The 275,199-nt window shown below is 54.8% G+C and overlaps 10 protein-coding genes and 2 long non-coding RNA genes across 22 annotated transcripts in view; 8 read left to right on the top strand and 4 right to left on the bottom strand.

Annotated features, from left to right (window-relative positions):
* LOC103818212 (coiled-coil domain-containing protein 157) overlaps positions 1 to 4,118 on the top strand; it is a 5,574-nt gene extending 1,456 nt beyond the window's left edge. Inside the window, exons 2-9 of the mRNA XM_018916367.3 lie at positions 1 to 156; positions 499 to 576; positions 1,282 to 1,469; positions 1,571 to 1,738; positions 2,219 to 2,387; positions 2,742 to 2,881; positions 3,143 to 3,204; positions 3,282 to 4,118. The exon at positions 1 to 156 is cut by the window's left edge and continues 472 nt beyond it. Of these exons, the coding sequence (XP_018771912.2) occupies positions 1 to 156; positions 499 to 576; positions 1,282 to 1,469; positions 1,571 to 1,738; positions 2,219 to 2,387; positions 2,742 to 2,881; positions 3,143 to 3,204; positions 3,282 to 3,483 (1,163 nt within the window). The 3' untranslated portion in view covers positions 3,484 to 4,118. The remainder of the gene's footprint in view (positions 157 to 498; positions 577 to 1,281; positions 1,470 to 1,570; positions 1,739 to 2,218; positions 2,388 to 2,741; positions 2,882 to 3,142; positions 3,205 to 3,281) is intronic.
* RNF215 (ring finger protein 215) lies at positions 3,982 to 8,248 on the bottom strand. 4 transcript variants are annotated; one of them, XM_050980661.1, is made up of 10 exons: positions 7,955 to 8,248; positions 7,187 to 7,318; positions 6,825 to 6,896; positions 6,666 to 6,751; positions 5,933 to 5,987; positions 5,624 to 5,788; positions 5,189 to 5,305; positions 4,972 to 5,109; positions 4,763 to 4,865; positions 3,982 to 4,649 (listed from the first exon to the last, which is right to left on the bottom strand). In XM_050980661.1, exons 1-10 carry the CDS (start codon positions 8,240 to 8,242, stop codon positions 4,627 to 4,629), a joined length of 1,179 nt encoding a protein of 392 aa, XP_050836618.1. In that variant the 5' UTR covers positions 8,243 to 8,248; the 3' UTR covers positions 3,982 to 4,626. The 4 variants fall into 4 exon arrangements, with proteins under 4 accessions (XP_050836618.1, XP_030088931.2, XP_050836619.1 ...); XM_030233071.2 differs by having other exon boundaries at positions 5,624 to 5,728; XM_050980662.1 differs by lacking the exon at positions 6,825 to 6,896.
* Positions 8,249 to 10,991: 2,743 nt separating this feature from the next.
* Positions 10,992 to 16,078, top strand: SEC14L2 (SEC14 like lipid binding 2). 2 transcript variants are annotated; one of them, XM_009092511.4, is made up of 12 exons: positions 10,992 to 11,111; positions 13,143 to 13,218; positions 13,300 to 13,343; positions 13,500 to 13,559; positions 13,660 to 13,848; positions 14,502 to 14,597; positions 14,751 to 14,811; positions 14,886 to 14,969; positions 15,095 to 15,201; positions 15,277 to 15,416; positions 15,500 to 15,669; positions 15,755 to 16,078. In XM_009092511.4, exons 1-12 carry the CDS (start codon positions 11,058 to 11,060, stop codon positions 15,883 to 15,885), a joined length of 1,212 nt encoding a protein of 403 aa, XP_009090759.2. In that variant the 5' UTR covers positions 10,992 to 11,057; the 3' UTR covers positions 15,886 to 16,078. The 2 variants fall into 2 exon arrangements, with proteins under 2 accessions (XP_009090759.2, XP_018771916.2); XM_018916371.3 differs by lacking the exon at positions 14,886 to 14,969.
* A 153-nt stretch (positions 16,079 to 16,231) lies between these two features.
* On the top strand, positions 16,232 to 18,621 carry MTFP1 (mitochondrial fission process 1). The gene is made up of 4 exons (XM_050980672.1): positions 16,232 to 16,596; positions 17,627 to 17,754; positions 17,827 to 18,050; positions 18,415 to 18,621. The coding sequence occupies exons 1-4, from the start codon at positions 16,545 to 16,547 to the stop codon at positions 18,488 to 18,490; spliced, it is 480 nt and encodes a 159-aa protein (XP_050836629.1). The 5' UTR covers positions 16,232 to 16,544; the 3' UTR covers positions 18,491 to 18,621.
* A 4,466-nt stretch (positions 18,622 to 23,087) lies between these two features.
* On the bottom strand, positions 23,088 to 29,435 carry GAL3ST1 (galactose-3-O-sulfotransferase 1). Of its 2 annotated transcripts, none has more exons than XM_009092215.3 (3): positions 29,253 to 29,435; positions 26,378 to 26,511; positions 23,088 to 25,270 (listed from the first exon to the last, which is right to left on the bottom strand). In XM_009092215.3, the coding sequence occupies exons 2-3, from the start codon at positions 26,500 to 26,502 to the stop codon at positions 24,121 to 24,123; spliced, it is 1,275 nt and encodes a 424-aa protein (XP_009090463.1). In that variant the 5' UTR covers positions 26,503 to 26,511; positions 29,253 to 29,435; the 3' UTR covers positions 23,088 to 24,120. The 2 variants fall into 2 exon arrangements, with proteins under 2 accessions (XP_009090463.1, XP_050836680.1); XM_050980723.1 differs by lacking the exon at positions 29,253 to 29,435 and adding an exon at positions 27,794 to 29,238.
* Positions 29,436 to 34,902: 5,467 nt separating this feature from the next.
* On the bottom strand, positions 34,903 to 42,162 carry PES1 (pescadillo ribosomal biogenesis factor 1). Its single transcript, XM_018916369.3, has 15 exons — positions 42,001 to 42,162; positions 41,565 to 41,644; positions 40,923 to 41,076; positions 40,737 to 40,846; positions 39,592 to 39,763; positions 39,326 to 39,415; positions 37,957 to 38,073; positions 37,739 to 37,816; positions 37,294 to 37,383; positions 37,007 to 37,137; positions 36,737 to 36,862; positions 36,458 to 36,642; positions 36,200 to 36,372; positions 35,659 to 35,826; positions 34,903 to 35,377 (listed from the first exon to the last, which is right to left on the bottom strand). Exons 1-15 carry the CDS (start codon positions 42,022 to 42,024, stop codon positions 35,291 to 35,293), a joined length of 1,785 nt encoding a protein of 594 aa, XP_018771914.2. The 5' UTR covers positions 42,025 to 42,162; the 3' UTR covers positions 34,903 to 35,290.
* Positions 42,163 to 43,046: 884 nt separating this feature from the next.
* Positions 43,047 to 46,034, top strand: TCN2 (transcobalamin 2). Its single transcript, XM_030233009.2, has 10 exons — positions 43,047 to 43,375; positions 43,883 to 44,072; positions 44,146 to 44,193; positions 44,274 to 44,407; positions 44,504 to 44,662; positions 44,739 to 44,914; positions 45,091 to 45,265; positions 45,355 to 45,547; positions 45,711 to 45,832; positions 45,928 to 46,034. The coding sequence occupies exons 1-10, from the start codon at positions 43,315 to 43,317 to the stop codon at positions 45,987 to 45,989; spliced, it is 1,320 nt and encodes a 439-aa protein (XP_030088869.2). The 5' UTR covers positions 43,047 to 43,314; the 3' UTR covers positions 45,990 to 46,034.
* A 552-nt stretch (positions 46,035 to 46,586) lies between these two features.
* SLC35E4 (solute carrier family 35 member E4) lies at positions 46,587 to 51,013 on the top strand. The gene is made up of 2 exons (XM_050980473.1): positions 46,587 to 47,508; positions 48,778 to 51,013. Exons 1-2 carry the CDS (start codon positions 46,908 to 46,910, stop codon positions 49,203 to 49,205), a joined length of 1,029 nt encoding a protein of 342 aa, XP_050836430.1. The 5' UTR covers positions 46,587 to 46,907; the 3' UTR covers positions 49,206 to 51,013.
* A 5,018-nt stretch (positions 51,014 to 56,031) lies between these two features.
* On the top strand, positions 56,032 to 57,483 carry LOC108962371 (uncharacterized). Its single transcript, XR_001990946.3, has 2 exons — positions 56,032 to 56,473; positions 57,149 to 57,483. It is a non-coding gene; the product is annotated as an uncharacterized LOC108962371 (long non-coding RNA).
* Positions 57,484 to 64,441: 6,958 nt separating this feature from the next.
* On the top strand, positions 64,442 to 71,227 carry IQCD (IQ motif containing D). Its single transcript, XM_009092212.4, has 4 exons — positions 64,442 to 66,103; positions 67,306 to 67,539; positions 69,761 to 69,832; positions 70,949 to 71,227. The coding sequence occupies exons 1-4, from the start codon at positions 65,489 to 65,491 to the stop codon at positions 71,225 to 71,227; spliced, it is 1,200 nt and encodes a 399-aa protein (XP_009090460.4). The 5' UTR covers positions 64,442 to 65,488.
* Positions 71,228 to 72,886: 1,659 nt separating this feature from the next.
* OSBP2 (oxysterol binding protein 2) lies at positions 72,887 to 166,858 on the top strand. Of its 6 annotated transcripts, none has more exons than XM_050980457.1 (15): positions 72,887 to 73,225; positions 80,709 to 80,786; positions 98,846 to 99,054; positions 138,170 to 138,420; positions 151,825 to 152,023; positions 153,833 to 153,950; positions 154,798 to 154,864; positions 155,184 to 155,351; positions 158,072 to 158,317; positions 160,448 to 160,568; positions 161,274 to 161,377; positions 161,640 to 161,735; positions 162,078 to 162,262; positions 163,361 to 163,581; positions 163,971 to 166,858. In XM_050980457.1, the coding sequence occupies exons 1-15, from the start codon at positions 72,957 to 72,959 to the stop codon at positions 164,111 to 164,113; spliced, it is 2,475 nt and encodes an 824-aa protein (XP_050836414.1). In that variant the 5' UTR covers positions 72,887 to 72,956; the 3' UTR covers positions 164,114 to 166,858. The 6 variants fall into 6 exon arrangements, with proteins under 6 accessions (XP_050836414.1, XP_050836413.1, XP_030088866.1 ...); XM_050980456.1 differs by having other exon boundaries at positions 153,830 to 153,950; XM_030233007.2 differs by lacking the exon at positions 72,887 to 73,225 and adding an exon at positions 76,134 to 76,204 and having other exon boundaries at positions 153,830 to 153,950.
* Positions 166,859 to 181,438: 14,580 nt separating this feature from the next.
* On the bottom strand, positions 181,439 to 264,007 carry LOC127060209 (uncharacterized). Its single transcript, XR_007778948.1, has 3 exons — positions 263,861 to 264,007; positions 217,245 to 217,284; positions 181,439 to 181,472 (listed from the first exon to the last, which is right to left on the bottom strand). It is a non-coding gene; the product is annotated as an uncharacterized LOC127060209 (long non-coding RNA).
* Between the last annotated feature and the right edge of the window lie 11,192 nt (positions 264,008 to 275,199).

The raw sequence follows: 275,199 nt of genomic DNA, 5'->3' as shown, positions 1-275,199 counted from the left end.
AGAAACAGGTTGAGGACTTTTCCAGGAAGCTGCAGGCAGAGAAGGACACCCAAGCAGAGCAGCAGAAGAAGTCTGAGCAGAACCTGAAAGCCAAAGAAAAGGAGCATTCCGAGGCTGTGGCAAGGCTGGAGCAAGACAAGGATGACCTCAGGAGAGGTACAGAGCTGTTCCCAGCTGTTTCCAGCTGTTCCCAGCATCCCCTCTGTCCTAGGTTGATACCCTCCCAGGCCCAGGGGCATTTGCAGGAAGAACAGAGTCCATGAGCAAATTTTGGCCCAACCACCACCAGCAGGGCCGGTTGTAGGTGCTGGGGGATTTTCCCTGCTGTGAGTCCAGTCCTGGGCAGTGGGAGCTGGTTGTGTGTGTCCTATTACTGCCTCCTCCCTGGTAGCACAGCACAATCACTGGATGAAAACACTTTGGTGTGGCTGTTTGCTGCCCCTTGGTTTGGTTGCTTTTGAGGAACTAATTAATGAGAGAGTTTTTATGCTGGTTTAGGAGCTGCTCTGCTGGAGGAGCAACTCTCAGCCCTGAAGGAAGAGCTGGCAGCAAAGGAAGTGGCTGTGCAGGAGCTGGGTAAGGGGCTCAGCCAGCTCACACATCCCCCCTTAGCTTCATGAGTGTTTCACAGCCTGTAGCCCCCAGCACGCCCAGACTGGGCTGTAGAGCTGTGGGGATGGGCAGAGGATGGGCCTCCTTCACAGCAGCACCCCAACATCCCAGTGCCAGAGTGGGCTGATGCTGGTGGAGGTTTGGGGAGGTCACAGGCCTCCTGTCAGACCTACCTCCCTTTGCCAGGGCCTGTGGAGGGCATGGGGTGCCCCTGAACCACAGAATCATGGACTGGTTTGGATGGGCAGGGACATTAAAGCCCATCCAGTGCCACCCTCTGCCATGGCCAGGGACACCTTCCACTGACCCAGGCTGCTCCAAGCCCTGTCTGACCTGGCCTTGGGCACTGCCAGGGATCCAGGGGCAGCTACAGCTGCTCTGGGCACCCTGTGCCAGGGCCTGCCCACCCTCCCAGGGAATAATCTCTTCCCCCTATCCCATGTAACCCTGCCCTCTGGCAGTGGCCATTCCCCCTTGTTCTGTCACTCCAGGCCCTTGCCCCAAGTCCCTCTCCAGCTCTTTTGGAGCCCCTCTAGGCACTGAAAAGGGTTCTTAAGTTCTCTCTGGAGCCTTCTCCAGGCTGAGCACCCCTATCCCCCTCATCACCTCCATGGTCCTCCAGTCTCTCTCCCCTGCCCAGCCTGGGGCATGGTGGCTGTGTCTTCCCAGAGCTCTCCAAGACCGCCTTGCTGGAGGAGATGAGGACCATGGTGGCCCAGAGCCAAGTGCTGGAGTTGGAGGAGAAGGTGCAGGTGCTCACAGGCCAGAGGGAGAGGCTGGAGCAGGAGCTGAGTGCCACCAGGATGCAGCTGGAGAAGGAGAAGGTCCGTGTGGAGAGCATGTTCCGGCACGAGGAGGTACGGCCGGCTCCGGAGCCTGGGACAGCTGAGCTGCTGCTGCTGTCAGGGCTGTGGGGAATGGCTGCCACAGCCCCACACGGGCTCACATCCCACCACAGTCCCTGCAGGCCAAGCAGAGGACCCTGCTGCAGCAGCTAGACAGCCTGGACAGGGAGCTTGAGGAGCTGCAGGCCAACCTGGGAGAGGCTGAGGAGGACAAGGCCCGGCTGGCCGAGCAGCTGGAGCAGAGCCAGAAGCAGAGTGGGGAACAGCTCCAGGCACAGCAGGTGAGTGCTGGTACCCAGGTGTGGGACACAGCCTGTGCCACAGGGCTGCCACAAGCAGCCACACACTGCCCTGCTCACAACCCAGCCAGAGTTTTCACAGGAGGGATACTCTGGGATCTAGGGTGACATTGCCACATGGCCACATCCTCATGGGATTCCCTGGGGAAGAGACCTCTCCCTCCACCCTGTGCCAGACAAGTCTCTGGCTGAGTCAGGGCAGAGGAGAGCAGCAGGAAGGAACCTCTTGAGGTGCTTCCACATCTCCAGTGTTCTGTTCTTGGACACCTGGACACACTCCACACTTTGTGGTTGGTGCTCCTGCTTCCAGCACACACAGGGATCTCACAGCTAAAACCCTGCACATTGTCCATTTCCAACTGCCATAGGACATCCTTATCATCAGGGAAGGGTGGGAGCCTTCCATGAGGGGCTGAGTCCTCACTCTTGCAAACTTCATCTCCTCCCCACTGTGCCACACAGGAGCTGCTGGACACGCTGCAGCAGGAGAAGCTGGTACTGGAGCAATCCATCCTGGAGCTGCAGACGAACACATCCCAGCTGCAGGAACAGGCACAGGAGCTGAGGGAGCGGGAAAGGCTCCTGGTGTTCTTCCCTGATCTCCACATGCCCACTGAGACACAGTTTGAGAGTAAGGGAGCAAATGGCAGCACAGTGGGTTTGTGCTTCGGGTCTCCAGAGCTCCCAGGGGATCCTGCTGGCCCCAGACACTGCCACTGACACCCAGGAAGGGCTCAGACCCCATGTGAAGCTGTGACCATCTCGACATGCTTCCCTGCACGGGTGCTGTGCATCCCATGTCAGGGCCAGGACATCCAGCAGGGCCAGGACATGGCACAGCTTCCTTTGCCCACAGGGCTTGGGGTCCCAGCTGCCACCTCCCAGGCTGTGCTGCTGCTCCGTGCCTGGGCCAGGCAGGAGGGGTGCCCACACCTCTGAGCAGACAGGCAGCAGTAGGCTGGGCTCTGTTGGATTTTGTTTGTAGGCAGTGGGAACTTTACAGAGGACATGAAGAGTCAGCTCCAGGCCAACAAGATCCGGATCGAGGTGCTGGAGAGGGAGAACACACAGCTCGAGGCTCTGCTCGCCAAGGTGAAGGCAGCAGCCGAGCAGGGTGTGCTCAAGGTGAGCTGGGTGGGTGCTGTGTACCCCAAAACCACCCCGTGGCCCCCAGACATCCTTTGGGGACCCTGGGAAGGCCAAGCCCAAGCTCCTCATGCTGCTGGGAGGTTGCTCTGGTTTAACTGGTGTTGCCTGAGGTGCTCAGGGCTGGTTTCAGCTCCTTTCCATCATTGTGGCCATCATGCCACCAGTTGTGGTGGCCAAGGGATGTGACTGGAGCTGAAGCTGGTGGGGGGAAATTTCACCTCCTCTTCCTTTCCCCAGCTCATCCCACAGGCCCAGCTGGGGTCCCAGCTCCACAGGGAGGCCAGCAGGCAGGACACTGGGTGAGTAGGAACCCAGAGGAAGGGGCTGGGGGCGGGTTCCCTGCTCTTCCTCCCCTTTAACTGCTCCCACCCCGCAGGCGGCTCAGCAGTGGGAGCAGCGGGGACAGCCCAGGGATGCCAGGAGGCATTGACAAGGCCTGGCACAGAGCTCCCAGCAGCCAGCACTCCAAGAAACTCCGGGCAGAGCCCTCACCCCAGGCCAAACCCTGCCTCACACTCCCAGTGCGACGCCTGGGGTTTGGCCTCCCCTCACTCCACACCGAGGCTCACCACAAATAAACAGGATCAGTCTGAACTCCCTGACAGAGAAATTGTTCCACCAGCAGCCACCTGCCCTGCCCAGGGGACCTCGTTACCAGTTCTTTGTGCGTCAGGAAGGGAAACGTGGGCTCTGCCTGGTTCCTTGGGGAGCTGCTCCAGGGATGTTCCTGGGCACTGGGATCAGTCACCCATGACTACGCTGCTGCTGGAGTCCCCACAAGCCCTGGGGCTGATGCCAGGGCACAGTGTGTGCTAGCTCCTGCCAGGAACCATTCCCAAGAGGGGACTGGGATGTGGCCACACTTGGAAAAGGAAAGCAGAGCTGGCCTGGGATGAGAGGAATCCAAACCACCCTCAGCCCACCAGCACAGCCACAGCCTGGGAAAGTCATTCCCCCCACCATGAGCACCGAGGGGCTAGGAACCACCGAGCCACTGGCACAGGCTGGCTCTGACCTCTGAGCTGCCTCCCCAGCACTATGAGCCCATGCAAGCCCCACACAAACCACACAGCCAGTCCTTGCTCCATGTTTAATAGGGATGGGCACGTGCCACATTGCAGCCTGTGGGGCAGGACCCAGGCAGGGCCCATGGTGTGTCCCCAGTGACCGTGCTGGTGAGCCGAGTCCTGTGCTGGCTCTGCAGCTGACTGGTGCCATCCTTTCTAATAAGTTATTATAAATAAAGCATCCAACCCCTGCCCTCCCATGGTGAGGCCGTGAGTTACCCACAGCCCTGCCAGCCCCAGCCCTGCCAGGGCTGTCACCCACCTCTCAGAGGGGCTGGCACTGCAGCCAGGCTCTGCCTACCCTGCCACGGCCACCAGCAAATAGACAAAAAACCCAAGACCTAGAAAAATTGCTGTGAGCAGGGCAAGAGCACAGCAGGACCAGGGCTCTCCCTGCCCCAGCCCCCACCCCATTACACCCATGGGTGCCCCAAATCTTCCCTCCCCAACACTGTCCATCTGGACCCCCCACCCCTCTACTCACACCCAGCAGGAGAGCCCCAGGTCCTTCCATCTCTAAAGTCTGGGCACTGTGATGGGCACAGCCACACCAACCCTGCTGTGGCAGCAAGTGCCTCTCACTGGGCACCCCCTGCCCCCTCCCTGTCCCTGGAGCAGCCGTGGGTCTGTCCCTGGAGTGTGTCCTCAGGCCAGCTAGCTGTCCGTGCAGCAGTTCCCTGCAAGGGAGGACAGACAGCCTTGGCACAGGGAGCCTGGCAGGCTCCAGGTCCTCCCCAGGCTGTGCCCCAGGGTCAGCAGGGGCTCAGCTGGGTGCCAGGGTGGTTCTCACCCAGGATGTTGCGCTTGCAGAGAGGGCAGGTCTGCTGCAGCAGGAGCCAGGGATCAACACAGTCCCGGTGGAACTCGTGGGAGCAGGGCAGCACCCGCAGCCACTGCCAGCAGGGAAGTGAGGGCACATGTGAGCACAGCCAAGTGGCAGGGACACCCAGGCCCTGGCCAGTGACCAGAGGCTCGGCCCAGGGTGGGCTCCAGTCCCACCTGGCTCTTGTGGAACTGGTCCAGGCACACAGCACAGCTGTCAATCTCACAGGCCCGGCTGCGGGGCGGCTTCCCAGGGTGGTACCGCCGGGTTTTCAGTGCCAGCAGGCGCCGCCGGATGTGCTGCTTCAGGTCCAGCTGCGGGGGCAGAGCCGAGGCTCAGAGCCCACCCAAAGCCCCGGCACGGCGCACAGCACAGACACTCCCACATTCCCACCTCAGCATCCCGCTCGGACAGCTCCTGACGCGACTGGCGCTGGGCCTGCACCATGACACCGGTGCAGAGCAGCAGGGCGATCAGCAGGATGGTGTTCCACAGCTGCTGCAGGTACTTCTGTGGGGACAGTGCCATGGGCATGGGAGCTGGAGACCCAGCCCCGATCCCAGCCCCACTCCCGGCCCCACTCCCAGCCCCACTCCCGGCGCCACTCCCGGCGCCACTCCCGGCCCCGCTCCCGGCCCCGCTCCCGGCCCCGCTCCCGGCCCCGTTCCCGGCCCCGCTCCCGGCCCCGTTCCCGGCCCCGCTCCCGGCCCCGCTCCCGGCCCCACTCCCGGCCCTACTCCCGGCCCCACTCCCGGCCCCACTCCCAGCCCCATTCCCAGCCCCATTCCCAGCCCCATTCCCAGCCCGGCTGGAACCACGGTGCCGTACCTGGACCTGCGAGCTGCTCTCCCCAGGGCAGATGACCCCCTGCCACTCCCCATAGAGGCCCCCTCGGGACAGGCCACAGGTGGACCACAGCGTGAGGGTCACTCCCTGCAAGGCAGGACACGGCATTGCTGATGGCCACAGCAGTGTCCAGCAACAGGAGCACACCTGTCCCGGGAGGAGGAGCGCTGCTGCTGCCAGCTGCCCTGTTCCCATGGGTTCCCTTCCCTGCTCCCTGCAGCTGCTTCCCATGGATCCAATGGGAAGCAGCTGCAGGCACAGAATGAGGAAGAGGAGGACAGACAAACATACCAGGTTCTCCAGCAGCACTGCCTGGTACGTGATCTTTGCTGTAGCCCGGAGCCCACTGTGAGCAAAGAGACAAGTGTCAATTCCATGGACACAGCAGGATTCAGGCACAGCTCCCCCGTGCCAGGAAGCACCCCCTCCCACAGGATGCGCAGTGACCGAGGGGGACTAGAGGAACATGCAGGGGAAATGACAGTAAGACCCCTCCTCGCCAGCTGTGCCCAGCCCTCAGTGACCCTGCACAGGGCTCTTCCTCCCAACCTCATGCCTCAGTTTTCCCATGTGTGACACCAAGGCAGCAATCCCAATGTCCCACATGTCAGGAGGATAGACAGGGTCTCACTGCTGCTGGTGGTGAGAACAAACACCCACAGAGGTTCTGGGGATGGTGGTGACGTGACAAGAACCAACTGGTCTGGATAATTTCTACTGAGAGTCCTAAAGCTCTTGGCTGAGGCCACCTGCCAGCCACCACATGGGGACCTAGGAAGGGCTCCAGCTCTGGGGAAGGGCTGGATCTGACCCAGATCCCCCCCAGAAACACATCTCAGCCCCAGCTGATCTTGGCATGGCTCAACACCACCCCATCAAACATGATGGGCTGAGTGAGAGACCTCCAGGGTGGTCCCTGGGTGTCGCAGCCTGCCAGGGGACAAAGCAAGGACAAGGACAAGGACAAGGCAGTGACAAGGCAGGGAGCAGGCTGCTCCAGCCCCTCCCGCAGCCCAGGCCGTACCGCAGCAGCGCTCCCAGCAGCCTGGTGACATTGTCTGAGGACTGGATGACGATGACAGGCTTGGCCAGCAGCTGGGACACATCCAGCTGCAGCGGGAGGGAAGCGCAGCGGTTAGCGGGGCATGAGCCCCACCCGGCCCCACCACCAGCACTGCCCTACCTCACGGATGGCGTTCTGGTTCAGCGCCAGGATCAGCAGGGCAGAGGCCCCCAGCACCAGGGCTCGCTTCATCTGCAGGGACAGCGGGGACATGATCAGGGGACAGTGGGGCTGTGTCCCCGACAAGCTCCTGTCCTGCTGCAGGAAGCACCCAGCATGTTTCTGCCACGGTGAAGGGTCACAAGGGACCCAAGAGGGGTCAGAAGCCGTCAGAGATCCCCCCCGGGCCACTAAGCATAGACCAGAACCCCCCATATCTGGCAAGGAGACACCCCAGGTGACACCCCTGTGGGTTTGTGACCTGCAAACACCATGGCAGCCCTCAGGCCAGGCAGAGGAGACAGGGTCACACAGAGGGTCACCTTGGTGACAACGGCGGTGGTGAAGGACTCCTCCTTGGCACCCCGGGGGCCCTCGGCCGGCTCCTCGGTGCCCACGGGCACCACCCCGATCCAGCTGTCAGCAGCGCTCAGCTCTGGCTCCACATCACCCACCTGGGGATGTGGCAAGGACAGGGAGAGCTGGGATGGACCCCAAGGTTCAGGGCACCCCCATGCCCCAGGAGTCCTGGGGAGCCGGGCACAGTGTGGGGACAGGGACAGAAGCTGGGGTAACACAGGGAAAACGGCCTGGCCGCGCTGCCTCTGTGCCCCTGCCGGCACCTCCTCCCTGCTGCTGGCCGCACCCGAGCAGTGGGCGCCTGCCCTGGTCAGTCCCGCAGTGTCGCTGGCCTCCCCATCAATCCCCCAGTGCCTCCCAGTGCCCCTTCAGCTCCCACTCCTCCCCTGCCTCATTCCTTTCCTGATGCCCAAGGACTCTCCCCAGCACCCACCGGCCCACAGTGCCCCCCTCCCTCCCACTGACCGCTGCCCTGCCAATGCCCCCTGGTCTCTCAATGTCTGCCAGTTGCCACCGCTTCCCCCTCATCACCGCCACCCAGCACCCACGTCCCCAGCCTCATACCCAGAACTCCCTCAGTGTCTCCCAGTGCCCCCCGGTCCCCACTGCTCCCCTCCCTCCCTTACTGCCCCCTGCCTCCCCAGTATCTCTCAGCGCCCTCCAGTTCCCACTTCTCCCCTCCAATCCCTCGTCAGCACCCTCAGCCCCGCCCGCCGTTTCCCCGCGCTCACCAGCACCAGGCGGCCTCGGATCTCCATCTCCTCCCGCTCCCCCCGCGGGTCGCCCCGGCCCGGCCCGGCCCGGCCGCCCCCTGCTCCCAGCACGGCCCCGCGCAGCATGTACGAGCCGCCGGGCACCGCGCCCGCGCTGCCGGCCCCGCTGCCGGCCCCGTCCCCGTCCGGCCCCGCCGCCCCGGGCTCCGACACGGCCACCTCGACCCGCGCGGGGGTCGCGGGCCCCGAGCCGGCCCGGCCGAGCGCCAGCAGCGGGGCGAGCAGCGCCGCCCGCACCGCCGCCATGGCTGCGCGCCCCGCGCCCCGCAGCGCCCCCTGCCGCCGGGGAGGACCCGCCGCTCCACCCGCCGCCCGCAGGGGGAGCCCGAGAGCCCGGAGCGGGACCGGGAACGGGACAAGGACAAGGACAGGGACCGGGATTGGGATGGGGATGGGGATTGGGACAAGGATCGGGACAGGGATGGGGATGGGGATGGGAACCGGGACAGGGATCGGGACAAGGACAGGGACAGGGATGGAAACCGGGACAGGGACTGGGACAAGGACAGGGACAGGGATCGAGTCGGGAACCAGGACAGGGATTGGGACAAGGACAGGGACAGGGATCGGGATGGGGACCAGGACAGGAATTGGGACAACGACAGGGACAGGGATTGGGAAAGTGATCGGGACAAGGACAGGACTGGGATCAGGATGGGACTGGGACAAAGACAGGGACAGTGATCAGGACAAGGACAGGGACAGGGATTGGGATGGGTCGGGACAAGGCCTGGGATAAGGACAGGGATCAGGATGGGAATCGGGACAGGGATAGGGGCTGGAAGGATGGAGATGGTGATGGGGATGCAAACCAGGATGAGGACAGAGAGCAGGAGAGGTACAGTGACAGGGAGCAGGGACCAAGACTGAGACAGGGACAACGACCATGTCCAAGCTGGACACAGGACACGTGTGCTCTGGGGGAACAGGAACATGGGCACCCACAGCCATGGCACATGCAGGGACATGGGCACACCCCCACTCCAAGGTGACATGGGCACCCCTGGGGGACATGGACACACACCAACACCCGAGTGCCCAAAACACAACTGCCCCCTGCACCAGACACCCCTCAACGCCCCAACCCCTGGGGGGTGCCCAGCATCCTCCAGTGCCACATCCTGACCCCTGGGTGCCCCATTCTGACCCCCGGGTGCCCCATCCTGACCCCCGGGTGCCACATCCTGGCCCCGCTCAGGCCACGTGTGCCCAGCACATGTGCCTCCGGGGGATTTGCAGGCTGGATTAGCTGTGGCATGGGCCCGGGCTGACCTGCTTTTGGCAGGGGCCATGCTGGGAACGGGACTCGGGGCTGTGGGACCCAGTTCCCGTGGCTGCAGGGTGCCGTGGGATGGGTCTGGGTGTGTCCCTGTGTCCCTTGTGTCCCCATCCACGTTTGAAGTGTGGGGGTGTAATCACAGGGTGGGCACATCCCTCCTCCCACGGCTGCAGCCAGAGCCGGTTTAACCACACAGTGAAACGTTCCGATTGCAGCGGGTCTGGCTGTGCCATAAACAACAGCTGGGAGCACGGCTGGCTCAGGAACCAGCCTGCAGTGTGGGGACCCTGTGGGTTTGGGGGAGAACACCAAAATGGGGCCTGGGGGTGGCGGCTGCCAGAGCTGCCCCACGGAGGGGACACATAAGGGGTGTGATGGCTCTGTGGAGCAACCGTAGGTTTGTGGGATGTGGATGGTTTCCTGGGCATCTGCAGCTCCAGGGGACACTTATGAGTCCACAGAACATGGATGGCTGCATGGGACATCTATGGGTCCCAGTTCCAAGGGACACACATGACTCTGTGGCACATGAATGGCTCCTTGGGACATGCACAGACGGGACACAGATGGCTCTGTGGGACATCCACAGCCCCCAGGGACATGTATGGTTTCATGGGATGTTTCCATGGGTTATCCATGGACACATATAACTTCACAGGACACCCATGGGACACCCACAGCTTCATGGGACAAATAGGGTTCCATAGGACATGCAGAGCTCTCTGGGACAACCATGTGTCCATGGGGGACACGGGGCTCTGTGGGACATCCATGGGACACACACAGCCCCATGGGCATCCTGCTCCTGATCCCCATCTTCCAATCACTGCACCTGAGCCCTCAATCTGTCCCTGTCCCTGTCCCTTCTACCTGGCACCCTGCCCCAGTCCCTGCCGCATTTTAGTTCCCACCTCCATCCCGGTCACTGCCCTCATCGCTGTCCCCTCCCCCTGACACCTGGCCCATATCACCATCTCCCACTCCACAGCCACATCTCCCTCCATACCCCAATGTCCTCCCACATCCCCTCCACACCACTGTGTCCCCCAAACTCTCATAGGGCCCCCACCCTTCTGTACACTCCATAACCCCCAGAGCCCCCTATACTCATCTCTCCCTTGCCCCCCAAATCCCTGTTCCCTCATTCCCCCTGTTCCCTATATTCCCCATGCACTCCTACCCCATATGTCCCCTATAGTCCCCAAGTCCCTCATACCCCCAAGGCCCTCTATGTCCCCTTATCTCCAGTAGCCCCGTACTCCCCATACCCCCCTACAACTGCTCATGCCCCATATCTCCTATAAGCCCCAAACCCTCCCAAGTCCTCCATGCCCCCCCCATATAACTTATAGCCCCCACACTCCCCTATAGTCCCAAAGTCCCTCTTGTGCCTCCTCATGCCCTCATACCCCTACAGCCCCCATACCCCCACAGCCCTCCATTTCCCACGTGCTCCCCATGCCCCCATACCCCTCCATGCCCTCATACCCCTCCATGCCCCCCATAACCCCCCAAGTTTCCCATACCCCCCACCATCAATTACAGCCCCCAAGCCCCTCTGTGCCCCCGTGTCCCCCCTGCCTCCATCACCCCCCGCACTCTCCATTCCCGACCCCGTGGCGGCGGCGGGCGCTGACCGGGCGGGCAGGGGTCGGGCAGGGTCCAAGGCCACGGGGGTGGGCGGGGGGCCGGGCCGGGCCGGGCGGGCCGGGGGGCGGTCCCGGGGAGGTGCTCGGAGCTTCCCCGGCCGCCGGGGCCGGGCAGAGCTGCCCGCAGCGCAACATGAGCGGCCGCGTCGGAGACCTGAGCCCGCAGCAGGCGGAGGTGCTGGCCCAGGTGAGCTAGGACGGAGCGACCGGGGAGCTGCGGGGGGACCGGAGCCAGGGCCGGGCTGTCCTTCCCGATGTGCGCCCGCATCCGCCGCGGGACCGGCATCACCCCCACCCCGCACCCCAAACCCACCGGCAGCACTTCTGCTTCCGGCCCGGGGGGCTCCGCAGCCCCCCACAGCACCCCAAACCCACCGGCATCACCCCCGCTCCCGGCCCCGGGGGGCTCCCACCGCCTCGTCCAGCCCCCACATCCCCGACTTCAAACACACGGCATCACCCTCGCTCCGGCCTCCGGAGGGCTCCGCACCCCAAACCTACGGGCTTCACCCCTATTCCTGGCCCCGGGGACGTCCCATCGCCTTCAGACTCCACCCCGCCCCCCAAATCCGGCCCCAGGAGGCTCCCGCTGCCTCCATCCCTCATCCCGGACCCCAAACACGCGGGCCGAGCCCCGCTGTGGCACTGCCCACCAGGACCGGACTCTCCTGGGTGGGTCCTGGGGGTCCCGCTGGCTGGACCATCCCGCTGGTGGGCCCCCATCCCTCTCCCATCCTCCCCGGGACTCGGGAACCTCCTGGTTCACTGCGGGGCCCTTGGGACGGTGCCCTTCTGCCACCTCCATCCCACCCTGGACCCCAGCCCCACGGCTGAGTACCCGTGGTGCTGCCCACCAGGGAAGGACCATCTGTGCCACCAGACTGGGCTCTGCCGAGCCCCGTTTTCTTCATCCACCCCTCCCATGGGACCGGAAAACTTCCAGCCCATACCGCCGGGGTTGCAGGCCCGGGGACACCCAGAGCCGATGACTGTCGCCCACCACGGCCACCTCTGCCAGCCGCTCGTGTTTGGGTGCCAGCCGTTATCGGGGTTCAGTGCACCGGGAGGGCACCCCCGTGCTTTTATCTTATCGCTGCCTTTCAGCCCCAGCCAAATTCCACCGGCGGGCGATGACCCCGCCGGGTGTCAGCACGGGGGGCAGGGGCAGGCGTGGGGCACAGAGCCCAAACCGTGCCCGGTGCCAGCCGTGCCCTGGGCAGGTGACAGAGGCGAGTGGCCGAACCCGTTCGGCCACCACCACCGGCTTTGTCCCAGGGTGAAGGAGCTAATCCCGGGTTTAATTACCCCTAAATTCAGCGGGAGATAAGCTAATCAGGCTCATTAAGGGGAGGGCCTCAGCTGGTACCGAGATTTGCGCTGTAGCCTGCTTGGGGTGAACGGGGCCACGTGGACAGGGGACCCTGGGTCCCCCAAACCTCCCAGTGCTGCACCCCAACACCCTCCTGCCTGTGCTGGGGGGCTGTGACCCCCTGGGGGTCACAAACAGCAGGGGAAAGAAATTCTTTCCATCCCAAAGAATGTCACTGGTGGGGACTGGTCTGCTTGGTCCCTCCCTGAGGGGACCCCTAATCCCCCAGTCCTGCACCCCAACACCCTCCTGCTTGTGTCACAGGGCTGTGACCCACTGGAGTGTCACTGAGACGGGGACATGTGGTGATCTGCTGGTGACTGGCTTCATCCCAGGGATGCCATTGGCAGGGCCTGGTCTGCCTGATGCCTGCAGGGCCCCCTTTGAGGGGCCCCAGCTTTCCCAACCCCTAGTCCTGCACCCTGGCACCCTCCTGCCTACGCTAGGGGGGCTGTGGCCCACTGGGGTGTCACTGGAGCAGGGGTGCACACAGTGACAGCCTCCATCCATCCCAAAGGATACCCTGGAGGGGACTGCTTCACCCAGTTCCTGTGAGACACCCTGGGAGGAGCAGAGTGGTCACACCTTATGCAAGGGCTTGGGGACAGCTTGTGCTGGGGGATACCCAGAGCACGGCAGCCAGCCTGGGGACAGTCCCCTGCCAGGTGATCACTGATCCTGACTGCATGTGGGGCAGGGAGGGGGCGCAGGGTGGCCCTTCTCGCCTGGCAATGTCCCAGTCCTGGTTGGCATGTTTTTGGGGGCACGAGGAAGGGACAAACCTCCAGCCTTGAGATTTTTGGGGAGGATCAGGGACCCCTTCACCAACTGTCCCTCTTGTCCCTGCAGTTCCGGGAGAAGCTGCAGGATGTGCTGCCCTCCCTACCCTCCCAGGACGACTATTTCCTCCTGAAATGGCTCCGAGGTAACCCTGAAGTGGGGGCAGCACTGGCGGGGGGAGCCCCCGTGGGGCTGGCGGGGGGCTGAGCTCTCTGCTCTCTTCCAGCGCGCTCCTTCGACCTGCCCAAGGCAGAGGCGATGCTCCGCAAGGTGAGAGGGGCACCCTGCTTTTGGGGGCACCCCGCTGTGCTGGGACATAGCTGTGTGGGACCCCATGCCCTGGGCCACGAGCCCCAGCAAGGGGGACCCACCCACGGGGTTCACCCTGTCCCAAATCTCACCCTGGCCTGCTCTGCCCCGCTGCAGCACGTCGAGCTCCGCAAGCACATGGACGCCGACAACATCATCGCCTGGGAGCCACCTGAGGTGAGTGTCCCTGGCCTCCCGGGGGTGGCCCTGGAGGGGACAGTCCCCCTGAGTCCCCTGGGGTGTGTGTGAGGTGCCCTGAGCCCCCGTGCTCCCACAGGTGATTCAGAAGTACATGTCCGGCGGGCTGTGCGGCTACGACCGCGAGGGCAGCCCGGTGCGGTACGAGATCATCGGGCCGCTGGATGGCAAGGGGCTGCTCTTCTCCGCCTCCAAGCAGGACCTGATCAAGAACAAGTTCCGGGACTGTGAACTGCTCCGGCTAGAATGTGAACAGCAGAGTGAAAAGGTGGGAACCTGCCCACACTCTGCTGGCCCCAACAGGCCTGTGGGACCATGTCCCTGCCAGCTCCATGTGTCCACATCTGGCCTGCCCCTAACCAGTCAACATCTTCCCCAGCCCTACAGGTCCCTGTCCTGTCCACTTCCCTCTGTCCATGTCCCTGCCAGCCCATGTCCTGTCCATCCCGACCACTCAATGTCCTCCCAGCCCCATATGTCCATCTCTGGTCCATTCCTAGCAGACAATGTCCTTGACAGCCCTATATATCTTAGAGGTCCACGTCCTGTCCATCCCCATATGTCCATCTCTCCCAGCCAGTGTCCTCACTCACCAGCCATACAGGTCCATGTCCAGTTCACCTCCCTCAGCCTCACAAGTCCATGTCCTATCCACCCCACCATGGACCATGTCCCTGCCAACCCCATATGTCCATCTCTGGTTCACACTCCCACCCACAACTCCACATCCTGCCCATCCCCACCAGTCCATGTTCCCGCTGTCCCTCAGCCTGTGTGCTTGTCCCAGATCCCATGGTGTCCCTTCTCCCCACACCAACACTTAGGAGGAGGCTCTGGCTGGTGTGACCAGCCTGTTGGGGCCACCCCATCCCTGGACCTCCCCATGGGTCCTGCCTGATCCCCCCCATCCTCCCGTCCCAGCTGGGCAAGAAGATTGAGATGGTGATGATGGTGTACGACTGTGAGGGCCTGGGCCTGAAGCACCTCTGGAAGCCAGCTGTGGACACATATGGGGAGGTGAGGGCTCCTGCCCACCCCCCCTTCCCACTGGACTGCAGGGGCTGGTCTCTGGGATGAGGCAGGAGTGGGTCCCTGCAGTGTCCTGCACTCCCCAGTGTTCTGGGTGGGGTCCTGCATGGCATGGGTGACCTGAGCTCCCCTGTCCTGCAGATCCTGTCCATGTTCGAGGAGAATTACCCTGAGTCCCTCAAGCGCCTCTTTATTGTCAAGGGTGAGTTTGGCCCCGGTGTCCTGCTCCCCTTATCCAGGTGCTGACACCCCCCTAACACCCCCCTCTGCCCCCAGCCCCCAAGATCTTCCCCGTGGCCTACAACCTGGTCAAGCACTTCCTGAGCGAGGACACACGCAAGAAGGTCGTGGTGTTGGGATGTGAGTCCCAACCCTCCCCAGGGTGTCCCAAATGGGGGGTGACATGTTCCCCCTCTGCTGTCACGCCCCCCAGGGGGAATACTCTTAACTTGCAGCCCCCCCAAACCCGCTGTCCTTCCCCCCAGCCAACTGGAAGGAGGTCCTGCAGAAGTACATCGACCCTGCGCAGATCCCGGTGGAGTACGGGGGGACACTGACGGACCCTGACGGGGACCCCAAGTGCTCCAGCAAGGTAGGAGGAGCTCCCGCGGGGTTCTTTAGGGGTGCTGGGCAGTTCCTCCACCCCCACATCCTCCATCCCCTCCAGATAAACTACGGGGGGGATGTACCCCAGCATTACTACGTGCGGGACCAGCTGGCACAGAAGTACGAGCACTCCGTCGTGGTCAACCGGGGCTCGTCCCACCAGGTCGAGTACGAGATCCTCTTCCCCGGCTGCGTCCTCAGGTGAGGGCGGCTCCGCGCCGCGGGGAGCGGGTGACAGCTACCATGTCCCCAGCCCGCCGCAGCACCGGCCCTGTGCCCTGCAGGTGGCAGTTCCGCTCCGAGGGCGCCGACATCGGCTTCGGGGTGTACCTGAAGACCAAGGTCGGGGAGCGGCAGCGGGCGAGCGACATGACCGAGGTGCTCCCCAACCAGCGCTACAACGCACACATGGTGCCCGAGGACGGCTCCCTCACCTGCTCCACGCCCGGCATTTGTGAGTGCCGAGCGCTCCCCGGGGCGCTGCGGGTCCCCCGCGTCCCTGACCCCACCGTGTCCCTGACGCCCCTGTCCCCCCGCAGACGTTCTGCGCTTCGACAACACCTACAGCTTCCTCCACTCCAAGAAGGTGAGCTACAGCGTGGAGGTGCTGCTGCCCGATACCGCCTCGGCCCAGCAGATCCAGGGGGAGTCCCCCAACCACAGCCCCTGAGCCCCCCGGGCTGCACCGCGCCCCCAGGACGGCCCCGCAGGAAGATGGAGCCGGGGCTGAGCCTCGGGGCTGCCGGACTGAGGCGGGAGCCGGACGGGGCCGGGCGCCCGTAGCCCCCCCAAACTGTGCCTTATGTGGGTCCTGCATCTACCGCTGCTGCTGCCAGGGCTGGGGAGTAAAGGGATGGACTGAGCGGGGTCTGCTCTGGTTTGTGGCTGCCCCTGCTGCCCGCCTCAACCCTGCAGCCAGCCCAGCTGCCCCCAGCCCCCGAACTGCTCCCTCAGTCTCGCACCTGCTCCCCCCAGCCCTTTAACTGTGCCCCAGACCCACAATTACCCACCCAGCCCCAGAACCGCCCCTAGTACCACAACCACCCCGGCTGCCCCCGGCCACATAACTGCCCTCGGCCCCACAATTGCCCCTCAAATCCTGTCACTGCCCCCCAGCCCCGTAACTGCCCCTCAGCCCCAGCCCCGCCCCCGTGACCGCCGCTGACGCAAGGACGTGCTAGACCCCGCCCCCGCCGCCATTCCGCTGCCCCGATAGGCGGGACGTATACGTCACACAGAGGGAGGGTGTATGCAAAGTATGGAGGAATGGGCGTGGCTTTGTGACGTGAACTGGGGGCGGGGCATGCAGCGGGAGCGGTGGCGCGCGCCATGGGGCCGGAGGAGCCCGACCTGTACCGGGACACGTGGGTCCGATACCTGGGTGAGCACCGGGAACCGGGCACCGGGCACTGGCACTGAGCGCTGACATCGGGCACCGGGCGCTGACATTGAGCACTGACACCGGGAAGCGGGTACCGGCACCGGGCACTGACATTGAGCGCTGACACCGACATTGAGTACAGAGCACTGTCACCGGGTACCGGCTACGGGAGCGCTGGGAACCGGGCACTGACACCGGGTACAGGCACGGGGGGATCTGGGAATTGACACTGGGCACTAACATCAAATAGCCCCCCCAGGACCTGAGCACTGACATCGGGCACCGGCTGCGCAAACGGGGCAGTGATACCCTGCACCGGCCCCTGTCACAGAGTACCGGCACCGGGGACTGGGCACTGACTCACCGGACACTGGTACCGGGTACCAATGTCAGGCACGACACGAGGAACCCGGCGCTGACAGCCGGCCCTGCTTTAGGAATGTGACACCAGATGCTGTGTCAGGTACCGGGCACTGTGCACTAGGCACTGCACTGCCCCAGGTGTTGGGCACCGCACGCGATACCAGGCACTGACACCCAGCACTGGTACCACAGGGTGCGCTGGGCCCGTGGTACTGGGCACCAACACCCAGCACCAAGTACTGCGCAGTGCACTGGGCACTGATACGGGGTTCTGGTACCAGATATGAGCACCACACAGCAGGCCCTGGCACTGCAGTGGCATGGCACAGCACACAGGGTAACAGCACCAGATACCCGTCACTGCCACCAGCACTGACACTGGCTAGTGGCATCATCCACCAGCACCGTGCACAGACACTGAATACCAGGACCAGTTACTGGCTCCTTCCAGGCACTGGGCACAGACACAGAGCCCACAGTGGCACGGGGCAGTCACAGACACCAGCCCTGGCAGCAGCCACTCCCAGCTCAGCTGTCTTGGTGGCAGTGGGTCCAAGGAGACCCAGGCATTGCAAACACCTCCAGTGCAAGATCCATCCAGTGACATTGGGACACCCCGCATGGGTGGCATGGGGACAGCCGGTCCCTGACCCTACCATCCCCTCAGGTTATGCCAACGAGGTGGGCGAGTCCTTCCGCCCACTGGTGCCAGTGCCAGTGGTGTGGGCCAGCTACGGCGTGGCCACCGCCTACGTGACCGCCGACGCCATCGACAAGGGTCGGAAAGCCGCTGCCGTGAGTGCCACCCCCCCTCACCCCCCAGCCTCTCCATCCCTGCCCTTCCACTGACCCCTGTGTCCCCCCCAGGCCCACGCACAGGACCCCACACATGTCGGGGTGGCCGTGGTGGACACCTTCGTGTGGCAGAGCCTGGCCTCGGTGGCCATCCCCGGCTTCACCATCAACCGGCTCTGCGCCGCCTCGCTGGCCGTGCTGGGGGCCCTGACCCGCTGGCCCCTGCCCGTGCGCCGCTGGACCACCACTGCCCTGGGGCTGGCTGCCATCCCCCTCATCATCACCCCCATCGACAGGTAAGGGGACACCCCTGGGGTGGGGGACAGGCAGCTGCCACCACCCTGTCCCCACAGCCCGGAGGGATGGAGCACATTTGTCTCCTTGGAGACCAGTCCCAGTATGGGCTTGGGGCTGGGAGCAGAGGGTGGTGACAGGATGTCTCCACTCCAAAGGGGCTTTGCTGGGGTCTAGCCAGGACATGTCCCTGCCAGGACGGGGATTATCCGGGGCTGAGCCAGGATTAACACAGTGAGGCTGTGCTAAACCTGGTTTTGGTGGCACTGGTGTCTCAGGGGCTATTAAGGACAGCCCCACCCATCCCACATCAAATCCACCGCCCCAGAGACCCCCGGGCCGCGCTGACGCCCTCTCCTGTTGCAGGACTGTGGATTTCCTGATGGATTCCAGCCTCCGCAAGCTTTACAGGACACCAGGAGAGCCCCCGACGTCTCACTGAGCACCACCCCGCACACTCTGGGGAAACTGAGGCATGCTGCTGTGACCCACCTACTGTGACCCCTCACTCTGGTGACCCCCAGAGTGGCCACCTGGCCCCACATTGGTCCTAATAAACCATTTCAAACATGACCCCTGATGGGTAATGCTTAGGTGCCACCAAGGCCAGGCCATGTCCTCTCCTGGGGGACAAATGGGTCTGGGTGAGTCCCAATCTCTCAGGGGTCTCCACCTTCCCAGAGCAGCCTTGCTGTCCCAACCGTGGTACCTTCTCCACCTCCACAGCCTCATGGGAGATCCTGGGGACTGTCCCCAAGGAGCTGCCACCACATCCATAGTCTCCAAGGACATGAAATCTTCCCAGCCAGGAGCTGCCATCTCCAGCACCACAGGCTGGGACAGTGTCACAACACCTGGAAGCCACAGGAACCTGGAGATGTGGCTTGCCAGTGTAGGGGCACATCTCCATCCCTTGGTGGCACCCACACACTACCAACCAGGAGAAGCTTTAGAGAAAGCAAAACCACATTTATTGGTGAGAAAGAGGCTCTGGTCCTATCTGGCCCTGTTTCTCTGTCTCCCTGAGGAGCAGGGCCCCCACCACGCTCTGCAGCTCAGCCTGGAAGGGACACCTCTGCCTTGGTGGCTGCTGTCCCCTCTGGGCTCTGCCCAGGCGCCAGGTGGTCAGGGCCAGCCCCAGCAGCCCCCCCAGCACAGTGACCACCAGCACAGCACTGCCCACCAGGGCCAGCAGGAACCTCTTCACTGTCCGGCACGGTGCTGGGAATGACAAAAACACACCTGGGGATCAGAGGGGGGTTCAGCACCAAGGGTAGGGGTCTTGGGGATATGGGAGAGCATTGGGGTGTCCCTCACCTTTGTACCATGGCTGCTTCTTCTTCACCAGCACTGGTCCAACAGTCTCCCGGTGGAGTGTCCCCTCTCCTGGGAATGCTGTGAGAGGATATATCCAATGCAGTCCAGCCCAGATCCAGGAGCCCTCCTAGGACCCCAAAACAACCTGGGGCCACCCTCTCCCTCCCTTGGTACCTGGCATGTCTCCATGGAAGGTGTCAGCAGCAGGACAACCATTGTCACAGCAGTGGCATGGGGTACTCTGGACAGGGTCCTCTGTGTTGTGCCAGCTGGGAGAGGAGAGGATAGAACTGGGGAGGGTGGCTCTAGGGGTCCCCAGACTCCACCACAAGACCCACATGGTGCCACCCCGGAGGAGATGTCTCGAAGCACCTCCACAACACCTCTGCAGCATGGGGGACCTGGGATCTGTGGTGATGCCACCAGCTGCCATCGAATATGAGGTAACATCCAGAGCACAGTGGGGTGACTTGGTCTTCCCAGAGGTGGGTTCTGCCCCCAGCACACCCATGGGGTGCTTGTGTCCCCAGACACCCAGCATACCTGGCCGTGGTGTGGCTGTAGAAGCAGGACCTGGTGGCATGTCCTTGTCCCCATGCCACCAGAAGGCAGTGCACATAGACCTGCTGAGACACCACGTCCTTCCTCAGGGACCCTGCTCTCCTCTACATGACCTCGTGGAGCTGAGGCCATCCCGGCAGGAGCACTATGTCTCAGGATGGACAATATTTTGGGACACCCAGGTCATCCCCCTCCCTGGGACCTCCATCCCACCAGCAAGGGCATCCCCACCTCACCTGCTCTTCCTCAGGCTCACCCTCCAGCATGGGGGCCAGGATGGAGAGCTGGAGGACAGAACCCCCTCTGGGGTGCTGGACAGACACGTTCCCCAGCTTCTCCCCGTGCAGGCACCTGTGGCAGGAGAGTGACACAGGACATTCCAGGACTGTCTCCAGGCTTCCATCAGGAGGTCCTGCAGGACCCCAGGGTGGCTGGAGAAGGAGCCCCTACTTCCTGCCCCCCCAGCACTGACCCACGGCTGTTCACCACCATGAAGACCCTCCTGGAGTGTCCTGGCTGCTCCGTGGTGGTCCAGTAGCACTGATCCACATGGATCTTCATAGAGATGCTGGGACTGAAGTGGACACTGGCTTCCAGGTGGATCATAGAGCCAGGGCTGAGCACTGGCAGCTTCTCTGGAGTGGCACTGGAGTCCTCTGAGAAGTGTGGGTTCAGTGTGACCTCCCCAAACCTGTCCCACCAGAGATGAGGGCACCAGACACATCCCAGACCACCATCCCTACAGCTTCCCCCTTTCAGAGCCCACCCCCCATCCTGGCTCTGTTCCCCAGGCCTTCTTTCCCTGCTCTCCAGAGCTTCCTGGACCCCCATGGAGCTGAGGGACCGTGTGGGGTTTCAGGGCAGAGTTGACCCCCAAACCTGGTATCAGGCACTGGACTGGGAACATCTCAAAGCCCTACAACTTCCACAAGGACAGAGGGGAGTTCCTGCAGGGAAAGCCACTTTTCCTGGTGGTCCAAGTCCTGGGGCCAGCCAGGAGAAGGCACTGACTGCTGCTGGTTGAGCCCTGGGTCTTGGCTGGACCCATCCCATGGTCTCACCCCACAGCGTTTTCCTGCAGCACCCCCAGAGCATTCACCATCCAGGAGCCTCAAGGTGAAGTTCATGATGGGCTCCTCAGAGTTGGGGTGAGCAAGAACCCTCCCTGTCCCCATGCCTGAGGACATCACTGGAGCTGTCACTGTGTGACCAGGGGGCTCTGAGGCAACTTGAGCCATGGTGGTCCCTGCAAGGGAAGGGCTGAGACAGCAGTAGCATGTCCCAGATGCAGCAGGGACATCCAGGTCCTCAGGTGTTCCCAGGACTTGCCAGGGATACCTGGCTGCAGCACAAAGGCAGGGAGAGCACCAGGAGTACATCAGGGGCTCCTCTGTCCCCAGCCTCACCCCAGCAGGAGCTCACCTCCACTACAGGAATACACCAGGAGCATTCCCAGCACCATGACCCTGCCCAGAGCTGGGGACAGATCAGGATTTTCTCATGGGGTGGGACACCACTGTCAGCAGCCACAGACCCCACCAGTGCCTGTGATCCCCCTCAACCCAATCTGGACCCACCAGCCCTGCTGGGACCTCAGGGGAGCTCCTGGCAGCCCCTTGCCCCAACCCTCAGAGCTTGGGATCATTTTAGGAAGGCTCCTCTACCCCAGGCCAGCCCCCAGGTGACAATCAGGAGCCAGAACCGGGCAAAGCGAAGGGCACCCACTACCCACCTCCCCCAGGACAACCAATGGGAGGAATGAAGGGGGATCCCAGCTCCACTCACCTGCCACCTCCAGCACAGCCCCACAGACCAGCACCAACAAGCACAGCTCCATCCCTGGTGAGTAGAATCCCTACTCCACCAGCTGGGGGTCTTTAAGGACTTGGGGCTGGGTGTCAATGGGTCCCAGCTGGCACTGATGGGGTTGGGGGCTTTGCTTGGTCTCAGCAGCCATCGGCAGCCCCACACCTGGGGCTGGTTCCACCTCTCACACCTTCCCAGGCCCACCACAAGAGCCTGTGCCTATCTTCCAGTCCCCATTCCATCCCACAGCCCCAGTGCCACCACTCAGACTGGTCTTGCAGGTGGTCCTGAGCGTGATCCCATACCCACCAGTTAGTCCTGGTCCCATATGCACCAATCAGTCCTGTTCCCAGGTGTGATGCTGGGCCTCCCATGGCTGTGGTCCTGGTCCTCAGCAAGGTGCAGATCCTACCACAAGGTCCCATCCCCACCAGTCAGTTCTGGTCCTGTGCATGGTGCTGCTCTCACCATGTCCTTTTACTCCTGCACATGGTCCTGATCCAAGCAGTTTGCCCTGATCCCAGTTCACCACATGGCCTGATCCCATCACTCAGCCTTGGTCCCTTGGATGTCCCTGGTCCCACCTCAAGGTTCTTAAGCCCACCCCAGTTTTGACCCCACCATTGTCAGGATCCCATGGCTGATCCTGGTCCCACCAGAGAGTCCCAGTCCCCAGCACCCCTCCTTGTCCCATCATAGCTCTGCTTCCAGCTCTGCTGGGGAGGAACACCACCTGGGAGCAGCAGCTTGGTCACAGCCAGAACAGAGACCTGGTGAAGTGCTCGTGTCCCTGGGTCTTGCCTGTCTCAGGTGTCCCCATCACAGCCCCATCTACCCACCACAGTTCTCCTCTGAGTGGGCTGACCTGGTGGCCTGGCTGCAGAGGGAGTGTGGAGAAGGCCCAGTGCAAGTCTCATGGCCACCCCTGCAGTGGGGTGCCCCACCAGCAGCAGAGCTGGAACATGGTGGCACGAGTGGTTTGTGTCGCCAGTGATGGCTGATCTAATGGCTCTGCTGTCCCTGTGAAGCCAGCAGACCTTCCTGGGGGCACCTGCACACCATGGGGGAGTCCCCCAGCACCCAGCAGGGACACTGGGGACAGACCCAGGCACCCCACTCACACAGAGGGCCTAATTCCTCAGCACTGCCTGGGGGATACGGGGCACTCCACCCCCAGGACTGATGGGGACAGTGATGCCAGGACCCTGGGGAGCTCCCAGAAGGAGCAGGGACTGGCTGAGCATCCTGCTGTGGCTGTGAGAACATCCTCACCTCATCCATCCCATCCCGGAGAAGGAGGAGATGGTTGGAGACCAGCTGGACCATCCTTATATCCAAAACTACCAAATATACAATTATATTACAAAAGTAAATTGTATTTTTATTTCTGGTCTTTACAGAAGGAGCTGAACACAGGTGGGGGGACAAGAGGGTCCCTTTGCTGGGGGGTGGCTCAGCCACAGGTGCCACCTCTGCGCCCAGCCAGGGCTACTCTCAGTGGGACAGGGCATCACCGGTGTCATCCAGCCCAGCTGGGATGCACGAGGTTTGTCCCCAAGGCAGGGTGGGGACTGGGAATGGCCCCTGCCCTCAGCATCCCCACCGTGCCCCAGATGGCATCACGGGGACAGTCCCACTGCACCTGCTCCCATCTCCTCCCCACACCAGTTGTCACCAGACCCTGTTGGCCTTTTGGGATGTCCCCTGTGGGGACCAGAGCCACGGGCTCCTCTAACTGGGATGATGGGGGGCAGTGAGGTGTGCCCTTTGCCACGGGGACCTGTTCATAAAGGCCAGGGCTTTTGGGATGGGTTTTCCAATCTCCAAATGGCTCCAGGTGCCTCTAGGTCACAGCCTAGCTGTTGGTGGGCTGAGAACATGCTGCACTCATCACACCCAAGGGATGAGGCAGTGCAGCAGGTTCTGACATTCCCACACCCCAAAACCAGGGCTCAGTGGGGTGATTTGAGGAGCTCCTGGAGGGCTGGGTTCCCTGTGGGCATCTCTGCCCACCCCGGGCAAGGGAGACCCTCTACCACTGCTGTCCCAGCACATCCCTGCTTACACCCAGCAACCTGGTGATGGATGTCCTGCTCCCGCTGTGATGAGGCCACATCCTTCATGAATCCCTTCTCCAGCTTTTCTGTGGGGAAGGAAGAAGTGGATCCTGCAGGAAAACACCACCCCTGGGCCCCCAGTCCTTGACCCCGCTGAGAGAGGCAGAGTCTCCACTCTCCTGCCCTGGAGCTCTGCAGGAAGGTGATGGAGGGTCCCCCCAAAAGTTCCTGGGCTCCAGAGCCTCCAGCCAGTTTCAAACCAAGAGAACCATGAGTAACAAAAATGAAAGCACCTGGTTCTTCCCCAGGGAAGTGGGCCACCTGCTAGCCCCTACCACTTGAGGAAGTCCCGCACGTAGCTCCATAACTTGGTGATCCAGAGGTTGGCCCCCAGGTCAGTCAGGTACTGGATTTCGGGCGTCAGCATCTTGCGGCACAGCTTCTGGTGCTTCTTGCTGATCTTCTTCTTCAAGTTGTACCCCAGGATGGTCTTCTCCCCAAGGGGCTGCCAGGGCTGCATGGAGGACTCCTGGATGGCGCTGGCGTCCACAGCGTGTCCCCCATCGATGCAGATGCTGGTCATCTTCTTGTTCTCCCTCTGCAGCTCGGCCACGTCCCTGGCCATCCTCTCCCTCCCGTAGGCCTCCACCTTGCGCCAGAAGGTGGCATTGAAGTAGCGGTAGAGCTTGGCGTCAATGAGGTTCCAGGCGGTCGCCTGCTCGTACAGCTCAGGGGTCAACCGGGACACAGTGGAGCCCTTGCGGGCATTGAGCTTGAAGTAGAGGACGTCCTCCAGCTGCCAACACAGCAGGTCCTTGAGCAGCACCAGCGACTCATCAAAGTACTCAAGCAACATGACGAGGTGGAAGCGGCGGTCGATCTCCTGGATGTGCTCCTCCACCAGCGGGCTGTTTGCGTCCATGCTGCTGTCGTAGCCAAAGTCAAAGAACAGGAGGTTTTGGAGGTAGTGAGCATTGAACCCATTGGGGTCGTAGTAGTGCTGGGGGTCCCGGAGGAACTCGTCCAGCTTATCGTCCCCTGTGATCTTCCAGGTGAGGGGGATGACGGGCCCAAAGTAGTGGAAGGAGGACTCGAAGAGGTACGCGGGGTCCCGCAGCACCGTCACGAAGGTGGTGTCGGGCGGCAGGAGCTTGCGCACCTCCTCATAGTGGAAGCGCATGTGGTTGCAGATGATGTTGAAGCACACCCCGGGCCGGTAGTGCTGCACCTGGCTGCGCTCAAAGAAGGACGGGTAGTAGAAGTCGTTGCGGCCGTTGGGGAAGGCGAATTTCAGGCGATGCTTCTCCCCGAAGCGGAAGAGGATGTTGAGGATGGTGCTACTGGCAGTCTTGTGGGTCTTCATGAACATGACATTGAGCTTGGGCCGGCAGCTCCACCCCGAGGCGCTGCCCGTGCTGTTGGATGGGGACGGAGCCTGGGCCGGGGACAGGTGGGAGGCGCAGGAGAAGGGGACGGGGATCCTGGGTGAGAGAAGAGGTGGATCACCATGGTGAGTGGCATTGGCATTTAGGAGGCTTAGGAATATTCTGTGCTGGTGGAGCTGGATTCGGGGATGGGTTCTGGACCTGGGAATAGGTGCTGGACCTTGGGAATATATGCTGAACCTGGGAACGGGTGTGGGACCTGGGGACAGGTGCTGGATCTGGGAAATGGGTTCTGAAGATGGAAAGAGAGCAAGGGCTCTCCATGGGCATGGCCATGGTGGTCCTGGAGGAGGTGATGCCAAAAAGTGCATTAAGGGGAGCTCTCCATGGCCACAACTCCATGGAGAGGAGCTGATAACATTTTTATGGTGTATAAGAGCTCTCAATCCCTCGTAGGATCCATGGAGGAGGCCAGGGACCTCTCAACCCCTTTTAGGAGTCATGAACTCCTCCATGAAGGAGTTCTGGGAGCTCTCAACCCTTTACAGGAGTCACAAACCCCTCAAGGGATCTGTGGAGGTCTGGCACCCCTCAAAACCTTGTGGGATCCAAGAAAGATCCAGCCCCCAGCAAAGAGGGAAATAATTCCAGAGCCTGGCCCCACAGAGAAGTTCATGGGCCCTGGAGGAACACATGAAGACACAAGGGATGTTATCTGAGCTGCCTGAGGCAGTGAGCAGAGCCCACAGAGTCGAGTGACTTTGGACACCTGTAATGAACTCGCCAAACTGATCCTTGATGAGGATCCCCACCCAAGAGCACCAGGCTTGTGAGGCATGTGGACTTTGTTTACAAGCTTGGAGATTAATTTGATGACAGGTGGCATGGCGGGGAGCTGAGTGCTGTGGAGCTCCAGCAGTGAAAGAACCCGAGACTTGAGTCCTCTCCTCCCCTCTTCACCTTCCCTCCCCTTTCCACCCAGGAGCACTGAGTGCCACACGGTGTCCCCAGCCCTGCCGGGAGTTGGGGACTGCTGTGGGGCAGGGTGCAGCCTCCAGCAGGAAGGGGACATCTTGGTGTGAAGCCACCAGGGCCTGGAAAGCCCCAGGGCCATCTCCATGTCCCCCACCTCCAGCTGGGGGTTCCTGGAGTGGAAGAAGGAGGCCGAGCTGCAGGGGGGACATGTGGGGACCCCAGACTCACTCAGTGACGCTGACTTGCAGCGGGGGGACGGCATAGGAGTAGAGCAGCAACATGAAGCTGGTCAGGAGGGTCCCCAGGACCAGCCCCTTGCACATGGATCTCCAGGGCTTCCCATGCCACAGCATCCTGGTCACCTGCAGCCAGAGAGGAGAGACGTTGGTGCCAGGGACACGGGGACTGGGGGGTGTGTGGCTCCATCGAGGCACGTGGACATGTCACGGGCATGGCAATTCCCAGGCACGCATCCCACTGGTGCCTGGAGCAATCCACAGCAGATCTGTGGCCCAGGCCCAGCGGCTCTGCCCGCCCAGCCAACCTTTGCCCGGCCTGGGAAAACCGAGTGACTCCCAGGATGGGAGGGGCTGCAGGGCTGGGATTGAGGGAAAGGAGAGCCATGGACAGCCCAGGGGCAGAGTGGGCAACTGAGGGACAGAGTGGCCATTCTCCACTGGGACACCACCAGCACCAGCAGGCGTTCCCTGAGGGCGCTGGGATCCATTTTCCCAGGAAAATCTGCAGGCCGGAGCAGGAGCTGCAGCAGCTCGGGATGGTTTGGATGCTGCAATACTCTCCCAGTGCCTGCAGCACTGGGGGGCTCAGGGGGCCCTCTGGCCCTTACAGCTCGGGCTGGCCCAGGTGGGGGCCAGGGACACGGAACTGGGGGCAGAGGGGTGCAGGCAGGACGGCAACCCCAAACACACAAAACACACACAGAGGGCACACACAGACACCCCCAGTGTGCTCGTGTGTGCACCAGGACACACAGCCCTCAATGCATATTTATACACACACAGGTGCACACACAAAATGTGCACACGTATCAGCCGTGTTCACACACACACACACGCATGTGCACACAGACACACACACGTGTGTACACACACAGACACACGCGCACAGAGCCCCTGTGTCCGCTGCCCCCCCCCACCCCGTGGCCCCCATCCCTGTCCCCTCCCTCCTCCTGGGACGCGGGGGTCACCCTCACTGTGACACCGCATTGCAGCAGGGCCGTCCCCTGCGGCAGGACGCGGGGACACGGGGACACGGGGACATGCCACCCGTGACAGCAGCCCTCCACAGCAGAGCTCCGCGCCCGGGAGCCCCCCCGAGCTGGGGACTGAGCCTCCCCGGCCCTGCACCCCCATTTAGCAGCGGGAGCAGCATCAGCTGCCTGCCCCAGCTCCCGCTGCTCCCTCTGCTCCACATCCTCCCGAGCCCCTGGGCCAAGTCTGGCTGCGCTCCCACTGCGTTACAGCCCCAAAATAATCCCCCGGCCCCGCACCCCCGCCTCGCATCACCCCCTCAGCGCCTCAGAGCTCCCGCGGATATCCCGCCGGGATGCAATCCCGCTGCCATGAGCCGTGGATCACAGCCAGCCCCCAGCGCCGGGGCAGAGCCCCCCCGTTCCCGGCTCACCCCCATCACCGCGGTTACCGGATCCCTCTGCCCGGCGATCCCGGGGTGCCGCCGCTGCCGCCGCTCCCCCGCTCCGGCCCCCCCCCGGGTCGGATCGCCTCGTGCTGCCGAGATTTCCAGCTCGATGAATAATGAATGGAAAATGCAACCGGAGCCCCGGGCTGCGGCCGGGTGCTGGGCACAGCGCCGCGGACGGGGGGGAGCTGCGAGAGGGGCACCTGAAAACCTCATCCAAGTTCCCCCCCACTTCCCCTGGAGTCGGGACCGTGGATCAGGCAGGGCTGGTGCATCCAGCCTCTTCCCGAGTGGTTTTCATGTGCGAGTGGGGGTGCACGGTGTCACCACGGGGGCAGCAGGTGGCTCTGACTGTATCCCAAAACCGCCGTGTGGGTGAGAATGCCAGGAGCTCCAGGGGCAGCTGGAGTTGAGTTTTATACGGTGGCTGTGATTCCATCACAGTCACTGTCTGGCACCACCTGGGAAAAGCCACCGGCCCTTTGAGAGGGCTGGGGAGACACCCACTCTTTTGGGCGCTGCCAAGAGGGAGCGAAGCTGGCACCAACTCCACAGGAGAGAGTGAAATGGCACTATAAACCCCTCTGATGAGTCCCAATGGATCCCAGTGAGTCCAGATGGGTCCCAATGGATCCTGATAGATCCCTATGGGACCCCACCAGGCCCCCAGGACCATACAGCACTGAATTCCAGAGCTCTGGGATGCCAAGGGGATGCCTCACTCCACCCTGCCTGCCTCCCAGGGGTGGTTCTGGCAAACACTTCCCAGCCAAATATTCTATTGACTTTGCCTTCAGTGAGCAGATTAATTATTAATAGCTCGTTAGGAGAAAGTGGTGCACTGGGTGTTCTCCTGGGGCTCCCACAGGTGGGGTGTGTCCATGGCGCCAGTTGGCTGAGATGCCCAGCCAGAGAACACGGCTGCACCCACCATTGCTTCAAGAGGTACCCCCAGGCCAGGCCAGGCCACCCAGCTCTGCAGCCTCCTCTCCGTGTCCCAGCAGCTCCCCATCTCCCTGGGGGCACCTCAGAGTCTGGTTTTGGGTTTTGCCTGGACCATCAATTTTTTTAAGGCCAAGCACCTGCCATACACAAGGTGCATGCACCTGCTTGCTCCTGATCCCACATGGACACGCTGTTTTCCACAGGCCCCATCCCACACACAGGCATGCTACTTCCTACCCCCCTGTCCCCTCTGTGCCCCACAGGTACACAATTCCCCTCACCATCCTGCCCCGTAGAGCTGCTTTCTGAGTATCCCACTGCCCCCCCCCCCAGCATCCCAACACCCTCCAGGCATCCCCACACTCCCTCAAGCAACACACTACCTCCTTATCATCCTGTTCCCCCCCCCAGCATCCCACTGCATCCCAACAAGCATCCTGCTGCCCCCTTCCCATCCTGTCACCCTCCAAGCACCCCCGCACCCCCCCGTATCCATCACCTTTTCCTCTCCCGCAACGCTGGGCCGTGCCTCTGCTCTCCTGTGCTGACCGGGGTGCCGGGGGAGCGGGCGGCACGGGGCGGGGGTGCCGATGCTGCTCCGACATGGAATAAGCTCTTCCCGGGCAACTCCCCGCAAATGTCGGCTTTTCCAAAGCCTCCCCACTGCACCGCGGTGTTTATGGCATCACCGGGATCGCGGCCCTGGGTCGCCGGCCTGGGAAAGGGGAACGGGACAGGAGTGGGAGCGGCTGGCGGGGGGACGCGGGGCTGCGGCCGGGCACTGCCCGGCTCCCCGGGGCCGGCCCTGGGTGCCTGCGGCCACCCCAAGCCACCCGGCCCCCACCCACTGCCGGGGCACAGAGGAGCCATTCAGCCCGTGCCGCGAACAACGGGGACATTTGTCTCCATCTGTGACCGCGGCCTCAACGGGGACATTGTCCCCGCGGGCCCCACTGCCCGCCCCTCGGCTCCGTGCCACCAGCCCGGCGTGGCCCCACAGCCCTGGCTCTCCCTGGGCGGCGGCACCCACCTCTCGCAGCCACCGTCCTCCTCCTCCCGTCCCACAGGACAGCTCATGGCCTGGCCATCACCTCCCGCAGCCGGAGCTCACCTGGGTTCGGGGAGCTGGCTCCCACACCCGGTCCCAGCTGCCTGCTCCCCGGGGCACCCCGGCCACGCACCATCAGCTCCTCTTCATTCTCCCGCAGCTTCCCCGCCCTCTTTCCTCCCTCCCACTATGTTTCCATGGATTTATGGCCCTAATGACAGCAATATTCCGGCATCTCCAACCTTGGTGAGACAACTGTGGGACAACCACGGTGCCACCAGCCTTTCCACCCTCCTCTTGTCACAGCAGCCGACTGGGGGCCCAGAGGGTGCCCTGGCCACTCCAGGAGGGCTCAGCCCTGTCGCTGGTCCATCACCCTGCATGAGGCAGGGTAGAAAAGGGGCCCTTGTGCTCCTGGATGCAGCCTTGGTTCTTCCTGCTGCCCTTAGTCTCTGTCACTAAAGGGGGTGGTGTCAGCACCGGGGCCCCCAGCAAAGGGTGACCACCTTGGCCATGCCTGGGACTCACCATCCCTGTTGGAGGTGTTTGGGGTTCAGAGCTTGTCCCCTGCAGGATATGTGGATATCACCTTGCTGGCAGCTTTTGCCTCTGCCCTGGCAGCTGCCCCATCCTGCCTGACCTCATCAGTTCCCACACCAGGATAACCTGCATGACCCTGGGATCAGGAAGACCCAGAACACTTCAGTTTTCATTGTCATCATCGTCATTGCAAGAGAAGGGGTGAAGACCAGTGATCACAGTCACAGGATTTGCTGTGGAACTGGTGCCGTGGGAGCAATGAGCTGTCCCACCCTTTCTCTGCAGGGCACCTCTCCCAAGTCCAGGTTTCTCCCTCTTTTTTGGTATGGGTCACAAAAGGATACCAGGTTTCCCCCTTTTTGCAGGTGGGTTATGGGGGGATTCCAGATTTCCCGTGGGTTTTTTTTTTTTTTTTTTTTTTTTTTGGCGGGAATGGGTTACAAAGGGTTTCCAGCCAGAAGAGAGCTGCAGTGGCCGGTATGTGGCAGCTCAACCATGGAATGCTGACAGCCTGGGGACGGATTTGAGCTAGCCGGGAAGCTGCAACCCCCCATTCCCCACATCAATCACATCCCACATCCCATGGGGGGGACCAGGAGGGCTCCACCACCTCATCCCCATCCCTGTCCCCCCTGGATTTGGGGGTACAAAGCAGCACTCACTGAAAGCCGTGATAGCCGGAGCTGTGGATCGTGAGGGAGCCGTGGATCCTGAGGGACTGGGTGAGGAGGCTGAGGGTGACAACACGGAGGGGTCACACTTGGCCGGACACAGCCTTTATGGGCTGGGGAGGCCCCGGGTGGCTGGACTGGTCTACGGCCAGAGGCAGTGGCCTTGCCCGGCCGGCCCAGGCCCTCAGCCTGGCCTGGGAGCGAGGCCTGGGGCCAGGGCTTGTCTGGGGCCGGGGCTTTGGGAGCGGGGTTTGTTTGGAACCGGGCTTGGTTTGTTTGAAACTGAGGTTGGTTTGTTTGGGGCCGGGGTTGGTCTGTTTGGGGCTGAGATTTGTTTGTTTGGGGGCAGGGTTGGTTTGTTTGGGGCTGGGATTTGTTTGTTTGGGGCCCAGGGCTCCCGGGGTTTGAGGCCCCGTTCTGGGCCTCCTGCTCTGAGGGGAGCCCTGGCCCTGGGGCTGCCCCAGGGCTCGGTCCTGCTGCTCCTGGGAGAAGGGAAAGCAAGGAGAAAAACACGAAAACAAAGGGAAAAGCCTTCCAACCCTTCCACCTGCGGGGCACAGAGGAGCCATCAGACCCCGTCGCCGACCGAACAACGGCGGACATTTTGCTCTCCCATCTAGTGACGCGGCCCTCAACGGGGACATTGTCCCACGCGGGCCCCCCAACTGCCCGCCCCTACATGGCCTCCGCAGCCCACCAGCCAGGCCGTGGAAACCAAAGCCCGCACTCTACCCTGACGGCCGGCCCCGGCACCCACATCTCGCAGCACAACTGTCCTCATAAATCCCGTCCCAAGGACAGACTCTGCGGCTGAGCATAAATCCCGCAAGCGTGAGCTCACCTGCCCCAGGTTAGGAGGAGATTGGTCCCACACCAAGGTCCCAGACCTGAATGTCCCCGCACGGGCACCCAGGCGGCCCACGCCACCATCTAGCCTACTATTACATTCTACCCGCAGCTTACACCGCCTCTTTCTCCCTCCCCACTTGGATTCCTAGGATTTATGGCCCTCAATGAAGCAATTATTCGGCAATCTCACAAAACCTTGGTGAGACAATGTGCGAGACAACACAGATGCCACAAGCCATTTCCACCCTCCTCTTAGATCACAGAGCCCCGAACTGGGGGACAGAGGGTGCCCCTGAGACACTCCCGGAGGGGCTCAGACATGTCGATGTGGCTCCATCACCCTGCATGAGGGCTAGGGTTAGAAAAGGCGGCCCTTGTGAACTCTAGGCGAATGCAGCCTGGTTCTTCCGCTGCCCCTAGTTTCTGTACTAAGAGGCTCGTGACGCTGTCAGCACGCGCGCGACCCCCCCAGCAAAGGCTGTGACCACCTTAGAGTCCCCATGACCGAGGACTCACCATCCCTGTGGAGGTGTTTGGGGTTAAGAGCTTACAGTCCCCTGACTAGGAATATGTGGATATCACCTTGCTGGCCAGCTTTAGCCTCTGCCCTAGCAGCTGCAAGACCCATCCTGCCGACCTCATCAGTGCCCACCACCAGGATAAGCCGCATGACCCGGCGGAGCAGGAAGACCCCAGAATCACTTCAGTTTTCATTTGTCATCATCGTCTCATTGACAAGCGAAGCGGTCCGTGCAGACCAGTGATCCCCACCAGTCACAGGATTTGCTGTGGATACTGGTGCCGATCGGGGAAGCAATGAAGCTGGCTCACCACCTTTCTCTGCAGGGCACCATCTCCCAAGTACCAGGTCTTCTCCCTCTTTGTGTATGGGTCGCTCACAAAAGGGGATACCAGGTGTTCCCCCTTTTTGCAGGTGGGTATATCCAGCACCGGCGGGGATCCAGATTCCCCTGCTGGGTTTTTTTTTTTTTTTTTTTTTTTTTGGCATTGGCGGCGGATGGGGAACGAGGTTACAAAGGGTTTTCCAGCCAGCAAGCGAGCTGCAGTGGACTGCGTATGGGGCCGCTCAACCCATGGAGATTGCTGACAGCCTGGGGACGGATTTGAGATAGCCGGGAAGCTGCAACCCCCCCATTCCCCACATCAATCACATCCACATCCCATGGGGGGGGACCAGGAGGGCTCACACCACCATCCCCATCCCTGTCCCCCCTGGAATTTGGGGGTTACAAAGCAGACATCACTGAAAGCCGTGATAGCCGGAGCTGTGGATCAGGGAGGGAGCCGTGGATCCCTGAGGGACTGGGTGAGGAGGCTGAGGGTGACAACGGAGGGGTCACACTGGCCGGACACAGCCTTATGGGCTGGGGAGCCCCGGGTGGCTGGACTGGTCTACGGCCAGAGGCAGTGGCCATGCCGGCCGGCCAGGCCCTCAGCCTGGCCTGGGAGCGAGGCTGGGGCCAGGGCTTGTCTGGGGCCGGGCTGGGAGCGGGGGTTTGGGAGCGGGGTTGTTTGGACCGGGCTTGGTTTGTTTGAAAACTGAGGTGGTTTGTTTGGGGCCGGGGTTGGTCTGTTTGGGATGCTGAGATTTGTTTGTTTGGGGCAGGGGGGGTTGGTTGTTTGGGGCTGGGATTGTTTGTTTGGGGCCCAGGGCTCCGGGGTTGAGGCCCGTTCTGGGCCTCCTGCTCTGAGGGGAGCCCTGGCCCTGCGCAGGCTGCCCCCAGGCTCGGTCCTGCTAGCCTCGCCGGCGAAGGGGCACGCAAAGGCGAGGACGAAAAACAACAACACCTTGTGCCCCCCCGGGCCCCGGCCTTTCCAACCCTCTTGACCCTGGGCCGGAAAAAAACCCCCCCCCCCAGCCACCACCAGCAACCCCCGCAAAAAGAAATACACGCAAGACAAACCAAAAAAAAAAACTTACAAACAAGAAAGAGAAAAAAGGATGAAAACAGAACAGAAAGAGGGCAAGAAGAAGAAAACGAATTATAGAAGCAAGGGTAAAAAGGAGAAAAGGAAAGAGAATAAGAAAAAAGCGGAAAAAATACAAAGAAAGAAAAAAAACCACCCTGTCCACCCACCCGAAACACAAAAAAAGCAAGAAAATCAAGAAAAAGGAAGGAAAATTCGAAATAAAAAGAGAAAGAAGAGATAAATAAAAAAGGAAAAAAGGAATAAAAAAAAGAAAAAAAAAAGAAAAAAGAGAAAAAAAAAAAGGAGGGAGAGAAAAAAGAAAAAAAAAAGAAACAAAGAAAAGGAGAGAAGGAAAAGCAGGAAAAAAAGAAAGAAAGGAAACTAAGAAAATGAAGAAAAAAGATTACAGAAAAAAAAAGAAAAAAAGAAAAAAAAGAAAAAAGAAAAAAAGAAAAAAGAAAAAAGAAAGAAAAAAAAGAAAAAAAAAGAGGGGGAAGAAAAAAGGGGGGGAGGGGAAAAAAGGTGGGGAACGAGCAAAGGGAAAAAATAAGAAAAAAATAAATAGAAAAAATGAATGAAAATAAAAGGGAAAAGACAAAAGAAAGAATGAAAAAGAAAAAGCTGAAAAAATTGAAAACAAAGCAGGAGGATAGAAACAGTAAAAAGAAAAAAGCACTTAAACCAAATTGAAAATTAAAAAAAAAAAGAATTGGATAAAATATCTAGGAAAAGAAACTAAATCTGAAAGTCCTTTGAGCTGGGTGTTTCCAGTGGTTCCCTGTGTGAGCTCACTCTCTTCCAGGGGCTGTTTCCCTCCAGATCCTCTCTGAGTTCCCACAGCAGTGCCACGGTTGTCCCCAAAAAATTCTTCAGAGTGAGAGCCTTCACCACATTTGGGGACAAAGGTGTGCCCACAAACCCCATGAGACACCTTGTCCCCCCCAGCCGTGGTGTCTCCAAGGGGAAAACCCAGGACTGACATAACAAGAACACATCCAGCAGGATCAGCAACCCTGGCACTCGCCATGGATCTCCACATCCATCCACATCACCCTCTGAGGGGCCTCCCCCACAACCAGGCAGAAGGAGCAGACAACAAACACCACCAGAAAAGCATCACCTTCTTTAATTCAAAATAAAAATACAGGGGAATATGGTTTTCTGTGTGGATAATGGGAAGCAGCTCCGGGCTCCGCACTCCTCTGCCCTGGGGAGCTCCTGGGAGCCAGGCTCCAGCAGCCAGGGCTGTGCAAATTCACACGGAACGATTCCAGAGCTCTCCTTGGCCTCCTCTTCCTCACGCAGAGGTGGCACCAGCATGGAGAGGACAGTCCTTGTAACACCAACTCCGCAGAGGGGAGCGGGGCAAAGGCAGAGCAGCAGGTGGATTTACAGATGGGAAACGTTTCAAACACGGCATTTCTGCCCCAGGAGCAAAGCCAAGGGTTTTCCACCCAAAAGCAACAGTGGAAAACCATCCAGGAGCCCCCAGCCCTGTCACGCTTGTCGCGCCTTCTTGTTCTTCTTCTTCTGCTCCTTGAGAGCTGCGTCGTGGGCTTTCCTCTTCTCAGCCAGTTTGTTAGCCTAAGGAGAGTCCCCCAAGACCCTCGGGTCAGTGCAGGACAGGGGCTGCAAGCCCTCGGTCCCACCCAAGCTCCAGCTGCACGTGGAGGACAGGCCCCATGGCACCGGGATCAGGGCTGGCATACAGAGAGGGGACACAGGGAGCTCTGCCCACCTGGGGCAGCCTGGGGACACTGGCAGGGACCTCAGCACCTTCACCAGGGACAGGGAGGAGCGGAAGGAGCGAGGGGGTTTGAGAAGAGCCCGCCCCAGGATGCAGGTGAGGGGCCCAGCCACTGTACCTCGCGGATTTTGCGCTTTTTCCCGAACATGATCTTCTTGTAGAGGTACTTTTCCCTCTTCTTCATCATCATGATGGCCAAGCGCTTCTCCTCGCTCTGCTGCTCCTGCTCCAGGCGCTGCTTGTCCTCCACCTGCACCTTCCCCGCCGTCACCTTCACAGGAAGCACCTGTGGGGAGCCAGGGAGCTCAGGACACTGGGAACCAACCCTCCTTCCACAGGGACAGGCATTTCCAGCCCCTTCACTGCGGGCCAGGGAGAGCCACAGCTCTCACAGCCAGGCCCTGACAGGACTGGTACTGCAGCTCATGAGTGTGGGGCCAGGAGCACCCCTGGAAGTGCTCCAGGCTGGGCTGGACGGGGCTTGGAGCAACCTGGGACAGTGGAAGGTGCCTCTGCCCATGGCAGAGACTGGAACAAGATGAGCTTTAAGGCCTCTCCCAACCCAAACCATTCCATGACTGAGTATCCCAGTGATCCCAGGACAGGGACATCCCTCAGCAGGGACAGGGGCACTGAAGCTGCCTCCATGGGATCCCCACCTTGTTGCTCTGAGTGCTCTGAGTCTTCTGCTCTTCCATCTTCTGCTCTTCTATCTTCTGTAACTTTATCTCCTCTTCCTTTTCAGACTCATCTTCCTCTTCCTCCTCTTCTTTGTCATTGTCACCTTCCTCTTCCTCCTCTTCTTCCTCCTCCTCCTCTTCACTCTCTTCCTCTACAAGGAGACACTACCGTTACCCTTGGGATGCTCCAGAGTAGGCACAGCCCAGCTCCCAAACTCCTCTGGGAGCTCCCAGCACCTGGATTCTCTCCCCTCTGCAGGGCCAGCAGCTTCAGCTTCTCGGGAGGGATGTAGTCGCCCTCCTTCTCCGTCACGAAGGGCGAGAGGTGCGGGGGCAGCAGGACTCCGGGGAAATAATCGGCCACGGGCAGGCACAGCTTGGCGTTGACCGAGTCAAACACCCACTGGGGCTGCAGGTAGTACCTGGGAGGGGCAGAGGGGTCCCACCTCAGGCTCTGGAGCCCGTGGGACAGCTCTGGGACGGCTGCTCTGGGGAGGGCCCCCCTGCCCCACCCACCTGCCAACCACCTGCTTGTCCAGGCGGGGCCGGTCGATGATGTGGTGGGTGATGGATGGGTCGGTGGCGTCGTAGGTGGCACCGATGCACAGGGACTTGTCCCAGGACACCTGGCCACCAAAGCACCTGTGGGCAACACCACCGAGGAGTCAGACAGGCAGGTGGGACCCTCAGGGTCACCCCAGCCACAGGACATCGAGTGGGTTGGCCCCAAAAGTCCTGCCAGAGGGGGAGGCCAGCGCTACCGAGAGTCTTCCGCCCACCACGCACCGGATGACGAAGGCCAGTGGCTCCCGGGGCACCTCCCTGTTAAGGAAGAAGCGCAGCCCCTCAAAGAGCTTCTTGTGCTTCTCCAGGGCCTCCTGCTCCTTCTTCTTGGCGTCCATCAGCTCTGCTGTCTCCTGCTCAGAGCAAAGTCCTCAGTCTCCTCCCCACACACAGCCCTTGCCAAGGGCCCCTTGGCCAAGAGGAGTGTCAAGAGCTGTCCCCGGGCTGCCAGCGTGGGCACAGGACAGGATCCCCCAGGGCCAGGGATGAGCCCACCACCAGGGTCTTACCCCCTCCACTGGGAATTCATCCATCTCCACCTCGTCCTCGTGGGCTGGAGCCACTGCCCGAGCCAGGCTGGCACTCAGAGCCGAGAGCCTCTGCAGGGAGAGGACATGGAGTCACATCCAGGGAGTGGGAAAAGGAACAGCCCCACAGGGGAAGGGGATTTTTCAGAGCAAAAGGCTGGAAGAGCTAGGGTCTGGACAGAATTCAGCCTCCTCCAGGCACTTTACCCAGCATGGGACTCTGGGGAATCTCTGGCCATGCAGGGGGAGGCTGGTGGTGCCCAAGGCTGAGCCCAGCTCTGCCCTACAGGAACAGGGAGTTTGGGATCAGCCTCTTCCACCCTGCAGGGATCTGGCTCTGTCCTTCAGTGCCATGCCAGGAGGGCTGTGGGCAGGACACGAAGGCCACAGTGTCCCCATGGGTCACAGTGCCAGCAGTGTACCTCACCTCCAAGTAGCTCTCTGAATCCATGGCGTACTCCTTGCCCTCTGCAGGCTTCAGCTCATCCTCAGCCTGGCTGTCGATCTGGGAAGGAAAAGGGGTGAGGAAGCAGCTCCCAAAAATAGATATCCCAAAAGTCTCTCATTTCCACCCTCCGTCCCACCAATCCACGTTGCCATCGCCCCAGGGTGGGCGGGGCACGGTGACCCCGGGGGTTGCCTCACCTTGGGGGGGTACAGCAGGTTCAGGGACTGGTAGAGGCGGAAGTTGACGAAGCCCAGGAGGGTGGTGTAGAACTCAGTGAAGGTGGCCATGACCCGGTAATCCACGTCTGTAGGGTGCTGCCAGCACACGGGATGGGACACAGGGATAAAGGACTCCCCTCTACAGGGGCCCATCCCACCCACAGGGAGAAGGATCACTCAGTATCCCCATTTAGGAAGGGACCCACTTAGGAAGGGATCATCCAGGCCACCCCTGGCCCTGCCCAGACCCCCCAACAATCCCACCCTGGGCATCCCTGGCAGTGCTGGGCAAAGGCTCCTGGAGCTCTGGCAGCCTCGGGGCCTTGCCCATTCCCTGGGGAGCCTGGGCAGTGCCAGCACCCTCTGGGGGAAGAACCTTTCCCTGAAAATCAACCTAAACATGCCCCAAGTGCAGAGATGTCACAGCCACCACCAGACCCTGGGCAGGGAGAACTCTGCAGGCTTCCCCCAGAGTCCTGCTGCCACCCATCCATGCCTGGATACATGGAACACTTCATCCCATCATGGATGGGGACTCCAACTCTTGGTCCAGGGACTCCAACTCTTCAAGGTGAAGAGTGCAGGGTATGGAAAAGATGGACAAAAGGAGACAAGGGGAATGGCTTCCCACTGCCAGAGGGCAGAGATGGATGGGATATTGGGAATTAGGAATTGTTCCCTGGCAGGGTGGGCAGGCCCTGACACAGGGTGTACAGAGCAGCTGTGGCTGCCCCTGGATCCCTGGCAGTGCCCAAGGCCAGGTTAGACACTGGGGCTGGGAGCAGCCTGGTCCAGTGGAAGGTGTCCTTGCCCATGGCAGGGGTGGAATGGGATGGACTTTAAGGTTCTTTCCAACTGAAAACATTCCAGGGTTCTATGATTCAGAACCACAAAACCTCAAAAACCACAAAAACCTCAACTGTGCTTAGTCCTAGAAATCCCAAGAGAAACTGGAGAGAGCCCTGCTGTCCCTGTGAACTCCTGCCAAGGCTCAGGGGAGGCTGTCCCAGCACAGCAGGGACATCCCCATGCCGAGGGGACACAGCACAGAATTCCTTTGGGGAGACTGCAGGATCTGACTCATCTCTTCCCTTTGCTCCACCAATCTGGCTCCCACAGGTTAATTGTTAATGGCTGATAAGACTGGGGACACAAGGAACTGGGGAGACTGGTACAGGCAGCCTCGGGGCATCCCAAGGTGACAGGTGGCTGTGTCCCCACGTGCCTCTGCCGCCAGGCCCCAGGCCCCGTGGTCTGTGTCCCATGTGCCACAGAACAGTCCCTTGGTGATCCCTGGTGATTCCCAAGAACAGTGGTGTGATCCCCTGGGCTCTCCCCAGTTACTCACGTCGTGGGCAAAGGCGTAGGGGGTGATCCAGGTGATGGGCTGCCCCAGCACCTCAGCCTGGTAGTAGATGCCCTTGATGGAGAGGAACACCTGGCAGGACAGAGCACAGGCTCAGTGGGAGGAAGGCTGCTGTGTCCCTGTCACTGTCACCCTTCTCCTGGAAGGGATTCAGATTCCAGTGGGATGAGTGACCTGACACCTCGGCAAGGTCCCCGCCCCGACAGCCCCAGTGTCCCCAGGCAGGGCTGGGCTGTCCCCAGTCCCACCTTGCGCAGGGAGCGGGAGGCAATGACGAAGTTCTGGAACTCCACGACGAGGCGCCGGCACAGCTGCACGGTCTGTACATGGCACTTGCCCGTGCGAGGGAAGGTGGAGAACAGGAAGCACATGGACAGGGCATCGTCCAGGTCCCGCAGGGCATCCACAAACGTGGGGTACCTGTGCCCAGGTGGGGGACAGGGGGGTCACAGCCAGCCCCAGAGTCCTGCAGAAGCGGCTGGGGCTGGGAGAGACCCCGGTTGAGAAAGGAATGGGAACTGTAGAGCATCCACCTACATATCCCAGCAGAGCACACAGAATGATGGAATAGCCTCATTTAGGAAGGATTATGGGGTTTCCTCCCTCCTCTGTCCCCTCCTTGCTCATGTCACCAAACTCACCAGAGCCTTGGCAGCATTGACCCTTCACCAGCCCTCTGAGGAAAACACCCCACAGGGAGAGCAGGGGAGTTCCCTGTGCTCTCCTGGAGCCACCCAGGATGGCTGGGCATTCCCTGCTCTCTCATTCCTTCTTCTCCAGCCCAGAAACACAAATTCCACCAATAACTCCAAAAATTGTACACAAGGTGGATTCCCAGAAAGGGACAGATGTGGTGAAAGATCAGAGTATTCCAGGATGGTTTGGGTTGGCAGGGACCTTAAAGCCCATTCAGTGCCACCCCCTGCCATGGGCAGGGACACCTTCCACTATCCCAGGCTGCTCCAAGCCCCATCCAACCTGGCCTTGGGCACTGCCAGGGATCCAGGGGCAGCCACAGCTGCTCTGGGCACCCTGTGCCAGGGCCTGCCCACCCTGCCAGGGAACAATTCCTAATTCCCAATCTCCCATCCAGCCCTATCCTCAGGCAGTGGGAGCCATTCCCTGTGTCCTGTCCCTCCATCCCTTGTCCCCAGTCCCTCTGCAGCTCTCCTGGAGCCCCTTCAGGCCCTGCAAGGGGCTCTGAGCTCTCCCTGGAGCCTTCTCTTCTCCAGGTGAGCTCCTCCAGCTCTCCCAGCCTGGCTCTGGAGCAGAGGGGCTCCAGCCCTTGGAGCATCTCTGGTGCCTCCTCTGGACGCTCTCCAGCAGCTCCAGGTCCCCCCTGTGCTGGCCCCAGGGCTGGATGCTGCAGGTGGCTCAGAGCCAGCTGCCTCACCTCTCCTTGACAATGTGGTCGAGTTTGTAGGTGGGTTTGTTGTCCTTCAGCCTCTCCACAGTGCCCCACTCACTCTTCCCGTAGGCCTTGCGCAGCTTCCTGACAAACACCTGGGGGGACAGGGGCATGTGGGGGCTCTGTGGGCCAGGACAGGTCACAGGGGGGGCCCTCGGGGGGGACAATCACCTTGTACTCCCGGAATTTGTTGACAATGGGCTCATGGAGCAGGAATTTGATGTCCTTGAGCAGGTAGAAGGTCCTGGGGGCGGTGGAACCCTTGTTCACCTTCTTCTTGTGCTTGGGCTCGTGAGGGTAAATCCCCTTGAGGATGCAGAGGCGCCTGGCGAGGGGGACAGCACTGGTTTGGGGGCCACGGCTGCCCTGTGTCCCCTGGGCCAGCCCTGGCCCCTCCCGTGGAGGGGGAACCCCAAACTCGGCAGCCTGGAACCCAGGGCAGCTGCAGGGCCCCGAGGGACAGGGCCAGCCCCAGGGCCACTCCTCGGGGAGGAGCTCGGGGGTCCCACGGTCACCCCACAGCCCAGCACAGATCTCGGGGGTCTGATCCCCCCCTGCTGCCCGGGGGGCACTGGGGGTCCCAGGAGGCTGAGGGGCGATCGCTGAGGTGGGCACAGCCCAGGGGCTCTGGTTCCACAGGGGGCGGTTCAGGGCACCGGGGGAGAGGGTTTCGGCGGGTCCCGGAGCCACCGCCGCACCCACCGCTGCCCTGGGTAGCACCAGGGGAGCTCAAGGGACCGGAGGGTTCGCGGAAAGGGGGTTGGGGGTGCAGGGGGCACCAGAAGGGCAGGGGGAGGGGGGTCCCCGCCGCACCTGAAGTCGGGCAGGCTCAGCTGCAGCTTCTTCCGCGCCCGGTTCCGGGTGATGTAGTTGGTGGCGGCTCCGCGCTCGTACTGGGGAGAGACGGGGGCGTTGGTGGAGCTCGGTGATGCGGAGGGGACCCCCCGCAACCGGCCCGGGGCCCCCGGGACCCCTGGGAGCGGAGAACCGGGGCATGGGGGGCTGGAAGGGGGCACCGGGCACGGCCAGCGCGGCGGCAGGAGCGGAACCGAGCACCGGGAGAGGGAGCGAGCACCGCCGCCAGGGAGGGCTGCAGGGGCACGCCACGGCCGGAGGGGCGGCACCGGCGAGCAGCCACCGACCGACACCGGGGGCACGGACAGGGCAGGGAGGGGGGAGGGAGGAACGGCACGGGGAGGCACCGGGCGGCGTGCCCGCGGCCGAAAGGAGGGCAGAAAGGGCCCCGTACCTTCTTCTTCTCCAGCCCGCCCATGGCCCCGCTGCCGCTGCCACCACGTGCGCCCGCGCAACACAGGACCCCGTGCTGCCCGCGGCCCGCCTGCGCCCGCGGCCGGGCCTGCGCACACCGGACCGGCCCCGCGCGGGGAAGGAGCGCTGCGCGGGCACCGAGCGCTGCGCGGGCACCGAGAGCGGCGGGGCAGGCGGCACCGGGGGCTCAGTCAGGCGCGCCGTGGGCAGCCTACAGCCCTAGCAGGAGGGGTCCTGAGGCGCAGAGCGCACTGGGATATTACAGTGCCTCGTGGGGCATGCCGGGATTTAGCGCGGCAGGCAGGCGCGAAGCACGCCGGGATATACCGCGGCCTAGAGCGCGGGGTACGCCGGGATTTACCGAAGCGGGGCTGCGCAGGGCACGCCGGGGTAGCGGGGCGGAGCACGCCGGGATATAACGAGGCAAGGGTGGCGCGCAGCATGCGGGGATATAGAGAGGCAGATGGCGGCCCCGGGTTCCCTGCCCGCACCTGCGAGTCCCGCTGCCCTCCTGTGGTCCTTGGCGCCGCAGTACCGACCGCAGGCACCGACCTGGGGAGCCCACAGCGGGGCGGGTGTTAGGGGAACACCGGGGCACACAGAAGTGTCGGTGCCAGGGGCTCCCCAGGCCCGCCCCCGTGCTCGGGTGTCCCCGGGCTGACGGGAGCTGAGCCTAGCGCGGCCCCGGGATCCCCTCCTGGGCTCGGGGGATTCGTTTTTGTGGCTCAGGACTCCACGTCCCCCCCGGCAGGGGAGTTCCACCTCTTGGGGCTCCGGGCCCCCTCACCCCGGCTTTAGGCATGTTTGGGGGCTTCGTGTCCCCCCCGCCTGTCCCGCGGCTCCCGGGCGCGTCTGATCAATCTCTGTTTTCTCAGTTAAATCGTACTTGTAGGCGAGCACGGCGATTCTCCTTCCAGGGGCCGGCTTTGGCCGGGTTTCAGCCCTATCTATTTTCGGGCTGTGGCCGCCGGCGCTGCCCCGAGCAGCGGCAGCTTGGGTCGGGCTGCCCGGGGCAGGGTGTCCCGGGCTGTCCCGGGCAGGGTGTCCCGGGCTGTCCCGGGCAGGGTGTCCCGGGCCGCCCCGGGCTGGCTGTCCCGAGCTGCCCGGGACTGCACCCGCTGCCCTCGGCTGCGCCTCAGTCCAACTTCTGCCCCGTTTGTGCTGACTCGGCCCCGGCGTGCGGAAACGGCCTCTCGCCACACCTTCCCGTGCTGTCCCCGCTCCCAGCTCGTCCCGTCGCTCTCGGCTATCCGGCGTGGCTCTGCCACCCCGTGTCCCCCTGTCCCGCTCGGCCATGGGGCTGCCGCTCGTCCTGCTGCTGCTGCTGCCCGCGCTCCTGCCCGCCCGCTGCTGCGGTGAGTGCGGCCCCGGCCCCAAACCTGTCCGTGACCCCCCGGGCCGGGGCTCGCCCTGAGCTCGGGGGGTCCCCGAGGGTCGGGGCTGGGGGGATGAGCCCCATCTGCAGCCCCTCGGTGACAAATTCTCCGGGGCTCAGCTCCCCCCAGCCCAAGCCCTGCCGCCCCTTCCCCTGTCCGGAGCCAGCCCCTGCCCACCCCGCCCACGGGTCCCTGGGGACGGAGGTGTCACCCCCGCCCTCCGCCACCCCCTCGGGTTCTCTGTGCTCTTGCTCCACGTCGCGTCTCCTTGTTTCTTCCCCTTTTTGTGGTGGGGAATCTGGAGGTTATGGGATTTGGGGGTGACGCGGAGGGTGTGGGGTGCGTGAATGGGTGGGTGCTGGGGGTCCCACCCCCACCGCGGCCGCATTCTGCACTGAGGGGGCCGTGGAGCTGCAGGGCCGTGCCTGGGGGCGTCTCGGCCCTCTCGGGCCCCCTCACCTGCCCTGCCTCCCCCGGGCCGGGCAGAGCCCCCGGCGGGCTCGGCGGGTGCCGTGCGGGCACTGAGTGCGCGGCTGCTGGGGCTGGCGGGGGACCCCGCGCGGGACCCCGACCCCGCCGTGTACCTGGCCCTGCGCCTGGCCCGCGAGCACGACCCGCGGCTGGAGCGGCGCTACCTGGAGCGGCTGCAGGACACCTTCCAGCACGCCTACGGCAGGTAGGTGCCCGGGGGACTCCCGCGGGCCTTCGGGGCCGCCTCTGTCCCCCGTGCTGACACCCTGTCCCCGCAGGAGCCTGCAGGGCCATGGCCACTCCTGGTGGGATGCTGAGCGCAGCACGTACGTGTGGGTGTCCCTGGGTCCCCTCGGGGCAGGTGACACCTCGGGCAGTGTCCTGGGAGGTGACCGGTGCCTTGCAGGAGCGTGGCGGAGCCCCCGCATACGGGGCGGCTGGCACTGTACCTGCTGGGGCTGCAGGCCACCTGTCCCCCTCTCAGTCCCCATCGCTCGCTGGTGACATGGCTCAAGTACTACCTGGAGGAGGACTGGACAGGTGAGAGTGTCCCCGCGGGATGAGTGCCCTCCTGGCACCTACTCATCTGGCTGTGAGGCACCGGCTCACCCTGGTGACACCACACGTTGTCCCCAGGCTCCCAGCAGCGAGGCCACCCCGTCACCAGTTACTACCAGTACGGGCTGGGTGTGCTGGCGCTGTGTGTGCACCGCAAGCGGGTGCGGGACGAGGTGGTCCGGCGGCTCCTCACAGCCCAGCACTACGGAAGGCTCGGGCACGGTGGCAACACCGTGGGTAAGGGCCCATGGGCACGGGGGGGGGGCACCGCAGCGGTGTGTGACTCCAGGGTGACCCCGGGGTGTCCCTGCAGACACCGAGGCCGTGGTGGCACTGGCCTTCACCTGCCTGGAGCGGAGGAGGTTGGTGGGGAGCGCGCTGGCGGCCAAGCTCCGGCTGGCCGCACACGAGGCCAGCAGGAACATGGCCAAGGCCCAGGGCCCCGACGGTGTCATTGGCAACATCTACAGCACCCCATGGGCCCTGCAGGTGGGTGCCACCTGAGGGGACATCTGGGCTGGCACTGGAAGTGGGCATGGGGGGAAGTGGGTCTGCAGATATGGGTGCCAAGGGAGATGCAGCTGCTGTGGGGCAGGTGATGTTCAGCAGTGCAGTGCCCAGGTATCGAACCCTGTTCCCACCACCTCCATCCCTCCCTGTCTCAGGTGTTCCTGGCCACAGGTGAGTGCCAGACAGAGCTGGCGTTCGGCCAGGCCATGGCTGCACTGCTGGAGAACCTGGAAGCCTTTGGCACTGCTGCCACCATGGCCCAGGTGCTGCCAGTGCTGCACGGCCACTCCTACCTGGACATCGCTGCCATGCACTGCGGGGAGGAGCCAGGTAGGAGCTGGGCTAGCGGGACTGGGGTCAGCGCTGGTGTCACCACTGGGGTGGCTGCGTGTCACCAGTGCCGTGGTGGCTTCTCGCAGACACGCTGACACCCCTGGACATGGAGCCCCTGCTTGAGGTGCCGGGGAACAAGACAGTGCAGCTGGTGGTGGAGTGTCCCCTGCCCTGGTGCTATGATCTCCGGCTCTATGACCGCTTGGTGCCTGTGCCCGCCACCGCCTCCCTCCTGGATGTGCTCCAGGCGGCTGCAGCGCTGGAACCCCGTGAATTCCGGTGTGTGGGGGTCACGCTGTGGTAGCCACATGTCCTGCACCTGTGCCCTGTGCCGGGCTCACTCCGGTTCCCAGTGCACAGCTCCCTTGGAGCAGCTCTGTGCCCCCCCAGCAGTGTCGAGGCCGCAGCCTCACCCCCCTGACCCCGCTGTCCCACCCCGCAGGTTCCACACCCAGGACACCCCCCAGGGCCCCTTCCTGACCCAGGTGCTGGGGCTGGAGGCACGGCCGGAGAAGCGAAACTACTGGCAGATCCTGTCTGCACCCAACACCCCCCTGCAGATGGGTGAGTGGCGGGTGAGGGTCCCTGGGGAGGTGGCGGGGCTCCCTGCAGCCCCGTGGCTGTTGTCTCACCCCAGACTGTTGTCCCTCTCCCCACAGGTATTGCCGACTACAGACCCCAGGATGGGGCGACCCTCATCCTGCGCCTCAGCGAGTGGTAGAGGGTGGGGGGCGATGGCAATGAAACCCTCACTGTGGGCCCAGGACCTGCCGGCTCCCTGCCTCCTGCTTTCGTGGGCCAGCGCTCCAAATCTGCCAGGGGCAGGAGGAGGGGACACACATGATTCTCTGTGTCCTACAGGTGCAGTGGGACAGGGACACCAAAACCAGCAGCCCCTCCAGTCCTGGTCCCACTCGGGAATGGGGCAGGTGGCCGCTGGGAGCAGCCGTTTTTGGGGTGTCCAAAGCATTTTTGGGATGGCCAAAAATTTGGGCATTCTGAGTCAGTGCTGTTCATCCTCAGCCAGCTGGATCCTCCTCCTCTGTAACCCCCTGGGGGTTACTGAGCCCCCACTGTCCCAGGGCTCGGGGACTGCGGTGCCTGAGAGGCACCCCCAAATCTGCGTGACTCCCCCGGGAGTTTAATCCAGTCCCCAAAATCCCCGGGGCAGCGGCGGGTCGGGGCCGAAGCAATGGCGCCGGGGGCCGGGCGGGGCTTGGAGGCGGCGCCGCCGTCATCACAGAGGGCGCTGAGGGTCGGGTGCCCGGCGGGCGGGCGGCGCCGGTGGTGGTGCCCCCGGTGTCCCGCTGCCCGTGCCCGCCGTGCCCCGCCCGCCCGGCAGTGACGCGCTGGCCTCGCAGGGCGGAGCCTCCGCCCTCCGCTCCCGCCATCACCAAACTTTCCACCCGCCCCGGTCGCCGCCGCCGCCTCCCGGCACATGGCACCGCCAGCCCGGCGCTGAGCCCCGCCAGCATCCCCGGCTGGGGCAGCGCCACCGCGGGGAGCGGGGACAGCGCGGGAGCGGGGACAGCGCGGCCGCCGCCGCGCCAGCGCCGCTGTCACCGGCACCCACCGCAGGGCTCTCGGGAGGACGGGGCAGAGCGGCGAGGGGCGGCCGGAGGCAGCGGAGCCGGTGCTCATGTGCCCGCGGTCGCGGCGGGGCGATGAAGCCGCGATGAGCGCGGCGGGCGCGGGCACCGTGCGGCCCTGGAAGCCCGACCCGGGGCAGGCGGACGTGGGGCGGCCGCCCGGGCCGGCGCTGCCGCTGACCCTCAGCGTGCTGGCCTGGCTGGGCACCGGCACCACCATGGCCGGCCTCAACAAGTGGATCTTCGCGGCGCACGGGTTCCGCTACCCGCTGCTGCTCTCGGCGCTGCACATGCTGTCCGGCGTGGCCGTGGGGTACCCGCTGGGCTGGGCACGGGCACCGGGCCCCCGGCCCCGCGCCAGGATCTACCTGCTCAGCCTCACCTTCTGCACCAGCGTGGCTCTGGGCAACCTGGGCCTGAGCTACGTGCAGCTGGACGTGGCACAGGCCGTGGCCACCACCACGCCGCTGGTGACGCTGCTGCTGGGGCTGCTGGGGGGCCGGCGGCCGCACCCGCTGCAGTTCTGGGCCATGGGGCCGGTGTGCGCCGGGGCCGCCTGCAGCATCGCCGGCGGGCTCTGCTTCTCCCAGCCCGGCTGCGGCTTCCTCCTGGCCGCCACCGTGCTCCGCGCCCTCAAGTCCATCCAGCAGAGTAAGTGCCACCTGTTCCTGTCCCTGTCCTGCATGACCGCCCGGCCCTGGCTCAGCCCCTGGGGTGCAGGGGTGCTGGTGTTACCTCCGTGCCCCCCCCCCCCGGTGCTGGGGGTTCTCCCTGCTCGCCCTGCCACCCTCTGTGCACCCTGGTGTCACCCCAGCTTCTCTGCCACCCCACCCTATCACTGGTGTCACCCTAGTGCCTCCTTTGTGCTGGTGATACTCCCTGCCCAGCCTGGCCACAGTGTCACTCCAACCGTGGTGGCACTCTGGCTCCCAGTCTCACCCCAGTCCTGGTGCCACGTGCTGTCCCTGTTGGCCTTGGTGCCACTCTTGGATCACCCCAGAGCCACCCTTGTCCCTCTCAGAGCTAAGTCATGCTTGTGGCCTGGCCCTGAGGTGACATGACGTTAGTTTGTCAGGGGTGACACCATTAGTGTCCCTGTGGTGTCATTGGGCCATGGGGGATGGAAGTGCCCTAACTTGGCTCAGGGTCACCCAGCCTGTCCCATCCCTGTGGGCTGCTGGACTCCGTGTGAGTCCCCCCTTCCCAAGGTGGCCACGGTGCCACCTGGGTCGTGGTGTCCTTGGCACATGGCAGTGAGGAGCCAGCTGGAATGGTTCTGGTTGGGAACGGAGCGTTTCCTCTGGAGCCTGTGGCTCGGGGCACTATGGGGACAGGCTCTGCCATGGGGCTCTGTGCCCACCCCCCAAGGGCTCCGTGGCTGTAGTGGGGTGCTGTGGCTCCCCAAGGGACACCACTGGTCATTGTGCCACTTCCCTGTCACCTTTTCGGCCCCGGTGGGACATGGACAGTGGCCTTGGGGAGGGTAGGGCCATGTCTGTGTGTGGCAGCCAGCCCTGCAGTGCCTGCTGTCCCCACTGTCCTCGGATGACCTGGAGGGAGGGACATGGGGACAAATGCTCTGAAATGGGCTGGGAAAGCTGCCCTGTCCAACCCTCCCAAACACAGGCACCCGTGAAAGCAGACACCCTCGGAATCAGGGCATCCCCAGAGTGGGACCCCCCCTAAACCAAGGAATCTCAGGAATTAAGGACTCCTGAACAGAGAGACACATCCAAACCAGGGAACCTCTGAACTGGGACCTCCCCAAACCATGGGCACCCCCCCACCCTCCCCTGATTTTCCCCTTCCCTTTACTGCTCAGTCTCGTGCGGGTGGGTGTCTCCCGAGGGTGCCGGGTGCCCCTGCGGCAGGTGGGTGTTCCTGTGGGACGTCCCACCGACCGTCCCCCTGTCCCCCCAGGTGTGCTGCTGCAGGAGGACCGTCTGGACGCGGTTTCCCTGCTCGGCCTGACATCCCTGCCCAGCTTCGTGCTGCTGTTTGGGGCAGCTGTGGCGCTGGAGCTGGGCCCCTCGTGGCAGGGCGTCCTTCGCCCCGACGCCGCACTCTGGGGCTGCGTCCTGCTCAGCTGCCTGGGCTCCGTCCTCTACAACCTGGCCACCTCCTGCCTCCTGTCCCTCACCTCGGCCCTCACGCTGCACCTCCTGGGCAGCCTCACTGTGGTGGGCAACCTGCTGCTGTCGTGGCTGCTGTTCGGCACGCGTCTGGGTGCGCTGGGCTACGCCGGCGTGGCGCTGACGCTGGCGGGGATGGTGCTGTACCACCAGCCCCGGCTCCTGGGCGCCTGCTGGGGCCTGTGCGGGCTGCGGCAGCACCCGCGCCACCAGTAGGGACCCGCGGGGGGTCGGGGCCGGGAGGGCTCTGGGGGAGAGCTGTGCATGTGTGCCAGTGTGTGTGTGTCACACGTGCACGTGTGTGCCAGGGTCTGTGACACCGTGCACGTGTGTGTGACACCGTGCATGTGTGTGCCAGGGTCTGTGACACCGTGCACGTGTGTGTGACACCGTGCACATGTGTGCCAGGGTCTGTGACACCGTGCACCTGTGTGTGACACCGTGCACATGTGTGCCAGGGTCTGTGGCACTGTGCACGTGTGTGCCAGTGTGTGTGTGTGTGACACCGTGCACATATGTGCCAGGGTCTGGGACACTGTGCATGTGTGTGACACTGTGCACGTGTGTGCCAAGGTGTGTGACACTGTGCATGTGTGTACCAAGGTGTGTGTTACTCTTCTGTGCACACGTGTACCAGTGTGTGTGTGACACTGTGTACACATGTGCGACTGTGTGTAACTCTGTGCACGTGTGCCAGCGTGAGTGACTCTGTGCACGTGTGTGCCAGTGTGCGTAACTCCTCTGAGCAGTGTGTGCCAGTGTGAGTGATTCTGTGCACGTGTGCCGGTGTGCATGGCTCTGTGTGCACACACAGCTGCTGAGGTGCACACGTGAGCCAGTGTGCCTGGCTGTGTGCGTGTTGTGTTTTCTGGTGTGCCCAGAAGTGAGTGTACACACCCTGCTTTGCACAGTGTCCAGGTGTGCTGGTGTGCGCAGCACTGTACACATGGACGTGCTGACATGCACACGTGATGTGTGCACTGCTGTGTGCACATGTGTAGAATTGCACACTCTTGGGTGTGGGTGGGTCTGTGCACAGCTCTGTGCTTGTGAGTGTGCACAGGCTCAGCAGGTGTGAGCATGGCCCTGTGTGGGACATGCCTGTGTTGATGTGTATGACACTGCACACATAGGTGTGCACAGCTCTGTATGCATGTGTCAGTGTGCATGTGTTGGTGTGCAGGTGTTGGTGTGCAAGCAGGTCTCGTGCTTGTGGGCACGTGCGCATTGCCCCAGGCTGTGTACAGGTGTGTACACAGGTGTGTGGCACACGTGTGCTGCTGTGTGCAGGCTGGGCGTGAACAGCTCTGTGTGTGTGTGCAGGTGTGTGCTGCTGGCAGGTACCACTGTGCACTGGCTCTGCACATGTCCCTGGTGTGCACACACGGCCTGGGCATGCCCAGGGACATGGCTCTGGACACAGCTCTGGATACACAGCTCTGTGTATCCAGCTGCTGTCCCACCTGGGCAGACAGACATGGCTGTGTGTCTGTGTGTCTGTATGTGTGTGTCACTACTGAGCTCTGCTGGCTGGAGTGGCCCCTGGCTCTCTGTGTACACTCGGTTCTTGTGGCCGAACTGAATGCCCAGGACAGGGCGGGTGTGTCCCCTCTCCTGTCCCCATCCCCACCGTGTCGTGACAATTCCACGGGGCTGCCAGTGGTGCTGCCGATGTTGTCTTTGACCCCACCACGCCCCTCAGCCCCCACAGCTGTCCCCACCCCTCCCAGCTCGCTGCAGACTGGCATCCGTGGCAGAGATGGTGAGAGCCCAGCCGAGGGCACGGGAGCAGCCTGGACCAGCTGCCATCGCTCCAGGACAGTGGTGGGCTGTGACACGGGACAGTGCTGGGCTGTGACACAGCACATGCTCGCCACGGCAAAGGGACAACCCGGTGTGTGTCCCTGGCACCGCTGCCGGGTCCGTGGTGGCCATTGCCACACTTGTATCTCCACGCCGGGGCCGAAGGACCCAGCTCCAATTGCACTTGTCCCAAAATAAAGCTCTATTTTTGTTGTACTCCACCCTTGGCTCCCAGCGATCTCCTGGCCAAGAAGGAAGGAAGGGAGGAGCACCCAGTGCAGGGATAGGAAAGTGAGGCACAGAAGTGCCTCAGGATGTTGCAGCTCTTAGGAAGCTGTGTCCAGCATCTGCAGCTCCAGCAGGGACAGCTGTGGTTTGGCAGCCCCAGGGCTGGCAGTGGGACACCCCACAGCACACAGGAGGGATGCAGTGACACAGAGAGCAGTCACTGACCACAAGAGTCTGGAAAAGGGCTGGGTGCTTTGCCCTGCCCTGAGGTGCCATGACACTGGAGCATCCTGTCCCCTGAGTCATGGAATCATGGAATATCTTGGATTGGAAAGGATCCACAAGGATCATCGAGTTCACCTCCTTGTCCTGCACAGGACAGCCCCAAAAGTCACACCATGTCTTGCTTGTCCCTCCCCTCTCAGCCTGGTGACTCACTTGAACACAAAAACACAACCCCGCTTCCCCCGAAAATCCCCACTGGTTCCCGCCCTCTTTCCCAAACAGCGATTTTTTTCCATTGTTAGGGCAGTGATTTGAGGCTGCTTCCAGCAGCACCTGAGGAACGGCTCCTTCCCAGCACAGGGTTGAGGGTGGGGCGTGCCCAGTGTGCCACCTTTGCCAAGGTGCCCCAGGTGCGGCTGGAGTGGTGCCCATCCCAAAAAGGACACAAAGGGCCCGCAGTTATCAGCCAGCGGCCCCTGCTCTGGCCAGGAGCGTGTTTGCTTTCTGGGCTTACATTCCTGAGGCTTTTTCACAGTGGGGAGTGTTGGAGGGAGGAGGGAGACCAGCAAACCTGCCACCTGCAGCGTGGCTGGCTCAGGAGCCCTCCCCAGGGCCTGCCTGCCTATCCCAGCCCCCTGACTCATTTGCTGGCACTGGGCTCTGCCTGGGTCCCGGCTCCATCCATGGCTTTGCCTTTCCCACCTTGGATCCAGTGCGTGTGATGCTCGCCGTGCCCTGCAGCTCCCTGTGTGGCCCTGTGCAGTGGTGACAGTAGCTGGGGGTTTGAGGGCAGCATTCCTGCTGGTACTGGGGGTTATGTGGTCTGTGGAAAGCCCAGCAGTGGTGGGAGGGGTGGCTGGCTGTGGTGACACTCTCTCCGGTTATTCCAGGCCATGATGTCAGCCTGGTGTTATCCCTCTGCTCCGGCCCCAGGAAGGATTGGGTTTCCCACCACTCTGACAGCTGCCCATGTGCTGAGCCTGGTGCTGCTCCGGCCAAGCTGGATGAGGGAAAGCCATCCCAGCCCTGGGGTTTTTGGGAAGGGAGCAGATGGGACACCTTCCTGGAGAGCAGCCCCTGGCACAGGGCAGGAGCAGCCCAGCTGGAGCAGGGAGCTACGGGCACAGCCCTCACATGGGCATAGGGAGGGGTGGCTCCTTCTGAGGAGGGGTCACAGCTCTGAGGGATGGGCGACATCTCCACGTTCTTGGAGGTGCTGGCTGACAAAGAATCATGGAATCACAAGATGCTTTGGGTGGGAAGGGAACTTAAAGGTCATCTCATCCCATCCCCTGCCATGGGCAGGGACACCTTCCACTCCCAATGTCCAACCTGCCCTTGGACACTGCCAGGGATCCAGGGGCAGCCACAGCTGCCTTGGGCACCCTGTGCCAGGGCCTCCCCACCGTCCCAGGGAATGATTTCTTCCCAATATCCCATCCATCCCTGCCCTCTGGCAGTGGGAAGCCATTCCCTCTGTCCTGTCCCTCCACACTCTTGCTCAAAGTCCCTCTCCATCAAGGAGCTCCAGGTGAAGTGTGAAAGTCCAAAGTGGGGGAAATAACCCCGAGTTCAGTGGGACAGGGTGGTTATGGCATCAGGCCAGACAGTTTTCATGGATCTGCTGCTGAGCCACTGCTGAACCCTTCCTTGGAAGTGGCAATGGAACGTGCTGGGATGGCGCTGGAGCAGGAGCAGCATGTGCCCACACAGGGGAGAGGAAATCCAGGCTGGATTTACTGTGTGCCTGGGAGCACAGGGTGGAAATTGTCTCTGTTTCAGGACAGGGATTAACTGCTGCCCTGGGGCCTGTCTGCCCTGGCACAGCAGGATCTGGGATCGGCAACAGGGACAAACACTTGCTGAGCTGGGGAGCCTGAGCCAGGAAATTGCATCCTTCTGGGATATGCTGGGCTGTGCTCTCAAACCTACCACATTCCAGTCCTCAAATAGTGTCAGAGACTGTCCTGGGTATGGAGCTGGAATTATGGCAAAGCCTTTTTTAAAGTAGATGTAGGAAGATTGCATTTTTCCTTGTAGGACAGCCTAGCCCAGAGAGCTGAGGGTGTTTGAAGCTGTCCAAATGAGACTGGAGGCCAGGAGATGGACAGGATGACCCCTCAGACTCCCTTCCAGCCTCACAGCCTCTGTTCTAGCACCTAAAAATCCCCTTCAGGCTTTGTCCTTGACCATTTAGTAGCCTCCCTGATGGTTTCACTGCTGGCTCTGTGTCACAGGCTCCTGCCCTGCCCTGAGCAGGTTCTTGGCTGAGTAGCTGAGTTTCTAAAAGATGAAACCACAGGAGTTTAAAGACATTTTAAAAGCTTTAGAATCAGAGGAAGATGGAGTGGTTAAGGTTGGATATGATCTCTAAGATGACCAAGTCCAACTGTTCTGCTCAGCACTGTCAAGGTCAGCACTAAGCCATGTCCCCAAGTGCCACATACTCACATTTTTTTAACATTTACAAGGGTGGGGACTCCACCACAGCCCTGGGCAGCCTGTTCCAGTGCCTTACCACCCTTTCTATGAAGAATTTTTCTCTAATATCCAACCTAAACCTCCCTTGGTGCAACTTGCGGCCATCTCCCTTGTCCTGTCTCTTGTTTCCTGGGAAAAGAGCCTGACCCCCACCTGGCTCCAGCCCCTCACATCTGTTGGGGCTGTGTAACCCCACCAAGGAATGGGGTTCTTCACCATCAAGGACCAGCTTGCTCAAATCATAAGACATGGAATGATTTGAGTTGGAAGGGATCTTAAAGTTCATCTCATTCCAATGCCCTGCCATGGGCAGGAACAACAACCACGGATCTCCCAAGCACCTCCTGAAAAAGTGTTGTGGCAGTTAAGTGGGGGAAGAAAAAGGTGACATCTTAGGGTCTCTCCCAACCAGAGATGCTGGAGCCTTTGCTCTACCTTCCCCCTCTGGAAGGCAGCAGATGACAGGGCTTTGAGTTGCTGTCTCAAAACCCAAAGCTGTATCCCAGTTAGGAAAAACAAGTGTTGGTGACATTCCAAGTCTCCTGACTCACAAGTTGCTGTCCTGCCTCAGCAGCACATTTTGTGCTGGAATAAAACAACACTCCCTGAGCACGTGGTGGTCTCGGAGTGGCTGTCAAGGCCCTGGTACAAATGAGATGTGAAAACTGTGCTGATTTTATTAATAGTAAAATTCACTACTCGCTGGGGTATCTCAAATCCTCTGTACTTTCAGCAGCCCAGACTTCATGTTCCAGCTCCTCAGATGTGAGTTTATTTTCAGTGGTCCAGCATGGCTCTGGAAGAGCTGCTGCTGCCTTTCCCTGGATTTCTTGCCAAGAGGTCACAACAGCTCGTTTGTAGTCAGAGCAGCAGAGTTTCTCCTACTCCATTTCCATAAACATGGGGCACCATCCTGGCTTGAGAGCTGAGCATCTGGATCTGCTGATGCTGGACCTTGCACTGCCTGACCTGCTGCCAGGAGCTGCTGCTGGGCTCTGTGCTGGGGTGGCAGGATTTGACCTTGGAGAAGGCCACTGTGTGCTGGGCTGAGCCCCCAGTGTGGGCAGCAGGGGAGGGGGGATTCTGCTCCTCTGCCCCACTCAGGTGAGACCCCACCTGCAGAACTGCCCCAGCCCTGGGGCCCAGGAAGGGCCTGGAGCTGCTGGAGAGAGTCCAGAGGAGGCACCAGGATGAGCAGAAGGATGGAGCAGCTCTGCTGTGAGGAGAGGCTGAGAGAATTGGGATAGCTTGGCCTGGAGAAGAAAAGGCTTTAGAGTGACCTAATTACAGCCTTCCAGTACTTGAAGGGAGCCAACAAGAAAGATGGAGAGAGAAAGAAAGATGGAGAGGGACTTTGGGCAAAGGCCTGGAGAGACAGGACAAGGAAGAATGGCTTCAAACTGAAGGAGAGTAGGTTTAGACTGCATATTTTGAAAAACTCTTCCCTGTGAGTGTGGGGTGGCCCAGAGAGGCTGTGGCTGCCCTATGCCTGGCAGTGTCCCAGACTAGGTTGGATGGGGCTTGGAGCACCCTGGGTAGTGGAAGGTGTCCTTGCCCATAGCAGGGGATGGAACAAAATGAGATTTAAGGTCTCTTTCAATCCAAACCATTGCATGATTCTATGAATCCATGGTTCCATGGTTCTATTCCCATAGGGGCCATGTGCTGGAGGGGTGCTCCATCAGGCCAAGCAGCCAGGGTGGAGTGACTCACCCTTTGTGTCCCCATGCCATGGGTCCTGGCTGTCACTGAGCCCAGCAGCTGCAGATGCAGGCCTTCAGGGGGTGTCCTTCAGGGGGACACATGGATGCTCCATGTGGGAACAGAGCCTGGTCACTGCTCCAGGCAGACATCGAGGATGGTGCTGGTGCAGTGGCTGAAGGGCAGGAGAAGCTGTTGGACCACTGTGTCACAGAGGCAGAGTTTGGAGGTGACTCCTGACAGGCCACCTGCCAAGGTCTCCATGACAACAACCGACCACCAAGAGCAGAGACGGGGTCATGGAGGAGCAGGGCCACACACGGCCTCGTGTCACCTTCTTCACACCACCCCAGCGCCAGCAGATCAGCAGGCCCCGGTGCAGGGCTGGGGAACCCTCACACCATCCTGGGGCTGGGGAACCCTCACACCATCCTGGGGCTGGGGAACCCTCACACCATCCTGGGGTTGGGGAACCCTCACACCATCCTGGGGCTGGGGAACCCTCACACCATCCTGGGGCTGGGGAGCCCTCACACCATCCTGGGGCTGAAGGACCCTCACACCATCCTGGGCTGAAGACCCTCACACCATCCTGGGGCTGAAGGACCCTCACACCATCCTGGGGATGGGGAACCCTCACACCATCCTGGGGCTGAAGGACCCTCACACCATCCTGGGGATGGGGAACCCTCACACCGTCCTGGGGTTGGGGAACCCTCACACCATCCTGGGGATGGAGAACCCTCACACCATCCTGGGGATGGAGAACCCTCACATCATCCTGGGGATGGGGAACCCTCACACCATCCTGGGGCTGAAGGACCCTCACACTGTCCTGGGGCTGGGTGACCTTCACACTCTCCTGGGGCTGGGGGACTCTCACACTGGGCTGGGGGACCCTCAAACTCCCAGGTTCATGGGCCTCTGACATGAAGCCCCTTCTCACCTAAAACAGCCCTGCAGATTGGGACCTTGACTTGGACTACCCCCTGCCCACCTCCAGCAGGCACACCGCTGCCCATGAGCTGCAACTCCTGGAGGAGCAGGTGAGGTGTCCTCTCCCCTGGGACAAAGCTCATGTCCCCCTGTGGCACAAGGAGGAATTTAGGTCTTCAGCCAGCTGGATCAGGAGGGGTGCCAAGGTTCTCTCCAATGGTTGGGAGAGGCAATTGTTGGATTTGGGCCACCTCTGACATGAGTGGTTGTGCCTCCACCCCAGCCTCAGGACACAGCTGTCATATCCTATCTCCAAGTCACCTGTGGTTTGGAATAAGCTACAGGCATCATTAGCCACCGGAACCTGGACTGAGATGTTGTTCCAATGATACCCTGGAAAAGAATAAGTTTAAATTGGATTTTGGGAAGAGATTCTTCCCCGTGAGGGTGGGGAGGCCCTGGCACAGAGTGCCCAGAGCTGTGGTTGCCCCTGGATCCCTGGCAGTGTCCCAGGCCAGGTTGGATGGGATCTGGAGCAACTTGATCTGGTGGAAGGTGTCCCTGTGGATTGAAGCAAGGTGAGCTTTAAGTTCCCTTCCAGCCCAAATCATTCAGTGATTCTGTGACTCTGATTATGCACATTGGAGCTTTTTGCTCAGCGATCACCTCGGCCATAGCGAGGGATGTGGTGGGATCTATCTCTTCCTGAAGATAAGCACCACTTTGGAGTTCTTTATTTCATGGTAAGAGAGTGGCAATAAAGGCTTATGTTTCCTCTCACAAAGGTAAAAAAATTTGACAAGGCCAAAAAGAAAACTCATCGCCTCTACAAACAATTACAGCAGCAGTTTTTGAAAGAACAGGAGAGAAAGATGGCGTGGAGGAAGAAGACAGCCGAACAGTTTAAAAGATCCCTCGAAGTGTTCGATCGCAGGAGCGGGAAGGTGCCCGGTCCCACCTCCCGTTTGCCGGCGGCTGAAGCGGAGCCCTCGGAATAGAGACGCGTGCAGAGAGCTCCTCCTGCAGGCCGTGCCCCGGCTGCCAGCGCACTGGAGCTTTAGGAACTCTACAGCTTTAGGAACTCTACGCTCCTTCTACAGCAATAAATCTGTGCAACCCCTCTGGTGCTGCTGCCCTTTAGGATCGATGGGAACGGGGTCGTTGGAGAGCCTGGGCTGGGAGGGAGCAGTGAGGGAGCTGGGGGTGCTCAGCCTGGAGAAAAGGTGACTCAGAGGTGACCTTAACCACTCTCTGCAGCTCCTGAAAGGTGGCTGTGCTCAGCTGGGGCTGGGCTTTCCCTCCAGGAACTGACAGAACCACAGGACACAGTCTCAAACTCCGTCAAGGAAGGTATAGGTTGGATATTATCTTTCACGGAAAGAGTGATAAAGTTCTGGAATGGCCTGCCTGGGGAGATGGTGGAGTCACTCCCCCTGGATGTGTTTATAAAAGGCCTGGATGTGGCACTGGGTGCCAGGGTTTAGGTGAGGTGTTGGGGCTGGGTTGGACTCAATGACCTTGAAGGTTGCTGCCAACCTGGTCATTCTGTGAATTCTGTGAGGCAGCTGCAGGAGTGAAACTCCTCTTCAAGGGACTGCTGTCCTGTCAGGGAGTGGGAGTGCAATGTGAAAGGGATGGAGTTTTTCCTTGGCTCGTGCCTTGGGGATGGCCAGGCACTGTCTAGGCTCCCCAGGGAATGGGCATGGCCCCAGGCTGCCAGAGCTGCCAGGGATGCCCAGGGTGGGATTGTTGGGGGGTCTAGGCAGGGCTAGGAGCTGGGCTGGATGATCTTTGTGAGTGTCTTCCAGCTCAGGAGATTCCATGACTCTGTCCTGCTTTTCCAGCCAGCATTGCAGTGTTTGGATTTCATAACATAAACCTTTTCAGATGAAGCTGCTTATTTTTTATGCTTCCCAGTGACCTCGAGGGAATAATTGGACCTTGGAAGATTGCTTCCATGTCCTCAATCACGTCATATCCTCAATCAAGTGCTTCCTTCACTGGACTGAAAAATCCCCAGTACCTTAAGCTGTGCCCCTCAGCTGGGATTTCTGAAGGGAATTCTCAAAACTGATGGGAGAGGCATAGCTCAGACAGCAGGACAGCACAGACAAGTCACATCTCAGCACTCAAAAACCAGGAGCCATCAGGCCTTGGCAATAAATTCTCTATTTACTGTTAAAACTGTTATTTAAAGAAGCACAAAACTTTCCCCTAACTTCTCCACAGACATAATTCAGGTGCCGCAAGGTTCTAGAAACACTGCATGGAAAATCAGGGTTTGGCACCTGAAGTGGCTTCAAACCACAGATCTATCAAGTCTTGCTTTTCCAGAGTATTTAAGGAATGTTCTTGTCCTCCTCCCACCTGTGATAAATCTGCCCTGCAACCTTTCCTCTCCATGGACAGACCCTTCCTCCTTGATCTCAGTTTTTGCCTGCTGGGTTTGTCCAGGAAAAGGATTTGCTGTTCACCAGATGAAATGGATGATTTTTAAGGTCCCTTCCAACCCAAACCATTCCGTGGTTCACTGTGACAGCTGCTGGACAGGAGAGACAGGGAACATCTCTGGTCATGCAGGCACCAGTGCCAGGCTGGTGTCCACCTGGACCAGCTTGCTTGGTGACTGAAACCCAAGAAAAGATGTATTGAGATGAATAAAAACGAAATGCCAAAAAGCAAATAATGTCAGAAGTTTTTAGATGAGCTTGGAGGTTGTCACTTGGGGGTGACCCATGCTGGCCACCCCTGGGGTTTTCCTTTAGGGAAGATGCTGTGGGAAAAGGAGGGTTTTAGAACCAAGCTGCACCCACCTTGCAAACTGGGGGAGGGGATGTCCCCGAGTGGTTCCCAGCACGCAGCAGCACCCGGGGGGAGCAGGGGATGTGTCCCCTCCTTGCCGTGGAGGCAGAGGGGCTGCAGGGCTCTAAGAGAGCTCCTCTGTGCGGAGGTTACAGAGCTCAGCCCCTCTGTGTTGGAAGGAGCCTGTCACCAGCGGCTCCGCTCCCCCAGCTCGGTGCTGTCCTTGGTGCCAGCATTCCCACGGACATTCCCACTGGCACACAGCAGCACCCCGGGATGAAGAGCCCCAAGCCGGGGTGATGCCTGTCCCCTTTGCCCTCTCCTTGTCACCTCCCCAGCCCCGTGGCCTTGAAGCCTCTGGAGCAGCTGGAGCTGGGCCGTTCCCCGGGCAGGCTGGGGGGTTGGCACACCCGGGCCGGGCCCTGCAGGGCTGGGTCTCGGTGCTGACCGAGCCCTGAGTGCTCCCGCTCGGCTGAGCCAGGAAGCAGCTGGCTTTTACCTGGGAGATGGAGGCTGTGACTTGCTGCGACTTACAGAATCACAGAATCATTAAAGCTGGAAAAGCCCTCTGAGAGCATCAAGTCCAACCATTCTCCCACCACTGTCCCCTGTCCTCAAGTGCCACATCCACTGGCTGTTAAATCCCTCCAGGGATGGGGACTCTCCCATTGCCCTGGGCAGCTGTGCCAGGGCTTGACCACCCTTCCCATGTAGGAATTTTCCCAAAATCCACCCTGAGCCTGCCCTGGCCCAGCCTGAGGCCGTTCCCTCTCCTCCTGTCCCTGTTCCTTGGGAGCAGAGCCCGACCCCCCCGGCTGTCCCCTCCTGGCAGGAGTTGTGCAGAGCCACAAGGTCCCCCCTGAGCCTCCTTTTCTCCAGGCTGAGCCCCTTCCCAGCTCTCTCAGCCTCTCCTGGGGCTCCAGCCCCTTCCCAGCTCTGTTCCCTTCCCTGGACACGCTCTAGCCCCTCCAGGTCTCAACAATAAAGAGCAGAACTGGACACCGGATTTGAGGTTTGGCCTCAGCAGACAGATTAGGACCAAACTCACACATTCTGGTCTCAGTGCCCTGACATCCCCAGGAACATTTTCCTGTGCCACAGCTGCCCACAGCTGGCTGTGTCCCTCCGCACTCCTGCTCTTGCCACCCAGCTCCAGCCTGGTGCTCTCAGAGGCAACCCAGCACCTCCAGCCCTCCCGTTTTCCTTGCTGGGTCCTTTAGCTCAGAGCTTACACCAACACCACTACACCTGTCCCTTCAGCCAGCTCTGTACTGCAGGGACTCCCTGGTTTCTCTGTGCTCTGCCTGGGCCTTCCTGAGAGGCTCTGGGGGCCAGGGAAGTGCGAACTCCTTCCCAAGCATTCAGGATACAGATGCCATCATCCCACTGACAGCATGACATGGGAATGAGGGAACAGCAGCCAAAGCTGCAGGAGGGACATGGTCAGGGATCAGCTGGCCCTGTGGAGTCCTGCAGGGCTTGGTGTGTTGCCAGCAGAGCACAATGTAAGGCTACAGCCAGAGGACTGTGGCAGGATGGGACTGGCCCTGCAGTGACAGGATGGGGTGCTGTTGCCTGCAGCAAGGCTTCATTGTGTGCTTCTGCTCTTTCACCAACATTTCACAATTAGTTCAAATCATGCCCCTCCTTGATGTCCCTTCCCTGGTCCCACACAGGGGTGGGTGGTAGCAGGAACAGGGAGATTATTTGGGCAAACCAGGCTGGGGTGGATCATGGTTTTCCCAGCAGATCGACCTGCCAGCTCCCACACCCTGAGCTGTGCTTCCCTTTGCTGCAGAGGAACGGGATTCAGCACCTGGAGAGGAGTTTGGGTGGTGGCTGAGGCCAGCTGGGCCGAGGGAAGTCTCTGGCCCTCAGGCATCTGTCACAGTCCTGCTGTTGGAACACAGCTGGACACAAACTGTGGGATCAGTGTGCCCAGGCTGTACCAGGGGCTCCGGGCTCTCCGGGCTCTCCATCCCCTGCTTGGACATGCCCCACATAATTTGGATTCTTGGGCAGCTCTGGCTCAGGCAGTGATGCAGTCTGGTGGGTTTGGGTGCAGAGAATTGTTTGAGGATAGATCTGAGGCTTTTCTACATCCTGGATGAGGTGGGATTGACGCAGGTTTGGTGATGCTTCATCCAGCTCCCAAAGTGACCCAGTTTTCCTCCTGGCTGAAGAGCTGCTGCTGGCCTGGAGCAGTGTGGAGCTGCAGGACGAGTCAGGGCTGCTCTGGACATGTGTCATCACCACCATCTCCTCCTGCAAGACGGCATTGTCTGTAATTACCCAGATCCAGGAGGGAGCAGCACTGATCCACAGTCTTCCCTACTTCAGAGGAGGTTTGGATGCGACCCACCCCTTTCCTTCCTCTTTCCCTGGATGTCACAAGGACTTGCTGTCCCCTCAAGCAGGCTGTGCACTCTGGTGACACTCACTGGCCAGTTGATGCCATCTCCAGGTCATGGTTGTCAGGAAGTCCAAGTCTGCACTTCTTGGAGAGCAGTAGCACATTTCAAACAAAGCAATCGGGACACTCCTCAACTTTGGAAAGACATTCTTTTCATGATGGATTTCATTCCAAAATATCTGCAGTACATGTGGCAGCCTTTCAGGGGGGACAGGGATCCTTTCTGGAGTCCTTGTCAAGAAAAGCAGCAGCTCTCCATGTCTCAGGGGCTGTTCTCTGTTATGTGATAAGCTCCATGAGGACACATCCAACGGACAGCACACCCCTCTGTAGCCTCAAATCACAGCTCTGCTGTTATCTCGATCACAGTGCAGCCAGGAAATCACAGATCTTCTGGATTTAGATCCAGTGGGATCTAGTTGCCAAATTAGAGCTTGAGAAAGTATTCCTGGGCAGGTCAGTGCATTCCCTGGAGGCTACCGGGCAGCCTCACAGTTCCAGCTGCCCCTTCTTCCCACAGCGGGCTGGGCATGTCCCAGCTTGGGGCGGACCCAAACCCAGAGTCACTGTCACACTCAGTCCCATTCTTCATTTGAATCAGTCCTTTGGCTGAGGCACTCAGGCAGGAGGGAACCCACACGGAGGTCACTGCTCCAGGTAATGAGCTCCAGGTAATGAGGAAAATGACTTGGGGGTGCTGGAAATGGTACCAGGTATGCCCAGGTGGGCAGGAAGGCCAAGTGTCCCCTCATCCATCCTCACCAGTGCCACACCAGAAAGCCCAGTCCTGGTGGTTCCACTACATCTCCCAACACCAGTCTGTCGTGGTTTAAGAGGAAATGAAGTTTTTTGTGATGGTGTGGGCAAGCCAATCGGTGTTCAGATTTAATATTGGCACCTGGTTTGTCCACTGAGGGCATGGATACGCCTCTGAGAACACAGGGGTTAAAAGCTGTGATCTCCCAGGGGAACTTCCTCTTTGAGTCCCGCTTGAGAGTGAGCAGATCCCCCCCCCCCCCCCCCCGCCCAGATCTGGCTGGGCGGGGAGGGAGGGGGGCCATGTGGCCGGAGAGAGGGGTGGGCCGGGCCTGGGCCCAAGGGTGGAGGAGAACATTGCGGGGGCTTCGGGCAGCCATCCTCCATTCCCCCCCCCCACCGGAGAGAGAGAGAGAGAGACAGGGCCGGTGCCTGTGGTGGTGGCACGGCGTGGGGGAGGGGGGGGGGGTGCCCGGCGGGGCAGCCAGGCGTGGGAGTTGACGGGGTAGACCGGCAGAGAGCCTGGGACTTTTGGCCCCTCTGGGGAGGATGGGAACCTTGCGGAGTCTCAGTCTTCCTGAAGATGTTGAGATTGAGAAGATGTTGAGATTGAGGAGATGTTGAGAGGAATTCTAGGTGGGAGGAGATGATGGAGTGGCTTTGGGCTGGACTTTTCTTGTATAGCCACAGCAGAACCACTGTCGTTCCAGTGACACAGAGACTGCATTCTAGGGGGAGGCGATGGCTCAGAGCCAAGAGAGTGCAGTGATGTGGAGGAGTGAACAGAGACGACGGGTGAGGAGGGTGGTGGTGGTGCCCTCTGCTTCGAAGAAGAGAAGAAGAAGAAGACGATCTCTGTTCAAGAGACCCCTCGGCCCCAGGGGGTGAAATTTGGGGGGGACAAGTGTCCCAAAAGGAGAAGGACTGTACTCCCTTTGGAACTGGTCAAAGTATCCTTAAAATGAAAAACCCTAGAAGCAGCTCTGATCCATGTGCAGTGGTGAGAGCACTGGACATGGAAGTCATGTGGCGCAAGAGGGACTCCTCTCTCCTCGAGTGACTGAGAATCGATTATCTAAAGGGTGGCAGTGGAATTGGAAATTTGGTGGGGGGGAGGAGGAAGAATTTGGAAGGTTTTCATCTTATGTTCTATTGTGTTTTGTGTGTCTTCCTTTGTAGTTGTAGGTTAATAAATGGTTTTTTTTCCTTTTAACCTTAAGTTGGAGCCTGCTTTGCTCTGTCTCTGATCATATCTCACAGTAGGTGCCAGGGAAGTAGGTGTTCTTGTGGGGGGCACTGGCATTGTGCCAGGCGCAAACCATGACACAGCCTCTCTTTGCTTTGTGTAGGGAAGTGGTTGGGAATGGGTGAGCAGAATTATTCCTGCCCTTGCACACTCCCTGCACAGAAATAAAGGAGCTGCTCATGCCAGGTAAGGCTGGGACCTGGGACAAGGCTGCCCGTGAGGGTATGGCCACCCCAGCACGGTGCTGTGCCAGCTCCTGCGAGGGACAGAGCATCGCTGTGAGCGTGGCCTGGAGCTCAATGTTTGCCGTGTTTCCTGCTGGAAACCAAACCCTCCTCTCCCAGGGGCATCCATCACTGCCCGGGCACAGGCTGAGGGCAGGCTGCAGGGCAGCGTTCAAGGGCCATCATGTTCTTTGCAGACGTTAGTAAATCACAGGTAAGCAATTAACTCAGCCTGAACAGTATCAGCATCTTCATCAGCTGAGGTTCTTTATCACTTTTATGGCCCCGTAAAACCAGCCACGTTAACAGTGTGGCTCAGGGGAACTCTCTTGCGTCCTGATGTTTCAAAACAGCCCCTTCGCGGTTCCTGGCCACCCACCGGGCTGACCCGCGCCTGGCAGACGTCACCTCGAGGGAGATAAAGTTTATTCTTCGGGTTACTCGTCGTGCTCTCAGGAATACAGATCTGGGCAGCCCCGGGGGAACGAGCCGCCTCTCCCCCCTGACAGCCCCGCCGGCGCCATAACACACCCCAACTCCGGCAGTCGCCGCCGCGGGACTCGTCATTGGACAGCGCAGCTGCCAATCAAGTGACAGGAGGCGGGGTCAGCACAGCTCGCCGTAAACAGCCGGGAAAGGCCCCGCCCCTTCCAGTCGCCTGGCAACGGGAGGCGCTGACGGCGGGATCGGGATCGGGACCAGGATCGGATCGGAACCGGGATCGGATCGGAACCGAGATCGGAACTGAGTGCGCTGCAGGGGTGGAGGCCGCCTGGGGCCGACATCCCCCAGTAACCGACTCCTGAGACACCCCGTGCCACCCCCGGGATGCCCAGGGCCGCTGGTCCCACAGACCCCCCGGATCCTCCCGCACCGACCTCGAGCCGCCCGCCCCTCGCTCGGAGCTCTCCCCACCGGGAATCATCGCCCCCACCTCTGACTGTTCCCCAGTCTCTGGGTCCTCCTGCTGTCCCACACCCACACCGAGGGGACCCTTCACTCCCTGTCGGCCCCTCCACTACCGCTGTCTCCATCTCCTCCCCTCCCCTCTCTCCTCCTCTTGCTCTGTCCCTGCCAGTCCTGCCAGATCCCCTCTCCTTCCTCCTCCCTCTGACAGGGACAGGCCTGAAAGGGTAGAGGTTTCCCATAGAGGTTTCCCACTAGGAACCCTACCCTTCCTTCCAGGGTGGCCCCAGGGCTCTCCAAACCCCTCTCCACACCCCACTGGGGACTGCAGAGCTGCAGCTTGTGCTGCTCTACCTCAGCTGCTACTGGCTACAGAAGCTGTTGGGAGCTTTCCCCCCACCACTGTTCAAAGCCAGGAATCTATCACCCCCTTCCCATGGGTGTTTGACAGCTGCTCTGGGACAGAGACCAGCTCTAATCTACAACCCCATGTCCTGACCCCCTGCCCAGCCTCAGAGAGAACTCCAGGGTAATCTCAGACTCTCATGTTTTCCCAAATTACATTGTTTCTCTAATGCTGTCACTGTGTTTTCCTTTTAGAGAGAAAATCCAAGAAGGGAGATTATGTGACAGCAGAAGCACAGGGACCTCCATTTTTTCCAGAGTATCACCTTGTGTAAGAGCTGCCGTGTCTTTGCTAGACCTCAACCCACCCAGGCCACTGGTGTTTAAGTGAATCCATGGCAACAGGGGATCCAGCTACATCCCAAGCATTCTCATGAAGAAAAGAACCTTGGTGAAGGGCATGGCAACTCCAAGGAAGGCAGGGATCCCATTAGGTGTCATGAAGGTGTTAGATCCACGCCAGCTAAAGCCTGATAGCACGGAGACAGAAAGAATCCTAACTGTCTTGGATGAGACCATTGTAAAGCTGGAGATCACCAGGCTGATCCCACGGATTATTGGCTCCCTGGACAGGTATGCAAGGATGCTGGGACCTGAGATCACAAGCAGCCTTTTGGAGCATCAGAAGCTTTCAATGGAAATACAGCACCTGCTCACCAGCCCTGGAGATGCGAAGAGCCTGAGAGCTGCGGAGCAACGCCTGAAATGCTCCCTGAGAAACATCCTGAGGCTCTTCCTGGCCAACCCCTTGCTTTACCACGGACTGAAATTCGAAGTTCGGGTGAGAGAGTCACCAGCTGATGCGTTCATCAAAGCCTTCATGGAGTTCCGGGACTTCACACTCGAGAGGCTCCTCACCACTCCTGATGAGGAGAGGGAAATGATTCAATTCATGAAAGACATTTCCCTCCTGGTTGAAAAAAACACAGAAATTATCTCAGCTCTACAGGGAGAGCTGGAAGGAGTCATCCAGACTCGAGATGAAGAGGTATGACCTTGTGGGAATGTGTTTTCCAACCAAGTGGAAACTTGCTTTTTACTGGAGCAAAACCTTGCTAACTATAAACCGATCCTTTTATTGTAGTTCCTAAAGAGCAAGCTCCAGAAATCCTTTCTAATCCAGATCTAAAACTTAAAAATAATATTTTAATTGTAAAATATAATGAAAAATGTGTATTGCATGCTTGATTTTTTTAAACTCAAATTTGGCATGTTTTGAAGCTGTTGTCACTAGCCAGCTTAAACAACATAAGTCCCTGAGTTCCAGAGGAGTGGCAGGACAGGCACAAACTGCTGTGGTGGTACCCTGGCAGGGTGACAATGCCAGCTGCTTCATTCTCTGCTGCCGAAAGAATGAAAAATCATTACAGAGAGAGATTGCTCTGATTAAAATCCATTTTTAGTATTTGCTCTGTCTTCACTCTCGCTTAAAACCAATGTTTCTGTGACTCCCGACTCTAACAGCTGCCTTGGAGCATTTGTGATTAATCAGTGATTATACAAATTACATGAATCTTTAATTTTATCTGCAGCTGAGGTGCAGATAATTGACTGGGCACTTCCCAGGCACTTTCCCAGCCTGTGTACCAAGCCCAGAACTTCTGACAACAATCCTTTGTTTTCTACCTGGGTTTCTTTCTCTTCCCTGCAAGAGGGGTTGGCTGAGAAGGTTTTGTCCTGCTCACTGGTGGCAGAGCCAAGGACCTGCTTTCCCCTTTCCTTCTGCTCCTTGGAGTTCTGGGAATCGAGATATTTATGTGCAATTTGGCAGCTTCTCCAGGACACGGGGAATAAATCTGTTTCACTGATGCCAGCTGGGGATATCCCTCCCTGAGCTGTGTCCCCCAGACAGTCACTTGGAGCCTGATCCAGCCCTTGAGGGAGCCACAGGGCTAGTCCAGGGAATCTGTTTTGGCTGCTCCTCAGGTGGCAGTGCCAGTGGGACTTGGGATGGTTTGTTCTGTGCCTTTACTAACAGGTTCCCAGAGGAGCCAGGGTAAGGTTTCCAAAGCTCCTGGGTAAATCTAACTCTTCCCTCAGCCGGCAGTGGCAGGGCCTTGGTGCTACCTGAGCTGGCCCCTGGGGGTCCCTTCTTGGATCTCCTCCAGCTTTGCAACGTTTTTTCTTCTCCTGCTCACCTTATGCCTCAGGGGCATTTCCCAAAGGTATTCCTCTTGTTTTCTGGTCTAGGTTAGCAGGAAGGACAAAACAATCGAAAACCTCAAAACCACCATGGAAGATCTGGCCAAGAACTGCAAGGCTGACATCCGGCTGATCATGAAGGAAGGGGAAAAGCAGAAAAAAGAGGATGAGGAAGCCTCCCAGGAGAGGTGTGCCAGGATGAAGCAGGACATTCAGCGCCTGGGAACACAGTTCAATGCATTGGTGCTGGAGCATCGAGCCTCAGAGCTGGTTCTCAGGAAGGTAAAGGGGTGGAGAGCCCTGGGACAGGAGGTTAAAGCCTTTTTGCAGAGCTGTCAGCTCTGGCTGCTGCCTGCTGCAAGGAGCTCCTTGGTCCCTGCTTGTTCCTGGCAGGATGCACATGGTGTTTGTCAGAGCACACCCGCCCTGTCCTCATGCTCTGCTGATTCCAGTGGAAAGCAGCCCTGCAGTGACAGCAGGGACAGAGCTGTCACAGGTCCTGCTCCTGCTGGCTGCCTCGGCTCTGGGAACACCTTCCCACTGAGCTGTGACACCAGGCAGGGCTCAGGGCAGCCAGGCTGGAGCAGGACACGTGTGGGATAGTGACAAACCAGGGATCTGCTGTAGGGGCAGCAGAGCAAACAATATTGGCTTGGTAGAAGGAATCTTTTAGAGCGGATTTATTGTTCAAAGTGGAATGGAGCTGATGCTGAGGGCTCAGCAGGTCCTGCTCTGCCCAGCTTGGCAGAACAGACAAACCAAGGAGTCAGGCTGGGCTGAATGGGAGGGAAATGTAATTTCATAGAATCATCCCAGAATAGTTTGGATAGGAAGGGACATTAAAGCCCATTCAGTGCCACCCCCTGCCATGGGCAGGGACACCTTCCACTATCCCAGGCTGCTCCAAGCCCCATCCAACCTGGCCTTGGGCACTGCCAGGGATCCAGGGGCAGCCACAGCTGCTCTGGGCACCCTGTGCCAGGGCCTGCCCACCCTCCCAGGGAACAATTCCTAATTCCCAATCTCCCATCCAGCCCTACCCTCTGGCAATGGAAGCCATTCCCTGTGTCCTGTCCCTCCAGCCCTTGTCCCCAGTCCCTCTGCAGCTCTCCTGGAGCCCCTTTAGGCCCTGCAAGGGGCTCTGAGCTCTCCCTGGAGCCTTCTCCTCTCCAGGTGAGCACCCCCAGCTCTCCCAGCCTGGCTCTGGAGCAGAGGGGCTCCAGCCCTTGGAGCATCTCTGGTGCCTCCTCTGGACTCTGTCCAGCAGCTCCAGGTCCCTCCTGTGCTGGGCCCAGGGCTGGGCCAGCTCTGCAGGTGGGGCACAGGAGCAGAATCCCCCCTTCCCTGCTGCACATGCTGGGGGCTCAGCCCAGGGCTGAGGGGGTTTCAGTGCTGGGTCAGGTGCAGCCCTCACCCAGCAGCACCCCAAAGTCCTTGCCCCCAGGGCTGAGCAGATACAGGAGGAGGAATGGGAGGGACCAGCAGGCAGGCTCAGGCCCCTGTAGCAACAGCTCTGCCTCGAACACACTGGTGACACAGAGAACCGAGAACTGTAAAAAGAGCATTTTCCTTCTCATTTTGCTCTTTCTGAGTATTCTCTCCAAACCAGTGCAGCCTCCTATAAGCAGGAAGCCCACATGGTGATGGGGCATCTGTCACTCTTGCATTGGGTGGTACACCACAAAGGGCTGGGCACTGACAAAACTTCCGACCCAAGTTAGAGCTGCAGTACAGGCCCCAAAATCTTTGGCAGAGGGGCTGTATCAGGCAGTTCCTGCTGCAGTTCCTGTCACAGCAGGACTGCTCAGCTCATTCCAGCACCCCAGCAGATGCATTTACTGACCACAGAAGCCTCCTTTCCTCAGCAAGTACAAGTTGTACTTGTGGTCTGAATAGCCCAGGTGGGACCTCGTGATGGCCTTGGAGCCCTTGGGCCATCCTGGGGTAGTGCCACACAGGAAATGGAGCAGGAGTGATTCCACAGAGCACACATCCAGAGCTGGAGGTAAAACTGCCCCAGGCTGTACAGGAGTACAGCCACTGTTAAACCCTTTTACAGCCAGAAAGATCTCTTTCTTTTAAAAGGCACCATCTTCTGAGTACTTTCTGTCCCACATTCGTGTTTTGCAGTTCTCTCTTGCTTCAGTTTCAAGCTGGTGCCTCAATTTGTCGATGACTTGCCACATTCCATCAGACACATTAATTTCCTCCTGCAGAAAGCAACTTCCAGGTGCTGCTCATCCCCCCAGCTCCATGCTGTAAACCCAATAAAGCCCTCTGGGAATGTCCCAGGAGAATCCTTAAATCAGGGCAAACCACATATGTGTCAGCTGAGGGAAGCTTGTCACAGGGAGGAGGTGAAATATTCAGATATAATGATGCTGTAGCTCAAATACTTAGCTATAATGATGCTGTGGCTCTAAGTTTCCCTGTTTTCTCACTCAGGACACTTCTTACCAGGCCTCAGATGTCTGCAAGGATCTGATCTTGTTTTGTCTTTCAGGAAAAGTGCAAAGCAGAGAAGGAAATTCAGATATGGGTCCAGAAATACGACACGGACATGACAGAAAAACAGGTGTTGGCTTTAAGTGCTTTGCTCTGCCATTAAGCAGAGTAGATTGGGTAGATTCCTGTCCGAAGGGACACATGGCTCTTACCCAGGAGACCATGGAAGTGAGAGGCAGTTCTGCATGCAGGCAAACCTACAGGAAAGGGATCTTTGTCCTGCCTGTGTGTCCAGGAGTCCTCTGCTGCTTTGGCTTTAGGAGAAGTTGCATCCACTAAATCCCACAGTAAATCCCACAGTATCTGGGGGCTAAATCTGTGCTAAATCCCACAGTATCTGGGGGCAAATGGGTCACCATGTTCTGTCTGGGATGTCCACCTGATGCCAGGAAACAGGTTTTTCAGTTTTGCTCCAACCCTCAATCCTCATGGTCCTACATGGTGTCCAAACCCTGCTCCTGTTCCTGCTGAATCCTTGGGGGATGTGCTGGGTGTTATGAAACTCAACAGCCTGCCCCCAGCTGAGCCATAACAGGCTCAGGGTCACACCAGCACCCCCAAAACTTGCCTCTAGGAAGGCCCTGGGGGCTTTCCTCTTCTTGCAGTACTTATGGGATTGGACAAAAGCTGCTGGATTCCTTACAGAGCAAAATACAGGGAGGGGCCTGAAAGCTGCTGCTAATTGTAAGGAATGATCCCCCGTCAGATGTTTAATAATGGGATTATTTTGGTTTCCTGTCCCTGGAGAGGCAGGAGCCCCATGTTTGGGGCAGAATTTGTCATGGCAGACCCACCCCCACAATGACAAAACATCAGACCCAAGTTAGAGCTGCAGTACAGGCCCCAAAATCTTTGGCAGAGGGGCTGTTCCAGGCTGTTCCTGCTGGAGTTCCTGCCACAGCAGGGCTGCTTTGGAGAGCTCAGCTCATTCCAGCACCCCACCAGATGCATTGCTGGCTCTCCAAATCTTCCATTGTGTATGGGAGCATTTTTCAGGGGAGCATCAAGGGGCCCAGCATGTCATGAAACTCCCTGGGTACTGGGCACATGCCTTCCTTTTGAATCCCTTTGTAAAGGCTCCAACCCGTTGTGATTCCATGGCTTTGGGATGGGTTTCAGAACCCTCACCTGGGGATGTAGGGAGGAGCAGCTGCCAGGCTGTCCCTGATCCCTGCTGTTCTGCCAGACCACATATGATGAGCTCCAGACTGTCTACAATGAGGAGAAGGAGCAGTTGTCCCTGCTGATGGAGAAACACGCCATGCTGCTCCAAGAGTACACCGAGATTGAGGAGGAGCGCAGGATGCTCAAGGAGAAGGAGGAGGAAGCTGCACGGGAAGAGGCCAGGAGGAACGAAGCTGCCACCTGCATCCAGGCCTTCTGGAAAGGCTATTTGGTGCGGTCCATCTACAAGTCAATACTGAAGAAGGGAAAGGGCAAGGGCAAGGGCAAAGGCAAGAAATAAAGCCCTAAATCCATTTTCTCTCCCTAGCAAAGCTGCTGTGTCTGAGCTCTTCCAGATAAAGGCATTGACAATTGTTAAGGTTGGAAAAGACTTTTAAGATCATCCAGTCAAGCCAGTATCACCATGTTCACCAGTAACCCTTGTCCTCAAGCGTCACATCCACATGTTTTATGAACACTTCCAGGGATGGTGACTCTACCAGTTCACTTGGCAGTCTGTCCCATGGCTTTAGGACCCTTTACATGAAAAAAAGTTTTGTTAATATTTAATTTAAACATCTCCTGGCACAACTTGAGGCCATTTCCCCTCATCCTGTCATGTCCTGCTTGTGTGGATTTGATAGCCCATTCCTGACTTTAGGGCCCTTCCTTGCAGCCTCCCTTCCCAGGAGAGAACAGTGGCACTGGTGAGGCCCCTCTTCAGACACGGCCAAGGAAGGTGTGTTCCCTTCTTGGCAGTCACAAGACATACTGGGATCCATTAGACTTTGAGAAGTTGGCAGCCATGTGGATAGTTTGGGGTGTAGTTACATCAAGAAGGATATTCCCTGTCCAGATAGACTTCAGTTCCCAAAAACCTATTGGGAGTTAGGAATTGTTCCCTGGGAGGGTGGGCAGGCCCTGGCACAGGGTGCCCAGAGCAGCTGTGGCTGCTCCTGGATCCCTGGCAGTGCCCAAGGCCAGGTTGAATAGGGCTTGGAGCACCCTGGGACAGTGGAAAGGGTTCCTGCACATGGCAGGGGGTGGAACTGGGATGAGTTTTAAGGTCCCTTCCACCCTAACCCATTCCATGGCTCTCTGAAAAGCAGCCTTTGGAGTCCAAAGCCCTCTCAGGCTGTTGCAGATCCAGGAGTGGCCCCACAGGCTGCCTCAGTGTCCCGGTGCTCCTACCTGAAGGACTCTCCCGGGAGGAATGGCTCACCCAGCTGCAGAGGGGCCGGAGCTCAGCCCAGAGCAGCACATGGAGTGTCCTTCCCCCTCGGAGCTATCCAGCCCGGATCCCGAGGCTTGGAGCCCAGTGCACTCTCTGGAGAATTCCCAGGGCCGTGGGAGCCTCCTGAGCCCCTGGCACAGCTGTGACAGTGTGTGAAGGTGATGGCTGAGGATAATGGGATCAGGGGGATCAGAGAGGATCAGGGAGATGAGTGAGACGTGATCTATGATGGGGGGGGGGAGAATGAAGAGGAGAGGATAAAGGGGAAGAAGAAAGGGAAAAGGAAAGAGAGAATGAAGAAGGGGGGAAAAAAGCTGGGAAGAGAAAGGGGAAAGGGAAGAACCCTCAGCAGACATGGGAACATCCGGCCAGGTGGCACCTGCCACAGGCTTCCACACCCTGTGGACAGGCACCTCCTCAGGCACAAAATCCAGGCCCGTGTGCTGCTGGAGGGAGCAGGTGAGAGGGACAGTAGGATGGGGCTTCTCCTCCCAGCAGAGCAGGCAGCATTCGGGAGGATTATTTACGGGAAGATTCACACGGAAGAGTTTTCAGCGTACCCCGGCCCCAGCCCCCTAACATGAAATGGCGGCGGGGGGCCAAAATGGCGGGGGCGGGGTGAGGGTGGGGGTGGTGCCGCCGTTCCCGCCCCGCCGCCGGGGGGCGCGCGCCCCCGTCCCCCTTCGCTCCCCTCCCCGTGGGGCGGTCACGTGGCGGCGGCGCCGCCCCCGCTCGGTGCGGACGGGCCGGGGCCGCCCCGGCAGCGGCGGAGCCTCGGCCGGGCCCCGCGGGGTCTATGGGGAAGGCGGCCGCGCTCTGCGGCGGCGGCGGCACCCGCGGGCTGGTCTCGCTCCTCAGCGCCGTCCCCTGCCTGGCCTGCCACGAGCTGCCGGCCATGAGCGCCGAGCCAGGCGGCCGCGGCGGCGGGGGCCCGGCGGGGGGAGCGCCCGCCGCCCCCCCGGGTTCCGACACCTACAAGGGATGGCTCTTCAAGTGGACCAACTACCTGAAGGGCTACCAGCGTCGCTGGTTCGTGCTCAGCAATGGGCTGCTCAGCTACTACAGGTACCGGGGCCGGGGGGCCGGGCAGGGGCCGCCGGGAGGGGGGCACGGACCGCGGGGACTGCGCTGTTGCACAGCGAAAATCGCCTCGTACTGTTTAGTTTGGGCTTCATTTCCTCTTTTAAAGACAAACTCGGGTTTGATCCTGCAGAGCCGCGGGGGTCCGGTGGGGGCAGCGGGGCCCCGGGATGATGGAACGCCCTGGATCTCCCATCCTTCTCTCTCTCCATCTGTCCGCTCCTGGTGCAGCAGCTCCGGCTGCTACAGCTGCCCAAATCGCAGCCTTCCATCCAAACACCCCAAACCCTCCTCCCTTAGCTGTGTAACCTGCTCCTGCCGTACGCTGCCAGAGCCTGCGAGTCCTTCCCGCTGCGGTGGCAGTGGCACGGTGGCCTGGGGTGCTGTGCTGGGAGTGTTGGGCTTGGGGATTCAGCCCCGGCCGGGGCTGCGCTCCTGGGGCACGGCAGGAAGCTCCAGCAGCTGCTCCCGGCCGTGCCTGGCTCCCGGCGCTGTCTGACGCGCTGGGTTTGTGCAGACGGGCTGTGGGCTCAGCGAGGAGCGTGTCAGACACCCCGAGGCTGAATCCAAAGCGGTGTCATCTTCGTAGCTTCTCTTGTGCTGCTTGTCTCACTTGAGTGGTGAAAATACAGATGTAGATGTTGGTGTTTTTATTCTCCAGGAAGGTGTGCCTGTGTATGGTAGGACGTGGAACAACAGGAGCTTTAAGGTCCCTTCCCACCCAGACCATTCAGGGATTCTGTGATTTGGATCGTGTTTATTCTTGTCACTTGGAACACAAGTGCTTTGTCACCCTCAGTGTTGTGCAGCAGATGTTGGCTGTATTTCAGACATGGACACAATCCTGAATATTAAAGATTAAAAGCTTTATAAAATAGTAAGTCTTTAAAAGTGCCAAACCCCCTGAGACAGGAATTCTCTATAAAGGTTATGCCAAAGCTGTTTTTCCTCCCGACATAAAGTTCATCAGCTGATTTCCTCTCAGCTCCAGCTGCTGACACGTAGCCTGAAGCAGATTGCAGAGCTCCAGCTCCCTGTCAGATGTGAATACAAACTCTTCCAGCTCTAAGTGAGACCTGGAACTTGGGTCCCAGGGTCGGACTACAGCAGGTAACAGTGCAGAAGATAAATGATGTGGTTATCTACTTAGAGGTGTTGAAAACTCTCAAAGAACTTAAGCCAAACAACCTCCCCCCCAAAAAATGTAATTACCTCTCAGTAATTCAGCTAATTTACTGTAATCCTTTCTGGAATGCCTTAACTCTGTTCAAAAAGGCCATTGAAGTTTAACACCCCATTTGTAACCATGTCAGAATATTATTTTTGCGTGTTGTTGCCAAGTCTGTCATGAGTTAACAAGTGGTTTTCTTCAACAATTATTTTAGATGGGAAATAAACCAGGTTTATTTCGAGACCATTTGATCTGTTTTAGGCTGAAACAACAAACAGAAACACCCAAGGAAATTATTTTGAGCTGCATGTGAAGGAGTTGAAACTTTGTGAAGCTTTCAGGCAGGGCAGACCTTCAGCAGCTGCTTGGGGAAAAAGATGCTGGAGGATTTTGTGCTTCTTTTCATCTCTGGGCTTGATGACAACTGAATTAATTTGGTTGTGAGTCAGGAGTACAAAAATACAGTGCAGAACACGTGGTGAAGTCTTTCTTAAGTGGAGAAAAGCCTCTATGATACTCTTCAAAACCAGCGCTCTGAAATAGTGGCTGTGTCAGCTTGAATTGCTCATCTGGGAGCACTCCTGGGAGACAGTCTGGGGTGAAAACTGGCAGTTCTGTTTTGATAGGAATTCTAGCTCCATGACAGGAGCCAGGCAGGTGTCAGGCTGCTGCCAGTTCACTGAGAAAGAGCATATATCTATATTTGTCTATCTATATATATTCTATAGAGGTCTCTGGCATTCTGAGAGTCACGGATCCTGCTTTCTGCTGGCTCTTTGTGCTCAGCCCAGCTCAGCAGGTCCACACCAGAAGTCTCCTTTCCTGCCCTTGCAGGTGAATTGCTGTGGTCTTCTTGTGTTGTCACCTTTGTAGCTGCACAGCCCACCTGATTTAGCTGTGTCTTCTCAGGAGTAGCTCTGTAGAAGCTTCATTTTGCTTGTCTGCTAAAATCATCTAAAGTGGCAAGGCTGCCCTGTGATGCCCAAGCCACCTCCTTGAGTGAATTGATTTTGTTCCATGTTGAAGCTTTCTGTTGCATTTGGATTTCCTGCCTCTCGCTCTTTAGCTTTAAAACCCAGCCTGTCATGTTGCCTGGAGGATTTTGGTTTGCAGAGCTGAGCTGCTGAAATCCCGGCTGTCCCCTTGGTGTCCCTGGAGGTGCTGGTGTGTGGGTGGGTGCTGGGCCATCCTTTGGAGCTGTTCTGAGGGGTTTGCTCCAGCAGCCAAGTGCAATGCCTGTTTGCTGCCCAGTTGGTTTCACAGGGACAGTTTGCTGAATTAAAGCTTCTAATGACAACATTTTTTCCCAAATGGAGCATTTAAAGCCTCCTGTAGCTTTGCTACATCGATGAAGATATCAAGTCTTGCTGCCAGGGAAACTTCATGTGCTTTTGCTTTGTATTCCCTCCTCTGAACCTGTGAAAAATAACAACTGCTGAGGAATTCTGGAGGAGTTCCTGTGCAGTACCTTCCTCTGGAGGGCGATGTGTGGGTTTAGAAAGTTCCTAAAGCCACAGCAATATGGTTGGACCATTTTACTTGCCCTTGATTGGTCCTCCTAGGTTGTTTTTGACCAAATGTTTTGGCTGATTCAGTGATGCTGGCGTGGGAAGACAGTTTGGGGATGCAGGACTAGTCTGCTTGACTTGCTAATGATCCAAACTCTCTCTCTGAACTCCTCTTGCAGGCTGCCACTCAGATTTATCATTATCTATAATTAGCGGCTTTGTATGGGAGAATCTAATCACCTTGAACAGATAAGTGTTTTCAAGGAGATTAGAGAGGATCTTCAGGTGAGTATTAATTCATCGAAGATTGGCGTTGGCTCATGTGACCATGGATGCTCCAAGGGTGTTGTGTTCTTCCAGCAGCTCCTTGACCTTTCTAAGAGCTCTGGGATGTGTTGGCTCCTCTGTGGGATGGGCTGGAGCTGGGTTCCTGTGTTGGGTGTCTGGAGGGCCTTCAGCAGTGCTTTGTGTGGGCACGGGGTGTAATGATGAAAGCAGTGACAAATGGAGAGGGGAAAATTGTGTTATTGTTGGGAAGGGAAAGGCTTCTCCATCAAGCAGCATTAACTCCCCTCTTTGAGCAGTGATGGGTGCCTAGGGCACTTTAGCTGTCTTGTCTGGGTTATCCTGCAACTCATTTCCCTGGAAAAGCTGTGTTTCACAGAGCAGCATTCTTCACCAGCTCTGTTTATCCAGCAGTTAACTCTTGGTTGGCATCATGAGGGCTTGAGCACAACCCAGAGGTATTTTCCCTGTTTCTTGTGCTGAGACTTCACTGAAAGCTGAGGAGGGGAGTTCAGAAAGGAGCTTGAAAACCACTGCTGATGGTAGAGATGTAGGGGGGTTGAGGGAGCCCAGGAGAGAGCTCTGGGAGCCTCTGATTCGAGTGTTCCCCCAGCACTGCCAAGGCCACCACTGACCCATGTCCCCAGGTGCCACATCCACGTGGCTTTTAAGGTGCTCCAGGGATGGGGACTCCAGCACTGCCCTGGGCAGTTGTGCCACCCTGACCACCCTTTCCATAAAGAAATGTTCTCCATGTCCACCCTGAGCCTCCCCTCGTACAGCTTGAGGCTGTTCCCTCTCCTCCTGTCCCTGTTCCCTGGGAGCAGAGCCTGACCCCCACGGCTGTCCCCTCCTGGCAGGAGTTGTGCAGAGCTGCAAGGTCCTGTTGACCCCTTCCAGCTCCCTCAGCCGCCTCTCATCACGCTTGTGCTTCGGCCTCTGAAATCTCCAAGGTGTGAGCTTGCAGAGCCTCTCCAGGCCCCTCTTCCAGTGTTGGACCACCCTTGGAGGGGAAAACTTTTCCTTACATTTAGCTTGTACACGAGAGAATGAGGCAACATGCTCTCCTGGAATGATTTCTGTGATACCCTCTCCCTATGCAGACAAGTCCTGGAGTGTCTGTGTCTCTTGGGGTGCTGGAGCGTGCAGGTTTCCAGGGCAGCTCTGCAGCTCCTGGTGACTTTGAGCTACTTGTTTTTAAACAGTGATGAATAATTGGTGTTCCCAGTCAGCTTGTTTTCCCATGGCATTCTCTGGATCCATATGGTGCTTTGCTGTTGTTCCTTGTTATTTGCCCACTCTGGAGGCAGCTCCTTGCTGTGCTTTGTCCCTGGGGACACTGTGCTGCCACAGCTCCCTGGGGACACTGCATGTCCACATGACGCTTGAGAGGTGCCATGGGGTGGGGGAAACAATGCTCTTTGGGCTGCTGGTTCCAGGCTGGGTTGCTCTGCTCTCAGTTAGTGCTGTGGGGGAGGTGGGGCTCACTTCAGTCCAAACAGCAACTGCTGCTGACTCTGCAGGAGGGTGTGAGACAGGGATCTTATCCTTAGGGATGTTTCCATCATGGCTTGGTAATTAGTGCTGGCTGAGGGGATTTACAGCTGTTGCCTGGTTCTGTTTGCTGGTTGCAAACTGTGACAAGAGCCATGAACCATCTTTCTTCTTTATTTCTATACATATAATCTTCATTTGGGTAGATGGGATAGATGTCATCCCTCATCCCATCCTTGCAGGTGTTCCAGGCCATGCTGGAAAGGGCTTGGAGCCAGCCTGGTCTTGTGGATGGTGTCCCTGCCCACGGCAGGGGAGTGGAACCTTTAAGATCCCTTCCCACCCAAACCATTCCATGATTCTATACTGGCCAAATACTTAATTTGATGTAATTGTAGAAGAAATAACTGGTTTGTCTTGCACAGAGCTAAACTGTGAGGGGGCAGAGCACTTTGGGTTTGTGTGGAAGTACAGCAGCCTGTGCTGCTGTCTCTATGTGGGGCACGTGGGGTTCCCTCAGGTAGCTTGGCTCCCATGGCAGTTTTCACTCCTGGAGCTGTTGGCAGGAGGGAGGGCGTTTATGGGCTCAGCTGCCTGGCTCCTTACCTGAGTCAGGTGCCTGGTACCTCTTTCTGGTGTGCCCTGGTCCAGCTTCCATTGCTGGAGCACACAGTGGTGTAGTTCTGCTTTGCTGTCCCAGGCAAGGGCAGGGGGTCACTGTCCAGCCCTGCATCTCTCCCCCATGGTGCTGGAGCTCCCTCAGCTCTGCTGGAGTGGGACAGCAGGGTCTGTGCTGACCTATAAGAGCAGAGATTGGTGTGGACTGGCCCTTGCTCCAGGACATCCCTGGCTGTGCTCAGCCCTGGAAAACCCTTGCCAGCCCTTGGTCTAACTGCTGTCATGTTGCTCCGGGAGCAGGATGGCTGTCCTTTGCCTGCAGAGGTGACTGGCATCACCTGCCTCTTCCTGCAGCTCCACTGCCTGTCTTTTTCCAGGGAAATATGTATTCAGCTCTGACTTGGCTTGCTCCAATTACAGGTTTAAGTTGGTGCTTGTATGGCCTGTCATCCTCTGTACCCACAGTGAGTCACTGAGGAAGGAGCTGATCCTTCTTGTCAGGAGTATTGTGAGGAACCTGCTGTGCTTTTCCATGCAGCATCCCTTGTATCCTGCTTCATTTTTCCCTGAAAAGGAGTTTTCAATCAGTGCAATGTGCTCTGAACTCACCTCTGAGCGATGATGATGTTCATTATCTGTAGGTTGAGTTATGCTGCAGCAGGTCAGACTACTGAGCTTCTCTATATTTTGTGCTTGTGTATCAATTGTTGTAGCTGAGTAACTCAGCCTGGTAATTTTAGGTGCCTGAAGTGTTATCGGTGATATCGGAGCCCTCTGCTCCCTGTAGGTCTGTTCAGCTGATGGCAAACAGCTCAGGTTGTCACCCTGAAATGTGAGTTGTCCCAGCCTGCTATCAGGAGGGCAGGCAGCATCCTGGAGATTTATCCCTACATAAGATAGTGCTTCCAAACCTGAGCTAGCTGGGGGTGTTAAATATCCCTTCAGGTCCTCATTATACTGTTCAATTGTTGTAGCAGTTCCTACAGCACTGTGGCAGGGATCTTTCTACATTTTGCATCAGCCTTTGTTTGGTTTCGCTCAAAAAGCTTGTTTAATAATTAATGACACAACGTTCCCATGTCTGCTGGCTGGGGCTGAGCTGGAGGAGGGCAGAGCTGGATGTGAGCGTGGTGCTGGGGCAGTGGTGCTGACTCACAGCCCTGAGTGTGAGCGTAGTGCAGGGCTGGTGCTGAGCCTTGGGCTGCGAACGGATCAACGTTGCAATTAAACATGCAGATGGAAGCGTGGGACTGCGTGTCAGTGGAGCTCTGCCATGAAAGCAGAACAAATGGGAGCAAATCTCCTCTTTTGTCCCCTTCCAGGCACTTGGGATTTGCTTCCCCCTCTGCAAGGCAGGGCTCCTGGCAGGGCTGTTTTGTACCTGCCTGTGCTGTCCCAAGGTGATGCTGCTCCTCGCTGTGAGCATCGCTGTGGGTGTGGAGCTGCTCACGGGTCACATTGTGACACGGCTCTGATGGACCTGCTGCTGTGTCAGCACTGTTGACTGTGGCCAAACCCTTTGTCACCCCTGTTTTCCCTGCCCTTCCTTTCACACCAAGCTGTGTTAGTATCCACTTTTCTTGCTTTTTTTTATTTTTATCTAACTCTTCAAGGCTATTTCTGCTTTGAATCACGACCGGATAGATGTATGTCCCTGCGGTGACTCAGGGGGAGGTGCTTCACTCCCTAAAAATAGTCTTAATCCTCCAAATCTTTCTGGATGAGAGCAGTGGCTGGGCACGCGTGGCTGTTTAAAGCAGCTTCTGCAATGCATGTGGGGGTAAATATGGTGAAGTGGGAGTCAGTGCCTTTCTCTTTTCCTTCTTTAACGCAAAGCAGTGATTCTTAATCTGTTGTTAATAGCTAGAGCAGGTTTCTTCTAGGAACTTTATAAGAAACAGAGTAGGAAAATGTTGTCCTTGGGGCCTGCTGGTTGTGTATTGCTGTCGTAAGATCTTCTCATTTCAGGCTGGTTGGTTGGCACAGGCACCTAAACACTGTGGCTGGGTGGGCTCTCAAAATCAGTGAACTCTCCTTCCCTTGGTGCAGCCATGTGACAGCAGGGCTGGGTAGCCTGGATGGGAGCAAAGCTCCTTTGGGGAGTCACATGGCCTCCTGGTGCTGGTGCTGTTGAGGTCCATGGTTGGTTTCCTCAGGGATGCTCCCAGAGACGTGGGGCTGTGTGTGCTGTGTTCCAGTGCGCCGTGTTGCTGTTCCCAGCTGACTTGGTGCTTTGTGCCTGTCACTCATCCCAGCACAGAATTAGAGTATTTGTCACAGCAGCAAATATCCATGGCAACTAATTCCCTAGCTCTGGAAATCTTCATGATTTTTGAAGTTTCTTTTTTCTTGTGAAATGCACAGGGGTGGTTCCACAAACTTTTTTTTTCAGGTCTTCTGCAACTGTCAGGAGTGGTGGCTCTTCTTGGAAGCGCTTGAAAAATACACCGGTCCCAGTTCGGAAGATGGGGTGAGTTTGGGTGGATTTGGCTGGAGCTTGGACATGGATGACTGGGATGTACTCATGGCAGTGGGACACAGACATGCCCCTCCTCTCCAGGACTATGCAAGAGTGGAGTCCACAAGATTAAAGAAGCAGATTTTTGTCTTTGAGATGTGCAGCAGGTGGGGGTGGCAGCTGTGCCCACAGCTTGTGAGGAGTCAGTGAAGTTGTGTCAGGGGAATTTTAGGTTGGATTTTAGGAAAAGGTTCTTCCCCCAGAGGGTGCTGGCACTGCCCAGGCTCCCCAGGGAATGGGCACAGCCCCAGGGCTGCCAGAGCTCCAGGAGCCTTTGGCCAGCACTGCCAGGGATGCCCAGGGTGGGATTGTTGGGGGTTCTGGGCAGGGCCAGGAGTTGGACTGGATGATCCTTGTGGGTCCCTTCCTACTCAGGGGATTCCTTGAATACTCTGTGTTAAGTTTCAGCCTTTGGTTTGAAGCCCTTTTTAGAGGACTCTGTCCTGGAATGCTTGGGTGGTGCCTGGTGTCAGGGCTGTGTTCTCCAGCAGCCCCATCCTTTGTTCTTGGAAGACTTGAGACCTTCCATCTTTTCTGTTTCCAAGCATGCATGTTCCTGTGACTGATGCTGGGTGCTGTTTATCCACTGTTTATTATTCCCAAGTTGCCACTGTGGTGTTTCCCAGCAGGGCTTGTGGAGCAGAAGGCTCTGCAGGTTTATAGTGTGTGGTCAGGTGGAACTACTCTATGGCTTTATTTTATCCCAGCAGAGTTTTCCACTCCTTGTTCAGCTGGGTCTCTGTGGTCTGTGCTGGGGAGAGTCTGCTTGAAGCTCCCTGGCTTTGCATCTCTGCTGGGATGGAATTTTTATAAGCAGGAGGAAGAGAGTGCTCAAACTAAAAGTCATTTTGTGATGATACAAAGGTGACAATCATCTTAATACTGCATAATTTACATTTGGCACACAGGACACACTGTCAGCTCCCACTTGGAATTGTACACAACATGCAGGCCTTCCCAGGAGCTGGGGTGGTGTTGGTGCTCTGGTTAGCTGTATCCTCTCAGGCATTGATTAGGAGTACATATAATTTGATTGGTTTGGGGAGCTGTGATAAGATCACAGTTCATTAGTCACAGTATTTGCTGTGTAATGTGGTTATTACTGGGTGAGTGCCCTCGCAGCCTGGCTCTGGGTGATGCCAAGTGGAGCAGAGAGGTCACAGGTCTGGAGTTCAGAGGGACTGTGACAGGCTGGAGCAGCAGGGTGATGGGAACCCTGTGATGCTCAGCAGAGGCATTGCTGCTCGAGGCAGCTTTGCAGAGGAGCCCCTGGGGACAGAAAGGTGACCAGGAGTGACCAGAGGTCAGTGGTGGCTTTGGTTGTGTTAGCAGAAGTGTTGAGGGAAGAGACTGTCCCCTCTGCTCAGCAGAGGAGTGACCTGGGGTGCCCTGTCTGGGCCATCAGTCTGGTTTGGGGCCTGCCAGGATGGAGCTGCAGCAAAGGAGTCAGGGAGACCCACAGCTCCATGGTGGAGGGTGTGAGAGGGGACAGAGCCTGTCTCTGCTCGTGGCAGGGTGAGGCAAAGGGCTGGGAGAGCACGTGGGAAATCCTGCATGGACACATGGAAGCATGCTGGCTTTAGAGTGAGGACTGAATACTGGGACAGGGATCTGGAGAGGTGCAGGGAACTCACAGCTGTTCCAGCTGTGGATGGGCAGGGTCCTGAGCAGCCTTGTCTGGAGGCAGGTGCTCAGAGCAGGAGACTGCACCTTAGGCCTCCTGAGGTGCCTCCCAGACACATTTCTTGAACCATTCTCTGATTATTTGTGGCACTTTTTTGTGAGTTTGCCTTCAGCTCTCTGGATGCTGATGGGGGCAATGAGGAAAAGCCATGTCCTGCCTATGGCTTGTCCTGTCAGTGCCCGGAGAGCCCTGGTGATTTCTGTGTCTGAGCCCTTCAGGCTGTTTCACAGACCATCCTGCACTTCCATGGCACTCTGAATTGGTGGAGGAGCTGCCTGACACTGGGACAGCCTGAGGATTGACAAGCCAAATTTATGGGATTATCTGTGCTTTACTCCTCTATCAGGCCTTTATCTGTTAAAGCTTATTATAAGTACAGTGTTTTGCTGCAACACTTGGGGAGGCAAAGACCTGGTGGTGTTTCTGATCCTTTTAGGATCAGGGATTGGCTTAGGAGCTGATGGACAGGAATTTTCCTATTTTTTTGCCTGTGCAGTCCCTGGGATGTCCCAGTTGGGTGCTGCCCTGGAACTGTTTTCCCAGGAACCTGCATTTTTTTGTGGGTAAACATTGAGTGTGCACTGGGTGAGGCATCTGCCTCTCCTTCTCTGTCGCCTTCCTTTTCACCACCAGGAAAGAAGTAAAAATTTCTGCTTCAAAGTGGAAAAACCTATGCTTGCAAGCTCCTTGGAAATGTAGTTTTAAATTTGAAAGTTGACTTGTAGAGGTCTGGAAGTTTGTGCTTTGTTGCTCTGTAACAGGCCTCCTTACAGCTGCAGACATCCAGCCTGGAATTGTCTCTTATAAGTGCCTTGAGAGGCTGCAGCTCTGTATCTCAGCACAGATAAGGTCTGTCATTACTGGATTGGATTGAATTCTGCTGCACAACTGCAGCCCTAAGGTGCCTTTGCAGTGCAGGAATGAAACCTCTGGCTCCCCATAGCTGATATTCCCCATTTTTGGAATATTGTAGCTTAATTTAAGCACAGAGCCCATGCTGTGAGAACAGGATTGATCCCATCAGGATTTGTACAGTTAATTTCCAAGTGCACAACACCCGAACTGGCTTAGTGGTTGTGAGAGTCACGTTTTTCAGGCAGGGGAGGCAGAGAGCTTTACTGAGGAATCCCTGTGGGTGCTTCAGGGAAGCAGTGACACATTGGAGGAAGCAGTGGGATTGTGGTGAGGAGCTTCTGGGATGCCAGGCCTGTGGTGTCACAGGGTCAGGCTGGGGGCAGAACAAAATCTTCAATCATAGAATCATGGAATGGCCTGGGTGGGAAAGGACCTTAAAACCCATCCAGTCCCACTCCCTGCCATGGCAGGGACACCTCCCACTGTCCCAGGCTGCTCCAAGCTCTATCCAACCTGGCCTTGGGCACTGCCAGGGATCCAGGAGCAGCCACAGCTGCTCTGGGCACCCTGTGCCAGGGCCTGCCCACCCTCCCAGGGAACAATTCCTAATTCCCAATATCCCATCCATCCCTGCCCTCTGGCAGTGGAAGCCATTCCCTGTGTCCTGTTCCTCCAGCCCTTGTCCCCAGTCCCTCTCCAGCTCTCGTGGAGCCCCTTCAGGCCCTGCAGAGCTCTCCCTGGAGCCTTCTCTCCACCAGGCTGAACAATCCTAAATATTTCAGCTATAATGTAGTGAGGTTAATGTTGGCAGTTTGGTCCGAGGTGTTTCCCTGAAGATTTACAGTTTCCGTAGTTTCAGGAAGGACAAATTTGTAAAGTAGCTAAAACACCAATATTAAGTCAGGCATTACCCTGAAGTGAGGCATCCTCATGGGTACAGAGGGAATTAGAGTTTTCTGTTTGTAAAGGGAATAAGTAGTGAGCCCTTTGTCCCATGGGGCAGGGACACAAACTCCACTGTTAGCATTAGTGTAGCTTTAATTTCTAAGTTCCAAATATATCATTGCCATTCTACCATATAATAGACCATTATACCATTAGGTGTAGTCTTAATTTACAAATTGGTCTATTTATGGAACTGCTGATTTGATGTAAACCCAGCAGAGGCACTTGGGACGTGCATGTGTGGGATTAGTGCAGTCCTGTGGTGGCAGTTTGAGGGGACACATCCTGCTGCTGCACCTCTGTCCCTTAACAGGACCTCATGAGAAGTGTTTGTGCCGTGCCAGGTCTCTATAAAAAGAATCTGGTCCCATGTGCAAGTGTTGGAGTCAGAACAGCTTAGCTTAAGTGAGCCTGGATGTGATGTGATCCTGCTCCCTCACTTGGGAAAAGGGCATTGTGCTGCTTTTCACTGCTCTGTGCTCCTTGATATCACAGAGTCATGGAATATCCTGACTTGGAAGGGACCCACAGGGATCATCCAAGTCCAGCTCCTGGAATATGTTCCTATGGGAGAATTCCCTTCAGTGGCCTGGCTTCTGTCCCCTCTCACACCATTTTTTAAAATCTCTGATAACATAAAAATAGATATAAAATTGAAGGTTTAAACCTGCTTTTCTTCCTGCAGAAGACTGAAGAAATAAAATTGGGTAAAAAAAAACAAACAGAGAGTTTTCAATCAGTTTGGTGGATCCTGGGAAGAAGGGAGGAGGATGGTCACAGCTTTATTTGTCCCCTGCATGAAGTCCTGCTCAGGAAAGCAGCTGAGCACTGGGCTCTGTTCCTCTGCAGCTCAGCTGGCATCTTCCTTCTCTCTTGGGACACTTCTCATGTCCTCCCTTGTGTGCTTTGGGCTCCTTTGGTGGAGTCCTTCCAGCTGCTGAACCTGCCAGGGTGAGACCCCCAGGGCTGAGGGTCCTGCTGGAGAGACAGGCCATGAGCCACTGCTTGGAGTCATTCACGGATGCAGAGAGTGGCTTCTAGGCCAAGACTGGCCTTTTATCTGTGTAAAAATTTGTATAAATAGGTGCTCTTCACCACGTGGGAGTTTAAAACTGGAGAGCAGCATTCATCTGCCTGCTGTTGGCTGGAGAAGATGAAAAGCTCTGGAAAAGCCCTGGATTGCTTGTGGTGCTGGCTGCACTTGTGGTGTTTGTTTGTTGTCTGACACCTCCCTGGGAGTGTGGATCACTGCATGGATCCTGCCGGCACACATGGCACATGTCTCTGCTTCTCCTGTTTTCCTGCACTGGCAAAGCAGCCAGCCTGTGTGTGGTACCTCTGCTTCCCTCCTCGGGTGGGCCTTGTCCTGAAGAGCAGCCAGAGCCCTGCATTCTGTCCCAGCAGTCTGGTTTTGCGGTGTTGGAGAGGCAGGGGAGGAGGTGTCCTGTGGAAGGGAGCATTGCATGCGGCTCCTACGGAAATGAAAGATGCTGAGGGCTAAAAAAAACCCATTCCCAGCCCTGTCCCTGTGACAGGAACTGCCGGACACGAGCTTTCGGGAATGGAGGCTTCTCATGTCCTCTATGAAGCACCAGGGCCTGGGCTGCAGTGGGGTTTTGGGATTTGCTGGCACAATCCTGCTGCTTCCCAGGAGCCTTAGCAGCTGAGGGGGTTGTGGAGTTGTGTGGCCAAGCAATGTATAAAATTGGTGTTTTTCTCATGAAAAAACAACAGCTACAGAGGCTCGAAAAGAGCTGGAGAGGAAGTTCAGACATGGTTCTGGTGTGACAGGACAAGGGGGAATGGCTTAAAGCTGAAAGAGAGTAGATTTAGATTGGATATTAAAAGGAATTGTTCCTTGTGAGGTGGAGAGACCTTGGCACAGGCTGCCCAGAGCAGCTGTGGCTGCACCTGGGTCCCTGGAAGGGTCCAAGGACGGGGCTTGGAACACTCTTGGCTAGTGGAAGTTGACCCTGTCCATGGCAGGGGTGGCACTGGATGGGCTTTAAGGTCCATTCACACCCAAACCATTCTGTGCTTCTGTTAAATGCTTTGTTCCAGATATCAATCCTTTGCCTTTGAGAGCCCTGAACCTCTTTGCTTTTTCCATACTCTTCCTCACTCCTGCTGCTCTCTGACTTCTCCAGTTTTTTCCAACCCATTCCATGATTCTGTGGATTGCTTGTTTGCCTTTGTGTGTGCAGCAGGAGCCCCTTGGCTTCCCAGAGTGGCTGCTGGAACGGGAAGGAGTGACTTTGGATGAAGTGCTGGTGCTGCTTTTGTGGATGTGAGCCTTTCCTCTGTGGAGCAGAGGGGTGGGATGGCAGATGGGTGTGTGGGGGGTGTTAAGGTGTCCTGTGCAGGGAGATGATGGCCTGGCTTGGCTGCAGCCAGGGCAGCACAGAGAGGTGAGAGTGAAGGGCAGGACTCGGATTGTGCTGAAATAACTGAAATGTTTCTGCATTGAAACCTCTGAGCATTTATTGCACCACACAACTTGTCTTGCAACACAATGCACTGAAATAACACAGAGAGTCTGGGCTGAGCAGTTGGGAAATTAGCTGAAAGCTGCAACTCATCCTTGTCTACGTGTGAGAACTGTCCCTTGTGAAGGTCAGTGACTTTGCCTTCCCTCTTGGCTGTTCCTGGTAACCCACAGTCAATATCTGGAGGGTTTTTGCAGAAAATGTGCAGCCCTGAATGATCCCAGAGCGTGTCTTGGATTAGAGATTTATGGAATGGTTTAGATTGGAAGGGAGTTGAAATAGCATCTTGTCCACCCCTGCCATGGGCAGGGACACCTTCCACTGTCCCAGGTGCTCCAAGCCCCAATGTCCCATTCAACCTGGCCTTGGGCACTGCCAGGGATCCAGGGGCAGCTACAGCTGCTCTGGGCACCCTGTGCCAGGGCCTCCCCACCGTGCCAGGGAACAATTCTTAATTCCCAATATCCCATCCATCCCTGCCCTCTGGCAGTGGGAAGCCATTCCCCCTTGTCCTGGCACTGAGACTCAGTGCAGGAGGACGTTGGGTTTCCTGTGAAGCAGCTGGGATGTGCCAGGCCTGTCCCCAAGCTGTTGGCCAAGGTCACTTGGGCACCTGCAGGATTTGATCCAAAAACACCCTGAGCCCCAGTCATGGCCCAGTAAATGGTTAACTCTTGATTTCTGTTTTAAATAAAGCTCTTGGCATCTCCAGCATCTGGAATGCCAGCTGCCAGCATTTTTTATTTTATGGGTGATGTTGTAAGGGATGGGAAAGGTCTTGCACTGTGCCACACTGCTCCTTGCACTCACTCTGCTGCCATGGTTTGCTGTGCTGCTTGCATTTCCCTCTGTTTCCTCAGTTCTTACAGGAATCCTGCTCTTCCCAGGATTGCTGACCTCCACACTCCTCAGGAGCGTGTCCTGCAAGGATCAGCTGATGGTTTCCTGGGTAGTGGAGGTCATGGAGGCACCTTGTATGCCGTAGTCAAGTTCATTCTCTCTCCTCCTGCTCTCAAGCAGTGATTTCCTGGAAGCAGGCAGCTGCCTCCACTGCTCACTGCCCCAGGGGTGACTGCTCCCAGAAGCAGGATATGCTGATTGTGGGGCTGAGCATGGATTTATCACAGAATAAACTTGTGGGTGGTCACAGGAGGCTGCAGGAGTTGCTGCTGTTGGGTGTTTGACTTGAGCAGAGGCAGCTGTGTGTCATGTTCAGGGAGAAGATGGAACTGGAGGAACCTCTCTCCATGTCTGCACTGGACGCACACCTGGAACCTGCCTCCACATAAACCTGTAGCAAAGTGGTTGTTGAACTGAGGATTTCATAGTCAAGGGCTGAGAAGCAACAGTTCAGCTTTTAAATATGAAGTTTTATCTTTCTTCTCATGCCTTAAAATAGAGGAAAATATGTATTTATGCAACCATGTGGGCATTGCATCCAGATATCTATCCTCAAGGAATATTTCATCCAGAAAGATATTCTGCATCTAGATATGTATCCCTAAGAAATATCTCATCCACACAGAGATCCTGGGCTAGAATTGAGTGTTGTTTGAAAACTGGCAAGAAGTCAGGAGCATGATGATTTTAGAGTGATGTTTGAGGTCACAGACTCTTATCTCATGTGCTGTCTCTGAGAGAAGTTTATTGGCTGCTGAAAACATTAACATTGACAGTAACTTGCAGAAAAGAGAGATGCTTGCAGCATGGAAAAATTCTTGGAAGTGAGCTTTTCTATCCACCCTCAATCTCTGAAAGAGGGGATAAGTCTTGTTCTTGAAGAAAATACATCCCTAAAGTCTGTAGTCTGGAAAACCAGGATTTTTTAACCAGTCTGAAAATTGTAAATGAGACAGGAATTGATGGGATAGGAATAAAAATTGGGTTTTAATGTTGACTCTGTGTGCCCTGTGTGCTATTATGTCCTTGGCTGTGGTGGTGAGAAAAAACAAACATGAGTTGACTGTGGCTGATCTTTATGCTGATCATTTAACATAATTCCCAAGGGCTGAAGCACCAGTACAAACTTGAAAGCAGAGGCTGTAATGAGAAAAATGACTGCTTGAGGCTCTCATCTGCTGCATTGCATTTGTTTCTTGTGTAGTAAAGAGCATTTGTCAAATGAACCTTGTGTGTGGTCACTCCTTTTTCTTGCTTAAAAATGAGCCACCATGCTCGTGGGTCAGGCCTGGCCCAGGTCTTGGATTATCCTGCTGGCTGGGGAGGTGATGAGATCTGGATCAGACCTTCCATGACTGATGTGATATCACTGATGTGATTAGCTCAGCAGCAGCTGAAAGTCTTGATGGGATTTTAAATCTCCAGCTCTTTGGCATTTTAGTTTGGAAACTAAAGAAAACAAAAACCTGGGGTGACTGGGGGGTTTCCTCTGGCGTTTTTGGAAGCTCCATGCCCAGAGCCTGGCTCTAGGAGCCATTCCCAGCTCCATCCATGCCCAGAGCCTGGCTCTAGGAGTCATTCCCAGCTCCATCCATGCCCAGAGCCTGGCTCTAGGAGCCATTCCCAGCTCCATCCATGCCTAGAGCCTGGCTCTAGGAGTCATTCCCAGCTTCATCCATGCCCAGAGCCTAGCTTCTGAGCCATTCCCAGCTCCATGCCCAGAGCCTGGCTCTAGGAGTCATTCCCAGCTCTATCCATGCCCAGAGCCTGGCTCTAGGAGTCATTCCCAGCTCTATCCATGCCCAGAGCCTGGCTCTAGGAGTCATTCCCAGCTCCATCCATGCCTAGAGCCTGGCTCTAGGAGCCATTCCCAGCTCCATGCCCAGAGCCTGGCTCTAGGAGCCATTCCCAGCTCCATCCATGCCCAGAGCCTGGCTCTAGGAGCCATTCCCAGCTCCATGCCCAGAGCCTGGCTCTAGGAGCCGCGCTCAGGGGCTTTGCTGAAGCTGCTGAGCTGGTGGTTTGGTTTCTGGGCTGTGAGGGACACCAGTGTCCCTGTGCTGGGTCAGCTGCAGGCCAGCTGCCACCAAGGACACGCTCTTAGAGCGTTTCCTTCTGGTCACGTCCTGAGATACTTTTCCCACGCCGAGTTCCTTTCATTCTGCTCTGCAGGAAGGGGAGGAGTGAGAGCCCTTTTTGGGGAGCTGCAGCAGCGATGGCCGGGAGTGGGGCTGGGGTCACACCAGCTCAGGGAGCTGCCTGTGCCCTGCAGAGCTGGGGGATGGTGGAGCAGGTGAAGCCCCAAACCAGTGCCTCCAGGAGCTTCTTGGGTGCCTGTGTTTGCAGTGCTGATATCCTTATCAGCCAGGGCCACACCAGCCTCTCCAGAGGGTGCAGAGGAGATACCATGGTGTGCTGGGAGGAGTAGGAGTGGTTGCTAGTAATTTTTGTAACATTAGTTTTATCTTTTTTGTTTGTTTGGGTTGTTTTGTTTTGTTTTGTTTTTATAAAAACTCCAACACAAACTGTCTTTGCCAACCATATCTGCTGACCTGCACTATGGCTTAGTTTATCTCCTGGCTACTGCTCAGGTGTCCTGGCAGAAAACTTGCAGCATGCACATGAGAGAGGCAGAAATGTGGTGTAAAAGGCAGTCCCAGAGGTGTGCAGCAGGATGGGCTGACTTCAGAGTATCTTCATATTTGGGGTGGGAATCTTGTCAGTGGGAGCGCTGCAGAAACAGCATTGAGGAACCAGGGGAAGGGAACTGTGCCTTTTGCTGTAATTCTGATCTTGGCAGGGAAAGCATTTTGAGGTCTGAGTGGATTTTTGCAGGTTTTACACAGGTTTTCAGGAAATGAGCCCCTGTGCTTGGCACCCAGCTCGGATATGTTGGATATTGGGAGGAGCTTGCTCTGTGCTCCTCAGCCACCCAGCAGCTCAGCCTTGATTTTGTTTAGGAAGAGAGGTGAGGGGTAGCCTGGGTGTTGTTTGCAGAGCCCTTTCAGCTTGGCTGTGGTGGTTTTCCTGCCCTGAGCACGTTCTTACACCCGTGCACTCCCCCAGCAGGGAGTGTTCTCATGGAACTCTCTCACATCGGAGATGCTTCTGAGTAGGAAGTGCTGGCGTTGGCAAAGTGTCCCATCCTCGTGGCATGGAACCTTCCTAGCAGGCAATGCCAGGTCCTGCACTGTGCCTCTGAGGGAATTTGTCTGAAAAATTGCCTGTCCTGAGCTCTTCTGGAGTTTTTTTCTCTCTCTAAAGCACAGAGAGACAAGGGCTGTTTGTGAATGATCTGGAGCAGAAGGATCTTCCAGGCTCCTCCTTGTCCTTTTGCTGGGGTGGGTATTGCAGCCAAATGAAAGTGGAGAAAGGAGTGTGAATTCCAGATTTCTGTGCTTATTGCTTGCTTACAGAAGAGCTGTATGGCCAAATCTTCCTTAAATCCTTGCCTGGATGGTGTTGCTGAAGCTCTTTGGTGTTGGGCTCTTTGGTCCCGTGTAGGCAGGGATTTGTCCTGGAAACCAGTTTGGGAAGCTGCAGGATAGGTTGTGGGGGATATTCCAGTGATCTGTGGAGGTGGTGAATGTACCTGAGCTGCAGACATCCCTGTGGCTGGTGAGGGCTGCAGCCAGGATTGCAGCCAGGATTGCAGGCTTTCCCTCAGCCCTGATGATTCCCAATCTGTGCCCATCCTTACTGCAGTCAGTTGCAGATTAGTTGGCCTTTAAATAGATCTAAAATGGTGTGTTTTTACAGCAATCTCAGCCCAACACTTGCCATGTGCTTGTTTGGGGTTGGTTTGTGCTTCCTTGCTTTTGGGGAAGGCAAAAAGAGGAAGCAAAGGGAAAATCTGAGCTGTTTGTCACATGGAGCTTGTGGTTTGTGAGAGCCTTGCTGAACCAGCTGTGGTGTGCTGAACTCACTGGGAAAATACCCCTGGAGCCACTCGCCGGCATCCCCTTGGGTATTTGAGTTCTGAGGTTGAGTTGTCATAAACTCCCTTTTTCCTTGAACCCGAGGAGATTAATAACCCCAAGAGGTTTGGTTTCAATGTTCCATGCCCTGACTTCAAGCATGTGAGCTCAAATTCAAGTGCTTTTTGGGATTTCTCTTGCCTAAAAGGGAAGCTGAGATTTCATTGGCTTTATAGCCCCAAAAACTGAACAAATGGGAAATCTCAGTTTATTGGGAAATGTGCCTTGGAGCCTTGGAGCCCTTGTGCAGGGGGGCTCGTTGTGTCTAATATTTCAAGGCTGGAGTGTGGGATGGGGGTGACAGGGAATTCAAACACCAGATGTGGGCATGGATGCTCTGGAAGTGGCAGCTGAGCCATGAGGGAGCTGTTGTCCTGGGAGGGGGTGGTGGCACAACAGCCTTTTGTTGGCAGGGAGCAATGGGCAGTGCAGCTCCTGTCCCTGTGCCCTGCAGGAACGCTGTGAGGAATGGGAGAGCTCAGCCTAACCCAGGTGGCCGTGGTAGGCTCTGAATTCTGCATGGAAATCCTTGTGCTGCATCCTGTGGGAAGAGCGAGCTGTGCTGCTCAGGCACAGCAGGGACTCAGGGCTGTGGCATCTCTTGTGCTGCCTCCCACTCTTGGGAAGGAAACAAAATACTGTCCCAGCTATTGAATTGTCCAATTCTGCCTGCTTTGTTCCCTGTCCTTGATTTCTCTCCTTCCCTCTGCCTGCAGCAGTCCTTGCACCTGACTCCAAAGGGCATTTCCCAGTTGGCCACGGGTATAAATATTCCTCTAAGGCTGCAGAGCCCTCAATGTTACAATATTTTCCATTATGATGAAGAAACGAATTTTACAAACTGGTTTCTACTTAATCCATAAAATAAACAGTAGATAAAACAGGTCTTAATCTCTGAGTCTGGACAGGGCAGTGGTGTAAGAAGCAGCGAGGGTGTCACAGATTGGGGTGGATGGGACTTTAAATATCATCTTGTTCCACCCCTTGCCCTGGACAGGGACACCTTCCACTGTCCCAGGCTGCTCCAAGCCCCATCCAGCCTTGGACACTTCCAGGGATCCAGGGGCAGCCACAGCTGCTCTGGGCACCCTGTGCCAGGGCCTGCCCACCCTCACAGGAGAGAAATTCTTCCCAATATCCCATCTAATCCTGCCCCTGTCCATGGGAAGCCATTCCCCTTTGTCTTTCTTGGCCCTTGTCTGAAGCCCCCCTCTGTCTGTTCTATGAAGCTGTTGGGTTTGTGTTGTGGACTGTGCTGTTTGTTGCTCCTGGCTGTGTTGGATTGGGTTTTGGGTGTGATCTGCTGCAGTTCAGGAGCCTGGATTTATAATTCTGTTGAGATCTGGCAGCCAAAAGTGTTTCTGAGCTCCAAATACAGCGTAGTGGTGGAGCTCACTGGTAAAGTCCCTCAGTGTGTCCATCTGCCAGCTCCAGGGATGAACCTGGGACTGGTGTCCAGCTCCATCCCACGTGGGTAGTGACAAATGTGGCTGTGAGGTCTCTGTACCTCTCAACCAGAGACTAAAAACCCGCCCCAAAACCAAACAATTTCACTCTCTTCCCTGAGACTTTGTGCCTTTTCCTTTTCAGACTCTTCAGATGTTTCTTATTTTCTCCTTGAGTGCAGCCTGAGGGAGGAGGAGCTGGAAGCATCCCTGCTGTCTCTGCCCCTGTGCTGGCCCATCCAGCTGAAGGGTGGGACCTGCAAGAACCTCTCTGGTCGTGCAGGGGAGGCTGTTGATGGATCTACACTCACCCCCCAAATTTGGACAGCAAAACTTCCTTGGAAAACAAATGTAAGGCAAGGAAAACCCCCCAAGACTGTGCAGCAACAGCAGGAGATTTTCCTGTAAATGCTGTTTAAATTAGGAAACACTTGCTGGGTGAGCAGTGTCCAGGGAGCTCAGTGGTGCCCTGCACATGGTCCAGTGTGGCTGCTGGTGCCTCCTGCTTGTTCCAGAGCTCCCAGCAGGTCCCTGATGGAGCACTTGGTGATGCTTGCCCAGGAGAAGGCTGGGTCAGAGGCTGCTCATGAGCTGTTCTGACTCCTCCTGAGCTGTGTCCTGGATAATGCTGGGGTGAAGTCCCTGAGTGTGTGGCCTGGGGCTGGGGGTTCAGATGCAGCCTCTGAACCCCTCAGTGCCGTGCCCAGAGTTCACTGGTTGTGGTGTAGCAGCAGGGAGTGAAAGCCCAGGGCGAAGGAGACATTTGGATAAGGAAGACAAAACCTCCTTCAGGAGTCTCTCCTGCTCACCTTGTGCTTCTCTGAGCCTGTCTTGGGGAGGTGGCTGAATGTGAGCCTGACCTACATTTAAAGCAGGAAACAGTGGTAAGATGGGAATTCAGTGTTTGAGATCCTATGGACAGGCTGGGAGAGCTGGGGGTGCTCACCTGGAGAGGAGAAGGCTCCAGGGAGAGCTCAGAGCCCCTTGCAGGGCCTAAAGGGGCTCCAGGAGAGCTGGAGAGGGACTGGGGACAAGGGCTGGAGGGACAGGACACAGGGAATGGCTTCCACTGCCAGAGGGCAGGGCTGGATGGGATATTGGGAATTAGGAATTGTTCCCTTGGGAGGGTGGGCAGGCCCTGGCACAGGGTGCCCAGAGCAGTTGTGGCTGCCCCTGGATCCCTGGCAGTGCCCAAGGCCAGGCTGGGCAGGGCTTGGAGCAGCCTGGGACAGTGGGAGGTGTCCCTGTCATGGCATAAGATGGACCTGGATGATCTTTGAGGTTCCTTCCAACCCAAACCATTCCATGATTCTGTGATGTAGAATCAGGTGTGCTGATTTCTGAGGCTTACAGCAAAGCAAGGATTTTGAGATGATCAGGAAAATCTGCAGGATGAGAGTGTGAACATATTTCAGGATATAACTTGCATTGTATTTGGATTTCCCAGTGGATGTGCCTTAGAGAATGGGTGATACTGGAGACTGGCCTTGCCAGCTTTGAAGGGGACCCTCAGCTCAGTGTTTGTGTAGCTCCCTGCTGGGTTTCAGGTGGATAATCCAGTTTGGAGACTTGTCCCTCACTACCCTGAGTGTTTCTGGCCCCCTCATGATTCTGGATGCTTCCAGCCAGGACAGAATGTCACAATGTCACCTGTCCCTCCAGGTGTCACTCCTGCCCTGCTTGGCTGAACTGGGGCAGCTGTTGGGTTTCGAGGGTTGCAGGAATGCTCTGGTCCCAGGGCTGGGCTGCTGGGAGCTCCCTGAGCCCCTGTGGATGCTCAGGCTGGAATTCTGCTGTGCCTGCAACATGGGGATGGTCTCAGTTCCCTGCTGGGTTCCTCTGTCTGATGCTGTTGGAGCTGTCAGACAAGAAGTTGAGTTTTAGAAGGGACAAGGCTACCCAGAGTGGTGCAGAGCCTTGCTGGTAGAAAGAAAATTCTTAAGAGAAATGCCACGGGCATCCCTTGTGCTTGTTAAGTGTTGGGAGCAGAGTGTGAGCTTGGCTTGTTCATTCTTTGCTGTGTCCTGTTAACTTCCAGCAGAGCCACACAGTTTTAATTACTGATCCTGTGTAAGCAGCATCTTCCCAGCATCCAGAGCTCTGCCTTTGGCTGTTGGGATATCACCAAAACCACAACTGTGGAGCTGGCAGGCAAAAAACATTTTATTATCTCCTTTTTCACCTTCTTCTCTTTGCTCTGTAGATAAACCTGTTCTGTGAGCCCTTGCAGGGAGATTTGCTGTTTTAAGCCAGGGAGATTTGGTACAGTTTTTAAAAATTGGGAGCATCTTTCTCTTGCACAGCACTGGCATGCTGAGCAGCCTTCTGGAGCTCAAGTGTCCCTTCAGAAGTAGGAAGCAGGTCTTTAAATTATAATTTGCTGCTCTTTTATGGCTCTGCAGTGTGTAGCTGCTCTGTCAGGCTGTAGAATCCAAGTCACTGAAAATCAGAGTTTTAGAAAAAAAAAAATCTAGGAGTTTTAGACAGAAGCCCTTTTAAGGAACTGATGCTGCAAATTGTCTTGTCAAACTCTCTGTGTTTAGATTTGTGGTATTAAGGAGCTGAAGCAGCTTTTTCAGTCAACAAAAGGAAGAAATGCTATAAATAATATTTTAAAAAGAAAATCTTTCAAGATTTTTGCAAAACCTGTCATTGTGAGTGGCTGTGATACAAGAGCTGTGCTGGGCTGGTGAGTGGGGTGGGTGATGGAGATGCCAGGATTTTCACCAGTTGAAATTCTATTATTCTGTTGAAATAAAAAAGGAAAATATATATTCAGAGCAGCAACATCTGCTGGTTTGGACAAAATCCACGTGGGAATTGGAACCTGTGCATCCAGAGGAGGTGGGACAGCTGAGATAGGGCCTTGCTGGCATCATGGTAAAAATATCACTGGTTGTAGAGTAAGGGTTCTCCTCTCTGATGATCTTAGCACATCCACAACAGCACTGGTGTTGTCACAAGCCTGATTTTGGGGTAAGCCATGACATCTGTCCGTGGTTCCTGTCCTGCTCTGTCTGGAGCTGAGTGCCTGGGCTGGGCAGGGTTGCTTTGGGCTGATCACTCAGGGCTTCCATGGAGTGTGTCCTGGTGCTTTGGGATCCTGCTGCTGGGAAAAGGGACATATTGATGTTGATATGATGATGTTTGCCATTCTCTGGCTGGGTGGGTGCTTTAGTCCTCCCTGTGGTGTTCTGGGATATTTTTTCTCTCTGGTGAGTCCTGGCCAGGACTCTCCAAGGCTGTCATTCCCCCCAGCCTCCCATGCACAGCTCTAATTCTGGCGCTCCGAGGGCGAATCCTGGTGGTTTTTGATCCCTCGCAGAGCTAAAAAATCCCAGAGGCTTGGCTGCCTCCACCTCTGGGTGCTCCATGGCCAGGTTTAACCCCCCAGGCAGGTGCTGTCCAAATGCAGCGCTCCCAGTGCTGCAGGAAGGGCAGAGCCCGGGATCTGCCGGGATCACGTTACCCAAGAGCCCAGTGCCAGCTGTGAATTAGCAGCTCCTGCTGACCACGAGGGCTCTGAAGGGCACCTCTGCTCCTTTCCCCATCTCTGGACACAGGAGGTTGCTGTTGGCTCCAGGCTGGGTCAGGTGCCTGCCTCGTGTGTGGGTGCTGATTGATAGGAATTGATTTCCCATGCAGATTGGCAGGGGAGGGGAGCTGGGAGAGCAACGTCTCCGTTTCCTTGGGTGGGAGAGTGAGGCTGTTTGAATGTCTGCAGCTGATTTAGTGCAGTCACCTTGGGGACCTTTGCTTTGAGGAGAAGAGAAGATGATTTTAGCAGCTCTCTCAAGGTGGGAAGGGATCCCTCCTGGGAGTACAGTATGTGCTGCAGCGTGAAGGGAATGAAAACTGGGGCTTGATTCCTTTGGGGCCAACTCATCCCATGCAGAAAGTGTAACCACATTGTGCACTGGGTCTGAACTTGCCCTATGGTGCTGAGAGACATGAACTGTAGGTCTTAAGGAGGCACCAGGAGGGTTTAATGTCCTCATGTCAGGCTTGGATATGGCCCTGGCATAAATCTGTCCCACAAAGCAGTGTCAGGGCTGAGCAGGTAAGAGATGTCCTTGAGATGTTTGGGGGTTTGGAGATTTTAAGTTCCTGGTCAGGCAGAGGGGCCTTCTTCTGTGTAAGTAGCAACCTCAGGAATCAGCTTGGCAGTGGGTATCCCTGGATTGCTGCCCATTCTTCCCTGGCAGGGCCCATATCTCTGTCCTGTATGAACCTGATCACCAACACTTTCTGAGAGCAGCTCTAGGCTGTGGCTCTAAGGCCTCCCTGCTCTGATGTTCTTGTGGAATTACAGAGTCACTGAGGTTGGAAAAACCCTCTGAGATCATTGAGGTCAACCATTAACCTACCACTGGCAAGGCCACCACTGATCCGTGTCCCCAAGTGCCACATCCACATGGCTGTTAAATCCCTCCAGGGATGGGGTCTCCAAACCTCCCTGGGGCAGCTGTGCCAGTGCCTGACCACCCTTCCCGTGAAGAAATTGTCCCAAAATCAACCCTGAGCCTGCCCTGGCCCAGCCTGAGGCCGTTCCCTCTCCTCCTGTCCCTGTTCCCTGGGAGCAGAGCCCGACCCCCCCGGCTGTCCCCTCCTGGCAGGAGTTGTGCAGAGCCACAAGGTCCCCCCTGAGCCTCCTTTTCTCCAGGCTGAGCCCCTTCCCAGCTCCCTCAGCCCCTCCTGGGGCTCCAGCCCCTTCCCAGCTCCGTTCCCTGCCCTGGACACGCTCCAGCCACTCCAGGTCTCTCCTGGCAGGAGGGTCCCAGAGCTGCCCCAGCAGTGGAGGTGCCCAAGCAGTGCCAGCTCAGGGGACGGGCACTGCCCTGCTCCTGCTGCCACCCCAGGCCTGGGACATACAAGGTCTGACCACACTTGGACAAAAACAATTACGGAAGGGAGAGGATATAAAGAGGCTCAGAGTGCTGGATTCTGGAGGTGGGACAGCTGGGGGAAGGGAAAAAAGCAGCAGTGGAAATGAGATGAGAAGTCCAGTGTTGTGTAGCTGGAACTTTGCTTTTAGAGCAGCCAGAAGCAGTGGATATGGTGGGATGTGAATGTGTAAGGAATGATAGGGTGCTGCTCCTCCAAGGGAACAACCTGCATCTAAACACCTCAGCCTGTCCTTGTTCCTCTGTCTGAGGGCATTTTCTGTCGGGTGCTATGAAGATCCCCTGACACAGGGAAGAATGAAGAACTCCATGACATCAGAAGGCTAATTAATTACTTTATTATACTATATTTATACTATAATTATATTACACTAACAAGAACTATCACTGACTAACTAGAAAACCTGTGACTCTCTGCCTGAGAGTCCTGACACACACACGTGGATCCAATTGGTCAGTGAATCCAAAACACCACCACCAGAATCCAGTCAAGCAATCACCTCAGGTAAACAATCTCCAGAACACCTTCCACATGGGCACAAACACCAGAGTAACAATGAGATAAGAATTGTTTTGATCATTCTTTCCTCTGCTTCTCTCACAGCTTCTCTCAGGAGAATCCTGAGAAAGCTAAATCTCTCTCTGTTCAGAGGGCATGTGAATACCAAACCTTTTCCAACTTTAGTGGATTGCACGTGAATGCTGCCAGCTTGAGATGTCTCCACAGGTCTGTGCTGGGCAGGAGGGTGCCTTGGAGGTGTTTGAGGTCGGGTACAGCAGCACTGACCCTTCCTTGTCCCTCTGTTCCCGTGCAGGACACAGGCAGAGATGGCCCACACGTGCCGGGGCACCATCAACCTGTCCACGGCCCACATCGACACGGAGGACTCGTGCAACATCGTGCTGTCCAACGGGGGCAGGACCTACCACCTGAAAGCCAACTCAGAGGTGGAGAGGCAGCGCTGGGTCACGGCCCTGGAGCTGGCCAAGGCCAAGGCCATCCGCATGCGGAACAACCAGTCAGGTACGGGGCTTTAACCGGCCAGGGCCGGGGCTTTAACCAGTCAGGTACGGGGCTTTAACCAGCTGGGGCTTTAACCAGTCAGGTACGGGGCTTTAACCGGCCGGGGCTTTAACCAGTCAGGTAGGGGGCTGTAACCGGCCGGGTATGGGGGTTTAACCAGTCAGGTACGGGGATTTAACCAGTCAGGTACGGGGGTTTAACCAGTCAGGCACAGGGCTTTAACCAGTCAGTACAGGCATTTAACCAGTCAGGTACGGGGGTTTAACCAGTCAGGCACAGGGCTTTAACCAGTCAGTACAGGCATTTAACCAGTCAGGTACGAGGCTTTAACCAGTCAGTACAGGAATTTAACCAGTTAGGTACGGGGGTTTAACCAGTCAATACAGGCATTTAACCAGTTAGGAACGGGGGTTTAACCAGTCAGTACAGGCGTTTAACCGGCCGGGTACGGGGGTTTAACCGGCCAGGTATGGGGGTTTAACTGGTCGGGTACGGGATTTAAGCAGCCGGGTATGGGCACCCTGGGCAGCCAGAGCCCTCCAGCTCTGTGGGAGTGACGGGGGTAGGACAGTGGGGACGGATGGAGACGAGAGATCTCTGAGGCCAGGTCGTGGAACTTGGGGTTTATTGAAAAGGGCCTGGGTGCAGGGCCCTGCTGGGAGCTGCCAGCCACAGCTCAGACCAGGCCCAAGAGAAGTAAAGAGAGTGGGAAAGAGAAAGAGGGCAAGAGAGTGGTAAAGAGGATGAGAGCAGGGTTCCCACTACAATACAATAAATCTTCTTCTGTGCTGAATATTGTAATTCTCACTAACCAATCTAATAGAAGATACAAATCCTGTAGCATTTACACACAGCCTATAAGAATCATTACATTCCAATACTGTGTTACATTTTAAACCTTAAAACTCCTCTTTGGGCCCCTTCTGCCAAGCTAGCAGGGTCTGCTCTGACCCTTGGACCTGCTTGCAAGCAGAGGGTGTTGTTTGATCAAAAGGGAATTACCTTCAGCTGGCCGTGCCATTGTTTTCCTGTTGTTCAGTAGCTAACGTATCTCAAAGCTTGCTTTCATTTCAATCTCACTTATAGTTTCCATATTCTCAAAATCTTTTGCCAGGCAATCATATTTATAAGGCTTTCCTGTTTGATCTTCCCCAACACAACTCCTGCTGCTCTGCTCAGCTCACACAGCTCTTCCGGGCACGTTAAATGGTGCAGAACCCACCGAGGGAGGGTTTAATGCACAGCTGGAGGTTGCTGGTGGTCTCCCAGGGACACAAAAGGTTGGACACAGCCCTGCTGCACCTCATCTCAGCTGCCTGCCAGCTCTGAGCAGGTCTTTAGAGGCGTTGGAATGGCTGAGAACCGTGGAGAGCCAGTAACAGTGAGCTAATGATGCTGCTTCTGGAAGGCAGAATGAGGTGTTTTTCTCCTCGAGACTTTGTGCTGGGAATGCTGTAAAGGCTGTGCTCTGAGGGCTGAGTACCCCAAGGGTGGTGTTCCATAGCTTGGGGAGGTTTGGTGGATGAGTGACACAGATATTTAGTTGAGATGTTTCTGTGTGCATCTCTGCTTCTTCCCCTTTGTTGTGGTGTTTGTTGGAGTAGGTTTGGGACAGTGACACTTTGGAAAGCTGTCAAAGCCCTGTGCCCGGTGCACAGCTCCTCCCCAGGGTGGCATTGTTCTGCTCTGTAATGGTCAGTTAGGCTTGGCAAACAGAATATTTTAGAAATATTTCAGTGATTCTATTAGTCTGTATTTCAATGTCTGTAACTCTTCTGGGATTAACATTGGGTTTTCTTCTACAAGCAAGCACAGCTTCAAGATGTAGTAAGCAAATTTCAGAAATGGAAAAGAGAAGGCTCCAGGGAGACCTTAAAGCACCTTCCAGTGCCTAAAGGAGCTCCAAGAGAGATGGAGAGGGACTTGGGACAGGACACAGGGGATGGCTTCCCACTGCCAGAGGGCAGGGATGGATGGGATATTGGGAACAAATTGTTCCCTGGGAGGGTGGGCAGGCCCTGGCACAGGGTGCCCAGAGCAGCTGTGGCTGCCCCTGGATCCCTGGCAGTGCCCAAGGCCAGGTTGGCCAGGGCTTGGAGCAGCCTGGGATGGTGGAAGGTGTCCCTGCCATGCCAGGGGGGTTGAACTACATGATATTTAAAATCCCAACCCAAACCATTCTGTGATTTTAAGTGCTGTGAACTTTCTGTCCCTTAAAATTCCAGCTCTGGAATATTCAAATACTGTCAGAGAGGCCAGCTGATGCAGGAGAAGGGGGAAGTTTCTGGGCACACTTGTTTAGGGTGGGACACTGTGCTGGTCCTGGCTGCACTGAGCTGGCTCTGGGGGCTGTTGAGTCCTTCAGCTGGGTGGGTGGGGGAAGGATCTCCTGGAGAGGAGGGTGTGGGAAAGGATCTCCTGCAGAGGTGGTGGGTGTGTGGGAAAGGATCTCCTGCAGAGGTGGTGGGTGTGTGGGAAAGGATCTCCTGCAGAGGTTCTTTACCTTCCCTTTGGGACCGTGGGGCTGTGGCAGTGCTGGGTGAGGGTGGAACAGTCCCAGGCGTGTCAGCCACGCTGCCTCCCGAGTCAGGCACAGCTATTTTGGTTTGTGTCTGCCCATAAAAATAGCAAATGCAGAGGCTGGCTGTGCTGGGGCTGCAGCCCTGCTGAGCTCTGGGATGAGGGCAGTGCTGTGGATGTGGCTGTGCTGCCCCAGGCTCTGCTGACTCAGCTGTGATCCAGGCCACAGAGCTGATGGAACAGAAAATCCACAGCAGACTCCTGCTTTTCCAGACTTTCCTGATCTGATCAAGGGGATAAGACACTCTGTAAATGGGTGCAGAATCCTGAGCACATCAGTGAATTACTTTATGCCTTAATGTTCACCTGGCTGATGGTTTGTGCCAATTAGAGATCTTTTAATTATAGTTAAGAGTGACTGTGGGTTTGGCTTAAATCAAAATAGAATTCCTAATGTTGTGTACCTATAGGCACTGGGGTGGATGTTTACAAGAAAAGGGAAGAGGTTCTGGATTTGGTGAAGAAGTCCCCAGTCCTTCAAGTCTGCTCATGTGCAGAATTGTCTGAGTTGCCTCCTGAGGGATCCCCAGAAGCTGGGTGTTCCCCAAGGGCTACTCTGCAGAGCCCAGCTGGGCTCCAGTGAGTGCAAAGGGTGGGGAGCAGCTGAAGGGATTTGTGCACTCAAGGAGGAGCATCCGTGGCTCTGGGAGGCCAGGAGGTGGGGAGGGGGTGGCAGAGGGGACAGGTAGGTGGGCAGAGGTCTGATGCTGTCTGTCCTTCTGGGAAGGGACTCAAAAACATCCTCGTGGCCCTCTGTGCTCATGGGCACTGTCTGCTGCCCTGCCTGCTTCAGAGGCCATGGCCTCACCACCTTCCCAGGGAACAATTCCTTCCCAATCTCCCATCCAGCCCTGCCCTCTGGCAGTGGGAGCCATTCCCTGTGTCCTGTCCCTCCAGCCCTTGTCCACAGTCCCTCTGCAGCTCTCCTGGAGCCCCTTCAGGCCCTGCAAGGGGCTCTGAGCTCTCCCTGGAGCCTTCTCCTCTCCAGGTGAGCACCCCCAGCTCTCCCAGCCTGGCTCTGGAGCAGAGGGGCTCCAGCCCTTGGAGCATCTCTGGTGCCTCCTCTGGACTCTGTCCATCAGCTCAAGGTCCCTCCTTTGCTGGCCCCATGGCTGGGCCAGCTCTGCAGGTGGGGCAGAGGAGCAGAATCCCCCCTTCCCTGCTGCACATGCTGGGGGCTCAGCCCAGGCTTGGGGGTTTCAGGGCTGGGTCAGGTGCAGCCCTCACCCAGCAGCACCCCAAATCCTCCTGCCAGGGCTGCTCTCAAGGAGTTCCTCTCCCAGTCTGTGCTTATGGCTGGGATTGCCCTGACCTGGGTGCAGGACCTGGCACCTGGACTTGTTGAGCCCTGTGAAGTTCTCCTGGGCCCTCTGCAGCTTTCCACCCCCTGGATGTCCCCATTCGTCTGTTGTGTCAGCTGCACTGCTCAGCCTTGAGTCACCCCCAGACCTGCTGGAGCCTGGGCTGGACTTCCATTCACTGTTTCTGCAGGAGTCAGTGATCCCTCAGTGCTGCCAGGGTGTTTGAGAGTTGATGGGAAATTTGATGGGTAGCAGGACTGGCAAGTTGTTGCCCATATTTTCACTGCTGTGTCACATTTTTGGGGTGGATGAAAAGGGTCTTTTCCCCCCAGCAGTACTCCTGAATTGAACAGCTGTGGAAGTGTTTTTAACTCTGTTTTTAACTTGGCTGCTGGCTGTAGCTATGCACCCAACAGGGGCCATTTCACAGGACTGCTTTTCATGTCTGTTTTTAACAGCAAAAGCTGTCCCCAAACCAAGTATGGGAGGGGAGACTTTGCTGTTCTGTGCCTGGGGGAGCTCTGGTTCCCCCTCTGCCTGCTCTGGAGTCAGGAGGATTTTGGTAAGTAGCTGTGACCTGGCACATTGGTACTGGGAGATGTGACCTGAGCTGCCTGTCCTCATCCTGCTGCCCAGGGATGAGCCTGCCCAGGGATGAGCCTGCCCAGGGGGAAACCTGCCCAGGGATTAGTGGCAGAAAGTGAGAGTGGAGCTGAGCTGCTGGCTTATCTCTCTCCTCAATTGCCACATGTGCTTAATTCCTCTAAAACACACATAGAGTGTGACAGGAGGACAGGACAGTCCCAGACCAAGCTCTGCTCAGCCAAATGTGGCATTCCTGTTTCTAGGTGGGATTGCAAAGTGTTGGTAAAGTTGCAGTAAACTCGATTTGTCCTCATTCATCACCTGCTTTTATCTGTACTGGCTGTGGGCCTGTGCTGTTACCTGGCCTGAAAATCAGATTTCTGTATTCACCCTCTGTATTTGGTGACTGTGGCTGGTGGATTTTCTTTAAACAAATACAAAACCAGATATAAAAGTATCCTTTCTTTTTAGAGCAGTATCATGACATCCAGGAATTTGATAAGTGCTGAATATATGATTGTTTTCTTGGCTCTGTAATAAGGGAAAAGTGTGCAAGGGAAGAGTGGAATTCTGTTCCTGGTTCTTTAAACACTAGGAAAACTCCCCAGAATGGACTTGGGCTGCTTGGAGAGGGAGTTGGTGACTCCTTTTGGTTGCCTGCTCGGGGATCCCCAGCAGCAGAGAGGGTGAAAGCTGTGTTGTGATGCCAGTGATCACCTGATGAGGAGCAGATTCTGGGCTGGCAGAAGGGGAGTTTGGTCTTCATGGTGCTGAAATCCAGGAGTTCACTGGACAGGTCAGTGCCAGTGTCTGTGCCAAGAACAACTCACCTGCCAGCCACTCTCAGAGGTGTCTGCTTCCTTTGGCTGAGTGCAGAAAAACTGGGAATTGATAATCAGAGTGGAAAAGAAGGAATGCAGGTTTGCTCTGGGTGCTGCTGGCATCTCTCCCCTGGAGATGCCCTGCCAGTGACTCACAGGGTTTTCAGCAGAACTTGAAAAGAAAACCCAAATAACCAAACAGGCACAAGATTAACCAGAGAGATAAAATCTCCTCTGACAAGGGAAGGAGGGTGATGCAAAGTAATTTTTTCATCTGGGGGAAAGATAGCTCAAGGTGCCACATGGATGATGGTCAGTGGTGCAGGAAATGTGCTGGAGCCCCAGGAGAGGCTGAGGGAGCTGGGAAGGGGCTCAGCCTGGAGAAAAGGAGGCTCAGGGGGGATCTTGTGGGTCTGCACAACTCCTGCCAGGAGGGGACAGCCGGGGGGGTCAGGCTCTGCTCCCAGGGAACAGGGACAGGAGGAGAGGGAATGGCCTCAGGCAGGGCTGGGGGGTGGATTTTGGGAACATTTCTTCCTGGAAAGGGTTTTCCAGCCCTGGCACAGCTGCCCAGGGAGGTTTGGAGTCCCCATCCCTGGAGGGATTTAACAGCCATGTGGATATGGCACCTGGGGACATGGGTTATTGATGGCCTTGCAGGGCTGGATTAATTGTTGGACTTGATCTTAAAGGTCTTTTCCAACCTCAACAGTTCTGTGACTGTCTGAGTCTAGGAAAAGTTGGGGACAATTGATGATAACAAGAAAAAGGAGGGAATTATCAGCTCATAGGTTTAAATGGAGCAGGAATAATTAATATTTTGTACAGCATCCAATTAAATGGTGGCACTTGCTGCTGGGAGCCAGAAAATCCAGGGAGACCGAACAGATTTGGGCATAGTTTCATCCCTTGGGGTACAGGCTGTGACTGGCTCTGTATGGAATGTGACCTGGGGGCTCTGACAGTGAAGGATCAGTGCCCAGAGGAACCAGAGCCTGTGCCCTGTCCCAGTATCCTGTTTCCAAAATACCAATTGCAGTTTGCTTGCTGGGGAAGAGATGGGATTTCCTGGGGTTTTAGGCTGACCTTAAGTGACCATCCCAGGGAGGATTCACTTTGAAACCAACACTCTGTGGTGTGGGTCAGTCATCTGGGATAGTGGGGGTTGATTACTTGGGTTACGTGGTTATCCTTCTGGCATTAATCCATTGTTTTCTTCTTGAAAAACAGGGAGGGATTGCTTTTGGGGGCTTTCTGTGGGCTGCAGGAGGGTGGGAGCTCTGAGCAGAGAGGGGGAAGAGTGGAAGAGGACTGGTGATGCCTTCTGCTCTGGTCCTGGGGTGAATCCCTGTTGCAGGAGAGTGGAAAGGGACAATCCAGCTCTGGAGAGGCACCCTGGATCCCCATAGGGATCCCACTGCAGGGCTGGGGTGCAGTTGGGTGGGTGGAGGCCAAGGGCAGCTCAGGCCAGCAAGGAGTTCCCCTTCAGCATCCCAGATCCAGCCTTCATGGCAGCATTAAAAATTAGCCATAATTAATTCTTCCTCACCTTTCCCTTTAATCACTCCACTGATAATGTCACTTGTGTTGCTCTACTCATTTTGGCTGGTTTTTGTCCTTTTTCCAAGGCAGGGGTTTGTTTGCAAAAGCCATTTTGAGTTGGGCCTGTGACACTGCAAAGCATCTGGCACCTTCCCTGTCCCATTCCATGAATTATGCCCTTGTTGCTCCCCCTGGCCTCACAGAAGCGCCTGGCCAGGTGGCCTTGGCTTGTGGCTCTGCTGGAGTGGTGGCAGGACGGGACAATTCCTGTCATTGTTGTCCCAGCTCATGTCTGGCTGTAACAGTCCAGCTATTCCCTGCTCTTTTGACAGCAGCATTCCCTTTTCCCCTCCTCCCTGTGAGTTTCCCCATCACTGTGAGCTGTGCTGCAGTTTTCCTGTGCTGCAGGGCTCATGCCTGGCTGTCACCTTGCTCTTCTAATTGTCTTTTTATCCTTGGAGTCTGGATTTTCCCAGGACAGCCAGCTGTTGTTAACTATGCCAGGAGCTGGTGCTGTGGGAAATAGAACTGACAGTGCTGCTGATGGACTTGCTTGGATTTCCCATTCCTAATGATTCCTGCCTCCTCTCAGTGCCTTCTGCTCTCACTTGTGTTCCCTCCTGCAGTTGGCAGGATGCTCTGGCCCCAGTCTCCTGCAGGATTGGGGTGGGTTGGTCCATCTCAGCCACCCCCAGGGAGCTGCAGCCAGCGCTTCAGCTCCTCCTGCCACAGCCTCAGGGATGCTGGAGGGCAGGAAGGGTTTGCAGAGTGATCTGGACAGGCTGGATCCATGGGAACCTCTGCCAGCGAGAGGGACTTCGGACAAAGGCCTGGAGTGACAGTTCAGGTGGGATACTGGGAACAAATTGTTCCCTGTAAGTGTGCTGAGGCCCTGGCACAGGGTGCTCAGAGCAGCTATGGCTGTTCCTGGATCCCTGGAAGTGTCCAAGGCCAGGCTGGATGGGGCTTGGAGCAGCCTGGGACAGTGGAAGGTGTCCCTGCCCATGGCAGGGAGTGGGAATGGATGAGCTTTAAGGTCCCTTCCACCCCAAACCAGTGAAGGGTTCTCTTATCTACACAGCCTCCAACTGCTCCCTTCTCCTGACTGGTGCCTGGTGCTGCAAACATGAGGAGGATGGGAGGAATCTTTGGATTTTTCTATTTCACAAGCCAGGAACCACTTCCCTCCCCTCCCTCCCCCGCCTTGTTATTTTTCTAATCTGTTTTTAATTCCCTTGCTGCTGTTTTCCCCTCCCCTTGCATGTGGGGATGGAGCAGCCCCAGGACTGAGCTCCCCTCCTGGCTGTGGTGCTGCTCTCCCCTGATCCCAGGTACCACAGCACGTTCACTGCTGTTGTTGTGCAGATGTAATCCACGATAATCACTGCCAGCCAAGGAACCCAGAAAACAGTACTTACATAACAGCAGGAATTAAACATTCCAGCAGGGGCTCAGAGCAGCCAGCAGTATTTAGGCCATTCCTGCTGCTCCTGCCTCCTCCTCCGGAGTGAGCACTGGAGCCATGGCTGCTCCTCAGCTCTGCCTGCTGTCCATGGTCACTGGAAGCTGTCCCTGCCCATGCAGGGGCTGGAACAAGATGAGCTTTAAAGTCCTTTCCAACCTAAACTATTCCATGATTCTATGACAGGGCACAGGGGATGGCTTCCCACTGCCAGAGGGCAGGGATGGATGGGATATTGGGCAGGAATTGTTCCCTGGCAGGGTGGGCAGGCCCTGGCACAGGGTGCCCAGAGCAGCTGTGGCTGCCCCTGGATCCCTGGCAGTGCCCAAGGCCAGGCTGGACAGGGCTTGGAGCAGCCTGGGACAGTGGGAGGTGTCCCTGCCATGGCAGGGGTGGCACTGGATGGGCTTTGAGTCCCTCAGCAGGGCTGGCACTCAGCTCTGTGTGGCGAGCCGGGCCCTGGGGCACTTTCTCAGTGGAGTTTTTTGGGCTCCTGTGTTTTCAGCATTCCAGGTGAGGCTGCAGCAGTAACCCTCTAGAAATAACCACAGGAACATGACAGAGCAGAGCAGTGCTGGGGGAGGCTCTGGGAAGGGCTGGCCCAGCAGGAGCAGAGCTGGGGTGGGCAGGAGGCTCCGTGCCCACGCCGGAGCTGGGAAAACGCTCCTGCCGGAGGAGGGGGTGAATGTGCAGCACGAGGGTTCTGGGGGAGGTTTACATTGGATACTGGGGAAAATTCCTTCAGGAAAAGGCTGCTCAGGCTTTGGAATGGGCTGCCCAGATGGTGGAGTCCCCATTCCTGGGGGGATTTAGCAGCAGTGGGCATGTGGCACTTGGGTGTGTGGGTGGCCTTGGCAGTGCTGGGGACAGCTGGACTCGAGGACCTCAGAGGGCTTTTCCAACCCGAGTGATTCCATGATTCTCTGAGCTCTGCTGGCACACCTGGCCCCTTCTTTCCTCACCAGGGTGACCTGGGACAGCTGTGATGAAGGAAAGGCCCTGTTTTGGCAGAGCTGCTGCAGGAGGAGTTTGGTGCAGGAACTCTGGGAGCAGAAATCCTTCTGGGTCCTTGCTGAGTCCTGCCTGTGGGAGCTGGGAGGGGGGGCAAAACCCGGGGGCTGAAGTGCCCTGTTGTACACAGAGGCCTCAGTTCACTCCTTGGCAAGTTGGAGAGCAGATTCTTCTCCACCAAAAATGGGAGGGAGAGGGATAAATTTCTATGGTGAGGATTATACTGCTGCTGGAGTTGATGAATAGCAGGGAAAACTGGTTATACATTGATAAAGTGATAAATACCAGGGCAGAATGGTCTCTGCTGTGCCATGTTTGTAGGTACCACAGATCCATTCTTATTTCCAAAAATGCTGTGGATTATGTTAGTGGACTGTGTTCTCCCATGCCCATCTCCCGTGTTTCTTTAAATCTGTTTTTTCCCCCCTCATTTCATTATTTATGGTGGACAGACACTGTGAGTGTGTGGCCTGACTGAGGGGATTTCCAGTGTTTCCTTTCTTTCATTCTCAGTGCCTTTTTTTGTTTGGTTGGTTTTTTTTTTTTGTTTTGTTTTGTTTGTTTGTTTGTTGCTCCCACACATCTTTTTGAGGAAAGAATTTCCCAAGGTCACTTGGCAAGGCTGCAAAGCCCAAACCAGTGACCCCTGGGCAGCTGTGCCCACATTTCACCTGAACTCAGGGCTAATTATTTCCCTTGGGGAATTGCAGGTGGTGCTTTGTGACTTCCAGCCAAAGGGGTTGGAGCAGCCTTTGCAGGGGCACAGAACCATGGAATGGTTTGGGTTGAAGGGACCTCAAAGCTCAGCTTGTCCCACCCCTGCCATGGGCAGGGACACCTTTATCCCAAGAGACAGAGATCCCATTCCCAGTGCCCAGCTGGTGCCCAGCAAGGAGGGACCATCTGCACTGAGTTCATCCCTCCAGTGAAAAGTTCCCAAAGTGACAAACCCAGTCAATGTCAGCAAGTGTAGCAGGGAAGGAACAGCCAGGATCATCCTTCCCACTTGTGCACCCACGCAGGAAGGAGGATTTTTAAGATCCCAGGGAATACACAGTGCTTGCCTGGCAGGGAACCAGGAGAGACTCACCCTTGGTGACAGGGTTTTGGTGTTTGAGCAAGAAAACACTTTTATATACTACAAACTTGTTATTTTTCACAACAGCAAAAAAATGTGGTTTCCCTAAGTACCAGTGACACACCAGGTTTAGCTTGGGAAGACTTGCAAAAATATTTGTGCTAAAAATAATATCAAAACTTTAAAGCACTTCTAGTGCTGTCTAAAATGGGAGCATGCATTGTATTTATATGCTGGAAAACTTTATTCCTAAACTAAGATTCACAAGTTTCTGGAAAAATGACACACGAAAAGGGACTGGACACACAGATAAAGCAAAACTTATCCCCTGGGAGAACCAAAGGATGGGAGTACCTGAAGGTACTGCAGGAAAGATGGAGAGAGACTGGGGACAAAGGCTGGAGGGACACAGGGAATGGCTTCCACTGCCAGAGGGCAGGGATGGATGGGATATTGGGAATTAGGAATTGTTCCCTGGCAGGGTGGGCAGGCCCTGGCACAGGGTGCCCAGAGCAGCTGTGGCTGCCCCTGGATCCCTGGCAGTGCCCAAGGCCAGGCTGGGCAGGGCTGGGAGCAGCCTGGGACAGTGGGAGGTGTCCCTGCCCATGGGAGGAACAGTTCCAGCACAGGGGATGTGGTGTCCTCATGGAGATGGGACTGCAGGAAGGGAACAGAGCTGGGTCCTTGCTCACCCTGGCTCTTGAGCCCTGAGCTCTCTCTCAGTGTTGGAGCAGACTCTGCTTACTGACTTTTAAGGCAGATTTCACCTGAAGGTAGTTTTTAATGCCATGTTTAGCAACACAACAGGGATTTTCATACAATTGGGAGCAGCAAGGGGGAGATTCCCAGCTCAGGGAATCAGTTCAGTATCTCACTGTTGCTGTCAGTCATTCAGAATTCCCACAGACTTTTTTCTTTACCTGGCCCAGAAAAAGGCTGTTGGAGGTAAATCAGGTTTGAACTCTGGAAACAATAACAGTCCTTGCTAATTAGAAATGAGTCACTGAGTGAAAACTGATCCTTCAGTGGGTCTGAAGACATCTCTGGAGGGTTGGGCTGGGGCAGAGGGGGAGGTGACAGGGCTGTTGGGCACTGAGGAGTGAGGGACTGACAGGAAACCTTGTGGTGTTTGAGTCTAATGAAGCCCAACAGCTCCTGCTCCTGGCCACAGAAGGGAAAATGGGATTTGGGCTGGTGGTGGGATACAACAGCTCTGTGCAGCCCTGGCAGGGCACAGGGAGCCCCTCAGGGTCTCCCTGCACATGAAGGTATTTGGGTTGGATGTTCATTTGTTACTCAGCTATCAGGGAGTTGCTGGGACTCACAGCCTGAGGGGACACCTGCAGAGCCTTGTGTGCCTTCCATCCCCTTGGGATTTCTGACATCCCTCTGGACAAGGTACTTGGGATATCTGAGCATACTGCAGTCACAGAATCACAGAATTGTGGAGCTTGGGAAAGCCCTCAGAGGTCACCCAAATTCCTCTATTCCCCAGCACTGCCAAGGCCATCACTGTCCCCAAGTGCCACATCCACATGGCTGTTAAATCCTTCCAGGGATGGGGACTCCAAACCTCCCTGGGCAGCTGTGCCAGGCTGGGCAGCCCTTTCCAGGAAGAAATGTTCCCAAAATCCACCCTGAGCCTGCCCTGGCCCAGCCTGAGGCCGTTCCCTCTCCTCCTGTCCCTGTTCCCTGGGAGCAGAGCCCGACCCCCCCGGCTGTCCCCTCCTGGCAGGAGTTGTGCAGAGCCACAAGGTCCCCCCTGAGCCTCCTTTGCTCCAGGCTGAGCCCCTTCCCAGCTCCCTCAGCCCCTCCTGGGGCTCCAGCCCCTTCCCAGCTCCGTTCCCTGCCCTGGACACGCTCCAGCCCCTCCAGTTGTCTCCTGGCAGGAGGGTCCCAGAGCTGCCCCAGCACTGGAGGTGCCCCAGCAGTGCCAGCTCAGGGGACGGGCACTGCCCTGCTCCTGCTGCCACCCCAGGGCTGCCACAGCCCAGGTGTCCTTGGCCTCTGGGCCACCTGGGCACACCTGGGCTTGTGTCCAGCCGCTGTCACCAGCACCCCCAGGGCCCTTTCCCGCTGGGCACTCTGCAGGAGTTGTTTGCTCCCTGCTCCCATCCAGGCGATGCAGCAGGAGCAGGTTGCCCTCTCCTGGCTCGCTGCTTCCGTGCATTCCTGGCTGCCCAGGGAGCTCCGTGTGCTTCCAGCTTTCCCAGCTCTTGCATAAGCCCTGTCCCTGCAGACGGCCGGCTTTGGAGGCACCGAGGTTATTTACTGCCTGTGCTCGACTCTGCAGCTGGCCTTTAATGGATGTCTGGGACAAGAAGGATTTGCCAGCCAGACCTTGCTTGGACACTCCAGTAGGGCAGGAGAGTTGCTTTTCCATGGGGATGAGCTGCTCCTCCTGTCCCAGCATCCCAGCCCCAGGCAGAGCCCCCAGGCTGCTCCCAGCACGTGGGGACCCCAAACTCCCGCTGCCCCGACATTCCTGGCTGGAAGTGGCTCAGCTGGGCTGTGCTGGCCCCTTGTGGTGCCTGTGCTCCTGCAGCTCCTCGGCTCCCCCCAGTGCTGGAATCTGATGCCAGCAGAGGCTCCATTGGGGCATTTCCCCAGATCCACCTGGGAAATTTAGAATTCTGGTGGAGTTTTAGGAGTTTTTAAGCTAAAGTTGTCACTCTAGGTAGTGAAGATCAACTTGAGGATACAATGCTACTTTCATTCTGCTCAGCTTTTTATTTTATTTGAGGAAATTTTTACTGAGGAAAATCTCTCTTGCCTCCTCCATTGGCTCAATTGCTGAGGGGTGGGATGGGATTCATGGAATATATTTGATGCAGTTTGTGGAAGATGAATGAGCTGGTGTTGCTGGGAGATCCACGGTCTGGGAGTGTGCTGTGGGATGCTGTGTGTGCCATGAGGGGATGGATGGTCTCCTCCTAGCTCCCCTCATTTTCCCTGTGTTTATTACCCTGTGCCTTTCCCTGGCCCTGAAGAGCCTTGGGTGCTCCACACCCTCACTCCTCTTCCCAGCTGAGTGACCTCCTGAGTTTCAGTTGCTCAGCAAGAAGTAACATCACAATTCCAGCCTTTGCCTTGGAAAGAAAGGAGAAAGCTGATGCTGAGACAGGGCAGGGAGCCTTTCCCAGGCACCTTGTGCTGTTCCTGGGAGCCAGGTAACTCTTGATTTGCAGCAGAGCGGGCTAAATCCAGGGCTAAAGCTGCAATGTGTTGATTAGCAGGGAACTTGAGGAGTGATTCCCAACAGTTGAGATGAGTGCCTGGGGCTGTGACTTAACTATTGTCAGGAGGAGGAGGCTGGGGGCAGCTGGCAGAAAAGACACAGAGCTTCTCCTTCTGCTGGGAGGTCTGCTGGGGGTCTTGGCCCTGCTGGGCTGAGGATATTTGGTGCCCTGGCTGGGCACAGCAGCCTGTCCTGCAGGAGCCTGTCCTGGGACAGGTGTGAGCAGGGATCTAGCTCCAGCCTCCCCCAGAAGGTGCTGGAGGTGGAACACAAAGCTAGCATGGAGGGCAGAGCCACTTCTGCAAGGATGGATGCAGCAGCAGAGCTGCCTTTTTCCAAAATGACTTCTTGTGGTGCTGTAATAGCATCATGTTGGCAGGCAGGCTGCTCCTGGAGATGGATAACCAGGGAGTTTTGACCTCAGTTATTAGATTTGTAGCTTCAACTAAGAATTTAGCTCTAAGGAGTGTTTCCAATTTAAAATGAGTCTCCTCAGGGAGCAGCTCTCCCTCTGGCAGTAACTCATTCACGAGGAACTCAAATATTCATTTGTAGTTAAAGCTGGGCAGGGGAAGGGAAACAAAGAGGGCCGAAAGCCTGACAAGATGATAAACACCCAAGTTGGGATTCTCCCTGAAATGTGCTGGTAGGAGCTTAAACTGCTGCCAGAGCCTCACTGAGGGGTGTGGTGGCTGTTGGATTTAGGAGCACAGTGGTGACAGTGGCACACTGAGTTATCCCTCAGCTCCTGACAGAATGGAGGGAGGAATGGCTGAACCCTTGGATGGTGGAAGGTGCTGACACTGACTTGGGAGAGGATGAAGGGGTACAAAAGCTGTTAATCATTTTTAAACAGGGTCCTGGGTGCTGCAGGTGGAGGTTCTCCAGCCACGGAGGTTGGTTTATGAGGAGGAAGTTCAGGCTGCACATCAGGAAAAATTCCCTTCATGGAAAGTATTGTTAAACCCTGGCAGGGGCTGCCCAGGGAGGTTTGGAGTCCCCATCCCTGGAGTGTCCAAGGAGTGACTGGAAGTGGCACTCAGAGCTCTTTGCTGGGGACAGGGTGGGGATGGGGCACAGCTGGCACTCCATGGGCTGGGAGGGCTTTTCCAGCCTCAGGGATCCTGGGGTTGTGTGGTGGGGAGGAGGCTGGTGCTCCCAGTGCTGCCAGCTCTGGAGCTGGGACCTGCAGGCAGCCCCTGAGCACAGGCAGCCCCAGTGCTCCCTGTTCCCAGAATGGTGCAGGCTGTGCTTGCTCCTGGCAGGATTCCCTGCTGGAGGAGTACAGTGTGTTCAGTGGAGAGCCAGGTGGAGCTGGCAGTGCTGCCATCCCAGGGCACTCACTCACCTGGGTGCTGTGTGGGGAGCCTTGGAAAGGGGCTGGATGTAATTCCTGCAGCCTGCAGGGAGTGATGGACTCTGAGGATTTCTGTCCCTGCTCTGGGACTGGCTCTGAAATCCCCAGCTAAGCCACTTCTCTCCTCCTTCAAGGCAAGTGGTCTCTCCCTTCCCTTCTCTGCCCTGGGGAGCCTGACCCAGAGGGGCATTTTCCTGCTCCCTTTTCCTCCTTTGCACCTGGTCAATGCAGAAGAAATGTGCTGGAGGGTGAATGTCTGGCTTTAAACAAGGAAAGGAGTGAAAAAAACCCTTCAAATTGCCTCCAGGTTCTGCCTCTGCTCTCTAGCCCCTCGAATGAACCAAGTTCCTCCAGCAGTCCGGGAGCAGAACTGCTGGAGTGTGATGGAAAGCTCGTGTGTGAGCTCTTCCACCTGCCTGTTTACACTGGTACAAGGATATTGGTTACTGCACTGATCTCCTTTTCGAGGGTGAATTTTGTAACTGAAGAATCCAAGATTTCCATAGCACACAAACCCACCATGGGATTCAGTGTCACCCAGGTGGGGCAGGTGGGGGAGTTTCTTGTACTCCAGCAGCATTTTTGAGAGGAATAAAATAAATGGAGTCAGGAGCAAAAAAAAAAAAAAAAAAGCCAGTTGTTGGGCAAAGCTGTTGAAGAGCCTCTGGGGAGCTGTTCCTCTGGAGACAGCCTTTGTGGTTGGCCTTGGAGCATGCTGGATTCTGGGCATCCCTGGGTTGAGATTTCCAGCCTGGAGATGGGGCTTGAACTGCTCAGGACCTGCAGTGGTGTTTCCTGTGATATCCAGGGGCTGGAGTTCTTCTCAGTCAGGAAGGAAAATCTCCCCAGTATAACTGGTAGGTTTTTTTCTTTACTTTTTACTATGTAAATAATATTTTCTTTGATTCACACAGGGCAAAGGAGAAGATCCAGTGTTATCTCCTTGCCCAGAGAAGGTTTAAAGTTGAATTGTTTGCATTAGGAAGTCCTAAAAGTTTTCTGACAGTGTAGGCACAGGGAGATTGGCTTTTCCTGGGAGGGAGGAGAGGACCAGGAAGGGTTGGAGGAGAGGCCCTGGCACAGGGTGCCCAGGGAGTTTGTGGATTCCTCTGGATCCCTGGCAGTGCCCAAGGCCAGACTGGACAGGGCTGGGAGCAGCCTGGGACAGTGGAAGGTGTCCCTGTCCATGGCTGAGGTGGCACTGGATGAGCTTTAAGGTCCCTTCCCACCCCAAACCATGATTCTGTGATATTTCAGACATGTTCACTTCACTCCTGTGTGTGTGAATTTGTGTGGGGCGGTTTTGGGCATCGTCCTTTAAACAGAGAGTAGGACTCTGGGGACTTGAGGGACACCCATCCCTCTAGAAACCACTGGAAAGAATCCAGTCTTACTAAAACCCCCAAAACCAGCAGAGGATGAGGATGTGTTGAGTGTTTCCCAATACAAGGAAGGTTTTTGCAGAGGGAAGTGGTCACTTCTCCTTTGTGTCTGCAGGGGGCAGAGACAATCCCTGCAGTTGGAGCAGGGAGATAATTTGAGGGTTGGGAATAACTGCTTAAAAACCACAACAATCCCAAAGCAGGAACACCTGGAATCAGCACAACTGTTTCATTTTGGAATATTTGGGCATTTCTGGAAAGAGTGTTTCAAGGCAATACTGGAAAGAGTATTTCAAGGCAATATTAGATTATATACAGTAAAATACTATATTTAGTATCTCATAATTACTGTATTATAAGGTATCTCAGTGCAGGCACAAGTCCCCAGAATTTTTTAGGTGGTTTTATCACCATAAGATTTGAAGCAAGGACTTGAAATTGGGCAAGGAATGTCGTGTCACTCTTGACATGCAGCTCTCCCCTGATGTGCTCCAGAAGAGACCCCCAAAAGGGGCTGGTTTTGGGCTTTTCCACTGGAAACTTGTAAAAGGTGAACTTTCCCAAGTTTCTCTTTCTGCTGAGCCTGTTCTCCATGTGCTGGGGCAGCGCAGCTGCTGTGGGTGAGGTGAGGAGAGGGAGGAGGAGGAGGAGGAGGAAGAGAAGGAGGAGGAGGCGCTCCCAGCCCTGAGCGCGGGGAATGAGAGCTGCGGAGAGGGGAAGGGAAGAAATGAGGATATGGAGCCTGCGGAGAGCAGCCCGGGGGAAGGCTGGCCCGGGCTCGGGGCCATCCGGGGCTGCTCCTGCCCCTCCTGTCGCTGTCCCTGCGGCCCCTCCCGAGCGCTGGATGAGGAAGAGGTGCTGTGGCACACGCAGTATGTAATGCCCTGAACCCGGCCTGGGGAGGCAGGAAGGGGGCTGAGCTCTCTGGGGGCAGCTGTGGGGCTGGGCTCCTTCGGGGTGTGCAGTGGGTTTGGAGGAGTTTGGGACAGCCCCTGGGCTTGGTCAGACACGTGAATTGATTATAAATGGATAAAGTGAGGGTTCCCATATGTGAGGGGTCCCTGTGTGGGGCAGCCCTTCATCCCACCCTGCCCTTTGTCAGGCTGGAGCAGCCCCACGGGGCTGGAACGAGATGGGATTTAAGGTCCCTTCTCACCCACCCCATTCCATGATTCTGCTGGGGCAGGGACTAGGGAGAAGTTATTGTAACTGCTCCAAATAAAGCATTTCCAATCGATTTTAGTGGAGGAGCTGTTTTAGTGGAGGAGCTGGAGTTTGAGGTGGTTTGGTCCCTCTAATCCTGGCAGGGCTTTGTAACAATCACCTGATGTTTTAATCAGTGGGTTTGGGAGGTGGATGTGGCCGAGCTGTAAAGATACCAGAAAATTAGGGATTATGGAGGCTTTCAAGATTAACTGGATAATGATAAAGGAGATACCAGGCTGAAGAGTGCAGCTGGGAGTATTGTTGGGAATGGGAAAACAGAATTCTTGAAGTTTTCCAGTTTGTTTTGGAATTTCATCAGACTTGGACAAGAAGTCAGTCTAAACCCAAACCGCAGCCATCCTCTGAACTACCCGTCTTGTCTTCTTCCAGGCAAAATATTTGGAAGGTAGAAGTTGCATTTTTAAGTGGCTTTTTAAATTTGATGCAGTTTGTGGAAGATGAATGAGCTGGTGTTGCTGGGAGATCCACGGTCTGGGAGTGTGCTGTGGGATGCTGTGTGTGCCATGAGGGGATGGATGGTTTCCTCCTAGCTCCCCTAATTTTCCCTGTGTTTATTTCCCTGTGCCTTTCCCTGGCCCTGAAGAGCCTTGGGTGCTCCACACCCTCACTCCTCTTCCCAGCTGAGTGACCTCCTGAGTTTCAGTTGCTCAGCAAGAAGTAACATCACAATTCCAGCCTTTGCCTTGGAAAGAAAGGAGAAAGCTGATGCTGAGACAGGGCAGGGAGCCTTTCCCAGGCACCTTGTGCTGTTCCTGGGAGCCAGGTAACTCTTGATTTGCAGCAGAGCGGGCTAAATCCAGGGCTAAAGCTGCAATGTGTTGATTAGCAGGGAACTTGAGGAGTGATTCCCAACAGTTGAGATGAGTGCCTGGGGCTGTGACTTAACTATTGTCAGGAGGAGGAGGCTGGGGGCAGCTGGCAGAAAAGACACAGAGCTGTGTCAGTTTGGGAATGTGATCCTTATGGAGAGGATCTTAGGGGTTTTTCCATGATCTTGCCTTGATTTCCTGCAGCAGGAGTGGAGCTGTGTCTCCTCCATCCCTGCTGATCAGGTTGGGAATGAGGATATAATACAGAATATAAATGTGTGTGTGTCTGTGTATGTATGGCCCTGTATAGGTATTAACTCTGGTCTCAGTGTCAAAACCCAGATCCTGCCTGCAGCTAGTCCTTGGAGCTGATACCAGAGCTGGAAATTCTTGTTTTGAGCTAAATACTATCAAGACTTTCCTCTTCTCTCCAATTAAATCCAATCTCTTGTGGGAGTTATTTTCCCCTTAAGAACTGCAGATTCTTACCCAAACCATCAATAAATATGCCAATAATATAGTGAAATCTTTGTGTGTGTGTGCACTGCCAGCATTAGTTTCCCTGGCTTGACTGCACATAGTGAAGATTGTGTGATCTGAATTTCTCGTTTTTCCACCTGGAATTCTTGTGTAGTCCCTGCCTCTCTTTAAATGTGTCCTCAGAAAGTGGTTCCAGCTTAAAAGGTGGAATACAAACCTTTCCTTCTTGCTGTAAAACCTTTGTAATCCAGCTGGAGTGAGAAAAAGATGATCCAATGCAAACTATTACTCCCTGTGGGTCCTGGAGATTCCCAGTTCCCACTCCATGCTCTGGGTCCTGCTGCACACAGGCAGCAGCTCCTGGCTGCAGCTGCTGGGCTCTGGATTGGGATTTATGCTGCATTTTTCCTCCACATTTTACACATTCTCTCGAGACTGGGCAATTAAAGCTGGGAAAATCCCGTGGTTTTGGAATGGAGGGGTGAGAAAATGGATCTCAGGAAGGACAGGACTGGAGGAGCCTCTGGGGTTTGTTACGGAGCTGTTGGGATGTGAAATGTGACCGAGTGACTAAAATGTATAATGGACTTTCTGATAAAAAAGTAAAGGAATTCTGGTCTTTATTTTAAGCCAATGTCCTAAAAATAACCTCCAGCAGCATTTAAAGGGACAAGTTTCCAAATCTCCCCCTCCCTCCCCAGAAATGCAGCATCCCTCTGCCTTTGGGGCTGGGTATCCACCAGCCCCACTCCGGAGCCGGTCCCAGCCGAGCCTCCCCGGGCTGGGGCTGCTGCTGCCGTGCTCTGTCCCAGATTTTGGGCAGGATGAGGCTGTTCTCCGGCAGGGATGGAGTTAAGGGCTGCTCCGTGGTGCATGCTGGTACGAGGCTGGTTTGATGATGGAGCCGTAGTGCCCTGCTAGCGGCATGTGCTGGGAATGGATGATGGGAAGTGTGGCACTGGGATAAGGACATTGCCCTGGCCGCTCTCTCCATCCCTGTGGGTTTTCCTGGATCCCCAAGCTCGCAGCCATGTAGGAGTCCTGGCAGCCTCGGCAGAGCCATCCCGCGGTGGGGATGAAGGGTAGGGGCTGCTGGGAGACAGGATCGCTCCGCTCCTTCTGCAACGCCGGCTGTCTGAATAAATTCCACAAGGGTTAGTGGCCTTCCCGGCGTTCTGGATGCATCCCTGGGCTTCCCTGCTCTGCTGGGGAGTGATGGAGGGGCTGCTCTGCTGGGGTGGGCTGGGGGCCGAGGAATATTAGGAATGCACGTGTGGAATCTGCCCTGCAGGCATCATGTGCTACAGCCCTGCTGGGTTTGGTTGGAGATGGACAAAGTGTGGGGCTCCTGCTTTGTCAGGTGTTTAAAAAAATCCAGAATCCAGATTGACTCAGTTTTAGTACAAAAAACCCTTTAAATTTGCTGATAATTTGTTCTGTTCGGGTACCTTTAATTGCACAGGGTATTGGGCTGTTTGTCCTGGATAAATCAGTCCCTCTTGGTGTCAGGATGTGTTTTTTAGTTCTAAGCCAAATTCCTTTGAGTTAAGATGGAATGAGAGCGTTGCTGTGTTGGTCCTGTGCTGCTCCCTGCCTACGCCGTGGTGAGAGACAGAGATGTTCTCCAGGAACACTGAGCTGTGTTTAAGGTGTGCACTAAAATGTCCTGTCCCTTACTGCCCTCTGTGTCATTCCAGGTGTTTCCCAGTAGAGCTCAGTGCTGGGTGTGCAGGAGCACTGTCCTTTATGGGATAAAGGATGCTCTGCCCAAATCTGCTCTGCTTTGGGACAGGAATCCCCATTTTGGTGTTTTTCCTTGAGTGGGATGAAGCAGGAAGAGGCTGGGGCTGGTCCTGCCTTTCAGTTCAACTTTTGTGTTGCTTCATGGCAGTGCTGACAATTCATGGAAGTGTTCCAGGCCAGGCTGGACAGGGCTTGGAGCAGCCTGGGACGGTGGAAGGTGTCCCTCCCATGGCAGGGGTGGCACTGGATGGGCTTTAAGGTCATTCCCAGCCCAACCCATTCCATGGTTCATCAGTGGAGGGGCTGGGCAAAATGCAGTGTCTCACAGTGAAGGCTGATGGTGAGAAATGAGGACTTGCAGGGTGTTCTTTGCTTTCCTTGCAGACCAGAGACAGCTCCCCTGGCCCTGGGCACTGACAGCTCATCACATCCCATGTTTTATTTCTATCCCTGCTGTGTTCCAGGGGTCTGCCTGCAGGGACCTGGGAGCACCTGGTAATTCACACCTGGGCCTTGTGATGGTCAAATCCAAGTGTTACTTCTTTGATGTAGTTTGGGATGAGGGCAGGACACAGGGAATGGTTCCCACTGCCAGAGGGCAGGGATGGATGGGATCTTGGGAATTAAGAATTGTTCCCTGGGAGGGTGAGCAGGCACTGGCACAGGGTGCGCAGAGCAGCTGGGGCTGCCCCTGGATCCCTGGCAGTGCCCAAGGCCAGGCTGGACATTGGGGCTGGGAGCAGCCTGGGACAGTGGAAGATGTCCCTGCCATGGCAGGGGTGGCACTGGATGGGCTTTAAGATCCCTTCCCATCCAACCCATGCCATGATCCCATGGTCCTGTGTTGCTCTGCTCCCTCCTGTGTTCCTGTCCTGCTCTCAAGCATCACTTCACAATAAATTATTTTATCTAAATGCAATTTCCTTCCCCCAGAAAAGGGTGAGGAAAGGAAGAATGCAAATAGGTCAAATCAAAATTCAAGCAATTGAGGATTTACAACTAGCTTCAGATGACCAAAAAAAACCCAAAAATCTTTTTTATCAAATCCAGATTGTCCCCTTCCTTTTGCTTTCCTTCTCGAGCTGTTTTTCCAGCTGGGTGACGTAAGGACATGCGTGTTCCAGGAGTTCTGCACAGAGCTTTACATAACAAGCCTTCAGTGGAGAATAAAATGCCCCAAACCAGAATTATTCTCATCAAAAGCTGAAACCAGTCTTGTGTGAAAATTTGGGGAAGGTGAGTGGTAAGCACTGGAGAAATGGGGAGTGGGCTTGGGAAGGGCAGGGAGGAACCTGGGCAGAGGTTTCCAAGGGTGTCTGAGGTGAGATTGGGGTATTTCCATGGCTGGCCTGGTCTTTTTCTGCCCCCAAAGCATATTTCCCCCATTTTATGGTGGTATTTTGGGAGAGCTTTGCAGTAACATGGAAAAATTTTCCCTGTCTGGTGGGGGAACATCCATTTCACACATGTGGAGCAAATTTGACAAACCCAGAGGCTTTGGCCCTGGGACATGACAGGCAAATATTTGTCATGTTTTAACAGCAAACTGAATCCCAAAGCTGGGAAAATGTTGGCTTTTAAAACCAATTTACTATAAAAACTGTGATGTGGAAAGTGTGTCGCTCTGGTAAGCACATTCCCCATTGGAAATGCAATATATTGGATGGGAAAATACATCCCAAGGAGGCTTTTTTTTTCATTTAGAAATTCTCAGGCTGTGATTTTTTTTTTCCCTACCAAAATTTTGTCCTTAAATCCACTTATCTCCTCAAAAGGAGCTGTCTGAATTATGTTTAAAATGCTGATGACTTTTAATGAGCAGCCCAGGGAAGAGCTGGGCCTGGCTCTGCTCAGCAGGAGATTCCTTGGGAATACAGGAGCTCAGCCTGGAGGCTTTGGGTGGCTTTAGGAGTTCCTTTTGTGCTTGTAAGATAAAACCAATTATTGAATTTTTGGGCTAAGTGATTCAATATTCCAGAATGATTGGGTTGGAAGGGTCCTTAAAGTGCCACCCCCTGCCATGGGCAGGGATCCCTTCCACAATCCCAGGCTGCTCCAAGCCCTGTCCATCCTGGCCTTGGGCACTGCCAGGGACCCAGGGGATGGCACAAATTGTGCCACAGTTCTTTTGATTGTACAGAGACAAAGGAGGGTGCAGGTGGATTTAAGGAGGTGTTTTGTTCTGTGTTTGTGTGTTAAGGGGCTGATCTGGTTCAGTCAGAGCTGATGGGATCTCGGGTTTTGGCTTTGTGGCCAAATTAGGGAGGAAGGACTGAGGTGCTGAAGTCTTTAGAGACAGAGCAATGCAGACACTTAACTTGCTGTGCACAGAAAGGTCTGTGGGTAGCTAACAGATTAAGATAATTAGCTCATCATTAGTTAATTTAGAGGGTCTCAAAGCTCTTGCCAGTAGAAGCAGTGCTGTTGCTGCTTTCAGAGGGCATTTCCATCAGGAGTTTCCCTCTCCAGCTCCATGCTGTGTGTTTGGTGCTGGGTTTCTTACCATGCCCAAATGCAGTCTGTCATTAATATTTGGTGGTGACATGGATGATTATCCTCAAAGGAAAGTCAGATCCTGGGCTGCACCTGGCCCACTGCTTCAGCACACAGAGGGGACCATAAAAGAGATGGAAAGATGCATTTCTCTCACTATAGACATGCAGAGTGTATTTACTCATGGCCCAGCTAGGAACCATTGAAATGAGTGTTTAAAGTCTGCTGAGGAATGAGCTGGATTAAAATTCCAGGTGGACCAAGCACAGGTGGGGATGGACACGCTGTATCCTGCTCCCAAAGCAGATATGTTGGTTCAGCCTTCATCCAGATTTATTTAGAAATTTCTTGAGGTGGGGAGCTCTTTCCTGAGAGTTTTGGCACAAGGAGGTGCTGAATCCATCAGCTGCATCCTGGTTGTCCTGCTGCTGGGTTAAGAGTCTGGAGTTTGGGCTGGAGCTGTGTCTGGCTGGAGCTGCTGAGGAACTGGAGGTGTTTTGTTGCAGCTTTAGCAGTTGTGGCTGCTGATTTATTTGTGAAAAACACTTAAAGTCTGTAATCAGGGCTGGTGGATTCACCTGCTTTAAAATAAAGCCTGGATTCTCCACAGCTGAGTCGTGGGTCACTCAGGGTGCACTGACATGGGGCCCTGCCTGCTGTACTTTACTGTGGATGGGTTTTCCAGGTGAAATAACGATGTAAGAATGTCCATGGAGATGTTTGGAGATGTTTCATGTTCTTCATTTCAAGAAGTGGGAGCCCAGGGAGCTCGGTGTGAGCTGGGATGTCCAGGTGAGAAGTGGAAGGAAACCCCCCCTGGGACTGCCCTTGAGCCCAGGGCTGGGGGAGGTGGCTGTGGGGGTGTCTCTGTGCACTGGGCTGTGCCAGGGAGAATTCAGGCTGAGATCAGGGAAAGGTTCTTCCCCCAGAGGGTGCTGGCACTGCCCAGGCTCCCCAGGGAATGGGCACGGCCCCGAGGCTGCCAGAGCTCCAGGAGCCTTTGGCCAGCACTGCCAGGGATGCCCAGGGTGGGGTTGGTGGGGACTCTGGGCAGGGCCAGGGGTGGGACTGGATGATCCTGGTGGTCAGTTCAGGGGATTCCCTGATTCTGTTCCATGATCTCACTGGGATGAGCTCGTGGGGCAGTGAGTGTCCTTGGGGCCATCTGGGAATGGCAGTGCTCGGAGCTGGCCAAGCCCATCCTTCCCAGCAGGGAGCCCTCAACGCTCAGCAGAGCAGCAGATCATGTGCTGAGGGCAGGGAATGTTCATCTTCTTTCCTAAGATGCCCTCTGCCCCGTTCTTGTTCATTTTTAGCAGTTGTGAAGGTGGATTCCTGGCCACAAGCACATGTGGCTTAGCTGGGAGAGGATGCATCCCGAGGACCTGCAGGTGCCATGGAAATGGTTCAGGGACACGGTTTAGGGTGGGCCTGGAGGTGTTGGAGGTTCATGATTGGACTCAATGACCTTAAAGGGCTTTTCCAGCCCAAATAATCCTGGCATTCTGTGACATGGATGCACTGCCCGGGAGCTCCCGGTGCCGGCACAAGGCAGGAGCTGCTCTGCACCTCAGAGCTGATCAGCAGCAATCACTAATAACAGGAGTTTATTAGCTGTATCTTAATTACAAAGCACAGTAATTAGGGAGGAAGTGGCCATCCTGACAGCTTGATGGTGTTAATTAGAGACCAGAAATGCTCTTATAGAATTGGAAGGGAGATGAAGTCCCAGCTCCATCAGGCAGCTCTGCAAATAGAGGCCCTGGCTGCAGCAGGAGTGGATTTCTTTGTCTTTTCCTTTTTTTCCCTGATCTCTCTGCACTGACAGCCAGCACAGCACTTCCTGGGGAGACTGTGCAGCGTGGAGTGCCCTTCTCCCTGTGTGTGCCGAGCTGCTGAGAGATTCCAGGGCTGGATTGGTTGTTCCGAGGAGCTTTTGGCAGTGAATCACTGCCAGGACCTGCTGTGCAGGGAGCAGAGCTTGGCCTGGCCTCAGCCCCTCCTGCTCTGTGTCCTGCTGCTGGAGCAGCTGCTGGTGCAGCCAGTGCTGCTGTGCTGGTGCTCCTACAGGGATCAAACCTGGATTTCCCTATGTTCCCACAGCAGGCACTGAGCCCAGGAGGGGGCTTGGGGCTGTCCTGGCTGTAAAGGAGGTGGGTGCCAGGCACGGGGCCCGTGTGGGATGGTCCATGGCTCACCAGAGGCAGTAAACTGTGACTTCCTGCTCTAACCTGGGACATGTGACAGTGCCCTAGCCTCGGGGACAGGTCTGTTATCCTGTGACACCCATGAAGTCACCTGTCCTTGCAGGGGAGGTGACCTGGGGACAGAGGAGCTGGAAAGCTGCTGGTGGGAAAACTCTGGAGGTGCTGGTGGCGGTGGCCCAGTGGACATGAGCCCAGGTGTGCCCAGGTGGCCCAGAGGCCAAGGACACCTGGGCTGTGGCAGCCCTGGGGTGGCAGCAGGAGCAGGGCAGTGCCCGTCCCCTGAGCTGGCACTGCTGGGGCACCTCCAGTGCTGGGGCAGCTCTGGGACCCTCCTGCCAGGAGACAACTGGAGGGGCTGGAGCGTGTCCAGGGTAGGGAATGGAGCTGGGAAGGGGCTGGAGCCCCAGGAGAGGCTGAGGGAGCTGGGAAGGGGCTCAGCCTGGAGAAAAGGAGGCTCAGGGGGGACCTTGTGGCTCTGCACAGCTCCTGCCAGGAGGGGACAGCCGGGGGGTCAGGCTGTGCTCCCAGGGAACAGGGACAGGAGGAGAGGGAACGGCCTCAGGCTGGGCCAGGGCAGGCTCAGGGTGGATTTTGGGACAATTTCTTCATGGAAAGAGCTGTCCAGCCCTGGCACAGCTGCCCCAGGGAGGTTTGGAGTCCCCATCCCTGCAGGTGTCCTAGGAGGGCCTGGATGTGGCCCTCAGTGCTCAGGGCTGGGGACACGGTGGGGGTTGGGCACAGCTGGGACTTTATGGGCTTGGAGGCTTTCCCTGCTTGTGGGTTCAGAGGGAGCAGGATTGAATCCAAGGCAAAAGGGATGGAAGCCAGGAGCCTTTTTGGGGCTGCTGCTGCCCCACTGCCACCCTCCTTGAGCTTTAGCAGAGCAGGGGGGCTGGGAGGCTCCCAGCTCCTGCACGTCTGTGCTGTGCCTTTGGCATGTCCTGACCTTGGGGAATGGAGCAGGGTGGACACCTGACACCCCTGGATCTTCTTACCCCGGGTAAGCTGAGCCCTGCCAGCTCAGGAGGGGTTCAGTGCCCATCAGGAGGTGTCTGTGTCTCCGTGGCCTCTCTACAGCTCAGCCTGTGTGCTCCTCCAAAGCCTGGGATGAGCTGAGCCCTGATCCCTGACAGCTGCTGGATTTGGGAGGAGGAGGCTCAGGGGCTCTCTCTGAGCCTCTCTGGGCGGCCCAGCAGCAGTTTGGATTGGGCTGCCTGTGTCCCACCATCCCTGCTGCTGGGTTTTGCTGTTCCCCTGTGATCCTGCACAGCCATGGGTGTGACAGGGACAGAGCCAGCCCTGTCCCTTCCCTGCCTCGCTCTCCCTCTGCTCCCCCTCCCTGGGAGTGAGGGCCCTTGTCATCTCCTTCTTGTTCCCAGGGTCAGTGAGCAAGGAGAGAGCTGACAGGAGTGTAGGAGTGTCCCTTGCACATCTCCCACTGCTTTCTGTGAGCTGGAGGAAGCCTGGGGCAGGATCTGTGTTCCCTGCTGATGGGAGACTTCCAGAAAAAAACCATAAATGAATCTGGGCCAGATTCACTGTGGTGAACCCCTGGGAGTGGTCCTGGGTACACCAAGGGTGATATTATCCCCAGGGATGGGAGCTCCTGGGAGCTCTGCAAGGCTTCCCAAGTCTCCTTCCCTGATGGATGTCAGGAGGGAGGCCAGCCCATCTGTGAGCTCTGCTCCTCACCCTGCTGACACTGGAGCTGGAAAATGTTTAAGCATCATAAAAAATAGATGTTCAGTGATGCAGGAGGAGACATCCAAGACCTGCCATGGTGTCGGTAGCAGCGTGCCAGGGTTTGCTGTGGTCTGTGGAAGAGCAGGGTGTCACCCCCCAGCTGTGACACTGCTCACTTCTATGAGTATCTGCACTGAAAATACCTCATTTCCTCCAAAATGTTGGAATTTGAGTTATTTCTGCCCTTTTCTGGGATTGTTCCTGGCTAAGGAAGCTGCTTGTGCCTGACCTGGTGTCCTGCTCCCACCTGTCACCCCTTCAGGGACTCTGGGACTTCTTGTCCCCAAGCTCATGGTGCCACCAGGCTGTGGCAGCTGCTCCATTTCAGTATGGGGGAGTGAGGCAAATCCATAGGAATCACTGGATACTGAAGGATCCAGTGACTAAAGGAACAGAAACAATTAATGAACAAGTTTTGTACATTTTCTGGCGTGCTTTGGACAAGAGCAAGTGACTGAATTATTTATGATGCCACTTGTGTCCCTGGGCTGAATATTCCCTTGGAGGTGGCCCTGGAGCTGCAGGCAGGGCAAGTCCTCCCTGCTGGGATATCTTGGGTCAGGTGTAGGCTGTGAATTCCGGGGGCACAGAGGAATCAGAGCAGGGCTGGTGTGGTGAAGGGCAAATGGGAGATGTTCAGCTGGATGTGGATCTTTCAGAGGCTCAGGAAGGGACACAGAGGTCTGTGCCTCTGTCCTGCTGATATGGATCTCTCCAGGGATGAGAAATGCTTTCACAGGCAGCTTTGGGAGGGGTGCTGGGGAGGGTAACTGGAGAATCCAGGCTGACTGCAGGATTTTGGAGTGATGGGGCCTCCTGCAAGGTCACCATAGCTCCCAGTTATGGCATGGGTTGGGTGGGAAGGGACCTTAAAGCCACCCAGTCCCACCCTGCCATGGGCAGGGACACCTCCCACTGTCCCAGGCTGCTCCCAGCCCCAGTGTCCAGCCTGGCCTTGGGCACTGCCAGGGATCCAGGGGCAGCCCCAGCTGCTCTGGGCACCCTGTGCCAGGGCCTGCCCACCCTCACCCAGAGCAATTCCTAATTCCCAACCTTCCATCCATCCCTGCCCTCTGGCAGTGGGAGCCATTCCCTGTGTCCTGCCCTCATCCCTTGTCCCCAGTCCCTCTCCAGCTCTCCTGGAGCCCCTTTGGGCACTGGCAGTGCCCGCTGGGATCCCTGGACACTTCCTGGGCTCGCAGAGGCAATGAGGAGCTGAAGGTGATGCTGCAGGCACTGTGTGCTTGCCTCCTGCCAGTGGGGCCAGTCCCGGCTTCTCCCGCAGGGATTCCTGGCAGGGGAGCATTTCCCAGGTGTGACAGGAGGCTGTCACTGTTCCTGCCCCAGCTCTGCACCCAGACTGCTCCTGGAGTTCAGCACTTCGTGTGTCGCTGCTGTTCCGAGCTGGAGAATGAAAAAGTTTCTATTTTTATTGAGCCATTATTTTAATTTTTTTAAAAATTTTCTTTCCTGGCAATGAGCTGTGCTGCCAAGCCCCCAATTATCTGCTAATGAGCCGTTATTTCCCTGTAATCACTCCTTCCCCTCCGTGTTTTTGCTCATTGCTATTCACAAGTGCCCTCAGGGGACAGGAGGGACATTTGGCCTGTCCAGCAGCACTAACTGTGACTCTCCAGTCCTCCCACAAAAGCATCAGCTGGGTTCATTTGATCTCCTGCTGTGTTCCCTGCCAGCTCTGCCCCTCAGTCTCCGAGATCCCTGTTGAGGAGCTTTCAGGGCTGGGTCTGTACTTTTCCATAGGGCTTCCCAACTCCTTATCCCATTGCAAACAGGGAACAGAGTATTGTGGTGCAAAGGCAGAGCAAAAAAACAGCCACCAATCCTCCACCTCCTCCAAAAGCCAGCAACGTGGCATCTTGCAAAGCTTCTTGGCTCCTTCTGAGAAGAGTTTTGGAAGGATTGTGAAGAAATCCACTGGAAAGACTCTGGAAGCAGCACTGATGCCTGCCTGTGTTTCAGCCCACATACATACGTGTATGTATATATATATATATATATGTATGTATTTATAGAGTCACAGAATGGTTTTTAGGTTGGAAAAGCCCCCTGAGAGCCTCAAGTCCAACTGTTCCCCCAGCACTGCCAAGGCCACCACTGCCCCATGTCCCCAAGTACCACATCCACATGGCTGTTAAGTCCCTGCAGGGATGGGGATCCAGCACTGCCCTGGGCAGCTGTGCCAGGGCTGGGCAGCCCTTTCCAGGAAGAAATTTCCCCAAAATCCACCCTGAGCCTGCCCTGGCCCAGCCTGAGGCCGTTCCCTCTCCTCCTGTCCCTGTTCCCTAGGAGCAGAGCCTGATCCCCCCGGCTGTCCCCTCCTGGCAGGAGCTGTACAGAGCCACAAGGTCCCCCCTGAGCCTCCTTTTCTCCAGGCTGAGCCCCTTCCCAGCTCCCTCAGCCTCTCCTGGGGCTCCAGCCCCTTCCCAGCTCCGTTCCCTACCCTGGACACGCTCCAGCCCCTCCAGGTCTCTCCTGCATTCAGGGACAGGGACAATGCTCTCCCCCTCAGGGCTCTGTGTCACAGCTGCCCCTCTGTAACTGCTCCATTTTCCAGCTTTGTTTCCTGAGTATCTCGAGTTGTTCCTTGTGGATTGTCACAATGTCTCCAGTTGACTTCTCCCACTTCTGCCCATCCCTGTCCTTCCAGTCACTGTCCCTTTGGGATGTGTTTCCCAGCCCCAGTGCCATCAGGGCTGTCCTTTCCTGGAACACTCTGGGAGTGCAGGATCTCAAACTGGCCATGGGCTGGTGAGGAATTAGCAGAGATCACCTCATATCTCAAATTTGCCTTCTCTATTTCTATACCCCTGAATTCATCTGCTCTTTTAGCTTACTTTTCCAGGTTGCATTGGAGTTTGTGTGGTTTCAGGAGCAGCCATGAGCAGCGGCTCCAGGGCTGCCTCTTGGGCTGGGTCTCTCCACTGAGACCATGCAGAGTCTTGGCTATATCACATCCTACATTTCACCTCCATTTCTTAAGTGTGTCCATCCAATTTGTAGTTCAAACCCTGCCTTTTGCTGTGTTTTAAACTCAATCTGTGTGACTCTGTAGCCTCAATTTCATCTTATTGGGGTTGTTTGGGTGTTGGGAAGCCCCATTTGTGCTGGGAAGTGCAGGACTGCAGTCCAGACAAAGTGCAGCCTGTGCTGCTCTGGATTATTGACCAGGAACATCATCATTTTGTAATTGCAGCAATAAAATGCTCAATAGCCAGGCTGGGAATGCTGCAGTGATGGGAAAGGAGATGCTCTGTGCTTTCCCACTGCCCCTTTTTGTATCCTGCTTATTTTCATAGACCCATGGAATGGTTTGGGCTGGATGGGCTTAAAGCCCTTCTCATTCCACCCCTGCCATGGGCAGGGACACCTTCCACCATCCCAGGCTGCTCCCAGCCCCAATGTCTAGCCAGGCCTTGGGCACTGCCAGGGATCCAGGGGCAGCCCCAGCTGCTCTGGGCACCCTGTGCCAGTGCCTGCCCACCCTGCCAGGGAACAATTCCTAATTCCCAATATCCCATTCATCCCTGCCCTCTGGCAGTGTGAGCCATTCCCTGTGTCCTGTTCCTCCGTCCCTTGTCCCCAGTCCCCCTCCAGCTCTCCTGGAGCCCCTTTAGGTCCTGGCAGGTGCTCTGAGCTCTCCCTGGAGCCTTCTCCCCTCCAGGTGAGCCCCCCTAGGAGCAGTGGCCTTGGATCTCTGGGTTTGCTCTGTGGAGCCCCATCACCAGGTGGGCCCTCCCCACCTGCTCCCACTGAATGTGACTTCAGGATGTGTCCCAGCTTGTCAGGAGCAGCCAGTTTCCCCTATTTTTAGGCTCCCACTTGCCTGCTCCCATTTCCCTTTGCATTAGTGGGGAGAAGGCACAGCCCTGGCAGGTTGGTGGTAATTGCTGAGCGATCACCCGGATTTGGAATGATTTATGAATGATTATTTTCCCTACTATTTTGATGATTAATTCTCAGTGTAATTCTTTCTAACCACCAAAATTCCGCCTGTTTCTGCATCTGCAGCTGCTATAAACCTCATCCATCTCCCTGGCAGCCGGGCCAGGCTATTAAATATAGATCCCTGCTCCATTTAATATTCATAGTGATTAAAAGTGATGAAAGCAGCTGTGTCTGCCAGAGCCAGGCTGGAAATTGCTCTGCCTCAGGAATGATGGGTGAGCAGCAGATCCCAGAGATCAGGATAATTCCACACAGGAAGGGCTGCTGCTTCTGAATCATACCCTTGCTTGGGGTTGGGATAAATGGGGAATCTGGAATCCAGGTGGGATTGATTTCTGCGGGTTTGCTGCGAGGAGAAAGAGCTTGGAGTTTTGGTTGGGATGGCTGCAGGATTTGCTGCTGGCTGATCCTCATGAACATCTTCACTCTGTCTGTGGGAGGAGAATAGGCTTTTCCCAGTCAGTGGGATACTTTTCATACTTTTAAGGCCAAAACTCCCAGACAAGTGTGGGAAAAGGCAGGATAAAGTGCACAAGAGGGGGAATTGGGAATAGAAGCATAACCCCTGCTGTGCTGGTGGTGGAGCCATCAGGGCACCTGAAGGCAGCTTGTTCCAGGATTGGGAGCAGCCAGGGCTGGGACTTTGAGGCTTCCAAGCTCAGCTCCCCTGGCAGATGTGCAGGTCCTGCTGTCTGTAGAGGCCCCATTGTCACTGCCGTGGTCTCTGGTGGCTTTGGAGCAACCCAGGAATGCTGTTTGAATTAATGTCATCAGTGTTTCTTCTATCCCATCAGAGCTTTCCCTGTGGACAGCTCTCAGGGATCTCTGCTCTGGGATCCTTGACTTCACTCCTGCAGTATTGATCCTGCATTTCCAACCCCCCCATCAGCTCATTCCAGCTGCCTCCAGGAGAAAGCTGGGTTTAATTTCCAGCACAGGGCCAGTCCTGCCTTGGGAGGCTCCAGAGGCTCTGATGCAGTGGTGGGAAAGCAGCTCAGGCTTGCAGGAGGACTGGGGAGAGTTTCACAGTGATGTAGGAAGGACAAAGACTGTTGCTGAAAATGAGGATACTTGGGAAGGGAAAATTTCCCCCTCCCAGGGAGAAGGAAGGTGAGGGATGCAGAGTGAGGAGAGCTGTGCTGGACTTGGAGAGGAAGATGAGCAGGGATGAGCTGCCTGCCCCAGGCATGGTGTGAGGCTGAGGAGCTGTGGTGTATTGGGTTGGAGACATCACAGCCAGAGTCTGGATGCAGTTTGGGAACTTTGGAATAATTTTGGTCTAATGCTGAACCTTCCAATCCCTTCTCCTCCTGCTGGTTTTTCCCTGAAAAGGCTCTTCCCAGCTCTGCTCATCACGGGCAGCACTGGAGCAGCCCAGCTGTGAGCAGCAGCTCCCTGGGATTGCTCCCTGATGGTTTTTGGGGCGGGAGCTCTGCTTGGCAGTGCCTCCCGTGGGATCCCTGTCCCTGGAATCCCCATGGACTGCACTGCAAAGTCCCAGTGTGTCCCCAGTGTGTCCCCAAAGCATGGGGATGCTCTGGTGTTATGTCTTCAGCCAGCAGCTTTCCCACCAGCTCTGGAGAAATTGCAGGCAATGGCAAACATTTATCTGAGGGAAGATTTCAGGATGGAAAAAGGGTTGGAAAGGGAGCTCTCCTTGGTGGCTCTGCTGGGATGCTGCTCCAGGCACTGAGGTTTGTGTTCTCTGGCTTGAGAAACCAGCCTGAGGAGGCTTATGGCCGATGGCTGCCGATCCATTCTCCATAGATTAAATTGCATCACAGCTCCAAAAATAATCTGCCCAGTTTACGGTGGGGCTCCTGTTCCTATAGCAACCCTGCGTGCCCTACAAAGCAAAGCCAGCCCGAGCTGCTCCTGAGTCCAAACAAAGCAGCAGGGTCTCGGCCTGGGGAGCACTTGGGTTTGGGGGTGGAGGTGTAAAATACCAGCCTGGAGTGCTCCTGGATTTATGAGAAGCTGCTGTGGTTTGTGTCTCTGGGATTTGAGCCCGGGCTTGCAGATATTCCCCAAGTGCATCGTGAGGAGAGCGGGAAGCAGCAGCTGCATTTGTGGAGCCTTCCTGGAGCAAGGGGGGAAGGAGGAGGAGGAAGAAAAGGAGGAGGAGGAGGGTGTTATGTGGGTTACTGCAGTGCCTGGGGCAGCCCTGCTGTGCCACACTTGTGTCGTGGCAAGGGGAAGGAGGTTGGGGTTGGAGCTGGGTGGTGATGGCTGCTCACTCTGCTCAGCCCAAATCCACTGCTCTGGCCCAGGACCCCAGAGGTGTTGGCACCAGGCCCTGCACAAGGCCAGGGCAAAGCTTGGCTGCAGGACGGAGAGGGGGTGAATTCAAATCGTGAATAGTCCCTCTGTGCCACTGGAAAGCACAGGGAAATCTCCAGAGCACACTGGAGAATCTTAGGAGGATGCTGTGGAGGCTGGGCTGCCTCATCCACAGCACAGGAGCCAGAGGAACCTGGCAATTTGTTGTCAGATTTTTCCTGCCAGCCTTTCATGTTTGTTTTCTTGAGGAGCTTTTGTTCCCTGGGGAAGAGTGACAGGAATTCCTGCTGAATGTCTGCCTTTCATGAGGAGGAGCAGGGTGAGCCGGGGTGAAGCTCCTGAGCTAGGGATGTGCTGCTTCCCGGGGGGATCCAGGGCCACCTGCATCCCAGCATGGGACTGGGAGCCCCCTGCCACACCCTGAGGGTTTGCTGCTCTAGGGAGGATCTTTGTTCCATGGAGAGCAGATGGCAGAGCTGGAGCACCAGGAGGGGTGAGGGTTGGGTGGGAGCACTGCTGTCAGCCTGCATGGAAAGAGGGGATCCATCCCTGAGCCCTTCCCTCTGCAGGGACAGGGTGTGCTGGGGGCTGGAAACCATGGATGGAAGCACTCTGTGTGTCCTTGGCGGAGCTCCCTGTGGGGAGGAGCAGGGAGCCCTTCCTGGCTCCTGCAGGGCCTCCAGGCTTTTTGCTGCTCCTGGAAATGGTCCCGATCCACTTTGGCCCTGCCCAGCTGGGGAATGTTGGTTTGAGGTTTAATGGGATTTAGGAGCTGCTGGGAGCTGAGGATCCAAAAGGACCAAACTGGGGGAAAGGAGTGAGGGCAGCATCCAGAGACAAGGTGCTCAGAGCATTGGGATAGAACTGCAGAATCATTAAGGTTGGAAAAGTTCTCTGAGATCGAGTCCAACCATTCCCCAGCACTGCCAAGGTCACCAGTGCCCCATGTCCCCAAGTGCCACATCCACATGGCTGTTCAATCCCTGCAGGGATGGGGACTCCAGCACTGCCCTGGGCAGCTGTGCCAGGGCCTGAGCACCCTTTCCAGGAAGAAATTTCCCCAAAATCCACCCTGAGCCTGCCCTGGCCCAGCCTGAGGCCGTTCCCTCTCCTCCTGTCCCTGTTCCCTGGGAGCAGAGCCCGACTCCCCCGGCTGTCCCCTCCTGGCAGGAGCTGTGCAGAGCCACAAGGTCCCCCCTGAGCCTCCTTTTCTCCAGGCTGAGCCCCTTCCCAGCTCCCTCAGCCTCTCCTGGGGCTCCAGCCCCTTCCCAGCTCTGTTTCCTTTCCTGGACACGCTCCAGCCTCTGAGCATCCTCCACCTCAGCCAGTCCTCACTTCCCCTGTTTTGGTTCCTGCTCATCCCCTGCATGTTTGGAATCCCCTTCAAAGCCATCACTAAAACTCCTCCTGGGCTGTGCTGGAAAATGTTTCAGTTGGATTCTGCTGGGTCTCCCTCACCATCATCCTGTGGGAGTAGTGTTTCCTCTCTCCCCCTCTTCCCTCTCCTAAATCCTCCCAAGTATTGAGGAATCTGTGTTTTTGCAGCTTCCAGGAGGTTCTGTGACCCTCAGTGGGTGCTGTTAGGACCCCCCCATTCTGGTTGATGTCCCAGTGCTGTGATCTTGCTGGCCCCACTGCACTTTGGCTTCTGCAAATCCCCTGTGGTCCATCCTTGAATGAGGAGCCCTGGATAGACTGTCTCTGTGGGAATTTCCGACCTTCAGGGTGTTTTCCCAGCCTTAGCAAAGCCAAATCATTTTTTTCCCTGTCTGAGCTGATCCAGAAGCTGGAATAAGGGCAGGATCCCCAAAGCTGTGGTGTTTGGCTGGGCTCCAAGCAGAGACCTCCAGGCAGGGGCTTGTTGCTCTTCCACCTTTCTGCCTGAGTGAATCCTTCATCGTCAGCAATAGGAGAAATATTCCTGCAGCTCTCTCCTCCAGCCCTTCCTGATAATCTCCAGCTGTAACTACAGGAGTTGGTGTCTCATGTGCAAAGATTGGTCAGAAGTTGGACATGCTGGTCTTGGAGGTCTTTTCCTAAGTGATCCTGTGATTCAAAGCAGCTTCCCTGGGAACAGCCCTGAGGGGGGAATGGGGGGATGCCAGAGCCCAGAGCTCTGTCCTGTGCTGTGTCACAGCATTCCTGTGGCAGTTTGTCCTGCTGGTACAGCTGGGGGGATGCTGGAGAGCTGCTGGGGATGGCCTGGTGGGAGCAGGGCTCCTTCACTGGGATCTGGGGCTGCTGCTCCAAAGCTGGTGCAGATCTGAGTGGCTGCTGCTTGCTGCAGGAAACAGAAGGATTAATGTTTCTGTGGATTTGGGATTTGGTCAGCTTTCCTGGGAGCTCCCAGGAGAAAGATGAAAGCACCTTTAGAGCCAGTGTCAGAGCTCCACCATGGAAATGGCAGTGAGGAGGTTTGGGTGCTCTGTGTGATCATTTCTGCTTTCAGGTACTCTGATTTATTTGACTGGAGCTGTGGCATTGGATTTCTTTATTCCCATGCTTTAATTTGAGATAATTGCAACAAATTATGCCACTTGAGATATTGAGATATAGATATAATATTATATATATATATATATATATAATTAATTGGTTCCTGCTCTAGTGGAAGGTGTCCCTGCCCATGTCAAGAAGATGGAAGGAGGTGAGCTTCAAGGTCCCAACCCAAACCATTCCATGATTCTATGATTGCAGTTGCCCAGGCAGGAGGAGGAGGGTGGTATCCTGCTGCCTACCCTGCCAGCATTCCAGCATCCCACAGCAGCAGCTTTGGGACAGCAGGAGCTGGTGAGGGATGTTCAGCTCAGCCAGCTCAGCTGGAATGAGCAGCATCACTGGGCTGACCCAGGTTCCTTCCCTCTTTTCCTGGGCTTTGAGGCATTTATATAATTCTGCACAGCGATGAAAAATTGGGCCATGCTGTGCTCCTGCCTCAAGCTGAGCACTCGGGCAGGGACTGTTCCCACAGCCTCGGTCAATGGGCAGGAAATAATGTCCTGGCAAAGTGCAGAGCCCATCCCTCTCCCTGCTCTGCCACCCCTGTGTTGGCACTGCCCAGGCTCCCCAGGGAATGGGCACGGCCCCGAGGCTGCCAGAGCTCCAGGAGCCTTTGGCCAGCACTGCCAGGGATGCCCAGGGTGGGATTGTTGGGGGGTCTGGGTGATCCTTGTGGTCCTTCCCAACTCAGGGCATTCTGTGATTCTGGGAAAAATCTCAGGCTGTGATCTGGGATTGTGGGCAAGGTGATGCTGGCTTTGCTCTGGAAATCCCAGAGCACTGACAGCCAGGGCTTTGGGGCAGCATTTTGTGTGAGGCAGGATGGGGGGAAAATTAAAGGGAGGGATTTGGGGGTTAAATGCTGCCTGGAGATAGGCAGGGAGGTACTTTCTCTTGCTTGGCACAAGTTTTGTGGCACTTGTAAGCAGGTAAAATTGTCTTTGTGAATTATTTGTGACATTTTTTCTAAAAAGAAAATTGGGAAATTTGGATTGTCCCCTGGAGTCCCTCGGAGATGGGTTTTGCCATGTTCAGCCTGCTATTGGCAGTGACAGCTGAGCCAGCGGGGCTGGCTTCTCCTCCTGGGGGCTTTATAAAACATGGGATTTCATTATAAATTGGCTGTTAAGGTCCAGCCTCGTTAGTGATCAGGTCCCAGAGCTGTGGAGCAGAGGTTCTGCCTTCTGCAGCGCAGGCAGCTGGAACAGCCTGTACAGGCTGCTGGGATGCTGTGGGAAGAGCAAAGTTTCTCACCTGGAGAGAGAGGTGGTGCAGGAGGCCAGAGAGTGCCCTGGAAAGCCCCAGGGACACAGCTCAGAGCAGCAGGAGCAGCCTGGTGTCCCTCTCCCAGTGGGTGTCTGGGGTTTGGAATGCTCTGTCCTTGGAAGCACTGGCTCAGGTCAGGTACAGTGACGATATCCAAGCCCAGGGAATGTGCCCACCCTGCTGGGGACCCTTTGTATGCCTCAGCCTGGAAGGCACCATGGGAATACTTGAAAGTTTTGTGTCAGAAGATGGACTTTGAGGAGGTTTTGGTGATTTTCTCTACTGATAGAAAAGTGGCTTTGGTTTTCTTGCCAGATCTTTTGGGGTTGGCCCGTGGTGTGAGCCTGTGCCATTGCTGTGGGACCTCTGTGCACCCTCCTGGGATGGAGTCCTTGGAATCCTGCCTGTTCCTGTTCCTGTTCTGGGGACTTTCCTGATTCTGGGTGTGTTTTCAAACCTCTGGTCCTGTCCCCTGTGCCTGTCTGTGGGAGCTGCCCAGCTCCCAGCCCCCTCAGCTGCAGCTCACCTTCCTTGGGAAGCTCTCAGCTGCTTTCCCCTGGGTGTCTCATTGTCCTCGGTGGCTGCTTCCTCTCCTGGCTCCAGCAGCTGCTGCTCATGTTTGTGAGCTGGGTTGCAGAGGGGCCAGGTGGTGACGCTGGGAGATGCTGTCCTGGTGCTCCATGGGATTTGCTCCATGCCCTGTTTCCCTTGGATTTTCTCTCTTTGTCCTTGGGCAGTGAGGTTGGTCCTGCTGAGGAGGGTCAGCGCTGTCCCTGAGCTGTGCATCCTGTCCCATCACATCCACTCTGGGGAGGTTCACCACGAGCCCTGCTGGGACCCTGTGCTGAGCTCTGCTCCTGCTGCCACTCCAGGCCGATGTTCCTGTCACATTTATCCAGATCCTTGCCTTTGGATCACAGTCATCGAAGGGTGCTCTTCCTCTGCTTTCCTTACTGTGCACTCAGTCTGAGCAGTGCCTGAACACCTCTCCCAGTCCCCACAGCATTTGCAGAGCTCCTATCAATGAGCCAGGAATAGCAGCCAAACACCCACCTGCCAGGGAATCACGGGTTTCCTTCTCTCCTCACAGTGCTGAGAGGGAATGTGCTGCTCCCCTGTTACACCAGAGCCTTCCCTGAGCTCCGTGCCTGGATTGTTTGGAGAATGTTCTCACTCCTCAAATCCCCTGGATTGTTTGGAGAATGTTCTCACTCCTCAAATCCCCTGGATTGTTTGGAGAATGTTCTCACTCCCCCAACGCCCCCAGACCAGGCAGAGCAGCTGCAGCCAGGTTTTGCTGGTTCCCATCTCTCTGAAATCCAGAAACAGAAGATTGAGGGAGGGGAGGTACAGGAGCAGTTCCGTGCTCTGCTGCCTCACTGGGTTTTGGGAGCACCTGGAAAACCCTCAGCCAAACTTTGGAGCATAAGGATGGGGCACAGCCCCTGCCCAGGACCTGCTTTTCTCTCTTTGTGTTTGTTTTGGGGGCCGATCACCTCCTTCCTGAGGGAGCAGTGGGGTGACAGAAACGCTGTGTTACCCCACGGAGTGGATTTGGGTTACTGCTCTTAAGTGTTCTGGAGTTGCAGGAATTTTTGCTGTAGCTGAGGTGCTGATCGTGGAGTTTTCTGTCCTCTGAAGACATGGTGGTAGTTTTGGATAAAGTGTCACTTTCCTTGGTGTCTGTGTGACCTTTCCCTCGGGTGACACAGTTCACCCTGCTCCAGGCAGAGCTGGCAGAGCCCCCAGTGCAGGGTGCATCCACCCCGGTGAGCCTGGGAAGGGCAGGTTTGGTGTGTGCCCCCCTGTGCCACCCCAGCACCCAACCCTGAACCAGATCTCGGTGACAGCGGCTGCTCAGGGCTCTGGGTGCCACTCCCACCACGCTGTGCTCCAGGGGGCGTGGTGGCCACGACCCCCAGCCCGGTGGTGGCAGGCGGGTGAGGTCCCTTGTCCCCGTCCCTGCTCCCTGCCCGCGGCGCTGCCGGGCTCAGCGGCCGGGGGTAACCATGGAAACGCTGTTCTCTCCATCCCTCCCTGTGCAGATGACTCGGGTGACGAGGAGCCCGCCTCGCAGTCAGACAAGAGTGAGCTGCACGGCCCCCTGAAGACCCTGTCGAGTAAGCTGGAGGACCTGAGCACCTGCAACGAGCTGATCGCCAAGCACGGTGCGGCCCTGCAGCGCTCGCTCAGCGAGCTGGAGAACCTGCGCCTGCCGGCCGACAGCGGCGAGAAGATCAAGGCGGTGAACGAGCGCGCCACGCTCTTCCGCATCACCTCCAATGCTATGATCAACGTGAGTTCTGCTTCTCTGCCCCTCCTCTTCCTCCTCTTCCTCCTCCATCCTCCTGCCCTCCCTGTTTGCTCCGCGTGCCTTGGCTCGTTACCGCGGGGCTCGGCACAGCCGGGGCTCGGCGCTGCGGTAAGGGCATGGGAAGTTGGGAAGATGCAGCTGGGAAGAGGGCAGGGGTATGGACCCCACTGAGACACAGGTATGCTGCATTCTTTCCAGCCTGCTCCATGGAATAGGTCATTTCTGTAAAGCTGGGAGATGGGGATGTTGGCAATGCTGGGGGGCTTTCTCCTGCTCCTTGAGTGGAATCCTGCCTGGCATAGCACTTTAGAGCCCGCTGCCCGCTGCAGCTTGAGCCCCACATCCCTCACATCCTCATTGCTTCCATGAAGCTGCTGGAGTTCCACATGGCTGTGGGATTTAACCCCCTCGGGGTCTCGTGCTGGCTCTGCTCTCCCAGCCGGGTTGTCGGAGGTCAGGAAGCGCCGGCACCACCCCCGCTCCTGCCTTGTGCAGCCTCACGGTGCTTTCGGTGCTTTTTGGAGATAGCTCGTGTTTGGAGTGTGGCTCTGCCTCCATGGCAGTGAGACAGCCCTTCCTGGGGAGCCTGGTTTACCCCAGGGAGCTGTGAGAGAGGGCAAAACTGAATAAAATATTTAAAGAAAATTAAAAAAAACGATCCCAAGGCTTCACCGGGCTGGAATAATGGATGAAGGCAGAGCTCAGGGAATTGTGAATGGAGCAGTGCTGTCACTGTACTGTCCCAGCCTTGAGGAGAAGGAGGTTGGGTGGTGTTTGATGTGGGCTTTAAAAAATAGCAGTAATTCCCAGCAGGAGCTGGAGGGTACTCAGAGCTCCACGGTCACAGCATCCTCCCCATTCCCACTGCTAGGATTCTGCAGCCACAAGGGGAAAGGGCTTTCTGAGTCTCTCTTTTGTGTTTCTGAGCAGTTTGGGGATGCTTGTGCAGCGCTCTGCCCCACAGAGAGTTTGTCCAAGTTTTGGGAATGGGGTTGGCAGCGTGGTGGGAGGTGCCAGCAGACCCTTGGTGCTGCCCAGGTTTGCTGTCAGGAGGCAGAACAGCAATAGGATGTGGGCAGGGAATTGCCAGGGAGAGGATTCTCCAGCAGCCTTTGGGAAGGGATGAGCAGAGCAGTATTTGCTGTGTCCAGCCCAGAGAGGAGGAGGAGGAAGAGGAGGAGGTTGTGGTGTTTGCAACGTGATAAAAGCTTGAGCAAGGCTGTCTGGAGGGTGGGAAATTCCACAAAAACCATTGTGCTGGGATAAAACAGCAGAAGCGTGGCTGTTCAAGATCCCATGCAGGTAAGAGGGGCTTGGGGGGTGGCAGGGCACGTTCTAAAGCATCCTTTGGTACTTCAGCTTTGGATGGGCATCCTGAGGAGATGCCTGAGGGACAGGCTGTGCCCTGGGAGGGGCAGGAGTAGAAGAAGCAGAGTGGGAGCAGGGGGCAGCTCCGGGAGGGGGTTGTGGCTCTCCCAGAGCCCTGCTGAGCCGGTTGTTTTGGGAGGAGGTGACAGAGCTGTGGGCAGGGGGACACTTTGAGGTTGGAAAGGCAGGAGAGGGACAAGCAGTGAAGGAGGACCAGGAGGGAGAGGACCAGCCTGACCCCCTGTCACAGGGGCTGGTGGCGCCCAGCCACAGTGTCACCTTTCCAGCATGGATCCCTTTCTGTGCCTTGATTGCTCCTTTTAGATGGGCTGATGCCTTCTGGATCTGCCAGGAGCCTCTCATGGGGGGAGCTCTGTGCAGTGCCAAAGTCCCAAAATCTTCTGTGTAGAACAAGAAACATTGCTCTGGGGAAGCATGGGGAGCTTCCTGGTAAAAACACACTGTGCTCGTCCCACCTCCATCCCCAAGCACATTTCCCATGGCAGCACAGGGTGCTTTTGCCAGGCCAGGAGCTCCCTCCAGAAGTTAAAGTGTCCTTGCCTGCCAGGCTTTTCCTGGAGAGATCCCAGCCACAGCACTGGGCTGGTGCTGGCACGTGGATGCTCTGTGTCCAGAGCAGCAGCACCAGACCTCATGGATCTGCTCTGTGGAAGTGGGAATGGATCTGCAAGGTTTGGTGCTGTGGCTGTGAGCAGAAGGGATGGGTGCTCTGGGGAGGGGTGGATGCTCCAGGGAAGGAATGATTGCTCCAGGGAAAGAAGGGGTGCTCCAGGAAAAAGAAGGGTGCTCCAGGGAAGAAGGGCTGGGCAATCTGGGGAAGGGCTAGATGCTCCTCTGAAGGAATGGGTGCTCCAGGGAAGGGAAAACTGCTCCTGGGAAGAAGGGATGTGTGCTCCAGGGAAGGGATGTGTGCTCCAGGGAAGGGATGTGTGCTCCAGGGAAGGGCTGGGTGCTCCAGGGAAGGACTGGGTGCTCCAGGGAAGGAATGGGTGCTCCAGGGAAGGACTGTGTGCTCCAGGGAGGGGAAAGGTGCTCCTGGGAAGAAGGGCTGGGAGCTCGGGGGCCGGCGCGTGCAGTTCCTGTGCAGCTGCCTCTGATCCGATTATGTAAATGGCCCCGGAGCCGCGGGGAGCGCAGCAAGCACAGGAAATAAATAAATAGAGATGGAAATGCAAGAGCTTTGCTGAGAAGGTGACCTTCCCTCTGTGCTCTGGGTGCTGCCACAGCCAGCACCGGGTACTCCTCTCCCGAGGCTGGGAGCATCACCTGGGCAGGTGGTGCTGGCACTGATGGGGAAAGGTTTGGGCATAGTGGGATGTGCTGGGCTGTTGGGTACAGGTGAGGATTTCAGACGTGCTGGATTTCAGATTGGCTGTTACAGGGCATAAACTGAAGCCCAGAGCTCTGTGAGCCTCCTGTTGGCTCTGCTCCCTGTTGGAATCTCAGCAGGCAGAGTCCAGGCTCGCTGGGATGCAGGAGCCTGGTGTCAGCAGGGCTGGGCAGCAGACACGGAGAGCCAAAGCACAATCTGCACAATCTGCCATGGGGGAGGAGTGGGAGGTGTGTGAAAATAAGAAGCAACAAATTACCAGGATGAGAGGCCCAGAGGATCCGGAGCAGTGAGCTGAGTTGTGTAGACTCATCCAGGAGTGGGGAAAACTCCATCTCATCATTCAGCAGGAGACAGCAGGCAGGAGGGATGTGTGGATGCACTGAGGAAGCCAGTTTGGGCGTTGGGAAGAGCTCACAGGGCTGTGGGTGGTGATGGAAATAGGTTTTTAATGGGAATGGGGATGCTACGGCAGAGCTTTGTGCTTCCTCAAGGAACAGGACTGTGGGGAGCAGCAGGGCTTGGGCTTGCCTGTGTCATTCCTGGCTTAGTTTGTGTTTTCCCGTGAGGTTTTGGAGGAGCAGGGGTGGAGAAAGGCTCTGCCAAGCCAGTGCAGCCCAGACAAGGAAGGGTGAGAGGAGGAGGGGTGTGGTGCTAGGTGGGAGATGCTGTTCCATCAGGATTTGGTGAGAATGGACCACCTGGAGCAGGCAGTCCCAGGAACAAAGGACTCACCTGCCCTTGAGAGGCACTGCTGGCCACCCCAGCCTGTCCTGCAGGAATGCCAGCACCCTCTTTGGAGCTGGATTTCTCTCCCAGCTTTTCCATTCCAATGGGAATGAACCTGCCTGGAGCAGCAGCACCTGAGACATCAGCACAGAGCACCCTGGGCTGCGCAGTACAGCCTCCAGCCCAGTGTGACTTGTGGCTTTATCCAGTGGTAGATGATGGATATACCCTGTGAGTGTGTCTGTGTCTGCTTGGAAAACTGCTCAAAGCTGGGAGGCTGAGAGTCCCTGGGATCACCTCCTTGGAGTGACCGTGGGGCCGGAGTGATGCTGTTGGTCCATACCTTGGGCATGTCCCTGTGCTGGTTCCTGGTGTGGATGGACATTTGGTCTGTTCCTTGGGGTCCCCAAGCCCATCACGGCACAGGCAGGATGGACCTGACATCCTCCATCTGGGCAGCAGGGAGAGACCAGCAGGCTGCTGGGCTGTTCCCAGTTTATCCCAGTACAGCCAGTGGGCTGGAGGAGCTCTCCCTGTGCATTCAGGGGTTAATTCCAGCACTGCAGTGAGAAAACTCCATCTTTAACCCCTGGATTTGCCTCTTCAGGGCAGGGGTTCCCTCTGTGACTGCAGGCAGCTGCTCTGCTGCCCAAAGCCCCAGCCAGACCCCAGAGGGGGCCGTGCCCGTGGTGAGGGGGTGGCGCAGGAGCTGTGCTGGCATGTGGCATCGGCTGTGTTAATTATCCGTGGTGCTGCGCTAACGACGCGCACTAATCAGCGCCTCGCAAACCATGTCACCGACCCAGAAAAGCCCCGGCAGTGGGATTAAATCCCTAACCCAGCCCTAATCCCCCTCGGATGAGAGGGCTGCAGCGAGGGCTCCGGGTGCCCTGCGTGTTCCTGCTGTGGAGGCACGGTGCTGAGCAGGAAATAACTGGTGGGTGCTTTGCTTATACAGGGGGGAGGGTGACAGTGGCACCCTGGGGTCTGTCCTTGCCTGAGTGGGGCTGGGAGAGTGGAAATAGGGAGATGGCAAGGTGGGGAGATGTGGACCCTGGCCCCTGCTCTTGGAGCTCCTGCGCCTTTCCTGGAGCGTCCTGTGATGCTTTTAAATGTAGAGGTGTGAGGGTATCTCTGATCAGATCTGTTCAGACAGGCAGTGCCTTCCTCCCACTCCCTCCTCATCATCATTCCCTGAGTGCTTCCAACTGGATTTTATCAGGTGTGTGGGTACTCAGCCCTCGTGTGTGGCCATGGGGCCTCCGTGCTGCCCGGGGCTTTCAGTGGGTGCTCCTGCTCACCCTGCTGCAGGGGTTTTCACCTTTCTTCCCCCTCTTCTCTCTCCTCCTCCTCTTCATTCTGTCCATCTCACCCCCAGGAGGTTTCAGTCTGTCCTGGGGCTCCCCTTAGAACCTCGTGCAAGAAGAGGGAGGATGAATCTGTCCAGCACCTGAGGGTGCCTCTTGCAGCTCTTCCCTCCTGGATGTTTTTGGCTGAGAGGGATGACCTTTCCACTGAGGAGAGCTGGGAGTGTTGGTGCTGTGCTGCTGGGTCAGCAGGGCTGTGTTGGTGGGCCCAGCACGGCCCTGCACCGTCAGCAGTGCCTGGGCTTGAGCAGCAGCTCTGCTGAGCCAGGAGCCAGCCCAGCCAGGCATCACCTCTGCCATTAACCTGTGCCCAGGGATCCTCCTGGGATCCTCATTCCTGCCTGTGGGGTAGAATGGGGCCCTGGGAGGGCAAATATCAAAGCATTGCTGGGTGAATCCCTTTGGGGTCACAGGGGTTGTGTTTGCCTCTTCCCTGGGCTGCTACCCCGAGATGCTTCATTCCAGCTCCTTGCTCCAGCATGTGTTGTAGGAAAAGGCGCTGGAATGGCCCCTCTGCTCTCCTGTGGACTTACCCAGGAAGAAGTTACAGCCCTGGGAGTTGAGGGGGTTGCTGCTGCTGCTCCTGTAGCCCCTCTCATACCGTGGGGAGGTTTGCACGAAGCTGAATGTGAGGGACAATCCAAGGCAGCTTCCTGCAAATCCCGGGGTCGGAGCCGCCCGCAGGCAGTGCCAGCTGCTCCTGCTGCCGAGCACTTGGACAGATGCTCCTCCAGCCTGGGATCTGCTCCATCAGGGCATGAGCAAAGCAGCCAGCCAGAGCCTCAGGAAATCTGTCATCCTGGGAGCCATCAGCAGGACAGAGCTCTCTGGGCACACCAGCACTGGGATCGGGGCTCCAGGGGCCTGGAAGGGGGGATTGGCTCCTCTCCTCGTGTTGGAGGGTCCCCACTGCTGGGGGGGTCTGAGGGCTTGGGCAAGGGAAGGAGAACGAAGAATGTGCAGCAGCCACTAGGAGATACCTCCCTGCAGGGAAAGAGCCAGTGCTGGGAGCTCCCCAGGGAGGGCATTTTTGGCACAAGTGGCAGTGGAGAGGCCCTGCTGCTGTGCAGACAGGTGGGAGCACCAGGACAAGCCCGAGGCTTTTTGTGGCTGGAGGAGAGCAGGGAAGCTCTGCAGGGATACAGGTCTGGGGTGGCCACCCTGCAGCAGGAGGTCCCAGCACAGTCTCAGCTGCCAGAATGTCTTCTGTACTGGACCCAGTGTGCCCTTGGCACCCTCTGGCATGGTCAGTAGAGGCTGCTGGGTGCTGCTCAATGAGCTTTGGGGTGGAAGGGTTGGCACCTTGGAGTATCCAGCGAATTCCTTTGTTGTTTTCCCAGCAGAAACCAGACTCAGGTCCTTCCTGTGGCACAGCTCCAGGCTGGCACTGCCTTGGTCGGTAACCCGAGGGCAGCGTGGGCTCCTTCCCGTTGCCAGAGCCACCCTGACCATGCCCTCCTCTCCTGCCGAGTGCCACTGACTCGGGATTGGTCCCTGAATCCTCCTCCACGGAGGCTCTGTGGGGTTGGGATTAGCGGCTCTTGGCACAGCCAGCCGGTGGATTTGCCACTGTTTCCCACTAATCCCCTCTTTATTGCATGGGGTGGATTCCACGGCGCTGACAGGCGGGGTCTGGATGCTGGGCCAGCCCCTGTGCTTCGGGAGGGGCTTTGGGATGAGCTTAGCTCTGGGGAACCCCTGGGCAGGATGCATCTGATTGGAACACTGGTGTGTCCTTGGCCTTTAAACAGGCGGCCCAAAATAACATGGTAAGGTGGGAAAATTCCCAGATTCACAACCAGGAGACAAGATCTGACCCCACTACAATGGGGATGTCTCCATCTTGGACATACCTATCCCAGACCTCTCAGTCTTGGACTTCTCTATCTTGGAAATCACGATCATGGACGTACGTCTCTGACTCCCAGGGAATCCATGAACCCCAGAGAGAAGCAGGCACTGCTGGGGTTCAGCTTACCCCATGGAATGGGACCGTTGGGGATTTTGGGAGCACCTTGTTCAAGCACTGAGGGTCTGGCTGAGCTGCTGACAGTGGCATCACGGGGTGGGCTGGAGCCTCCTCCAGTGTCTTCCCATTTCCTCTTGGGTCACTAAGGATCCTTCCCATGTCTGTGCTTTTTTGTAGCACCTATTTCCCCTGGATGCAGAGGGATAATTTTCCATGTTGAACTCACAGGCTTTTATGCAATGTCACCTTGGTTTCTCAGGGTGTCACAATAGGCTGAAGCTCAGCCAAGCTCTCCTCACCAGCCCTGCCCCCAGCAGGAGCAGTTCCTGGTGTTTCCACATCCTGCTTCAGACGCTGGCTGAGGGTCACTGCAGTGATTTGGGAAGACTTGCTGTTATTTATGCAGGCTGGGTTCTGTGGTGCTGAGCAGCACCTGCCCTTGGGCCCCAGCAGGGCTGTGGGTGCCATGGCTGTTGAGCAGATGCCCACACTCCAGACCATGTCTTGCTGCCATCTGACTCAGTGGGATGATTTGGGATTCAGCTTGGCTCTATCCTTATATTTCCCCTTTGCTTGCTGCTCAGAGTGGTTTTTTGGGGGAGGAAGGACAAATTAACCCTCTCTGGGTGCAGTGGCAGATTGTGACTGTGCAGTGAGATCACTGCTCTGAACCCAGATGGCTTCAGCCCCATCCCTGGAAGTGTTCAAGGTTGGACAGGGCTCGGAGCAGCCTAGTGGGAGGTCCCCCTGCCCATGGAAGGGGGTGGAAGGAGGGAGATGAGCTCCAAGGTTCCTTCCCAGCCAGGCTGTGATGCTGTGATTCTCTGGCTTGTGCTGTGTGCAGAGCCAAACAATGGTCCTTCCCTCGGGGGCTGTTGTGCAGCACGCAGCAGCCAGCTGTGTCCCAGGCTTTTGATGACTCCAGGAAGGAAGGGAGCACTTATCTCCCAGGCACTTGAACGGCAGAGCTTTGTCCCTGCTGAGTGGAGTGATGGCTCCTGCTCTGTAATTCACCCAGGAACAAGAGATGATTGAACGCATCTGGCACTTGCCTCCTCTCCTGTCACTCCTGGACCATGAAGTGCTCCTTGTCCCATGCTTGAGGAGCAGGAGGTGTTGGTCCCACAACAGCAGGCACTTCCTTGCTGGATTTTTCCTGCCCAGAGGTTGGATTTGTGTGGCTGATGCTCTGGGATGCTGGGACAGGTGGGATTGCAGGTGTGAGCCCATTCCCTCACCATCCAGCAGCGTTGTGCTGGAGACTGGGGGTGCTCAGCTGTGCTGGGGCTGCCTCAGAGGCTGTCACCTTGTGGTGAACCAGAAATGGTTGTTCCCTGGGAGGGTGCTAGGGCCCTGGCACAGGGTGCCCAGAGCAGCTGGGGCTGCCCCTGGATCTCTGGCCGTGCCCAGGGCCAGGCTGGACAGGGCTGGAAACAGCCTGGGACAGTGGGAGGTGTCCCTGCCCAAGGCAGGGGGATGAGACAAAATGGGCTTTAAGGTCCCTTCCAGCCAAACCATTCCATGATTCTATGAAGTCTGGCAGGCCTTGCTGTGATCATTTACCCTTTCAAGCTAATTAACCTCATCTCTTTGTTCCTTCCATCCGATTTTGACTGTTTGCTCCACTGAGGAAGGCGAGATCCCCGAGGGTGTGTGACACCACCACCTTGGCAGCATGTGGGTGACCTCGGGTGATTGTTTTCCACTGCATGAATAATCCTGGGGCTGTTAACGACGTTCCCATTAGCCAGCAACAAGCTGTGAAATCGGGATATTTGCCGTGACAAATGTGTGAAAGGTGCTAAATGTGCCCTTGGCTGGCAGCTGCTGGGCACAGGGAGGGACCACAGAGCTGATGGCACCAAGCGTTGCCTCCTGCTCCCGGCAGGATCTCGATGGCACTTTGCCTCTTCCTCCAGGAATTTGCAGGAGCCTCGGTGGTATTTTTCCATTTCTTTTAGGCACCTTGGCTATGCCTCCCTGGCTTGGCTGGGATTTACAGTTCCATTGGCCAGTGCTGGATTAGGACTGCCACAACTTTTTCCAGCCACGGAGAGGAGGACAAACCACCTCTGTCCCTCCTGCCACGTGGTTGTAGGTAACACTGGGGTTTCCTGAGGTCAGGGACTGCAAAGGGATGGTTTTATCTCTGGTCACTGGTGACCTGTCAGCCTGGCTGCTGCTCTCCAGCCCCATCTGTGCTGTGATGATGCTGAGGCAGAACAGCCTTCAGAACTTTAGGATTGGATCCAGCTCTGGCCCTGGGGCAAAATCCAGGTCATGTTCTGTCACCTCCTGTACCTGCTGCCCCTCTTCTAGTGGGAGGCAGCAGTTTGGATGCTGTGAAGGATAAACCCAGTCTCCTGATGGGGTGAGAAGCATGTGGGGATGGGCACAGCATCCTGTGCCCTTTCCTCTTCTCTGCTCTTACAGAGCAACTCTGAGGACAGTGAGTGCCTCTGTCAGAGAGATCTGTCCGAGGTATCAGCTGGCCCCTAGTGCAGTAAGGAAATTCACTGGAGGGGAGGGCATTCCTACCTGGAACAACAGCACAACACTCCTCAGTCTGGACTCTAAGCCTAATATCTTTATTTAGGTATAATGAGAGTTAAGTTGCTTAAAAAGAGCATGGATTCTGGGAAAGCTTTGAGAAGGGTGGGGCCTCCCAGGGCTGTACCTTCATGGCCTCCACTCCTCAGCCCCACAGCTCACTGGGGAATCACTTTTCCTGCACTTCCATCCTTCAGCCTGGGCTCTGTGCCCTCCTTTGGGCGCATTCCTCAAGGAGCCTCTTCCTGCTGTCCTGTGTCCCTGTGCCAGCCTCTCTGGGTTTGTGGCTGGGTCTTACAGCCCTGGGCAAGTTCAGCTGGAATTAAATTTAGCCACCTCTCCATGAGAATTTTATAAGCTGGATTGTGAGGTGTTGCTCCTGCTCAGTGGCTGGGATTGTTTGTACCTTGGGAACACCAAGGCAGGGGATTAATGCTGGGAATGAGTGATGAGCTGGGATATTCCTGTCTGAGCTCCTCATCCCAGTGCCCTGCAGCCCTTGTTCCATACAGGGATGAGTTTTGGCTCAGGACTGAGCTCAGTCGACAGAGACAGAAAAAATATCCCCTGGTCCCTGTTTGGTGGTGCTCCTACCTTCAGTGAGCATTCCTGTGGAACTTGGCACTGTCTGGCTGTAGGGGGTGTAAACCCAAATTAATCACTTTGATTTGCTTGGCTGCTGGTGGCAGCAGTGGGGGCTGAGTTTGGCAGATCCCTCTTGCAGGATATTTTCCCTTCTCCACCCCTGGCATCACTTCTCTCCGAGGAAGCAAACATGATTCTTGTTTGGGTTGATCCAAATCCTTTGGTCTGGGCTTGGATCAAGCCTTTGTCTGAATTGCAGAGGAAGAGGCTGCAGAGAGGGGTCCCTAGAGCCTTTCAAAAGCAGGGAATAGGCCCTGTATGTATCCCAGCTCCTAAATCCACATGGACACCATTGTGGGATGCAGCATGGACCATGCATTGTCCTGTGGAAGTTCCACAGAACGTGGTGGGATCTGTGGCCTCGTGAGGACCATAGTGCTCATCTTCTCAAAACCTCCCCACACTCTGCAACACTGACAACCATTCTCCATCACTTGGATTTTTTATATGGCTGTAAATGAAGCCCAGTGGTGCAGGTTTCCCTTTGGGATACAGCATGGAGTCCTCCTTGTTGCTTTGGGATGGGAGATTCTGAGGTGTTAGCTGCTGTTTTTCACTAGGATATTGATTCCCATCAGCTACTGGAGCAAGTTCTCCTCCCAGCCCCCAGCCCTGCCTCCCTGTAGCTCCTCCATAATTACCTCCTTTCCCCCTAATTCCCTGTTCCAGCCCATGTTAATTGTAGTAGGATAATTACAGGTGATCTCGTTTTAAAGCGCTCAGCCCCTGAGTCTGGAGCAGCTGGCAGTTCCCACCCTCGGTGCCAAACTGGGCATTTCTGTGCCTGCTGCCTGTGGAGCTGGACCTTTGGAGCAGATAATGAGCTTTGCTGGGATGGGAAGGTCATGGCCATATCCCATTACTTGCCCTGGTTTCATCCTCTTAGCCCAGTGCATCCGTGGGACACAGAGCCAGCGGCCGGCCCGGGATGGTGTCACTGGGAAGGGCCAGGGCAGGGTCCACGTGGGCTGTGGGCCATGGGTGGCTCCCAGAAGGATTTTGGGGTGGGGAGGACATGAGTTGTTTCCAGAGGAGGAGGTGAAAACCTTGCCTAGAGAATGTGGGGTCTGGTATGGCCCTCTGAGAGCATCAACCATTCCCCAGCACTGCCAAGGCCACCGCTGACCCCTGTCCCCAAGTGCCACATCCACATGGCTGCTAAGTCCCTGCAGGGATGGGGATCCACCACTGCCCTGGGCAGCTGTGCCAGGGCCTGACCACCCTTCCCATGTAGGAATTTTCCCAAAATCCATCCTGAGCCTGCCCTGGCCCAGCCTGAGGCCATTCCCTCTCCTCCTGTCCCTGTTCCCTGGGAGCAGAGCCCGACCCCCCCGGCTGTCCCCTCCTGGCAGGAGTTGTGCAGAGCCACAAGGTCCCCCCGAGCCTCCTTTTCTCCAGACTGAGCCCCTTCCCAGCTCCCTCAGCCTCTCCTGGGGCTCCAGCCCCTTCCCAGCTCCGTTCCCTGCCCTGGACACGCTCCAGCCCCTCCAGGTCTCTCCTGGCAGGAGGGTCCCAGAGCTGATCCCAGTTTTGAACACATGTGAGATGGAAGCACAGCCAGGAATTTGGTGGGACAGGACCCTGAGCCCTCCCTGTCTTCAGTGGGAAAAGCATCAAAAGGCTGGAGGAGCGGACACATGTAGGGTCTTGTCCCTCCATGTTCCAGGTGTATGTCAAGCAAAACCTTAAAGGAAAAACTTCTTTCCCTGCATAAGTCTCCAATCCTGTTCCTATCCAAGGAAAAGGTTTGATGAAGCACTGATGAATTGGAGCTTTTCTTGGACAAATCCTGGTAAAATCAGAGCCAGTCATGGAAGCTGAAGCCCTGAATTTTCTGCTTGACCAGGAGTTACCTTGATCCTCATGTGCCATCTGCAGCCCAAATGCTGAGTAACCAAGCAAGAGCTGGATGAATCATCTGTGGAATCCAAATAGCTGGAAACAGAAAATAAGCAAGGCCTGGGAATGTTGTAGTCTGTCAGACATCCAAAACTCTCTGGATGTCTTTGAATAGGTTTGAGTTTTTCAGCTAGCATTTATCCATTGGACTTTCTTGGTATGACAGAGAGTTGCACAAGCACAGTTAATTTCCCTTCACTCTGCCAGCTCCTGGAGAATTTCCATAAAAATCTTGTTTCCCTACTTTGAAAGATAAGAAGTTCAGTGTGTCCCATCTGGCAGGGATTTGGGGCGGGAGGAGCAGCCCTGCCTCCGTGCTCAGCTGCACGTGGCGCTGATGGCAAAAGGAAGCAGCGAGGCCACGGGAACTCAGGGTTTCATCCAAAATAGAAAATAACCTAAAAATAGAGCTGTGAGGGCCGGGCTGTCCTGTGAGGCCATTGTCTGGGATGAGGCTGTGTGGGACAGCCAGCGGTGTCCCCGTGTCCCGGCCCTGGGCGGATGTCCTGCTCCCGGAAAGCTCCTGCTGGGAGTGCAGTGCAGCTGGGCTGGGTGATGCCAGTCCTGGGGGGCTTTGGGAGGGGGGTTGGTGCCAAGGGGTTCTGCCAGCCTGGATTGCGGTGTCCCAGCTGTCCCCTGGTTGCATCCGGTTGCACAGGATGGATGCTGTGTGTACTGCAAGACTTCACTGTGTGTACTGCAAGACTTCACTTGGAGCGCTCCCTTGGAGCACTCCCTGAGCCCTCCTGCCCTGTGCCCTGTGTGTGTGGGGTCCCCATGGCTGGGGGCGTCCCCCAGGCTTGCTGGCGAGGGGAATGGGGGTTCTGGCCATGGTGGATGTGTTGCAGGGGCCAGGCCCTGTGCTGTGTCCTGGGCTGTGCAGCTCTGGGGAGGAGCTAGGTAGCCTTCCTCTCTGCCTCCCTGGAGCACAGGGATGGCTGGCTCCTGACTGGAGTGGCCCAGAGAAGCTGTGGCTGCCCTTGGATCCCTGGATGCGTCCAAGGCCAGGTTGGATGGGGCTTGGAGCAACCTGTGCTAGTGGAAGGTGTCCCTGTCCATGGAACTGGATGATCTTTAGGTCCCTTCCAGCCCAAACCATTCCATGATTCTGTGATCCTCTCCTGTCTGTCTCATCCAGCTTCTCCTCATTTGCTGATTTTGGGCACGAAGGTGCCACTCCAAGATCTCTGGGATTGGCTGAGGGCTGTGTGAGCTCCTGAGGAGCACAGCGGGCTCAGGGATGGGGACAGGGACAGGGACAGACTGTGGGCAGGCTCTGGCAGGCCAGGCTGCCATGGCCAGCATTCCGTGTTGCAGCCACCTCCTTGGGGGTGGTTCAGCTTTGGACGGTTCAGCTGCAGCTGTGCTGTGGATGAGGGGATCGAGCACAGCCCTGAGAGCTGGTAAAACCCCTCTGCTGGGAGAGGAGCAGGAGGGGCTGTCGGGGAGCCAGCCCGGGGTCCCTGCGTGCCGTGACACCTCTGGCTGAGCTGTCCCTTCCTGTGCAGGCCTGCCGCGATTTCCTGGACTTAGCCGAGAGCCACAGCCGGAAATGGCAGCGGCTGCTGCAGCATGAGCGGGAGCAGCGGATCCGCCTGGAGGAGACCATCGAGCAGCTAGCCAAGCAGCACAACAGCTTGGAGCGCGCCTGCCGCGGGGCACCCGGCCTGGCGGGGGGCACCGCCAGCACCGCCAGCACCGCCAAGGGTGAGCGCCAGCCTGGGCTGCTGGGGGACTGCGAGGGGACAGGGATGGTGGGGCATCCTGGGATGGGACAGGGCTGCTGGGGGACCAGGATAGGACTGTTAGGGCTGTTAGGGGATGGGACAGGGCTGCTGGGGGATCTCTGGGAGGGGACAGGGCTGCTGGGGGATCTCTGGGAGGGGACAGGGCTGGGAGGGGATCCTGAGATGGCACAGGACTGTTAGGGGATCTCTGGGAGGGGACAGGGCTGCTCAGGGATTTCTGGGATGGCACAGGGCTGTTAGGGGATCTCTGGGAGGGGACAGGGCTGCTCAGGGATTTCTGGGATGGCACAGGGCTGTTAGGGGATTCTGGCCGTGGGACAGGGCTCTTAGGGGATCCTGGGATGGGACAGGGCTGCTCAGGGATCCTGGGATGGGATGGAGCTGCTCAGGGACTCCCAGGATGAACTGGGATGTTCCACTCAGGGACCCTCAGGATGAGACAGAGCTGCTTGGGGACCCCTGGGATGGCACAGGGCTGTTCAGACACCCCTGGGATGGCACAGGGCTGTTCAGATACCTCTGGGGTGGATCAGGGCATTCTGCCTGGCTGCTCCCAGCGAGCTGGCAGCCATGGGAAGGGTGCCCAAGGCAATGCCCTGTATCCCCATGGTGTTTTTCTAAATGGTTCCCATTATGCCATAATTATTCCTAATTGTCCTTGCTTAGGGACTTGGATGTCCCCAAGATTCAGATGCAGAGAGGGCTGTGTCCCCAGCTCCCTCACGCTATTCCAGGCTGCTTTGGGAGCTTTAACTCGTACTGGTGGGCACATCTGCAGGTGCTGGAGGGCAGCCATGGCACTGGGAAAAGGCTCAGGGTCCCCTGAGTTGGCTGCGTGGGGTGGCAGTGGAACAGCCAGGACTCGTTTGCAATAAGATCCAACAGCTTTGCAGATTCCTGCCAAATGTCCTTCCCCCAGGGCAGCGTTAGTTACAGCCACAAACACTGCTCATAGTGCCGGGTCTTACTTTTAAAGGAGATACAGACCTGAGGGAGAGAGCAGTGGCTGCTGGAGGTGGGGGAGGATGTTGCTGCCAGGCACTGCCCTCGTTCCCCTGTGGCCTCAGGGGAGGTTTAGTTTGGATATTGGGGAATATTTCTTCATGGAAAGGGTTGTTCAGCCGTGTGCCCGTCCCTGGGGGTATTTAACAGCGGAATGGAGGTGGCAGACGCGGGTTGGTGTGGCTGGGCAGCGCTCGGGAGTGGCGGGGCTCGATGTCGAACCCATTCTGGGGGCAGCTGGGGGAAATGGCTGCAGGGACAGGCACAGATCCGCCCGGGCTGGTGACCCTGCTCCTCTGGAGAGCGGCAGTGAGGCAGGGAGCGGGATTGTCCGGGCTGGGCCGGCGGCAGGGCAGCTGCCCCGGGACTCGGCCGGCTCCGGGAGCCGCAGCCATGGATCCGTCCCGGCTCAGCGGTGTTTGGGAATGCGGGGCTGGGAAACCTCTCCAGCATCACCTGGAACATGTGACGTGGTTTTCCTCCTTTCATCCAAACCGGATTTCCCGGCAGACCGGGCGGTGCTGGAGCGGAGCCACACCAGACGGGGGCTGGGCAGGCCCGTGTCACCCTCAGGCGGGCTGGGGACATTTTCGGGGGTGCTCCCGAGCACGGCAGGGTGGCCTTGTGTGCCCGGGCTGGGGAGCAGGGCACATCCTGGCTTCTAGGAGCTGGAAATCGGTACAGCATCCTCGGGGTGTGGAGCGGGATGCAGGGGGGTCTGCAGGGGAGCAGCAGCACGGGATGTCTCAAAGCCTTGTGCCAGCAGGGAGCGTGCAGTCTGCCAAAGGAGAGGCCAGTGATGAAGATGAGGAGACGGAGTACTTCGATGCCATGGAGGACGCACCAGCTTTTATCACAGTAACTGCAGACCCCAAGCACCACAGGTACCGCCCCCTGCCTGCCTGGGAATGCGGGAAGGGCTGGGAAGAGCCGGTTTTCCCTCAGCAGCCCCTTCCACGGGGTCGTTCTGAGGGCATGCCCTCAGACCTTCCCCAGCCTCTGTCCAGAGGTCTGTCCTGCATCCTGCTGCTCCTGCATTCCTGGAGCAAGGCTGAGGGTGGCCCCCAGTTGTAGTGAAGCAGGGGAGGAAGGGCAGGTGTCAGGCAGTGCTGTGGGAGAGCTGAGTCTTCTGCCCCTCAGCTGATAGGAGCAGGGAGGGAGATCTCTCACAGTGTTGGACAGAGGCAGGCACCACCTTGCCTTGACAGAATCATGGAATCATGGGATGGGTAGGGCTGAAAGGGGCTTTAAAGGTCCTCTCATTCCACCCCCTGTCATGGGCAGGGACACCTTCCACTGTCCAGCCTGGCCTTGGGCACTGCCAGGAATGGGGCAGTCACAGCTGCTCTGGGCACCCTGTGCCAGTGCCTCCCCACCCTCACAGGGAAGAATTTCTTCCCAATATCCCATCAAATCCTGCCCTCTGCTCTGTCTTCAGACCTGCTCTTACTCCTCCACGGACACCTGGGCTGGAGGAACCTGTGGTCTGACCCATGGTCACATCACTGGGCTTGGTGACAAAAGCAAGCCCTCAGGGCTGCAACTGAGAATCCCTTCCTGAGCATCCTGTCCTTAGAATCCCCTCCTCACACCTGTGCACAGCCTCTGTCACCCCAGTTCCTTCCTGGCAGTGCCCTGGGGGGGTGCAGGAGATGCTCTGAGGGGTGCTGCACCAGCGCTGGGTGTTCCCTGCCCTTCCCTGTGCTCCCCAGCTGCTGTTCCTCCCCACAGGCGTTCGGGCAGCAACCTGAGCGGGGCCAGCGAGGGCCACCCCGAGGACTGGAACCTGGAGGACAGTGTGAGTTGGCTGGGCAGGCTGGGAAGGGTGGTCCTGCTCGGGTGAAACCAGGGGAGAGAGGATGATTGTGTTCATCTGGGTCCAGATGCTCTGTGGTGGTTCCTCCGTGAGTCACAGATGTCAGCAGGCATCAGCATCCTAAACATTCTCCTAAAGGAAGCAGGAAGGTGTTGGGGAACAGTAGTGCCCATATTTCTCTGGAGAACAGGCTTCCAGCAGTGCTCCTCAGGTGTCTCCTGGGCTGCGGTTGCTGTTCCTGGGAGCTGCTGGGTCTGGTTGGGTCCAGTTTAAACCTGAATTCCTTCTGTTGCTTCCACAGGTGTTTGAGAGCTCCAATCAAAGCAGCTACAATGAGTCCACAGGCAAAGATCTCCTGCCAAGGAAGAGGAGAAGGACTCGAATTCCTGACAAACCCAACTACAGCCTTAACCTCTGGAGCATCATGAAGAACTGCATTGGCAAGGAGCTCTCCAAGATCCCCATGCCTGTGAGTCTGAGTGTCCCTGGCACCAGGGCTGGCACAGGGCATGGATTTGGGCAGCTCTTGGCTGTGCAGAGCTTTGGGTTACAGCTCAGGATGGTCCTGCTGATTCTGTGGTGGCACAGCAGCCCCAAGCAGGGACAGAAGATTGTCACCAGGGACTGGATTTTGTGCTGGCAACTGCTGCGTGCTTATCATGGAATTGTGGAATGGTTTGAGTGGGAAGAGACATTAAAGTTCTTCCAGTGCCACCCCCTGCCATGGGCAGGGACACCTTCCACTATCCCAGGCTGCTCCAAGCCCCATCCAACCTGGCCTTGGGCACTGCCAGGGATCCAGGGGCAGCCACAGCTGCTCTGGGCACCCTGTGCCAGGGCCTGCCCACCCTCCCAAGGGAACAATTCCTAATTCCCAATATCCCATCCAGCCCTACCCTCTGGCAGTGGAAGCCATTCCCTGTGTCCTGTCCCTCCAGCCCTTGTCCCCAGTCCCTCTGCAGCTCTCCTGGAGCCCCTTCAGGCCCTGCAAGGGGCTCTGAGCTCTCCCTGGAGCCCTCTCTTCTCCAGGTGAGCACCCCCAGCTCTCCCAGCCTGGCTTTCCCTCAGAGCATCTCTGGTGCCTCCTCTGGACTCTCTCCGGCACATCCCTGCTCCTGGGCAAGCTGGAGCAGAGGGGACATTGCCCGAGTGTCCTCTGCATATCCAGCTGCTGCAGAGGCATGGAGGGGAGCAGGACACTGTGAATCCCTGAGGATTCATGAGGAAGGGACCCTGCTGGTGGTGATTTTTTGCCCAGTGTGATCCAGGACAGGACACTCAGGGCTCAGCCCCACCTGCACCAACCACAGCAGAGCTGGGTTCTACCCCAGGGGCTCAGAGAGCCTCTTTTTCCTTACAGAGAGCAGCTTTTTGGTGAAGGAGGTGCTGGGGGCAGGTTTTGGGTGCTGCTGGTTCAGCCCTGGGGGCAAAGGCTCCCTGTGATGGCCAGAAAGGGTTTGCTGGGGGGTCTGTGTGGAACAGCCCCCACATGGGCTGCACAGAGCCTATTCATGGTCCATCCTCTGTTGGGTAAAGAGCAGGGAGCACATTCCAGGGGCTGGGATGCTGGATTGGTTGTGTCCTGTCTCTTCAAACAGAGCCTGAGTGAGAGCTCAGAGCTCTGCCTGAAAGTGATGAGCTGTCACTTCCTTCTGCTATTTCCAGCTGGGATGGACAGCCCAGCACCATCCAGTTCTGCAGCAGCAGCAGATCAGGGCGTGATGGGCACAGGAATAAGCTCAGGATGTGACATCCCAGCAGCTGCTGGTGCCTGGAGAGAGAAATTTATACTTCTCCTATCAATCAATTATCCTGGGAGCTGCTCGAGTCCAAACCTGAGGGCAGTGGGGAAGAGAGGAGGTTTAGATTCAATATAAGAAAACTTTGTTCCCCATGAGGGTCTGAGGCCCTGGCACAGGGTGCCCAGAGCAGCTGTGGCTGCCCCTGGATCCCTGGCAGTGCCCAAGGCCAGGTTGGACACTGGGGCTTGGAGCCACCTGGGATAGTGGGAGGTGTCCCTGCCATGGCAGGGGTGGCACTGGATGGGCTTTAATGTCCCTTCCAACCCAAACCATTCTGGGATTCTGTGAAATCTTGAAGGAACCCACAGTCCCTATGAAATGAGAAGGAAGATCCTGCCAGAGATGCACCAGGATCCACCCCACAAGCTCAGCTGCATGTGGACACTCTTTGGGGAGATTCCTGATGAATTAAGAGCATTTTTGATGTTCTCTGAGGTTTTCTGAGACCCATCCCCTTCCTGGGGATGTGATGGACTGACAAACCCCTTGTGCAGGCAGCTCCTTGATTCTCCTTCTGAGTGAACAAACCTGCAGCACTGAAAAGGAGAAAAACAGTTGTAGGAATTTGGAATTTGGGTAGATTCATCTTCTTCCCCCATAAAGGCTTTTGCTCCCTGTTGCTTGAGCAGAGCTGAGGATGCAGCTGCTGGCTTTGTTCTCTGCATCTCTCCCGAGAATTATCCCAAGTGATTTGCTCTTTATGTGGATTTGATGCTGCTCTTTCTCCCCAGCTCCCTCTTTCTCTGATGCTGTAAGATCCCTGCCACTTGCAGGCTAAATCCCTGAGTGGAAAATCTAAAAAAAGCTAAATCCTGGAATCTGGAGTTTGTTTTTCCTACTATGAAATATTTAACTTGGCTTACAGAAGTGGTTCTCCAGCCATCTGCTCCTCTTAAAATATATTTCTTTGTTTTGAAATGAAACTAAAAAGGCAGAAGACCTTTTGTGGCTCTGTCTTGTTTTCAATTATTTTTTAATTTCAGTATTTTCAGAGCGAAAAATAGAGGTGTTGTCTTGGGACTGGAGTGTCAGGAGCATGGAGACCCCAAAATGGGGCTTTTCCAGGTTTTCTGGGCAGCTGGGTCACCTGGCACACAGGGATGGAGGTGATGAGGGCAGGCTGGGGAACAGCACATCCCTGTCCTGTGGCCAGTGGGATGCTGGCTGGGAGGGGGCTGATCTCATTGTTGAGGCTCATTTTGGGGTCAGGGTGATTACCTGGGCTGATCCCTGATCATCCCATGGGGCCATTGGCTCCCCCACACCCCGAACTTTGGTGCTGCCTGGCACAGATCAGGGAGCAGAGCAAATATTCCCTTTCCTTTATCTTGGAGGTGCCTCTTGGGGATCTCTCCTGCTTTCTTGACCCTGCCTCATGCCCCTGCAGGTGAACTTCAATGAGCCCCTGTCCATGCTGCAGCGGCTCACGGAGGACCTGGAGTACCATGAGCTGCTGGACAAGGCAGTGAAGTGTGAGAGCTCCACGGAGCAGATGTGCTTTGTGGCCGCCTTTTCCGTGTCCTCCTACTCCACCACTGTCCACCGCACTGCAAAGCCATTCAACCCCCTGCTGGGGGAGACCTTCGAGCTGGACCGCCTGGAGGAGCTGGGCTTCCGCTCCCTCTGCGAGCAGGTGAGCCCTGGGCTCTGCCATCCTGCTGGGGGCCACCAGCAGCACCTCCCTGAGCCTTCCGTGGGCTCTTCTCCCAGAAATGGGATGGGGACAAGGTGGTTGGTGGAGTCCCCACCCCTGGGGGTGTCCAGGGAAGGACTGGATGTGGCACTCGGTGCTCTGGGCTTGGTGACCAGGTAGGGATGTGTCTGGATTGGCTTGGCCCTTTGTCCCCAGGTTTGGAACAGTTGCTGTAGTAGTGCCAGGCTCTGCCACCAGCTCCTTGCAGGACACCCAGTGGTGGACAAAGCCCTCCCTGGCAGTGGGTACCCAAACTTGTCAGACACCTGTGGAGCGCTGACTTGAGGCAGGATGGCGCCTTCTGTCAAATCCCATCCCATCCCATCCCATCCCATCCCATCCCATCCCATCCCATCCCATCCCATCCCATCCCATCCCATCCCATCCCATCCCATCCCACCTGGCCATGCTGAACCAGAGCCCAGGCTCTGTGGGGTGTGGAAGTGTGACCCAAGGAAGGTCCTGCAGTAGATAATCCCCAGAATTCCTGGCTCTGCTGTCCCTCCACACCCCCAGCACTGTGGGCCCAATGTCACCCAGCTCTGCATGTCTCCAGATGGTCCATCCCAGCCTGGGAGCCATCCCAGTGCCTGTGGCTGCAGCAAGGTGGGACACTGCCAGCCACAACCTGAGCCCTCCTGCCTGCCAGGGTCAGAGGTGGCCTCAAGCCTCAGCCACCCCGGCACTGTGTCACAGAGTTGTCACAGAGCTCAGGTTCTCCCACCTCAGCAGTGCCACACCTTCACCTCCCCTTGCCTGGCAGCAGTTCCTGGCCTGTCACCTGGCTTAGCCTGGAAGTGGATGGATCCATCCCTTAGCCAGCTGCCACCCTCACCTTCTTGGGGTACAGCTGGAAGCCCTGGGTAGGGCTAAGCACTTGGCACTGCAGCCTCATCCCAGCTGCAGTGCCAAGCCCAGGGCTACCTGTCCCCCCTGGGTACCTCTGACCACATCTCTCCCAGTTCTGCCTGTCCAGTACTGCTGGACACCCCTGACTGCATCATTCCCAAGCATTCCCTGTTCTCATTCTTTCATCCCCCTTTTCACCACACTTCTTCTTCCATCCCTGTTCCCTCCCACATAAATAACCTGCCTGGAATTGCTTTCTCCAGTCAGTCCCAGTTTTCCTCTGTTTGTACCCAGATTTGATATTCCTGACCAACTCTAGCCTCCTTTCCCACTGCTCTGAATTTTCCTTGGTGCTGCCTGTGCTGCTCAGCCTGCCAACGTGCCCAGGCAAGCAGTGATAATCCAGTGCCTGAAATCCAGTTATCCAAATAGGATTTCCTGCTGCTGGTGCCTGGATTTAATGGCGAGGCCTTGGCCCTGCCCGTGTGTGTAATCCTGAGCTCGGGGCGCTCAGCCTGTAATTACAGCAGGGAAATCATCCGAGCTCCGGGGATCTGTGGGTGCCTGTGCCAGCCTGTGCCACGGCTGAGAGCCTGCTGAGGACAGGTCTCTCTGCCTGGGATATTCCTGCTCCTGCCTTGCTTTTGGGCAGCGTTTTTTCCAGGGCAGGGCGATGTGAGCACCACCTCTGACAAGTCACTCAGGATTTAGGGTTCTGTGTCCACTTTTCCAGCCCGGTGTGTGTGTGTGTGTGAGGGAAAAGCCAGTCTTGCTGTGTGTTCTGGACCAATTGTGGGCCTGTGTCCTCTGGGATTTCCCAGCTGCTGTTCCACTGGCATTACTGGGGTGCCAGCACATCCGTGTTTCTCAGCCAGGATCCCAGGAAAGCAGGGCCATGTCCTGGGGTCAGGGAACAGCAGCAGCTCACAGCAATGGTTGCTCAAGTGAAGATCTCATGGATCATGCTTTGAAATGAGCCTGAGCCAATCCTGGCAGGATCCTGGTGTGTCTCCCTTTGCTGCCAGGGCACTGCATGGGGGTGCCCCCACTGCCCAGGAGGGGATTGTGGTGTGCAGGGGCACCCTTAGTGCCAAAGCTGATGTGGTGCCCAGGGCCTGGAGCATGCTTAGTGCTGAGCTGGTGTGGGGCTGTCCCCTCTCCGAGCACTCAGCCGGGCTCTGTGGTGGCCGTGTCCTCACGGGCTGTGTGTCCTGTCCCCAGGTGAGCCACCACCCCCCAGCAGCCGCCCACCACGTGTACTCCAGGCGAGGGTGGACGCTGTGGCAGGAGATCACCATCGCCAGCAAGTTCAGGGGCAAATACCTCTCCATCATGCCACTGGGTAGGTGGTGGATTCTGCAGTTCCCCGGCACTGACTGGCCTTGCACTGCTCATGCAAAACCCAGCAGTTAAAGAAACTGCTGCCTTAGCCTTCAGCAATTCCTTGGGTTCATCTGGGGCTCTGAGAATCCCCTAGGCTCACCTGGGATTTTGGGAATTCCCTGGGCTCACCTGGGGCTCAGTGGGTTCTGAGCCCAGGTTTGTGCTCCTAATCCAGTGATCCAACAATAACATGTCTGCCCTGGAAGTGGAAATTATGCCAGCTGCAAAGGCTCCTTTGCTTTGGAAATACCCTGCTTGCCCAGGAATTGATTTCTCCTTCCATGATATTTAAATTAACTTGCTGCCTGTTTTAACCCTCTCCCTGCCAGTCAAGTGCAATAAGCTGCCTCCTTCCAGCATTTTAATTTCCTTTTGTCTGTCCCTGGGCTGGGCAGCATTCCCAGAGTGGTGCCAGTGCCTGAATCAACCAGCAGCACATTTCTGACCTGCTTTTAGAGTGAGTGCTTTTGGCAGAGGGCAGAGGGCCTTGCAGGAATTGTCCCTCCCTTCCTGGAGCAGACTAAGGGAGGGATGAATCCAGAGCCTGAGCTGGTGGGGGATGCAGGGAGGGGGATGGCCCTGAGGATGAGCACAGTGCTGGGGTGGTGGTGGGCTCTGGGGAACATCTGCCCCTGCTGAGCTCAGATCATTCCTGTCTCCACAGGCGCCATCCACCTGGAGTTCCACTCCAGTGGGAACCACTATGTGTGGAGGAAAGTCACCTCCACAGTGCACAACATCATTGTGGGCAAGCTCTGGATTGACCAGGTGGGTGAGGGCACAGTTCTGCCTGGCTCTGGGGGGTGGAGGAGCATTGGGCACGTGCTCCTGCCACAGTGGGAAGCTGTGCTTCCCTGCAGGGGTGGGAGAGGCTTCCTGGAGCCTTCCCTGGCTCTGCCCGAGGCCAGCAGGTGCTGGGGGTGGCTGGAGTGGGGGGCAGCCACTGGTGCTGCTGTGGGGATTGGTACCTGCACTACAACTAACACCTCCTCTGTCTCTCCCTGCTGTTGGCTCTGTGTCTTTTATCCAGTCTGGTGAAATAGAGATTGTTAACCATAAGTCCAAAGATAAATGCCAGCTGAAATTTACCCCCTACAGCTACTTCTCCAGGGATGTCCCCCGCAAGGTGAGTATCCTGCAGGGACTCTGCTCCTTCAGGGGTCACTCCTGGCTCTTCCGGGCTCCCAGTAGCACTGGGATAAGCCCCAACATGGGGCTGAGGGGTTGGCCAGGCACCTCTAACGTGGGTCACCAGGGAGGGCTGGGTGGCACCTCCATGTCCCGTGGTTTGGCTCTGATGTGCTGGAGCTGCAGCACCGAGATTGGGAGGGGTTTGGTGCGTTGGACACCCACCTGCAAGGTCAGGGATGTCCCAGGAGACACAGCATCACATCCAGCTGGGCACCTGGAGGCTGTGGTGTCCCTCTGGGCATTCCCATGTGCCACCAGAGCCGTGTCCCCCTGGCAGGTGACAGGGGTGGTGAGCGACGCTGATGGCAAAGCCCACTACGTCATGTCTGGCACGTGGGATGAGAAGATGGAGTGCTCCAAGATCCTCCACAGCAGCCATGGCAGCACCAGCACCGAGGGCAAGCAGAAAACTGTCTACCAGACCCTGTCCCCAAAGGTCCTGTGGAGAAAGTACCCGCTCCCGTGAGTCCCTGGGGTGGGATGGACAGCAGGATTGGGGTGGGGATGGGATTTCTTGGCCTTGTGGAATGGGAGGCTCATGTGCCCAGGCCTGAGGGCATGAGGGACTTGCGGGGCTGAGTGGCTTTTCTGAGGTGGGTTCCTAGAAGGGGAGGGTGGCTCTGGGGACTCTTGTGAGTGGTTTGGGGGCACTTGTGGGGGCTGGTTGGGTTTTTGGGGCAGTGGGCTCTGGAAGGGAGGGCTGTTGGCCACTTTGCCTTGCTGGTCATTGTGTCCTTGGTCATTGTGTCCCACCAGTCACTTTGGGAGTCACTCTGGCAGACCAGTCCTCCCTTAGCACTCGTGATAATGGCAGGGCTCAAATCAGTCTCTGAGCCCTGGGAGCACCAACAGACAGGTCCCTGCTTTGGGGATTTTCTCTTGGGATGGGGACCCACCACTGCCCTGGGCAGCCTGTTCCAATGCCTGACCACCCTTTCCAGGAAGGAATTTTCCCTAATATCCAATCTAAAACTGCCGTGGTGCGACATGAGGCTATTTCCTCTCATCCCATCCCTTGTTCCCTGGGAGCAGAGCTCACCCCCGCTGGCTGTCCCCTCCTGTCAGGGAGTTGTGCAGAGCCAGAGCCATCACACACCTGTCAACAGCTCAGTCCCTTTTCCAGCCACGTGCATCCATGGGAAACATTCCTGCCGCCCAAATTCCTAAAGAGCCAAGCTGGATTTATCCACAGGGAGGTTTTACTGAGGGACTGAGGCTTTTAGGAGAAGAATGTATTGGGAAAACCACCCTTGTGGCTGTCGGCAGACTGGGGTGACTATCTGCAGCTCAGAATGTCTCCCCTGAGCCTCCTTTTCTCCAGGCTGAGCCCCTTCCCAGCTCCCTCAGCCCCTCCTGGGGCTCCAGCCCCTTCCCAGCTCTGTTCCCATCCCTGGACACGCTCCAGCCCCTCCAGGTCTCTCCTGGCAGGAGGGTCCCAGAGCTGCCCCAGCACTGGAGGTGCCGCAGCAGTGCCAGCTCAGCAGGAGTGGATCAGTGGGGCTGGGGGGCTGTGCCTGAGGCATCCCCCAGCCCCATCCTGACCAGGCTCTCTGCACTCAGGGAGAATGCTGAGAACATGTATTTCTTCTCGGAGCTGGCGCTGACACTGAACGAGCCTGAGGAGCGCGTGGCACCCACGGACAGCCGGCTGCGCCCCGACCAGCGGCTGATGGAGAGCGGCCGCTGGGACGAGGCCAACGTGGAGAAGCAGAGGCTGGAGGAGAAGCAGAGAGCCGTGCGCCGGCGCAGGGAGGCCGAGGCTGCAGAGGCCCTGGAGGAAGGTGAGGAGGTGTGGGGATGGCTCAGGGACTGCGCTGCCTGTGCTGCCGATGGTTGTGGGGGACACACCCTGCGAAGGGAGGGTGGCTCTGGGGAACCCTTATGGCTGGGTTTGGGGCACTTGTGGGGGCTGGTTGGGTTTTTGGGGCTCTGGTGGGGAGGGCTGTTGGCTGCTCTGCCTTGCTGGTCATGATGTCCCTGGCCATCCTGTCCCACCAGTCATTTTATCGCCCTGGAGACCAGTCCTCCCTTGGCCTTCGCTGCTGGGCTGGGCTCAAATAAATCCCTGAGCTCTGGGAGCACCAGCAGACAGTCCCTGCTCTTCTGGGAGCTGTGGGACTGCGGGGATGCAGGTGCAGAAGCCCCCCTGACCCCCGTTCTGCCCGGCCAGGGAAGGACTACGAGGGGTACCTCCCGCTGTGGTTCGAGCGCAAGGTGGACGCCGTCACCGGGGAGCTGATCTGCGTCTACAAGGGCGGCTACTGGGAGGCCAAGGACAAGCAGGACTGGAGCGTGTGCCCCGACATCTTCTGAGCCCCCCGGAGCTCGGGGGCCACCCCGGGACAGCAGCACAGCCCGAGGACAGCGGGGACACGCTGACAGCGTCCCGCCGGGCCGACAGAGTCAATACATGCAGAGATCCAAACAGGGATTCCAAACTTATTTTTTTATGCACTAATAAATAGCATCTTTTTTTTTTTTTTTTTTTTTTTTTTTTTTTTTTTAAATGATGGATTTTCCAGCGACTGCTTAGGAGTGAGACACATGGAGCTGGGTTGGGTTTAGGATGTTCATTGCTGTCAGGAGTTGCTGCCTATATCCTCCAGCGCCTTGGCTCCGGTGGCCGAGACGTCGACTTCCAAAGATGCCCGGGGTGTGGGAATGCTGTGCTTGTGTGAGCTCTTCTCTTTGCCATTTTTCTCCTTTTTTTGGCACCCCATTTCTGTGTGGACTTTATGGAATTATTTTTTTAAAAAAACAAATCCTGCTCCTGGTTCAGGTTTCCTTCAAAGACGGACATGAACAACTCTGCTTGGAAAACTGTCCCCAGGAGCTGTGGCACTTGATCCTAGAGGCTCTTGGTGGTCCCACAGTGCCCAGTCATCCCAGTAACACCAAGTAGGATATTTCAGCTGGTGACTTTGGGGTTTTTGACCTGTTTTTTTTTTTCTCAAGAGGGTTGGAGGTGCTTCCCCACAGTCTGATGTGTTCAGGGAAAGCTTGGGCCTGTTTTTATCGTGTGGGAGTGGTTTGAGTGAGGTTTGCTTTGGTTTTCCTGCAACCACATCCAGAGGAGGAAATGGCCTCAGCGAGGCTGGGAGCGCCAGGCTGATGCAGTGAAGAGTTTTTGTCCTGGCAATGCTCCTGGCTCCGTGTCCCTGCTCTGTATCCCTGCACTTGGGGGCTGGATCTCAATTCCAGCTTTTCCATTGGTGTCTCCCTGCTGAGCTGTGCCTGAGGCTGGATGGGACAGGAGGGAAGAGGTGCCATGGGGAGAGGAGGGCAGAGATGCTGTGGTGCTGCTGGGATGGAGCCTTGGTCCTGCATTTCCCACCCCGTTCAGTGAGCCAGGCCTGACCACAGGCTGAGGCTGGAGGGTCCCTGCATCCCAGCACCCGCTCCCAACTCCTCTTCCTCCCTTCCCTCATCTTGGGCTCTCCCTGCAGTGGCTCCAGTTTGTCAGGGCAGGGAACCCCTCATCCCCCTCAGCCCTCCTGGGTGCCATCACCCTGCCTGGCCCTGGATGCACTGGGAGGAGCTGAGTGAGCGCTGCTGGTGACAGGTGAGGACTGGGAGCACCGAGGGGAAGCAGGAGGTGGTGGCATCCCAAAGATGGGATCTGCTGGGCCTGGAACACCTGGAGACCTGCACTGGCCCTCCTTGGTCCCATTTTTGCTGTCTCCTTCTCTGGCTCTCCAGCATATCACACTGACCCTGCCTCCGGGGCCGCCCCAGCTGGCCCGTCACACCCACGTGAAGTTAATTAGCAATAACGAACCTTGAGGCAATGGTAACTGGAATATCCAGGCTTGCACACGGGACACTTATGCAATCAGGTTCCTCATCCATCAGTCTCCTCCTGATCAGCTTCCAGCACTTCCATCCCAGTGATCCCCACAGTGTACAGTCCCCACAGCCCTGACGGCGTCACCGTGCTGCGGGGCAGCCCCCACTGCTCTCAGTGCACCCTTTAATCTTATTTATTTGCTTCTAATTTATACATATATATATAAAAATATATATAAAATTATTTTGCTTAAATTTCTATGGTACACAAAAGATGAAAAATGATGAAGACAGAAGTGTCTGTCTGAGTTTTTACAGCACGAGTACGATTCCCCTCGGCTCGTCCCCGAGCTCGGGTGGTGGTGATGGAACCATTCCCATGGCAGGGAAGCAACGGTTTGCTCCAAAGCTGGATCCTGTATCATGGAAAAGGTGTTCCCTTCTGGAAATGATGTGTTTGGGGTTTGTGGCACTAGGGATTCCTGGCAGTGGGATGCTCCAGGCTGCTTCCCAGTGTCCTGAGAGCTGCAGCAGCTGCTCCAGAATGTTCACTCCTTCCTGGAGCTTTGCCCTGGCTCGGGAAAGCTGATCTTAAATGGTCCAGCCTGGGATTTGCCCTGTGAGAGCTGCCCCAGTGTGCTGGCCCCAGGTGTCCTGCCTGGGAGAGGGAGGCTGCTCCCCACTGATCCCTGGTGCCGCTGCCCTGGCCGTGGCAGTCCCGGGGGTTTGTGCCCCTGGGGCTGGGGCTGTAGGAGGGGTGAAATGGAGCTCTTCAGAATGCCTTATTTGCCTTTTTGCTGTGTCAATGCAAGTGTCACCCGGGAGCTTGGAGCAGGGAGGAGATCCAGCACGGGCTGTTCCCAGGCTGGATTGGGCTGTTCCGGGCAGAGCAGAGCAGGGAGCGGGATGTGCTGGGCTCTGCGGCCCCGAGGGGTCCCCTCTGCTGTGCCCCCATCGCCTCCTCCATCTGGGAACCCCCATCACAGACCCTGCACAGCTCCACGGAGCCTGGGGGTGCACGAGGAGCAATCCCAACCCAGAAATCCCCCAGATTTTAGGCTAATGGAAAAAATTGCTCCATCTTCCAGAGATCATCTTATCAGCAGCACTTAACCAGAGCACCATCTCCTGGTCCTTCTGTTCCTCCTCGAGGATTTTAATGTCATTCCACTGTAAATGCTGTTGAATGTATTTTCTTTTTGAACAATAATATATTGTGAGTGATCCCTCTTCTCCTACATGGAAATAAAACTTGGATTCGGGAGTTTTAAAGGCCGTGGTGCTGAGATGGTCACTGGCTTCCTAGGGCTGCAGGTCCTGGAGGAGCTCTGGGTGTGAGAGGGGACATGGACACGGGGTGGGGGACAGGGAGGCATCCTGGAAGGTGGCACAGGAAGGAGAAGATCCAGGGAATGTTGCTCAGAGGACAGGGAAGTGCAGGGAAGTGGTGGTTCAGGGAAGAAGGCTCTGAGGGAGAAGGTGCCAAGGGGAGATGGTGCAGGGAGGGTGGTTTGAGGGGCAGGAGGGGAGGTGAAGCAGGGGAGGTTGTCCAATGCAGGAGGTCCAGGGAAGCAGGAACATGGAAGGAGATTATCTGGGAGCTTGAAGGAGAAGGAGAAGCACGGCAGGGTTTGCCCAGGAGAAAGATGGGCCAGGAGAGATCATCGGGGTGGAGATGTCCCAGGGGAGTCTGGCCAAGGGGGAAGGTGGGGGTGGCACAGAGGAGGAGGAACAGGGAATGGCGCTCAGGGGAAGGTACCCAGACACGGAGCTTCCCTGGGAGTGGTGGGGAGGAGCTGTCCCAGGAACTCTGTGGGGCAGCAGCTGGCCCGGGGGAGCTGGAGGAGGGTCCAGGCAGGGGCTGCGGAGACGGCTGGGGAATCCGGGCAGGCTCAGACCGGTCCCTGCAGGATGTTGCCAGGAGACAGGGACACACAGCCCTGCCCGTCCCGCTCCTGTCTCCTCTCTGGCGGCCCCAGGTGAGTCGGGGCTCGGTGGGGGGACCCCGGCCCTGCGACCCTCCCTGTGCACCCGGGGGGCGGACGGCGGTGGCCCTGGGCATCTGCAGCTCCCGAGGGCAGCTCCAGAGCCAATGTGCCGGCTTTAAGGAACAGCCCCCGACCCCACAACCCCTGGCACCGCAGCTCCAGGGCGGCTGGGCCAGGCTGGTCTGTGTCGGTCTCAGCACCTTCACTGAGCCCTGGCCCAGCACACCTGGACCAGCACACCTGGCCCAGCACACCTGGATCCGCACACCTGGCCCAGCACACCTGGCCCAGCACACCTGGATCCGCACACCTGGCCCAGCACACCTGGATCCGCACACCTAGCCCAGCACACCTGGCCCAGCACACCTGGCCCAGCACACTTGGCCCAGCACACCTGGCCCAGCACACCTGGATCCGCACACCTGGCCCAGCACACCTGGATCGCACACCTGGCCCAGCACACCTGGCCCAGCACACCTGGATCAGCACACCTGGCCCAGCACACCTGGCCCAGCACACCTTTGCTCTGGCACGGACTTGCCCCATCCCCCCAGCGTGCGGCAGTTTGGGAGCCCAGGGTGGTTCCTGTCCTGCCGGCCCTGCTGCACAACCCCCCTGGGGACTTCTGGCCCACCCCCAGGGCTTTGAGTCCCTCAGTGCTTCTCTCCTCCTCTCTGCAGCTCTGGATCCCAGGGCTTTCAGGATCCTGGATCTGGACCCTGCTGATGAAACCTGAAATCCAGGTGTGGGGTGTGGGAGGGGGAGTTCCTTTGCAGGGCTCAGATGTGGGGGGGCAGCTGCAGCCCCGGCCCTGGGGTGCTCCTGCCTTGTCCCCCCGGTGAACACATCTGGCAGTGCCCCGTACCCTGTCCCGTTCCCTGTCCCATTCCCTGAAGCACCCGGGTGTGGCTGTGCTGAGCGCTGGTGGCAGCGGGGGCGGTGCCATCCTTCCCATCCTTCCCATCCTTCCAAGCAGGGTCCTGCCATGGCCGGTGAGTGGGCACGGGGCACGCGGGGCAGTTTCTCAGCTCTGCTTTGTCCCCAAACCCCGTCTGCCAGTTCTCCTGGAGAGCAGTGTCTGGCTGGGAATGGGGATGGAGCAGAGGTCCGGGGAGCTGGGAAGGGGCTGGAGCCCCAGGAGAGGCTGAGGGAGCTGGGAAGGGGCTCAGCCTGGAGAAAAGGAGGCTCAGGGGGGACCTTGTGGCTCTGCACAACTCCTGCCAGGAGGGGACAGCCGGGGGTGGGGGGGTGGTCAGGCTCTACTCCTAGGGAACAGGAGCAGAGGGAATGGCCTCAGGTTGGGCCGGGGCAGGCTCAGGGTGGATATTAGAGAAAATTCCTCCCAGGGAGGAGCTGAGAGCATCCCTGCCCCATCCTGGATGCAGCCAGCCCTCCCTGGCACTGCCCCCGGCCAGGCTGTGCCGGCCCTGGGGGCAACAAGGTCAACAATGACCCTGGTTTAAAATGAAGACAAGGATGATGTCGTGGCTTCTCCTACTGGAGACAGCTGAGGATCAGCAGCAGAGGGTGGGATGTTTGTGTCGGTGCTTTGGAGCACCCCGAGTGCTCTCCGATAAGAACAGGCATTGCCAGCCCCTCCCAGGTGGTTCAGATCCAGCAGGATGGGATGGCTCCTTCCCACTGGGGTGGGCTCACGGCTCTGCTGTCCCCCACAGAGCTGGCAGGACGTCGTGCCGGCTGTGCCCGGGGTGGCAGCCCTGTCCCACAGGAAGAGGAGCACTCCTGGGCTCAGCTCCCGGGCTCCCGGCCCCGCCCTGGGCACTGCAGCAGCTCCAGCTCCGTCTGCACCGAGGACTTCGCTGCCAGCTTTTGGGAGGCAATGGTGGAGCCGCTGCTGTGCCAGCAGGAGCCTGCTGGGGATGTCCCCAGGGCAGGAGCTCACCCTGGGCAGGAGTTCACAAGGGCAGATTCCTTGTCCCCCGCAGGGAGAAGCCTGGACAGGGCCATGGAGCCCGGCAGAGCCCCCCGGCAGGACAGCTCTCCATCCCGGAGCAGCCTGGAGTCCCTGGGAGCGAGGATCTCTCGCCTGAGCCAGAGCCATGGGGGGTGCCCTGGGGGGTCTCCTGGCCCGGCCCCCCTGCCCAGCCAGCCCTGGGCCACCGGGACTCTGCCCGTGGGGAGCTGCTGGCCACGCCTGGGCACCCCTGGATCGCTGCGGGCAGGAGCGGGGCTGGGACAAGGACAGGCTCTCCTGGCAGCAGCGTTCCCAGGGCCAGCAGGGCCACAAGCAGGGGACATTCTGCACTGGGGCCACCGGCTCTCTGGGGACGTGGAGGGAATGTCACCTTCACTGTGGCTGCCGCGGAGAGGGAAGGAGCCGCCAGCAGCAGGAGTGAGTCCGGGCTGGCCCTGGGGCACGGGGTGGGACTGCAGGGCTGTGACAGGCAGGGGAAGGGACACGGCAGGGCCAGGGCCAAGCTGGCAGGGACCAGCCCCGGTTGCTGTGGGGTTTCTGTGCGTTTGTGGGCTCCTCCCTCCCCAAATGCCACTTTCCCTGCAGGTGCTGGCACAGCCGTGGGAACCCCCCGGCCATGGGGGTCGCTTGTGTCCCCAGGGCTTCAAGGGGACCAGAAAGGGGAACTGCCCTGCAAGGTACAGCCCTGGGGTCTGGGGTTTGGGGTCTGCCACGGGCACAGCCCCACCTGGGACAGGATGCATTGGTGGGGGCAGGGATGGAGGCTGGGATGCTCCTGGCTCTGCTTCCAGCTGGGATCTGGAGAGCAGCAGGACACTGAATGGCCAGGACACCGAGCTTGGCCCTGGCCCTTGTGTCCCCATGGTGGCCATGGGAATGCACGAGAAATGCAATGGAAAAGGGGGCAAATGGGATTGTAAGCCCAGTGCTGGGTGCCAGGGGCTGGCGGGGCAGCCACTGAGGAGGAGCCAGGAGGGGACACGAGAGCTGGGATCTGGTGCCAGGCCCTGGAGCCAAGGGGACAGAGCCAGGTACGGCGCTCCAGGGACGGCTCCTGCAGCCAGGCTGGAGCAGGAGGTGACCCTGGAAGCCCAGGAGGGAATGGGCACCCTGAGGGCAGAGCTGGGCTGTGGCATGACTGGGGCTGTGGGTGACTGTGTCCCTGGCACAGGACTGGCCTGGCACTGCTGGGACACACCTGGGACACCCATCACTGGTGCCACACGGACCTGCAGAGCATGGTGAGGTGACCTCGGGGTGGCCCAAGCAGGGTTTGGGCTGGCACTGCTGCAGGTGGCAGGGACAGGCTGGGGCGCGTGCTCTGGCTCTGCTTTGCTGCTCCTGGGGTGATGGAGGGGGGCGGGCAGAGCCGGCTCCTGGAAGAGGCAGAGCTGTGGGAATGGGAAAAGAGGAGGTTTTTGCAGTCTTGGCGGGGGCAGGGAGCCCGTGTGGGCCAGGAGCAGCTGGACAAGGAGAGAAGGAAAACAGCAACTGCACAAGAAGAGAAGCTGGAGCTGCTGGAGGTCAGTGCACTCCTGGTTTTCCAGAGGGGCCAGGATCACACGGGAGGGGCCGTGGGAAGGAGCACACACATCACACCCTGCCACAGCTCAGTCCCGTTTCCAGCATCCCATGGGAAACATTCCTGCCGCCCAAATTCCTAAAGAGCCAAGCTGGATTTATCCACAGGGGGCGTTTATTGAGGAACCGAGACTTTGGGAAAAGAATTTGTTGGGAAAACCACCCTTGTGGCTGTAGGCAGCCTGGGGTCACTGTCTGCAGCTCATAGGGTTCCTGGAGAGCCCCGGCAGAGGCAGGAGAGCTGGAATGTTGGGAAGGGCAGAGAAACAGGCAGGGCTGGAGGCCGGGGTGAGAATTCCTGGGCACCGACCCAGCCAAGCTCAGCCCTTTCCCAATGGGCATCAAGGCTGGGGTCCTGCCCGGACACCGCCCTTGGGAAGAGCCCTCCGGGGCTGCAGGGTGGCCCTGGGCAGCCCGAGGTGACTCCGGTTGTCCCGCAGAGGCTGCGGGAGCTGGAGCGGGGCAGCCGCTCCCTCCTGCGGCAGCGGCTGCGGGTTCTGCACCGCCTGCAGGGGCTGCTCCAGAGGGACCGCGCCGAGAGCCTGCGGCAGCTCCGGGAGGCGCTGGAGCAGGTCAGGGACCGGAGCGGAGCGGAGGGGACACAGCCGCGACACAGCCGGGACACAGCAGGGACACAGCAGGGACACAGCCAGCCCGGAGCCGGGGCTGTGCTGGGGGTCGGCCAGGGGGGCACAGCAGCCCAGGTGTGCTGCTCCTCTGAGGCCACCCGGAGGAGAGGGGCGGCTGGGGACAGTGGTGTCGGGGGCACGGACTGCGCTGGGGGTGGCTCAGGGACACGACAGGGAGCCCTGGGTTCTCTGTGCTTGTTCTGCTCCTTCCAAACCTCTGCGCAGCCCGGGGGCTCCCCGGATGTTCCTGGGAGTTCTGAGCTGGCTCCGAAGCTTCCCCAGGAGCGGCTGGGGGGGCTGGGGGGCAGAGCTGCTCTGATCCCTCTCTCCTGCCCCTCCAGGAGCGGCCCCGCAGCAGCGCCCGGCAGGAGCATCTCCCGAGCCGCCCGCGGGGCCCGGCGGGGCCGGGGCGGGCCGGGGGCTCCCTGGCCCTGGGGAACCCCCCGGTGGCTCCCCGGGCACACGGCCCCCGCCCCGGCACTGCCCTGGGACCGGGCCCCTCGCACGCAGCCCTCGGGTGGGTGCCGGGAGCTGCCCAGGGGGACAGGGAGGGTCCCACTCGTGCGACCCTCCCTCCCTCCCTGTCCCCTCCCGCTCATCCCTGCCCTCCCCAGCCGCGCTCTCCACGTCCTGCGGGGGCTCCGGCAGCAAATCCAGCAGCGCCTCGGGCAGTGGCAGAGCCTGGAGGGAGCCCTGGGAGCCGCCGGACAGAGGAAGGAGGTGATCTGGGACTGGGAGGAAGGACACGGGGTCCATGTCAGCATCAGCCCTTGGAGGAGCCCCCACAGTCATCCCTGGGGCAATGCCAGCCCCTCTGCAGGGCGTGGGGCCAGCCGTGTTTGTGTCCCCGTGCAGGAGGGTGAGCAGAGGCAGCGGCCACAGAAGGTCCCCGCTCCAGGAGCCCCGAGGGAGCCCCTGGTCCAGGTGAATCAGGCCCCAGGTCCTGCTCCGAGGCTGGGCTGGGGTTCAGGGGGCCAGGTCTCAGGGGTTGGGGTCTCAGAGAGCCTTGGTGACACCCAGATCACCTCCAGAGGCTCCGTGTCCAGCTCAGTCTGGTGAAATGTCCATCAGGTGACACTGTGTGTGTCCTGCCACCTGCACTGCCCCTCGTGTCCATGGCTGAGCTCCAAGCCACGAGGAGCCAGGAATGTGTGGGCAGGATCCTCCTGGAGCTTCCAGCCCTGGGCTGACCTGACCTTTCCCTCTCGTGTGCAGGGACAGAGGGAATGTCCCCATCCTGCCTCCTCCCTGTCCCTGAGCTCCATCCCTGGGCTCCCCCAGCCCGGCCGGGGCTCCCCGGGGCTCCTGCAGCACCTCCAGCGCCACTTCCAGGAGCTGCAGCTGGAGAGGACACAGAGCACCGGGGGGCAGAGCTGGGCACCAGGGCCAGGCAGGGACAGCCCGGGCTGGGGGCTCCCCCTGTGCCCCAGCCCCGCTGCCGATCCCAGGGGAGCACGAGGGGCAGAGCTCCAGCCTGGAGCACAATTCCTGCTGGGAGCAGCCCTGCAGGGGGGCCGTGGCCTCAGGCAGGTCCCACCACCATCAGGTGCCTCCAGGTGAGCTCAGGGCCGTTTGTTGATCCTGGGGGAATCAGGAGGGATGGCCATGGAATCCCTGGAAACCTCTGCAGAGCCTGCCTGGATCAGGCTCGGGGTTCCCACGTCCTCTTCCCACCCTGCAGCTCCTCCTCTGCTCCCATCTCCTGCTCTGGGATAGAGCAGGGACAGGCTGGAGGTGACATTTCCTTTTCTGCTCCACCAGTTGGGTGTTTGGGAAAAACTCCAGGCAGAAAAGGAGGTGAACCCCTGGCCCAGGCTGCCCAGGGCAGTGGGGGAATCACCGTCCCTGGAAGTGTCCAAAAAATGGGTCCATGTGGCACTTTGGGATGGGCTTTAGTGGGATTTGGTCAAAGGCTGGATTTGACAACCTTGACAGGCAGAACCAAGCTCCTGCAAACTCCTTGAGAAGGAGTGTGGGATCTTGGAGCTGCCAAGTGCCCTTGGACCAGTGGGATCTGCCCGGGGAGCCAGGCTGGGATGGCTGACCCTGGGACAGAGAGGTTTAGTGGAGAAAACCCAAGGGAATTGTTCTGTTTGGATGCTTTAATTTAATTTGGAAAATGAGAAACCCGTTCCTCACTCTGGGCAGATCTCCTTGGGAAATGCTGGTTTTAATTGGCAGGAGAACATCCAAGGGAAGTTTCTCCATGTGAAAAGGGGGAAATGGGAATTTCTTGCAGGATTTTATTGCTGTGCTGTGTTCCAGGGGGGGGGGGGGGGATGAGGATTGAAGTGTCTGTGTGCTTCCTTTCCACTGAAAATAAAAGTGAGGTTTGTTATGTTTCTCTGCAATGTGGGATCAGGGGAAATCTGGAATCCTCAGGATGCTCAGTTGGTCCCTGGCTGAAGGTCAGGATTTATTATTTTCCTTTTAAGTTTCACAGCCAGAGTAGTGCCACAAACACATTTTTATACCGAGCTTTTAATGGCACCCCAAATGTTTGCAGAGCTCCAGGAGTGTCTCTGCCAGCCTCAGGGCTCCTGGACATGGGGGTGACACCAAGGGACACAAACCTGATCCTTCACCAGGAGATTGCTGGAGAAATGGCTCCTAAATCCCTGAATGGCCACAGCCACGATTTCATCCCGGGGATTTTCCACCTTCTCTGAGTCCCAGGTGTTCCCTTGGGATGTCACAGAACCAGGGAATGCTGGGGGCACCCCTGGGGTGGTGGGGCAGGGACCCAGGCTGGGCTGCAGGGTCCCAGACAGTGCAGGGACCCAGCTTTGGGGTGCAGGGTCCCAGACAGGGTTGGGTGCCCAATTTTAGCGTGCAGGGTCCTGGTGCTGGTGCCTGGTCCAGGTCCATGTGCAGGGTCCTGGATCCTTTGGTTCTTCCCATTGCCACAAGAACCCGGAATTATTCCTCAGGGAAAAAAGAAGGATAAACATGATGTGATACAGTGGAGGTCTTTTATTTGGTTTGATTCTGGGGTGGGATGTGGCTCTTCCAATGGGAAGTGAGCTGGGAATGCTCTTGGGATGGAGATTTACAGCCCTGTGGTGCCTTTGGGATTTTGGAATCAATGGAACACTTTCCTGAGAGGAGCCTCTGAAGGAGGCACGAGGCAGCAGATGGAGTCAGACTTTCACAAATATCCATGAATTCACCTTTTTCCATCCCTATTTTTGACCCTGGGATGAAGCTGGAATGTCTCACATGGACACCTGCAGCCTCTGCTTTGCTCTGGAGCCATCCAGAGGATCCCAGGGATTGCTTTGCTCCCTGGCCAAGGGAGGGGCTGCTGGTGCTCTTAAAGGCTCTGAGGTGCAGCAAAACAACAAAAGAGGTGGGAATTCCTCATCCTCTGCTCTGGAGCCAGGCTGGGAGAGCTGGGGGTGCTCATCTGGAGAGGAGAAGGCTCCAGGGAGAGCTCAGAGCCCCCTGCAGGGCCTGAAGGGGCTCCAGGAGAGCTGGAGAGGGACTGGGGACAAGGGATGGAGGGACAGGACACAGGGAATGGCTTCCACTGTCAGAGGGCAGGAATGGATGGGATATTGGGAATTAGGAATTGTTCCCTGGGAGGGTGGGCAGGCCCTGGCACAGGGTGCCCAGAGCAGCTGTGGCTGCCCCTGGATCCCTGGCATGCCCAAGGCCAGGTTGGACACTGGGGCTGGGAGCAGCCCTCATCAGCCCCAAATGAAAACAAACCTCCCAAATCCCCACTTTTCCTGGGCAATCCTGGTTCATCACCTCGATTCCTTGAGGGTGATGATGAACTCCAGCCATGCCACAGGGAGGGATCTTGACCAACTGCTCATTAATTCCTGCCATTCCAAGGCAATACCAGCCTGGAAAACACCTTTTTATTCTCCTGGGTAATTATTACCCACAGTAATGAGGGTGCAGCAGTGCTGAACTAATGGTGCATTTGCTGTCTTTTCCTAACTCCAGGAATTCCTGCAGGATGTTGCTCCAGCAGAGCCTTTATTCCCATTTTAAGACATTTTCTAACGAGTATTTTACTCCAGAGGGGAACTCTGCTTGGAAGGGGATTTTGGTGGTCCCACAGCACAAATTCCCACCCAGCCTAGAGAATTCCAGTCCTTCCACTCCTCAGGCTGCCCCTCCCCAGGGAGCCCTGCTCCATAAGGGGTGGGTTTGGTTGAAATCCCATCATTTCCATGGAATGGCTGGGATTACTGTTCAGCCCTCGACCACCATTGCCCATTAAGCAGGGCCAATTAATTCTCTTAATTTCAGTGTAATTAAATTTATTAGATGCATTTTGTGCTCGCACTGAACAACCCCTGTCATCACTTACGGCTCTGGCAGTCAATTTTTGTGGTTTTCTTCTCATTCCCATTCTCCCTGGATGCTCCCAGCTAATTGTGCCCATGGTGAGAAATTCCCACTTTTCCTGGGAAAATTGGGTGATGAGGGGGGAAAGGGGGGAATTCCCCATTGGCTGATCCTGGAAGTGCTGCCCAGCCCTGGCAGTGCCCAAGGCCAGGCTGGACAGGGCTTGGAGCACCCTGGGATGGTGGAAGGTGTCCCTGCCCATGGCAGGGGGTGGAATGGGGTGGGATTTAGGTCTTCCCCTCAGGAATGTTCTGTCATCCCTTGTGGAAAGAGAGTAAGAGGGAAAAGAGCCTAAAGCAAACCCACCCACCCAAGCAGGAGCAAAGAAAATCTTTTTCCACTTGGGTGATGTGAGAAACTGGCTGGAAAATTGAATGGAAAAAGGAAATAAAACCAAAAGGAAACCACTGAAATCTCACGGAAAAAGATGGAAAATGATGGGAAAGAAATAAGAGAAACAAAAAGCAATATCTGCCACCATTGTGTCGGGGGATAAATGGTAAGAAAGGAGATGAAAGTTTTGCTGCCCTGCTGGGATTAAGGATTTTGACAGCCAGGGAGCAGCAGAGCAGGGAAACCACTCCACTTCCCAATCCCAGAGGGAAGGAATAGGGGAAAAATCCCTTGACTTTTCCCCCAGGAAAAAGTAAAGCAAAAAAAAAAAGGTAAAATCTGGTGAAAAAAAGCTTTTCTACACTTTACTGAAAAAAAGGGGGAAAGTCTGAAGAAGTTGAGGGGAAAAAATGGGGGAATAAATTAGAAAAACTATGGAAATAAGAAAAAATTAATTTCATGGAACTTGGAGAGGAAGATCTCTTTTACAGCAGCGTTGCCACCAAAGCAGAACACACGGCTGGGTGTGGGCAGCACTGGGAGAAATCTGGGAATTAGCCATGGAAAGGCCAGGCAGGGAGGGGCTGGGACAGTGGAAGGGGCTGGGAGCCAGCAAATGGAGCAGTTGGGAGATCCTGGTGCCCTTCCCTTCCCAAGGAGGGCCTCACACCTGGCATTTAACGGGCACTCCCTGTGCTCCCATCCTCCCTGGAGTGAGAGGAAGGAACAGCGTGCCAGCAAGGAGAGGAGCAGCGTGAGGACATGGAGGTCAGTGAGGGAGAAGTCCCAGACGGGAGGGATGAGGAGAGGTCTTGATTTTGGGGCTGAAGTCCTCTTGTAAGAAATGGAGAAAGGATTCTTCTTCCCTATAACACATGGAAGTATGGGGAGATGAAGTGTTCAGACTGTAGATATGAGCAAACCTCCGTGCTAGAGCAAGCAGATGTTGGAGTAGCTGTGATCCCATGAGAAGTCTGACAGAGAGAGAGAAGAGTGATGAGAACCCTGTGCCCCCAGGGATGAAGATGATTTTAGAAACAGATAATGAGAACCTTTGCCTTTTAGCATCTCATCCCTAAATTAGTGGCCCAAGGCTGCCATGGCCCATTGACCCAGCTGTGGGAAAAGCTGTGGCACTGGGAGGGACTCCAGGATTGCAGATTCCCTGGGCAGCTGCTGCTCGAGAGAAAGCCACGAGAGAACTGTTCTTCCTCTTGTGGAGAAGTCTCCATAACATCTACAAGAGGGACTTCTCTCCCTCAGTGAACTGAAGAAAAACTGTTCCAGAGGTGGTGAACTGACTGGAAATTTTAGCTTTTGTTTCTTTACATTGTCAGTGGAAAGGCTGTGGGGGGAGAAGTGTTCTGAAGATTTTGTTCTGATTCTTATTACTTCTTTCTTTTAGCTATTGTTGACAAAATTTTCTTTATTCCCTTTTGAAGTTTTGAGCCTGCTTTGCCTTTCTCCTAACCCTGTCTGACAGCAGGAAGGGAGCACACTGGGGCTGGCCAGCACTGAACCCACCCCACTCTTTGGTGCTCTGGCTGGGAAATCTCAAAACTGGTGAAATCTCACATGGGTGACCTAAAACCACTCCATGAAACTGGAAGCTGTCCCTGCCCTTGGCATGGTGGGACTGGGTGGGATTTGAGGTCGCTTCCCACCCAAACCATTCCATGGTTCTGTGAAACCCTGGAGAATTCCTGGGCAGGCTGGACAAAGGTCAGTGAATTGTAACATCTTTTCAAAATGTGGGATGCTCATAGAAGGCAGAGCTGTGGGATTCCCATCAGGAATAGCAGCCTGAGCACCTCTGGGGGTGTTTGAGGGAATTTTGGGGTGTTTAGGGTGGGGTCCCACCCTAAGGCTCAGGGGACCACCCTTTGTGTGCTGCTGATTTGCAGGAGCTGCCATTTGTGGGAAAAAAAAATTGCTTATTACCTTTTTCATTTTTTTCTTATTTTAATCCAATTCCCTGCAGGAGCTGCATCCAATGGGTGCTGGAATCACGCAGAGCTCCTGTTTTAATTGGAACCCTGGAAAGCCTGGCAATTAGGGAAGGAGTCAGAACAGCTCTGCAGTCACTGAGAGCTGCACTGGAGCTGCAGCTGCAGCTCGGAGCCCAAACCAAGCCCCAGACAGGCAGAAAATTCCCAGAACAGCATCCCGTGGCTTTTTCCTTCCCATAGCCACACACAGGATCCATCCTGCCTAAAATCAGGGGGATAAAAGCAAGTCTGGGGCTAAAAGCAAGGCCGGGGTTAAAGCTGGGCATTGAATCTCTCTGACAGTAAAAGATTTAAAAATCACAGAAAATTTGGGGAGTTAGAAAGAAACTCTTAGGCTTAGTAGGGCCTGGGAAATGTTAAAGGTGGGCCCTGGGAAATGTTAAAGGTGGGCCCTAGGAAATGTCAGGCCCTGTGTTTGCTGGATCCTGTGAACCTGCACCTGTGTAAGCAGTAGGTGATAAATAATATGATTGTTAGATGTGATGATTGCTTAGTAATGAGATATAATTATTGTTTAATTGTAAGAAAGAGCCATGAGAAACTATGCTCAAGGGTTTGAGGAGGATCACAGGAAACCCATGCATGCAACAGGACAATGAAAGTTTCGTCATTAATATGTAAGTTATATTACGATAGACTACAAACATACCGTAATATAAATGATATATCATTATATAGATTATATAACGATAGAATATAATTTTAGAATGTGTAAAGAAACAAACCCTAAAATTTCAGTCAGTTTACCACCTCTAAAATCGAGGGTTCGGTGGGAGCTTTTCCTTGGGGGGAATTCCCGCTGCGGAGCAGGGAGGGCTCTGCGGGGATGCTCTGTCCCACTAGATGGCAACTGCGCTCCGCACAACGCTCGGGAATCTGCGCTGGGATAAACCCCAGAGGCTCCCGCTTCCCTGGAAACCAGGGCTGTCCTCCTCCCCGAGCGGCGGGATCCAGATGCGCGGGCACAGAGACACCGCTGGATGCCGCGGGGTGGCTTTGGGCGGGCACAGCTGGGTCTGATGAGAGTTCCTGGCTGGAGCACATCCCAGAGGTGCCAGCCTGCCTTTCCTCGGGAAAGCCGCTGCTCCCAAACGCTGCATTAGGGATTCTGGCAGCCTGAGCCGGGGGAGCTCTGCAGGAGCACGGGCTGGAGGAAGGGATCCTGCCGGGGCTCGGATCCACGGGATCCTGCCGGGGCTCGGATCCACGGGATCCTGCCGGGGCTCAGATCCACGGGATCCTGCCGGGCCTCAGATCCACGGGATCCTGCCGGGGCTCGGATCCACGGGATCCTGCCGGGGCTCGGATCCACGGGATCCTGCCGGGGCTCAGATCCACGGGATCCTGCCGGGGCTCAGATCCACGGGATCTGCCAGGGTTCGGATCCACGGGATCCTGCCGGGGCTCAGATCCACGGGATCCTGCCGGGGCTGATCCCGGGATCCTGCCGGCTCGACCACGGGATCCTGCCGGGCTCGGATCCACGGGATCCTGCCGGGGCTCGGATCCACGGGATCCTGCCGGGCTCGGACCAGGGATCCTGCCGGGATCGATCCATGGGATCCTGCCGGGGCTCAGATCCATGGGATCCTGCCGGGGCTCGGATCCACGGGATCCTGCCGGGGCTCGGATCCATGGGATCCTTCCCAGATCCCATGTCTGAGATCCACACCTTGGTGAAACACCCTAAAGCCAAAGCCTGGGCCTGGGCTTGTCACAGAATCATGGAATATCCCGAGTTGGGAAGGACCCCTAGGGATCATCCAGCTCCTGGTCCTGCCCAGACCCCCACCAACCCCACCTGGGCATCCTTGGCAGTGCTGGCCAAAGGCTCCTGGAGCTCTGGCAGCCTCGGGGCCGTGCCCATTCCCTGGGGAGCCTGGGCCCAGCATGGGACATCTGTGACCCCCAAGGAGGGATAAAGAACAATTTTCCCCTTTCCCTGGTGTTTCCATGTTTCCAGGTCTCTTCCCATCCACCACTTCCAACAGAGGAGCTTGGCCCTGCTCTCAGGTGGGTTTGAGCAGAGCAGATCTACCCCAGAGCACATCCTCCATCCCAGGGGAACTCCACATGGATCTTCCCCACACAGCCAAAGGCAACGTGAGTAAAAATCCCCTCCATAAACCAGGAGATTTCCATGCCCAGCCTCACTGGGAGTTTCAGAGCAGGACACACTCCTGTCCTTCGTGTTCATCCTTGCTGGCACCTCGTGGGCCACTCCTGCTGGACAGAGGCTGCTTTAACCCAGCTCAATCCTGCTTGGAGTCAAAGCAGCAGGAGGGAATTGTAGCCCAGCCTCCATGATCCCCGTTCCTACAACACATGGCAGGTGCTTCCCTGAGGTGTTTCCTCTCCCAGAGGCACAGGGCTCCTGTGCACCTGGAAAAATAGGAAAATAGGGCTGGGAAAGTGTGAAGCAGTGCAGGAATGAATCCTGATCCTCACTGGCACTCAGGGGTGGCTCACACGGAGCCTGGGGCTGCTCTGACCTCCAGAGCACGGGGAGGGAGGCACCAGAGGAGCAGTGGCACCTTCAGGGAGGTGACACAGTGACAGGAATGTTAATGCTGGCACAGCTCCCTCTCCCAGGTAAGGAAGTGCTTCCAGCGGCACAACAAATCCAATTTCTGCTGGATACAAATTCCACCAAACGACCAAAGCCTCTGTGAAATGCTCAACGAGGCTGGAATTGAATTCCAGCTGTGGGAGACAGGCAGCAGCTCCGAGCTGGGAGGGGCTGGGGGGAAATGGGAGCCTGGGACAGGGGCAGGGAGATTTTGGGAGCACAACTGAGGCTCTTGAAGGAGGAGAAGAGGATGGAGGAGAATATGGATCTGCCTGGGGGAGAGCAAGGGGGGGTAGGGGAAGCTGAAGCTGGGCCTGCCCCTCAATCCCTGGAAGTGGCCAAGGCCAGGGGTCATTTGGCCACTGCTGCCTCCTGCCTTGCCTGGTGAGCAGCACATGGAATCATGGAAACATGGAATGGTCTGGGTGGGAAGGGACCCTAAAACCCATCCAGTGCCACCCCTGCCATGGCAGGGACACCTCCCACTGTCCCAGGCTGCTCCCAGCCCCAGTGTCCAGCCTGGCCTTGGGCACTGCCAGGGATCCAGGGGCAGCCCCAGCTGCTCTGGGCACCCTGTGCCAGGGCTGCCCACCCTGCCAGGGAACAATTCCTAATTCCCAATCTCCCATCCAAATCTCTCCCCTTTTAGTTTAAAACTTGCTCTATCACTCTCTCCCATGTAAAAATTGCTTCTGCATGAAGACTTGGCTGCTGCTCCTGCAGGATCTGGGTTATCCTGGTGGTTATCCTAGGGAAAAGGAGGCAGCAGAGGAAGGAGGACTGGATGGATCAACAGGATTTCAAGTCCTGGATCCTCCATGAGGATCATCTCTCACACCATCCATAGAACTCTGCATCCCTCCAGTGCCCACTGGAAGCTCAGGCATTGCCTTCCAGGGGAATTTTCTGTCCCAAACACTCCTGAGCAGGAAGCTGGAATAATCCCAAGGGCACAATGAAGAGGGTCAGACTGCAGCAGAGAACCAACTGCAGTTTTCCAGGAAAAGGGAGTTTCCAGGAATCCTCAGTGTAGAAACCTTGATGGGGGCCAGGGAATGTGGCTCCAAGGATGTCTGGGTGGGTGAAGTTCTAAAACAGCCCGAGACAATAAATGGTAACACCCTGGTGGTGCTCACTGCAGAGCTCCAGAGGAATCCAAGGGTGAAAGAGCTGAGCCACTCACAGCATTTGCTCTGAGAGCTCCCACTCCACAATTCCTCACCTTCAGAGGGAAAGGAAGCAGCGAGACCCTGATTGGAAAAAATGCTCCTGAGCAGCTCCAGGAACAGCAGATTATTAAAAGTGATGTGCAAATGAGGTGGAACTGCACTAAGGGGGGGAACTGGGGGCATGGGAGAGCAGCTCCTGGGAAATTCAGCCAGGCTTTTGCCCGGGAGTTTCCGAGGGAGGCAGCAAGGGAGGAGATCAGGTAGCCCAGAGATCCAGTGGGCAGGAATCTACTTGACTTTCCTAAAGATTTTTACCAAGTTCTCTAACCAAAGCACCTGTCATAACTTCAAAGACACAGGGGCATGGAGTGCCCAGGACAAGGGGATGGGTTTAAGGTGAAGGAAGGAAGGTTTAGAGTGAATATTGGGAATAAATTCCTCTCTGTGAGGGTCTGAGGCCCTGGCACAGGGTGCCCAGAGCAGCTGTGGCTGCCCCTGGATCCCTGGCAGTGCCCAAGGCCAGGTTGGACACTGGGGCTGGGAGCAGCCTGGGACAGTGGGAGGTGTCCCTGCCATGGCAGGGGTGGCACTGGATGGGTTTTAGGGTCCCTTCCCACCCAGACCATTCCACGGTTCTGTGAAATCCTGGAGAATCCCAAAATCCCTGTGAAATGAGAAGGAAAGTTCTGCCAGAGGTGACCAGGATAAAGATGGGAAGCAGAGGAGAGGAGAAAGAGTTCACCCCACAGGGTGAGCTCCACAAGACTTGATTTCCATCATGTTTGAAAGTCTGAGCTCCAGACTGAGCCCACAGCGGAGCAAAGGTGAGAGCAGAGCCCGACTGTCCCACGGCTGGACAGGAGACACAAGGGAAATGGGGCTGCACAGGGCCAAGTCCAGAATGAGAGCTCCAGGACCTGGCTCCATGTGCTGGTTCTTCCATGATCTCTGCACTCCTCTGGCTCCTGGATCATCCCAAACATTCCTGCCCTGGCTCTCATTCCCTGGAGCAGCAATAACCACAGTGGGCAGTGCTCAGGGAAGCCTTGGAGAGCAGCACCAGCCTGCAGGGATGGTTATCCTTGGCTCCAGCTGCCTGTGCCTTGGGGATTCCCTTTGGCCTCTCTTTAACAGCTCTGCACCCAGCAATGTCTGGTTTTCCTTCTTTATTGCTCCTCTCAGTAAATCCTCTGCCCTGTGCCTCTGAAGATGGGATGAGGGCAGGGAAGGATCCCAATTTCCTCCTTGCAGCTGAACCTCTGTGTTTCACCAGGACAGTTCCTTTTCATTCCCTGCCTGTCCCCACCACTCAAGTTTCCAATTTTTCTGACCCTGCAAAGAGCTGTGCTGACATTTCCTCAGAAATGTCCCTCATCACTCCAGCCCTCCTGCCTGAGTGCAGATTTTTCAGAGCCCATTATGGTCCATTTGGAGCCAGGGTTTGTTTTCCCTGTGTGCATCCATTTCCATTTGTCCCCACTGAATTCCAGCTGCTGGTCTGTCACCCTCTCACTCACCATTACGAGCGAGCTCCTCCTGGAATTCTCTGCAGGCAGCCCCTGCCTTTTCCACCTGCAGTAACTCAGCCCTGCAAATCTGGTCATGGTTCCATCCTTTCCTTCACAGACCATGGAGCAGTGTCCTGCCCTCAGCAGAGATCCCTCCACAATCCACCTCCTTCCACTCCAGGAACCAGGAGCTTATTCCTGTCCTGTGCTTCCTGCTGTTTTGGACATTTTTAAAGAGTTTTTAGACTTTTAAAAAGACTTTTTAGCCATTTTTAAGCCATATTAGCCATTTGTCCGTGAGAACCTTCTCTTATCCTCTCAGATCATCTCCAAGGCTTTGGGGAGTTCCTGCTCCAGCAGCAGATTCCTGGACAGAGCCTGATGAGGTGTCCAGCAGCCCTTGGAGCAGCTTTCCCCAAACCCTCTCCCACTTTTCCCATGGGCCCATGCAGGATTTCAGCGCTTGCAGTTTTCCTCAGCAAATCCAATTCCTACTGCATAAGAAAAGAGGGCTTTTGTTTGTTTTGACCTTGATTCCTGCTTGTTTCCCCTCTTCCTTCTTCAGGAAGAGAACCAAAAGCTCAGTCCTTGATGTCCTCTCACGGCTTCGTTGACTTCTCCCATAGCTTCGTTGGAGCAAATCCCTTTTCTCTGCTGGAGAATCTCATCCTCCAGTTTCCCTCACCATTCCAGACCTTTGACCACCTCCTTGTGCTCCTGTTTTCCTGGCTCTGCTGTATCATGGAAAGGGATAGAAGGGATCCTAAAAACCACCTCAGTCCACGTGTCTGAGGTGAGGAGGTGGCAACAGCACCAGAGGCCAAGGACACGGCCCAGCCAAGATTTACCTGGCACTGGAAGTGCATTCCATGGATCAGAGCACTCCCATGGATCAGATCATTTTCCATGGATCAGATCACTCCTATGGATCAGATCATTCCCATGGATCAGATCACTCCCACGGATCAGATGATTTCCCATGGATCAGATCACTCCCATGGATCAGAGGATTTCCCATGGATCAGATCATTTTCCATGGATCAGATCACTCCCATGGATCAGAGGATTTCCCATGGATCAGATCACTCCCATGGGTCAGATCACTTCCCATGGATCAGATGATTTCCCATGGATCAGATCACTCCCATGGGTCAGATCACTCCCATGGATCAGATGATTTCCCATGGATCAGATCACTCCCATGGGTCAGATCACTTCCCATGGGTCAGATCACTTCCCATGGATCAGATCATTCTCCATGGATCAGATCACTCCTATGGATCAGATGATTTCCCATGGATCAGATCACTCCTATGGATCAGATCACTCCCACGGATCAGATGATTTCCCATGGATCAGATCACTCCCATGGATCAGATAATTTCCCATGGATCAGAGCACTCCCATGGATCAGATCACTCCCACGGATCAGGTCACTCCCATGAATGAGATGATTTCCTATGGATCAGATAATTTCCCATGGATCAGATAATTTCCCATGGATCAGATAATTTCCCATGGATCAGATCACTTCCCATGGATCAGATAATTTCCCACGGATGAGATCACTTCCCACGGATCACCACCATTCCCTCCAGGCTGTTCCAGGAGCCACCACAGGCTGTGCTGCCATTCCTGCTGGATGATTTGACTCTGGAGCTGCTCCCTGACAAAGGCTCCCCTCCAGCCCCGGGAGCTCTGGGCTCTGCTCCGTGCCTGCCTCCTGTGATTCCCAGGGCTCCTCTCCCTGCCCACAGCTCTGTTTCCCTCATCCTTCCTTCCCTCATCATTTTCCAGCTCTTGGGCTCCCGTTTCTCTTCCCAAACCAATCTGCAGCCTTGCCCACCGGCTTGCTCTGCTCCCTGCCTGGGAAAGGCATCCATTCCATTATTAATTTTGGCACTTTTTAAATCAGGATGTGAAGCCCTAAATCCCCTCCCGGCCACAAGAGCAGGGTGATGCCCATGAGCTGTGTTCTGGCTCAGGTCACCGCTCAGGGGACACTCAGCTGCTGCATTATTTGGTGCCCGATGGGCTTCCACAGCCTCTTTGTAACATTCCAGTGTCATTTGCTGCAGAAAATGGTCCCTGACAGAGGCTGGAGGAGATTTGTGCCGGGCACTTGGCTCTGAGGAGGAGCAAGGAGATGCAGTCAGGGCCAAAGCTCTGGTACTGCAAGAGATAAGAAGGGTATCTGGGCTGTTTGGGCTGAGCTGGCACCCTTTACAGAGGGGATACAACCTCTCTTTCCACCCTCAAGGTGGTTTTTTCCCCCTATTGAGCTGGTAATGGCTCCTTTGGAACCTTTGCAGTGGAGGTTTCCTTGCCAAGTGACCTGTGAAATGTCTCACTGAAAGCTCCTCCCAGAGCCAGAGAATTGATTTTCAAATGTCTCAGCAATTCCTGTGAGAGGAGAGCAGCTCTCCAGGGCTCCTTGCTTTTGAGATATTCCAGCACAGAGACAGCAAGGGAAGGCCCCTGGCCAATATCCCAATAACCTCGTTCCCCCAGGACCAGCACTGCTGACCCCTCTGTGCCACCCCTCAGGGGATCCCTCAGGAAGGGAGGGGACCCTCCAGACCATTCATGGCCCAACTCCTTGTCCATCATGCAGGAATATTTCAAGAAGCTCATGGAACAGGAGGTGGCTGCTGTTGAAAGCACTCCTGTAGGAGATAAATTGTTGGTAGGCACAAAATCCACGTGGGGAGCAGAGACCCAAAGGATCCCAAAGGGACAGAATCCAGGGCTTGCAGTTCTTGAAATTGTTTTTCCTACGGATGCAGCCTCCTGCTTTCCAAAGTCAAGGGTGCTCCCAAAGGAAGCCCTGTGGCTCTGAGCTGCCTGCAGGAGGGTTTGATTTATGGGGGCACGAGGGAAATGCTGACAGGGAGCCCCTGTAGCTGACCACACGGAGCCTTTTCTGAGATGTGATCAGAAATTCATCTTTGAACCTGTGCACTCAGCCATCCCCTGGGCGTGACTGCAGCAGGCAGAGCCTGGGAGCTGACTTTGGGCTGGGCTGTTCTCCCTGCAGCTCCAGCTCAGGATGGCTCTGAACTGCCCAGGGCTGCCCTTGGTTCTTGTCCTTGCTCCTCACCAGGTGTCCCACAAGGAGGGGCTGAGGTTGGACCACGGCACACCTGCAGCACTTCGTGTCCAGGCTCGTCCACCCACTCAGGGTTGGAGTTTTGTGGGGACACACAGAGGAAACTCCTCTGTCTGTGGCCAGTGAGAGCTGTCCTGGCTCCCCTGGGCCTTTCCCTTGGGCAAAGTCCAGTGTGGGAGCCATGGAATGATGGAAAACTCCTCTTGGAGCTCTCGCTGAGCTCCTCACGGGGCTGCCCTGCACCAGGGCTGAAGGTCCCTCACCCACCAGGGCAGTGAAGGCAGGGCTGCTCCTCATGGAATCACAGAGCTGGCTGGGGAAAAGCCCTCTGAGATCATCAATCCAACCACCACTGGATTAGGCACGCCAGCACCACGATGTTCCCCACTGTCCCCTGTCCCCAAGTGCCACATCCACATGGCTGTCAACTCCCTCCAGGGATGGGCACTCCCCCACTGCCTGGGGCAGCTGGTCCAGGGCTGGACAGCTCTTTCCATGAAGAAATTATCCCAAAATCCACCCTGAGCCTGCCCTGGCCCAGCCTGAGGCCGTTCCCTCTCCTCCTGTCCCTGTTCCCTGAGAGCACAGCCCGACCCCCCCCGGCTGTCCCCTCCTGGCAGGAGCTGTGCAGAGCCACAAGGTCCCCCCTGAGCCTCCTTTGCTCCAGGCTGAGCCCCTTCCCAGCTCCCTCAGCCCCTCCTGGGGCTCCAGCCCCTTCCCAGCTCCGTTCCCTGCCCTGGACACGCTCCAGCCCCTCCAGGTCTCTCCTGGCAGGAGGGTCCCAGAGCTGCCCCAGCACTGGAGGTGCCCCAGCAGTGCCAGCTCAGGGGACGGGCACTGCCCTGCTCCTGCTGCCACCCCAGGGCTGGAGCTGTCCCTCTGCAGGGCACAGGGCCACCAGAGGACACGTTAGGGACCAGCATCATTTTACAAGTTAAATTAGGGAGACACTTCCAGTGTTATTGAAGGGTCTGTAGAGCCCCTTCTCTTTTTAGCAATGTAAATCCTCGTCCTGGAAGCTTAATTCCAACGGATGGGGGAGAGATGGTGACAAAACATATGGAATTTGCCCATTTTTGGAGAAAATGATCACTTTGAGAAGTTCAAAGCTTGGAAATAATATGGCAAAAAAATTGTACTCAAACACAAACCCACAAAGCACGGCCAGGAAGATCTCAGGAACATCTGTACCTGCCCTGTGAGGCTCAGCTGTGGAGGATGCTCTGAGGGGGTTCCCTGCCCTGCCAAGGCTGGCAGTGCCCTGGCAGGGAGATGCCCTGGATTTACACCCTGGGCTCTTGTCCCACCTTGTGGGAGGATTCTCCAGGAGCCAGACCTGAGCCTGGCTGGGCCCTTTGTGTGGTGAACTCCTCCTGGTCTGCAGCTCTTTCTGACTCCTGCAGGTGAGGTGGCTCTGCCTGTGGTGCCACTGAATTCCAGCCCTGGCTGCCACTTTGCTGGAGCCAGTGATGCCTTGGGAAGGCTGACCAGGAACAGAGGCTGGACAGAGCTAAAGAATAAAGCAGGGATTTATTAAAGGCCTCCATGGACCCACCTTGGGCAGCACCAGAGCCCAGCCAGGGCTGCACCCAAGATGACCCAAAACGGCCCCAAAATGGCCACGGGGTCTCTTCCTGGGATCAGCTCTGCTCCATTCCCACCTTGCAGTTCATTGTCCCAGCCCAGCTTTAGCCCAGGCAGTCCCACCCTGCTTGTTTTTCTCTCTCCAGCCCACGGGGTTTGTGCTCCTGGGCTGAGATTGGGATCATTTGTCCTTGGTGCCCAGCTGGAGCAGGAATTGTTTTCTCTCCCTGCTCTGGGCACAGAGCTCACCATCCCATAATGTGCAACCCAGACCCACACACTAAAGCAGCACAGAATGTGAAAAACAGAAAAGCCAAACCTGAGGCATCACCAGGAGCTGAGGTTTTCCTGCTGCTCTGCCCCATCTGTGGTTCTGGGGTCTGGTTTTAGGAGGTGGCCTCCATAAGGAGCCTCTCCCCAGTGCCCTGGGATGAGCCCTGGCACTGACTGGGTGTTCACTGGGATGGCAGCTGTGCCCTGGCCACCTCTGGGCTTCCCTGCAAGATCCTGCTTCTCCCTGCTCCATCCTCTCTTCCCAGGTTTATGGAATCCCAGCTGGATCATCCCTCACTGGCATGGCTTTGGGAGGCAGCAGCTTTCAGCAAGGCAGGGCCAGAATTTGGGAATGATCCAGGTGCTCAGGTGACCTAAACCTTTCCCTGCCTCCGTCCCTCCAGTGCTGGGGATCTGCTTCCAGAGGCAATTCCTTCCTGCAGGAGGAATGCCACCAGTCCTGAGGGTGTCCCACCACCACTCTGTGACCTTGTGGGCAGCTGTTTCTCCCTCCCTGGCACAGGGAGCTGGGGGGGACAGCCCTGTTTTCCCTGTTTGTTTTCCTTGTTTTCCTGCCAAGGGTTAATTCCCCCTTCAGTGCCAGACCCAGGAGAAGTTTCCAGGAGCAGCACCCACGCCATATGCCCAGGATTTAGCTTTATAATCATCCTGGCTTTAGCAGCAAAGCTGGAAAGAGAAGCATTTTTGAGTTTATTAGACATAAGAAGATCTCTGTGGTTAAGAATCCACAGGGCTGAAAATGGGAAAAAGAAGAAGGAAAAAAAAAAAGCAACAAACTCTTTGATAAGCCTGAAAGATTTAAGAGCAGGAATCTGCATCTGTTTTCCCAAAATATCCTGGCTAAAGCTGCTGGGATGGGGGGAGCCATGTGAGTTGTGCCACCCCGCTGGTCCCAGCCAGGAGCAGCAATCCCTTCATCCTGCCAGGATCACTTTCAAGTGCAATCTAAGCCCAGGCTGTTTGTTTTCACTCATTGTTTTCTCCCCTAAATGAATCCTGATTTTCCTCAGGGACAATCCCCAGCAGGTGCCAAGAGCCTGCAGGAGTCTCTTCCTCCCCCATGTTGAGGAAATTAATTTTGTGGCTGAGTTTTTTTATTCCCAAACCCACATGTCCATGGAAAACAGAGTGGGTGTCCCCTTCCCCATCCCAGCCCAGAACAGGAACCACAGAATTTTGGAGTGGTTTGGGTTGGAAGGGATCTTAAAACCCTTCCAGTGCCACCATCCCAGGCTGCTCCCAGCCCTGTCCAGCCTGGCCTGGGACATTCCAGGGATCCAGGGGCAGCCACAGCAGCTCTGGGTTCCAGGGATGTCCCTGCTCCAGAGCCTGAAGTGCTCTTGGCTGTCTCCCACTGCTGGAGGATCCAGGGATCCCAGAGTGATTCAATTCCAGTGAGAATCATGGGAACGAAGGGGCTGCAAAAGAGAACAAACTCACCAAACACTGATGGCATTTGCGTGGCTGTGCTTGCAGAATTGTCCCTCTTGTCCTCAGAAAGCTCCTGCTGCCCCAGCACAGCCCTGGCTGCTGGCGCAGGGTGACCTGGCAGTTTCTGCAAGCAAATATCCAGACAAAAAATTGGAACCCCCCCCCCCCATACTCCATGGCTGGCTTTGTAAAACTCTTCTAACGTGACCTGGCTCCAGCAATAGCCTCATTTTTCTTTCCCACCCTCTCTCCCCTGCTCCTGTGCCAGCAGATTTGTCTTGTAAAGGTTCATTTGGGCTCGCATGTGGCCTCAGGACAAGGCTGGTGCAAGTTTTAGGTGTTGTGGCTGCCTCAGTAACTGCAGCTGGGCTGAAGCTCCAGGGTGAGGGCTCAGTGCTCCCTGGCAATCAGCTCCCTCTGGAACTGGCCAGCCCCACATCAGGAATGGGTGGAATTAAACAGATTTAACCAGAGCTTTGGGTTGCTTCTCTGGGTCGTGGTGAAGGAGAAGCCAAGGGAGGGAAGGTGGCCCTTGAGCCTGGTGCCCATTCCCTCAGGGTTCCACAGCTCCAAAGTTCCTGCTACACACAGGGGATTGTTTGAGGCCAGCTCCTCCCAGCTTTAGCTGTCCTGTCACTGTCACCATGCTCTCAGACATGGACCATGGGTGATGAGAGCACCAGAGAGGTGGGAATTGTTTTTCCAGGTGATGAGGTTTGATGTTTGTGGCCCTTCTTAAAACCATCAATAAGCACTTACAACCCTCAGACAATGTTTTTGTGGAAAGTCACACATTTATCCTTCGGAAACCCCTCTGGAACACTTTCCCAGTGGTTTCCAGGAGGACCTGGCTGTGCCAGAGGTCCCTGGAGCCACCCAAGCCTTTGGTTACCTGTGCCAGGTGTTCCTGAGCAGCCCCAGCCCTGAGGGGTCACACTGGGGATGGGCTGATGGAGACAGGCCCTGGATGTGCTGGTTATCCTTCAGGAGCATTGAGTTAAAATAAACCTTTAATGCATATTCTATGCCAATACCCAAACAAATTTGGGAACAGGATCTTCCTGGTAAATTTTTCAACCTTCTCCCTTCAGTTAAGACGCATGAAAGTTTAAAATGTTCATTAATTGCAGATTCCTTTCTTCCCACTGTCCTCAACAAAGTCATGGGCTTGGAGTTAGAGATTTCTTATCTTTTATATTTGAATGGATCAATCTTTTCCCATGGAACCCCCCCAGCTGTGTTTCCCCCCTGAGCCAAGTTTTGCACTCCACCGTGCTGTTTCTCCACCCCTGGGAGGGCAGTGGGGCTTTGCTTGAGGGGAGCCCATGACTTTGGGGTGAGAACACCCACTGTGGAACTGTTCCTGCAGTCCAGCCCCTGCTGCAATCCCAGTGGGAGCTGGGAGATGCCAAAGTGCAAACAAAGGATCCTGGTGTGGGAAAAATGCTTGGGAAGCACCCTCAGCTGCCTGGGATTGCAGGGTCTCCTTCCTTCCTTCCCACCCAAATCCCACAGAGCCCACCCTGAAGGAGGCTGGTTCCAGAGGGATATGCAGTAAATTTTGTTTGGACACAGGCTGGGCATCTGTGCTTTGTTCTGAAGCAAAATTCCTGAACCAAAAAATTAATTCTTTCCCTATCCCATTTGTTATCCCCTCCTTTATTTTTGCATAAATTCCATATGATGGTCAGGCTTGGATTCTCCACACTGGCTGCATTGCCTCACTCTCCATTTATCACCTGGCTGTACAGGACAGATTTCCAGTGGCATTCCTACAAAATATTCCTGGCAGTCGCACTGGGGGTGGCTTCTCTCCCATTTTTGGGTCCCTCACTCTCACTGGGCAGAAGGGACAGGAACAATTTCCATCGTGAGGCTGGGAAAACCTTTCCCAAACTGAGCCTCTCTCTCTTTTCTGCTTGATTTGATCTACAGCCCTTGGGTGTCTCTGAGTCCCCTCCCTGGATCAGGAATATCTCCCAAAGGTCATCAAGTTGTGCCAAGTTGCCACAAGTTCCTGGGAGGCTGCTGGGAAAGCCAAAATCCTCCAGAACAATCCTGAGCCAGGTGTGCCTTAAATCATCCCCAGGATTTGGCAGGTGACACAAACTGCTGCTCAGGGACAGGGAGGTTTTACAGAAATTAGAATTATGTGACAAAAGGGGCCCTGGTGAGCACTGATTTCAATACTGGTGAATGCAGGCAAGGCCTTTGCCATTTTTAGGGGATGAAGTTGATCCTTGGGAAGGGGGGGCTGTTTCCTCTGGAGAGAATCCTGGGAAGGATCTGAGGGTGCTGAAACCCAAACGTTGAGCAGAGCTGGTCCCTAAAAATGCAGGTGCAGGTGGTGATCAGCAATGAGAGGAAAAGGATGGGAAAAGGGACAGGGGAAAAATAGTGGTGGCCTTGCACAGAAAATGTTACAGCTATTTTCCTGTATTGCTGGCAGCAGACGAGTGCCCTCAGCCCATAAATAGAAATAAATTGCTGAAAAGTGGGAGATCATGAAATCACAGAATTGCAGAGTGGTTTGGGCTGGAAGGGACATTAAAGCCCCTCTCATCCCACCCCTGCCATGGCAGGGACACCTTCCACTGTCCCAGGCTGCTCCAAGCCCCAGTGTCCAGCCTGGCCTTGGGCTCTTCCAGGGTCTTTGCACTCACACAGGACTGGGGAGGTGAGGGGCAGGCAGGGCTTTGGTGGGACAGGAGGAGAGGGGACCTCACCAGGAAACCACTCCTGCAACCTTGGTCCCAGAAATTGCTTCCCAGAGCAGCTGTGGCTGCCCCTGGATCCCTGGCAGTGCCCAAGGCCAGGCTGGACAGGGCTTGGAGCAACCTGGGACAGTGGAAGGTGTCCCTGCCCATGGCACGGGGTGGGAAAGGGGTGAACTTTAAGATCCCTTCCCACCTAAACCATTCCATGATTCTGCTTTCTCCTCCTCCTGACACATCCCTGGGCCCATCCCTCTCCATCCCTCCCCACCCCTCCCATCTCTCCCATCCCTCCCATCCCTCCCCATCTCTCCCATCCCTCCCATCCCTCCCCATCCCTCCCCATCCCTCCCATCCCTCTCCATCCCTCCCCATCCCTCCCATCTCTCCCCATCCCTCCCCCGGAGCTGCTCTGGATTCATTTCCCACAGATCCCAATCTACGCACGGCAGGAGCGGGGGGGGGGGGAATTTGTGTGTGGAAAAATAGTTTCAAATTTGCACATCAAAAGGAGGCCACGTCTGCTATCAGGAAAATTAATAAGAATTAGGACCCTTTCAAGAGCTGTGCAGCCCAGTGTTTGAAATGGAACCAATTAAAATATTCTGGAGCTGGGAAGGCTCTCCTGGGCTCGGTCCAGGCTGAATGGGCCTTTCATTGATGAAAGGAGCTCTTCCCCCAGCTCAGACAGCCAGGACAACATCCAAGCACCCGTTCTCAGGGGAGAATAGACAGAAATTTGTGCCTGGGAACTTCCCAGGAGCTGCACAGAATCATCTGCTAAGAGAATAATGAGGAGACAATTGCAGGCACAAATTAAGAAAACTATTTGTTTGTAGGGTGAAAGAGCAGGGAGATGATCCTTTGTGATAGGGCTTGGAGCAAGGAAAAGGGAATATCTGTCAGACTGTGAGAACAGAGACTTGGCTTGAAACGAGAATATTCTGGAAAATGCTCCACTCTGGTTTATTATTATTATTATTATTATTATTATTATTATTATTATTATTATTATTATTATTATTATTATTAATCTGTTAGAGAAACTGAGCTGGTTGCTAAAGCTGCGTTCCAAGATCTCTGATTTTTTCTGGGAGGGGCAGGAAGGTATGGAAGCAGCTGGATGGATGTGGAAAGACTTTGGGGAAGAAGGAAGGCTCCGAGTCCTGGAGCAGCACTGACATTTCTGGGTTCTTGTTCTTCCCTCAGCTGGGCTCAGCTCGGTGGTTTGGTGCTGCACAGCCTAAATTTGGGACTTGGATCCACGGCTATGGAATTCCAGGGTCTGTTTTGGAGGTGTCTCTGAGCAAACCTTCCTGGGGCTTCTCATGGGCAGTGGCACCTCTGGGGCTGCACCTGGAGGGGTTTGGGAAGGATGTGCTGGGCTGGGCACCACTGCCCTGTTGGGATACGGGACAAGATGGACTTTGGACCTGGTCAGAGTAAGAGATTGGGTGACAGGATGCCTTGGCAATAGCAAACAAACTTTGAGGGTTAAATCAAGATTGCAAGATGATTAAATTAGACTGACTTACCAGAAAAAGGAAATTGCATCAGACTCTGCAAGCAAGAGATGTTTAAAATGTACAGGTTTGTTTATGTGCTCTTTACCCCAATCCCTGCAGTAAGACATTACTAGGCTTCCTACAACAAGCAGCTGTACTCCACAGCAAATTCAGATTCTTTGACCATCTCAAAGCCTTCCCCACCTCTCCTCATTGCTGATACTGCCCAGACTCCCCATCTCCAAAGGGAGCCAGGTGCTGGGTGTGGATTTGCCCACGTCTGAGACACCTTCAGTCCCCAGGAGAGACACTGCTGCTGGGCTGGGACTCCTGTGGGGCGCTTTGCTGCACCAAAGGCACCAGCACAGCACCCAGCCTCAGAACTGGGGGCGCAGATCTCACTAGCTTCCCCATTTCCCTTTCCCTTTCCCATTTCCCTTTCCCATTTCCCTTTCCCTTTCCCATTTCCCTTCCCCATTTCCCTTTCCCTTTCCCATTCCCCTTTCCCTTTCTCTTTCCCATTTCCCCTTTTCCTTTCCCATTTCCCTTTCCCATTTCCCTTTCTCTTTCCCATTTCCCCTTTCCCTTTCCCATTTCCCTTTCCCATTTCCCCTTTCCCATTTCCCATTTCCCTTTCCCATTTCCCTTTCCCATTTCCCTTTCCCTTTCCCATTTCCATTTCCCTTTCCCATTTTCCTTTCCCATTTCCCTTCCCCTTTCCCTTCCTCTTTCCCATTTCCCCTTTCCCTTTCCCATTTCCCGTTCCCATTTCCCATTCCCTTTCCCTTCCCAATTTCCCTTTCCCTTCCCCATTTCCCTTTCCCTTTCCCTTCCCAATTTCCCTTTCCCATTCCCATTTCCCTTTCCCATTTCCCTTTCCCAGTTCTCCCCTGCATTTCCTCTCACTGGCCCAGCCCTGGGGGAAGAGCCTTGCCCTGCTCTCAGCCTGAGCTGCCCTGGCCCTGCAGCCCTTCCCTGGCTCCTGTCCCAGAGCAGAGACTGGAGCTGCCCTCGGGAGGAGCTGGGAGCTGCTGGGAGATCTCTGTCAGCCTCCTCTAATCCCTCAGGGCCTCATCCAGGGCTTCCCCCTTTGCTGGGATGTGCTCCAGGACAGGCTCCCTGTCCCTGTGGGCTGTGCTGTGTCCCAGGAATGGCTCTGGATGATGCTGCTGTCCCTAAGAGGAAAAAGGAATTTTTTTTTCCTGGCTATTTCCCATTATGGATCAACACAGTAATGGGGACACAGCTTTGGGAAAGAAATCAGCCCCAAAGAGGAACAGCTGTGGAAGAGGAGAGAACAGAACAGAAAAGGATCATCTGTTCCTCTCCTGATGGGCAGCTGTTAACCCAGCAGGGGACACCCAGGAAAGGGGAAAGGGGCTGGAATGGCAAAGGAACTCCTGGTCCCTCTCAGCACAGGGTGACAGCCCCCACCTGGCACCCTGGTCCCTCCGAGGACACAAAAATGTCACATTTCTCCCTCAGAGCATTGCCTTGGGGTGGATAAAATCCCTGTCTCATGTGGAAGGGGCAGCAGAGCTGGAGCTGGGAGGGGCTGTGGCAGCAGTGCTCCCATTCCCTGGGAGCGCCCACACCAGGAAGCACAGGGAGTCTGAGTGAAGCGTCCACACTGAGCTGCTGTCCCAGGAAGAAAACACTTCCCAGGAGCTACAAAAGACACATCATCTCTCAGTGACACTGTGGGACAATCCAGGGTAAAATTCAATTAAATGCAAAATCCAAAAGAAGCCTGACAGAGTTTCAGGCGCTTTTCAATTCGTCACTTTTCAATATTTCTGGGAATTCCCCAGGAACAAATATCCAGAGGTCATTGCAGAAGCTGCTGTGAAGAACGAGCCAGAGGAGCTTTCCTGGGGGACCCACACTCGCCCTGTGATGGAAAACTCTCTCCATGAGCTGGAAATTTGGGAGCAGACAAATGTTTTGTCGTGTCATTACACCCGTCTGGGTCTTCCCTGTGCATTCTGATTTGCCTGGAGCTGCTGCTGGTTGGAGCCCACATCTTTCCTGGGGGCTTATTTTGGGTATGCTGCCATCCCCATCTCCTGGAATTTTGGGATTCTGAGCCTTCTGCAGCCAGGGAAAACCTTCACACCTTGGGGTGGCATTTCCAGCTCTTACATTTACATGCTAATGTAAATTAGCATTTGCATTTTCTTTATGTTTGGAACACCAAAGAGTGGGGAAATGGGAAATTCTTTTTTTTTCCCCCTGACTATTTCCTATTATGCAGTGGAGGAAGGACCAACACAGTAATGGGGACACAGCTTTGGGAAAAAAAAATCAGCCTCAAAGAGGAATAGCAACCCAGCTGCTGCTGGCTGGAGCCCACATCTTTCCTGGGGGCTTATTTGGGGTTTCCTGCCATCCCCATCTCCTGGAATTTTGGGATTCTGAGCCTTCTGCAGCCAGGGAAAACCTTCACACCTTGGGGTGGCATTTCCAGCTCTTACATTTACATGCTAATGTGATTTGCATTTTCTTTGTGTTTGGAACACCAGAGAGTGGGGAAATTCTTCTTTCCACCTGGGTAAAGCCCTAAACTCACCCCAGGGAGAATGAATCCTACATTTTGCATTTCAGTGTTTTTAGGGAAGGGCTGCTTGTTGCACAGACCATCCCATGATGTATTCCAGCACCAATAAACTCCATGCTGCCAATCCCAATCCCCATCACAGCTCCTGAACCCCGGTATTGGCTGCACTATTGATCACCTACAGCAGGGATTGCTTCCATTTACTGACCAAACATCTGCAGGAAACAAGGGCAAGTTGTTAAAATGGAAATCTGCAACTCCATGGAGAGGAAGGAATGGACAAGGGCAGATCCCACCCCCAGTTCCACCCTTTTTAATGTCTGAGTTTGGCATCAAAGCAGCACAAAAATTGTGGAGCTGGGAAAAAGCAGCTGAATAAGTTTGCCAAGGAGTAGAGGACAGGGATTCTGTGGAAATTCAGCCCCAGAAAGATTTGGAGGTTGATCCTGAAAAGCATCTCCCTTAAAACCACTTCCTGACATTTTTGGGATCATCTCCCCCTAGGTTCTGCTGATCCAGGGGGCTCTTGGTCTCTTCTGTACCATCCTGAGGTCAGGTCTATTCTAAAAGAAAACAAGCGAACCAAGAGCTCTCAGAAGCCAAATATTTACATTTAATTCAGCTGTGACCTCCTCCCTCCTCTCCCTGAGCACAGTGATTTGTGGGAGAGCTCCCTGCAATCTGTGGGGCCACATCCATTGGAGTGAATTCCTGATTTCCTCAGCTTTGACCCCAGGAATTTCAGTAGAAGGGAGATTTCATCACTCCTGGGGAAGGAGCCTTCCCCCCTCCTCCCCTCCCCTCATCCCTCCTGACCTGCTCAGACTTGCTCAGGGAAAGGAGTCCACTGAGCCCAAATCAGCCAATCAATCAATCAATCAATCAATCAATCAATCAATCACAGCACCCATCCTGTGGGATCCATGGAATTCAGGGCATCTCTGCCCATGGCAGGGGTGGAATGAGATGATCTTTAAGGTCCTCTCCAACCCAAACCATTTCACAATTCTGAGCTTGGAAAGCCAGAGGAGCTGCCACTGCCTTGCTCTAACCAAAACCTGATCCACGTTTATCTTTGGGATAAATCCTCTTTCCCAATGCAGACGTGGCCTCACTTCACTTCCAGCTGCTCACTGGGAACTTATTTCAAAATCCTTCTCTGCTGATTAACACCTGGTAATTAATACTGGGGAGACAGCCAGCCTCTGAGCCATGTCCATTAACTCAGCTGGTTTGTTTTAACTGGGCTGAGCTCCATTTCTGGGCAGTTGGGAATGTGTGATCCTTCCTTCCTTCCTTCCTTCCTTCCTTCCTTCCTTCCTTCCTTCCTTCCTTCCTTCCTTCCTTCCTTCCTTCCTTCCTTCCTTCCTTCCTTCCTTCCTTCCTTCCTTCCTTCCTTCCTTCCTTCCTTCCTTCCTTCCTTCCTTCCTTCCTTCCTTCCTTCCTTCCTTCCTTCCTTCCTTCCTTCCTTCCTTCCTTCCTTCCTTCCTTCCTTCCTTCCTCCCTCCCACCCACCCACCCACCCACCAGGGCAGAGGGTGTTTTACTGAGCAGGTGAATTACTGCACACATTCACTTCTCCTGCAAAACCTGCACTCTGGGCACTGGATTTTGGTGCTCTAGGGATGCTCAGTGAGGCAGCTTTGTTTCCCCAGAGCCCACAGAGAGGTGTCCAAAGAGGTGTCTGGGGAGAGATAAAGCCCACAAAGCTCAGAGCAGCTGGAGCTGCTGGACTCTGTGCTGTCCCAGCTCCTCTGATGAGCTCCAGCTCACTGGAATGGTAACTGGATCCATTTTGCTCTCTTAGCAGAAGCCCTGAGGAATTAATGAGCATGACAAGTCCTGAAGCTGCCCCTGAACAGAGATCTGTGATCTCCAGAGCCCCCCAGGCCCCTGGCCAAGGACTTGTGTGAAAGGAGGCTCTGGTGGGTGGGCTGAGGAGTTGGGGCTTGGTGCTGTCTGGATCAAACCTAAATCAAAATTCTGCTGCTGCTCTTCCTGCAGTGGAAGGACTCAGAGCAGCAGGGATGTAAGAGCACCCTGAGGGAGCAAACTCCCAGGCAAGGGCTCCATTCCTTCCTTTCCATCCCCTCTAACACTGTCACTGCTGCCCCAGGTTTGCAGCATCACAAATTCATTCAGGTTGGAGATACCTACAAGATCACCAAGTCCTACCTTTGACCAAGGACTCCCAGCCACCCTGACCATGCCATGGAGAGCTGTGTCCAGCTGTTCTTTGGGCACTTCCAGGGAAACCTCATCCAGGGGTGACACACTCCGTTCTGCTGCTCTGGTCCAGCCTGTGGCACTCCTGCAGATGCTCTCAAGCCCCTTTCAGCCCCTGCACAGGGCAGGGCTGTGGCTTTCCCAGGCCAAGAGGTGGCTCTGGGGACATCTAAATTCCAGTCCTGCCCTGGATGCTGTACAGGACCAATCCATCAGGGCTGGGACAGGTTAATCTGATTTATCAAGTCTCAGCTTGCAGGCTGGGGAATAATTCCTTCTCCCTGGGAAAGTGGGGGGCCGTGTGCTCAGACATGCAGGATCCTGGGTGGATTTATCACTGAGGAGCCACTGAACAACAGAACAGCCTGGGGTGAGGCTGCTGGCTCTGCTCCCTGGCTGCAGCAGAAACTTGGGGAGAAAACTCCAGCCCAGGAATATTCAAAGGACAAATTTCCCCTTCCCTGTGCCTCCAAGGCAGGGCTCAGGTGGCCCCCCAAGGGGGTCTCCCATGGGCAAAGAGCCTGGAGAGGAGTGAAAATCCCACTTTGGAGAGTCACGTGCAAAAGCTGAGATTTCCAAAGGCATCAGCCCCTGTCAGACCTGAACCTTGGCCTGAGAGCAGCAGGAGACATAATTTCAACATGAGGGTGCCAGTTAATGTGAATTTTGGTTTGGTGGATGAACCTAGCCCTGCCCAGCTCCAGTTTTCACCTTGGCCAGTGAGCTGAGCCTGCCTGGATCTGGAGGAGGAGCAGAATCCCAGAGAGATGCAGCTCTCCTGCATTCCTGCCTGGGAGCTCATCCTTCAGACAGCTCCCTAGAAGTAATCTGCACTCCACAAGTGGCACAACTTCAGGAGCTGCAGTGCTCATTCCTGGAGCCGCTGAGTGGGCACAGTTTGAATTCAGTGCTCCAGGACCCCCTCGTGACCAAGGGGAATTTTGGAGCTGTGTTACGGCTGCAGACCAGGAGTCTGAGCATCTCCAGAGTGAAGGAATATTTTCCCTGCTTCGATCTACAGGGGTTTGGATGGAAAGACCCCAAATATCAGCGGGGCAGCCTCCAGGGATTTGGTTTCCCAGAAAACACCGTGGGCAGGGACAGCTTCCACTGCCCCAGGTTCCTCCAAGAATATTGGGGAGAAAGAGCTGAGGGAAATGTGGGATAATTTATCATCACAACACCTTTCCAAAAGCTGCTTTTTGTTCGCTGAGATTGTCCATTTTTCAGTTTAGCCTTTGTTCTTCTCCCAAAAGAACTAATTTTGCTACAGATAGGAGAGTGGAAGAGGGATAAACACAGATAACACCCCGGAGAAGTGTTTATAGGTGATCACGGTGGTTGTTCTTATCTCTCTACCTGTGAGGTTTCTTCTCCTTTGTGGAAAAGTGGGTGGGAAATGAAGGAATTAATTTCTTTCTGTCAGTATTTTAAAGTCCAGTTCTGAAGCAGAAATTTGATCAGATCTAAAGGAGGGGAAAGTGCGAAATCCTCATTTGCAAATGTTGTGCTGAGTGATTAATGGGGGTGCTGAGGGGGCTCTATCTTACAAGGGTTATCGGGTGGCTGAAGAGAAAGGGGAACACATTTATTTGCAAATGACTTGTCTGAGACAACTGATAAGAGGAACTGGGCTGAAAAGGTTTCTCTCGGCTGTTTTTATGGCTCTGTTCCCAGGACAAAGGGAGCAGGCAGCACTGGGAATCAGCCAGGGAATCACTGTCCCCGAGCATCCCAGGAGCTTGGGGACAGACCCCACACAGACATTGTGTGTTTGGGGCAGCCACTGGGAGGTTCACACCTCTCCAAATGACATTTCCACTGCCCCTGGTGGAAACAAATCTGGATTTCACCCCAGGGTGGCGACACAGCTGCCCTGGGTTAAATGTGTATTCTATGTGCCATCTGTCAGAGCTGGGCAGCTCTCTGCTGTCCATGGGGCAGTTTTTTCTTTATCTCTCCCACAGCCAACCCTCCCTCCAGGAGATCTCTGCTGTCCATGGCCACTGAGTGTCCCTGCAGGGCTGATCCAATCCCACCATCCCATGGGGAGATGTGAGCCCAGGGAAGGAGCCAAGCATTCCTCCCTGGATCCAATCTGCCCTGGGAACAGCCCAGCAGCCTTTGCCCACTGCATTCCCAGAGGAGCAGCTTTCTGCTGCCCTGCATTCCCAGAGGGAGAGCAGGCCCATCTCCAGCAGCCCTGGAGCTGCAGAGGAAAACTCCCCCCTTGTGCAGGATCCCTGCTCCAGCAGAACCACAGCTGGCACTGCAGGAGGGCTGAGCCCCCCTGGGATGGGACTGTGCCCCCACCCTGAGCCCCCCTGGGATGGGACTGTGCCACCACCCTGAGCCCCCCTGGGATGGACGTGCCCCCCTGACCCCCAGGATGGGACTGTGCACCCCCGAGCCCCCTGGATGGGACTGTGCCCCACCCTGAGCCCCCCTGGGATGGGACTGTGCCACCACCCTGAGCCCCCCTGGGATGGGACTGTGCCACCACCCTGAGCCCCCCTGGGATGGGACTGTGCCACCACCCTGACACACAGGGGGTCAGGGCCTCCTCTCACTCTGGCAGTGTTGTTTTATATTACTGCATTTTTATTTTATTTTTTTATTTTTCCCTAGTAAAGAACTGTAATTCCTGCTCCCATATCTTTGCCTGAGAGCTCCTTAATTTCAAAATTACAACAATTCAGAGGGAGGGGGTTTGCATTTTCCATTTCAGGGCAGGCTCTGCCCTCCTTAGCAGACACCTGGCTGTTCAAACCAAGACAACAACCATAAAACACAACCCACACTGAGGAAGTGTCCAGAGAATCCCAGACTATCCTGAGCTGGAGGGCACCCCCAGGATCCTCCAGCCCAGCTCCTGGCCCTGCACAGACATCCTCACCCTGGGCATCCCTGGCTGGCACCAGGAGCTCCTGAGGGCCCTCACAGGGTGCCAGAGGGTGTTGGAACACCGGCACTGCCCCTTCCCAGCAGCCTCAAGTGGTTTTAAGCAGTTTGACGCTGTGTAAAGGTTGCCACAACTCCTGGAAAGAGTATTTCCCTCGTGCAGTTTGCTGAGAGCTTCCTAAAGCACGGGCAGAGTCTTACCTGGCTGTTTCCAGAGCAACACAGACACAGCAGCAGCTCAGGCTCCAGGGACACTGCCACATTCCAAGCCAGCAGGGGCAGATCACGCTGTAGACACAGGAAAAGCCAATTTTCCTCACTGAATAGAAATCATTGGGATGCTGGGAGGGGCAGAGGGGGGTGCTGGGGGTGTCAGAGGGTCCAGTTGGGGTAAATATCAAAGGTGGGCCTATGGGAGTACATGGAAGGGTTTTTAATGTAGAAATTCCTTCTGTGAGGACACCCTGGGGACATGAAAGCCCCCCCCCACATTCCAGCTGGGACACCCTGTGAGCTGGATGCTCCTGAGGGCACCACCCACAGCCAGGAATTACTCATGGAGGGGAAGATAAATAAAAAATCAAAACAAGGTTCAGTCCAGCTGCTCAGAGCTCTCCTCCTCATAGCCAAGATAACTCTGCCATGTGTTCTGCATGTGGCACACAAATATTCCTTTGGGCTTTTCCTTGGGAGCAATTTGAGCTCAGGTTGCTTCAAGGGATCCCTGTAGTGATCCCTAGAGGAATGACCTAGGAGAGGGCAGCACCCCTGGCTCCCCAATCTGTGCTCCAGGTCCTTCTGTGCCTGAGCAGGGCAGGTGTCCAACACCTTCCGTGGCAAGTGAGACACTGGGATGGGCCACTGGAGTCAGGAGTGGGGCTGTTTTGAGAGGGGCACCTCTGAGCTGCCCCAGCCTTCCACATTCTCCTGTGAGAGAAGGAGGGCTGGGAGGACAGTCAGTGCTTGATCTGGATTGTCCATGGAATGTGGTCACCAATTGTTGTGGTGCTCCTGTGGGTCCCAGGACGAGGTGGGAGATGAGAATCTGACTCCAAGTTCTCAGAAGGCTGATATTATTATTTTATTCTATTAAAAGGAAATGATATACTAAAACTTACTACAGAAAGAGAAAGGAGGCATCAGAAGGCTGAAAAAGAATGAATAATAAAACCCATGACTGACCACAGTCCTGACACAGCTGAACTGGGATTGGTCATGGATTAAAAACAATTCACATGGAACCAATCAAGGATGTACCTGTTGGTGAGCAACCTCAGGACCACATTCTGAGCAATCAGATAATTATTGTTTTCATTCTTTTCTGAGGCTTCTCAGGAGAAAAGGGATTTCCCTGGTGAAGGGATTTTTCAGAAAATATCATGGTGACAACGGAATTTTGGGGATCAGCTTCCCAGCAGCTCCGGAGAGGGGTGTCCTGACCTGATGAGGCATCAGAGCCTCTGCAGCAGAAACACTCCTATTCCTGGAAAAGCCTGGGGGCAGAGGGAAGGCCCAGCAGGAAACCAGGAGGTGGTGGTGGGTTCAGAGGGGTCTCCTTAAGCCAGGGCTCGTAAGCTCTTGGAGATTTATATCACACCCAAGAAAGCTCAGCGACCTTAGAAGGCATAAAATCAGCAGGGTGGCTTCTGTTGGAAACAGAAAACTTTTAATAAAAGGCAAAATAGCAAAACTCTTTGCAGAGAAAAACTGAGCCAGGTGCAAGAGGTTCTTGCCCCGGTAAAACACTCCCCAAAAGTGATTAGTTCCTTTTTTCTCTTCTTTTTCTAGAGAATTGCTCAGGCAGGACTTTTGGGCCCCTGTCCAATTGGCCATCCTTAAGTTTGAGGTGAAGTCCCCCAGGTCCTATGAGGTGCCTTTTTACCCAATTGAGGAGAGAAACTTCTGGGCTCTTTTCCTTTTTAAGGAGACAAAGGAGAGTTTTGTCACTCCATCGAGGGGGCACATTCCTATGGGAAATGTGGGGGAGAAAGAAAAGGAGACTGCTGTGGGACTGGGGACCCCTGGGAGCACAGGGGGACCTGGAGAGAGGGTGGGAAGCCAGCCTGGAGCGATGTGCAGGCAGCCCTGACCCTCCTGCCAGGGCAGCCAGGACAGACAGACTGAGGTGCAGAAAAGCCAGTCCTGCCCAAGCAGCAGGGTTTGTCCCTCTGTGCTGCTCCTGCAGCCTCTCCTGGGTTATGGGGGTGTGATGGACTGGCCTTTGCCATGGCAGATAATGCATTGCACTTCCTGGCCACAGCATAACTTTTCCCACAGTAATTACTTTCGATTTGCTCCCAATAAATACACTGCTCCTCTTCCCTCTGCAGTAATTGAGGGTATTTATTCCTCAGGAAGATTCACTGTCCTGTGGAGCCCAGAATGGATGGGGGAGATCAATGTGAGTGCTCACAGCAGCTGGGTCTTTGGGAAGGCCTGAGGAGCTTCCAGCTGCCTCCCCCTCCCTCGTCCCTGAGCATCCCGGCCCAAAACGGGCTTTAAGGTCCCTTCCCACCCAAACCATTCCATGGTTCCAGGATCTTTTGATGGAGCCTGTGGGAAGGCTCAGTTAGGCTGGGCCGTGTGGGGCTGTCCTGCTGCTGTCACCCCTGGCACAAAGCAGACATTTGGGTTCACCCACCACTTATTGCTCTGTTATTTCCCATGTTTTCCTAAGCTGTCCTCTTATCCCTTTCTCCCCGAGTTCTGTGGCCCGTGTCCCAAGGAAGGGAAGGATTTTCCCTGTGATTCCACGTTGTGGGGTGTCTCCTCCCTGAGGAACGTGCATAAAAATGGGCACTGAGGGGATGGCACCAAGCCATGGGATTCTGGAGAGCAGGGGGAGAACGAGGTGTTGGGTTGGACTCAGTGACCCTGAAGGTCTCTTCCCACCTAGTCATTTTGGGAATTCTGTGAGTTCTGGGAATGAATGCCCTGCAACACAGCTGGGTGATTGTCCTCAATCCTCACAGTTCTCTCGAACTTCACAGGAGAAAATGAGAGAATGCAGCTTGGGAAAGGGGCAAATCCCTGTCTTTGGTCCTGGGATAGCTCTGGTCCTGTAGGGAATTCAGCCATCCTGTCTGGTAAGATTTTGTCGCATTAGAATTACTTGAAAGTCTATTGTAAGAAAATTAAAATAAAAATTAAAAATAATAATAAAAAAAAAAAAATTAAAAAAATAAAAATCCCTGCCTGCCGAGGCCTGGAGTTGCTCTGCCCCTTCCCACAGAAGCCAGGACCAAACACCTCCTTATGGACATGGAAGGGATGGTAAAACATGGAGGTGAAAAACCCCAAAAAAATATGGAGGTGAAAATATGGAGGTGAAAACCAGCTTGAGCCCAGGCCTAAGGTGAAAGTCTGGACTAAAACCCAGTGGGAATGAGGCCTGAGCTGTGCATCTTTCAGGATTTCCTGCTGTTATTGGAATAACATCCTCTGGGAAGTGTTCTCCTTCCTCAGCCTTTCCCAGGGCTCAGTTTTCCCTTTGGTGACCGGGATGTGCTGATAGCATGGAAGAGGTTAAGGAAGGCAGCAATCCTGTGGAATTCTGCACTGCCAGGAAAATGACACCTCTACAGAGCCACCAGGGCTTCATTCTGCTTTCAAGGTGGATAAATGTGCTCTTTCCTTCTCCAAAGGGCTCCACGTCCAGCATTTTGTGGGAATTGTTGGTGCCTCAAAGTTCATGGAGTGATGTCTGTGCTGCCCATGTCCTTCTGCACAGGGGGAGGATCTCAGCCCACTTGGAAAACTCAGGAACCACAAGGTGGAAGATCTTTTGATCCACAAAAATCAAATTCAAGACCTTGTAGAGTTGACGGGGCCAGCTGGGATTGGCCTCAGCTTTTCCACCTGCCGCATCCAGGGAATATCCAGCAGGAGGAAGGCAGAGCTGACAGAGTTTTCCAAGGACGCAGAGACCAATTTTTGAACATTTTTTTGATTTGCGCCAAGTGGATTTTTAACACAGCTTTAAAAAATGGCAAAATATGGGAAAGAAGTCCTGGCACCCCAGGAATGACAGCAGCAAGGGGTGAGAGGGACCCACAGCTCTGAAAACTCAGAAAATATAAAATATCTCCTTGGACTTCTGCCCAACAACCTCCCGGAGGCCCCACAATTTCCACTGTGCTCAGGCAGGTATTTTTAGGACCATTATTAAATATTAACTGTAAAATCATCATATGAGGATTCCTTCCACTGTAGATATTCTCAACTACCTCGTTTTGAGCTAATTACCATTAAAAGTTTCCAGGTTTCTGGGTCTCCAGTAGAAGTCCTTGCAAAGGAAAGTTTGGTCTCCTCCTTTTCCTTGCCCCCATTTTCTTTCTGTTTTTGCCCAGGGGTTTTGTCCCATCCCTGGAAGTGTCCAAGGCCATGCTGGATGGGGCTTGGAGGAACCTGGGAGAGTGGAAATTGTCCATTTAGGGTGGAAGGAGATGTTCCAGTGCAGATCTTGGTGGGAGCAGAAGACAAAGTCCACAGTCCCTGGTTCCTCTCCTTTTGGGGCCATTTGTAGCTGCTGTTAATGAAAGTGAAATAAAATAAGTGCATTTCTCATTTTCACGTGGGGGTGTTGTGTCTTTTTTAAAGGGCTTTTCCAACCGTAAGCATTCCATAATCCCATGATTTCCTCTGATTTCACCACAGCACTGCCACAGTTAGCTGAGCCCTCTTCTGAGAAGTGCCTTAATTTAGGAATTTGCTGAGCTCCGGGAGGCTGGAGGGCTCCAGGGGGGTCTCTGTGGTGATGCAGTAGCAGGAATTGTGTCACATCCCACCATTCCCTGCAGGAACCTCAGCACCAAGATCAAGACAGGCTTGGAATGGTTCTCATCAGGATTCAGTTCCACAGCTCCCAAAAACTTTGTGTTTCCTCTCACTTTTCTGACTCCTCCGAGGGAAAGCTCAATGATTCTATTCCACCTATTAGCAGGAATTTGGTAATTACTGGCCAGCATAAATTTTAATAATTATTATTATAATTCCTAGTGCAATCATTAATCAATTCCTTATTATTGAGATAGCGATTCCAGAAAGATTAATAACTCCAGCTAATACTTTTTAATTAATTTAATTTGGGGAGTCGAGGGAGTGAAATGGAAACACTGCACTGCAGGCACTTCCCAGGGGGACTTTTTCTTCTGCGCTTTTTGCACAATTCCTGTTTTCCCCCACATTGCTGGACTTTTCCTACACTAATACATGTTCCTAGGTTTTTTTTTTTTGGGATCCCACAGCATAGTTGTGGAGCTTTTAGTCCCCTGGAGAGGAAGAGTTTTCCTCCAAGTCTTTGCAAACACCTCCCTTATCCTACACAGAGGTTCTGCTTCCCAAAACAGAGCAATAGGGATAAGAGATGGGTTTCCCACCCTTGTTTTCCAGGCATCGACATTCCCAGCTGCCAGGTCACTTGGAATCTACCCCCTCCTTGCCACTCTTCCACTTTTAACCCTCTCCTGTATCCAGCCTGACAGGAAGAGGGACCTTCCTGGCTGAAAGTCTTCTGTGGGATCCTGGTTTTTGAGAAGATGGTGTCAGTGCCTGGGAAACGCTGCAGTGGATGGGATGAGCATTTATTCCCGGGAGAGAAGAAGTTTCTTCCCTGATTCCTGCTCTGCCCTGATTCCTGCTCTGCCATGGAAGAGTCTTTCCCAAAGACCATGGAGGGACTCCAAAACCCCAGCTTGTTTTGGCTGGGCTGTTCCTTTCTCTGCAAAGTGCTCTGTTTCATGAAAGAAAGCAAAAATCAGGAGCTGGGAGAATGCGGCGCTGATCCTGTCCCACATCCTCTGTCACCATGACACTTTCTGAAAAATCCCTTTGCCAGGATTTCCTCTCCTGAGAAGCCTCAGAAAAGAATGAAAACAATAATTATCTGATTGCTTGGGAATGTGGCCTGGAGGTCGTTTACCAGCAGGTGCATCTTTGATTGGTTCCATGTGAATTGTTTTTAATTAATGACCAGTCCCAGTCCAGCTGTGTCAGACTCTGAGGAGTCAGTCACGAGATTCATTATCATTCTTGTTCAGCCTTCTGATGTCTCCTTTCTCTGTCTTTAGTATAGTTTTAGTATAGAATAACATAACATAACATAACATAACATAACATAACATAACATAACATAACATAACATAACATAACATAACATAACATAACATAACATAACATAACATAACATAACATAACATATATAATATAAATCAGCCTTCTGAGAACATGGAGTCAGATTCTCATTTCTCACCTCACCCTGGGGCCCTCAAAGCCCCCAATCCTCTCTCCATGGGAGGAGCAGGGACAGCCTGGCCTGGGCCTCTCTCCAGCCCTGAGCTGACCTTCAGTGTTCCAGGATTTAAACATTTGGATGTGACTCCTGCAATTCCATGTTGGAACGTAGAACCACAGGCTAGATTGGGATGGGAAGGGATCTTAAAGCCCATCCAGTGCCACCCCTGCCATGGCAGGGACACCTCCCACTGTCCCAGGCTGCTCCCAGCCCCAATGTCCAGCCTGGCCTTGGGCACTGCCAGGGATCCAGGGGCAGCCCCAGCTGCTCTGGGCACCCTGTGCCAGGGCCTGCCCACCCTGCCAGGGAACAATTCCTAATTCCCAATATCCCATCCAGCCCTGACCTCTGGCAGGCTCAGACTCTTCTGCAAGGATTAAATTTCACACAGAATCCCAGAATGTTTGAGTTGGAAGGGGCCCACAAGGATCATCAACTCCAGCTCCAAAGTGAATGGCACATACAGGGATTAAATCCACAATTTTGGTGGTACCAGAACCCTGCTCTGACCCACTGAGCCAGCTCCAGGTGGTTTTGTATCCCAACACATCCTGCTCACCCACAAAGGGGTGATTCCCTCTCTGGGAAACACAGAAATGTTTAAAGACAACCTGTGGCATGCTCTGGAATCCATCCATGGGGCAGACATCCAACTCCAGGGGTGGGACATCCTTCCGGCCTCTCCAGCCATGCATTCATGGGATGATGAAGACTGGACAAGACCCCCAAGATCACCAAGTCCAACGTTTTCTTTGTTCTCCTGCCTTTCATGGCTTGTTTTTTCTCACTCCTCTGGAGTCTCATGGATATTTCTGGTGATATTTCCTCGTGGGAAGAGGCTGCTCAGCCTGTCCCAGCTGGGTTCCAATCTAACATCCCACATCTCCTTTTGTCTCCTAATTTTGGGTCATGGAACCCTCGTGGGACTCCTGAGCTGTTTAAACCCCCTCTGTGCTGAGACCAACCATCATTCCCTGCCTTTTTTTTTTCTTTCTTTTTTTTTTTTTTTTTTTTTTGGAATTGACTTCCTCATTTAGTATTTGCACAGAGTAACTCCAGGGTTGAGTTTCAAAGGAAATCTGTGAATTTTTAGCTGTTAGTGCTCTCCCTGTGCTGTGATAATTGCACAGAGGCTGACTCTAATTAGCTCCGGAGCTGTGTGATATCTTTGGGAGTCAATACAGTCCTTTATTTGTGGAAAACACATGGAAAATGTGCTGAATAAGCTGTAGAGTTTTCCCCCAGAAAGCAGGAAAAGAACTAATCCAGTTTTGTGTAAGTTCGCTCCGAGTTTGTTTTTGCAAGTTAAAAAAAAAAAAAAAAGATGGAAAAAGGGAAACAAGGAGAAAGGAAAAAAAGAAGCATTTATTACACTTTAATGAGAGAAAACTGAGCCCACACAGCAATGGGGGAGCTGACAATAATATATGGCTTTAATTAGCAATCAGGATTTGAGGAACAGCTTATTATGCTAATGGGGTTCAAAGCTTCCCAAGGAAAAAAAAAAAGTGCCTATGGAAAGAGTTGGTAATGACAAGAAGATCTCCAGTTTGTTACAGAATCCTGAAATGCTCCAGACAATAATTTCACGTTTCCTTGCGTGTTTGTGATGAAACTCCGGATTTCAGATGGGCTGGGTAATCCCAGGGGACGGAGGCAAAATATAATGACCCCAAATTTTATCCCTAAAGGCAGTGGTTCTGCTCTCCAAAAGAAACTCTGCCATGCCACGGGTTTGAGTTGAAGGAGTTGGAATCTGAGCTGAACTAATTGGAAATGCAGCAATTTAAATAAATTTGCTTTAAATAAAGCAATTAACCTGCTGGGGTTTGTCCAGATTGGAGTTCGTGGTCAGGTCTGTGGTTCTGGGGCTGAGCAGTGGCTGGTGGAGAGGACACACTAATGAGGAGCCGGGTAATTAAACTCCCAGCTGCAGGATTCCCCAGGGAATGGGGCCCAGAGCAAGATTCAGAATAAATACCTTTAGGGACATCAGGATTTATCCAGGAAGGAGTGATGGGTGCTCAGGTGAGAGGAGCAGGGGAGGAACATCTCACAGGAGGTTGGTGGGGAGGGGGTGGGGACACCGTGGTGCTTTCACACCCAGCTTCCCCTTGGATCTGTTCCTTCCCAAGGCATGATCAGGAAAGTCACGTGGAGCCTTTTGCATTCTGTTTTATGGAAGAAGCCTTCCAGCCAGGGCCTGAACACTGCTGGCAGACAGGAGGCTGGAGAGCTCCCCGTGCTCAGCTCTCCATCCTCCTCAGCATCTTCTTCCAGGGATTTCAAGATCCTCCCCTGCGACAGCAAAAAAATTTCCAAATTTCTGTCTTGACCCCACTGCAGTTCACTGGATCTCCTCTTCCCACCCCTGCACAGGGATCCAGGGCAGGTGGACCTTCAGGAACAACATCTGCTGAACCTCTGCAGGTCAGAAGGTCCCCTTTGGATTGCTCTTCCCTTTGTATTTGAGATCGGTTTCCAGAGACACAAAAATACATTTGGTGCATCCCTAATTGAGGCATTCCCATTATTGGTGTCAGGACTGTCCCAAAAAGGACATGGACATAGAAAATTCCTAAGAAAAGCTGGATTTCTACAGGAATCATACCTGGGACAGTGACCTCAAAGCAGAGTCCACGGCCTCACAGGAGCCCTGGTGGATGAAGGAAGAGCAGCCAGTGGGGAGTTCTCCTAAGGAAGGGAAGGTTTGGGAAGGTTTGGAAAGGTTTGGGAAGGTTTGGGAAGAGAAGGGAAGGGGTTTGGGAAGTTGAAGAGAAGGAAGAGAAGAAGAAGAGAAGAGAAAGAGAAGAGTAGAGAAAGAGAAGAGAAGAGAAGAGAAGATAAGAGGTAAGGAAGAGAAGAGAAGAGAAGAAGAGAAGAGAGGAGAAGAGAAGAGAAGAGGAAGAGAGAGAAGGAAGAGAAGAGAAAGAAGAGAAGAGAAGAGAAGGAAGAGAGAGAAGAGAAAGAAAGAGAAGAGAAGAGAAGAGAAGAGAGAGAAGAGAGAGAGAGAAGAGAAGGAGAGAGAGAGAAGGGAAGGGAAAGGGAGAAGGGAAGGGAAAGGGAAGGGAAGGGAAGGGAAGGGAAGGGAAGGGAGAGGGAAGGAAGGTGGGGAAGGGAAGGTTTGGGAAGGGAAGGTTTGGGAAGGTTTGGGAAGGAAGGTTGGGAAGGTTGGAAGGTTTGGAAGGTTTGGGAAGGTTTGGGAGGGAAGGTTTGGAAGGGAAGGTTGGGAAGGTGAAGGTTTGGGAATGGGAAGGTTTGGAAGGTTTGGGAAGGTTTGGGAAGGTTTGGGAAGTTTGGAAGGTTTGGGCAGGGAAGGGAAGGGAAGGGAAGGGAAGGAAGGAAGGGAAGGGAAGGGAAGGAAGGGAAGGGAAAGGGAGAAGGGAAGGGAAGGGAAGGGAAGGGAAGGGAAGGGAAGGGAAGGGAAGGGAAGGGGAAGGAGGGAAGGGAAGGGAAGGGAAGGGAAGGGAAGGGAAGGGAAGGGAAGGGAAGGGAAGGGGAGGGGAGGAGAGAGGAGAGAAGAGAGAAGAGAGAAGAGAGGAGAGAGAAGAGACCTATTTTTCTTGGAACCCTTATCCCAATTAATTTAACGTTTCCACTTCCCTGCATTTTCCAGGTCAGGTCCATTTGATAAGCAATCCATGTGTGCACTAATTCAGGAAGTGTGACACATGATTTGGTGGAATGATTTAAAATTATGTGGATCTATAGACTGAGATGTCTGGAGTGTGCAAGGAGCCTTTCTGTTTTCTATTGTAAAAAATACATAAAATAAAATACAAATAATAAATAGTGAATTTTCAAGCACTTTCTCCACTTTGGAGGTTGTATTGCTGTACTAATTCACCCAATTCCTTTCAATTAAGCAATTAATTTTAATATTCCAGGTTATTATACAGCGTGCTAAAGTTGCTCAGTGTTATTGCCCTCCTTGTGCTGGGAAATTCCTTACATTCCTCAACATGACAAAAATGTGGGGAAAACAGTAAAATCCAGGAGTTCCTTTACATGTGTTACGTTTCACCCATCCATTCTTTTTTATGTCCAATATTTTTCAGGCAATGTTCCTGAAGATGGACACAGAATAGCAGTTAAAGTACAAGACAGATGAGCCATGTATAGAAAAATGCATTTCTGAGTCATAAGATTAATAAATACACCAGGTCTGGGGCTTGGAGTCTGGGAGTTAATTAGGAAAATTGTTCTCCAGAACTTTTAATTTGCTGCTGTGGTTTTTTCCCCCCTAGGATGAATAAAGTCAGCCTCATCTCCTCCCCTCAGTTCAGCTGGAAGGAGAAATCCAATCTGCTGAGCAAAATGGGCTCTTCCCGTGTCATTCCCACCTTGGGCAGCTGATGGCAAAGAGCTGCTGCAGGATCCTGGGATGCTCCATGATCCAGCCTGGAAATTCCAAGGAAGTGCAACAACTGCCAAGCAAAACCAGCCACTTCCCAAGGTGTGCCCTGGAGTGGCTGTTCCTGCTCAGGAGGGTGTCACAGTCTGTCCTTACAAACAGATTTGTGATGGTTCCTGCATTGATCTCAGCGCTCAAACCGACAGGAGAGGGGATTTGCAGTGACAGTCGTAGAGAAATGCACCTTTAGTGAATAACCACAGCAAAATGCACTGGGGGAATTGGGGAAAAAGGAAAGAATAGGGAAAAGAGGGAGGAAGAGAAGGAAGGTACAGAGCTACCAAAGGTAGAGTGATGAAGTCCTTCAAAGTCTTCAGTCCATGGGGTTTGCCTGGTCACGTCAGGGGAGATCTCAGTGATTCCAACCAATTTGAACTCTTATTATACTCTTTTTTGATGGGGCAGAGATTCCAACCAATTTGAACTCTTATTATACTCTTTTTTGATGGGGGAAGTGGGATGAATCTTGAAATCGAATCAAAAGTAGTAAAGAATAGTCTGTTGTAATTTCTGGGGGAAAAAAGGCATTGAAGAAGGGTACAAAGAGTCCATGTTCTCAGCAGTGGAGAGAACCACTGTCTGCTTGGTGCATTGCTCACACCTGCAGGCAAACATCTGGCTTTGGTCAGCTCACCTCCCCCACACACCTCCCCGGGTCAGGGGTTTCAGTCCCAGTCCTTGGGAGGAGGGGGAGCTTCTCCACACGGGGGTCTCATGTCTCAGTCCTTGAGGGAGAGGCTTCTCCCATCTCAGTCTGTCCTTCACTGTGGCTGTGAAATAGATGAGGGGTCTTCCCTGGGGACCACCAAAGGTTACCCCAGAAAAGTCCAGCCGGGCCAAGAGGTGGGGAAATTCCAGGCCATTGTTGTGAAAGCGAGTGCAGGAGAAGAAGGGCAAGGTGTCCCTTGTGTTTTCAGCAATCTCAGTGTCCCATGGCAGCAAACACACCTGCGAACAACAGCCTGGCAAACCAGCAGGGTTCTCAGGATCTTGGCCAGCAACCATCCCAAGCAAGACCAGGATTCCAACCAGGGTCGTCCTCGGTGGTCCCAATTTCTGTCCTTCCATGATGATTGTGAGGCAGATGAGAGGAACTTTGGACAGAGACTCACAGAGGGAAATCCTGGAGTGGCTCGGAGGATTCCTCTGCACAGTCAGGCTCGGGGACACCACAGATCCTTCAGATGATGTTAGGATGAAGGGATGGAGAGGACTCCAGGTGTTCCTGCTCCTCCAAGGTGCACGCCTGATCCCTGTGCTGGAAAAGCAGGAATGGGTTGGAAAAGAGACATTGGAGCAGAGAAAGGCAGCAGGAGGGACAGAGACCTGGGATGGTCTCCAGGATGGACAAGGGAGGCTGGGCTGGCTCAGCTGGAACAGAGATACAGGAGCAACTCCTTAATGCCAGAGTGCAGTGGGAATGGGAATTCCTGAGACTGTGCAGTGGAAATGGGCAGCCAGGGAAGAGGATGATATGAGAGTAGGTATAGACCAGGCTCGATGGAATGGTTTGGGTTCTTTCATTCAAAATTTCATTTAATTTGGAGGTTTTTCCCCCCTGAATATGGCTGAATTGCACAACTCCCATTCCTGGTGTCTGGATGGATCAGGGAATTCCATCTGTGCCCAAATAAACACCTGGAGAAAGGACAGGAGGTGTTATTGAGCACAAAGACTCACCTGAAACCCTCAGAGGATTCTTTTTGTTTCCTTTTTCATTTTTTTAACTTGTAAAAACAAACTTGAAGCCCTCAGGCTGAGTCCTGAGCTGTGGTCACCACGAGATGCTCCAAGTACAGGGAGAAAATTGTGTTTTCCTTCCCTCTGTTCTCACATGGAGATCAGGGAATGGGAAGATGGGCCTTCGTGTTGACAGAGTGTTTTGATTCCATCAGGTCCTGGTGGGATTGTGGGGGAATCTGTGCAGGGCTGGGAGCTGGATTTGATGTTCCTGGTGGGTCCTTCCCAAGGAACAATTCCTAATTCCCAGTACCCCATCCATCCCTGCCCTCTGGCAGTGGGAGCCATTCCCTGTGTCCTGTCCCTCCAGCCCTTGTCCCCAGTCCCTCTCCAGCTCTTTTGGGTCCCTCCCAGCTCAGGATTTTCCACGACTCTGTGGTTCCACGTCCCAGTGGCGGAAGTGAGCAGAAATCCCAGGTGGAGGAGCTGCCTCTGGAGTGCTGGCCATGGGTGTGACCCAGGAGCTGCCCAGTCCCTCTGCTTTGGGCCACCACCACTTTCAGAGGGCTCTGCCTCAGCCCCAACAAATTCCAGGGGACCACAGCTCCTTCCACCCCAAAGGCCTCCAGGGTTTCCCTCTGCCTCCTGCTGTCTTGGCTCTCCAAGTGGAGGAGTTTTGATCCCTGCAGGATTTTGCAATGGAAACTTTCCCCATTTTCTTTTCCAACTGTTGCCTGCCAGACTGCAGAGACCAAAATGTTTATAATATAATATATTGTAATTGATTATCCAATTTCAGAATCAAAATCCCTCTGCATTGTGTCCAAATTAAATCCTTTCATTGGCTGCTTGGAATTTCCCCCTCAAGAATTACCCAGGAAGAAAATATCAATGTTTGGTTTCACGTTCCTTTTGGGACTATATTTGAAAATCTCTAAAATTCTTTGTGCTAAAATCCAATTCTTCTCTTCTGCTCTGGTTATCAGAGCCCTGTTAAAGCCACATGGAGCAGAGCTTTGTTCTTGGCAGGGAGAAGGATCAGATCCTGCCTGGAGCTCACTGGGGATTTAATTCTTGTTATTAATTTTATAGAGAAGCTGTCCAGATACCACAAAGAAGGGGCAGGAGCGTGTCCCCCTCAAAGAGATCATCAGCCCAAATTTATTAACAGCAGCATGTTGGGAAGGGAGACTTGGGGCTGGGATTTTGGGTTTGGATTCGGCTCTGGGTTTGTTTTAGCCTTTGACACAGGGAAAAGACAAATAACTCAGCCGTGGCTCAGCTGTGCCTCTCTGTGTCTTGTACCATTGGCAGGACACCGGGGTTTGGGGTGGAAATAGGAGATTTGTTTGCTCCAGATGTTTTTTTTCCTGATGCAGGTGGGGTTTGTAGCCTGTGACCACCAGCTCCAGTGAGGGTGATCCTGTGGGATTCACCCCTGTGAGTCCTCACTCCCTGGGGACACTCACAGATGGAAGGAAAAGGCCTCAACCTGCTCCAGGAGAGGCTCAGATTGGACATCAGGAGGAATTTCTCCATGGAAAGGGTGGTCAGGCCTTGGAAGGGACATTTGGAGTTTCCATCCCTGGAGGTGCTCAAGGAAGGATTGGGGGTGGCACTCAGAGCTCTGGGTGGGACAAGGGGGGGGTCAGGCACAGGTGGGACTGGTGATCCTGGAAGGTTTTTCCAATCTCAGTGATTCCATGATTCTGGAATGCCTACGAGAAGCAGCTGTACTGAATTTAAAGCAAGAATTAAAACCAAAGATGCTCAAATCTCCATGGGACCATTCAAGCCTTGGTCCTTTGTAGTGTTTTTAGACTTTTTTGGGGGAGGAGTTTGATGGTGCCTGGGGCTCTCAGCAGGGTTTTTGTTGTGAAGATGTATGGAATGTAATTTCCATGGAGGAATGTCCACAGGCAGCAAAGCCCAGGCCTTAGACCCACATCCTTTCTTCTGGGAAACCTCTGGAATGGGATCTCTGTGCTGAGCCCTTCCTGAGCCTCATCTCCTCTGCTCCTGCTCCAGGGAAGGCCCAGGGCAGGGGCTGGAACTGCATGGGCTTTAAGGCCCCTCCCAGCCCAACCCATTCCATGGTTCTGTGGCAATTCTGGGATTCTCTGTCCGGGCTTTGCTTGTTCTGTAGGTCCAGTGGCAGGCAGGGAGGATAGAGTGGAGAAATATCCTAAGCTCTGGGTGTTTTTATTGAGTTCGTGCGTTTATTTCTCCTCCTTTTTTGGTTTTCACTGTCACAGCAGCAATAGTTCAGAACAAGTTTCCATGAAGGATTCCTGGTTTTCAATATAATGAAAATAAACATGGAATCTTGCAGGAGTATCGTGAAACAAATTAAACCCTGATTGCTCTTCTGATTCCCACCTAATGATTCATTAGAGGTTATCCAAACAAGTGTGGGGAGCACAGGGCTACAACACCAAAGCCAATCAAGTTTGATGGCTTTAATTTGGATTTTCCTGTGTGTGGAAGCTCATCAATAGGGAGACTTGACCAAAATCTTGTGCCTGCTCTGGCAGAGTGGATGGAAAATGTCCCCAGGTGTTTTTGTGTCACAGACGTGGCACAGGCTTTTTTGGCAGACAGAGTTTGGTCTTGAGTTTCTAAAAGCAGAAGGATGCAATAAATAAAGAGTTGTTCCCTCCTACAAGGACTGGTGCAAATCTGTATTTTGGGAATTGGATTTCTGCCAGGCCTGGATTGCCTGGGGAGGGCTGAGAGCTGGTGGGGGTGTTGGGGGATGGCCCTTGCTGGACTTTAGATCAGGGCTGTGTCCTGGAATCATGGCATGGGTTGGGTGGGAAGGGACATGAAAGCTCATCCAGTGCCACCCCTGCCATGGACAGGGTCACCTCCCACTGTCCCAGGCTGCTCCCAGCCCCAATGCCCAGCCTGGCCTTGGGCACTGCCAGGGATCCAGGGGCAGCCACAGCTGCTCTGGGCACCCTGTGCCAGGGCCTGCCCACCCTCCCAGGGAACAATTCCTAATTCCCAATATCCCACCTATCCCTGCCCTCTGGCAGTGGGAGCCATTCCCTGGGTCCTGACCCTCCATCCCTTGTCCAAAGTCTCTCCTGGAGCCCCTCTAGGCCCTGGAAGGGGCTCTGGGCTCTCCCTGGAGCTTCTCTTCTCCATCTCTGCTCAGGAGAAGAGTTTCAGCCCTCTGCCAAACTGGGAAGTTCTCCCCTGCACTCCTTGGACTCTTCCCAATTTTAAGCAGGAGCCTCTTCTACAACATCCAACCTCTGGCTCCAACGGCTGCAGCAATTTGGTCCCAGTTTCCAGCCTGGGACATTCCAGCCACTGAGCTCACACTCCATCATGGAATAATGGAATAATAATGGAAACGTGAGCTGCAGCACCTGCACATGGGAACCCACAGGAGCTGCTGTTCCTTTGGGAAGAGGGGCTCTCATCCATGTGGGAATCACCCACAGCTGCATGGAGGCGGCTCCTTCATGCAATCAACAATCCCTCACCAAGGTGGTGCCCTCACCCCAACAAAAACGGATCCAGAGCCTGCTCCTGCCTTCCTGCAAATTGGAATCTCCCCCATCCATCCCTGGGAATGTTTCTATGGTTACCTCCCAGAATACCAGTTTGCCAACATCAGGTTATTTCCATTTTGGAACCTAAATCCAAGCTGGTTTTTCAGCTGGGCTCAAGCCTAGTGCTGAATTTCAGCCTCCAGAAGAGCTGGAGGTGTAGAGCTGAGACAGGAATGTGTCACCGTTTTTGTGGTGGCTGTCACAGCTTGGAGAGCGATGCAGAACTGAATCTGAGAAGGAAAAGACAAAATATCATGGAATTCATGGAATTGTGGTGTCCTGTGGCAGCTCACAAAGACCCTGCAGACATGCCTACAGAGAAGATTTTCCCAGTCTCATCAGGCTGGCCTTGACTCCAGGTTCTGGGATTGCTCTCAGGAAGGATGGAATTACGACTATTTTAGAATTATTCTTGAATTTTATTGATTTTTCAGCCGGGCCCTGTGTGTGCCCCCACAAGGAATCTCCCCTGGGAATGTGATGAGGGACAGTGCATCTCTGCTCGGTGCCTTTGTTGATAAGGAAAAGTTTCCTACTCCCTGGGCTGCTGTAGAAAGGGAGGATTGGGATTGTCCAAACTTTGGGCTGACCCAGTTTTGGCCTTCCAAGACCTGAAGGGAGTCAACAGGAAAGATGGAAAGGGACTGGAGAAGGGCCTGGAGGGACAGGACATGGGGAATGGCTTCCCACTGCCAGAGGGCAGGGATGGATGGGATATTGGGAATGAGGAATTGTTCCCTGGCAGGGTGGGCAGGGGCTGGAATGGAACTCCCAGGCTGCCCCTGGATCCCTGGCAGTGCCCAGGGCCAGGCTGGACACTGGGGCTGGGAGCACCTGGGACAGTGGGAGGTGTCCCTGCCATGGCAGGGGTGGCACTGGATGGGCTTTGAGGTCCTTTTCTACCCAACCCACTCCATGATTTTATGATTCTGTAGGTGATCCTATGAAACATTCCCTAGGGCAAAGCTTCCCCTGGCTGGAGTTGGAGTCCCTGAGCAGGGCTGGGGTCCATCCCTCCACGTGCAGTTTCCATCCCTGAGCTGCATTAGGAAAACCCTGTGAATCCGAGAAAAGCTGTGAAACCTCCTTGTCAGCTCTAAACAGCACCATCCCTTCCCTTTCCTTCCAAACCAGGGGGGGCATGTTGCTGACAGTCACAAAAATGAGGCTTTTTCCAGTCAGCAGCTTGGCCTGATCTGTTGAAAATGTCACCACTTGCTTGTAAATATTCTGAAAACCACAAGTCTCTGCTTCCAAAGCCAATTACGGGTGGCTGACTGACAGTAAAGCCCCTGCTTAGCACACCTGGCCACTTAAAATCAACAAAGCCAATGGTTTGGGACATCACAAACCTCCAAATGCCCACAAAACAACCCAAAATATTCTGATTAGGCATAAAATTTTATCCTAGCACGAGGCCCCTGATTGTAACCCAAATGGGATGTTATTGTTCCAGCAGCAAATTCAAAGTGCAAACACAGCACAAAGGCATTTTGCAACAGGGACATAAAAATTATAGTGATGTAGTTTTGTGACATTTCCACCTAGCAGTGACAGTGTGCCTGGTTCCGGTGCAAAACAAAGCAAAAAATCAAAGTTTTTTGGCACAGAACAGATTTATGAGCACGGTCAGAGACAATTCTGTCAGAATTACAGCTAAATCTGAGACTCAGGGTGTAAAACTCCTTCAGTAAAATAAAAGAGTGACATTTTGGAGTAGACAGAGGGAGGAAATGGAGTAAATAAAGATTTAATGATCCCAGAGGTCTCCCTGGGTGTAAGGCTGATTGATGCTCCCAGGCACAGGGTGGGATTTTGAGGTGTCTGTGCAGGGCCAGGAGTTGGAGTCCACGATCCCTGTGGATCCAGCTCAGGATATTCCATGATTTTATGATTATTGCACTGCTAAAGGCATTAATTCTTGCTTTACTTAGATATTCCCAAATGACTCTGGGCCTCAAGAAGCTCAAAGGATTAAGCAGGAGGAGAAGATCCCAAAAGTGGAGTTACCAGGCTGGATCCCCTAATCCCAAAGGAAAAGGGGTCAGGCTGGGCTGAAGTTTTAAAGAGAGATGCAGAACTTGGCAGAATTTGGGATCTTGGGCAGGAATTGTTCCCTGTGAGGGTGGGCAGGCCCTGGCACAGGGTGCCCAGAGCAGCTGGGGCTGCCCCTGGATCCCTGGCAGTGCCCAAGGCCAGGCTGGACAGGGCTTGGAGCAGTCTGGGATAGTGGGAGGTGTCCCTGCCATGGCAGGGGTGGCACTGGATGGGCTTTCATGTCCCTTCCCACCCAACCCATTCCATGATCCCATGATTTACCAACACTTTACTAAGTGTTTCTCCAGGGCTGAGGAAAGGCTGAAGTGTCCTGCACACACTGATGGGATTCCCCTGCAATCCAGGAGCAAAGGAGCTCTGGAAACATCTCCACGTTTGAGGAACATCTCAGTGGTGCCAGCAGAAGTTCTGTGGGCTGAGCACAGAGAACCTGCAGGAGCAGAGGAAGGGGGGCAGCTCTTCCTCATGAAAAACGTGGAATAGAACAATAAGGAGAGGTGGGAATGCTGTGAAACCCCAAGGAAGAAGCTTCCTTGAGCCAGGTGCTGCCACAGCCCAGCCTGAAGATGTGCTCCTGGTGTCCCCCTGCTGCTCCTCTGGTGGGAGGGGGAAAAGGAGGCACCTGAATGACTCTGACTGCTGGAAAAAGGGAGAAAACCCCCACAAATTTCACCTTGGCAAGAGTTCACCTGGAGGCAGTGAGGGAAAGGTGAGTTTGGGGTGCTTTGCTCTGGAAAGGGGAGTTTGGCCCTTCAGAGTGGTGGAGGAGCTGAAAGAGAGGAATTTCTCACCCGTCCAGGAGAGGAGGGCAGGGGTGTCCCTGCAGTGTGTGGAGCACTGTGAGCCCCATCCCAGTGGGGCAGGCAGGCTGGGGCGTTTGGGCTGTGTTTGGGGTGGGGTTTGGGGTGTGTGGATCCCTCAGGAGCTTCCTGGTGCTCCCAGGAGTGTTGGGATCCCTGGGCAGTCCCACAGGACAAAGGGCAGGGCAGGGAAGGGGCTGGGCTGGGCTCTCCTGGCCATGGGGCAGAGCTGGGAGACTCTCCCTGAGTCTGAGCAAGGCTCTGATGTCAAACAGATCCTTCAGGGTCTGATCCAAACCTCCCCCCACAGCCAGACATCCTCATCCCATGGTCTGGGCACACTCAGAGCAGGGAATTACACAGGCAAGGCTGTAATTGCCTTGTTATCCAATTAGCAAACCCCAAATGATTTCCCAGTGTCACTGACAAATCCTTGCAGGAATCCTCCTCCTCCTGCTGCCATCACAGCACAGCTCTGGCAGGGCTTGGGAGGCTCTGCTGGAGCTGGCAGCAGCACAGGAGCACTCTGGGCAGCTGGGGTGGGCACTCTGGGGTGGGCAGGGTGCAGTGGGCACCCCGTGGTGGGCACTCTGGGGCGGGCACACTGCTGGGCAGGGTGTTCTGGGCACGCTGGAGTGGACAGGCTGGGGTGGGCACTCTGTGGTGGGCAGGGCACCCCCATGGTGGGCACATGGTGGTGGTCATTCTGTGGTGGGTCCCTCCCTGGCAGGGTGGGCAGGCCCTGGCACAGGGTGCCCAGAGCAGCTGTGGCTGCCCCTGGATCCTGGCAGTGCCCAAGGCCAGGCTGGACAGGGCTGGGAGCAACCTGGGACAGTGGGAGGTGTCCCTGCCATGGCAGGGGGGGGAAGGGATGACCTTTAAGACCCTTTCCACCAAAACCATTCCATGATTCCATGAAAGGAAGAAGAGTCCCATTTTCCTGCTGGCGAAGACAAACAACAGCTGGGGGTGTAAAACCAAAATGGCAAAAAAAGGGTTACAAACACCTCAATGGGACACAATCTGTGATGCAGGAATGCTTTGTGCTTCCTCACCCCAGGTTCTGTGGGGCTCTGGGATGGGCATTCCATGCTCATCCCTGCATTCCTGAACCCCTGCACCTGCTGAGGGCTGCCTCGGGGACGAGGTCTGGGGTGATGTGTTCACCCCAGGGCTCCTCTGGTTTGGGATGAAGAAAGCTGGGAGGAGGCCACTTGTCTGGTCAGAAGAGCTCCATCATGACCTGCTCTCATTCCCACAGGAATATTGTCTCTCCCTAAGGTAAAGACTTGCAGTCAATCCTACAAATCCAAACAATTCCACATTTGTGCAGCCCCAACCCTTCCCCGTGCACCATGAACGCTGTCTCTAATGAATCTGGATGATCCATAAGGAGATCTTTCCTATAACTCATTATTCCATGCCCAGTTAAAACTCAGGATTGTATTTCTGGCCTTACTGGATGTGAGCTCCCTTCCCATCCAGGTGGGAGAGGAATTTGTCCCAGCTGAAGAGTGGGAAGTGAGATGGGGCTCAGACACCCAGACCTTGCTCTGCCTTGGGAGCTGAGAGGGATTCAAGGCAATTCTCTGCTTTTCATGCTGCCACCAACCCTGGGAATGCTTTTTCCCATTTTTCCCTGATCTGTGAGACGGTGAGGAGCCATTAGGTGGTGCCCAAAAGCAAGGAGGATACAGCCAGGCTGAAAGGGAAACTCAGTGTGTGACACTGAGGGGACACCGTGAGGACATCTCTGTGTCAGCCAAAGGCTCATCCCAGCATTCCCAGCAGAAGGTGACTCGGTTCCCACAGGATTTCCCCCTCATTAGTGCTTCATTTGCCATTTCATGGCACTAACAAGGGTCTGAAACTGGGGGAAGGAAAATCTCCTGATAAGACAAAAATGGCATTACAAGGTCATTCTTTATTGTGCGACAATTAAATCTGATCAGGAATTTATGCCATGGAATCACTTATTATTATTTTTTTAGATGTTCCAAATAAAAATAAAACCCACAAGCAGGGATGATCCCACAGGATCCAGCCAAGATTCATTCCTCCCCTCTTGCTGGAGCCAGGCTGTCTGAAAGGTTTTTTTTCTCTCTCCAGAGTTCTGCTTCCATTTGATCCTCATTTTGTGTGAGGAAAACGTTCTGGATTTCTATTCAATCCCTGTTATTACACCCCAACTGCTGCTGTAAAGCTCAGCCCTCAGAACTTCGCAGTGGCAATTGGTTCCTCCTCTGGCTGTGGTGTAGTAGGGGCATCTCTGAGGAGGGAAATGCAAAGTTTTTAACCAGAAAGGCTTTTCCTTCCCTGGCATTCCAACAGACCCTTGAAGGAGAAGAGCTCCAGGCTGCATGCCAGGCTCTGTGTCTATATGAATGCAGCCTTCTGCTTATTTCCCTTAAATTGAATTAAAAGGCATTACATCAATTTTTTTTTTATTATTATTCCTGCACTGCTGCCACTTCATTATCCCAGCTAGGCAGGCAGGCAGCCCATTCCAGGGAATGAGGACGGGAAAGGCCCAGCCAAGAAGGTTTAAATACCACCTGTAGGCAAATTGAAATGTTCCCCTCCAAGTGCTAATCTTTCCTTTATTGCTGTGGTGGCAGAGCCCTCGTCGTTCCCTGGGAATTCTGCCACGTTTATTTAAAATCCAAGCCCAGAAAACCCTGAAATGCCTCTGCTACGAACACCAACCCAAGAACCCAAATATTTTATTCCTTCTGACACGATTCCTCGCACTTGCAGGGAGATGTAATTAAGATGCTGCTGCTCGTGGCTGCAGGGTTTGCTGCCCCTGTGCTTCCTGCACTGCTGAATCCCTGAAAAAGGGGTGGAGAAGGCTGGAGAGGTTTGCTGGTGGCCTAAGAGGAGTTACCCAATGGATAATTAATAATTGTGCAGCACCAAGAGAGCCAATGTCCCATTAATGACTGATGTGGGCACACAGGATTCAGCTTGGAGGCTCCTCAGGAGGGCTCTGGACCAATCTCCTGCTTGGAGCAGGAGGGGTTTGAGGTCAGACAAGGCTGCTCAGGGCTTTTATTCCATCTGATCTCGGAGTCTCCATAGTCAGAGGCTGCACAACCTCACAGACACCTCCCCTGCACGCTGCTGATGTCTTAATGTGGAGCTTTCCCCTGAGTTTTCCCCTCTCCTTGCTCTGGCTGGGTTTGTATTCCCTGGATAGATTGGCTGTAGTCAGGTCCTGCTTGGAAGCTTTTCTCTCTTAAGGCCTCTACAAAGACCTGAAATCATCAGGCTCTGTATAAATGGCTCTTAATTCAATTACTTCTGATAATTGATTTAATTAAGAGCACAGACGAGATGGGATTGCTGCTCCCAGAAATCAGAGTTAGGACTCGCACTCTGGAAAATCTGGGCATCAGCGGTGCCAGCACTTCTGTTTGAGAGGGACTTTGGACAAGGGACCTCAAAGCCCATCCAGTGCCACCCCAGCCATGGCAGGGACACCTCCCACTGTCCCAGGCTGCTCCCAGCCCCAGTGTCCAGCCTGGCCTTGGGCACTGCCAGGGATCCAGGGGCAGCCCCAGCTGAGGATCTGTGGATGCCAGAGCTGTGATGCTCTGGGCATCCACACTTTCTTCACTCAGGGCCTTTCTCCCCCTCTGGTCTCTGCCATGAATCCAGGATCCCTGAGATCTTGAAGCTGGAGCCCAGAGCTGGAGCTCTGCTGGCCAGCAATTTCCTGGATACTCAGGGAAATCAGGGTTCCAGGATCTCAGGGATGCTCAGAAAATTTGGATCCTGCCTTCCCAAATCCAAGCCTCCTAACGGATTTTTCCACAAGAACAAAGGGATTCAGGGCTCAGAGGATCCCAGCCTGGGAGCACTTCCTACCCTTGCTTTCCCCTGGATGCTGCAGCCATTATAAACCCCAGCTCATCCTGACAAAGCAGGGGAGGTTTGGGTTTAATTGCAGTTGTTAATTAATTTTATCACTGCTGAGTCTGCAGCCTGGTGGGAAAAGGGAAATTTCATTTAATGGATGGCTCCCTTCTCTCAGCACCTGGTGGAGAGTCTGGCACTCACTCTCCTGTCCTTGGCCAGAGCTCCTGCCACACCCCAGCTCCTCTTCTCCAAAATCCTCTCCAAGCTGGGAAAAATCCCCTCCAAGGTGGGCAAATCATCCTTCCTCACCCTCCTCTTCCTCCCCTCTGGGCCTCTGCAATGGCACCAGAGGGCAGGGAATGCCCAAAGTTGGGGGTGAAGGTGTTTGCATCCTCTGGGCAGGAGGACCAAGGCTGAAACTTTCTGGAGAAGGATCCTTGGAGGTCCTGCTGTAAAGGAAAAGGGAAAAGGGTTTGGGCTCTGCCTCTCTGTGGGCAGTAAAGGGAGCAGCTGGTGGGAGGTTTCCTCCTCTCAAGGAGGCTTCACCATTCCCTAGGAGAGAAGTTCTGGTTCCCAAATTCCCCCCAGGAGCTGCTGTGAGGGGCCTCAAGCTGCTGCAGCCTTTCTCCATCACCCCAGCCTTTGCCATGTGAGGTGACATCAGTTTGGTCACTGTTGTCACCACATTCCTGTTGTCACCACATTCCTGTTGTCTCCCTGTCCTCCCTCCCAGCCAACCCATCCTGGGCTCCTCTTTTCCTCCTCACTGTGATGCTTCAAGGTTTGCCAGCACTCTTCTGTCTCCTCAGTGTCTTGTTAGTCCTGTCACCCTCTCCTGGCTCCTGCAGACCTCTCCTGGCAGCATCCCCCATTCCCATTAATCCTTGTTTACTGGGAATGTACATATTTATTGCTTTTTATCTTGTTTAATCTCTCAGGTCTCGCAGCCCCTATTCATTTTTGCTGCTTCCCTTCCAACTCCCACCCATTTATCTTCCTCTGCTGCTGCAGCTGCTCCAGCACATCCTGATTATCTCCTGCCATTCCCTGTGCCAGCCCCGTGCCCTGTGCTGGGATTCAGCTCCCTGGAACAGTTGGTCTTCCAAAATCATCGTTAGCTGAGTTATGGAGGGGACAGGAAGAGATTCTCTCCACGGACCTGGTGTCCTGTCTTCCCTACTTAGCAAGCAAATGAGGTTAATATTTAATGGATGTGGAGGTCAAACCAAATCCTGGATATTCTGTTCCATATTTCTATGCTTCCAAAAGGCAAATAACCATGAGAGGTCCATCTAACTTGGTATTTCTGACAATAACCTCCAGCAAATCCTGAGGGAAAAGTTTTAAGACGTCAGATACAGAAAAGAAATTCCCAAAATAAATTCCCTGACTCTTGCAGTCCTGCCCATACACCCATCCTCCTGCTGTGGAGCAGCAGGGGCTTCACTGCAGCTCTTGCTGGGTCAGTTCTTGCTGTCATTTTGGGGTGACATCTGCCTGCCAGGATTCACGACCCCAAATTGCTGCCAGTGCTGAGCCCTGCCCTGACCCATGGGATCAGCTGCTGTCCACAGGAGCTCTGGGACAAACATCTCTGCTGTGGGGCTGCCCAAGGCCAAGCAGGACCTTGGTCTGAGCAAAAGCAATATCAAGCCTCTGGTCTGAGCTTTTTCCTCCCAGACTGTCACCTCTGCCTGGCTCTCCAAGGACAGGTGACTGGAAGCAGGGACAGGGCTTTTCTGGGGGGACAGAATGAATCGTTGATGCCTGGTGAAGGCTGCCCTAGAACAGAGGCTGGGCAGAGCTAAAGAATAAAGCAGGGATTTATTAAAAGGCCTCCATGAATGCACCTTGGGTGTATCCAGCACCAGAGCCCAGCCAGGGCTGCACCCAAGAGGAACCAAAATGGCCCCAAAATGCCCGGCCGGGCACGGGGTCTCTCCCTGGGATCAGCTCTGCTCCATTCCCACCTTGCAGTTCATTGTCCCAGCCCAGCTTTAGCCCAGGCAGTCCCACCCTGCTTGTTTTTCTCTCTCCAGCCCACGGGGTTTGTGCTCCTGGGCTGAGATTTGGATCATTTGTCCTTGGTGCCCAGCTGGAGCAGGAATTGTTTTGTCTCCCTGCTCTGGGCACAGAGCTCACCATCCCAATGTGAACCCAGACCCACACACTAAAGCAGCACAGAATGTGAAACACAGAAAAGCTCAAACCTGAGGCATCATTGTGAGGCAGCTGGGACTCAGGGAAAACCATGGACTTCTTTCTAAACCTTCTCCATCAGAAAAGGGGGTCAGAAATGCAGCTGCAGGGACTGATTTGGGCTTTGAAGCTGCACCACACCAGTTCCAGCCCCTTCTCCCAGGAGCAAGGACATCCCCAGTAGCAGCTGGACACACTGACAGGACCAGAACCACAGGGAGTCAGGGACCAGCCTGGCCTGGCATAAACATTTCCCTTCCCAGCTGGTTTGTTCAGGATCTTTGGCACATCCCTGACTCCTGCCACGGCTTGGTGTGATATTCCTAAAAGCCACCGAGGTCTTCAATTATGTAATTAGTGACTGATTAGCTGTAATGAGTGTGGGATGCAGAATTGTATCAGGTGATGGCTTTGGGGGCAAAGGCAAAACAACCACAAACACTGCTCAGAGTAAAGAACCACAAACACTGCTCAGAGTAAAGAACCACAAACACCTGCACAGAGTAAAGAACCACGAACATCAGCTCAGAGTAAAGAACCACAAACACCAACTCAGAGTAAAGAACCACAAACACTGCACAGAGTAAAGAACCACGAACATCTGCTCAGAGTAAAGAACCACAAACACCAACTCAGAGTAAAGAACCACAAACACTGCACAGAGTAAAGAACCACAAACACCAACTCAGAGTAAAGAACCACAAACACCTGCAGAGTAAAGAACCACAAACACAACTCAGAGTAAAGAACCACAAACACCTGCTCAGAGTAAAGAACCACAAACACTGCTCAGAGTAAAGAACCACAAACACTGCTCAGAGTAAAGAACCACAAACACCAACTCAGAGTAAAGAACCACAAACACCTGCTCAGAGTAAAGAACCACAAACACCAACTCAGAGTAAAGAACCACAAACACCTGCACAGAGTAAAGAACCACAAACACTGCACAGAGTAAAGAACCACAAACACGAACTCAGAGTAAAGAACCACAAACACGAACTCAGAGTAAAGAACCACAAACACGAACTCAGAGTAAAGAACCACAAACACCAGCTCAGAGTAAAGAACCACAAACACTGCTCAGAGGAAGGGCAGCTGCCCCCAACCCTGGGCTGGGCTGAGCTGCTGGAGCTTTGCTGCTTTTGGCACAGACCCATGGAGCAGAGAAGGGTGGATGTGTGATGTATAGATTCATATTATAATATTGGCTTTCTGCAAATGTCAAAATGGATTTTGTATGTGCGGTGTTGAAGTAACTTTGTTATAAAGATACAGTTTTTATTTCTGGTGTTCATTAAGCTCTGTGAAATAGCTGATATCAGTGTGCTTGTGTTAAAATGCCTGCTGGGATGGGATAACACCCAGTGAGCACAGGATGAGGGCCCTGTACAGATCTGCCAGCCATCAGCACTCACTGTCTGAAGGCAGGGTGGGCCAGGGCCCAGAAACAGGAGGGGGTAAAAAAGGACTAAAACCACAGCCAGGGAATTCACACACTCTAAAAAGGTGGATCCAAGGAGGAGCCAGGCTAAACAGATCTTGGAACATGTAAACAGGTTTGGGGGAAAGTTTACTGTGCATGAGGGTCTATGAATATGCACCAGGCTGATGTAATTAAAGGTATTTAAGGGGTACCCTGAAGATAACAGGGTGCTCTCAGCAGAGTGCCAAGATGCACCCAGCCATAATAACCTTTGCTCTGTGCTCCTTGTCCCTTATTGTCCTTTATTACATTTTTTAAATGTTCCCAGGAGAGTGAAGGTGTTTTCCACACGTGATGCCCCCCTGCCTGCCGGAATCATGGCCAGGACACCGTGGCACTGAGCCCAGCTGATTCTGCTGAACTGGGAGGCACTGGGATGCACTGGGGGGAGCCAGTGCCCCGTGCCACCGTGGCCAGGCCTTGGCTCTCTGGGGAGCTCTTATCTCCTGCAGCAGTGACACTGAGCCACTTCTGCTGCTGGCTCTGGCTGCTGGCCAGAGCTCCCAACAGCCACATCAGCTCCCAACACACACAGCAGTTGTCAGGAGCAGATGAAGAAAAATCTCTTGGTTGGTGCAGAGCAGAGGGGGGGCCCTGCTCGGGTTCTGTCAGGGACTGGATGGGCCTGAAGCTCCAAAAGGGGATCTCTAATTAGGGGAACCCTCTGAGTGTGATGGATGAGCTCTGTGCTGCTCATCACTGCAAATCCAGCCAGAATCCGCTCCTTTGGAGCTCAGAGGAAACATCACTCTAAAAAATCCTTATTCCTGAGTGTCTGTGAGTGCTGCCAAGTCCTCCTGCTCAGCCCAGACCTCCCCAAACCTGCTCCCTCCCCTGCCTGTCCTGGTGTCCCCTTTCCTGGGAGCACACTGTCCTTGGAGGCTGGAGCACACAGCAGCTCCTTGCCCTTTTCCAGGCTCAGAAATTAGGGCAGGTTCAGAGAGATCCACGAGTTTCCTACCCCCTTTCCTTCCCCCTTTCTTTCCCCCTTTCCCCCTTATCCCCCTTTCCCTCTTTTCCCATTCCCCTTCCTCCTGATGGCTGTGCCCAGGAGCATGTGGGAGAGGAAAGCAAATTCCTTCTGCTCCTCCTCCAGGAGCAGGGCAGACGCAGTGTAGCAGGAAAAATACAACAGGACAATGATTAACTTGCTTGTCTGGGGACGCTGAGGTCACTGAGGACTTCAGAGTCTGGATGGGCTCTGGGAGTGCTGGAAAAGGGGAAAGAGGGAAGAAGGTCACTGGAGTAGAGAGCACAAACTTCACAGCATGGTAGTGACAAGTGTGGCCAGCCAGGCTCCCTGTCCCCTCCCACCAGCTGGTCCAGGAGAAGCCTCAGGGGTACAGAGTGATCCTTAAAGTTCATTTGTATTTTCCATTCCCATGGCACATGTAAAGCTCCAAAGCAGTGCCCTGGTGGCAGGAGCTGCTGGGTGGGACCTGCTGGGGCTGGCTGGGCTGAGGGAGGCAGCCCTGGCTGGGACACCCTGAAACGTGCTCAGAGAACCTGCTTAGCCCTCTTGGGTGGGGAGGTGGAAATGACCCAGAAATCAGGGCTGGAGCACTTCCCATCCCGCACACCACTGGTTGGGACCCAGACTGGTTCCTCTGAGTCCATGGCCTGGGAGGGAAAGGGGCCTTAAAGTTCATCCCTTTCCTCCATGGGCAGGAACACCTCCCACTGTCCCAGGCTGCTCCCAGCCCCAGTGTCCAACCTGGCCTTGGGCACTGCCAGGGATCCAGGGGCAGCCCCAGCTGCTCTGGGCACCCTGTGCCAGGGCCTGCCCACCCTGCCAGGGAACAATTCCTAATTCCCAATCTCCCATCCATCCCTGCCCTCTGGCAGTGGAAGCCATTCCCTGTGTCCTGTCCCTCCAGCCCTTGTCCCCAGTCCCTCTCCAGCTCTTCTGTGGCAGTGGTGATAACTTCATCAAGGCTGTTCCTGGCTCATTCCCAGTGACCCTGGAGCAGAAGGAGCCACTGGCTCCCTGCTGGAGCTCCCCATCCCACCCTGCTCCTGCTGAGCTGTGCTCTGCTAGGACACAGGAAGGGATGATTAATGGCTCTAATAAATATGTTAATCTGCAGAAATGAAATTTTCCTAATTAAGAAACCTCTTCTGGGGTTTTTCCTGCTCCTTTCCTGAGCTACTGTGAGAGCAGCTCCATCCACTCTGGAGTGAGGAGCAGCGGGGTGTCAATCACATCCCATTCATCCCAGCTGAACAGAGGGGATTATTCCCAGCTCCTTCTCCTTGGCAGAAAGGGGGAGTGTGCTCCTGCACCACCGACTCCTTTCTCCTTGGAACAGCCTCGCCTGTGCTGGAGCAAAGCAGGATTTAAGCTAATGAAGGGATTAGGATAATCCCTGTGTAAGGCAGGGCTCCCAGGCTGTCACATGCAGCCAGCAGGCAGGGCCTCCTCCTCCAGCCTCAATCCAGGCTCCTTCTCCAAGTGCCACATCCCTGCTCAGGACAGGAGTCAGATCAAGGAGTCCCTCTGCTGGGAAGGGATGCTCAGAGGGCTCTCCAGCCTAACCCTGCTCATTTCTCCATCCCCAAAGCCAGGGTCACCCCTGGGTGGGGATTCCACGCTCTCCTCACATGGCAGAGAGCTCATGTCATTCCCTCCTGTCCACGGGGATTCCTGGATATTTGTTCAACACTTTCCACTCATTAAACCTGAGGGAAAATAGAAGCATCTTGGATTTGAAGGCAGGTGAGACAAGGAGGAGGCAGTTTTCCACTGAAAGAGGAATTGTTCCCTGGCAGGGTGGGCAGGCCCTGGCACAGGGTGCCCAGAGCAGCTGTGGCTGCCCCTGGATCCCTGGCAGTGCCCAAGGCCAGGTTGGACACTGGGGCTGGGAGCAGCCTGGGACAGTGGGAGGTGTCCCTGCCATGGCAGTGGATGGGCTTTAATGTCCCTTCCAGCCCAAAGAATTCCAGGCACCTGGGAGATGCCCATGATGGGCTTGAAGGGCCTTTCCTGGTGTCTCCTGCACTGTCCATCACTTCTCTGCTTGAGGGCTGGAATTCCATTTATCAAAAAATATCAATTTTCTGTGCCCCAGGGACATTGTTTATCCAGCCCAGGTGTATTTCCTGCACCTTCCAGCCCCTGGGTACCTTTTCCTGCTGGATGCAGTGAGAACCTGGCTCTGCTCAGAAATCCCTGTGCAGGTAAATGCCAGGAGCTGCAGCCATTCCATGTCACATTTCCAGCAAATCCCTCTGATTTGCATCCCCTCCTTTGTCCTGTGAAGGTGCCAAACCTCTAACAGCAACGGGAGCTCCCTGACAGCTCTGTATTCCTTGGCTGGACAAAGGGAACATTGGAACATGAATCCAGTGATTTTCCTCTGTCTTCAAACCACAAATGTAACATTTACATAATTTCCTGAATTTTCTGATTCTCAACTCACATTTCTGCAGATCATTCTTTAATTCTTGGGCTTGGAGGCTTCTGGAAGTAGGACTTTGAAATGGGGCTATGGATCACTCTCACTGTCTCTTGGGAATTGATAAATTGGAGGGTGATGGAGGGGTGGAAGGGATTTATGGCAAGGCAGGAAGAAAGGCTCTGTTGCATCATTTTTCCTGGTTTTCTTGGAATCCTGCACCACCTTTCTTGCTTAGAAAGGTTAAAACCTCACACAGATAATCTCAACTACAAAAAGAAAGAAAGAAAAAAAAATCTATTCTTTCCCGATTTTTCTTACTTTCTTCTGCACACATTTTCTATAGGAAACCCCCAAATTCCAAAAAAAATAACCAGAATTCAAAACCAACAAGTATTCTGGGATAAAAAAAATCACTTTGGTGAAGTTTTAGGAGGTGGCAAAACTGACTGAAAATGGCATTTGTGACTCAAAAGGTGCCTGAGTTTAAATGAGCATCTGTTTAAAGAGAACCAAGAAGAAAATGTTGGAAGTGAAAAGATGAGAGTCCAGAAGAGGAATCTCATGGAAAATGAAAATATTTCCTGTGTTAGGAATTGATGAGTTGTAATCAAGTAAGAAAAGCTTGCTTTCTAAGGTGGCCAACCTTAATGAAAATCAGAATTCCATTTAAATCTTGGGATCGGAGCTTGGAGGTGCTGTTCTGATTAACTTTCATTCCCAGCAGGAATGATTGCCAAATTTTTGGGAATAGGATGTGTTCCCAGGTCCCTGATTTTTCTCATTTGTAACACGGGTGTTCAGCTCCATTTCCTATCCAAAGAAATCACTCTTGACAAACAATGAGGCAGTCCATTAATTAGTTGTCCTTAATTGCCTTAAGCTCATTGCTGTAATTAATTGGTGAAGAGCAGCAGAACTGGGGTTGTTCCATGTGGCATTCACATTCTCTGAAAAAATCCCTTCGCCCAGGATTCTTCTCCTGGGAAGCTGAGAGGCCTCAGAGAGAAGGAAAACAATTCTTATCTCATTTGCTTCCCCTGTGCTGTGCTGGTGTGGAATGTGTTTGGAGATTGTTCACCCACAGGTGAATGTTTCATTGAATTCTGGTGTGAGTTGTTTTGGCTCTTTGGCCAATCAGGGCCAGGCTGTGTCAGGACTCTGGAAAGAGTCAGGAGTTTCCATTATTATCTTTTAGCATTCAGTAAGTGTCCTTTCTGTATTCTGTAGTATAGTATAGAATTCTTTAATATAATATAGCTTTATAAAATAATAAATGAGCCTTCTGAGAACATGGAGTCAGATCCATCATTCCTGCCTTTGTCAGGCATTTCCCAGCAAATACAATAGTTCCAGGTTTCATGGCTGGAATGTCCCATTCCATGGAGTTCATGTGTTGGGACCCAGGACATCCCTCTGGCTGTCCTGGGAGACTTGAGACCCTGGCAGGGGCTCAGAGACCTTGGCACAGAGTCAGAAACACCTGTGCCTTCGATTTTAGCCCATGGAAACAATTCCCAACCTTGTGTGAGGAGTTACAAGCCACAGGAGTTTGAGTAGAATGACAGTGAATTTGTCACAGGGTGAAAAAGTAGAATTTTGGGGATTTAGAATGGGGGTTCAAGAGGCAAGATGGAGGAATCTGGGCATGTCCTCTCCTCCTTCTTCTCCTTCTTGTCCTCCATCTTCTGCTGGGATGGTGGCACTTCTGGGTTGGTTTAGAGCAGAGACAGACTGTCTAACACAGGTGATAGGGATTGGGAAATTATTGTAAATAAAGCACAGGTAGTTCTCAGTATGAAAAGCCAACAGCACCCCAAGGGCAGGGACTGTGCCACAACCCGACCTGCTGGACAGAGCTCAGCAGGGCAGAGAGAGAATGGAACAGATAAGGGAAAATAAACAACCTTATTCCAGAGCTGAGGAATTCTGAATTCTTCAATTACAAGTCTGGGAAAAAAAGGGACTTTCTGATACCTTGGGGTCATCTCAGCCACAGAAACCCGAGCTTCATGCAGCTGTCCTGGAATGACAACTAGAGGCTGGGTGACCTTCCTGCAAGGAGCATATAAACAATCCTAACACAAAACATTGGGGTGCAGATGGAATAATGCCAAACCCAGCATTCCACAGGCTTGTGGGATCATTAATTGTTAGGGTTAATGACTAATTAAAAATCACCACTTCCCAAACTCTGCCCAGGTCCTTTTTCATCCAGGAGTGTCTTCCCTGTGACCAGAGGAGTGGGATCTGAATCAGAGGACAAGGAGAAATGGCTTCCCATGGACAGGGAGTGGGTCAGGTGGGATGTTGGGAAGGAATTCCTCACTGTGAGGGTGGGGAGGCCCTGGAATGGTTTTCCCAGGGAAGCTGTGGCTGCCTTATCCCTGGAAGTGTCCAAGGCCAGGTTGGACAGGGCTTGGAGCAGCCTGGGACAGCGGGAGGTGTCCCTCCCCAGAGCAGGGGTGGCACTGGATGAACTCCACATTCCCTTTCATCCCAAAGTATTCCACAATTGTAGGATTCTATGACCTTGCCACACAAGTGTTGAGAGATTCCTTCAGGCAAAAGGAATAACTGTTTTCATCATCTGCCCTTTTGTTCTTTGAATTCACATAAACACAGCTAAGTCCTCCCTTAGGTTGATTTCTGAGTGTATTTTTAAACATATTTATGAAAATTGCTCCCCCAGAAAAAGCTGAACTGGAAAACCTCCAGAGCAAATCCCAGAGCCTGGAAAATTAAAGCCTGGCAGGTAACTCTGGGAATGTTGGGGGTTTGATGTCTCTGAGGAAGTGTCAGGACACGCAACGTTGGATGGGTCTCATCAGGCAGATTCCTGGGCATGAAGAAATGGGGCTGAACATGGATCAGGAATAGCAGGAATCTGCTCAGGGAGAGGTGTTGGAGCTCAGAGGCAGCAGAAAGATCCCAGGAGGAATATTGTGCATCCCTGCATTGTTTTGATTGCTCTTGTAAAAGCTGGGAGATCCCTCCACGCATTTACATTTTTGATATCCAATTTACGTGGAATCTCCTGTCTGGCACCTGGACTCTGATTTAGCAGGACACAGAAACCGACCTGGGGCAGGCAGGGTGACCTCCTTCCCATCCTGCCTGCTCCCAGCCCTGCAGAGAAGGATGACTCCAGGTCCTTCCATGTGTGAGGGGAAGATTAACAAGCAGCAGAAGGAAAGGTGTCGCCGGGCTCTGTCCCCAGTGCTTTTAGGGACAAAGATGACTCCCTGAATTGGTATTCAGGCCAGGAGTGGGTTTGTTTTTCCATGTGTGTGTTGAATAATAGTAGGAAAATCCCAAGGGAAGGACTGCTGGATGTACAGTCCCTCATGCCAAGCATCACTGTGCCCATGTGGGTGTCACATCCCAGGACTGGCACCTCCTACTTCGCCCTTTTCTAGGGCCACTCAAGTTGTTTTCAGGGTTCAGATTCCACAATTCTGTTGGAATTACAGGTTTTTGGGGGTTTTTTTGCAAATCAGAATTGTTATTTCCAGCCTGTCTCTCCAAATGGGAATAATTATTCTGAGCATCTTCTGTGGGCTTTAATGAAACAATCAACTGGAACAACATCATTACTTAAAGTTTGATGCTGCTTCCTGGGAGAGCATTCCTGGGAATCCTTAATCACTTTGGATCAGTTTGGATCTGCTTGGCTGCTTCCAGCTGACTTGAAGCCACTGGGAAAAGCGGAATGGATTGATTGCAATTATTGGAGATATTCCCAGATGGACACTGCAGGAGCGTTGGGAATCTCCTTTTCCATCCTCAAATATTCCATGATTCTGTGAAATGAGCCTTCTTTTTATATTTTATATTTGTGTTTATACAAAAATTACAGAAAATGATTATAATTATAATAGTATAAATAATATAGTATTATTTACATTTATATATTTGAAATATTATTTTTATATTATAGCCCTTAAAGCTGTGTCTGTGTGTAATTCCAAAGGATGTGGGGAGCGAGGCAGGGACAGGGCTCTTCCCATATCCTGGCATGCTGCTCCTGATTTTAATGAATTATTGAGGGAACAACATTTTCTGCTGGAAGTTCCTTGTGAGGAGTGAGAGAGGCACCACCCCTGCACGCCAGAGCTGTCAGGACCTGTTCCATTCATTAACATGCTCCATTAATTAACATGTTTACATTAGGTAACATTCCCATGCTGCACGTTCAATTCCAGTGCTAACAGTTCCTTTCCTGACTCCTCATCATTGGGAATCATTGCACAGACCAGGTGGCTCATCAGGATTTTAATCTCTTCCCTCCCTTTTTGGCCCAGTTTTTGTGTGTTTTTACCAAAGTCAGGCTGGGGTGGGAGAATCCCCTCCTCCCAGACCCTGAGCATCTGCAAATCCTGCAAAATTCCTGCTATTCAAGGGAAAAAAAATCCTGTGGAGCCAGGAAAGTCATTGGCACCATGGAAAAGGCTTTTTAGTGGGGCAGGGAAAAGCTTCTGGAAATGTCAGAGACGTCCTGGCCACCAAACCCTGTCCTGGGTCACCAAACACCATCCCGGGCCACCAAACCCTGTCCTGGCCACCAAACCCTGTCCTGGCCACCAAACCCTGTCCTGGCCATCAGATCTTATCCTGGGCCACAAAATCCCATCCTGGGCTACCAAACCCCATCCTGGGCCACCACACCCCCTTCTAGGCCACCAAACCCCATCCTGGGCCGTCAAACCCTGTCCTGGGTCACCAAATCCTGTCCTGGGTCACCAAATCCTGTCCTGGCCACGAAACTCCATTCTAGGCCACCAAACCCCATCCTGGGCCATCAAACACCATTCTGGCCACCAAACCCTGTCCTGGGCTACCAAACACCATCCCGGGCCACCAAAGCCCGTCCTGGCCACCAAAGCCCGTCCTGGGCAGTCATACAGGATCTGTGGTTGGCCATTCCAAATGCCAAAGGAATGGCAATGGAAACCCTTTGGAGCAGGTGGAGACAAACATCACCTGAGCCCAGAGTGGCCCAGAATTCCCGAATTGTGTCCATGGCATCCAGAGGAATCAGCCTTTGCTCCCATCTGCCTCATCCAGCATCCACCGGGGTCTGCTGGGGACAGCAGCACCAGAAACTGGGATGAGCTGGGCAGATGGGAGCAGGAATGGCAGGGAAGGGAAAGGATGAGGAAAAGCCCTTCAGGGGCACTAGGGGGGTTCAGATCAGAGACTGGAAACACAACTGGAAACACAGCAGTCCCTGAGGGAGCTGCCAGGCCTTGGGATGAGGTGCCAGGGGAGCGGTGGGGTCCCTGTGTCTGGAAGTGTTCCAGAGGGATCTGGATGTGGCACTTGGGAATGTGGTTTGGAGGTGGTTATGGGGCTGTCAGGTGAGGGTTGGATTAGGAGATCTTGAAGGTCTTTCCCAACCTGTGATCAGGATCTTTGTTCTTCCAGTCTGAGATTCCAGCTGGGAAAACCTGACCGAAAACCCGGTGCTGTCCCATGGGAACATCAGGGAACCACAGACAGGTTTTCCAGAGTGGGATCTGTCCAGAAGACCCTGCCTGTTTGTTGCAGAAGGAACCACCAGGATTCCCACATCTCAGGATTCCCAGAGAAGCTGTGGCTGCCCCTGGATCCCTGGAAATGTTCCAGGGCCAGGCTGGATGGGGCTTGGAGGAGCCTGGGACAGTGGGAGGTGTTCCTGCTCATGGCAGTGGTGGAGTGGGATGAGCTTTAGGTTCTTTCCAACCTACAACATTCCAAGATTCCATAATTCTCATCTGAAAGAGCCAAAAGGCACAAATTGAGCCCATTTTCCAAAAATATGGAATGCCAGGAAGAACTGGGGAAAGCAGTGACGGAGGCACTGGTGCCACAACATTCCATGCTCATGGATGCTCCCCTTTCTTTAGCACCAACACTCTTTCCTGCTGATATTCCCTGGAAAAGATCAGAAAAGCCTCAGAACACACAGAAAAAAAATCCTAAAAGTGCCCTAAATTCCACACTGCAGTGGGCAGAAATTCCCTTTTTTCTCTCTGCTCCAGAGACCCATTTTGTGGTTCTGAATGAGCATTCCTGGGATATAAACCCTCATTTTCAAGATCCCAACTTTTAGAGCACAATTTTTTCATTTTTTCAGGTCTAAAGAATAACTTTTAGGGTTCCATTTTAAGGAAGGGCTCACACCTCCATAACCCCTCATTTTCAGCAGCCAAAAATCCCAGTTTGAGTGGCCAAAAGCATTTACAGAGCCCCAGATTCTCTTTTTCGGGCCTCAAAGCCTCATTTTTAAGACCCGACCCTCATTTTTTGCTCCAAATGCCCATGTTAAGAACCAAAGCTTCATTTAGAAGATTCAAACCTTCATTTTAGGAGCCAAACCCTCATTTTTAGGGCCAAACCCCATTTTTATGACCCAAATCTTCCTTTTTTTATAATCCAAAGGCTCAATTTCATAAAAAAGTCTCCTTTTAAGAGTCCAAATCAGCAGTTTTGGTGCCCAAAGTCTCCAGAGGGGCATTTTGGGATCCTGCCCATTATTTTTAGGATCCAAGAAACATCTTGGTTTCCAAACCCTCAGGTAACTACAGGTTACAAATCCCCATTCTAGGGCCCAAATTCTCATTTTCAGAGCCCAAAGTTTGGCTTGTAGGCCTGAAATCCTCCTTTTCAAGGTCCAACCCCTCATTTTAGGGTACGAGCTCCACACTTAGGGCTCAAAGCTTCATTTTTTGCTATTCAAAGCTTCAGTTTGAGCATCCAACCCCCAGCTTTTAGGTGATAACCGATGAGATAACAGAAAGTCAGGACTGTGAGATGGACTGTGCAGGACTGGGAACCAGTTAAACCCAACCCAAAGCCAGCAGAGGGATCCCCAAAATGCTGGGACTGGTTGGATATTCAGAAGATTTAACCACAACCTCTCTGTATTTATGGCTTTGAAGACCAATTTTTTCAGATTTTCCTGATAATCCTAAGGATCAGAGTTAAAATAAAAAAAAAAAACAAAACACTTCAAATTTTGAACTTTGTTGTTTTTTTACAAGGAAATTATTTGGTATTTTGCTGGAATGGCACGAATTGGTGATGTCCAAACTGCAGAAATTCCAAGTAAATTCTGGAAGTGCTCAGTCCATCTCACCCAGATGGAATTTCAGCCTCGTCTAAGCTGTGGTGGCCTCTGATGTGTCTGACATGGGGCAATTGTTTTCCCCTAAATATCAAATTCAATTCCCCCCTAAAGGAAAGATGCGACTGATCCTTCACTGACTCCACATCTCCCACTTCAGTCCTGCCACGTATCCCTGCGGGTGCTCCTGTGGGAAGCACAGACTCCCTGTTGGGCATTGAAATTCAAAAATGATGGGGGCCAAAGAGAGGTGGGAGGTTGTCCTGGAAGTCTGGGATGACCCACTCTGCTGATCCAGTGTGGAAATGGTTTCTAAGGAAGGGGAGTGAGAGGACACACGGCATCAGTGACATCAAGAAATATTTACAAGCTGAGGACCAAACCAAGGAAGTGGTCCAAACTGCAGTGAGGGAAACTGGGAAATGTGTGGGAGAGGGAGCAAAAGCTGTCATGGATGCTCCAGGTGGGTAAAAAAACAGGAGCCTCCATAAGCTGATTCCTGACTGGAAATCCAGAGGAATTCCACCTCCTTCCAGCCATTCATTCCCAAGGGATCTTTTGGAAAAGACCTCTCCTAGTGGTGAGGAAGCCCAAGGATTGCAGAGCAGGCAAGGACTGCTCCTGCCAATTATCTGCTCTCCTTTGCAATATTTAATATTTCTCCTAAAATTCTCCTGTCCTGGGGGAAGAAGGGAAGCTGTGTTCCACTAAGGAACATCTCGTTAATCAGCTCCAGAATGAATGAGTGGAATCAAGGATCATGAATGTCAGATTAGCTCAGTAATTATTGAAAGGCTCAGGTCTTGAATGGAGACATGGAAAATTACTTTTCTTCCTTTTAATCAGAGCCTTGTGCTCCATGAGGGCTTTTAGGGAGCGATGCCCTGGGAAGGGCTCATCCTCCCTCTGTGGAAGGAGGTGGGAGAGATTTCCTGTCCAAGTCTGCCCTGAGGGAGCAGCTCCCAATCCAAAGAGCCCCAAAGTGCTTGGAGAAAGCCAGGGAAGCTCAGATGGGTCACAAAAGCGGGATTTGGGGGAGAACCTGTCAGAGAATGCTCTGAGACGGGATCAGAGAGATCTTACCCCAGGTTTGGGGTTTCCAGGTGTCCATCAGGGAGAACTCATCCATTTGTTCTTCAGGCAGTGACTCTGATCTGGGCTCTGGCTCTTCTCTCCACAGATGTCAGCACAGCCTGATGGAATCAGTGGGCTCTGAACATCCACTTTTATCAGAGTCAGACTGGGAAAAAAAACTGGAGTTTTCCATCAAATTTGGTCTTAAAAAACTCCTTCTGCAAGAACCTGAAAATGCTTCTGGGTCTGGTGTAAAAAGGAAGGGCTGACAAGGTGCCTCACGGAATGTTGTGCTTTTGTTGTTTGAAAATGCAAATTTATTTTTTGAAAGGAAGGAATAAAACATCCTTGGGAAATGTTCCACTTTTCCGAGTGGATCAGGACCTCAGCTGAAGAAATCCATGCAGCTGGGGCTGGTTTTACAAAAGGTTTCATCAGGCAAACACAAACCCCGGGCTTCTCTCAGCTCAGAGGGTTTGATCCCGCCCCAAGGAAAACACATTCCTCCCAAAACTGGAGGACTGATGTCCTCCAAAGGGATTTTTATGGACCTGGACCCTCCCAGGCCTGGGAAGATCAGCAGAGATGTTCAGTGTGGTGACTCCCCATTGAACTTGATTTTAGTTGGAGAACCTAGGAAAACAAGAAAACCTCAATGGGGATTGCTGCCAGCACAGGGGGTCCAAATCCAGGGAATTTACCTTGGACCTTGGACTCTTCCAGCTGCACAGGATCTTTGGAGGTGACCAGGGCCAGGATGCCACTGTCCTGTGACACAGAGCCACTCAATGCTCAGTGCAGAGAAATGGAGCCAGCAGGTGACCAGGCTTCCAGTGAAATAATCTCCAGGTCAGACCAGAATTCCAGGAGACCAGGATCATCCCAATGGATCCCAGCTCAGACAAATGGGTTTTAATTGAAATTAAAAAAGAAATAGAAAAAGAAAACTAAAAAAGGCATTTTTCTGTCCAAGGCACTGACCATGTCAGGTATCTTTCAAGCCAAGAGCTTGATGGAGAGCAAGGACTATTCCAGGACAAATTCCTTATTCCCAGTGGAGGACATTGATCCCCCTGTGGGGTCTTCCCCAGAACAAGCTTTCCTGTTGGCTTTGTGGGCACATCCAAGCTAGGATTCCCTTTTCCCTGAGAGCAGTGAAGTTCCCAGAGCATTTCTCATCTCCCCACAGGTGTCCAGCTGCTGCTGTGACCCAGGCCTGTCCCAGTGGGCTCCCCCTCTGTCCCCAGGGACCCTCAGGAATGTCCCCTTCAGCAGAAGTGAATTCTCCTGGGTGCTGCCATCCAGAGTGCAAAGCTAAAGCCAGACCTGGGTGGGATTGCCTGGAGCTGATCCAGCACCAGCTGCAGCCACCTTGAAAGGCAATTCCAGAGCCAGCAGCAGCTCCACCAAAACATCCCCCCCTCCAGGCAGGAGAACGGGAAGGAGCAGCAAAGGGAGTGTGAACAGGTCTTTATGCTGTTAATGAACTCCCACCAAACCCCATTGAAACGCTGCCACCGAGTGTTTATCATTAAGACAATTATTTAGGGCTGCCCTGCTTTTGTCGGGCTCTTTAATACCGCGGGCCCCTCATTAGCTGTGTACACGCTAACGAAGACAGCCAGCTAATTGGCAGCAGCTCCTGCAGAACTGAAGCAGCCTCATCGTTTGCCTGCTCACGTTCTGCCATTCCAGCGAGGAGCTGCCGAAGATGTTCCCTGATTAGGCTGTTGAATTATGAATTAGGCTCTGCTCCCACTGCAGCTGTTTTCTCCATGTCATTCCCAGCACTTTATTTCCCCATCTGCTTATAAAACCAGGAGCTTGATCCTGCAATAAACACTTCAAATGGTTTCTTTTTTTTTTTTTTAGGGGCTAATTAATTGTGTTGCATTTCTTGAGGTGCCCTGGCTTGCGGCAAATTAACAATGCTAATTTTCCCTCCGCTCAGTGCCCAAACAATCCCTCCTACAGAGGAGCTGGAAAATACAGAGGATTCTATCAAACCCTTCCCGTGTTTCAGCTTCCCATTTTGATCCTTTCTGTGCACGATGCAGAAGGGATGCCCTCATTTGCAAACCATTCCCAAAGTTGCTTGGATGGATCTTTCCAGGCAGGAGCCAACACAGAGCAGTGACATTTGCAGCTGGCTCATTCCTGGTGCCCAGTCCCAATCTCCAGTTGGTGTCTTGGACGCTGGTTTGTGTCAACTGGAAAAGGCCCTGCTGGGCAGTGGGGGCAGCTCCAGATGGAGACACGGGAATGGGGAATGGGGAACTGGGAATGGGGAACGGGGAGTGGGGAATGGGGAACTGGGGAATGGGGAATGGGGAATGGGAAGTTTGGAATGGGGAATGGGTAACTGGGAATGGGAAGTGGGGAATGGGGAATGGGGAATTGGGAATGGAGAATGGGGAATGAGGAACTGGGAATGGAGAATGGGGACTGGGTAATGGGGAATGGGTAATGGGGAATGGGGAACTGGGAATGGAGAATGGAGAAATGGGGAGTTGGGAATGGGGAATGGGGACTGAGAAATGGGAAATGGGAAATGGGAAATGTCTGACTGAGTTATGAACGAGGCTGCATAAAAGTAACAGCTAAATAAGAGACTGGGATAAATTAATGACCCTCTAAAGCCACTCTGGTCCCCAGTAGTAAGGTGACAAATTGTCCTTTTCCAGCCCATACAGCGTGGATCTGCTCCAGGCCATGCTTGGGTTGGTTTACAAGGATGTTGGATGTGGCATCTGGAGCAAGCCAGGCAGCTCCTGCAGCTGGGATGTGGTGCCAGCCCCATCCTGTGTGTCCCAGGGAACCTGAGGCTCTCCAAGCTCCTTTGGAGCTCATGGGGACCCTCTGGAGCCAAGTGGCTGCACTGGGCTTTGCCTCTGGAGAGGGAAATGAGAGGGTGACAGGAAAAAAGCACACAGAGCATGGATCAGCCCTCCTGAGAGGACAGAGATCCTTATTCAACCCCAGCTAGGAGGAAAATCCATCCCCCAAGCTGTTCTGCTGCCTCACTTCCAGTGCCTTGGATCCTGCATTGATGGGGACGATGCTGAACGTTCTGGTTTGGCCGAGGCTCCACCTTTCCACAGAGAGCAGATTTGAGCTGGAGGGAGGATGGAAAGGAGAGAAGCATGCTTGGGAGATGATGTAGAGGAGGCAGCAGGGCTGGAGCTTCCGGATCCAGCCTTAGGCAGCCCAGGGATGTGGATTTGTCTGGTCTCCTCACAATCCCAGAGAGAGAAGTGCTGAGGGACATCGGGCTGAGACATCAGCCATTCCTTCAGGATGGATGGAATAATATCCCAGATGTGCCAGCTCCCAGGGGGAAATGGGGAACCTGGAGAGGCCAGCTCAGAATGGAGACATAAAATAGGAGGTGAAATGAGCTCTGCTCCATCTGCTTGACCACTACACAACATGGGGTTATTGCACTTTTTCTTTACCCACTTAATCCCCTGTTCCCTCTCTCCTTCTCTTTTCCATAGGACACTCCAAAACGAAGAGCCCAAATCCATGTTTTCACCACTGGGAAGCCCAGGATGGGAAGAGATTTCCCACAGAGGCTTCAAACTTGCATGTTTTTAAGACAAACCTTGAAAAAGCTCAAAATAATCTCATATAATCTCATTTTGTTGTTGACCATGCCTGGAGGAAGAGGTCAGACTCTAAACCTCCTGAAGCCTCTTCCAAGCTGACCATTTGACCATTTTTTCAGCTTCTAGAAAGTTTCCTAATTTAAAAATTATTTTAATAATTGTTGAATATTTTTAGATTTGAAAAAAAATTACATTAATTTTTCAATTAACATTTTAAATTACTTTAATTATTATAATAATTATGCCAAATTTCAGTGGCATTTGTGAATTCCCTTCCTCCCTCTGTGATCATTCATTTGAGAGGGACTTTGCTAATTAATGAACCTTAGTCCAGGTCTAGTTAGTGACTGCCCTGGGGACTGCAAAATTGCTGTGACCTCCTGTCTTGGTTTGAACAGGTGTCAGCTAAGGAGGGCAGGAGCCTCCCTTGAAATGGAAAATGCAAACCCCCTCCCTCTGAATTATTATAATTTTGAAATTAAGGGGCTCTCAGGCAAAGATATGGGAATAGGAACTACAGTTCTTTACTAGGAAAATTAAAACTACAAATTCAATAGTACAAAAAAGGAAAACAAACCACAGCCAGAGTGAGACCAGGAGCTGGCCCCCTGTGTGTCAGGGTGGTGGCACAGTCCCTTCCCAGGGGGGCTCAGGGTGGTGGCACAGTCCCATCCCAGGGGGGCTCAGGGTGGGGGCACAGTCCCATCCCAGGGGGGCTCAGGGTGGTGGCACAGTCCCATCCCAGGGGGGCTCAGCCCTCCTGCAGTGCCAGCTGTGGTTCTGCTGGAGCAGGGATCCTGCACAAGGGGGGAGTTTTCCTCTGCAGCTCCAGGGCTGCTGGAGATGGGCCTGCTCTCCCTCTGGGAATGCAGGGCAGCAGAAAGCTGCTCCTCTGGGAATGCAGTGGGCAAAGGCTGCTGGGCTGTTCCCAGGGCAGATTGGATCCAGGGAGGAATGCTTGGCTCCTGCCCTGGGTGGAGCATCTCCCCATGGGATGGTGGATTTGATCAGCCCTGCAGGGACACTCAGTGGCCATGGACAGCAGAGATCTCCTGGAGGGAGGGTTGGCTGTGGGAGAGATAAAGAAAAAACTGCCCCATGAACAGCAGAGAACTGCCCAGGTCTGACAGGTGGGGACAGAGCACACAGCCCAATTTTCAGCCTAAGACACGTCTAGATCTGCTGAGTTGGGATCAACCTTCTCCAAGTCCCACCTTGCTCCTGGCTGAACCTCTCACTGATCCACCTTGGGCCAGCTGTGGTGACATTGAGGTCATGCCAGCAAGGGCCACCCCAAAAAGGGCCCAGCAAGAGCCAGACTGGAATTTTTGGCTCCTGACTGGACCATTTCTCCCTGCTTGGGGCTGCAGGCGATTTTCTGGTTCTGCTGCTGAATTCTGCTTGGTTTTTGCAGCATTGAAACATTCAGGGCTGGTCTCCTCCAGGTTCAGGGGTGCTTCTTTTTCATATATATTTAATAGATGTTTCTAAATGAGCTACATGGAACCTAATCAAGCAGTTAAGCTGCGGGATGAAGAAAAAGTCCTGCCTGACATCAGCCTTAGCTCCATTTCTGCTGCAAAGCCTCAGCTTTATGGGTTTAGATTTGTAAATACTCCTCCTAAACCCAATAAATTAAAAGAGCCCCTGGTGTATCCTCGGCGTTCAAGACTGAACGAGCCCAATTAGCCTGTGAAGAGCTGTTCCCTGCAGAATAATTCCAGGGTTTGGGCCAGTCCATTGTGAAAATCATTTGCTGCTCTCCCTGCTCATTGATGGTTTCTCATTGAGCACGAGAAGCTCCAAAGGTGACTTGGTTTCCTGCCAGAGCCTCGGTGTTGATTAACTCTCCTCTCTCTTTTTCATCATCCCGCTCCTTCGATTCTCTCCAGGCAGACAAGGAACAAATGCAGCTTTTAGGAAGGGGGAATATTTCTTTTGCTGCTGTTTCCTCATCCCTGCTTTGTGTCCTTTGCTATTCCAGGGGTGTCTGTGACATCCAGCCCAGGGCAGGAGTGACAACAACCCTCTGCAGCAGCCCTGGGGCCAGGATGGTCCAGGATGGTTCCTACTCCATGGAAGTTATGCCCCATGTCCTCCTTCCCTCTGTCCTCTGTGTCTGTGGGCTTGGGAATGTGTTAGGAATACAGCCAGGCCTGCAGAAGGAAAATCATGGGATCATGGAATGATTTGGGAAAGGCCTTAAAAGGACATTTACTGCCACCCCTGCCATGGGCAGGGACACCTCCCACTGTGCCAGGCTGCTCCAGCCCCAGTGTCCAGCCTGGCCTTGGGCACTGCCAGGGATCCAGGGGCAGCCACAGCTGCTCTGGGCACCCTGTGCCAGGGCCTGCCCACCCTCCCAGGGAACAATTCCTAATTCCCAATATCCCATCCATCCCTGCCCTCTGGCAGTGGGAGCCATTCCCTGAGTCCTGTCCCTCCAGCCCTTGTCCCCAGTCCCTCTCCAGCTCTCCTGGAGCCCCTTCAGGCCCTGCAAGGGGCTCTGAGCTCTCCCTGGAGCCTTCTCCTCTCCAGGTGAGCACCCCCAGCTCTCCCAGCCTGGCTCCAGAGCAGAGGGGCTCCAACCCTTGGAGCATCCCCGTGGCCTCTGGATTCGCTCCTTGGGTCCTCAGCCCTCTTAGCTGGGGCCAGAGCTCACTGTGGAATGGAGATCTGCAGAATAATCTGAATTTCTGATGAAAGCCACTCATTTTAAGCTATAAAGGCCACACCAAACTTCCAGAGCAAGGCAGAAATCTCCTGCACATTTTCCTGGCAGCGTGTGGAGATTCTCCCATGAGCAGGGACATTTAGCTCGTGGGTATTCCCAGGATTTAAGTGAAAGAATCTGGATGTTATCATAATTTCTGCGGTAAATCACATTCAGCCCCTAATCAATACCATTTCTTTTACTCTAACATAGGTACCTTGCTCTACTGCACTTTTTTATGTTAGTCTATAATTTACCAGTTGTTCTTTTAGTTTTACCCTGTGCAGTAATTAATTCTGATTAGGATCTTTCATCTGTTATCTCTTGCCTGTTTATTTATCTTGATAAATAATTCATTTTTATAAATAGATCTGATTTGCCAGCATTAAGAACTTGAGGGACAAAGTGATTCAATTATACCTCCATAACTTCCTTAGATTCAAAGTGCTGCCAAAATCCAAGGCTAAGGAAGGCTTTAGCTCTGTTTAAACCCTTTCTGAAGGAGTTTAAATACACACTGACACTTCTCAGCATTTCTTTGGGATAATTATCCTTTTCTTGGCATCTCAAACGGGAGAGTGGGCAGGAAAAACCTCAATTTACTCCTGGAAGGGGCTGAGGTTGCACTTGTGACTGTGGGATTTTAAATTTAAGGCTATAGGAAAATTCTGGACCAAGTTTTCCTCAGATATTCCAATGCAGCTTCCTCTGGAACCCTGCCAGGACCCGCTCCCAAAATCTGTGTAAAAACAGGAGAGCTCCCCAGTGCAGACAGTGCCACTGGTCAGAAACAAGCTGGAATGCTGAATCCTATAAATTCCTTTATTACCTTTTTCTTGTGGAAAATGTTCTCTATTTGGAAAAAAAAATTATAGAAAAATGTTGATTCAGATGCAAATCCTCCTCCCTCATTTTCTCCCAGTGCTGGCTGTGGGTTTTCCCAGAACCATGGATCATACATCCTGTTGGATGTCTCCTTCCATGGGGATATTCAGAATTCATCTGGCCACAGCACCCAGCCTGAGCAGGGAGGTGGCACCAGATGAGCTCCAGAGGAGCCTTCCAAGCCCAGCCAGGCCGTGGTTCTGTGGGATTTTGGGATTTGTGGTGAGTTTGTGAAAGGTGCTCTGTGTAGCCCAGGAATGGGGGAATTGGAGCCAAACGAGACCCTGGAGCAGCTCCAGGCATGGACAGTTCTGTGGGGTTACCAAGGTGAAGCCAAGGATGCCATGTCCTCCTGCCATGCAAAGAAAATTATTTATTAGCTCATTCTAGCACTTCCAGGTGAAAAAGATTTGCAGGCAGGGGTGACTTTGAGCAGACTTTATAGAAAATCCAGGATTTCAAACAGTGCTGGAATTTATCAGGTGTGTCACAACCACCCCAGAGACCTCAGGCTGTTCTTTATTCCTGCTGATCCCGGTGGTTTCCTGCTCAGGAGGCACCTGGTTCCCTTCCATGGATCAGCTGTCTCCCAGGGCTGGGGGTCCTCTCCTGGCAGGTCTGGGCACCATTCCATCACCAGTGCCCAGCATTCCTACAGGGCCAGGGCCAGACCCAGAGCCAGACCCTCAGTCAAGGCCTCTGATGCTCTTCCCATTCCCTGTCTTCCAGAAAACATGGAAAAAATCATGGAATCCCAGAATGGTTTGAGTAGGAAGGGATCTTAAAGCCACCCAGTGCCACCCCTGCCACAGTCAGGGACACCTCCCACTGTCCCAGGCTGCTCCCAGCCCCAGTGTCCAGCCTGGCCTTGGGCACTGCCAGGGATCCAGGGGCAGCCACAGCTGCTCTGGGCACCCTGTGCCAGGGCAGTGTCCCAGACCAGGCTGGACAGGGCTTGGAGCTGCCTGGGACAGTGGCAAGTGTCCCTGCCCATGGCAGGGGTGGAATGGCATGAGCTTTAGGGTCCCTTCCATCCCAAATCATTCCATGAGTCTGCGAAGAGGAAGATTCTGACGGATGAAATTTTTTTAAAAAGCGAAAAAGGAATATAGTATAAAAAAAAGTGAGGTGGGATTTTCTTTCTCTTCCTCTACCCGCATGACCTGCTGAGCACGCTGTCACCTGGAGCAGCATGGAACAGGTCAGCCCCAGAGCAGAAAAATTGGGAATGTTTTCCAGGCCACCGGTGCAACCATGGCCCCTCAGGGGGCATGATGAGCCTCTGATAACCAAGGACAGCAGAACTTACTCAAACTACCTTCAGCTTCCTAAAAATTCCCTGTGCAATCACAAATGATTGCTAAAGAAGAGCCACAGCTGTGGCAGGGGATCCATCCCACCTGGCTGCCCTGTGCCCCACCCAGCCTGTGCGTCCCACAGCAAATCCCTTGGATTAGCTGCACGAACTTGGAAGCTCTCAGCCCCCTGCAATCACTGCAGCAGACAGATGCTCATTACTTCTCTTGAAATCTCTATTTTTCATAAATTTCATTTTCGCTGTTTGCAGCTTGGGCTCGTTCCCAAATAAAGCAGGCAGTGATTGAGCCTGGCTTTATTGCTCCCACAATCCAAATTACAGCCATTATCCCAATCTCCCCCCTGCAATTATCCTCAGCCTGCACATTCCATCTCTTTATCCAGACAGACTTTGTGCTGATGGAAGGTGATAGACGGGCAGGCGGGAAAGCGGCGAATTCTCCCTGAGCAGCAGATCCAGAGCTGCTGCTCCAGCCCCTCTCTCCCTCCCCAGGATGCAGCTCTGAGTTGTTCTCCAGCTCTCAGGGACAGGAGACCATCAGACTGATGTGAGGTGGCCTCTGTGAACCTCAGCTGGATTCCTGAATTTCTTTAGCCTTTTTCACCCTCCTGCAGGCTGGGCTGAGGCAGACCTGCAATCATGACATGGTCCTGTCATTTTATCCAGACAAGGTGGGGTTTTTTCTCCTCCAGAGAACCCACCTTGAATTTGCTGCCTCACACATTCTGAGAATCTTTTTGCCTCAAGCTTTGGAGACGTAAACCCCAAATCTGCAACCCCGTTGATAGCAAAACTCTTAATGGGGTTCTGGTCCCTCTCAGATGCCTTAAAATCACAGAACCCCAGGATGGTTTGGGTTGGAAGAGACCTTAAAGCTCATCCTGTGCCTCCCCCTGCCATTGGAAGGGACACCTTCCACTGCACCAGGTTGCTCCAAGAACCATCCAGCCTGGACTGTGCTGGGTTTGTTGTTTTTCTCCTTGAACACCATTTTCTCTCATTTCCCTCACGACCACTGATGGGAAGCAGACCTTCCGTTCATCTTCCCAACTCCCAGGCTGGTCCTCTTGGAGGAGAACTAGCAAGATTTGGAATCCAGACTGGACTTGGAAGTCCAGAGCTGGAATTAACTCCAGTCAGGTCACATTAGGTCAGGTCAGTCATATTAGACTGTTACAAAGACGGTCTGTGCACCTCAGCTTTATTTCTGTGTAATAAAATTCAAAATTCCATGTGGAAAGTCCTTCTGGATGTGCAGGAGTGACCTTTAATGACATTAAATCATTTAATGAGCCTGTTAGGTGCACATTAGAGAGAAAAAGAGGCTTCTGGGAAGACACCTGGAGTTCTATGGGTCAGGTCAGTCCCAGTGGGATGGGAGTGTCCTGGCCCCATATCCTGGGATGCAAAGCCTCCATTGCTGGTGCAAAAGGCCCTTCCTGCAGCACAAACATTCAGCTCTAGTTTCATCCCACATCCCAAATTCTGAGTTATTTAGGGGGCAGTTTCCACAAAATAAGATTAAAGTCCCTATTTTTTCCTTCCCAGCTTCCTTTCCCCAGAAACCACTTGAGTAGCCGTGAGAGCTACTGGGGAAAGGAGAGGGTGTGCTGAAAGAGGGGAAATAAATACCCAAATTCCTGCAGGCTGGGGGAGTATTTTTGATTTAAAATCAAAGGTTGCTTGGTGTTAACAGTTGCTGTTGTGCTTCTGTTTACACTCTCCCTGCTGTCTCCCACATCCCTGTCTTTTAAGGGCATTCAAGAAGGAATTTTTGGATGGTACAATTCCCCTGCCTCCCGATGGAACAAGGGAGACACTTGAGTCCTGTCTTCTGCTGCAAGGGGGATCAGTGAAACTGCTCTGCCTTTCCTGACAGCAGAACTGAGCAGGATCAGCTCCTGCTGGGGGGAATTAAAACTCCACAACAACAACCCTGGGCTCCGGGCAGGAATCCAAACGGAAAAGGCAAAGCGACCTGACAGACTCCATGAGCTGCACTGACAACTCAGGTAAGGAAACTTCAGGGGCAGAATAAACTGATCTGAAATATTTTGCTCTGATCTGCATTTCAAAGTAATTCTGTGAAATGGCCAGCCTGCAAAGAGGAAAAAACCAAAGAATCTCAAGAAGAGAAACCACTTTCTGTCCTTCAATTCTAAGGTTAAATGTGTTGAAATCCACTTCTGTTGAATTCCAAGTCACTGGGGTGATGCAGCTCCCTGCTGCATCCTCTCCCTGCAGGGGGATTTTGGGACAATATCCAGATTATTCTACTTAAGACCAAATGCTTAATTTGGGGGTAGAATGATCCTGCATCTCTGAGGGAAGTGGAAGGAGAGGAGACACTTTTGCTTTTTTTTCCAGTGAGTGGAGCGTGAGTGGGACAGATTCCCTGTGAACCATGGAGCAGATTCTCCATGGAGCAAGGAACAGATTCCTCCTGAAACAAGGAACAGATTCCCCATGGAACAGGGAGCAGATTCCCCCTAGAACATGGAGCAGCTCCCCCTAGAACATGGAGTAGATTCCCCATGGAACATGGAACAGATTCCCCATGGAGCATGGAACAGATTCCCCATGGAGCGTGGAGCAGGTTCCCTATGGAGCATGGAGCAGGTTCCCCATGGAACATGGAACAGATTCCCCATGGAACAGGGAATATGTTCCTCCTGAAACAAGGAACAGATTCCCCATGGAACATGGAACAGATTCCCCATGGAACATGGAACAGATTCCCCATGGAGCATGGAACAGATTCCCCATGGAGCGTGGAGCAGGTTCCCTATGGAGCATGGAGCAGGTTCCCCATGGAACATGGAACAGATTCCCCATGGAACAGGGAATATGTTCCTCCTGAAACAAGGAACAGATTCCCCATGGAACATGGAGCAGATTCCCCATGGAACAGATTCCCCATGGAACATGGAGCAGATTCCCCCTAGAACATGGAGCAGATTCCCCATGGAGCATGGAACAGATTCCCCATGGAGCATGGAACAGATTCCTCATGGAGCATGGAGCAGGTTCCCCATGGAGCATGGAGCAGGTTCCCCATGGAACATGGAATAGATTCCTCCTGAAACATGGAACAGATTCCCCATGGAACAGATTCCCCATGGAACATGGAGCAGGTTCCCCCTAGAACATGGAGCAGATTCCCTATGGAACATGGAGCAGGTTCCCCCTAGAACATGGAGCAGATTCCCCATGGAACAAGGAACAGATTCCCCATGGAACATGGGGACATTGGAGGTGGGGACACCACTCAGGCCTTGCTAATGCTGAGTGTAAGGAGCTGTTTGGTGTTAAAAGCTGCAATAACTTTGCGGGTTCGTTTTCCTCCAAATGGCCCAAACCAGAATAAAACTTCTTTGTTTTTAATCACTGAAGTGGAATTGTTTCATTTTTCTTTATGGCAAGGAAACTTGAAAACATCTGCTTGGGTTTGGATCAAATTGATTTTTTTTTTTCACATTTTAACTCGGTAGTTGAACTGAAAAATCAATTACTCACCCAGCCTTCCTCCCAGCACATGTTCAGGAGAAGAAATTCTCTGGGTTTTATTCAATAGCAGGTGCTCAGCAATCAGAGAAAATGAGTGTAGGGACAATAGGATTTACCTGAGTCTTCCTGTCTCATCTACAAAATCCAGCCAGGACTGCAAGGGGTAAATCCCAAAGGGTTTCATTTCTTGGTGCCCACTGAGCCAGTCTGGCTGGATATGCAAACCAGGATCTTGGTTTTGATCCTGATGGCTCCTGATGTCGTGCTTGGGTTTCCAGCCTGTTTAAGGATGAACAGAAGTTTCTTGGACCAGACAGAGATTCCTTGGGGAACTCAGACCATTCCTGCCTCATCATCTCCTGTCACAGCAGTCTCCAAATGGAGGAGATTGTCACTAAATGGGAAGTTCTAACAACTGTAATTCTGTGTCATTATAAGAAAAACAACTTCATCAAGGGCATGTTTCCAAATAAACAGCTCTGCTGGCAGGAATTCTCCTTTCAGGCATCCCAAATTCTGCTGTCCTTCATGTCCCAGCAGTGGTGGAAGGGTCCAGTTCACAGCTAGTGTGCTGCTGAAGGTTTGGGTGTCCAGGAGGGGACAGGAAAGCTCTGCCTCCATCACATCACTGCTGGAGAGCTCCAGGAAAATGCAGGATTCTCACCCATGTCCTTTCTCATGAGAGGATTTAATGAGTTCAGAGGGTCCAGAGGGGTCCCCTTGTCAATGCTGGATGTTTCTGCTTCCTCTGGGAGCTTTGTAGATGATCATGAGATTTCACAGGAGCCCCTGATCCCCATCAATGCCTGAGTCTGCTGCACCCAACATCCTTCGGGGATGGATGTGTGACGGGGGAAAGGCAGGAATGAACCAGTGCCCTTCACCCTCCTCATCTGATGCTGGACTGGAGGAGGTGAGAGACAAAGGCCAGGACTCTGAATCTTGGCCCAAGTCCTTCTCTGGCTCAACCCACAGGTGAATCCTGCCCCGGAGGAGAGGGTTGGGATCATTCCTCTCTGGCCAGGAGGCCTGACCTGCCCCAGAGGGTCCTGCTGGCCTCGGGATGATTTTCCCACTGACTCTGCTGAGGAGGGGAGTGAGCCCTGAGCTGGGTAGGGAAGGGCTCTCTCCTCCATCTCACCACCTTCATCCTCCAAAGTGTGGAAGCGGAATCAGCCAGATGGAAACTTTCTAACACAGTCTGGAGCATTAGAAATCAGGAATTCTGTATTGCAGTGCTGGGCACAGGGAGGATCTGATTGAGTGCTGGGTGAGCTGTTTTTATCTCACACTGATTACACATCCATGAGCTATCCATGATTACTTGACATCATTTTATACAATCACACCCCTTATCAAAGTCCTTCTGGGGTTCTTTGGGTCTGTCTTCAATGTCTGGTGTCCTTTTAGGTGGCTGTTCCTCAACCCCCATTTTTGAGGAAGCCAAATATCTTTGTTTTCCATAACTTCTGCTTTGTCAGCCTTACAGAGCTGGGCTGGCTCTTACTTGTGCTTTGCCTGAATTACATCCTTTATGTATTTCTCCAAGGCTGTGCTTTCTCCCATCCTTTTCAGACTCAAACCCTGTTCTGTCCCTTTGTCCTCATCAGAACCTGCCCCAGCTGCTCCCACAGCAGAGTCTCCCATGAGAGCAAAGCCTTCCCTGGGCACCCTGCTCTTCTCCAGGGTCCTGGAATCCAGAACGGCCTGGGTGGAAGGGACCTTAAAGCTCCTCCAGTTCCACGGGCACACCTTCCCCACTCCCCTCCCACTGATTGCTGCTGTTGAGGTGAGAGGTGCTCAGTTTGTGCTCCAGTTCCCATTCCAGGTGGGATGCAATCCCTTTCCCAATGTTTTCTCTGTGTGAGGAGCTGAGAGCCAATCCATCACCTGGCAATGGCAGCAGGAGCTGACAGGGAGCTCTGAGGAGAACATAAAGCATCCAGACTGCAGCCTGGAACTGCTGCCTCCTCCTCTGACCTCCTTTAACCCCAGCCCTGCTCGTGCCTTCGTGGGCTTCCACCAAAATGAAAAGCCAGGCTCGTAAAACAGCTGGGAAGGAAAATTGGCAGGAAAATAACAAAACCATCATGAGGTGAGAGCAGACGTGTGGCGGAGACAGCCACAGTCCCATCCCAGGGGGGCTCAGGGTGGTGGCACAGTCCCATCCCAGGGGGGCTCAGGGTGGTGGCACAGTCCCTTCCCAGGGGGGCTCAGGGTGGTGGCACAGTCCCATCCCAGGGGGCTCAGGGTGGTGGCACAGTCCCATCCCAGGGGGGCTCAGCCCTCCTGCAGTGCCAGCTGTGGTTCTGCTGGAGCAGGGATCCTGCACAAGGGGGGAGTTTTCCTCTGCAGCTCCAGGGCTGCTGGAGATGGGCCTGCTCTCCCTCTGGGAATGCAGGGCAGCAGAAAGCTGCTCCTCTGGGAATGCAGTGGGCAAAGGCTGCTGGGCTGTTCCCAGGTCAGATTGGATCCAGGTAGGAATGCTTGGCTCCTGCCCTGGGTGGAGCATCTCCCCATGGGATGGTGGAATTTGATCAGCCCTGCAGGGACACTCAGTGGCCATGGACAGCAGAGATCTCCTGGAGGGAGGGTTGGCTGTGGGAGAGATAAAGAAAAAACTGCCCCATGGACAGCAGAGAACTGCCCAGCTCTGACAGATGGGGACAGAACACACAGCCCCAGACCCCATCTTACAACCCAGGACATTCACTTGGACCTAAAAAGAAGAATTTTAGGGTTGGTCAAGCACTGATTGTCCAAGGATTCTGTGAACTCTCCATCCTTGGAGATACCGAGACGCTGGTCCTGGACAGTCTGCTTGAGTCCTTGGTGATCTCCAGAGGTTCCTCCAACCTCAGCAATTCCATGGTTCTCTGAAAAGCGAGGAACAACCAGGTGGAAATGCAGAAAGGATGGTGTGTGTTGTGACATTTGGAAAAACACTGTTTACTTTAGCCCGACATTTATTTTTCTTTCCAGTAGATGTTACTGCTGGTCTCATAAATAATTCAGGTTTTATAAGCTGGAGTATATTATTTAAAATGGTACAAATTAATCACCTTTAGTGCATTCTGGGGCTACTGTGTTATTTTTAATGAATTTGTAAAACACTCCTTAGGTGTTCAGGCAGGATTCTCTTCCATTTGCAGGCCAGCCTGGACAGGATCAATATTTCATGGATTTTTGCAGCTTATTCATATTTAGTTCTTCAAGAAAAGCTTTTTTCCCCCAGTGATATGGGGACAACACAGGTCCCTGGTGTGAGAAGTAGTGAAATAAATATTTAAAGAAATGTTTATAGTTTAAATTTCAGGTGTTTTCATATCCAGGTCTCCTGGGCTGTTATCACACATAGCCTGTGCTGAATTTTTCTGCACAAAGTAGTCCAAAAAATCAGCTTAAAGCCTCTCAAACACCTCCTTGTAATCCCAAAATGCAACAGAATGAAACTTCTTGGCTTTTTTCCACTTTACCAGTGCCTGTCTTTTAAACAGGAGCTGTGTTTGTGGCCAAATAATGTCACTTGTTCTTTTTGTTTTTTAGCCCCCTCTTGAATGTTTGCAATATCTCATAGAAAGAGCACAAGATGAGTCTGTTTTAATTAGCTCTGTCATTAAAAAAAAACTCTTTTGGGAAATAAATAAATAAATAAGTATGTGCATATTCTACCATTAAAAAGGGTCTGTGCACCTCAGCTTTATTTCTGTGTAATAAAATAAAAAAATTCCATGTGTAAAGTCCTTCTGGATGTGCAGGAGTGACCTTTAATGACATTAAATCATTTAATGAGCCTGTTAGGTGCACATTAGAGAGAAAAAGAGGCCTCTGGAGAGACACCTGGAGTTCTGTGGGTTTAAGGTTGGCAAATTGAAACATTTCTGTTGTGCTGGAAGAGCTTCCATCAGTTAAGTGGGATTAGAATTGGTTATTCACAGAATCATGGGATGGTTCCTGTTGGAAAACCCCTCCAAGTTCATCAAGTTCAACCATGAACCCAGGTCCCCAGTGCCACATCCATGAGGTTTTTGACATTTCCAGGGGTGGGGACTCCACCACTGCCCTGGGCAGCTGTGCCAGGGCCTGAGCACCCTTTCCAGGAGGAATTTCCCCAAAATCCACCCTGAGCCTGCCCTGGCCCAGCCTGAGGCCGTTCCCTCTCCTCCTGTCCCTGTTCCCTGGGAGCAGAGCCCGACCCCCCCGGCTGTCCCCTCCTGGCAGGAGCTGTGCAGAGCCACAAGGTCCCCCCTGAGCCTCCTTTTCTCCACGCTGAGCCCCTTCCCAGCTCCCTCGGCCCCTCCTGGGGCTCCAGCCCCTTCCCAGCTCCGTTCCCTGCCCTGGACACGCTCCAGCCCCTCCAGGTCTCTCCTGGCAGGAGGGTCCCAGAGCTGCCCCAGCACTGGAGGTGCCCCAGCAGTGCCAGCTCAGGGGACGGGCACTGCCCTGCTCCTGCTGCCACCCCAGGGCTGTCACAGCCCAGGTGCCCTCAGCCTTTTTGACTATTCCAGAGATAAAATTTGGTTTCATCCATGGCATTCCCTGTTTTGGGCTGCTGGTTCACACAGGGCACATTCATTTTCTTCTCCTGTTAACTTGGAGGCAAATCTACCAAAATAAATATTAGCACAGAAACTACAAATGATGGTAGATAGACCAAAGCTCAAAATGTCTGATTTTTTTCATATTCTGCAATAATACCTCTGCCACCTTTCTTATCTTGAAAATAATCAAGCAGCTGATAATGATGTTGTAATGCAAATCAACAGATTTTGTGACTTTCACAGCATGAAGCATCAACAGTAAAGAAAACCACGTCCAGGCTTTATTAATAATTTTCCTCAGATGAAGGATGACTAATATGTTGTTGGGAATATCCATCCTGCTTTTATCCCACAAGGATTTGCCATTTTACCACTAAGTGAGGACTGAAAAAAAGGGTTTCATTTGCTGTTGCAATCCCCAAAATCCATATTAATGATTGCTGGTACTGCAGGGATTTTTCTGCAGCAGATCCTTTCTCCTTTTCCCATATTCTCATTTTCCTCACGCAAACTTTTCAAGGGTTCTTCTCTTCCAAGTTCCGTGATAATGATATGAAAATAATCATATCAAAATAATGATATACAAAAATATTTTGTAATTATAGTCCATAAAATTCTAATGCCATCATTTGAGCACTTGCACTTGTCCCATTTGCATAGTGACTTATATCTGATGAACCACCCCAAGCAACTGAGGACCTACTTCCATATAAACTTCCAGGCACATGGAAATTGCTGTTATATTTAGGGATTGATGGGAGAGCTTCCCAACTGGGAGAAGAGAAAAATTCTTTCTTTTTAGAGGCATCTTTGGCCTTGCTGCAGTCCCTGGAATGGTCACAATCCCGGGGGACATGGAAATTGCACCGTGACTGAGTCTTGGTCACCAGGGACCTGCCTTGGCCAGCCAGGGCCCATCCACCCCATATTTATGGGTTAAAAATCCCTTTTATCAAGAAAATATTTATTGTGTAGGGTTATCTCAGCTGTACATTATCAAAACACATTCCAAGCTGAGCTTGATCCCAAGTTTTTGGGAAATCAGGCAGTTTTCAAGGAAGACAACCCCAGTCCAGCTCTGAGCCCTCCCTGCCAGCCAGGGATGGAGACTCTTGGAGTGCCAGGCAGGTCCTATCAGAGAGATGAGGCTGTGGGATGTCCCAAAGCCCTGTCCTGCCCTTTATCCTCACTAAATCCTTGGATTAAAATGTCCTTCTGGTGGTTTAATCCCACTTGGGAACTGAGCCCAGCACAGGCCCTCTCCCACTGCCCTGCCCAGGGGTGGGGTGAGAATGGAGAGGGTGAAAGTAGGAAAAATCTTGGGTTAAGGTAAGGACAGTTTGATGGGACAGAAAAGGAAGAAAATAATGACAATGATGATGATTGTAAAAAAAATCAGAAAATACAGAAGAATTTATGCTCAGCTGCTCAGGATTTTTCAGTGCACCAAGAACACCAACAACACAAAGAGAGCAGCTCCTTTCCCCCTGACTTTGTGATTAGTTCCTGTTAAAAGACAAGGTTCCTCCAGGCTGAGTTCCACCCTCAGAGCCAGCTTTAATCAACGGTGGGGCTGCTTCCTCTCCAGGCTCTGCCTGATTGATGCAGCCTCCCTGGAACTCGTGGAGCAAATGAAATCAGGGTCATCTGCTGCAAGAAGCAATAAAAAATCACCTCGAGGAAGGAATCAAGGCCATCAGGGATCTGCCTTTAAAATAAGGGACACGGAGCCAGCATAACTCTGGCTGTCACTTGCTGGTTCCTGTGACAGGGACTGGCCTGTGTGGACAAGTCTCCTGCTCCTGTGGCCCTGCTGAGCACACAGAGCTTGGAAGAGACAATTTCAGGCCAAATTTCTTTCCAGTCACTGCTGGAGTGGCCCTTGGGTGACCTGAGCACTGCTGTGGGGGGGTGTCCCTCCAGCAGAGCCACCTGCAAACCTCTGGCACCCCAGTTCCTGCCCCCTCAGGAGCACCAAAACACCTGGGGGTACCTGGAGTGACCTGCCAGGTACCTGGAGATGTGGAAGCAGAGCCCTGAGAGGTTTCATTGGGCAGAGATCCTCAGCAGCTCCCAGCTGGCACTCACCTCACTCATCTGGGAATAACATGGATAAATCAATGGAATTTGGGGTTCCAGCCTTGTCTGGGCACTTGCCATGAAGTTTGTCTCACTGGGCATGCTGGTGTTTGGCCAAAGGATGGACCTGATGATCTGGAGGCTTTTTCCAAGCCTAATGATCCTCTGATTCTATGGAGGCCCCAGGAGATGGTCTTGAGCCAAAACTGGGGCCACCCCTGTCGGAGCCATCCCCTCAAACATCCACTGGGAATCTCCCCTTCAGACCAGCAGCCAGCTCAGGATGCCCTGTCACACACAGTCAGAGGGAAGAAAGCTGCCTCCTCCTTCAGGATCGGCTGGCACAGGAATTACTGTGATCTTATCTGAGACATTCCAGATGGATTTTGCCCAGTTCCTACTGAAAATACGATCCCAAGAGTTGCTTCACCCCAGATCCTGCTGGAGTGTGTCACTACAGGACACAACACCACGTGGACTCGCTGCTCTTTCCAAGGTTAAAAAGGATTTTTTATTTCCTGACTCCAACATTTATAGATTTCCAAAAGTCACAGTGGATTGGAGGGTGACAGTGCCACCTCTCCAATGACACTGGACAAACCAACAGCCCATCAAATTTCTCCTCCTCCAGAAAAGAATGCAAAAGAAAAAGTTATTTACATAAAGTGCGTGAGAAAGTTCGTTACAACAATGTAAACATCAGAAGGCTTAGAAAAACTTAAAAAATCAAGGTGGCAACATTCCAGCTGGATTTTGTCCAATTCCTACTGAAAAGACGATTCCAAGAGTTGCTTTACCCCAGATCCTGCTGGAGTGAGCTCCTCTGGCCTGTGCTGTGCTGTGACTGAACAGAACTGCCCTTCCCTGCTCTGACTCTTTTGGGATAACGGAGGGGATGACTCTGATTCTCCATTGAGCTTCTCCAGAGGGTGTTCCTGCAGAAATGTGTGCTCAGCCCCCTCCCTTTGAACAGCCCTGCCCTTCATCCCCTGCTCCTCAGCTTCCTCAGGAGCCTGGCTCCTTCCTCTGGGTGTCCTGATGCCTTCTCTGGAACCAAGGAGCTCTGGATGCTTGGCCAGTGTGGGGGCAGTGGTGATGCCTCACAGATGGCCCCAAAGTCCTGGCAGGCACAGAAAGAAGTGCTGGAAGCTCCAGGTTCCCAGAGGGGCTGGGAATTGTGCTTTCCATGAAAGAAATGCAGCAGCTTCTCCAAGGGCTCCAGCCCTTTTCCCTGCCTGCCTGGGATCCATGTTTCCATCCTGCTGATGCTGGGTTGTGTTCCAGGCAATAACCTGAGCTCCTCCCTGGCCACTCCTGAGCTGCTGCTGGGTTCTGTGCTCGCAGAGATCAGGGGAGGAGAAGAAATAAATCCTGCTTTTTTCCCTGTGTGAAATTGCACTGAATTGTTCCAGGGGAGGAAAGGTCCTGCAGGAGCAGGGCTCTCCACGTGTTCCTGCAGAAGGAGGAAGGGCAGAACAATGACCTCTGCAGCCTTTTCTGACCCCATTTGGTATCAGATGGACACGCTGACACTCACTCAGGATGGCCCCAGCTTTTCAGGCCCCTTGCCATGGGACAGGGCACTCCAGACCTGGCAGTTTCTGTGGGATGGCACCTTTGGCTCCCCACCTTTCCCTCAGGTGAAAAGGATTTCTTTCCACACTCCCAAGTTCCAGCACCGACTGTGCCCTTTAGTTCCCCCCCACTCAGGGTCACTGGGCCAGGCTTTCCCTCTGCCCAGACCTCCCCACACCTCAGGTGATCCCTCAGGAGCATCCCTGGGAGGGAAAAGGCTGAGTTGTGTCTGGAAAAGGTGTCTGGGTGCTGACCTGGCCCTGGTGTCACCCTGGCTGTCCCAGCTGGCTGGGATGAACAGCTGTAGGGACAGACTGAGCAGTGTCTGTGTCTCCTTCCATTACTGTCTGGGATTGAATTTACCCTGGGATCAATGGTGTTGCTCAGATACGCGGGCAGCAATTCCCTGGGGGATTTATTCCTCCTAATTTTTAATGCCTCTGTCTGATCACATCTCTGTGGGCTCCCTTTGCAGCGTCTGGAGGGAAAGTGACACTTCCAGGTGCTGTTCACTGACCTATTTTAGGCTTTAGGCTGGGATTAATGGCAGTTTGGGCTCTGTTGCTTATCCTGCTGAGAGCTGCAGAGGGACACATGGAGCCAGATGAATCCCACTCCCAGGAATTGTGGGATGCAGGGGACATTACCCACTGACAAATAACCAGACAGACGCTCGGGTTTGCACCATTTTTCCAGAGTTATGACTTCATATTTTCAGCAGACAGCTCAGGTTACACCTGCTTCCCATTGGAGTGAGTTGTTTACAGCCATAATGGATTAAATTTTAGCTCCAAATCTGTTGGAGAAGAGCTCCATGCTGGAAGCAGGCAGGAATTATTGCTGAGCCTTCAGCTGGGCTGTGGCTACGGCTGGAATTCAGGTCCCCTCTGAGCAGCTCTGTGGGACACTGCCCAAAGCTGCTGTGGGGAACAAACCACAGTTTGCTTTCAGGAGACAATTACCCCTGAATAATGTCTGCAGGTCAGGCTCCAGGTGAAATTACTGTGGTAGATGAGCAATGCCATGGCTGGCTCTCACCATTAAAAGGCAAATATAATGTATATCTGTTAGGAGAAGTTTTATAAAAAAAAAACCAACCCAAAAAAAAAATACTACCAAGAAGGAAGAGTGAGAGGGCTGAGTATGCTGAGTATAGACCAGAGAAATGAGAGCTGCATGTTTTATGTCCTCTGCAAAAGGATTCCACGAGGGGAAGATGGCTCTGGGCTCAGCAGGTGGACAAAGGGATGGATTGGGAGAGCTGGGAAAAGGAAAACCACGGCAGTCTGGGATGATGCAGGAAAGGCTCATTAAAAAATCTGTTTCCAATGGGCGTTGAAGGGATCTCAGGGCTTTGTCTAAAGCCATTTGTGTGTGTGTGGAATGAGCTGATGCTCCATAGAAACGGGATCCTGGCGGAGCTCCCCACTCAAACACTGTGGGAATGCTGATCCCAGAGCTGGAGCTGCTCCTGCTCTGTGCCTGGAAACCCCTGGAATGCCCAGGTGGGCTCCTGCTCCTCCCCACCTGGCAGGCTGATGCCTCCAGGACCGTGAGGTGACAGCCTGAAGCTCATCCCAACAGCAGCATTTCAGGATACACAGCCCCAAAAACTGGCTTCTGTTTTCCTCCAAAAATCTCCATTTGCAGGTGAATTTATGTGGGCCTTTCCCCTTTTTGTCACTTTTTTTAATGGGAAGACACTTCAGTTGTAGCTGCTCAAATAATCACGGTGGAGCTGCTCAAATAACCCCAGGTCCTGTCAGAGCTGTGTGAGCAGCCCGGAATTATTGATTCTGGCAAAGCCAGGAACCAGGGACACAGCGAATTCCCTGGGAAATCTTGGCAGCCCCCGGGAATGGCAGAGCCCTGATGGACTGCCAGAGCAAGTTCAGCTCCAGGGGCAGCACTGCAGCCCCTGGGCTGTGAGACAGGCACAGCCAGCCCAGCTGCTCTGACAGATGAGCAATGCCAGGGTTGACACTCACAATTAAAAGGCAATATCCTGTATATCTGCTAGGAGAAGCTTTATAGATTTATAGTTGTGTTTTACCCCTTGTGCTGTCATCAGGGGTGCCCTGGCTTTGGGACATTTGGGAGGGTCACTGTGGCAGCACCTGAGCTCCAGTCAGGATTTAGGGAATGATCTCCAGCCCTGGGCAGGGAAGGAGGAGTCCATGGACAGAACTTTGGGGGAGCCAAAGGGTTAAAAGGTGAAACCTCCATGGTGTGGGTGAGCACAGGGTGGGAAAAATCCTCTGCTCCCAGTGCTGTAATAATTTCTTTATTCAGTCTTCTGTTGTGGTTTTTTTAAGGTTTTAATAAACCTTTTACATTTCTGGAAGTGAGAATCATTTCTCTCAATAATCTTCCCTGGGATGTGAGCAGAGCTCTCTTTTAGGGTGAGGAAGGTAATTAGTGGGGAAAGCAGGACATGAACTTTGTGTTTCATTGTGGGGAACCCCAGTGCTGGCAGGGCTGTGTTTGCTGCTCACTCCTGCTCTCAGTTCCCCCGGGATCACCCAGAGCCTCGATCTGCACCCACAGGAGAAGGGAGAAGAGCAGGAGAGAGTTGATTTCCTGGGATTGTACTGAGCCCCTCTGCCCTGGCATCCTGTCCCCATCCTCTCTCCAGCCTGGGAGCTGATCCATGGCCTCTCTCTGCACTCTCCCACAGAAAAACCAGCAATTTTTCCTTTGTTTTTCCCCTGTTCTTCCATACTGAGAGAACCCCCAGACTCCACTAATCCCCTTACTAGGACAGCTCTCTCCTGTGGTTCCTCCAAGGCCCAACTCCTGTTTCCTGTGCTGTCCCACCCTCCCTCAGCTGTGACTGAGGCTCTGTCCCCTCCCGTGTGAGGTCCCAGACAATGATGGGATTCTGCATTTATCCCTGAAGGGCCGGGTTGGATGAGGATTTGCAGTGGCTGGGAGCTGCTTCCTTTGTTTTCTGTGCATGTTGCCAAGCAGGAGGCTCGGGGAGTGTCCAGAAGCTCCCTTGAGGCTCCCTTGAGAATCCCTGAGCTGTCTGTCTCTGGTGTCTGTCACCTTCACACCTTTTCCCTGGTTTTCATATTCCTTACACACTGAAATTCCCTGAGTTATCCAATTGCTCCTTCATGACCTTCGTCACTCCAGTGGGGTTTTCTCCACCTTTTTCACCTCTCCTACATTCCTGTTCTGGATGGGAGGGCCCAGAACTGCCCCAGTATCCAGGCACAGGTTTGTCATGGATTTACCAGCAGAGGTTTATGGTGGATTTCCCAGTTTCACACACAGATTCCTTGTGTCTGTCCTCTCTTGCCCTGATAATTCCATAATTTGATTTGCTTGCTTTGTGCGCTGAGCTGATGTATTTATGGAACTGATAAAATCTCAATGCCTCACTCTGGAATAACAATAATCCACTTGGAGCCCGTTCTGGAGATGCCTAATTAGGATTTCCCCCCTTGCACTTGACTTTACATTTATTTAAATTCAGCTTCTCCTTCCTTTTCATCACATTGTGATTCCATAATTCCTTCACCTTGGTCCTCTGAGCAGGAATGCCCCAGCAGCAAATCCCTCCTGGGCACTCTGCTCCTCTCCAGGCTGTTTATCCCAGAATTCCAGAATGGTTTGGGTGGGAAGGGACCTTAAAGCCCATCCAGTGCCACCCCTGCCATGGCAGGGACACCTCCCACTGTCCCAGGCTGCTCCCAGCCCTGTCCAACCTGGCCTTGGGCACTGCCAGGGATCCAGGGGCAGCCCCAGCTGCTCTGGGCACCCTGTGCCAGGGCCTGCCCACCCTCCCAGGGAACAATTCCTAATTCCCAATCTCCCATCCATCCCTGCCCTCTGGCAGTGGGAGCCATTCCCTGTGTGCTGCCCCTCCATCCCCTGTCCCCAGTCCCTCTCCAGCTCTCCTTTAGATACAGGAAAGTTCTCCCTGGAGCTTTTCTTCTCCAGGATGAACAATCCCAATAGCACTAAGAGCCACCTGTTTTTTCCAGTAGGTGAAAAATTACACTCATTGGATTTTTAAATATTTGTATTAATTATTTCAAGGCATTTGCTCCAAGTCTGGTCCAGCTTGGCCTTGGACATTCCAGGGTGGGGCAGCCACAGCTCCTGTGGGTGTTTATGAGAAGCTGAGCCCCTGGCACAGCTCAAACCCTGGCACAGGGGCCCAGGCAGGTCCCTGCCATCCTCCCTGGGATGGAGGGTGACAAGTGTGATGCTCCTCACTCACCCCCAACCCTTTTCCTTCCTTCCAGCCCCACACTCACCCCACGAGGACCTTTCCCTTTCTTCCTACGGCAGCACAATTCCCCTAAAACCCCTTGTGAGTGCCCTCCCTGTGTTCTCCTCAGACTTGGGGCACACAGAACCACCCAGGGCTCCTCTGGGCTGTGGCTCTTGGGGCTCCTTTGGTGGCATTTGGCTTCCCCTGAGCTGCTCTGACTCTTTGCCTGAACTCTGTGGACTTTCAGACGTGTTAGATAAAGCAGAAAGCTGGAGAGCATTCCCTGATCCTGTGCTGGTTGCAAAGCAGGCTTGCCCAGAGCAGCTGGTTTGTCCTTGAGCTCCCTGGGAACTCGTGTGGGAGCACTGCCTGATTTGGGGAGGTTTCCTGCCATTTTATCATTTTGTCCTCCAGCTTTCCTGCCTGGCTTCCTTTTCAAACTACATCCTTGATAAACAGAGCCAGCCCAGGGGCTGATTTGTTCTGAGACAGCACCAGGGTCTCTTCAAGCCCTGCGTGCCCTTTGCAGCTGATCAGCAGAGCATCCTCCTGCAGGTGTAAAAATGCAGGGCCAGGCCTGCAGCAGGAGCAGTTTCTGCTCTCTGCAACTTCACTGCAGTAAAATCACAGGGTCAGGGCCTGAAAATTAAACTGACTCAGGGTTCAGGGTTTAAACACCCTGCCCAGGGTGTGTGACAGCACAGCCTGGCTGGGAAAGAGCCCGTGAAACATTTATGGGGCTGGATCTTATAAACCAGCAGTACCAGGCACAAATATTTTATCCCAGGAAAAGCCTCAGCTTCCATTTGCTTCTCTCTCCCTCTTTGTTAGACCCAGAGTTGCCAGGCTGATAAATCATCACTGTATTAATTTAATATTATGGGGAGAGTGACTCCCACTCTGGAGTCCATGGATCTCTCTGATGAATGGAGAGCTCCTGCTCCTGCTCACTTCCTGTGAAATCCCATCCCTTGGGAATGCAGATGAGCTCTAATGCAGCAGGCAGGCTGTGGTCAGTGGGGGTGGGACTGTCACAGCACAGGTGGCTTTGGAGCAGGGCTCATCCTTTCTTCTGGGCGGGGCTGTGTTAATTAATGAGGCAGTTAAATCCTCAAGGGATGTAAAGCCCTGTGGATGAGGCCCTTGGGGACCTGGCTTAGTGGTGGCCTCAGTGGTGGGGCTGTGACCAACCAGGTTCTGTTTCCTCAGGAAGAAATCCCCGCAGCACTGGGGCAAATGTTGGAAAATTTTAACTGAAGGATAATAGTTCATGATCCTACATTTGGGGCAAATGCTGAGTTTTGTACCCTACAAAATACCAGAGATTCACGTGGCTTTGTGCTAATCCCCCACATCTGTGACTAAGAGATCTCCTGCCAGCCAAGGCTTCCCTATTTCCCAATATCCTTGGTGAATATGGACTGGGAGATGCCTGAGTTTTGGGAACATTGATCAAGTGCCAGAACAAAGAATGGTAACAGAAGGTGCATCATGACCTGGTCACATATTTGAGGCACTCTCAAGGAGTGAAGATCCATCAGAAGACCCACGACCATCCAAGGGGATTTTGAGGAATGGGATGCTCCAAATGCCACCAAAGACCCTCAAAAGACCCTTGCTCATATCCCAGCAAGTTCACAATGAGCACAGGAATGTAATGAATATGGAACAGAAATGGGAGGAATATGCATTAATTTCATGGATATGACCTGGTCTGTAGGCTGGAGAATTCCCACACATCCAGCACTGATAGTGATGGAGTGTTGGCTTTCCAATCCAGCAAATCAGCTGGAGAGTTTATTCCCTGGTTTTGTAACACAATGGAGCCAAGCCTTGCTAGAAGAGACACTGCACCCCCTTCAGAAGCACTAAAAAATGCTCTGGATCATGTGCCTCTTTCCTTTTGTTCCCATTCAGTGGAAGTTCCCCTTTATCCCACAGGATCCCTGGCTGTCCATATTGCACGCCCAGCAGCCCTGCCCCTGCCCTGAGGCAGTGGAGCCATTTTATCCCACCAGGTACGACCCACAGTGCCCAAATATTCCACATTCCCTCCTCCTGGAGGGAGGTGCTCCTGCTGGAAGGGTGAGACCTCCTCGAGCTTTTCCTCTGGGAACTGAAGGGCTCCTCCATGGGGATGTCCCTGGGATGGGGTGGCCAAGGGGGTGGTCGAGCCAAAGGATTTTGTGGATGTTCCAACTGGTCCCTGGTTTTGCTCCCACGTCTCTCACTTTGTATTCCAGACTGGAACACTTGGAGAGAGCTGAATACCATTCCATTCATCCTGGAGAATTTTGCTCCCTGCAGATCCTTTGTCATTTTGTCCTTTAAAATCTGGGGATTGAGGTTGGAATTTCTCGTCCACACAGGAATCATGGCAGAGAAATTCCATGTGTGTGTGCCATCCATGGATAAAAAACAGTCTGGAGCTTTCTGGACAAGAGGACACTGAGCATGACCAAAATGCTCCATGCAGGAATTGTTTGTGTGAACATGGAACTCAGCTCAGGGATCTCCAGTCTTTTTAAAGACTTTGGAGTTTTCTGCTGGAATAAATAATCCCAAAATGCTTTCAAATGAAGACTTTGCACAGTGTGCAAAGCAGTTCTTGGAGACATCACCACGACACCAAAACAAGCTGGACTCAATGATCTTCCAGGCCTTTACCAGCCTTATTCTGGGATTTGGAGTTCGAAGAGAATTGATCTGGTTCAACACTGGACCCAAGACTGGTCCATCAGGACTTTGAACCTCCAGCTGTGGGGATTTTATGAGGATTTTTCTCTCTGCTTCTGTCGCCTGAAAACTCCTGAGCAAAAGTCCTGAAAAATGAACCTGCTGAAAGGAAAACATCTTGAAAACAGGTCTGGAAAAAGGAGGGAACAGATTTTAAATGTAGGTATAGAAAGAGAAGGGAACAACTCAGATGAGAGCAGGGAACAAGGAAGGAAGGAAGGCAGTTGGGAATTTCTGGTGTTAAATCTTTTTTCTCTGAGAGGTAACATTTGAAATTGCTGACTCTGAAATTAAGGGCATAACGTCATAATCCGACCAAAAAGCCCCTTTGGAAGTGTCAGGACAAGCTCCAACAAACAGGTTTAGAGGAATCCTGAGCTGCACTGGGACGGATGGAGAGCAGCTGAGGAGGGAGAGGTTTGTATTCCCCTATTCCCCAATCTTCTCCATCCTCCTGGCTCCCTCATTTCTGCTGGAGGTGAGAGGAGATGCTCTCATTGCTGTTCCTTCCTCCTAGAGTGGTGTGCATTGAGCAGAGGAGAAATCAGCTCTCTGCTCATTCTGGGATCTGTAACAACTCTGCAGCAGCTGCAAGGGGAGGACACAAGAGGAAGGACAGGGACAAGATGGAAGGAACCAAAGAAAGGGAAAACCCCAAAGCCTCAGAGGGTGGGACTCAGTTTTCCATCTTGTCCCTTCACTTTTGGGTTTCCAGAGCACCATTCCCTGTCAGAGCAGGTGGGATTCAGCTGTGGATCCTCCCTGGAACAGAGAAACCTGCAGGAGTGGGAAACAGAGGGCCTTCTTCACTCTTCATCATCTTCCCTTCCTCTGGATTCTCTGCAGGCATTCCAGAGATATCAGTGCCCCATATCTGGTATTTCCACAGGATGGAATCCCAGGTGGGTCAGGCTGGAGGGAGCCCAGAGGGTCCCTGGTGTCACCTCCTGCTCCAGCAGGGCCATCCCAGGGCTCAGGGCACAGCAGGGTGTGCTCACAGCTCTGCCATGGCCCCAGGGAGGAGCCCCCAGAGCCTCTCTGGGCTCTGCTCAGGGCTGGCACTGCCCAGGGCAGCAGTTCTGCCTCCTGGGCAGGGGCAGCTCCTGGGCTCAGCCCTGCCCGTGGCTCTGGGGCCATGGCTGGGCCTGGAGCAGAGCCTGGGCCTGCTCTGCCCTCTGCACACAGGGACACACAGACAGGGACAGACAGACAGGGACACACAGACAGGGACAGACAGACAGGGACAGACAGACACGGACACACAGACAGGGACAGACACACAGGGACACACACACAGGGACACACAGACAGGGACACACAGACAGGGACAGACAGACAGGGACAGACACACAGGGACACACAGACAGGGACAGACAGACAGGGACACACAGACAGGGACACACAGACAGGGACAGACACACAGGGACAGACACACAGGGACAGACAGACACGGACAGACAGACAGGGACACACAGACAGGGACAGACAGGGACACACAGGGACAGACTGGGGGACACAGGGACAGACAGACAGGGACACACAGGGACAGACAGGGACACACAGGGACAGACAGGGACACAAAGGGGGACACCGGGACAGACACAGGGACAGACAGACAGGGACAGACTGGGGCAGACAGACAGGAACACAAAGGGGGACACAGGGACAGACAGACAGGGACAGACTGGGACAGACTGGGGGACACAGGGATGCCCAGGGACACACAGGGACAGACAGACCAGACAGACAGGGACACACAGAGATAGACAGAGATAGACAGACAGGGACACCCAGGGACACCCAGAGACAGACACATGGACAGACTGGGACAGACTGGGGGACACAGGGACAGAGAGGGACACACAGACAGGGGGACACAGGGACACACAGGGACACCCAGGGACAGACACCCAGGGACACAGCCAGGCCCAGCCAGGCACCCCCAGGGCTGAGGCCCCTCTTCCTGAGCTCCTCTCCAGGCTGAGCAGCCCCAGCTCCCTCAGCCTTTCCTGGCCCTTGCTCAGCTCCAGGAGCTCCTGGCCCTGCTGTGCTGAGGATCCAGAGCTGGACACAGCAGCCAGAGGTGCCCCCAGGGCTGGGCACAGGGGCAGGATCACCCTGACCTGCTGGCAGTGCTCTCCCCGATGCCCCCAGGATCCCTTGTCCCCAGGACAGGTCAGGGACAGCTCAGGGCTGGCACTGCCCAGGGCAGCAGTGGGTATTGCTGGGTATACTGGACACTGCTGGCCCACGTGGGTATTCCTCAGCTCCACCTCTGTGCTTTATTCCCTATAGCAGAGCCTTTCTTCAGCCTTTTCTGCAACTGCACAAATCCAGGGAAGGAGTAGAGACAGCAGCCTGAGGAAGGGCTGGGAAAATGCCTGATTCTTTTATTAATTCCATGAATTAATGGAGAATGCAGGAGTTCACCTGATAAGCACCCAGGGAGTCATCAGCAAGAGTGATGATGGTAATCCCTCAAAGGACAACGCAGAGGTACAAAAGCCACCTGAGGGATTGATAAGACACCTGGGAGAAAGATAAGCAGGACAAGAAATATCCAAATATATCCTCCAAAAATAATGGCAGCATTCCTGTGCAGAAAGGTAACCAATTAAAAAGAGCATAATGGCCCATGACGGGCCTTTTCAGCCACTGGGGATGCAGAAATTGGGATACAAGGGACCCATTTTGGGTCTCTGATGAGGAATCTGAGCCCAGTGTGTTTGGATTGGGTCCAATCACAAAGGGGAAGCTGAACCACACCTGGTGCACTGGAGTTGGAATGGATCCCAGAGCGAGGAAAAACACTTTTGTGGGATGTATTGGAATGAAACCAAACTGCCCTGGACAGTGGCAAGAGCTGAGGGACCTTTTCCCAGCACAGGGAACTTCATCTGCAGCACCAATCCAGTCTGGAGCTCCAAGAGCTCCAGGGAGATGCTGAGAAGGTCTGTGGGATCCACTGGAGACACAACAAGGTGTCCCAGGGCCTGGGGCAGAGCTCCTACCACGAGACACTGAGGAAATGCTGGAAAGTGTGATTGCTGTCAGGGAGGCTGCAGCTGCCCCTGGATCCCTGGCAGTGTCCAAGGTCAGGTTGGACACTGGGGCTTGGAGCACCCTGGGATAGTGGGAGATGCCCCTCCCAAGGCAGATGAGCTTTAAGGTCCCATCCCACCCAAACCATTCCATGCAATCCCATGAACTGCCACCCTCCCACCTCCCCTGGTGCTGGCACAGCTGAAGCAGCAAGAGCAGCACCTCCTGTGACTCGGTGGGAGCAGATCCAGGACAGGGCTGGGATGTCCCACCCAGAGATGGAGCTTAACACAATAATGACCAGGAGAAGTCATGGGAAAAGGAACCAAAATGTGTGGAAGAATGGCAGGAACAGGGGGAGACACAGCCAGAAAGGGCCAAGAGCTGCCTTGGTGTTGCCAGTCTGTGGTGTTCACACAGCCAGGGGAATTCCAGGAGGCATTTGGGCTTCCTGAGGCTTCCCTGAGCTCCAGAAAACCAACCCTGCCTGGCCCTGGGGAGCTGAGCTCTCCCTGCTCCCACTCCCATTCCAATAGGGTGAGCAGGGGGACCCATCCTGGTGGGGTGGAGCTCCAAAGGCAGCACTCCAGAAGAGCTCCGGCTCCTTCCAGGACAAAGGTTTGAGTGTTTGGGGGTCAGAGACCCCCAGGATGGCAGGACAAGCACTGAGAACATTCCCAGGGAATGTATTTCCTTGCACTGCAGGATGTTGTTGTGCAGTTTGTGAGGCTGCCTGGCTGGTTGTGAGTAATTTATGTGTTTATTATATCCCCTGGCAGTGCTGTTTTACTAAAGCTGTCCCTTTTATTTCTGGTGCTCTTTCATCCCTCTGGGAATAGAGCTGATATATCCTTAAAGAAAACAGAGTTCTTTCATATTTCTGCAATGGGATTTTAAGTGGAGTAATGCAGATGAAGGGCAGCACACAAACACAATCCTGCTTTGTATCTTAAATAAAAAATACCTCTCTCACAAAGGCCGGCAGTGGGGATTTTTCTCCCAGGCTTTTAACGGAAAGTGCGGGCTCTTAAAGGACTTCTCTCTGTGTCTCTAAGCAATTCTGAGCACATTCCCCCACACAGTTCTGCTGGGTAAAACACAGGCAGGCTTTTATCAAGTGTCTTTTGTGTATCCCAGGGCTTCTCCAGGTGCTAAGCGGGGCTTGAGGAGATGCCAGAGTGTTTGGAGGGGAAGAAAGGGAGAGGGGAGGAGGGGTGCTCCCAGACACTGATCCTGGGAAATCACAGACTAAAGGAGCCCCACGCTGATCTCCACCTTTCCCTGGGTGAGGATCTTGCTGCCCCTGGGTCACTCAGGTGCCTGCATCCACTCCTCCTCCCCAGGCTGACCAAAGCTTCCAAGGCCAGTGATGCCAGCAGGAATCTCGCAGGAATTTTGCTGTTGCTGCTCTTTACTGTGGAATGAGGGGAGGGCAGAGACCTCTCAAATCCCTGCAGAGCCAGGGGAACATCCTCGAGCTGCCCTGACAAGCTGAGGGTGCAGCAGGGTCAGAGCCCATGGCTGTGTCCAGACCCCACTCCTTGGTGAAGAGCTCAGGCTGGAAACCTGGGAGTGAGACTGGCAAGGGAAGTGCAGGAAGAGGAGCAATTTTCCGGAGCCTGTGTTGGATGTGGAAAGAGAGGAGCTGCTCCCTGTGGAGCAGAGCTCTGAGGGAAGTTGCCTTTGCAGGGAAGAAACCTCCATGGCCTCCCTGCTGGCATGGGTTCAGGAGGATTCCCACTCTGCCACGATTCAGGTGATTCCAGGGCAGCTGCTGACGCTGTGTCCTGCTGTTCCTGGGGAGTCTCACTGTCCCTGGGCTTGGAGCCTCCACTGCCACTGTCCTGGGTTGTAAGATGGGGTTTGGGGCTGTGTGTTCTACCCCCATCTGTCAGAGCTGGGCAGTTCTCTGCTGTCCATGGGGCAGTTTTTTCTTTATCTCTCCCACAGCCAACCCTCCCTCCAGGAGATCTCTGCTGTCCATGGCCACTGAGTGTCCCTGCAGGGCTGATCCAATTCCACCATCCCATGGGGAGATGCTCCACCCAGGGCAGGAGCCAAGCATTCCTCCCTGGATCCAATCTGCCCTGGGAACAGCCCAGCAGCCTTTGCCCACTGCATTCCCAGAGGAGCAGCTTTCTGCTGCCCTGCATTCCCAGAGGGAGAGCAGGCCCATCTCCAGCAGCCCTGGAGCTGCAGAGGAAAACTCCCCCCTTGTGCAGGATCCCTGCTCCAGCAGAACCACAGCTGGCACTGCAGGAGGGCTGAGCCCCCCTGGCATGGGACTGTGCCACCACCCTGAGCCCCCCTGGGATGGGACTGTGCCACCACCCTGAGCCCCCCTGGGATGGGACTGTGCCACCACCCTGAGCCCCCCTGGGATGGGACTGTGCCCCCACCCTGACACACAGGGTCAGCTCCTGGTCTCACTCTGGCTGTGGTGTTTTGTACTACTGCATTGTTTATTTTATTTTCTTCCCTATTAAAGAACTATTATTCTTACTCCCATACCTTTGCCTGAGAGCCCTTTAATTTCAAAATGATAACAATTCAGAGGGAGGGGGTTTGCATTTTCCATTTCAGGGTAGGCTCTGCCTTCCTTAGCAGACACCTGGCTTTTCAAACACAGACAGCCACTCACACATGATGCTCTCAGGGCACAGATGTGAGGATTTGCCCTAAAATTTGAGTTCAGAGCTCTGCTCCCTTTCTCCCACCAACCTCATCCCTGCTCTTCTTTGTTGCACTTAAAGGAGTCCCAAAAGTGGAGTCAGCCCTCCCCATTTATCTCAGCTCTCCACTTTTTCCCACTTTATTTCATCTCTAAGCCAACTGGAGCAGAGCAGGACCCCTCACCCTTCTGGAGTTATTGGAATACATCTGAAGTGTCAGAACACAAGATGGGATTGAAAATTGCATCAGGCAGATGTGCTGAGGGCTTGGCTCTGCATCTCCCCTTCCCTGCTGCAAGCCCAGGGAAGCACTCAGGGATGAGGTGTGGGGAGAGAGGAGCATTAGCTGCTGCCTGGGACTGAGGGAGGTGTTTATTATCACTGCTTTAATTGAAGGGATGGGACCACAGTCGGGCTAAGAATGATTTGTTACTCAGTTAAACATCAGCTGTGAGGTTTAAAAGAGTAAGCAGTGGGCCATAGCTCAAAAGTGGTCCCAAGTTTCTTTGTTACAAGACGATATATAACATTCCAGTCCAATGGAAAGCTGTCACAAACTTTGTTTTGTTTTTCTAACCTATCATCTTAACTTCATTCTGCTGCACTGTGGGTGCTTTTATCCACTGGGCTATAATCACATGCACACACACATGCTTCTATTATAACTTCCAGACTCCCAGCTTACTCTGTACAATTACACTGCAACACCATAAACCCTTCACCACCTTATCAATGCACTTCCTCACTTACTAAAGGCATATTCCTTCTTACAACTACAGAAACATAAGTTTATGAGTTTTCTACTTGATGTCTGTGTACTTTATTTTTACATCAATCCAATCTTCTTTCAAGGCTGCAAATTAAACCCTTCCGTGTCTCTGGAAGTTTCTCTTTCCATTTCCTACAGGAGGTGACACAGAGGTGGTGTGAGGATGGGGAGGGGAGGGGAGGGCCCCACATCTCCCCCAGAGGAGGGTTCTAGGGTCAGGAGCAGGTCCCCAGTGCCAGGGGGTCTCCAGGGTGGTTTGTGCCCAGCAGCAGCTCTGACCTTGGGTGCTCAGTGGGAATCCTGTGGGAAGCAGTGGGACCAATGCTCTCCTGCCTTTCCTTGGGCATGGGAAGGAAGGAATCTCTAGGCAACCATCAGGTTGGAATCCATCTTCTGGGTGTGCTCCAGGGTCAGGGAGAGTGGGTAGAAGGAGCCTGCTGCTCTTTGCTCTGCTTCCCTGGGCAGGATCCCAACTTTCATCTCCAGCAGTTTTTCCATCTCTGATGAACCCTCACCAGGAGAGGGACCTTGCTGGTCAAACCCCTTCTGTGGGGTGGTCCTGGTTTTGGAGCCCCTGAGCCAATGGGGGCCACGTCAGCCACAAATCTCTCTCCTCCCTGTGGGGATCCTTGTCACTGGTGTGGGTGGCCCTGCCTGAGCAGGGGGTTGGATGAGGTGGCTCCAGAGGTGTCCACCAACCTCAGCCAGGTGACCCTGGTGGAAGCTGGAACCTGATCTTCGAGGTCCTCTTCCAACTCAAACCATTCTGTGATCCTCTCCAAGCTGCTCTCCAAGACAGCAGCTCTGTGGTGGAGGCATTTTATCCCCAGAGTTATTATCACTGGCACAAAAATCCGAGGCTCAAAACCCAAGAAATGAGATGTTCAGTCACAGCCAGGATAAAATCCCAGGCTGAAAAGCAGAGCCCCAGAGGAACCCTGACACAACGTGGGAGGTGCAGCAGCAGGGAGACACCAAATTTTCCCTGCTGGAGAGTGAGCACAGGTTCAGCAGCCTGCAAATGTCAACATTCTGGGCTCATATCTGCCCATAATTTATCACCCTGGTGAGCAAGACTAAATCAGAGCTGCAGCAACACTCAGCTCTCAACAGCCCCCTCAGTCAGGGAGCTCAGAGCTCTGTAGAGCACACAATTAACCTTCCACTACCAAAGGAAATTACAACAGGAGGCAAGAACAAATCAGAACCTTCCCTCAGAGAACCAGGGCTGGATTCCACCCTCGTGCTGCTGCTCAGCCTCACTCCCTGGAGCATAAATAGGGAATAAGGGAAGGGAAAAGGAGAGAGAAGAGCAAGAGCGAACAGGGAGAAGAGGAGCAGGGTCATACAGGGAGGGAGAGAATGAGGTGAGGGATGGCCTTGGGCTCTTATCAGGCATCGTCCCCTCTTCCATTCCTGCAGCTTTTTGGAAGTGTCCTGGGAGCAGGGTTGAGATCAGACCTTATCAGCTAAAGGGATGCAGCATTTGCAGGGGTGCACAGGGAGTCTGATGAACACCCCCAGCTAAATCCTGATTTAATTTTCCCCCATCTGAGTTTCCTTTCCCAAAGGCCAGAGCATTGAGTGCCCTCAAGAGCAGCATTGTAG

Source organism: Serinus canaria, chromosome 15 (assembly GCF_022539315.1).
Source record: "Serinus canaria isolate serCan28SL12 chromosome 15, serCan2020, whole genome shotgun sequence".
Lineage (NCBI taxonomy): Eukaryota > Metazoa > Chordata > Aves > Passeriformes > Fringillidae > Serinus > Serinus canaria.
Note: the sequence above shows the minus strand (reverse complement) of the source record. Positions and strands in the feature narration are given on the sequence as shown.

Bases quoted from the DNA above. Each gene is read 5' to 3' on its own strand.
- RNF215 (XM_050980661.1), bottom strand. From the start codon at position 8,242: ATGGCGGCGGTGCGGGCGGCGCTGCTCGCCCCGCTGCTGGCGCTCGGC. The intron at 5,789-5,932 runs GTATGTTTGTCT...CTCCCGGGACAG, and splicing joins CAGTGCTGCTGGAGAACCTG to GTGTGCTCCTGTTGCTGGAC. The intron at 5,306-5,623 runs GTACGGCACCGT...CTGTCCCCACAG, and splicing joins AGAGCAGCTCGCAGGTCCAG to AAGTACCTGCAGCAGCTGTG.
- SEC14L2 (XM_009092511.4), top strand. From the start codon at position 11,058: ATGAGCGGCCGCGTCGGAGACCTGAGCCCGCAGCAGGCGGAGGTGCTG. The intron at 11,112-13,142 runs GTGAGCTAGGAC...TTGTCCCTGCAG, and splicing joins AGGCGGAGGTGCTGGCCCAG to TTCCGGGAGAAGCTGCAGGA. The intron at 14,970-15,094 runs GTGAGTCCCAAC...CCTTCCCCCCAG, and splicing joins GAAGGTCGTGGTGTTGGGAT to CCAACTGGAAGGAGGTCCTG.
- MTFP1 (XM_050980672.1), top strand. From the start codon at position 16,545: ATGGGGCCGGAGGAGCCCGACCTGTACCGGGACACGTGGGTCCGATAC. The intron at 16,597-17,626 runs GTGAGCACCGGG...CCATCCCCTCAG, and splicing joins CACGTGGGTCCGATACCTGG to GTTATGCCAACGAGGTGGGC. The intron at 18,051-18,414 runs GTAAGGGGACAC...CTCCTGTTGCAG, and splicing joins ATCATCACCCCCATCGACAG to GACTGTGGATTTCCTGATGG.
- GAL3ST1 (XM_050980723.1), bottom strand. From the start codon at position 28,024: ATGAGGTTTTCAGGTGCCCCTCTCGCAGCTCCCCCCCGTCCGCGGCGC. The intron at 26,512-27,793 runs GTGAGCCGGGAA...CTCTGGCTGCAG, and splicing joins CGGTAACCGCGGTGATGGGG to GTGACCAGGATGCTGTGGCA. The intron at 25,271-26,377 runs GTGAGTCTGGGG...TCTCTCACCCAG, and splicing joins CTGCAAGTCAGCGTCACTGA to GATCCCCGTCCCCTTCTCCT.
- PES1 (XM_018916369.3), bottom strand. From the start codon at position 42,024: ATGGGCGGGCTGGAGAAGAAGAAG. The intron at 41,077-41,564 runs GTGCGGCGGGGA...CCCCCTCGCCAG, and splicing joins CTGAGCCTGCCCGACTTCAG to GCGCCTCTGCATCCTCAAGG. The intron at 35,378-35,658 runs GTACAGTGGCTG...GACTCTCCTTAG, and splicing joins AAAAGCGCAAAATCCGCGAG to GCTAACAAACTGGCTGAGAA.
- TCN2 (XM_030233009.2), top strand. From the start codon at position 43,315: ATGGGGCTGCCGCTCGTCCTGCTGCTGCTGCTGCCCGCGCTCCTGCCC. The intron at 44,663-44,738 runs GTAAGGGCCCAT...GTGTCCCTGCAG, and splicing joins GCACGGTGGCAACACCGTGG to ACACCGAGGCCGTGGTGGCA. The intron at 45,548-45,710 runs GTGTGTGGGGGT...CCCACCCCGCAG, and splicing joins CTGGAACCCCGTGAATTCCG to GTTCCACACCCAGGACACCC.
- SLC35E4 (XM_050980473.1), top strand. From the start codon at position 46,908: ATGTGCCCGCGGTCGCGGCGGGGCGATGAAGCCGCGATGAGCGCGGCG. The intron at 47,509-48,777 runs GTAAGTGCCACC...CTGTCCCCCCAG, and splicing joins CCTCAAGTCCATCCAGCAGA to GTGTGCTGCTGCAGGAGGAC.
- IQCD (XM_009092212.4), top strand. From the start codon at position 65,489: ATGAAGAAAAGAACCTTGGTGAAGGGCATGGCAACTCCAAGGAAGGCA. The intron at 66,104-67,305 runs GTATGACCTTGT...TTTCTGGTCTAG, and splicing joins TCCAGACTCGAGATGAAGAG to GTTAGCAGGAAGGACAAAAC. The intron at 69,833-70,948 runs GTGTTGGCTTTA...CTGTTCTGCCAG, and splicing joins CGGACATGACAGAAAAACAG to ACCACATATGATGAGCTCCA.
- OSBP2 (XM_050980456.1), top strand. From the start codon at position 72,957: ATGGGGAAGGCGGCCGCGCTCTGCGGCGGCGGCGGCACCCGCGGGCTG. The intron at 138,421-151,824 runs GTGAGTTCTGCT...CTTCCTGTGCAG, and splicing joins CCTCCAATGCTATGATCAAC to GCCTGCCGCGATTTCCTGGA. The intron at 163,582-163,970 runs GTGAGGAGGTGT...CTGCCCGGCCAG, and splicing joins TGCAGAGGCCCTGGAGGAAG to GGAAGGACTACGAGGGGTAC.